This window comes from Amphibalanus amphitrite, unplaced genomic scaffold (genome assembly GCF_019059575.1).
Source record: "Amphibalanus amphitrite isolate SeventyFive unplaced genomic scaffold, NRLGWU_Aamphi_draft 000201F_arrow, whole genome shotgun sequence".
NCBI lineage: Eukaryota > Metazoa > Arthropoda > Thecostraca > Balanomorpha > Balanidae > Amphibalanus > Amphibalanus amphitrite.
This window is the reverse complement of record NW_024881696.1, coordinates 344,473-619,380: the sequence shown is the minus strand read 5'-3', so window position 1 is coordinate 619,380 and position 274,908 is coordinate 344,473. Positions and strand designations below refer to the sequence as shown.

Here is a 274,908-nt window from a genome sequence, read left to right as displayed (position 1 = left end):
AATGATGACGTTCAAACTCAATTTTTGGCAATTCTAGAACTCGTAGAGCAAAACGAAGACCACCATTAGACTCCCCGTGACGAGCTGCATCGAATCGATACCCATTTTATGCAAAAATATCAACTTTGAAAGTTGACCTAATTTGACCTGACCTTGACCTGACCTTCACCAAAACGTGACCTAGGCTGGCCCCAAAGGCTGCCTAACCCACATAATCGCATTTGTCATGTAAAATGGACCATAAAACATGTATCACACGACACATTCATATTGTGACCCCCGGTGACCTGACCTCGCTGTGACCTGACCTGGTATCAGTGACCTCAGATAGCAAAGTATGTGTTTGACGAACAATGTACCATCGATGGTTTTCAATAAATTACCAATTTACTCGCTTTCACAGCACATTTCTTGAATTGCCTGTGAACGGTGAAAATCTGAACTTTGACCTGACCTGTGACGTCATCGGTTTGACCTAGGTCAATGAAATTTGGTCACAAGGTAGTTCCCGGGTGGGGCTATCGAACGCCGTTTGAATTTTGAAAATCGGCCGGTAACTTTCCGAGATCTTGGGGGGGGGGCGAACCCCCCCCCCCCTACGGGTGGTAGGGTCCGCCGGTAGCCCTACGGGTCGCGGGTTAATTAACCCGGCAGTTGCTGGGGTATTTCGCCACCCACCGTTTGCTGGGGGGGGGGGGGCGTTAAACGCCCCCAGCCGATAACTCGAGAACCAATAGGCGCAGCGAAACGCGCGAGGCGGCAAACGAAAGAGCGCGACGAGACGTTTCAGATGAGTACTTTAAAGTTGAATTTTGAGGTCACAGGTCGGGTCAAGGTCAGGTCAAACACCTGAAATCGGGCTTTCAGTAGCATGGACTTCAGGACTTCGCAATGGGCGCCTCTCGTCATAAACTCTGTCAAAACGGTGCACAATCCATCATATAATGCCTACAAGAGTGTCAGCTCCATGTAGAGGTCAGTCAAGCATAGGTCAGGGTCAAGGTCAGGTCAACCGGCTAGGCACATATCCCCGAAAATCAAAACTGATATTCGCAAACTGTGACACATGTTTTATAGGTAATTTTGGGCGTAGAACACGAGGTGACACTCATTTTATCATATGTGTACGTGTTTGGCTCAAAAAGTTCAATTTAAGAAATGCATGTATCATGGTCGTGAAGTAGTCACGAAAAATTGCCAAGATTCAGTTCAAGATTATGGAAAATGCGGAACGATAATCAATAATCGAAGATAGCCATTTGATTGATCATGGTATTGGCAGTCTAATGGCGTTTACGGCATGTCTGTATGTCTATTCTGTGATTTTATATGATTTTTTTGAACATATGCCGTTTTTGGTCGAAAACTCAGAAATCATGACGTCACTAAAACCTCGATTTCTCAAAAATTTTCCGACCGATTTTTTTTGAAACTTTGTCACAATAAACTTCAATCAATTCCCTACAGGTACCCAAAATTTGGCGCGCCTGCGGCGCGCCGTTTTTATGCTATGGCCCGGCGAAAAAAGTGGGGGCGTTTAACGCCCCCCCCCCCCCAGCAACTCGCGGGTTAATGAAACGAGTGTTTTAAAGAAATCAAATAAAAGATTATCGACTGAACACAAATTCACCAGACTTCAATGGTGGTGTGTAGTGGGAAAGGCAATTCTGGTCCTAATTTTTCTCGCCCGTAGCGCTATTGGTTTGGTCTGCAGAAGGGATGCCCGTCTTACCTACCCTGACCGTCTTACCCCACTATCCCCTAATAAACTGAATCTCAAAGCCCCAGCCTCCAATTCATGTAATTATTCACAATAAACATATCCCGCGCCATGCATAGGGGGGACTTTTTACGCCCCCTCCCCCCAGGTTTCTCGCGAATATCTAAAAAAAAAAACGGCGACGTGCAGCGCCAACGTTTTTGGTACACCTGTCATTTTGGACCCTTATCATTAGGCACCCCCTAATGACATGACATGACAATGACAACCCTTAGGTAAAGGCCATGACCTTCCGAACAGTACACGCGGTACAAGGTAACGAAATACATATCAGTCACAGTCGATTTATACCGTTCAGCTTAACACTTTCAAGGTGTTTCCATTGCTCTAGGATGGCTCAATAACGTCTAAAAAAACTGCTTGAGATCTTTCACGACCTAAGATGACTTCAGGGTTATATAAGGTGAGGTCAATGGTGCAATGTTTAATTTAGTATTTAACACTCATCTGATAAACGATGTTCGACAGTCGATTTAGGCATGGACTTTGTCCGAAAAGGTAAAGTCAAATTTTCTCTCATTGAATAATGCCTAATGGGTGGGTCTCAGAATTCACATGACTTGAGGGCACGGACAAACATAACCCGAGCTACACGCATCGTACACGCTGATACCGTTGTCAATCGGATAAAATTTGAAAGCAATCGTTCAGCTGGTGCAGCTGGTTATGGCAACTTATCGTTGCCTGGTGACTGTTATTGAGATGTTCATGAAAGCCTTGCCTTCTTATGGGTGGGGCCGTTAGTTTTCGGCCCCCATGTCGGCGTCATTCGGCGCAATGTTTTTCAAACGTGGCTTTGCCATTACGGCTAGTCATGCGTAACATGATCTGGCGAAAGACCGTGGTCGACAACACGGTCGAAACTATTTTCAGCCCTACGAACCAAGACCGACATGTTTTAATGAAAATTAACGTCTGATAACTTGATAAATCATTCTAATCATCAACGATTATGATCTTCTTAGGCTGGAAACCTACTAAAAACAGCTATGAGCTTTATTTGACCTGCACCAAATGTGGACCAAATTTTTACCAGAAAATCGCCGTGAAAACGGCTAAAAGGTTTCTTCTTACATGACGCTTATCTTATCCCCGATCCATGTTGTCGGGGCGTGTTCGAAGTCGATTGAATGAGACAAAACAATATTTTCTAAAACACCGTCGGCTGAATTACAACGTTCAACGCTGCTTTGAGCAGCCCGGATAGTCCCGCGTTGTTCCGGCGGCAGGGACTGGGCGTGGGGAGTGGGGACCGCTCAAGCTTTCTGCCTCGCTCATAGATGGCGCCAGTGGTAAACGCCGGAAGGTATGCTGTGCCGCACGACACGCGTCTCGCCAGCAATGCAGTCGTGCGGAAGCAAAGTAAGGCAGATGCTTCAACACGTTGAGTGTACGAGCGCCTGTGCAGAGACGCAGAGAGCGGGGATGGTGCAGGGGCTGCAGGGACCGGATCAACGCCCACCCACCCTGGTTGTGTGATATGTAATTGATCGTGTCAAATCAAGTCATTGCTATTGCGAAAAGGCTCTAAACAGGTCCAAGCTTACTCCGGCTGAAATTATTTTGCATTGGTACTTTAGTTCAGAGTAAATAGAGCATCCCTTAGTCAGCTTCTGCGACAGCACGGGTATAGGTACCTACTATCAACGAAAGTAACCTAGTGCTAGAAGATTAAAAACTCCGATTCGAGCCTACCAAAAATGTAATTATGTCAGTCAATTTTTCTTCGCAAAAAAAATAGTGCCTGTAGAACGTACATACATTTGCACGTTGCATCCACCTGCAGCCAAAATAAAATATGCACTTTCAAATTCTGAAGTCGGCTGACACCTGAGACAAAGCAAATTGGGCGGATATTTTGGCAGTGGTCGGTGACAGGAGCGAGCGCGCTATCTCAGACAAAGCTTAGATGTGGCATTGATCCAAAATAAGCTCAGCTCGCTATTCATAGCTAAGAACCGCATGTGACAGGGTTTCCAACTAAAACACGGGGTGCAGTGGCGCGAGTGCCGGTGGCCGTCACGGCGAAGCACCCATCATACATCTGGGAGGCTGCGGGTCGTCTCGGCTGTCAGCCGCCAGGGGCGACAAATCTGAGCCGCCGCGACAATGCACCGTAAAGACACCGACATGGGCCGCCGTGTATATCTGTCAACTGGACGGCCGCCGTCAGCCGGCGAATTTACGAGATGGGACTCAAGGTCGCGGGTCTAAATGAAGAACTAAGCATAGGATAAAGGAAGCTGTTGGCTGTGGAACGGTTTGTAATGAAGCAGTTATCAGATGTGTTCCTCGGTTGCCAAAATTTTGGTTTAGCAATAGTGGTTACTGCTTAGCATTTCGTCAACTTTGGTTATTAGCTGCTGCCTCTGGTCGCGCTTAGTTTAAGACGCATGCATATCCTTGTAGCTTTGACCTGCCAACCTCGACGTATAGGTCCGTATATTTCCTCGCCCGTATAGGGGGGGGGGGGTCGAACGGACCCCCCTCGGTTTTTCGCGAATAACTCGCGTAAAAAGCGGCCGATCGCGACGAAACTTTCAGTGCCTTGAGTTGAATTTCACATCTACCCTGGAACTTTCATGACCCTGACTCAAATGACCTTTGACCTGTGACCTACTTTTCGAGACCATGTTTGGCCGGAATCGCGATTCGGCGTATGTCGGCTCGCATTAGCCACGCGTTTGCAGTCTTTTCATGGTTTCAAGCGTTCAAACATGTGAAATGATGTTGGTCCCATGCATTAAGATGGGTGTCAAGGTCACTTGAAGGTCAGGTCAGGTCATTGACCTTTGATGTCCTCGGTTCCATTTTTTTCGAGTTTTACATGTTTCTAGGCCAGTTTTGGAGCTGAATTCGAGTTTAGCAACCATGTGAACAATTACGAAGTGGTTTTGGTGCCTTCGTAACATGTTACGAAGCTGTCAGAGGCGGTTGACACCTACTAAGAATACCCGGCAGGACCCCTACTGGTTGACCTGACCTGACCGACCCGTCCTGGCCTAAATGCATGAAGACATCATCTGTGATCAAAACTAACATGATATTCGTGATCAGCACCCCGAAAAACCCCATAGCAGCCACACTTCTCGACGTTCTAACCGGTCCCGATTTTCCCGACTTTTGGGTCATTGACCTGACCTGGAAGGTCAACCAATGACCTAGGACCTTAAAATTGGGTATCATCGGCTTCCTCTCATCACGGGCAACACGCTCCTTTTTTCGCGAAGCCCTGGCTCGATTAAGGGAGAAACGGCATGGGGGGTCCAACGGACCCCCCCCCCCCTTATACGTTCGCGGCTGGAAAAATACGGGCCAGGGTTAAGGAACGGGAGATAAGTTAATTAGGCATCAAAATTGGTTCAACTTTTGCAATGATAGCCATGAAATACCTGGCTCTGATTATCAAACATTTTTTTAATATGATGTTGAAGAAAACACACGAGTCACGAACGCTTTTGGTTTCGGAATTCACTCTTTGGCAGCAATCATAAAAGTTATCACATTATTTTCCCGTTGTTACCTACTTCCTGTTTCGTTTGAGATAAAAAGATAAAAAAAAATCAAATATATTTCAATCATACGTAAATCATAATTCATAATACGCACGAAAATTGTTAGAAAAGGCCCAAACAAGTATTCTTCCACCGCTCACTTCTGACAATTCGCACCCACCAGTCAATCGCGCGGAGACCAAAGCTGAATCCCATGAGTCAGTTGGTCAACGCGTATGTCGCCCCTCCCGTACGCCAGGCCAATAGCACGCCAAGGTTTTGCAACACCAGCGCTCGCCGTTGACAGGTCGTCGGGTGGTCAGTAGTCACCGCCCCCGGCGCCGCCAACTTCACGGACATTGCACCAAGCAGGGGCGCGGGAACTACTTTCAGACTGGGGGGGGGGGGGCACACCATAATAGAAATCAGCCTAGGGTACCCCTAAATCTAGTTTTCTCGCCAGTTTTAGGCACTTATTTTTCACCCCTGGGCTTTTTCAACAAAAAGAAAATATTTGCAAAAAAGTACGGTATTCCGTCTCATAGTTGTGGGGGCACCGCCCCCACGGCCCCAGAGTTGGGGGGGGGGGGGCAAGATGCCCCCACTGCCCCTCCCCCCGGTTCCCGCGTCTATGTCAGCAAGCGGGGTGGGTCACCATTATCGCACCGATCTGACAGTAGAAGTAATTCGATCACATGCCTTGGAAAGGGAAACAAAGACTCAGTTCGGGACAAAGGCTCTCTGCCCCTTTCCCTCTGACATCTTCATCCATCTACTCTCCTTATGACTAAGGCCTGGAGTCTAGACCCGTTTCCAAATTTCCGTCTCTCTCTAACCTTTCTAGTTCACGAACAAAATGACCGAGCGCCACCACCTTCATGTCCTTTTCGAAAGACGGAGTCCGTGATCCGCAATCCGCATGGGTCATATGATCTATTACCAAGGACACTTCCGCATGACCATTTACACTGTAACAAAATACGGCGACAGGCTGGTTCAGCTGGCGCATTTTCGGCGGAGGAGTCGGTGCGACTGGTTCCTCTGCGGCTGACCTGTCGATCTGTTGACATTGGCAGGGCGGCGGTCACTAATTCTGTTCGGTGACACCCCACCCCGCTCTCGGCAACAGCCGGCCGCAGTGAGAGGCCGCAGCTCGGGACAGATCAGACCGAGATCGATAGATGCAGACCATCCGCGGCCGCCGACAGGCCATCAGCGGCGCGCCAATGATATCGCGGCACCGGCGCGCCAAAACGAGCCAGTCGCACGGCGGCGCGCCAAAACTGACCGCCATCGGCGCACGGCGGCGCGCCAAAACTGATCAGTGATCACCCCTAGCATACTCGTACACATACAAAGCAGTGCTGATCATAGTGTAAAACTGATCATACCAAAACTGATCATAGTGTAGGTAATAACGAGATGCCGCAGTTTGTAGCGAAATTACACCCGGTTACATTCAAATGTGAGAAAAGTTAGCAAAAAATGCTACTTCATAGTTCTGTTAATGGAGGACAGTTTTGGCAAAAGCTGACATTTAAAAAGCGAGCTTTGGATTTTCATTTTAATCCGATAAGAGTCAAAGTAGTTTCATCTCCAGTTGACGGTTATCTTGGGAAACACACATTATTCGAAGCATATAACTGAAAGTTGAAACGAAAAAAGCGATACTTCACCATGAAGGTATGGCTACACTGCTAAAATCCTTCCTAAGAGCTATACTGCCTCTGATACCCGTACATTGCATCTCTCATGACACCTCACTCATTTACTTATCTTCACAATAAATAAAGCTGACCTACTAAGCCATCACCTGGCTGCTCGGCGCTCTTCCGAGGGGCCGATAAATCGCCAGGGACGACACAGCGCTGGCCATGAGTCATGTCGCGGCCTGGTCCACGTCTATTCCCGAGCGGCGCGGCTGGCAGCGGCCGCCTGGATGGGTCGCTGCCAGTAATATGTCCCTGTGCCAAGTTCAACCCAGCTGTGACCTCGGGCTGCCGGGCCTGGACAGAACGCTCCAGGCCGGTTCAGGGGACCACGGCGGGCCCGCGGGGCCTAGCGGGGCCCGTCGGGGACCAGAGAATCAGCCCAGGGCTCCCGAGAGACCCGTGTCCAGAGCGAGTCTGAATCATGAATGTGAACAATGTGAAAGGGCGAATGTGAACATGTGTGTGCTAATCATTCTGAATGAGAATGGAGTTAAAAGGCCAATCCAAAGTCATTCGCACGGTTTCAAAGGTTACTAAAACCAGAGAGAAAATTCACGTTCCAGAGTGAAAACAATAGCATGCGCATGCATCCCTTGCGCCTTCCATTTCCAAGCGGTCTCCCCGTGACCAAATCACGACTCGAGAGGGGAGGTCTGGCAAACGATCACGAGACCACCTCGTGGAGGGCCGCTTCAAACAACACATCGTGCATGCCACGGGCGGTCCACACAAAACTCCCGGGAGGTCGGAGAGGAGGCAGGGTGGCCGCCGACGACTGACGCTTCCCAGAAATGCACCATTCTTTCGACGAAGGATGGCTCAGCTCTAGGCAGAAACCGTGCGTTTGTATCGGTATGTTCTATTTGATCTTTACCATTTAGTGTTGAATGATTTTCGATAAGAGAAACGTGGGATCCAATACGATATCATGGAATGGTTCAGCACGACCGTAAAACGCAATTTCCTTCAGGTACTTGTATGTCATATCCGTAAGGACCATCATAAGTAAAAACAAAAACAAACATATTGAAGTTGAATCGCCTGTGCTTAAGAAAATGGTGAATTTACGACCTAGCTAGTTGATAGATGACTAAGGAAACCGTGAATGATATCTAGTCGGATATTTGCGGGCGGTGCACCGCTGGAACCCAACCAACGCATTAGAAAATAAAATATCAACAAATCAGGCCATAACTTTCAAATTGAGTCTTATTTTTCAAGATGCTACGTCAAGGAAAACTAACTAATCTTCAAGAAAGAAGCATAACAAGGTAACATCGTATATTTCCCATAGAAAATACCCCAATATCACAGTCAGGTGCATTGGTCAGCAGCCGATACACGACATTGCACCACTCAAACAACCGACGTAGGTCCATAAAAAAACAACCAGCGCAGAGGTCATCATGCACTGCATTGTAACGTCATCATTCGCCGAGATCTGCTGTCGGAGGAGATCACTTCCGCAGCTGTACGAGCAGTACTGCGGCGCCCAGACCGCTGACGAGCACACTGGACCTGTTCAGGGGACGAGTCACACCGTGAGGTTAGCTACTGAGCGCAGTCGAGCCGGCTCCTGATTGGGTATCAGCGGCTGACGAGGCTGATACCGTGGAATGAGAGAGTAGTGGTATATGGACCGGTCTGTGAAGCTCAGGGTGGCTCTCAGCAACGATCTGGGGCTTTAGGATGTGATAGTGTTGGAAGGAAGAAACATAATTTAATGGTAAAACAAGGCTCAGAGGCAGCACATCGTAACAATACTGTCTAGGATTGTCGCATTGAATTACCACCAACTGAACAAACAAATATTTCACCCATAAAATACATAAAGTATGGTTATGTAACATACAAGTCTGCTTATTTCTGTTTACATTTAGGTAATCAGCAAAGATTGTAATAGAAGTCAAGTTAAGCACATGAAACTTAATAATTGAATCCTAAGTTTTGTGACGTGAGAAAATATAAGCTAGGGTAAGGTGCCTAATTAGCGACCCACTTAATTTGAACCGTCATTGCTCACGCTCTGTAGGTGCCACTGTGTTACTGGCTTGATTTTCGGAGAGATCGTTCATTTTTCTATCAAAATATAGTCATTTTCTGCCCCAATATTCGCTAACTTATTTGTAGTGAGCATTTTGGCAAACCATTGCAAAAAACGCTAATAGGGAACTCTTCCCGATTAGCGACCGGGGAGGGTCGCTAATAAGTCTATGGGTTTCCCCATATTAAAAATGACAAAAAATGCGACGCCTGAAAAGATGAAATATGATCTCAAAAAGGTAGCCTATACGCAAAGCACTCAATCACTCGAACAGGAACGTTTATCCAACACATTTACGTAAGTAAAAACTGATCACGTGATGCACCGAAGGCGAAAAGAAGGCGGAAACCCAGATTTTGCGGGCTATCTTGTATGATATTCGAGGTCCGCGCTGAATTCGGCACCCCTGCAGTCGTTGACGACATTTGGCATCCCCTGCCACACATTGCAAGCTTCACCAACACCTCATTACGGAGCGAGCGAAGCGAGCGGAGTCTTACGTAGAATAACGGAAATTTCTGAGTATGAGCGGCCGGCCGGCCGGCCGTGCGGACGCTTTTGCGAGGCTTATATCTCAGCAACCACTTGACCGATTTACACGCGGTAATTTTTGTAGGGTAGCTTCATTCCTTCTACCAAGTATTGGACTATTCCCGATGCATGTGGGTGACCCCTTATGCACGTGCCACGTGCAAAACGAAGAGGTGTCACTTTTGTAATTGTTGCAATATCTCGGTAACTACTTGGCCGATTGCGCTGAAACTTGGCATGTAGGTAGGCACCCACTAGGCACTGCATATCCATGTGCCAGAGTTGGGGTGCTGCTGCACGTGCGCACGTGCAGGGGTCGTTTCCAGATCTCGAGAACGGCTGGACCGATGGCGCTCAAATTTGGTACACGGTTAGGGACCAGTTAGTAGGGTGCCGTGCACAAGTCAGTTGGGACCCATTTAGCACGTGCGCACGTGCAGGGTGCCGCTCCCAGATCTCGAGAACGGCTGGGCCGATTGTGCTCAAATTTGGCACATCGCTAGAAACCGGTCAGTAGGGTGCCGCGCACAAGTCAGTTGGAGGTACCCCCTCGAAATTTCGCACGTGCAAGACTCACCCCCTCGCTCGCTCCGTTAGTCGCCCCAAAAGGCGCTATACTGGTTTTCATTTCTCTCTTTTCCCCTTTCTTTCCCTTCTTGAGCTATTTGCGACCATGTCAGGCGCAAATAGGAAATATGAGTTGCGACACATTTTTAACCGCCATGCTGTGCATAGTTGAGCGATTCACTATGGGAAAACGGCAATCAATTAAAAAAGCAATGTCGATTAAGAATAAAGAAGGTGCATCATCCTAATGTGCATCGCTTTTCGTCAGAGAGGGCCCAAATACACACGTTTTGGATAAGAAACTCGTCATTTTTATTTAAACTCACCTGAAACGTCCCACCAGAAACATCGACGACCGGAAAATAATTTAATTTGATAACCAAAGTATGGCTGACCTTTTGACGATGTTTTTACCAAGTTTTCTCCTGCCAGTTTTTCTGTAGGGAGGTAGGTCGCAAATCGGAAAGGGTCGCTAATTAGGCACCTTACCCTATTCTGACGGGATAAAATCGAATTAAAATCCCGTCAACCCTAAAACGAAGATGTTTCTCACCAGAGTAGAGTTCTGACTAGAGGAGAGTGTTTCAGTACATTGTACTGCGCGATGGAGTAGCGTTTGTCCTTCTTGAACACCCGCATTACGTCCTTGGCACTGCAATACACAGAAACATCAGGACTGTCAAATCGGAACGAATAACAATGACGAAGGGCGACATCGTTTTACCACTTCGATTAGTTAGCGAGATAGGATTTTTTATGTAGAAAACAATGAATGTATGTCTATTGCCCATACCAACAATCGAGGAGTAGGAACTAGGCTGTTTCGTCTTCTAAGTCTCATTTAATTCATCATCGATACAGACTTTGGCATACAGCTGAAAACGAACATGCACAAAACTGAAACTGCAGTGGTGTGCCGATCGTATGCGTCAAACGTTAAGAAAAATGACTCATAAAACACATCAAAAATTTATGCAGCACAAAGCTACAATCACAGAATCACAACCCACAAGCATCTAAGCGATGGTTCCAATTCGTTGAATGTGTCTCTCCTCCAAACAGCGGCTAATGACTGCAGATCGATCCGGACTGCGGCCGGGTGAGATCAGAATCCCGGCTCGCCGCTGTGCGGGCCATTGACACAGAAGATTGTGTACGCCGGCGGGACTATTTCCACCCGGACCTGAGGGCATCACGGCTGGGAGTCGCTTTATTGTGACTTTTCCGTAAACCTGGCGCCGAATGTTTGTAAAAAGCTGCTTACGCCACCGAAGGGCGGCCGGCTGCGCGCAGAAACCGCACAAACTTGGCTGTGTTCCACGCTTGGGTGGGTTAGCAGTGCGTTTGTCGGACCCGTGCGTGAAACACGGGTGGCACAGCCGCCGAGGCGCCCGGCGACCACCGGGTGTGCGTGCCTCCTGACCTACTTGGTGCCCATACCGGCACGCACATTCCCAGGTGGAGACGCCAACAAAACAGGTGTCGTGCGTGAGCGCAACACATGCGGCACGAATGGAAGGATCCCACAGGCTCAGTGGCGCCCAATTTGCAGCCCACTTTACCTCCAGCAGGCAGCCCAGAGCCGTGACCATGAAAACGTAACACCTGGCTAAAAATACAGCCCCTGTCGCCCACGACTGACGGCGAAGAAAAACGGTCTGATGCGGCGCCGCGGGCGACGGCAGACGACCCGCGGCGGCGTCGGAACCCGATCGCGGTGCATTCCCGACCCTCAGCCGTCTGCTCGTTACTCGTCGGCGCGGCCGTCGCTGGCCGACGTCCAGGCGTCGTCTCCGACGCCGACCGCCGTCCGGCCGCGGTGACGGCTGCGACGCTGACGTGCCGTCGGGGGAAACATCCTGCAGCTGAACAGATCGTCTTTCGTCTGCTCCGCGGCCGCGGCCCGCGCGGCTGGCACCGCTGACCCTGGCCGGCCGGCCAGCGGCTAAGAAAAGCTGCGTCTCCGGGCGCGGCCGCCGTCCACCTCAGCCCGGCCGCACCGGTTCTCCAGATGACATCCCAGCTGATGTGGCACGCAGCGTCGGCGTGACTGCACTGATGGGCCTCAGACGGTCCGCCCACCACGGCCGGTGTCGGGACATTACTGGCGGACGTGCATCACCATGAAAATGTGTCATGCGTCGTCTGTCTCTGGCGTACGAGCACGGATGTCTTTGATGTAGCTAGCAGTAAAACCACGAAAGACGCATTCAGCTTTTCACATCAATATGTGCAACAATTACATACAATTCCTACTAGAATTTGATAGCGGGTAGCAGAACTCGAATAAAACAATAATCCCTTCTGCATCCAGACTCAAGGGAAATTTTAACGTCCTTCCCATTTTCCCTTGACGCCCATGCGTCAGATTACATAACCACCGGCCCCGGGAGGTCTAGTGGTTTGCCACGCATCCCCTGACGGCGCGGTGGCCTCGCCAGCTGGCAGCGTCCGTCCGCCGTCACCGGCGCCACCGCCAAAGCGATGGATGGCACGACATTCGAGCAGAGGCCGTCACCTAGCGCCGCCGGGACGGAATGGCTCAGCGCGACCGACACCGTCACCGCCGCCGCCGCCGCAGCCACATGGGAGACACGTGAGCGCGTAGGAACAGCGGCGGCGGCGTGCCCGTATTTGGCACCGGGCGACCCAGTGAGGTCGCGGACCTACCGGACGGGATAGGGGCGTCGGCAGCACGGAACGATAGGCAAAGGTGGCCGAGCGAATGATAACCATCGGCAGTCGCAACGACGAAAGAAGAAATGTTAAATTGAAAGACTGCAAAGTAAAAGAAAAAGTGAAGAAGACAGAACATTACTTGATGACATGTTATTTCATTAAACCCCTAAACGCCAGTTTCTAAATCATATAAACTTTATAGTTCTAGCCAAGTAACTTTATATCCCAGAATAACAACTTCTTGTCAGATGCACAATTTCAGAATAAATGAACGAATCAAACAAAACAAATTAAATAAGAGAACGAAGCCAGGCTTTGAAATGGCCCACGAGCGGAGCACACCGAACACCTTGTTCGATGTCCGCGCCAGCCAGTAGTCTCCGTGGTCATGTGAGGAAGTCTTTGAGGTTGGACGGAGGCCGGGGCCAACTCGACGTTCCATGGGGCCCCGGAGGGGTCGGCTCGGCAGTCACAGGTCGGTCACAGAGACCGGGTAATGACCGTCTGCCAGTTTGACCGGGTTAACCTGGGTGTGCCGAGGAACAAGATCACAATGGACTGGACCACAGCCAGAACGGTCATCTCAAAACATCCAGTACCGACCTCAGCTCCATGACAGCTGTAAGCCGAAAAAGAGCTGAGACGATACAAAGACAACAGTTTCTTTCTTCTGCAAGCCCTTACAAAGCAATGCAAAGGTGTTTAAGACTTGACTTCTCAACGGGGCCTATATCTTTCTTCGGGTCAGCTAGCGCGTCCACAACGGCTTGACTGCAGAACGAACCCTCAACCCTTCATCCACAGCGCACGTCCCCAAACCAGCATTCATCAGGCGCACACCCGGATGACTCAATCACCGGTCACCATGCAATGTAGCGAGCACGACCCATCAGATGACCTTCACCGTCGGACGGTCCAGGGCCGTGGAATGCCTCTGAAGCTCTGCGGCGGTCACAGCACCGTGTCGGAACGAGCCAAGGTTGGCCGGTCGTCCGGCCGGGCGGCGGCCAAAAATTCGGCAATATTGTGCCGCTGAGTACCGGAGGAAAGTGGTGAACGGTGCCAAACGACGGCAGAGCGGGTATATAAGAGGCAGGGTGAGCGGGTTAGTCACACGGGGAGCGAAACGGGTATATAGGAGGGAGGGCCGTGACCAAGCTGGTCAGACGGGGAGTGTAGCGGGCACATACGCAGGAGGCAGGATGACCGGGTTAGTCATAAGCCACGGAGCGGAGCAGAGACCAGCAGCCACACAAAGCCCTGTAGCATACTGGCTACGAGGAGATGAAAATGGTGAACAAAGCGACTAGACTGTGTGAAGATTTAGACAGATATATCTTTTAAGGGGAAGATGAATTTGGAACTCAAAACTGTAGTGTAAGCGCTGATGACCTGAATCCTGGACTGCAAACGAAATTTCTAGATTCATTTCATGCATTATGGAAACTTATCAGTTGTGTTTTTGGGTATTGAGTCACACTCGCATCTCGGCCTTCAGTTCCTTCAGATCAAAACGCGTTGCACCTTTTTTCTGCTACCTATGTGCATGGAAAGCCACAAAAAGTACGACTTGGACACTCCTTGCACGCCGGAGATAAAGTTAGCCACAGTTAAAATTATGTCAAGCTTCTAGGCTGAATAATAAGGTACCGCATCCCACTCATGACGAGCTGCACTTGAAAAGGCAGTAGTTTTACAGGCGAGCTTTGCACCTTTCAGGGCTGGAACTCTCATTAGTTGCCAGAAAAATACAAATCAGACCTACGGGAAAAAGCGTGAATACGAGAAGGCGAGAACGAATGCATAGTTGTTCAATATCACTAATCTTAGGGATAACATAAAGCGACTCACTAGCATCTTCACCTGTCAAAAAGATCGGCAAAATCCTTTACCTTTAGGAAATGAATCCATGTCCTATATACACATTTCAAATAAAGTCCAAACCGCTTCTCCGAACCTACCATCCAGTACCCATTCTCTCGCAGAACAACCCCACCTCGTCCTCCTGTGACCTTCGGAGACCCGGGTCGCCCCGTCGAGGACAGCGAGCAGTCGACGGACGCAGACCGCTGCAGGTGCCAGGTCGGCCGGTCGTGTCACCGACCGTCCCCATCCATCCCGTGTCGCCGGTGCAACAACAAACCCGCTGTTTAATTGGCGACGATAAGCCGCCGGCGCCGCGCTGCCAAAGTCGTCTCCGAAGGGGCCGGCCCGAGCCAGGCGGCCACCGATCGGGGCTCTGGCAGCGGGCGGACCCTGCAGAAGCCGGCCGAGTGGTGCTAAATTTCCGACCTGCGACAGCTGGCACGTCGGCCAACTCGGATGCCGACACAGATGAGAGTCTGGTCAGGTTGTGATGCCGCCGAGTTTTGGCCGCGGGACAGAGTGTATGCCCCAAGAGACACAGCAGACACAAATCGACTCAGCTATTTGGACAGGACCTCGGACAAGGCGACTTCGAAGGGTCGGGTTTCACCTGAGCTCCGCAGTTGACGACAGTTTCTGACCAGTAGCCGGGTCACTGCATTCCGGTGGGGTCAGAGGACCGATCAAACACCGGCCAACGAGGCAGCCCCTCACAGACAGGACAGGAGCTGCCCTGGGCGGGGTCCTCCGGCGGACGGACGGACGCGGCCCGTGCCAGCGGCCGCCGGCCGCCCGAGGCAGTAATTCGCGCAGACGCTGCGATTTATGATGGGGCTCATGCTGGGAAATGGCCGTAGCGCCCTCCAGACTCCTGCGCCGGCGGCAGAGCGTCCCGGCCCGCTGCCAGGTCGACGGAGGGGAGGGTATGCGGGAAGGGAATTATTAGTACAGGTGCAGTTTTGATAAATATTAGTCTTCGGTCTCGCCAGATTGGTCAGTGGTCATAGGGCTGTAATCCAATCACCAGCAGGGCACCAATGTGACAAGAGATGACAAACCCCGCCGCATTTTCTACCCCGCCTTCTTTTTATGACATGTGTGCCACTAAAATCGTCTGACATAACGAGTCCAATCACCGACTTCTCGCGCTCCCTGTCGACCCCAATGACCCATCAACGCTTACACCACAGAGTGAAGCTGATTGGCGGCGTCAAAATCGGACATTTTTCGTCATTTAACGCTGACACGGCGCGTTCGGCCGGACACCGTCCTAGCGACCGTCGAATTCCGTCGTCGGACAGCAGTCAGATGAGCTGACGGAAAGGCGGTTGACCTGGTCACCGTCTGAAATGTCCTCCACGGTCTCCCGGGCGGCAGAACATCACTGGAACGCTTCATCGAGACGGCAAATGCGGCGGGCACCGCTCTGATGGGTGCCTCCGCCAGGCGCTGGGCAGCCCGGCCGGTCGTTTCACGGATACTTCGCACCGCAAAGACGACTGATGGATGAGCGTGAAAGCAGCAAAATGGCCGACAGACGGCCGACCCTGACCTGAGGGCGACGCCAAGCCAGCCGGCGAAAAATAGGCACCAGAATGTCAGCGATCCCTCACGGCGCTGGCAGAAAGGATGTAAAGATGAATAAGAGTGACAGGGGAGATGCGTGAGGATGGGTGAGTGAGGTGCAATAGCCGATAACGTATCGGTATTGAAGTGCACTGTTTGGCATTGAGGCAAGCATTTCAGGTCTTAAAATTTAGGTAAACTTATCTATGACATTATTTATTTAGCATTTGTACTTCTAAATTCTATACTATTTACTTGAAATAATTAACTGGAATTAGTTTGATTCGAGCTGAATTATAAATGAGTTAACCTTAAGCATAGCTAGAAAATTAAAGCCAGAAAATTTACCTACATGCTAAGTCGTGGCACGAATATAATTGTCTCGTGAATGTGTTTACCACCACAGTCATTCATCCATCTCTCCCAAGTAGCTCTACATAACCTGAAGCAAAGAGACTCGCTTCATTCTAGACGTCGAATTGGAACAAGCTCACATAATCATAGCAGAAGGATCCCAATACGTCGGTAGCAGTGTGAACTGGGAACTGGAACATGCGACAGCGGACCGCTTCCCGCTCCGGCCGCAGCCGAGCCGTCCTGACAGGTAGACTGTGCCGCACTACAGAGCTGTTGTGCGGGACAGCCTATACACTATACAGCACAAGCGTTTTGAAGCGGCCGGGCGGGCGCTGGACCAAAGCATACCCCATGAAATGATGTCGATTGTCATTCCTAGAGCGATGTAAATTAGGCTTCGAAAGACTGATTCAGAAGAGGAAGAAATTCATGTCCGGCAGCAAGTAGGGCTAAAATAATTTATTATTTGCAAATGGTCCAATGAAGGCATTTGAACAATTACTTTTGCAAATATAGGATGCTCCATCGATTTTCTTCAACGCGCACATCTCTACAACCCTTCGACTCCCAACTCCAAATTCAGCGCGGTCGCCCCTCCCGCCGACTCCACCCTGGCTCTCTGACAGCCCCAGCTCGTCGGTCCAGGCGCGCGCCGCGACGGTCCAGGTCGGCGTGTCGAGCGGCGTCGACAGGTGGGCGGGTCGGACGGTCGTCGATGACAGTGGCGGCCCGCCAGCCGGCACCGGCGCCGGTGACGGGCGGCGCCGCTCCATTGTGACTAATTGGCGTCCCGGGACCGTGAACCCTGTCGTTAGCTCCGCCCACCGGCCGATCGATTTAGAACGGCGGAAAATCTGTCTCAAGGACTGCGCCCCCCCCCCCCCCGATTACAATATTTAAATCATGTTGGGTGTTCGTTTTAGTTCAACGGACAAAAAAAAAAACGGAAAAATACATAGAAAATCAAAAAGTGGAAGGAAGCCAGCGCAAATAAGAGCACACAATATTACACGATATTCTTTACCTAATTGCAAGCCACTTTGTAAACAATAAACCAGAATTGTTTGGCAGCCTATCCATATTATGATCGAATGCAGCATATTCAAGCCATGACTGCCTTAAAATAGCGGAAGGAACTTGATCCCATGTCATGATCTTTACGCGCCAGGTAAGGATAGTAAAAGTGCCAAATAAGAACAAATAAAAAAAAAACAAGTAATAATAGCAATGCAAAAAACAAATAAAAATCACGAAGGCTTCCTGCAGTTGGCCAAATATGAAGCTTGCAGAGTAACATCTAGACTTTTATTTGCCCAGCATTGATTATTCAAATAGTTGCCGAAAGATCACTGTCGAGTGTCGAGCATCATCCATCACCGCTATCACCACGAACAGTTCTGCAAGGTCCAGGACCCTATACGAGACCCCTCGATATGTCTCCTACCCAGAGCGGAGCGTCTTGGACCGACCCGACTGACCGGTGACAGGTGACACCGACCGGTCACGGTGCCAACTGGGTCACCCTGCAATCGTCAGGGACCGCCGGGGACAGGGGAGGGCTCCCGGCCGGGGAGGGGCCCGCCTGTCAGCCGCGGTGCCAGGGTCCGCCCCGCTGTCAGCCCCGCTAGGTCGGCTGTTCGGAGACGAATCTCCAGGTCAGGTGCCAGGGGCGGTGCCCGTATTGTCAGACCACACTGTCAACTGTCAGGGGAGGTATGGTTCGCCACAGGTGGAAATGTACCACCGTTACAGACAAAACTAAAAACTTTTCGTATAAAGGCGGAAAAAGCATTTTGTAAACTGCTTTTCAGAGTCCAAGTATGGCTGCTATCAACCTGTTGACAATGGTAGAAAGTCTGAAGTCACAGCAGTCTAATCTGTGCTATCGTGTAAAGCAGGTAGCTAGTCTATCAACGCAACGCAATTGGGCCATCTGTCGTTATATTGTTCAAACTTTCTCATTAAACATACTACGATCATTCCTCATTCACGCATCGAGGTGGGTTAGATGGGAAAGGAGTTCGCGCTCGCAAACACCTCGACGTTTTCTGTCCCGCAACAAATAATCGTCAATGTGTCTGGGAATGGGTTGACTTTAGGCGACAATGGTATCAAGATAGCTAATCCCATCCACCACATAACCCCCGTCAAAACTGTTTGAACGTCACCTCATATCAGCCACCCGACAGCAAATTTAGCCCACAACATCTGTGTTGGCTTTGTTAAAGGCACATATTTACGGCGTAAACGTAACACACTGACACCATAACACCACTCATAATGTTCATATGGCTGCCCATAACATCCATTGTTCTTAGAAAACCATCAACTTTGGCATTCTCACGAAGACTTTTAGCTCTTCAGTATGTTGATGGAAAATATTAAACAAATTACAATCCACATTCCTTGACTGTTCGAGAAGATGTAAAACGTCTCGGTGAGAGAAGCGTCGCAAAATGAAACTGAGATTAAATTCTAATCACCAGGCCTTTTTGTTGGATATTCATTCATATTGCAGCGTTATATTTTTATGGTAGAATCAAGTTGTATACAACTGCGCGTTTTTCATTCGCGCTTTTCTATCCAAACAATAATTGAAACACAATTGTTTCCCGACGGTTCAATGAAATAATCGCGATAAACGACATTTACATGGGCAGCGAAGGGCGGATGAAGTCAATACAAATGAAAGAAACATTAAGTATGGTACGACAAAACAATGCATATTGGATAGTACAATTGATCTAGCCTAGCCCGTTTATAGGTTAGTGTTGGTGTACGTACAAAAAAGCGACCGTGCCTGGTCAAGTCATGCCATTTCACGGCGCTTTGATACCGGAGCTAGCGTGTGGAAAAGCCGGGAAACGCTTCGCTATTGTCGCACGCTGGCGGATAGGCTGTGCCGCAACACTTCAATGTCGTGCGGTACAGTCTGCCTGCAAGGCATTTCGACGCGAGGCGGCCTACACTCCGCCGCGTCGCTTTACTGGCGGATTGTGGACGGGGAGGGGGGGGGGGAGCATTTGCCCCTCCCGCAGTCTTCCAAATTGACGAATTTTCGTCTTTCTCCTAGCACAGACACAGAAATCAACAGCTTTTACAACAACAACAAAAAAAAAACTGAAGTTGCAGCAAGACATCAGAAGGGAAATCCGAGCAGTTTTTGGAAATCTTTTTTTGTGGGCAATTCCCCTGCAGCGCCAAATAGCACGTATTCCCCAGTGCACCCCTTTAGTTCAAATCACACACCTCCCTTCCACGTGACGTCACACGTGGTCCGTCATCAGCCGGACAGCAGCTTTCATCGCCCGCCGAGATATGGCAATTTATGCGCCAACGGCGTATAAAGACCTTTATCGGTCGTCGCCAACTTAAGCGCTTGTCAACCTGCGGCGGCTGAGCCGGCGCGGCGGCGCCGCCGCACCCGCAGTTGACGCAGCGACAGGCGACGCAGAGCCAGCAAAAAAGTCGTTGTTCGCTGTAGTTATTGGTTTTAAGTCTTCTACTGGAGTCCCACTGCGGCAGCACGCCTTGTGAAACATTGCTGGCATCCAGGTTGGTGATTACGTTCCGATATCTGGGACATACTCTCTGCTGAGGGCAGTATAGACCTAGACGCGTTGTCTCGGTTTACCATCGCCTGGGCCCTGGTTGCGTGCTGTTTGTCGCCATTTTACCGCTCTACGGCGTCGGTCGCCACCGGCCGTTCATGCATACTCGTCGAGTTCCATTTTGCCCCCATATTCGGTGTATGACATGCGAGGCACGCTGCTCTGACCCAGGCCCGGGCCTGGGTAGGGCCGCGTCCCCCCTTCTTTGTTTCGCTCCCCTCCCCTACCCAGTGTTGTCGCAGAGCGTCATCCCGCCCCGGGAGTACGGATCGTATGGGCGTCGTGGCTCAAGTGTAGAGCGCTCGCTTCTCACCCGGGCGACCCGGGTTCGATTCCCGGTACAGGATCGCTTGCGTATTCCGCTTGGATGGGGTAAGGGTGTGTATTACGTTATTACCGTGAGGGGCGAGTAACGTTCTTCCTTTCTCTCTTTCTGCCGATACCAACAGCAGTTGTTCCCGGCCAATTACCGGCGGACATTATACCCGCCATAGCCCCCGCGACGTGTTCTTTATTTAAGCCTGCAGATGATTTTCCTGCTGTCACCGGAGGTGGGTGGACTCACGGGGGCTGGTGGACGTTGTGCCCGCAGAACTGGCGGCCGTTGTACCCGCCGGGCTTGCGGATGTTGTACCTGCAGTCGCCTCTGTGGCTTATTGGTGGCCGGCATCCACGAGTTTGGCACCGACTCTCTTTATGGCAGTTACCGGGTTTAGCCGTACGTTCCCGGACTAGTTACGGGTACGGCACTGCTCCGTTCCGTCCACATGCCGTTGGTTACGTCCCTCCTTGCCTTTTCTTCATTTTCGTTTCAGCATGCTGCTGTTGGGGGGCGATAGCTTTGCTTTCTGGGCGGCCCGGCGTTGCACGCTGGATGCGTCGATATCTCGCCGCAAACTTGCGTGTTTTGTAAGACTTTATTGTCTTATGGTGGTGGCTGTACCCGATCTGGTAAGTTCCCGGAATGGCGGAGATATCTCCTGCCGTGATATATTTCCTAAATGGCGGAGGTCGCTCCTAACCTGGTATATTCCAGGAATGACGGAGGGTGTGCCAGCAGTGTTATATTTCCGGACCGGCGGAGGTGGCCCCCGCAGTGGTATTTTTCCAGGATGGTGGAGGATGTTCCCGCTCTGGTCTATTCCCGGCATGGCGGAGGCTGTTCCCTCCAGGGCCTCCACGGTATATTTCCAAGATGGCGGAGGCTGTTCCCGCCCTGGTGTATTCCCGGAATGGCAGAGCTTGTTCCCGCCCTGGTATATTCCCGGAATGGCGGAGGCTGTTCCCGCCGTGGTGTATTCCCAGACTGGCGGAGGCTGTTCCCGCCCTGGTATATTCCCGGCATGGCGGAGGCTGTCCCCGCCGTGGTTTCTTCCCGGAATGGCGGAGGCTGTTCCCGCCCTGATATATTCCCGGAATGGCGGAAGTTGTTCCCGCCCTGGTATATTCCCGGATTGGCGGAGGCTGTTCCCGCCGCGGTATATTCCCGGAATGGCGGAGGCTGTACCAGCCGTGGTATATTCCCGGATAGGCGGAGGCTGTTCCCGCCGCGGTATATTCCCGGCTTGGCGGAGGCTGTTCCCGCCGCGGTATATTCCCGGAATGGCGGAGGCTGTGCCAGCCGTGGTATATTTCCGGACTGGCGGAGGTGCCCCCCCCCCCGCCGTGGTATTTTCCCGGAATGGCGGAGAATGTTCCCGCTCTGGTCTATTCCCGGAATGGTGGAGGCTGTTCCCACCCTGGTATATTCCCGGTATGGCGGAGGCTGTTCCCGCCCTGATATCTTCCGGAATGGCGGGGTTTGGTCTCGCCTTCGAGTTTCCGGGGCGGGTTGCGTATGTTCGGGTCCCGCTAACCGTGCGTGTTCACTCTTTATTTCTTCATTCGTATACATGCAGCTGAACAGATTCATTCCAATGGAGTCTACCGTCCTGATGAGATAATCGACATTTACGGCGGAGCAGCGGTGAGCTCTTCTCTGCCGGTTGGCAGCGATAAGCCCATACAGTGCGGATGATATTGTATTGTATTGTATTGCATCGTATTTACATTTCAGAGCGATCCACATACATCGTGCGTGGCGATTACTGCTCAGAATCCATATCCGCGGTTGCTTATCTAATCATTCAGAACATTTGCACATCACTCACGGCGAGAGGCAGCTGCGACAGGTGAGGTGGCAGGCTGTTCAGCAGAGCTGCAGCGCGATAGCCGAACCGCCGCTTGCCCGTTTCCAGCCGCGGACGGGGAAGATGGAGGAGGTGAGCTTGCCTGGATTGTCTCTCGCGGGGATAGCGCTATTAGCGACGAACAGGATTGCTCGTTGCTCGGGTTCTCGGCGCTGTAGGACCTTGTACCTATCGTGTGAGGACAAGGGTGTGGAAATCGGACATACCGCGCGGGGACAACCACCCGAGTTTTGTTCGCAAGTTGGAGACATTGTCAACTTTACTGCGACCGAAAATAATTCTAGCGGCGAGTTACGAATTCCGGACACATATTCACTATTAGGTGTTGCCGGTCGAGCTCGGTCAGCTTCTCTCACACCACGATCGGCTTCTTGCGTGAAGGCTTCCTAACAGCTTTTACCGGCGGGGCTGCGGTCAGCTCATAAGTATCACGCCGTGGGTGGTCGGTCCGGCCCCTATCGTTGGTACGATATAACAACTGTTACTGGCTGCCGCTTCCGCCGTGCGCGTTACTGTCTTTGGTGTGGCCCGTGAGCATGATCCAGCTCAGCTGGTCGGCGGTCCGCGAAGGTGTATACTTTGGGCATCTCCTCTTAGCCGGCTATTGACGCTGAGGACTGACTGCGATACAGATACAATGTCACACCGTGTGGTTCGATGGGTGCGTTTGGTTTTGCTTTTGCCCTGTTCGCTTCAAACAGGGCTGATGTTTCCAATTGCCTTTACATCTATTCCAAATGACCACCCTGCATCTGTCCACCTCACATGATAATGTGCTTTTATTCATTCTGCTTTTGGCATAGTATGTCGGTTTACGATGCTCCCACGAGTTCCTAGTGTCGTACCGCCCTCACTGCATTTCTCAAAGTATTTCCTTCGCTAGTGCCCCTGGCGGCGATGATGGCACCGCGGGGAATACCTATCGCTGTGTATCATTGCATTTGTTTTCACTGACGTTCATGTTTACCTTTGTTTCATGGCACATCGGGCATGCCGAGAAACCCTCTACCGGTCTGCGTCGACGGCGGGCTCAGGCCGGCCCCGCCGCGCTTGGTCACAATTCGCGGACGGGGCTGGTTGCGGGGTACTGCTGCACGGAGCGGATCGCAGCTTCGGCAATTGCCTCAGCCGCCTCCCACTACGGAGACGGTGCCTACCCAAACGGTGCTCAGCGCGCGGGTAAACAGCCGGCGTCACCTGGTCCACGAGGAGGTCGGCGGGTGCTGCTGGATGGCGGACATTGCGATGCAGCGACAAGCGCTACCTCATCGTGTCATGCTACCGCTGCCGTTGCCGCCCCCTACGGAGCAGCTGCCGCTGCCGGAGATGCACACTGTGCCCCCGTTACACACTATGACAATGTTTTTTGCAAGCGCGAGGGCGGCGACGGATAAATGGCAATTTATGCGCCAACGGCGTATAAAGACCTTTATCGGTCGTCGCCAACTTAAGCGCTTGTCAACCTGCGGCGGCTGAGCCGGCGCGGCGGCGCCGCCGCACCCGCAGTTGACGCAGCGACAGGCGACGCAGAGCCAGCAAAAAAGTCGTTGTTCGCCCGCCGCCACCCCAACGCCTCCTGTGCCTTGTTCGTTTATCTTGCTTTAGGCGGTGCTAATGCTGTGTGCTCTCTGTACTGGGCTGTTCCACCTCTCCAAAAAACGGACAAAATACAGCCCCGTTACACACTATGACAATGTTTTTTGCAAGCGCGAGGGCGGCGACGGATAAATGGAGTTATCACTCGGCGCCGCTAACGACAAGTTCGTCACGCGCCTCTCAAAACAGACTGACCGACGATAGAAGCGGCCGAGCGGGGCTAAATGCGGGCTCGGGCGTGTTAATAAGAGCCGGGGCGACGAGAGAAGAGGACACGGTGCCAAATAGTGACCGTGGTCACAGCGAAAATTGCGACACATGACTGATTGCTGATAAGCACACGCGGTCAGTCTCATTTTGGTGAGCGATATGTGGATGCTTGTGGGTACTGAGTAAGGGTACGTCTTCCGCATATGGGTGTAACGAAGCGAGAAATAATTTTCCATTATACCATTATCGTTTTCCTGTAGCACAGATGCGAGTATTTTATCTAAGATTTACATACTCTTTTAAATAATCCAGCAATTTCACGTAACCTGACCCCAGATTTAACAGACAGCTTGATCAAAAACCAACACCCATCCTGGATTGGGGGCGCCCCATACAGAGCGGACCCGATGGCCCCGCACCTGCCCGGTTCGGGTGACGTCAGCACACGGGCACGGCCGGCTGAATGTCACGGCTCGCCGGCGGCCACTGCAGTGACCTTGAGAGCCTCTCTGAACCGGCCGGCGGCCAAGAACAGCCGACCGCCGCCGGCCGGTCACGTGACCCGGCCGCCGGCTACAGAGGCCGGTCACGTGCTACTGCCGCCGGCGACAGAACACTGGTGTCCTTCAGTTCGGAGGTTCTGGGCAGGCGCATGGCCAGAGGCGGGGATGGCTGAAAAATCTGGAGTAAAGATGACAGTAAGCCAAAAAAGAATCACTCGCATTTGAAATCATTCTTACATAAAGTCCCGTGGAAACTTCTTTCTGTATGGGTAGGGCAATTATGGGCTCAACAGGTTTTCGATCAAGACGCTTTAAAAGTTACCTCAAACAATTCCAGTTTTCATACGCGTTTGCCAGCCTTGATGGGAGCTAATAATTGATGGGCGTCATCACCTTTGCATATGATATACACGTAGACACATCAGGCCAGGGCGTAGTTTCAACACGGTTCGCGAGAGAATAGTAACGATACACCTTACAATCACCCGAGACCAAATTCCCGAGAAAAGTTCGAAGCACTTGGACTTGTTCATTAAATAGGGGAGAGTGGGGCATATTCGTGCAAAAAAGATGGATAAATCCATATATCTGTTCTTTGGTTGGTGCAATGGCAAAATTGTTGATTGTAGTATGGAAAGGAATTATTGCAGATATTTTTCCTCTTTAAAGTTATCCTCTGAAATTGTCACTTATAGTTATTAGAAAACATGACTTAATAACTCTGAACGTTTGCACGAACCTGCCCCAGGTATGGGGCACATTCGTACAAGGGGTGGGGCACTTTCGTGCAACCTGCAAAATTCGAGGAATTATTGTATTGTATTCACATCGTGCAATCGGTCCATGAACACATGGCTATTATGATTGACATGTCATAAAAACGGAACATCGGGATTCAGTTGCACAACTAACACACACACTCACGCACACACACTCAGCTCACATCACATTTGTACATCGCGCTACTCGTTTTGTTGTTTTGCCAGAAGATGTTTGCGGAGTTTTAGCCTGAACTCTCGCGTTCCCATGTTGTGGAAACTCGGCGGCAATTCATTGTAGCCCGTGACGGCAGAAAACAGAAATCGTCGGCGTCCCGATTCCGTCCGTATTACAGGTCTCTCCAGCATGTCAGCCTGTCTGGTCACACGGCGGTGAATGCTACCCCGGGTCACGAGGCTACTGTACAGGGTTTCAGGCTGGCAAGCTGACAAAATCTGTTTTAACATGGTCAGAGAGTGGTAGAGGTGCAGATTTTTTTGCTGACAGCCACTTCAGCGTTCTCAACACGTCACTGATGTGGTCGTATTTGCGGCGGCCTGAAATAACGCGTGCGCCGAAGTTGAGCAGTTTCTGCAGTCTCGCCATTTGTGTGGTGCCGCACACACCATATACACTAATACAGTAGCGCACCGATGAGACGACGAGTGCCTGTACAATTACCGGGCATTACCAGAAATTTACCAAAAGAAATTGGCAGGGGGTCATTTCACTTGATTCCTTTCGACAAGAATGCATTGCACAACAGATGTCGAAAGAACGGGCTGGCCAACAAGAATGTGCCACTGCCAACTGCCGACCATCGGCCCACCTCCGTGACCTCGCCAAGGTCACGTGAATTACTTGTCACGACGTCGCAGCAGCCGAGACTGGTCAGGCGAGCGTCATAAGTGAAACCTATTACAGATAAAGTCATAAATCGCAAAAACGAAAAAAAAAATATGCACGAACGTGCACCTAGGCAGTGCGTGCACGAACCTGCCCACCACGTTAATTGTAATATATTTCAAAATTTCTTGTTGAAAAAAATGACACTTTTTCAACAAACAAGTTTGCAGCAGTTCCGTGAATAGAGTGAGCTTCTTCGTCCCAATTTTGAAAAGCTGAACCACATTTTCGAGTCAGGATCACGAAAATGGAAAGAGTTAGCCGAGAATAGGCTGGAAAGCGCACGAATAATACAACTTTGCGTTTTTATCAAACATGACAGCAGGTACAGTGTTGTCTTCTACAGTACACGAGGGGCGGCAATGATAGACATATTTTCATAATTTACCTTGAGCTCGTTCAGTCACTCGTTTTCCCATAAACTGCTGAAAACGAAATGCCCCATGCACGAAAGTGCCCCCCTCTCCCGTACACATAAATCATTTAACACGAAAACGCCAGTTTCACCGAGGTGAACATTCACATCCGGGCTAGACTGAAAGGAGACTGAGTGCCTTGTCTGCAGACTTGTAAACGACTCTGAGTTGATTCGTGAATCGACTCAGAATCAAACCGTTTTTCGATGAGTCATGAGTTGATTCGAATCACTTCATTGAGGAACTTGATGAGTCATGAGTTGATTCGAATCAATTAAATTTAACATCATGAGTCATTTGATGAATCGATTCAAATTTTCAGACTCAAACAAAGAATCGACTCAAAAAAAAATTTGAGTCGTTTACAAGTCACCATCAACACCCTAATAATCAATGCTAGATCACCCCCTCAGCTTTAGCCATCACTTAACTCCATATTTCAGACTTACAAGAGCCTCAGAGGCTCAGGCACAGGCGCCTAATGAGCCAAAAGCATTTGGCAGTTGGTACCTAGGTACTAGAGGTGGTAAAACTGGAAAATTTTGGGACCCGGACCCAGACCCAGTCTGACTGGCACATTTCCAGAACCATTGGAACCAGATGGACCCGTTCCCGAAATTCATTTGGAAAATTGTGTACTGTGCAAGAAGAAAATATTTTCTTTCCAATTGAGCAACCTTGTGTTGCAAAGTAAAACACTCATGCCATGGTCATTTCACTTCGCTTCACAGTTTGTATTTTAGAACCAGATTCAGGTCATATTTAATAATATAAGGCATAAGAAGAACAATGAATTTCATGCTCACCTAAGCCCCTTTTACTACAGCTGCTAAAAATGATGTGAACTGGGGATCCATGGAGCAGTGACTTCATCAGTCAGAACCTAACATCAAACATGGAACAAGATAAATATACTGATACCTTTGCTAATATTCTTGGTAAAAGATATTCGTTTTTAGAATGGAATACATAAGTCCTTCAAATATCAACTATATAACGTCCCAAACCAGAAAATCAAAATCAAAATAGAGAAACATAAAACTGTAAGGTCCGCCAGAAATGTCGACACCAATAGCAAGACCAGCAAGACAAAGCAGGCGTTAAAACACTGCAAAATTTTGTTGGCGTTAGAGTACTGCAAAATCGAAATGGCATTAAAGTACCGCAAGGTTGCGATCATGACTTAGTGCCAATTCATTAACGTAGAAAACAAACTACAATTTGTTGTTAGTACTTAGATATAGAATAAAAACCAAAGTTTCTGGGACTGACCTGATTTTGATCTTAGCGTCTTTGAGCTGGGATCCATGAGCAGAGTAATTGCGTATTACAAACGTATCACTATGATGAACAAGTAGGAAAATCCGTTCCTGATGCACATTTACTCGTCAATGCATTCGGGGTCTTTGTATCAATGTCACTAGGCGTTTAGTATGTGCTAGAGTGGAGACTTTGTCCTCTTCCCGATCGTGTTCCAAAATTGTTACCTTTATCATCATCATCATCATCATCATCACGTTTATTAAGAAACAAAAGAATACACAAAATCAAGATAAGTAAGAACTGGTGCAAAAGCACTCGAAAGTGCTTAATTCGAGGCACCAGCTCTGTTAAAGAACATACAAGCAAATAAACACATACACACATATACAATAACTTAAAATGGATTCAAACAAACTAAATCGCCGCACAGTAGGCCGGCCGGCCGCCAGGAGCGCTAGAAATGCCGAAAAATGAAACGTGCTCAGGGTGCAAAAAATTAATACCCACAGACTCGAAATTGATCATAGGATACGATGCCGTGCCGTCAGGGATGCGGAGCCGGAGTCGGAGCCGGAGCCGGAGCCGCCGGAGCCGGCATATTTTGCCCGGAGCCGGAGCCGGAGCCGGAGCCGTGAAACAATGTAGCCCGGAGCCGGAGCCGGAGCCGGAGCCGTCAAAAAAGGGGGCAACTCCGGCTCCTTTTCTTTAGAGGAAACAATTATTTACCTAGTTCGGTTTGATAGTAGGGACCGTCGAGGGTCAGTGTTCTCTACCTTCAGTGTTCGCATACACGGTTACACCTCGCCTCGCATTCAAAGCAATGCTGCCACCACCTACAAGGCGTAAAACAATGTGGTATTCAAAATAGCCTTGTTATACAAATACAGTAGCAACGTGCACCAATCCCATCGCCTTTTTTCTTCCACCCGTATTTAATTGATCGCATAGGGGATGTACTTAGTAGATGCCGGAGCCGGAGCCGCCGGAGCCGGATCATTTTACTCGGAGCCGGAGCCGGAGCCGGAGCCGCCATGACATTTCACCCGGAGCCGGAGCCGGAGACGGAGCCGATTTTTTTCTCCGGAGCCGGAGCCGGAGTCGGAGCCGTCTGAAATTTCCACGGCTCCGCATCCCTGCGTGCCGTGAATAAGTATGAGACCGATGTCACGGCCAATATTCAGCTCCGAACACAGTCTAACTGACGGTTAGGGAATGAAGCGGCTATCTGAACGATTTCGACTAGATTTTGAATTGCTCTTTTCTCATGAATGAACATCTTATTGGTGAAAATAAACGACTGCACATGATGCACACGGTTATTGTGATCATGTTCATAACCAATTTCATTGGGCTCACTCATCTGATTGCACTCTAAATAGTGAGTTTGCAACATGTTGCAGACATCTACATAAGCTTATATTCAATTAGACTTATATAAAAACGTTATTTTTGGCACCTAATTCTGACGGCATAATAAGATTGGGCAAGTGTTGTACTTTCGAACCGTTGTCGATTTTTTCTGCTTTTCGCTGCTAGTTTAGGAGCTATACTGGCATTTGCTGGGGTATTTTTATACCATCTGGTTGGGAGAGGGGTAGTGAACGTCCTTAGCCTATAACTTGCGAACAAATGGTCGCAGCGAGATGCGCATGGCAGCGATCGAAAGGTCTCAACAAGATGTGTTCGATTAGCATTTAAAACTTGTTTTAACCCGGCATTTGCTGGGGTATTTTCATAACACCACTTGCTGGGGGGGGGGGGGGGGGCCGTCAGACGTCCCCAGCCCATAACTCGAGAACGGTTAGTCGCAGCGGGACAGGCGAGGCGGCAAACGAAAGCTCTAAACAAGACGCATCTGATGAGTACTTAAAATTGGTTCTCAGGTCAAACTTGAGGTCAAGGTCAGGTCAAAGGTAAAAAATAGGGGTTTTCATTTTGGGCCCCAGAGACCGAACTACTGACAGCAGCGAGCTCAAAATTTCTTGGCATGTGCCCAAAAGATGTAAGAAAAGTCTCATTGTGTCTAAAGCGAATTGGAGCACAGGTCAAGGTCAAGGTCAGGTCACCAAAGGTCACACAAAGTCGAATTTTCAAAATAACATTTAAATACCGTGTGACACATGTTTTTGGGGTAGTTTTGGACGTAGAACACGATGGTGGCAAGAATTTGGAGATTTGACCCCCGCAAAATGGTGAAAAATTGAAAAAGGGGTTAAAAATTCGAAATTTTCAAAATTCAAAATTTTGAATTCAAAACATGCTATCTGATGCAGTTTTATCTCAGGATTCCAAAAATGTCTTTTGTTTTGCTCTACGACCCCTATAAGTACCAAAAATTTGAGTTTGAAAAATAAAATTGGATATTTTGTTACTTTTTGCGCCCTCTATAGCAACCAAATATTGAGCTACGGACTTGAAATTTTGCATGCTGATTCCTCCTTTGATGCCCGAGGACAACTTGTCTCATTTTTTTGAAAAATTCAAATTTTTGAAAAAATCAAATTTTTCTCAAAATTTGGTTTGACATTTTGGACCCCTAAAACTCAAAATTTTGAAAATCCGAGATAGCCATCTTGTAGAAAATTCAATTTTCTATCGTTTGAGCCCTGAAAATTGCAAATTGCTTCATTTATATATCCTACAATAGGCAGGGGAGGGTCGATGCGAAGCCTTATATTCGCGATGGTGCAAAAACGGGGATGCGCATCGCGCTGAACTTTACAATAGCTTCTACAGGGGCATATTGTGATCGTATTCATAACCAAATTCATTGGGATCACTCACTTGATCCTATATATAGTAAGCTTGCAGCTTGCAGCTTGCAGCATGTTTCAAAAATATTAGAGGAAATATTAAAGATGTATTAAATTGTACGTTTATAAAAATGTAACTTCGGGCACCTAATTTTGACGGTATAAAAAGATTGGGCTAGTGTTGCACTTTCCAACCGTAGTCGATTTTGTATTCTTTTCCCTGCTAGTTTAAGAAATATAGCCTTCAATATGAGAGGTTCTATATCCTACAACAGGCAGGGGAGGGTCGATGCGAAGCCTTATTTTCGCGATAGTGCAAAAACGGGGATGCGCAGCGCGCTGAACTTTACAATAGTTTCTACAGGGGCATATTGTGATCGTATTCATAACCGAATTCATTGGGATCACTCACTTGATCCTATATATAGTAAGCTTGCAGCATGTTTCAAAAATATCAGAGGACATATTAAGGATACATTGAATTATATTTTTTTTCAAACATGTGATTTCGTGCACCTAATTCTGACGGCATAATAAGATTGCGCTGGTGTTGTAGTTTCCAACCGTAGTCGATTTCTTCTGCTTTTCCCTGCTAGTTTAAGAAATATAGCCTTCAATATGAGGGGTTCTATATCCTACAACAGGCAGGGGAGGGTCGATGCGAAACCTTATTTTCGCGACAGTGCAAAAACGGGGTTGCCCAGCGCGCTGAACTTTACAATAGCTTCTACAGGGGCATGTTGTGATCGTATTCATAAACGAATTCATTGGGATCACTCACTTGATCCTATAAAAAGTGAGCTTGCAGCATTTTTCAAAAATATTAGAGGAAATACTAAGGATACATTGAGTTACATTTCTTTCAAACATGTGATTTCGGGCACCTAATTATGACGGCATAGTAAGATTGGGCTAGTGTTGTACTTTCCAACCGTAGTCGATTTTTTCTGCTTTTCCCTGCTAGTTTAAGAAATATAGCCTTCAATATGAGGGTTTCTATATCCTACAACAGGCAGGGGAGGGTCCATGCGAAACCTTATTTTCGCGACAGTGCAAAAACGGGGATGCCCAGCGCTCTGAACTTTACAATACCTTCTACAGGGGCATATTGTGATCGTATTCATAACCGAATTCATTGGGATCACTCACTTGATCCTATATATAGTAAGCTTGCAGCAGGTTTCAAAAATATTAGAGGAAATATTAAAGATGTATTAAATTATACGTTTATAAAAATGTAACTTCGGGCACCTAATTTTGACGGTATAAAAAGATTGGGCTAGTGTTACACTTTCCAACCGTAGTCGATTTTGTATGCTTTTCCCTGCTAGTTTAAGAAATATATCCTTCAATATGAGGGGTTCTATATCCTACAACAGGCAGGGGAGGGTCGATGCGAAGCCTTATTTTCGCGATAGTGCAAAAACGGGGATGCCCAGCGCGCTGAACTTTACAATACCTTCTACAGGGGCATGTTGTGATCGTATTCATAACCGAATTCATTGGGATCACTCACTTGACCCTATAAAAGTGAGCTTGCAGCATGTTCAAAAATATTAGAGGAAATACTAAGGATACATTGAGTTACATTTTTTTTCAAACATGTGATTTCGGGCACCTAATTATGACGGCATAATAAGATTGGGCTAGTGTTGTATTTTCCAACGGTAGTCGATTTTTCTGCTTTTCCCTGCTAGTTTAAGAAATATAGCCTTCAATATGAGGGGTTCTATATCCTACAACAGTCAGGGGAGGGTCGATGTGAAACCTTATTTTCGCGACAGTGCAAAAACGGGGATGCCCAGCGCTCTGAACTTTACAATACCTTCTACCGGGGCATGTTGTGATCGTATTCATAACCAACTTCATTGGAATCACTCGTTTGATCCTATATATGGTGAGCTTGCAGCAGGTTTCAAAAATATTAGAGGAAATTCTCAGGATACCTTGAATTATATTTTTCAAACATGTGATTTCGGGCACCTAATTCTGACGGCATAATAAGATTAGCCTAGTGTTGTACTTTCCAACCGTAGTCGATTTTTTATGCTTTTCCCTGCTAGTTTTAGAAATATAGCCTTCAATATGAGGGGTTCTATATCCTCTAACAGGCAGGGGAGGGTCAACACGAGGCTTTGTTCTCGCGATGGTGCAAAAGCGGGGATGTGCAGCACACTGAAATTTGCGATACCTTTTTGGGCACCTTTTGCGCATATTTGGTTAAAAAGTTAAACGGATCATGTCAAGTTATGGAATTATGACGTCATAAGAGGTATGTAGGTACAGCCTTCGGCCGTATGTTCACGAAGTATGTGCTAATGCCTGAGGAGGCTTTCTGCCGGTGGTACCTACATTGTTTGATGGGTCGTAATAAAACTTCCCACAGATGTTGAGGCAAGTATTGGTCATAGTTTGATAAACGAAACTTGACCGGGTCAAGTCAGGTTGCGAAGTTATGACGTCATAAGAGGTTCAGCGTCCGGCGCTATTTTTGAGAAGTGTCCGTCGCTTAATAATGCTCATTCTGGACAACACAGCGAGGAACTGCAGTGCAGTATTATTGGCACCTATAGGGAGCGTAGAAACGTAGATAATCACAACATACAATCTGTTTTGGATATTTTTATTTTACCCGTCGCCGCAGTTGGGCTTGAACCTACGGACTTCCGGCACTCTCAGCGCGCCAGTTACAGATATGCCATCCAAACGCACATAAAAGTGACCATGGGACACGATGGCGAAGGTTTGAAGTCGATATCTTTCACCGTTTTGACACAATGCGTGCGCAATGGAGAAAATGGTCGACTTCCCTAGCAATAACTTTGTTCGACTCCAAAAATAACAGGTACCTCCAATTTCGACATCTCATCGATAAAAATCCGCTCTTTTTTCGCAAATCTGTACAACTTTGAAAAGTTAAAGTCTCAGAAGGCATTCATGGCTCATGCTGTGGTTAGCCGGGTCAAATGATAGCTACACCTCCCTTCAGACTTAGTGCTATGTTAGACTGCTCGTCGGCGAGCTGGTTAGACCCACTACTGCTTCCGACCCTCTTTATACTGAATGGTCCTTAGGCTCGCTGATACGGCAGTCTAGCCTACCAGCCAGGGTTGTGCTTGACTCATGAGTCATGAGTCAAATTTGACTCGATTCTGACTCAAATGAGTCGATTCAGAGTTGAGTCAGCCGTAAAAATCAAGAATGTGAGTCAAGTCAGAATTGAGTCACACTGATGATCATTTGAGTCAGAGTCGAGTCAACTAGATACGGCTTGAGTCAAAGTTGAGTCACTGATTTTGCTGATGAGAAAACATTAACATTTCACCTTTACCTGTAGCGTTACGTGGACAGAACACATGTTCAGAGCTATATTCGACCACACTGCCCCCCTCCCCCCCCCGTTCAACAACTTTTGGTAAAATGAGGCAAATTTTCATGAGTCATGAGTCATATTTGACTCAACTCTGACTCATTTTGACTCAAATGAGTTGAATCATAGTTGAGTTAGGCTAATAAATTTGTAACTTGAGTTGAGTCAGAGCTGAGTCAATCAATAAAATTTCAGTGGTGAGTCGAGTCAGAGTTAAGTCACCTAGGATTTCACATAAGTCAGAGTCGAGTCAGCCCAAAAAAATGAGTCGAGCACAACCCAGCCTACCACTACGTCTGAAGTGCGGCGACCCTATCAGGCTTCTGCTCGACTCATGGGTCATGAGTTAAATTTGACTCGACTCTGAGTCTGACTAAAATGAGTCCAGTTAGCTGTCCAGTTAGCGTTGAGTCCAGTTAGCTGCCCAGTTAGCGTTGAGTCCAGTTAACGTAGAGTTAGCCGTGGAAATAAAGGATAAAATTTGACGCAGAATGGATAGCCAGGCCAACAAAATCGTAGCGGATGCAAAGGAATGGTGAACGATCAAAAATTAATCTGTCGTTTTCAACCAAAACCGTAGGTATAACAGCTGTTGTTGCGTGACCTTGACCCAGGTGAATTTGACCTAGACCGTACCGGGACCGAGGCCGTGACCGGAGCAGCAGGGTGGGAACATCCAGCAATAACGTAACAAGACGGATCGCATTGGTGAAAGTTAACTTGGGATTTGAAGTATTTGCATTTTGTATTTATTCATTAAGCTGCATTTGAAATCGAATAATACAAATATGATTAAATACTGCAAAATTTAGCAATATTTCGAGGCATATTGGTTTCAAATTTGGTGCGATTTGTTCCATTATTGTGATGGAAAGGTTTGGCTTGGTTTGTTTATATCGCAAAGGCTGATAGAGTGCAGCGCAAGTTTGAGGAAGGCAGACATGCTTTCGCGGCGTCAGCTTTTTGAATTTGCGCAAAGGAACGGTGGAATCACAAAGGTAAAACCCGAGAATATAGTAGGGTTTATTGAATTAGCAACGAACGCGGACTTCTGCGCAGTGAAACAAGAAAAATGCCGCCTCTCGGTAGTGTCATTTTTGAAAGTTTTGAGGCGTCGTTGGGGCGCTAGCTGCAGGGTGTTGAGCATCTTCTTGCAGAGGCATGGGCGTTGGCTGGACGGAGCGTTCCCCCTGCCTGTGCAGTCCGAGCCAGGCAAAGATGAGCCATCAACAAGCAGGGGGCCAGGTCGCCCGTCACGAGACTACGAAACTCTGGCTCCAAGTAGCAAGCGTGCTCGGCTGTCCAGTTTGAGGGGGCGCAGCTCGGACGAGCTGCTAGATGCCGCTCGTTCGAGGGCCAGTTCAGACGGTAATACTGACCTCGCGTACGTCCTGAAGTACATCACTGAATCACCAGACCGGCCCACCAAAGTAAGGAACATGTTGAAGAAGCCCACAAGTGCCCCACAAATGTATACATCTGAACAGGCACTTGACGTTTTCATAGAGGCCAAACACTCAAAGAATACCTGGCAGACCGATCGCACACGGGCGAAGGGGCAAAATGCAGATATTTTCCCTCCATATAACGTAGTAAGAGAAGCCAAACAAGAGTGCTATCCGGATGGAATCACAGTTGAAGATTTTAAAGCGGTCGTGCCATTACAGTCCCTCCTAAATCACACTGCAGAGCGTATCATGAAACATCAGTCAGACGTCATCGACCAGATTGCAAGTGAGATGCCGTTGAGCGTGACCATGAAGTGCAAGTGGGGCTTCGACGGTACTAGTGGACAGAGCTTGTACAAACAGAAAGACGCGACAAAGCGAGAGGCACAGCTTCTCTCCACTACTCTGGTGCCCCTTCAAATCGCCTCAGGGGACAAAATCATCTGGCAAAATCCCACACCAGCATCGGTGCGTTTTTGTCGACCAATGAAACTTGAATATGTAAAAGAAACACCCGAGAAAAGCCGCCAAGAAGAAAAGTTTTGGATGGAACAAATACGTTCACTCTCTGACCATCAAATAACAACAACAAACGGGCACCAAGTTATCGTAACTTACGACTTACAGCTCTCCATGATTGATAACAAGGTTGTCAATGCACTCACCGAGACCTCATCACAGGTTTGCCAGCTATGTGGTGTTGGACCAGCTGGGGTTAACAACTTGGAAGCAGTGAGAGGGCGTGAGGTGTCTGAGGAGGGGTTAAAATATGGATTAAGTACGCTACACGCTTGGATTCGATTTTTTGAGTGCGTGATTCACATTGGATACAAGATGGATGTAAAGAAGCGTATAGTTCGTTCAGAAGAGGAAAAGACATTAGTGAGTGAGCGGAAGAAAGCCATGCAAACCGAGTTCAGAGAAAAAATGAATCTCTATGTGGACGAACCCAGACAAGGTGGGGCCGGCTCAAGCAACGATGGGAACACGGCCCGAAGGGCCTTCTCTGACGAAGCCATGTTCGCCGAGGTTACAGGAGTGTCTGAAACACTTATCCACAGATTCGGAGTGATTTTGCAAGCACTGGCCTCTGGATTTGAGATAAACGGGCCAAGGTTCAGTGAATTTTGCAGTGAGACCGCCGATATGTACGTATCCCTATACGATTGGTACCCGATGCCACCTTCGGTGCATAAAATCCTGATTCATGGCCCCGTAGTCACAGGAAAAATGATTTTACCTATCGGTAAAATGAGCGAAGAGGCGCAAGAAGGCTTGAATAAGTACATCAGGTCGTATCGAGAGGACCACAGCCGTAAAGATTGCAGGGAGCATACTATGTTTGATCAGTTTCATCTTTTGTTGGTTACCAGCGACCCATTGATATCGATGCAGAGATTCGTACAGAAGGGAAGGGCTATGGTTCGTAAGAAGTCGCTCCATTCAGATGTCGTTGCACTTTTACGGCAGCCCTGCGTGACTGCTTCGACGACTGGTGAGGCATCATCATCGGATGAAACATGTTCATCTCACTATGACACTGATGACAGTGATTAATACAATGATGGAACATGCTTGTTTGTAATGATGTCTGAGTTGGGAATAATGGAAAGAGGACGAAGATGTGGAGAGGGAGGAGGATGGGAGGGAGAGAGAGGGGGAGGGAGGGAGGGAGAGAGATGGGGAGAGGGAGGGGGAGACGGAGGGAGAGAGAGAGAGGGAGAGAGAGGGAGAGAGGGAGGGAGAGGGAGAGAGAGAGGGAGAGGGAGAGAGAGGGAGTGAGTGAGGGAGGGGGAGAGGGAGAGGGAGGGAGGGAGAGAGAGAGGGAGGGAGAGAGGGAGAGGGAGGGAGAGAGGGAGAGAGGGAGGGAGTGAGGGAGAGGGAGAGGGGAGTGAGGGAGAGGGAGAGGGAGGGAGGGAGAGGGAGTGAGGGAGTGAGGGAGAGGGAGAGGGAGTGAGGGAGAGGGAGAGGGAGAGGGAGGGAGGGAGAGGGAGTGAGGGAGAGGGAGAGGGAGGGGAGAGGGAGAGGGAGAGGGAGCGAGGGAGAGGGAGAGAGGGAGTGAGGGAGTGAGGGAGAGGGAGAGGGGAGAGAGGGAGAGAGTGAGTGAGGGAGAGGGAGAGAGGGAGAGAGGGAGAGAGAGAGAGAGAGAGAGAGAGAGAGAGAGAGAGAGAGAGAGAGAGAGAGAGAGAGAGAGAGAGAGAGAGAGAGAGAGAGAGGAGAGAGGAGACAGGGAGACAGGGAGACAGGGAGACAGAGGAGACAGAGAGACAGAGAGACAGAGAGACAGAGAGACAGAGAGACAGAGAGACAGAGAGACAGAGAGACAGAGAGACAGAGAGACAGAGAGACAGAGAGACAGAGAGACAGAGAGACAGAGAGACAGAGAGACAGAGAGACAGAGAGACAGAGAGAGAGAGAGAGAGAGAGAGAGAGAGAGAGAGAGAGAGAGAGAGAGAGAGAGAGAGAGAGAGAGAGAGAGAGAGAGAGAGAGAGAGAGAGAGAGAGAGAGAGAGAGAGAGAGAGAGAGAAGATTGTATCCTTGACCAATTCATGTGTCGGTCATTAATGGAGAAACTGTGAGTGCCGGGAAGTGTGTTAAAATCTTACCAGGAATGACGCCTTTTGAACTCCTCAGTAAACTAAGTGCAGTGTATGCAAATTGCAACATGCATGCATGCATGGTATTAGAAGTCTTGAATTTACATCTTATTGGTGTGGTATCTCGCTAAACGTTGTAAATGAAATGTTTTCACAGTCAGTTGAACGATAACTCGAGCGCAAATAATTTCCAGCGCTCCTGGCGGCCGCCCGGCCCACTGTGCGCCGGTCGCCGCCACCAAGCCGAACGCGTCGCGCATTAGAGGTTGTCCAGAGAGCCCCGTTGCCGACGCCACCCCACCGAGACACGCCCATCCCGCCTCGTCATTAAATAGTCAGAGTGTTGGGATTGTAAAGCGCCCAGAATTAAGTAAGAACGTTTGGAAGTGTTGAGCCACCGCCCGGCCGTCGCCACTATTTAGGTTGGTGCCATGAAGAAGGATTTCAATTTTTTATTAGTTTGGTATTCATGAAAGTTAGTATGGAGTGTTTGCGATACTTTTTGGTAAAGGATGCGTCTTTGAGGTAAAAACAATGGACATGCTGTGATGAAATGACGAACGCTTTCTATGCTGTGACCACAAGGGCATGCCGGAGAATCTTGTTTTTGAATGTTAAATTGTTGTGAATTTAAATCGGACATTCCATTTCTTAGTCGCGAATGTAGGATGTTGCCTGTCTTTGACCCAAACGAGTAGTATTTTGGTGGCTGGGGGGAGCCAATATGGTGTACAATGTGTTTTTTGAATTCTACTGTGGATAAGGATTTAAATGTTGCCGGTAGTTCGTTGTACTCTTTGCTTGTGGTGATAAAGAATGATCGTTGATATGATGATGTTTTCGGACGTTGGATCGTGTGGTCATGGGCATTTCTTAAAACCAGCTGTGTGTCTGTCACCCTTGTGTTTGTTATAAGTTCTTGTATGTACTTCGGTAAAATTGGTTTCGATTTAACGAGTTTGTGATATAGTGACAATCTATGAATGCGTCTTCTTGTCGTTAGTCTGTCCCATCCTGTCTCGAGTCGTAATTTGTCGGAGGGTGTTCTAAAGAGTGCTCCTGTCGTCAGTCTAGCCGCTCTGTTTTGCAATGTCTCCAGTCGTGTCGTGTCCTGTACTGTGATATGTCCGTCGTATGTAGTAGATTAGCAGTAGCAGTAGATTATGCAGTAGATTAGCGTGAGTAAGGCTTAGCATATATGACGCTCAAATGCGCCGTTTTCATATCAACACGGAATCATTGGCCTTGGAGAATGGCATTGGTATTGACTCAGTTATTTGCCAGCTGTTGCCGTATGATGGCGCTAGTAGAGCGCTAGTGTTATACGCTCTGCTAGCGCCACCATGCGGCGCCAGTTGGCTAAAAATCTGTTCAATATCACGGCTTCTGGAGAATGCCTTAGATTCATTTCATACAGATAGAAATAATTTCAAAGCTGATTGAGTTATGAAATGCATTTAAATATCAAACCAAGGCCATGGGTATCAGACATGAACTGCGATTTCCGGTGGGCACAGTGACTTTGGTAATTGGTATGTCAATGTCTTTGAAAAGGCAGGTAAGATTTGCAACTGGTCAGCCTTGCTTCAATTGGATTTGTGTCCATTATAAATGGATTTCAGTCATACTTACCTCATATGTTATTGGTATTTGATTTCTACAGCCCAAAATATTGTTGGGTGTGTACAGCAAACTAAATGGAAGTGATGTGTACAAACATTTGAAGTATTTTCTGGACTGCTTGCAGTTAGAACTTGTTTGCTTTGTTGTAGGTGACAAGATAAAATAGAAGCAAGACTGACCAGTGACCAGTATGCTACAGAATAGGTAGCCCAATCTGCAGGAATATTAGAATTCAAAAGTGGAATTGGGACTTAGGAACTGGAAACTGCATCAACCATGTTTGCCAAAGTAGGTACCTATGTACCTAGTCCTACTAGGTAGCTGCTTGAATCTTTGGTCAAGGCTACTATGCTGCTTAATACAATTGTGGTATGCGGCATATTCATTTTATCATAGCTTTGAGTCAAATAATCAACAAATGCCTATAGTGAGTCATGGGTTGAATGAAATAAGTTCAATAAAAATGTCGTGTGAGTCATGAGTTGATTTGAATCAATTCATCAAAATGTGTGAGTCATGAGTTGATTCGAATCATTCCGTTGGCTAGTTGCTCGAGTCATGAGTTGATTCGAATCATTTTATCGAGGAACTTGATGAGTCATGAGTTGATTCGAATCAATTAAATTTTACATCATGAGTCGTTTGATGAATCGATTCAAATTTCCAGACTCAAACAAAGAATCGACTCAAAAAAAATTTGAGTCGTTTACAAGTCTGCTTGTCTGGCTGCACAGAGAACAGTTTACGACACCGCTCAGCTGGAAATAATCAAACTAAACGAATACTCACAGGCTATCATAATATGTACTTTCTCATTTTTTTTTTTTGTTGCTTTGACGAAGACGATAGCCGCTGGCCCGCTAGTCGCCGAAATTCCTGAAGAATGACCAGCCATAGCACGAAATTGACGAGGGATGAGTCAAGGCGTTGCTGCGGGCAACGATGATAGCGACCAGGCCCTCATCAATCGTCACCTTCGTCCACCGCTCGAGTCAGTACAAGTTCCATGCGGAAACACTGAGTAAACGCAGCGATAATCCCTGCGGCCGACCGACCGACCGACCGACCGACCGACCGACCGACCGACCGACCGACCGACCGACCGACCGACCGACCGACCGACCGACCGACCGACCGACCGACCGACCGACCGACCGACCGACCGACCGACCGACCGACCGACCGACCGACCGACCGACCGACCGACCGACCGACCGACCGACCGACCGACCGACCGACCGACCGACCGACCGACCGACCGACCGACCGACCGACCGACCGACCGACCGACCGACCGACCGACCGACCGACCGACCGACCGACCGACCGACCGACAGACAGACAGACAGACAGACAGACAGACAGACAGACACAGACAGACACAGACAGACACAGACAGACAGACAGACAGACAGACAGACAGACAGACAGACAGACAGAGCCTGAGCGCATCTCGATGTCAGGTGCAGCGTCCAGCAGCTGCTGCCCCCGCGGCTGAGGGGCGGTTTATTGCATGTGCCACTCTCCGGCACTCAGCATCTCAGGGTTTATCCTGGCCGGCGACCGGTGCTCTTGGCACAGCCGAGGGCATCCTCTAATCGTCAAAGAAAAGACGTAAACAGTCCCACCCCGGAGGGTTTGAGATCCGAACAAACGTGGTCGTCGAGTGAAGGGGGAGGAACGGTCGAAGATGCCAACAGTGTTGGCTGGAAGATGGGATGGTAAAGAAACTGGACTATGGAACTGGACGACGACAACGATTATAATGCATACTGTACAAATTGCGCAGTCTGCTAAGAAAGAGTTAGCCGTTGGAATGACGAAGAATAGGAAGAGAAACTGCACAAAAGGGAAAAACAACTCAGACAGGTGACGAACAACAGCGGTAAAAACAACAGACTTTTCTTCGCTGAGACGATTCACCGCTCAGAACAAGATGACTAGGGGAAAACCGAGGAGCTGACAGTCCATGTCACTTCCAGAATTCGGAAAGTAAACCTTAACTATAAGCCGAAGGAAAAAACTTGTTCAACAGTTCATTCGCATGGAACAAAAACGTTTTAAAACAATGCGCTATGTAACTGAAGTGTTTAGAGAGAAGCTAAGAACCGCCAAACGTACGGTAAAAACGGAGCAAAAACGCAGTAACGGTGCTAAGCAGTGTTGCGGACGATATGAGGAAGAAAATAACCCTTGTCTCGCGTTACTTAATTTAAATAAAACTCTAAAAACGTTAGGCAATACAGCAGGCTTTCGGTAACACGCCCATTGGCTGTCCTCTCGATAAATCTCGACATCCTACAGCACTGCCGCGTGCGTCGGACAAACGCCTCTCCAATTCATTCTCCCTACCCGAATGTGCCTCATCACTGAACACCCGGGACCCGCCGGCCGAAATAGCAGTCACAGCCGCAGCGGGGACGGGCGGAGACGGGCGGAGACGGGCGGGGACGGACGGGGACGACTACGGAGCGCTCGGCTGTGTCGGCGGCGCCGTGGGACGCCGAGCAAGCCCACCTGTCCGCGCCCACCGCCACCGGCCACACCGCCCGGCGCCCCGCTGACTGGGGCGGCACCACTGAACGCACAGAGACCCCCACGGCCCGCCACCGCCGCCGGCTCAGCTGCAGCTGATTGATACGCGGGGGATGGGAGGGGATGGTTCCCAAAGGCTGTCGGCACTCAGCAACATGGATCTGTTTGATTCTTTGTTCAGATTCTATCCTTTGCGAGGTCTCAATAGAGATGCGTTGAGCGATGGATCTTGTTATAGTTGCCGAAGGTGTGATCAAAGGGACTGTCTGGGAAAGAAATGCTGATTTCAACATGATTCCGAGATACAGGCTGCGAGGTACGAGTGCGTTTTGACTTTACTTCGTCAGTGACTACAACACTCCACTCCAATGAAAATAGCGAGCCTGGCCAAACACAGCTGTGGGCGCCAAACGCACAACACACAGGCTGTACAAACTTTTCCGTCAAAACGTCGGGGCAAAAACAATAAGCGTAACCTTCATCACTTCCACAAACCCTCGTTTTTTTTCGTTGCATTCAGCTGGATTCTAGTTTTGCGCCGCTGACCCCCACCTCACTAGCCTAGTAAACGAAAAAACTACCAACCGAAAATCACCCCCCCCCCCCAAAAAAAACACAGATCGCAGCGTGCCACTCGGTGTTCAATCATGATCGTTCACCTGTCGACCGCACACAGCGGCACAGCAGCGCCCCTGGTGGCCACCAGGCCAAACAGGACATGACATAACGTCGGCATCTCGCGCACGACAAAAGCCCTGTTGTTGACGCATCGGCGCCGCGGCCTCGTCACGCACGACGTCACGGTCGCGCCAAAATAGCGCGCCACTGGCACCGGCCGTCGGCCGCGCCGCGCCCTGCCTATTTCTGCCGAGCGCCGCACCGTTCCTCAGCGAGCCGGCGGCGCAAAGAAAACAGGCGTGCCACCACTGTCTCTGAGCGGTGGCCGCACCTGAGGTCGTGTCCCAATGACGTCACTAAAAGTCTGGCTATGTCATAGCCCGTCACAGCCATCTCCACGGCCTCAGCCGCCGCGCCGCAATGAAGTAACGGTGCTCGCAGCTAGCCAAGCGCGTGACTTGGCCGGAAAAGTGGTAACAGCTGGCTTTCCAAGGAAATCGTCCTGCATTCTGACGCGCCCATGTGGAAGTAGGCGCTCTTTGGGAGTTGAATTTCTGTGTGATAGTTCCAGCAGATACATGTTTTATTTAAACGGCTGGCCAAGCTGCTGACAGCTGGTAAACGAGTTCAGCAGGCGTCACCTGACCTGGACACAGACCATGGTGTCGTTGAAGATGTTTTTGGCGAGCGTTGACATTTTGGAGAGAAGTTCGACCAAAGCAAATACAGACATGTGCCACACTTGTTAATCATTATCCTGTTCAGTTGTCTGATGAAACAAAATTCCTGCCTGGGCTTGCTGAGCTCAGGCATTTGAAGGCATTGACCCCAGGAGATCACCTGACAGTAACATGGCCCCAGAAGGCAGATTTTCAGAGCGGACAAAAACTGTATAAACACAAAGTCTCGTCGAACAGAGAATTGGACTGCGCTCTAGCCTTAGTATGAGCTTCAGCACTTCAATACACTGACAGCATTGAGCGTTCTTATACTCATTCAGGAGGAAACCACGGTTGTCAGACACCTGCGCACTTCAATAGTGCAGCTTATACTAACTTCAACGTACGTAGTGAACAAGTAACGCGATACTTTCAATCCCATTATTTGTGAAATTCGGGGGGAAAAGCAATACTTTTGAACTTTTCTTAGGACAAACGCTAAAGCATCCACGCCAAAACGGTAACATGAAAACGAAAAGAAACAATAATAAAAATTTCGAATTTATTACTTTCAGAGGCATTACAGTAAACAGAAGTCAAATACGTTTGCCACATGATCCGAATGGGATAAAGTTCAAGGTGTCTAAACAATTAATTGCAGCATAAATCTGAAGGTCTCCCGAAAACCACACTAATCTGACGTTAATTTGTCTACTGGCATTAGAGTTTGTACCCAGTAACCCCAAAATGACATCAATAAATGCTAAATAGCAACGAATCAACAAAGCTCGCCTATCTAATTCGGTTTCCAGAAGGCTCAAATCTAAGCAGTCTCCGACATTCAGTTCAGATTTATATCGCGCTTACAAGGGTTGGCAACACGCCATTATGTTCCTCCTTCCAACACGAATATAACATGAAACGTAATGAGATGGCGGAGACACAACGTCATGCAAGCGGAATCCCTATGCGCAGAATCCAGCAAAGTAAAAGACCAGCGAAAAGGACAAAGAAAGGAACAAATCAGAACCTCGGTGAAGCAGGCCTAATGATTTTTAAGCGCAAATTAGCTGGGTGAGCGCAAACCGCAGCATGTAAAAAATAAATAACGTCACAAGCTTTACGTTATATTGCGCTCGAGACACAACTCAACCATGTCTTGTGTCGGGTGAAAGCGTGGTCTGTGTTGATTGTCTTTTTAAATATCAAACGATTTTATCATTTGACCCGGGTAGTTGAGGTCAGAAGTGCGGATCCTGATCAAGTGTTCTTTTCACACTACACTATCCAGCTCCCTAGCGATGGAGACGGGAAGAAGTTGGTCCGATTCGCTACTCACCATCTGAAGTTCCCTACAGCCACTAGCGCCTGGTGTGACGAGAAGGGTCGGACATCGACCGCGCCGTACTGGGAAAGAAGCTGCACCACCTGACGACACGGGGAGGGAGGGAGTCAGTGGGGAGGAGGGAGTCAGGACCACCTGACGACACGGGAAGTGAGTGAGTGGGGAGGGAGGGAGGGAGGGAGTCAGTGGGGAGGGCCGGCCACAGCGCCGTACTGGGACAGCAGCTGGACCACCTGACGACACAGGGAGGGAGTGGGACGGGAGGGAGTCAATGGGGAGGGCCGGTCATCCCCACGGACAGAGCGCTGGTAGAAACTAGTAGAATTGCGGTCTGATTGACCGCAATGAAGGTCGGTGGAGCTATAGGAGAGATCGGTAGAAATGCAGCGAAGCAGAGGGGGCAGGGTCAGAGCAAAGGAGCCAGGGGAGCGGGAAGATGAAGACGGCACTGCTTCAGGCGACCCGGATTGGGTAACTACACACAGGTTCCGTACAAACTGAAAGGGGTAAAAGTGTATGCACTGAGAAAGGAAGAGAAACAGGCGTGTCCTTGGAGCCATAATGACGAAAGTAAGGCAAGTGAATAGCGGCTGTTTGAGCTATCAAACTGGATGAAATGGCCCAAGTTAGAAATACCAAATATACACCATCGGGATAGACGAGCTCTGACTCATCGAAACAGGCCGCTTTCGTAGTTACAATAAAACTAAAAGAAACGGTGTCATGTTTGTTACTGGGGAGATTATGCTGACACCACTCGCAGCTTTGTCACTGTGTTTTTTTTTTTTCGTGCCCACCTCAGCAGTGGCGCAGACTACATCTGGCAGCCCTTTTGGCAGCGTCTGGCAGCTTTGACGTCATATATGTAACCAGGGCGGCCGCAGGGAGCCTGACGGTCACCTGTTGCCGTTATATCATCGCAGCTGGACGACATATGACACTGAATCTCTTAGCTATGAGCCATGGTTGGTGACAAACGCAGTGCCTTGGTTCTGACAGATTTCGTTACAGCACTGCAAGAGACAGGGATGTGAACTGAACATCGTTTGCGATTGCTTTCCATTCATCCACGAAGATTAGGTAGGAAGAGACCCATTTTAGATAGGACTTGATAAAACGATATGTGATCTAGCAGCCTGAAAATTTTGATACATGATACTAAGCATTTTAAAAGCAGCGTTTGAGTGGTTTCAATAATCATGATGCACAAATTGGTTAGGCAAGAGACAATATCTTGTTGAATATGTTAACAGGGAAAACGCTTCAGTGGTGCTAGTTGAAGCACAATCATACATCTTTTCCCAGAGAAACGGACAAACAAACCTTCTTCATTTACCAGGAACAGCAAGACTAATTCCCGATGGATGGAAAAACTAAACAAAAACAATCTTCACTCACATTTAGATAGCAAAGGAGTCCAACAAACAGCCTGCGACAACACAGATCGTAACCTCGAATGACCCCGTGAGCAGATAGCAGAGCTTTAGCACGACCCGACCTGGCAGGCCGGGCGTCACAAAAACTGCGCCGGGCAGCTTTCCAAGCGCCGCAGCACATCGACGGCCTATCTTATCCGGAAAGCGTGACCACTGCGCTCAGTCTGCATTCATACTGAGACAGTTATTGTCATCCCCGCGTCCTTCACATAACAGTGAGCGCAGTGACATCGCCCTGCAGCTATCAAAGCCCGTCACAGAGTATGTGATTCGTCCCTTGAACCAGCAACCCACCCAGTCGCGTATCTCCTTCATCTCTCCACCGTCTTTACTCTGCACGTATCTACCGTCTGTGCGCCAGCCCTGCCGCGCAGAGCGCATCATTTGTCGACTATCACGCGGACCATCGACGCGGCCGTCTCGGCGGCGGCACCGACGTCTCGGTGACACCGGACATTCTCTGGCGCCGGCGGCGCTGGCGCTCGCCCCGGGCCGAGCTGCCAGCCGCCGGCGAGCTGACCCAAAAATAACGGATCGGCCCTGGCCGCGCCGGCCCCACTCTGCGTCCAGCACAGATCGCGCCCGGAGCACTGAGCACTGAGGCTGCCGCCGGTGGAGAGGACGGGTGCTGGATCGGACGTGGCTGGATGAGAACTCAGTGTCCGTGTCCATATGAATTGGAAGAAGTCCTCCAGTCATAACGAAGGACGGCTGCTATTTTTGAGGTAGCACATTGTACAACTTCAATGTCTGTAGAAAAATCCTTACGAAACTCAAATTCAAGCTCTGTCCAGCAATATCACCGCTGTTCCGATGAATCACCCATCGTTTGACACGTTTACCGATCGACACACCTTCCGTACACCCTTCGACGCGCGTTAAACGGGCCGTAACCTGCCTCCGCCCGGTCCGGCGACGGTTTCGACGGGGGCGGGGGCGGGGCGGCGGGGGCGGCAGCCGTCGTCGCGCTGTGGCAACAAACAGTCGCCGTCTCCGAGCGCGACATCACAGAGTGTGTGCTCAGCGCCGTTTGGGCCGGACCGCTGCTAACGACCGGGGCGCGGCGCTTTGATCCACGCCCCGGCCGGAGACGGGAAGGGGCTGTCGCGCTGGCCAGCTGGGCCCGTCCATGGGCGGGTCAGGGATGGCTGCAGGCTGGGAATGAATCAACGGTGATCTTCCACAGACAACCCATAGAGAACGGCAGGAGTGTTAGATGTTGTTTATAGAAACTCAGAATAGGGCCGACTGGTTGGTTAAAGAGCATCTTTTTGATGTTAAAAACACTTAGCAGTAACAGCAGATCTACCTGAAAAGAGATCACGCCTGCAGCAGTTAAAACTCCTAATCACGCTACAGACGACATTACCACGCCCCATCATGAGAAATCGCGGTCTGATGTAGGCAACGCGCTTATCTGTGAGCAAAGCGCCACCCTGAGCAGCCATGACTGGCAGGCCATCTGTTCCGCTCTTCAGAGCTAGGTCATACGTCAGAACGGAGGTCTGACACTGACGGCGCAGACGCCTGGTCGGGGATCGCTCGCATAGCCGACATAACGCCAACGGCACCACCAGCACCAGCAAGCTCAATCCCAGCCGCTTGTCTACGGAGACCGCCGCTTCCAGTGTCATCGTCACCGTCCGTCTGATTATCCGTCATTGTCACCATCATCAATACAGTGACCAATATGACCGTCAATGACCATGCACTACGCAACTATACCGCACACCCGTGCATGACCTCTGTGTTCGCAGAGCGCTTCCGTCACAGCCTTCAACGCCCCAGGTAGGGGAACTACATGATCCGTCGGCGAAACGGGAATGGATCGGTCTCGTCGGTGGCACGGGAATTGGAATCGCTCATTCGAAATGTATGACATGACGCCGCTGACAGTCGCGATGAATACATGATCGCGACAACGACGCCATTGAGCGCGGACGGCCCGTGCTGGCCTTGATGGCGCTTCATCGATCCGACTTATCGTTCATAACGGCGACAGCCAGCAAGCAAACAGCCCTCGTCAGCCTGAGCTGAAATGATTATCATCTGTGTTTAGGAACACCATAACGTTAGGTCAAGTAACGCCTTTACTCAGCATTTCTTCCAGTGATACCGCTAAATAAGTGGAATTCGGCATGACACTGTGGCCTTCATACTCTCCCCAGTTTTCCTCCGAACACTGTCCATTCTGCGTGACGGGCCCCATTTCGGGGAGTTGAGGAGCGGACGACTGTTCCGTGTTTAATGCCAATCCTTCTGCCGCCACTGACAGACAGAGTCAGTTTACAACGATCCCCCCATGGATGAGATAATAATGGATTGGTGTCTTCGCAGTTTTTGGCGACATTGAGCTCAGGCCTGCCATCTAGCGGGAGAATTATCGTAAGTTAGGAGCAAGCCGAGTGAACGCCGCTGATAAGCATTGTGACACACGGGAGTGTGGTGTTGTAGCAGGCTTGTTGTGCAATTTTTCAAGAGGTTATGCCTTTATATGTCAGAAAAGCGAAGAAATTAATAGATTTATGTGCAGGGTCAGTAATAAGATAAGCAGTTCCATGTTATTTACTCATTAAATCGTGAAACAGGGAGTTATTGGAGAGTTCGCCAGCACGTGTCGTTTTCGTTATTTTTCATATGAGTCTTTACTTGGCCTAAATCAAACCAGTATAGCGCCTTTTGGGGCGACTAACGGAGCGAGCGAGGGGGTGAGTCTTGCACGTGCGAAATTTCGAGGGGGTACCTCCAACTGACTTGTGCACGGCACCCTACTGACTGGTCTCTAGCGATGTGCCAAATTTGGGCACAATCGGCCCAGCCGTTCTCGAGATCTGGAAGCGGCACCCTGCACGTGCGCACGTGCAAAATGGGTCCCAACTGACTTGTGCACGGCACCCTAGTAACCGGTCCCTAACTGTGTACCAAATTTGAGCGCAATCGGTCGAGCCGTTCTCGAGATCTGGAAACGACCCCTGCACGTGCGCACGTGCAGCGGCACCCCAACTCTGGCACATGGACATGCAGTGCCTAGTGGGTGCCTACCTACATGCCAACTTTCAGCGCAATCGGCCAAGTAGTTACCGAGATATTGCAACAATTACAAAACTGACACCTCTTCGTTTTGCACGTGGCACGTGCATAAGGGGTCACCCACATGCATCGGGAATAGTCCAATACTTGGTAGAAGGAATGAAGCTACCCTACAAAAATTACCGCATGTAAATCGGTCAAGTGGTTGCTGAGATATAAGCCTCGCAAAAGCGTCCGCACGGCCGGCCGGCCGGCCGGCCGGCCGGCCGCTCATACTCAGAAATTTCCGTTATTCTACGTAAGACTCCGCTCGCTTCGCTCGCTCCGTAACAAATTGTCCGATCAAAGAACAAAACGAACGTAAGTACTATCTAAAGGTCTAATGAAAAAGTTAAACGGAATTGCTATAAACGTCATTGCCGCTCAATATGTCATTCAAGACGCTCTATGAAAAGGCCCCAACCAGTGCTGCGTAGTCTATGAAATTTCAGTGACTTTGGCTCCAACTCCGATTCCGGTATCCAAATATCGACTCCGACTCCTTCGGGCAGAACTGTCGATTCACACAGACTCCGACTCTGCAGCCCTGGTAAGTCTGTGCATGGAGTCGATGACTTTTCGGTGACGTTCGACTCATACTCCGACCACAGCTTTTAAAAATCAACCGACTCCGAGTCGGAACAGAACCGCTGGCTCTGAGCCCTGTTCGGGTCCGCGCAAAATATTTTGCTGAGTGTGAAGTCACACATGCGATGATGTCAGCCGCCTGGCTCCGCCCATGCTCCGCCCCCTCTCCGCCGGTTCGCAAAGCCGAGGGCCACGCGACACGCGGCGAACTGTGGCGCGGATGGACTGGTGTGTTTCGTTCAGTTACTGAGTAAAATGCGTTCAAATGTGGTTAATAGCAATGTGCCACTGAAAAGAAGGATAATGATACCAAAACAACACCATACTAACCACTTACAATAGGAAATATATGAGGGTAAACTTCAATCCGCGCCACTTTCGCCTCCTGCAGCTACTATTTTCTTCTTGCGCAAATCTGAAAGATTTTGCGCGAGCCTACGTCACACGTGTGACGTCATACGCCGAAGGGCGGAGCTTGGCACCCGGCAGACCCCAACTGCGCATGCGTGGTGCAAAATTTTGCAATAGGATGCGCTGGCGCGCTGCCCGAACAGGGCTCTGACTACAACTCCGCAGCCCTGGCCCAAGATAGCCGCCTAAAACAATTATTTGATGTGTGATCTTCTTCGTACATTGTTAATGTTATTTTAAACAAGGAGTGGAAAAGGGAGACGAAGCCTTCACAAACAAGAATCTCCTGTTGCGGATCAATCAGCTGCTGGAACAGAAAGGCATAAACACCACGCATCTCATTTCATCGTTTTCCTAACGACTCCAATGTAAGCAATGATCAATGCAGTGCGAGCATCGATGTGACATTTGTGTACCAAGTTTGAGTGTTATCCGCCCAGCCGTTCTTGAGATATGGAAGCGGCACCCCGCACGTGCGCACGTGCAGTAACACCCCCATAGTGACACATGTAAATGCATTGGCCACTGGGTGCCTAACTATTGACGAAGTTTTACTGTAATGGGCCCAGCCATTGCGGAGTTACTTCATGTGGAACAATTTCGACACCCCTAAGTTGGCACGTGACGCGTGCCGTAGCATTAACTAGGATGAAGAAAATCGGGCGAAATTCGGAGAAGAAGGAATAAGCCTACCAAATATGTATGACATATTGTCAAACTGCTGTACCATTGTGAGTAAATGGCCATATAAAAGCTCGTACAAGCCGATGGGACTGGGCGTTTCAATACACACCGTCTTACGCATTTTATTTTCGTTATTACCTGAAGGCTGCGTGACGTTTTTGGCTTTCAAACATTTAATACATTTTTTTGTCGTCTCAGGTCCAGTTAGATTACCTCCAACTCGTGGGAATATGCACTTCGAGCCAACTAACACACCACACCCACGTGTGTCATAATGCTGAGAGATGGCGTTCACTCGGCTTGCTCCTAACTTACGATAATTCTCTCGCTAGATGGCAGGCCTGATCCCAATGTCGCGGATCCCAATGTTAATTTCCACGAGACACCAATCCAGTGTTATATCATCCATGATCCCCCTGAGGCTGGCACGGAGGATGGCCCGGGAGAGAGCGAGAGAACAGAAAAATGCAAAAGAAAAAAGAAAGACAGTAAGACGAAGAACGGAAAACTGAACAAAATGACAAGGAGAGTGGAGAAAGAGAGGCCGAAGAAACGATACAAATAAAATTCAGAATAAGAAAAACAGAAATGAAGTAAGAAGAAGAAAGAGAAGGAATACAGTAAATAAAAAGGAGGAAATAAGAAGGAAGGAATAATGAGTACAAGGAAAATAATAGGAACATATGCAAATATATGAAAGGGGAAAACAGATGTCAAATGTAGTTAATACCCAATGTGATGTTTCTCATGGAGTAAAATATGTTATAGATAGGTAGGTATTGTAAGCATTCATACGAGACAATACGAGGCAATACGAGGACTAACTATTTCAAAATATAGCAAACTTATCAGTAAAACTCTGACGAAATTACGACATAAATCAACAACGCGATAACCGATAGACACGGGGGAGACACGAATCTCCACACACCGCCCACATGCCGTATCGAACTCAGCGTCCCAGCATCTGGCAGGTCACCAACAAATTATCGCTGGAGCGCGGGCCGAGGGCCGGCGTACAGAACAGCACGGCATGTCACCCACGGCGGCCTGAGCCGTGCGGCATGTCACCGACCGCGGCCCGTGAGGCGTGGCATGTCACCTGCCGCGGCCCGGTGCGGCGCGGCATGTCACCCACGGCGGCCCGTGCCGTGCGGCGCGGCATGTCACCCATCACGGCCCGTGTCAGAGGCACGCCGTGGTGCTCTGTATCGTCACCATTGGGGACATAATACCTCCGTCAGAGAACAGAGCCCGGCACGGCGGTAATGGTTGAACCGCCCCGTTCAGGAGACGGCACCGGACAATGAATGGTCCAGCCGCGGACGGCAGAGAGGAATGAAGGTAGCCGACGCATCCATCACATGTCCGGGAAACAATGAAATAGTATCGGGAGTAGAACAGTCAGAAATAAACGCTGTGGCAGACACTGAGAGAGCCACAGGGAATACGGGAAAAGCGGAGGAAAATGAACTAGAGCGGTTAGCTCAAATAATGAGATCCTGGGGCAATTGCGGAACAAAGCTGGATCCTGAAAGCAATTAGCGTAATCAGTGTAGGTTTGTGGTGTACTTACATAAGCTGAAAATCCCAGTCGAGCAGGATATCCTCGCTATGTAAAAAATAACTACGACGTTGGTCTGGTAATTATAAAACATAAAGCAAGACAAAATGTCCGACGCAGAAGCTTGTGTATTCTTCGTCTGTCGGGTACAGGGAGTACCCGACACTTGGACTTAGTACGTTAATTGGACTTAGGCCTTTCGGTAGCAGAGCACTCACCTCGGTCACGTCAAGCGGCCGCTCGCCTTTGGTCGCCAGATGAAACCAGCGAGGGCGTTCCGAGACCGGATCGGGACCATCCAGCGACTGAGGACAGACAGAAAAAAGGTGAGCACAGGTCACATGGACTCATGGATTCGAGTTCGGGGTTCGTGGCATGACTGACTGATGGGTGGACACGCGTCATGTCAAACCGGGTCCGGCCCGTAACAGGCGCTGATAGCAGATGAGGAAGGGAGACACATACGTAACTGCCGATGAACGAAGAAACAAGCCATCTGTGAAAACGGAAGTTATGGTTCAACCATAAATCAATACAAATATGACCACAAAGTCGTGCTTACAACATAATAAAAAGTTACAGGATCAAATGCCCCAAGCTATAAAACCGGATCGTATGAGCATGAACGATTAACATTGACACGAATATCGGGACAAATTCAATATCACCCACAGCGCTGACAAAAAAGTGCTTAGGCATCTGATTTGTAAATCTAGCGTTCCACGATGCAGCCCACGTCCCAAATACCAACGCTGCTACCGAAAGACCCTCCCACTTTCCCCAATGTCTCACCAAGTGGTTGACGGTGCCGCGTATGACGTTCACGTGGTTTTTGACGGGCGTCAGCGCCGACATCAGCTCCCGGGAGCTCATTGGACGGTGAAGGTCGACACTGCGGAAACATTTGTCTTAGTATGTCCTCACGCAACATTTGTCTGCGGATAATGCGCAGATTAATGGTGCATGGCCGTGACCCAAATCAATGCTAAATGGGTTGGAAACACTCCCAGCGCCGCAGGGCATCAGCTTGTATAAACATTATTGCGTAACCCGACAGAGCGGCAGAGACTTTGACTTCTACTTTGACAATCTCTATAATTAAGGTAGTGTGTACGATAAAACCTAGATATCATAGAACTTCTAAATTACACTCTATCCAAGTCTACTATAAAGGCGTAATATTTGTACGATTCTACGGAGCCTAAACAATCTATTGCAATGTCAAACCATCAGAACACTAGTTCAAAGCAGAAACATGAATTAGCTCTACCAAGAAGTACCCCGCCCCGTGCCCATCTTTCCACGGAGCATATAACACATTCCTATACGTACGTTGTGACATCCTTATGCGCCAGGAGGTGGGCCAATCGCAGACAGCAGAAGCCAGCCATGTAGGCGTCATAGCCAGCCTCGTGGGCAGACTCCTCATCTGTCGGCGCACACACAACGTGAATTAGGGAGGTTATGGACATCCTAGAGACTTGTAAGCGTCCCCCTTGTCGGCACACGGGGCCTGAATTCGGGTGGTTAGGACTGAAGCGATTAGCGAATGTGGGTAATCAGAAGCTGGTGGTGATGTTTAATTGTGGACGACGCAGCTTAGAATGATAGGACAACTGAAAATGAGAGCCTCGACAATGAAATGTCTGATACCCTGAGCAGTCAGCATTTTCTATCGAACCATCTCTCCCGTACCCATACTCAATGTATCTGGCTGCGCAATCAGTCACTCCCCCCTCCCTCTCTCTCTCTCTCTCTCTCTCTCTCTCTCTCTCTCTCTCTCTCTCTCTCTCTCTCTCTCTCTCTCTCTCTCTCTCTCTCTCTCTCTCTCTCTCTCTCTCTCTCTCTCTCTCTCTCTCTCTCTCTCCCTCCCTCCCGCACCCTTTCTCACTGTATCTGGCTGCCTGGTCGGTCAGCACGACGGCCGGCGCGTGCAGTACCACCGTGCTACCGATGTGTGAGGTCAGACCCTGGTGCAGTTTGTTCAGACTGGCGCCGTTCACCTGGTCACCGACTGAGGGAGACACGGAGGGGGAGGTAAGACACTGATGGAGCTTGTTCAGACTGGCGCCTGGTGGTGGGGGGGGGGGGGGGCAGGTCACCGACTGGTGGGGGGGGGACACGGGGGAGGTAAGACCCTGGTGGAGTTTGTTCAGACTGGCGCCGTTCACCTGCTCACCGACTGAGGGAACAGAGAATGGTAGGTTACCTTGGCTGAGGGGACACGGGGAGGGGAAATGACGTCGCGAGCACCGATCAGGACGTCTTGTGTACGTCCCGAGCAAATGAGGGATCGGTCACTTGAGCACTTCCTGAGGGAACACAGGGGCATACTCGGTCACAGGTAGTCATAAAGAGGTTGTTTGGATGTTATGGGAGGCCCACAGCACACAGGAAAAACACAGATCCAAAGAGTCGATGACGTATTCATACTTCAGCCAAACATACGATTTACTGACAACCTGCATGTGGGGCGATGTAGCCTCGCTGCTGGTTTACCCCGTAACACAAAATCATCAATCAACCTGCATGTGGGTTTCTATTCAACCTTGAAACAATTTCTAACACACAGCGACCGCCAACCATTCAACGTCCTAGCCCGACCTCGTTTTTCGATGTCTCACCTACCCCAAACACCGCAATCAACAGGGCGCGCGCCCACCATTCCGACACATTCGCCACCGACCCACCAACACTGCCGACTATTCGGGTAACGAACGAGCTGACACACTAACAGATTGGCTTTGTCAGTGCAGGATGCAGCTCCTAGCGGTCCGGCCGGCTTGGATAGCGGCGCGGGGATGCAACAGTTGGCACCGGGAGCGTTCGTCGAGTGGGGCTCATCAATATTGGACTGGGGAGCGGGCGGCGCACTGTAGGCCGGCAGCCTGAAAAAGCGCTAGAAATTCCCCCAAACTGACTGTCCGCAATATGAACAAAATAGGTATCATTTAATCCCAAATTGATCGAAGAATACGATTCCGATGCTAGTTTTGCCCTAAGGTCAAAATTGAGGTCATCAGTTGTCACCAAACACAAGACAATTTAGACTCTCTATAGGCCACCACATTTACCGATTTTAATGATGGACTTTAGTGGTAATTTATTAGTTGACCAATCGTCGTTTTGAACGAAATTTCCTGTCAGACTAGTTCAGGGTACTGTTGTTCACTGTGTCAACATCATTCTGACATATTGCATCGCTTTTCTGCAAGATAAGCTAGCTGTTTGCAAGCAGCTGCAAGACGTAATTTAAAATCATATCCAATTTTTTAATTAGACTTTTATAAAAACGTTATTTCGAGCGGCTAAAAATGAACATTTCATACTAGCCTCTGATTACTCATCTTTTGTTCCATATAGGTGCTTTGCTGCTTTTCCCTGCTACTTTTCGAGATATGCGCCAGTAAACAACATGATGTAGGGGCAATTGTCACCTCGCCGCTCTACTGAAGGCCCGGCGCTCTTTAAAACGCTGGAAGTTGTGAAAAACAAACGCTTATAATCTAAATGAAGTATATGTCCCTGAGCTCAGAATTGATCAACGCACACAATGCTGTCAACATTTCTGGGCCAAACTCAAAAATTCAGTCATTATTAACCCCTAAACACAAGTCAGTGATAATCAACAACAACTTGCTCTTTAGTTAGACTTTTTTAGAAATGTTATTTCGAGCCGTTAAAAATGGCCATGCCATACAAACCACCAATCATCTTTCTGTCATGCCCTACTCGCAATTTTTGCTAATGCCTGCTACTCTTCGAGGTCACGTGACCTCACCATTAAAAGTGAATGGGAAATAAGGAAACTGTTGTTTTTGCGCATGTAATGATTTCAAACTATCTCAAGCACACGGAATCGTGATTTCGTGCACTCCATGCAAGATCCGATGCTTTACTTTTGCATTTTTGACCTTCCGTGACGTCATTTATGACGTCACACCGGTCAAAGGAGTTTCTCGTCAATAACTCATGATCAAATTGAGCCAGCGACTCGGGAAAGCCACCAATGGACTCGGGAAGACCTCCCGAATCGAATGATATGCGATACGACCTCCTTCAATTAAGTTCGTGGCCTGATGGTCTCTGAACTGACCTTGACTCGAGGTCAATACCTTAAGTTGACCTCAGCCGAACAAAAAGTATACCATTCGACGCGCCTGAGCCAGGCGAACACGATGGTGCCAAAATCGCTGCTCTGCGGCCATTTTTTTGCGAAATTATTTGCCAAAAACCAAACCCTACCTTGGGCTTTTTGACTTCACCTCAGAGGTTACCGGTTGACCTGGGACCTTAAAATTGGGTATCAATCGTTCCGCCTTGAAACGGCGCACATGCTTGTTTTTTCCGCGAGGCTCTAGCTCCATTAGGGGCGAAACGGCAAAAAGGGGTCGTACCAACCCTCCCCCCTCGGCCGGCCGAGGGGGTGGGGGGTCCGACAATAGGTCCGGCGAGGGTTAAGCAGCCCCGCTTCGTTTTTAGCATGTTTGCTTGTCACTGAGATCAACAACTCAATCACAAATAATTTCTAGCACTTTTCCGGACCCCCGGCCCAGTGTGCGGCGGTGGGAGAGTGGGTGGTCAGACGTTCACGGTTAGGGTGGGGTGTGGGGGTGAAAGGAGGGCGGGGGGGGGGGGGCAGAGGCATGATGAGATCTTTTTTGATGATGCCCGGGATATTGCTTGTTTGTTTGGGGGGGGGTAGGGGCGCGCCGACTGCAAGCTCATTTTGCGCCATGATGCCCGGGATAAGCTCAGACGACTGGCAGTGCATTCTTACCTTGCTGGGGACATAAATCCTTTACGGTATGTGCGATGTGTTTCGTGTCGTACACCTCTGGAAACCACGAGTGAATTGTCTCCTTGAACTGATGGTAATCAGCTGGAACGAAGAAAAATACATAATATTATAAATGACAATCAAAACGCAAAGGTGACAGCATTCAGGTTCAAGAGCCTCACACATCAACACCTAATCCTCTTCGGTGAAAATTATAACCATCAACCAGTTGTAGGCTCCACCTGTCATAAAATGATTTGACAAAAATGCGTAATGCGAAAACGTAATTATCGAAGAGAATTGCGTTTTCTTGGTAGCTGCCAGCATACAGGCCACAGGGTGTCCGGAAATTATTTGCCCCTTCTTCATTCAGCTATAATCCCACCGTGCGCTTTAAGAACTGTTGAAAATTTGCTAAGACCGTGCCTCAGGCTATCCACAGCTGTCCGTTAGTCACATGACCTAACCCGGTCACCTGACCTTGACACTTGCGAGGCGCCAGGGGCCAGTGTTCGGCAGGCGTAACTCGCACCTGAACGTGGTGTCTACTATGACGAAAGAAACTCTGACAAAGCGTCATCGCGCTGAAGTTATGATGGAAACTGGAATGAAGTAGGAAGTCAAATCGATTCCTCTGTCCTAATCCCAATTGAAAACCTATGGGGAATCACGAAGGAGGAGCTCAGCAAGATTGAACCAGATCCCACAGAAAACGGACTTTAGAGGAACCTGTGAAAGGTGTGGCTGAGCATCAGCGCGGATACTCTGGACATCTTGATCTATGGAATGCCAAAGCGGATGAGGGAATGGGTAGGACAGGGCAGGGGATAAATCGGTAAATAAACCAAGACCCGGGGACTCTTTGCTTATTAATTATGGCGGCGAGCTGATGGAGGGGCAACTAATTTCCAGACACCCTGTATAAGCACAAGAAATGGCATGAAGCAAAGGGTTATCAAGATTCCATCAGTAAATAAAAATCATCGATGCAATGACGCACAGTCGTTTCTAAAAAAAAGTGCAAAAGCAGTCTGCATAATCTCTCGTTTCCAGACACAAGCTCCTGTCAGTCACCTGCATCACGCCCCGATCTATGTGTGTCCAGCCCTCCCCACTCCTCCCCTCTCCCCGATCACACACAGCCCAACCCCTCCCCTCTACACAGACTGACCGGGCAGAGGCGCGATGAACAGATGGTGAATCAGCATCAGGTCCAGCATACAGTTGTGTCCCACCAGCGGCTTTCGACGGGTCCGCAGGTGGCGAATGACCCGCGAGAAGCCCACCATTGTGGAGACAAACTGCTCGTCGAGGTCATCGGTGACCTCTAGGTCACGGCGCGTCCCCGGGGTCACACGGGTCACCAGCACCTGGAGGTGGGCAGGGGACAGGGTCACAGGGGTCACCAACACCTGGAGATGGGCAGGGGACGGGGTCACAGGGGTCACCAACACCTGGAGGTGGGCAGGGGACGGAGTAACAGAGGTCACCAACACCTGGAAATCAGCGGGAAATTCAGGTCACTGAATAATGATTCGGGTCACTGTATCAGACGACCTTTGGGGATTGGGTTTAAAGAACACCGCTATCTGAAGACCAGCACACCGTTCCGTCGTTTCCATCCACATGACATTCAAATCCTACTCCCCCACGCCTCTTTCCCCTGCTCCGTGCTGGACGGGTAACTTAAAGGGAGTGTGCCACCTTCCAATGATTTCCCATTTTATTTTTCCTAGGATAAGAAGCTTCTGTTTTTACCTAATATCGCAAAAAAAAATGGGACTGGAATAGTGCTTTTTTTCGCCTAAAAGTTAATCGGTTTTTCGATATGTATAACAACTGTAGTGGGCTGACCTGCAAACAGGCGTCGGCAGCAATCGCGAATGCGGAGCACATGTGACAATAAGCAAAGGTCATTATAGAGTTACGACGTACGGGAATAAGTTATCAGCTGTCTAATCGTAGACAAGACAATGTCGAACTTAAACTGTAAGCCTGTATTGGTATTGTTTCTTTAATTTGGCTGTCGAACATTAATTTATTGTTTTGAAATATGATTTTATGTAAAATAATGGATATGAAACAGCCGTGTCTTAAGTTATGAACCCATCTCACCACACGAAAGTGGCAGAAATGACAATGATCAGCTGACGCATTTCTGTTGGCCGAAGTCACAGCGCGCGGCCCGACGCACCACCACCGCACCACAAAGTATGAGCAGAAGCCATCTAACAGGCGTGTTCGAAACCGCAGGAGATGATGATGAACGGATTTATCGAAACTTGATTGGATGAGCCTATCGGTAATAGCGATTTTAGTGTGTGCATTTATTGTTCATAGTGGTGTGAAATGTGGTTGGGGTACGACCGACAACCCGTCGGGGCGAATTTCGCACTGGGGTACTCAAAATTTGAAGAATTTAAGACGTTTCCATGAGTTTTGAAGGTATGGATGAGTTCTAAAAATCCGGTTCTCCTTATCCGGGTCATTAACTCCATATGGTCCAGGAAAGCTGGCACACTACCTTTAATCCCATGCGAGCTGCTCCCATTGGAGAGCACCGCGGCTCCTAAGGGAGCACATCCGTGGCCGGGTGCATTGGGACTGGGGGGGGGGGGGGGCTGGTCGGCCTGTTCTGTTGGATTGGCTCAGCCCCGGCGACTGACTAGAATGCCCACCCAGACCAATGCCTCCCCCTATTTCTTTCATCCTTCCGGCCCTAAAATGGTCTCGTGAGACTGAAAGGGCCTAGCCCAACAAAACAAACAAACAAACAAACAAACAAACAAACAAACAAACAAACAAATGAAGACCGGCGTCGGCTGAGTGGCCTGTGTTCGGGGGGGGGGGGTCTGCCAGTTAGAACAAACGGACATGATGTTCGACATACCTAGAGGAGTGTCAGCTGAGAACATTGTTTATGGGATTAAATGTCAGCGAATACCATGGAAGTAAAAGTGGTAGCCGGACGAAAAAGTTTACCGCGGCCGCAGCGCGGCAGTGGTGAGCGATTCAGACGCCACCTGGCCTGCCTCGATAACGATAACAGAGTGAAGATGGCGTATTATAGCACACGCGCTCCCTATATACCCTACCTACAGTCTGAGTCGGACATAAAGGCATAGCAGACTATATATGCAAGAGCAAGAGGTCTTCTAAAGTGTGACAGAAAAATTTCGATAAGTAACATCTTATGAGACAAACTCATAAAAAGAAAACACTGAAAATTTGCAATCCTGATTAGCCGAACGACTCAGGAAATTACAACCGGCATATATCATACGTACGTTGTTTCCCTGCGCCGATGTCCAGATTTCCCTGAAGCGCTGTCGCAGCTCCTTCTGCAGGAGGTAGCAGAGGTTGGTGTCCGGCGCGTCCACCGACCAGGAGGACCCGGGTCCGGACCCGGACACGGTCCCGGACCCGGAGCCGCCCGGGTCTCCGGCTCCGGTCCCGGAGAGCCACCGGGACACCGAGGAGCACGCGTCCTGTCGAGAGCAGAGTACGGGTTATATCGTACCTGTATCTGTATACAGATGTATCTGTATCTGCATGACAGGTCAGTACAGTGGAGATGACGTCAGATGATATTTAGGTGGGAATTTGCCAAAACGATAGCAAAAAGGAAAAATAGTAAGTGAGAGCTAGATTAGGTCAGGGATATCGGTTTCAGAAGAATCATGAAATCTAAAATCTAAAACGAATCGAGTATGATAAATCAGGACAACTTTTTTTGTGAACATAGGAAGCATACCACTGAGCAACTGTTGATTCAGATTCGCATAATAGTAATTCACCTGGATGAAATGTTCATCAACATTGGCCCTGTCCTTTCCGCTGTTCATCTGAAGGCGAAGTTCCTCCCGCAGAATGGCTTCATCCTCTTCACGAAGAAACGGTACACCTCCATATATGAACTGAAATAGGGACCTAGCTGCAATGACGTGACACTTTCGGACTCGGGCAGCACCAAGTGGTGGCTGGTGAGTAATGACTAAGAGGTAATAACATCGTAATGCAGGATTAAACGGTTACACCGCAGCTGGTACCAACGTCCAAAAGATGTCACAGGTCACCAAACAAGCTTCATTGTGATACTTTGAAACTTTTTTACTTTTTAACATCTACTGCCACCCATCTCAGACTCACCTTGTTGAAATCAAACCGGTACCGGCGTAGGAACTGTAGACTGGAGGCCTGGCAGCTGAAGCGCGCGTCCAGGCGTCCGAACGACGGCGGACACAGGTAAAAGTTGTACGGGTGCGCCACGTAGGTGTTGACGCGCTCCGTGGAGCGGACGAACGCCGTCAGGCCGAACTGGGTGATGGTGAACGGGGAGATATTCTGCCGCTGGATGGCGTAACGCTCTGGCATGGAGTCAAACAGGCTGTGAAACAGGGAGAGGGGTCGGCTGGTCAGAGCAGAAGAACTGGCAGTCAGCTGCCATACGAGTTGATAGCCCAGGTGTGATGATGAAATCAAGCAATCAAACAGGTACCAACTAAGGTCAATATCCTCTGTCTATTTTAGCAAAATAACTACTTCTGCAATTACATGACAGTCCACAATTGTAAGATCAAGGACTGAGACTTAGAATGATGACGAAGAGTTGAAATAGCTGAGAATCCACAACATACCTGTTCTTGAGTTTTGATGATGATCTGATACCAGAAAACTCTGAATCAATGCCAATCAAAACTGCTTTGTCTATATTTTCTTTTATAGATGGCCAAAGCTGTTCGAAGTTTTCATTTGTAATATCCACCATGACTGTGAAGTGTGGCAATCAACTTATATGTCTGAAAAAGCATTAATACAATTATAATAAACTGTAAATTCAGATATACAGAAAAATAAAGCCCAAACATGTTCCTCATGGGCCCTGCTGCTGGCTGCTAGCCCTGACCTCAAGACTCAGTTATATAACAATCAACCAGGGTACCTACTCCAGTCTCCAGGTGATTAAGGTTGTTCTAGAATGTTCATTGAATCCAAGCATTATAGTGTGTGGTACACAAGGTAGCTGGTATTGGAAAGGTATCCCAGAAACAAATCTAAAAGAAAGATGACATTTTAGTGAGGTCATATAACATGCCATTAGTCAAGCCAAGGTCATGACAGGATCAAAATCAAATAAAAACTTAGGGCCCTCAGTGAAAACGGTGTTTGAGCCTAATTTTGTCCTCATAACTACCTAGTACCTATATACTGAATGAGAGCACGTCAAGCTTGAGCTATTCTGGAAGTGGTAAGCTTATAGGTTCACTATTTTTAATGTGCACCATGCTGGGGTGAGGGTGTTAAAGTATTTGAGCCCTCTTCAGGGTTTTCACGTATGTCTAAAAAACAAAGTTGCTCCTTGAACACCTTACAATGTCTACATCTTTTTGGCACATGTGAAACATTCAGACCTGCATTGTTCAAGGTCAGCTCACCAAGTCAAGTGACCAATTGACCTGTTACAGATCATGTCAAGTGACTGGTAAATGTGAAGATCAAGTACGGTGAAGATAAAAAGCAATCTAGCCTGACCTAATTTTACCTACTACTGACCTACAACATTGAACCTACCAACCTACAACTTTGACCTACAGACCTAGAACCTACAAAGTACAACCTTCAACCTAGGTACCATTCCAACCTACAACCTACTAACTTACCAACCGCACTTTCATCTTCAATATACTAACTCAGACTGAGACAAAGCTGAAGCACAAGAGAGATGCATCAGCCATCAAACCTCTTGCCTTCTTACAACAAATGCCATGTGGCATTGTGGTGGAAGTTCTGGGGAGATAACAGAAGGCGTGTATTTTAAGAACACTACCAAAATTGTGGCACTTTATTTTTTTAATTCTAGTAGATTGTTACTTTTAAGTTTTACATTATGTAAGCTATACGCTTTAACTTGTATCATTAATTTTTTTTGGTTATTCAGGGATGTTCACAGCAGCATGCCCCGGGATCACCTCTCCCGGCCGGCCATCCATGAATGGTATTTGTCAGGATAAGGTCCGATCTACAACTGTGGCGCTTTTTTAATAAATTTAGTCTGAACCTTTTGGTAGGAAGGATTCAAAAGGACAGGGCCACCGCTAAGCGAAGCTTGTTGCGGTGACCCTGCCCTTTACCCTCTGATCATGAAATTCCAATTCTATGGCAGAATTTAGAGTCCAAAGTTTAACGCGCGTACATAGCCGCGCACGGCCGCACACAACAGCGCACGCATGGCGCAGTTGATACAAGTATGAAACAGTGGAAATTTTAGGTTGTAGGTTAGGTTAGGTTATAGGTTTTAGGTTGTTAGGTTTGTAGGTTGTAGGTTTGAAGGTTGTAGGTTGGTAGGTTGTAGGTAAGTAGGTAAGGGTAGGCCAGGTTTGATCATGTTATTTCCTATTATTTGCGAGACATGTAAGTATCATTTTTGGATTCAGGATGTCAAATAATGTCATATTGTGAAAATTTTCCTTGACATCTTCTTAGGACTTTATCTTGAAATTTACCCCATGAATTACATATATCATTGGAAAGAGCACTCCACTGCGAGCATTGCAAGATGGAACAATAACAGCTAAACGTGAGCTAAACAATCGAAATTCTCCAAAAATCCTTTTAATAGCATCACCCACAACTGCAACCCTTCAACCTGCTGCGCCGTTTTCGTCACCACTGCTGCATCAAGTGTCTATTGGCCTATTATTTTGTTGAAATAGTCAGCACTCAGCTTGCCTAAAAATGACGTCACAAAACTTAAAATTGGTAATGGACTTAGTGAAAGTAAAGTTAAATTAGGTTCGATTTAATTCAATTAGACTAGTTGGTAAGTAGGTAAGGTTAGCTGAGTTGGGATACAGTTAGCTCAAGTTGAATCTGGTACAAAATTACAACAGTTGTTTCGCGTTGCTAGTACAATGGAACAGCTGCGATTGGCTGTAAAGGAAAAGCTTATGACGTCATTTTTAAACTTTTTACAAAAATACATGGTACAGAGCAATCATCGTTGTGTCCGTTGCGTCCATTGGGTACAAGGCCCTAAATTGGGTAAAGCTTGGGTAAAGCGGGTAAAGTTTTGGGTAAAGTTTTGTGCAACTTGCAAGGCTTTGTGTGACTATCTCAACAATTTTCGACAAGCCGGGGCATAACTCGTGAAGCGACAGAGCTTAAGAGCCGCAAAAAATCCATTGGTTAGCTCTTTTAACTTTCTTTTGATAACATTTCCTCTGATGACCTAGCTAGATTATCAACTGTTTAGCCTCCAGGGGGCAACAACTATAAATTGAAATAACCATTTTTACGAAAAATGTTTTTCAGTAGTGATGCTTAAGAAAGGCATGACACTTCTCTTACCAGCATCATGTTCCTCTCGTCAAGACGCATATTGAACTACAATTTGGCAGTCTGACTACCACGTTTTTACAAATGGTGATAAATACCTACTGTTTTTACCCGGATTCCTATTTGCTGCTTGGTTATAGATAAATTAGATTCATACATTTGTACAATTTTCCTTTAGATTTGATATGGGATATGATCCAGGTAATCATAGTTTTGAATCCAATTTCATTGTATGTATTGTTCAGCTCCAATTTGTCCAGGCCCATTAGGATTGTAGAATGTAAATCCAATTCAAATAATATTTTTTGTTTAGAGATTTAATGAGATCATTGATCCTTGCTCACTTTTTTGTCAGCAATTACCCAAGGATCACTTGATGTAATTTGAAATGGTTCTGTTTCAGGGATATTATGTGATAATGCATCACAATCTATGTTTTTGTGGCACTCATTGACAAAAAATGACCTGGAAACATGGTTAGATGACAGGTTGTACAGGTTGCATACGGTGTTATCTACTCAGATCATGGGTCCCTGTTATTGTTTTTTCATTAGTTCCTATGGGAGCATTGATCCAGAAATCAGATTTTTTAAAGTAGGACTCTATGGGATCACATTCAATTTTGGCATTTGCTTTAAGATCACAGATCCAGCAATTTGATCCATTCTGACATGTCATGTCTGGTATTTAATGAGACTAATCTAATAAGAATGTTAATTAGGTTTTCAATTTGTCAACATCATGGTCACTATTCACTATCCACCCACACATATTAAATGATGTAAAAACTTGAAATTATTGGTACCAAGGTCTTGCACCCTACCAGGCCTTTATGAAATGATACCTACCCATGGTGTCTGCTCTTTGAAATCTGCATTTTTTATTTGGGTTGTGAAGTGACAAGTCTAAACTTTGCCTTGGATATTGTGAATTCTGTTGTCACCTTACCAGTACCAACAGTTCAGCCTTTTGCATATCATGTTATTTTTATGTCACCCTTAATATTTCCAGGTATATGGGTGAGACATTAGTCAGGCCAAAATACTGAACCATGCAAGTTTGATGCATGATTCTTATTTTTTACAATATTGCAACCACCTTTCAGATAGGCATATGCAGCGAAGAACACACTGCAAGAGAAGATGTTTGACATCAATCCACTCATCAAGGTTCGCTGGAAGAACCATGGTGCTATAATCGTGTCCAACTTTACCAGGCTGCTGGAGCAGGAGGAGTACGCCGACGTGCATATTCGGCACGCCGGCCGCACGGTCTCGGCGCACCGGATCATGCTGGCCGCCAGCAGCCAGGTGTTCCGCGCGTGTCTCGCCTCGCCGACGGGCGTGATCACCGCTCTGGAACTGAGCTCACTGGGCTGTATCGGCGGCCTGCTGCTGGCCAAGGGACCAGACACCGTGCTGGCCGAGCTGGACCTGATCGTGCAGCTCGTGTACTTCGGCTGGGTGGACCTGCGCGAGCGCAGTATCGGCTCTCTCCTGGAGACGGCGAGCTGCCTGCAGTTCGCTGAGGTCTGCGAGGTGCTGCAGCGCACGATGCACGCGCGAGCCGAAGCGCATCAGCTGCACCAGCCTCTGGCGCCGCCGCATCACGCGCCGGTCGCCAGCTCGGCAGCCGAGTGTTACGACCCGGTGGCGGCCAGCGACCTGGCGCTGCGAGAGTTTCAAGAGGCCTTGCTGGCGCAGGAGCACAGCCTGCCGTGGCCGCCGGAGCTGGCGGAGCCTCCTCCGCCGCCGGTGGAGCGCCGCCCCGAACCGCTGCCGCCGCCGCCCCCACAGGCGACGGTAACCAACTCCGGACTTCGACACGAGGACGCCGCAGGTTTGACGGCCGCCGGGCTCTGCGAGGTGGTCTACAATCACAGTACCGCCGCAGCGCTGGCCCGCGATCCGGCGCTGCCGGCTGTCTCCTCCGCCGGGGGCCCGACCACTGGCGGTACTGCCGAGCACGGGGGACAGGGCGGTCACCAGAGCCACTTTCAGGAACCGCAGCAGAGCGAGGAGCAGGCGAGACCGCAGGGATCGCAGGACGGCGCGCCTCTGTTGCGCGTCCGCACACAGTTCGAGCTGCACTGCCCCTGGGGACTGGACATGAGGCAGGCCGGCCGGGAACACCGCGAACCCGATCACGGTGAGAGACGCGCGAAGGAGACGCGCTCCGAGCTCTGCTGGGAAAATTGGATGCTATCCTAGCCTGAGCTCAATACGTGCATGTCAAACAGGGGCGGAGAATTGTCATAATCTCAGGGGGTGCTTTTCTAGCATCTGGCGAATGGAAGCTTCGAAAGCTTGCGTAGAAAAGCATGTGTAGGTACGTTTTCCAAGCAGCATCACACTCCTCGCGGCTTACGCAAAGCAGTTTGTGTCTCAGACGTAAATTAAGCACCCCTGGAGCACTATTGCACGGTGACTTTTGAATTTCAGGGGGTGCTCGAGCACCCCCAAAACCCCTAATTCTCCACCCCTGATGTCAAAAACTATTAGAAGCATTCCATAAAATCCATATAAGCCATATTCATAACGATTTCTGCACAGAGCACCACAATCTGCATAGCCATTTACAAGTACTTCATCGTAATTCGAGACATCGTAACTTTTTATGAGTTGTATTTTATTTGCATCGTAATTCGTTCGTTTTACGAATGCTCTAAACTAAACCATCTTTCCATCTCTTCGCCACACATCTCGGTTGTCCTTATTTTACTCATAATTCTCCATCTTTTTTTGCAGGGTCGGATGGAAGTTTCCCTCCTCCTTCGGGGTCGGATCTGTGGTCGGGTATGCTGATGCCGGCGCCGCCCCCTCCTCCCCCTCCACCGCCCCCGCCGCCCCCGGAGCCGGCGCCATCGCTGGCGGACGAACCCGACTCCGGTGTGTTCGTGGTCGAAGACGAGCAGGCCATCATCGACCACTGTGGCCTGCCGCCCAGTACGCCCGATACGCTCGAACGTTTCGACGAAAACTTCAGCGGCCTCACGGAGGAGGAGAAGTCTCCCATGCCGCCCAAAGCGGTGCGCGTGAGGCGCCTGCGGCGCCGAGCTACGACACGAGCTCGTGCGAGGTTAGTCATGGACGTGATTTGTGTGAAGTTGATGTCTGATCTATCATTTCATGTCAAGGCATGCATCTATAATCCATCATCTGGGTGATATGCCCACTGATTTTTATTGATCATATGCATCACCAAGATGACATTAGCAACAAGAGTAAGTCAACTTGTATCTATACTGTAACGTATTACCAGTAAAACGCCTTTTGGGCCGTGGGCGACCAACGGAGCGAGCGAGAGGACGGGCCTTGCACGTGCGAAATTGCGAGGGGGTACCTCCAACTAACTTGTGCACTGCACCCTACTAACCGGTCTTCAGCGATGTGCCAAATTTCAGCGCAATCGGCCTAGCCGTTCTCGAGATCTGGAAGCGGCACACTGCACGTGCGCACGTGCAAGCGGGGTCCAAACTGACTTTTGCACGGCACCCTACTAACTGGTCCCCAACCGTGTACCAAATTTGAGCGCAATCGGCCCAGCCGTTCTCGAGATCTGGGAGCGCCCCCTGCACGTGCGCACGTGCTGTAGCACCCCAACCTGAACACATGCAGATGAATTATCTGATGGAGACCTAACTGTGTACCGAGTTTCAATTCAATCGGCCCAACCGTTGTGCCGTTATTGAGGTTGCAATTTTGGGGGTTCTTAAAAAATGTCCAACTTTACCACGCGCCACGTGCGGTGGTTGGCAAGAACGCATGGTGGCCATCACACCACAGAACTTTTACGTCCAAGTGACATTCAGTAAAGAAGACCGCTTGTCAATCGGATGTCCCGTTCCTAAGATATTAGCTTTTGAAGAGCGTCCTCACGGCCGGCCGGCCGGCCGCTCATACTCAGGATTTTCCCTTAAAGGGACACTCCCACCTTAACATTAGTTTTGAGTTGAGATAGCCAAATTGGTGGCCATGGCCTGCAAATACCGGTTTGGGCACTCACAACATCGACAAATGCTTTAATTCGGAGATATGGAATTTCAAACTTGCAGTTTTCGGATTCTAAGGGGCTAGTGCATTGGTATGCCCCCTTAGAATTTGTGACGTCAGCGGAGATCTAACGATTTTTAAATCTTTTACTAAAACGTTTGGTAGCACGCGGTGGTATATGCTGCTTTGCGCGCAACAAATGCCGCACTTTCAAATAAAGTCGCGAGGAACAGCGGAGATCCCAAAAAGTAAACAAAAGTAAAAGTCTAATATCTTGAAAACCGGTGAATATTTTTCGATGAAATTTGGTAGATATTCGTTTTCGCTCTTTCTGAACCGAGCGACATCACTTTCGTGCCAATTCATTAACTTTTTTGAAGGTGGGAGGGTCCCTTTAATTCAGTATGAGACTCCGCTCGCTTCGCTCGCTCCGTAACCAGTAAAACGCCTTTTGGGCGAAGAACGAGCGAGCGAGATAGTGAGCCCTGCACGTGCGCAAGGGCGAGAGGGTACTTCCAACGGGCTTGTGCAAAGCACCCTTCTAACCGGTCGCTAGCGGTGTGCCAAATTTGAACGCAATCGGCCCAGCCGTTCCTGAGATCTGGAAGCGGCATTCTGCACGTGCGCACGTGCAAGCGGGGTCCAAACTGACTTTTGCACGGCACCCTACTAACTGGTCCCCAACCGTGTACCAAATTTGAGCGCAATCGGCCCAGCCGTTCTCGAGATCTGGGAGCGCCCCCTGCACGTGCGCACGTGCACTGTAGCATCCCAACCTTAACACATGCAGATGAATTATCTGATGGAGACCTAACTGTGTACCGAGTTTCAATTCAATCGGCCCAACCGTTGTGCCGTTATTGAGGTTGCAATTTCGGGGGTTCTTAAAAAATGTCCAACTTTACCACGCGCCACGTGCGGTGGTTGGCAAGAACGCATGGTGGCCATCACACTACAGAACTTTTACGTCCAAGTGACATTCAGTAAAGAAGACCGCTTGTCAATCGGATGTCCCATTCCTAAGATATTAGCTTTTGAAGATCGTCCCCACGGCCGGCCGGTCGGCCGGCCGGCAGGCCGCTCATACTCAGGATTTTCCCTTAATTCAGTATGAACTCGCTCGCTCGCTGCGCTCGCTCGCTCGTAATAATGTTATCTTGAAGTTTGAACTGTGGCATTCGTGGATTCAGCTCTTTCTTAAGTGGATCATTCGGATATTGAAGGGATTGATAGCATGTATGCGGTGGAAGGGGAGCTGACTGACATGCGTTTCCTTTGCGTGCCTTCAGGAAGATGCCGGCTCTCATCTCACTGGACCAGTCCACCGTGTGTCAGGTGTGTGGCCGGGACCTGGGCAGAATGGCGGCTCTGCAGCGTCACATTGCCGCTGAGCACGCCGACCGACCGGCTCCGTCCGTCCAGCGCGTGGATCTGCCGCCCGCCTACGTTCGGCACGTGGATCAACCGGTCGCCCACGTCCAGAGCGCAGAGCGGGCGGCTTCCCCCTCCCAGCCGCACTCGGAACGGCTGACTGCCATCGAGCAAGCAGACCGACCCGCTGCAACGCCGGCCGACCGACCAGCCCCTGCTGCCACGCCAGCCAACCGTCCAGCCTTCACTGACACGACAGCCGACAGGCCGGCCTCCACTACCCCTGCTGACCGGCCGGCCCCCGCCGCCACCCCAGCGGACCGACCAACCCCTGCTGCTACCCCGGCCGACCGACCAACCCCCGCCGCCACCCCTGCCGACGATTCACCCTCCACGGTTGACACGAGTGCCATCGCCGACGCCAGTGACACGTGCGCCGGGCTGATGTCGTTCCGCACTCGACTAACGGCGCAGGCACCGGCGGTACCGGCGCCCACGGTGGCAGTGGAGGTAGTGGAAGCGGACGATGAGGAGGAGGAGGAGATTGATGTGGAAGCGGAGTCGGATGTGGAACCGGAGCCAGAGGCGGACACTGAGTCGGAGACGGAGGCAGCAAAAGAAACGTCGAGGCTTCCGGAAGCATCGAGGGCTACAGAAGCTTCGAGCGCTGCGGATGAGGTTTTGAACGCGGCAAAGAAAAGCGATGATGAGCGGGAGATGGTTGCGGGCGGACGGTGTGTGGAACAAGTCGAGGTGGCGCTTCCTGGTGACGATGACCGACCGCTGAGAGTTGTGCACGTGACAAAGAAGGCAGTGGGGACGGGGCGGACGACGGTGGCGGCGTCGACGGTAGTGGTGGTAGAAGGGGAAAGGATAGAGGGTGCACCGTTGACCGTGCTAGAGAGGAGTGAATCGCCACCGAGGCTGGAGAGGAGTGAATCACCGCGACCGGCGACAAGGCTGGAGGGGAGTGAGCCACAACCACTGGCCATTAGGCTGGAAGAGAGTGAGCCATCGCTACCGGTCACGAGGGTAGAGGAGGATGAGTCACAACCACCGGTCACCATGCTAGAGACGAGTGAGCCAACGGAATCGGCCGCGACACTGGAGAGGAGTGAGCCAACGCAACCGGCCGCGACACTGGAGAGGAGTGAGCCAACGCAACCGGCCGCGACACTGGAGAGGAGTGAGCCAACGCAACCGGCCGCGACACTGGAGAGGAGTGAGCCAACGCAACAGATAATCATAGAGGGGTGGCTGGAGGAGCCCATTCAAGCTACAAAATCATCACAGAAGCAGCCGGCAGATCCTGCAGCGGCAGGAGACGCAGCTTCTAGCTTCAAATGTGAGTGTTGATCGGTTACCGGCATGAATCTTGAACTTGCTGAATCTGTGGTATTGCTAAGTAATAGATTGAGTTTGTGGTACCTATTGCTAAGTAATAATGCTACGTGTCGTCTCATTTTCTGCTAGACGACTCTTTGTTGTGTTATTCAGTGATGCTGGATAAATGTTGTTTAGTGCTCAGTAATCTTTTTATCGTCAATTTTTTACCGTTATTATTCAATATCCGGTCGTATCTTGATCCACCCATCGTTCTGACCTCCATGTCGCACCTACAGCCTCCCTTCCCCGACTGACGCCTGTTTGGCTGCCGTCGGCCCATCAGGCGGCGACTGTTCGTTCACTACCGACACGGAGCGGCGTCTGGCCGGCCACCGGCGCAAGGAGCACACGCCGCTGCTGACCTGCTCCGTCTGTGAACTGCAGTTCCGAAATCCGGCTGTGCTCTACCGACACATCAGCAGCGCGCATCCGGACCAGGAGGCCCGGCCGACAAAGGTGGGCCCACTCCCAGAGGTCACTCGTGTGGCGCTCTGTGTCTGAATCGGGAGATTGGAATTCTAGCAATCTTGCAAAGTGTAAGTTGGGGATGTGTCTTCAATTTCATTTAAAGGGACCCTCCCACCTTAACATTAGATTTGAGTTGAGATAGCCAAAATGGGGTCCCTGGCTCACAATTACCGGTTTCGGCACTCACAACATCGAGAAATGCCTTAAATCGGAAATATTGAATTTCAAAATTGCAGCATTTTGATTCAGAGGGGCTAATGCTTAGGAATACCCCTCTGAATGTGTGACGTCAGCGCAAATATCTAACGATTTTTTAATGTTTGACTAAAACGTTTTGTAGCACGCGGTGGTATATGCTATTTGCGCGCAACATCTGCCGCAAACGCCGCACTTCTAAAATAAAACCGCTAGAAACAGCGGAGATCCCAAAAAAGTAGACAAAAGTAAAAGTCTAATATCTTGAAAACCGGTGAATATTTTTCGGTGAAATTTGGTAGATATTCGTTTTCGCTCTTTCTGAACCGAGCGACATCACTTTCATGCCAATTCATTAACTTTTTTGAAGGTGGGAGGGTCCCTTTAAGCATAACAGTTTTGAAGCTGTAATTTAGGTTCATGTCTTATCGGGCTCTAAAAAAAGTTTTGCGTGGGTAACTTTGGGGGTAATCTGTTTGGTGCCTAAATCTGCCGTGCAAAGGCAACAACGATTACGTTAGGGTGACCTCTGACCTGAGGTAATGACCTCTGACCTAACGTATTTGTGTTTGCCTTTTGCACGGCAGATATAGTGTTGTCATATATCTAATTGGTACGAACCCAGCGGGTAGAAGTGGCCGACGATGATGTATTTAATGATTTGACTTTTAATGTGTGTCGGCCCGCAGTGTATGCTGTGCCCGTACAAGAGTAACCGGCCCAGCCAGATCCGTCGCCACATGCGCGACATCCACGGACAGGACATGCAGGGACGCCTGCTGCCGCACGACTTCAAGTGTCGGCACTGCGAGTACACCACGTGCAGCTCTATGAAACTCAAGGTATTTTCGAGACAGGCTAAATTATTCTAGACGATTGGCTGAGGTAGATCGCGAAAGAATGTCCCTAATTCGCAATCCGGTGATGCTTATAACTTTTCTTCTATTCTGACGCATCTTTTATGTTTGCTTTTCATTCGCCAGAAAAAGCGAAATTTATCAAATGAACTGACCGACCGTAAATACCAATTACAATTTCAATTATCTCAAGTCTCGACCATATCTAACGCAAACATAGCCCGTTCCCCGCCTCTGACGTGTTCGTCCTCTATGTCCACAGACGCACGAGCGTCGGAAGCACTCGATGGGCAAGCAGTTCAAATGCTCCGAGTGTTCTTACAGCACCATTGAGCGGCAGGCGCTGACCAAACACCACCGGATAATGCACACGGAGGACCGGCCGTACCGCTGCGAAATCTGCGACTTTCGGTCAGTGCTGCTAAATTATTGTCAGACAGGATACTGACGGGCTGGTGTTGGATAGCGTTTGTCTAGATAAGGCGTTCCCCATGCCGAAATGTTCTTGTGGATTGTTGTCATTATATTGTATATCATTATTTTGGTATCCGTGCCTGAGGAGAGGGTGTCTTCTTTTTCCATCACTAAGTATCTCGTTTCCGATGCCCTCAGAACGTCGACGCTGTCTCGCATAGCTCGCCACCGGCGCTCGCACACACAGGAGCGGCCGCACGAGTGTACCACGTGCCACGCGCGGTACGCTGACCGGCGCCGCCTGCGCGAACACGTAGCGCTGCACCACGAGCCGGGCGTGGATGCCGCCAAGGCGTTCCCGTGTCAGTTCTGCGACAAAAAGTTCAGTCGGCGCGACAACATGATGCAGCACGTCACCAGGAAGCACGCCAGTAAGGCCGGCTTGGCCTCTCCCCGACCCCGCCGCGGCTCAGCGAGCGAAGGGAACAAGCTTTAATAAGAGGCTCGTGATGGTGGAACGAGAAACTGGAAAGAGAATGTGACAATTCTTTAAAAGAGTGGAACATGTTAACAAATCCTGCTGGTGCCAAGTGTTATGACATTGTCGTGGCCGCTATACTGTGTATGTATGCACATTGTTTGAGGAGAATATCAAAGTGCTGTCTGTGTATACGAGTTATTTGAATTCGTATTTTGTAACCAAAACCTCATTTTGTGCTATGTACTAAGTGCTTAATATAGCGAACATATTTATAGAATGGTGACCAATGCAGCCTGTCTGTGCACAGCTTATGGGGTGCAGCATGCCTCGGCAGTGCAGTTATGGTTCGCTTCATATCGGCGCTGCCTCGCGGCTACCTGAACGTTCGAAACAGATTTCCAACCCCCATGTTTTCGCAAAAAGGTCAAACCAGAGTCAGCATGCCGCATGCCGGCGATATGCGGATTGTACCCACTTTCATATGCATCATTTGGAACAAGTGAACCACCATTACCCATTGTCTTGGCTGTGTTGTGAATTGTTTTGCAGTGACGCGAGGATAATTATAGGTTTGGCATCGTCACTAATATATTTCGCGTCAGAACGATGGTCGAATTGCAACGCCTGGAGCGCGGGAGGAGGGGCGTCCGGCGTTTTCCCACTCGGCTCCTGGGTTGCGCCTCGCGGCAACAAGCAGGAGGCGGGTGCAGAAAGGTCTTCAAAGAGCACAATAAAAGTGTTGCGTTCATTGTAGGCCGGTTCAATTGTCATGTCGCTAGAGGTCATTGACGCTCTTGGTCATGCATTGGCCCATAGCGAAGCGAAAATGGGGCCTGACAGGGCGAACCTTCAGACGTCATTGGGGGGGGGGGGGGGTAAGAGCTCATAAAGGCCTTTCCAGCCATTTGGACCCAAAGGGGAGGGCATGTACCCTCCCGCGCTACCCTCTGGGACTGGCCACGCCGCTGCCTTTTACTTTTGGTGCCCCAGCCCAATGTGAACTAAAGTAACTCTTTGGGATCAATCGTTCTGGAAAGGATGCGTGACTCTCGACTTGCTGATATCAACTAGAGTATTGGAGATAACTTTCAAATCTAGCAAACTAAGGGCCAAGGGGGGTTGCGGCCAAGTTGCGGCTGCGGCCCATCAGTCTGTAACTGACGTCCTATTGGCTTGACGTCATCGGTCCGATTTTGTGCAGCTTTTTAGCATTCTAAGGGGAATGTTGTTATGAGCCACATTTGTCTCGCGGCTTGTGTTATTTTGCGAACGCGAGAGGGAGTGGGAGGTGTGGATAGGTCATGATTGTGTAATATTTAATGAATTTCTGATCAAGATAATGCAAGCAACTGGCGAAACTTCTGCAAGGGACAGCAGAAGTGCTTTTTGGAAGAAAAACACAAAAACTGTACCTGGAAGGTATGTTTTACCGTGCATGAAGAACATTGACATTTAATTCAAATTGTAATTGAACTTCACCATATTTATTAATTATTTTGAAACTTTTCAAAAAAGTAAGATTTCTAAAGAATAAAACAATGCCTTCATTGTCATGGGGTCGGTAGCCTCAGCCCTCAGATGAACTTGATTGAATGTAGGTATCGGTCAGTCATTGTCTCAGGTGTATTGGTATGATTGGAATGTAATTTACCTACGTAGTGATTGAAATTAGCCAAGGCTAGATCTTATTGTCTTGCACTGAAATTTATAGAATTGTCTGTTTGCCCTGAAAAGCATCCATCCATCAGTGTGGCAAAATTTCAGCAAACAGAATTACGCTGGACGCTGTGGCAAAATTTCACGGCAATGCGCCTATGACATCAGACATGGTGACAGTAGCATGAATTTTTCCAGTCTGGGGGCTCTGTCTTTGTGAATCATCACAGTTCACATCCATACTGAATTGTTTACCTAATACCTATCTATTAGGTTTTGTGCCTAATGGTATTTATTTTATAAATACCTAGCTGTATTTTTTAATGCACAGATGCAAACCTGCAAATATATTACATTTATGTATATACACTTTTGCAAAATAACAAGTATTATCATGCCATTTGGTCAGCATGTGTTTGACCTATAAGCAAGTCAACTATTATTTACTACTATGGACGTCAAACCCCTTGAGACCCCACTTTTTTGCGATAATTTTTTAATGCGTCAACTCTCGTTGACAATATTCTGGCAATGTGTGTTTCAGAACCTGCCGAAACTTTTATTACTAAGGTATTTTGACGCCAAACGATTATGAAAGGTACTTCTCATTCACTCGTAATGTTAAATTTCACGGAACAAATCTGCTGTTTGGGTAGAGGCTACGCGCTCATGGGGCGGAGCCACGTAATGACGTCAGCGCTAAGCTCCGCCCTACCCCTCCGGCGCTCCTTACCCGGCGACCGGTCACTCGCGTCTCTCGCTCCATTCAGGCTTGATGGTGGGTGGTAGCTGGTAGCGGTAGCGGGCGCTGGTAGATGGCATTTAGAGCAGATGGCGCTGGTGGCGGGGCTCGAGTGTGGCCGAGCGCAAGCCTCTGCCCGGGCCTGAATTGACCTTAGCATTACGAGTGAATGAGAAGTACCTTCCATAATCGTTTGGCGTCAAAATACCTTAGTAATAAAAGTTTCGGCAGGTTCTGAAACATACATTGCTAGAATATTGTCAGCGAAAGTTGACGCGTTAAAAAATTATCGCAAAAAAGTGGGGTCTCAAGGGGTTTGACGTTCATAGTAGAGTCTAGAAATGTATAGACAGGCAATGCGTAATTTGTGGTTCTTTTTACTTTATGCTAACTGATCAAATCCACCTACCACATGCTGCATTTAGTATGAAGTCTGTTTATGGAGCTCAGCACCCTCCAATTACATCAGACTGGTCTCCTCAGTAAGTTACCAATCCTAGCATGTACATGAATGTCATCTTCATAGATAGCACTGCTTTTCTTACATGCTTAGGCATTGCTATTTGAAGTATGGCTGCTGATATGAACATTGCTTCCCAGCTTGTCAAAGGCTATATAAATGTTGTCTATGTGAATCATTTCATAGTTGAATGCAAGTGAAATAGTTAGTTAGACATCTATAAATGCCTCCTTTTTCACATTGGTTATGATGCACATGTTACTAGCAGTTGTGCAGATGTGCCAGTGCCTGTTGTTTTGTTGAAGTGCCAATGCTTTATTGTAATTTTGTTATGCCATAAACTGCTGGTTCTTTTTTCATGAATAGTGGAACACTTATTTGTGTTCATTTCTCACTCAGTCCTTAGTTATTGTATACATTGCACCTTTTCATTCAATTGCCTACTTTTGTAATTGTTTCTTCTAGTTAACATTGTAACATTGCACAAGTGGCTGTAGCTTTGCTGGTAGCATTTATTCCATTTATCAGGCATTTTGATATTTTACTTCAAAAAGGCTATAAAGTTGTTTCAATACCTTAGCCACTACCCTCCTCATTCTGCTGTCACTGTCGCTGTAGACCGTCATCGCTGGTAGTCTCGGTCGTCTCCCGCAATGCGTGACTGGATCCCCCCTCGCCCCACCACCAGGCCCAGCCCGCGCCACGCGCCGGCAGAGGCCTCGGGAGGGGCCAACTTCCACGAGTTCCAGCAGTCGGTCGAGGACGCCTGGGACGATGGCGACGACGAGTTCTGCATCATCTCCGGAAAAATACAGAAAGGTGAGGCCGCACTCTTGCTGAGGCAAATGAAACGACTGATGTGAGTGGCAATGTATCAGGTCTGCCAATTTAGCTTGGCGAGCCATTGTGTTTTGATGTTCAGTACCCGTTCTAGCGACATTCATGCGTTCTGGCGACATTCATAAATCATAATCATTCACGCCATCAAAATCCTTGGACAAGATTACCTGGAGGTAAATAAAAAGGACATCTTTGATATCAGTGCCGTAAACTCCGGCCAGTGTTGACAAATCCTATTCACGGCATTGGTAAGATTGGGCCCTGGATCTGTCATCTAGCGCATCACAATTGGTGGTGATGACCAGCACATTCGGGGCTCTCTCAAAGCGTAAACATCGGCATTAGCATGGGATTTCTGACGTAAGATAAAAGAGACGACGATGTGCAAGTTATCCACTATTTTTTTACGACACCGGATATTGTTGAACTAATCCGGCAAAATGTAGACACTGCATATGTTTATGTTCGCTCTTGGATAAACAGTTTGTCTTGTCCGAAATAAGAAGCTCTGTGGAAAAGCTATACTGAAGATTTATTTTTATTGCGCTGCTACGATTTTCGTTACGCTGTGGCGTGACTTTTGTCCAAAGAGTTGCGATATCCAGTCTTCAATCTTAACGTTGACCTATGATTGCCATATATGGCATTGCTTTTGCCTTATTGAAAACACAACTATTGTGCTTTTATTATTTTTGTTCAGCGTTTAATTTCCGAGAGGGGCATGCTTGCACAGATAACCTCGCAGTCCAGGCGCTCGTAAAGCCCAAATAACTACAGCTGAGAACACATAACCATCAAAATCTCATCTCATAGTGCATAATCCACATCAATGATGCATGCTGATCGCACGGCGAACTTCAAGATAATGCATAGTTGTATACCGATGCATCGACCTTATTGGCTGTTTACTCATGATCTGCTTCTATCGATAACCACGGCCATGGTTTTACTACATCGCCCCTAGAGGCTTTACTGGTGTATCGTATTGTACTTTGTTACTGTAATGTGCCATCAAAGTTGTTGAACTACGGGCGCTACGACCCACTCTGCATAGTTGATAACGTCTGATGGTTGGCGCCTGTATGCTCGATGAATGAAGACGTCGACAATAATTCGACCCTTAACATAACACTGGATATGCATCAAGCAATTGGGTAAAATGCACAACATTTGGTAATACCGAATATTGAATAAATAAAACTCAAGTTCCGTGCGTAAACTATGAGAACTATTTGCCATGAGCTTGCATAATACCAACAAAACAGCTTACAGTGAGTTCGCTGGCCTTTGAAATCCGTCTGCATTGAATGCTCCAAGCCCATCGCTGAGACAGATCGTGGCATTTCCGCGATTCGGTTATTGCACCGTCTCTGCGGCTGAGTGGCATTGCGGTGCCCTGGTTCTCACTGGGCTGGTGTGCGAGCGGGTGTCAGGCTGTGCCGACCAGCCGCACGGCCCAGAGCTATCTGAGTCGGGCCAGTCTGGTTCGACACGGGATTAGCACTCAGTCTGCTCGGGCTCCAGGTAAAGCGGACAAAGCGCCCGCCGCCGCCGCGGCAGAAAAAGATCTGGGGGCTGATTCGAGTGGCATGCTCTCCGTTGAGCTGACCGGGAATGGGGAACTAAAGTGTAGGGTTAGTGGTGGTAAATGCTGTACTGGAGTGGTGTGGCTTCACTGGTGCTGCGATGCCATAATTTTCCACGACTTTAGGTGGTGTGATGTAATAAGGGCTTTATGCTGTGTAAGGTGGCTTGACTTGTGTTGGAATGCCACGCTGCTGCATATTTTCACAAAAGCGTCATTCTTGGCGTTGTCAGGGGACTATTGTACTTCATGGCCCTGACTATTGTACTTCATGTGACTGGCAGCGCGTTGCCGACATTTCCTTGTGAATGAATGAGAATAGGAAGCGAGTAGCATAACCCTTTACAGTTGATGAAGGTGATGAACCCTGATTTTGAATTTACTTCTGTGCTTTTTTATTCTTGAACATGAGAACCCGTCCATCATATAATCGCCCTAGCCGACACTTCCGCCTATAAGCTATCAGCTGCCACGCCTGTTCGGCGCTCTTGGTCTGGTGACTGCCAATAAACGGTATCAGTTTTCCTGTCGAGTTCGCCAGCCAGTCGCTGACAGTACCCTCGGTCACTCTCGCGTGTGTATTGTATGTAAACTGGCAGGCCACGGCGGGGCTCTCTCAGGGGACGTTAATTAACTGGAGCCACTGCCTCTGGATTAGGTGTCCCATGGGGCGTCTTTGCCGAACTCTGGATCGTCCGAGTAAATTACACAGACGGAGCTATATTGGAGGCCTGGCTGAATGTGGGGTTTATGGCCGCCATCAGCTGCAATATGTCTCTGGAGACAGCCTGGATGGAAGGCCCTCATATAAATGCTGCCGTTTGCAGGCTTTTCCGAGTGTTGGTGTGTAAAGCTGAATGTTTAATTTAATCTTGCTTGTGCTGAATCTTAAGTGTTTCATCTCGCTGTTGCATAGTATATTTTTCATTTCCACTGTAACTAATTGCCCTTTTCAATAGCATGGTGAAACAACAGCGCGAACGTACTGAGAATTAGGCCATAACTAGTGTCCCTCTTTTTCCAGCAATCGTTTTTCGACCAAATAGTTCAAACCAAAGTGCTCCGACTGAACGGAAGATCAGCAGAGCTGCAACATTCCTACGGATTATGGCAACGAAACTCATGTCGGCAACTCTGTCTGTTGTTGTTTTGTTAGAACTGGAGTGGTGCATTGATTTATAAATCAACGCATTTTCCATCTCGCTGTCACTTATCATTATATCCGAGTGTAAGGACTGCTGGCTGACGTTGATTCTGACCTGGCGAAGCCTTACGTTCCTTTTGGTGTTATGTTATGTAATGAAATTGAATGCAGAGCGGGGGACCAGTATTCCAGTAGTGCGGCATTCTTTCGTTGTATGCTTGCATACTTGCGAGTTGTGACAATTTTCCTTGCATTGTCGTACGAAAACGGTTCTTGTATTACAAAGCCACTCTGCATTTATTGCTTGCGAGCTCAGTATTCCACAAAAGCGTTTGCTGTTATCTATCCAAAGTGTTCTTTCCGTGCCTTTGTCTCTGTTCTCTGCCTCCCAGCACGCTCGGTTTCATTACGAGCCGCTGGATTTCGCTCGGAAAGTCTGAGGCCGGAACCTGAGCTGCGGGATCGACGTGCTTCCTCCCATCCCGGCCCTCTGCCCCTCCCCTCCTCTCTCCCGTCTGGAGAGGCTGTAAACGCCGCAGGGCATCTCCTTGGCGTGGTGAGACCGGTGTCGAGCTGCGCCCGCCCGGTGACAGGCGCCCTATCGACCCGACCCACCCGTCCGCGGCGGCCACTGGGCCACTGTCTGACACTGTCGGCTGCGGTTATCTACTGTGAGACCGTGTCGGCGGGCTGACAGCGCGAGACAAACGTGACCAGGCTACACGGCGATATTGCCACCAGTTTAACACAACCACTACCAGCTGGTGCCCTTCTCTCGTAGCCGCCAGGGTGTGGTAGTATTCTGTCGCGCTCCTTAGCTCCTAACACTGGCAGACCGTCCTCCCAAGAGCCTGCAATCATCCCAGGGGTCATCGTACAAGCAGCCGTGGCAGCGGACATACCGTGGCGCGGATAATGCACTGGTCTGGATGGCTCTGCCGTACGTGATGGGAATCGGACACGGCGCAGAGCCGGTGGCTGAGCCGACCAGGGCACGATCCGATGATCGGGAAGGTCATTCGGGTTCCGGGATCGCCCGCTGAGCTGGTGCCCAGAGAGAATGAATGAGACGGACGGGGCGTGACCTGGCTGGGGGATTTGTCGTACCGGAAGATAGGAGTGGAATTCGGATTCGGCGGAGGAAAGGTCGTAATGGAAAGATGTTTACCTCTCTTGTGGGATTGAGGCCTTTGACTCTTTCAGTTCACCATGTTCAAGAGACTATTTCCACATTAGGGGATGCCATCTTGCAAGTTGTAACTTGTGTTGCCCCACGTACCAACTTGTTTCCATTTTATTACGGCCGTTTGCATGACTGGGTCTGTGAACAGACCATTTTTGGTCACAAACGTTCACGCTCGTTTACCGTTTCTCAACAAAGACCACAAGCGGTTTGACCTTTTGAAGTGTGTGCCTCACCCACTTAACCTCTCTGACCACACGTTCTCTGTGGGTTCCAGACGTGCGGATATCGGAGAACCTGGCGCACTCCACGGCGCTCAATGTGATCCAGTCCCACCGCTCGGCGGGCGGCGGCCGACCGCGGAGCGAACAGCGGCCCAGCGGCAGCGGCAGCGGCACGCAGGAGCATAGCGATGAGCGCGAAAAGACCACCGATCGGCCGGAATCCAACAGGTGGGCTGAGTGGCGACAGGTTGCACTGGGGATGTGGAGATATGTTTGGAATGTGGATGCTGGGATGTGAGAAAAAGTGATAGAGGTTTTATAGGAGGGGTAGCTTGTGAGCACTTGTAGTGTAGCTGGATGAAATGGTGTGTTTAGCGGATACGTTAAATGCATCGGGGCGGTATAGTATGACAATCTGCACGATTTGGCATTGACGTATGACATTGACAATGATAATGACCAGACTTGTGCCGGGACCAAAAATCAAGATCCAGGATCCTCAAGGTCCCACGGCAAATTTAATTTTTAGAATCCAAGGTTTCCAAGGTCCCACGGCAAATTTAATTTTTAGAATCCAAGGTTTCCAAGGTCCCACGGCAAATTCAATTTCTAGAATCCAAGGTTTCCAAGGTCCCATGGCAAATTCAATTTCTAGAATCCAAGGTTTCCAAGGTCCCACGGCAAATTCAATTTCTAGAATCCAAGGTTTCCAAGGTCCCATGGCAAGTATACATTGCAGGGTCCACAGTCCCCAAGGTCCCACGACAAGAATGCATTGCAAGATCCACAGTCCCTAGGGTCCCACGACAAGTGTGAATTTCAGGATCCACAGTCCCCAAGGTCCCATGACAAGTACACACTTCAGAGTTCAGGGTCCACAATCCTCAAGGTCCCACGGCAAGAATACATCTCAGGATCCAAAGTATTCAGGGTCCCACAACAAGAACTTAAGCAAACTAACATTCTGATGAGCAGACTTACTTCTAAATATTCTGCCAACGGATGCCCAGCAACATTGAAAGGGGCAGAACCTATGCAAACCTGTGGACTGTGGTGGTTTTATCATTAACCAACATAGGTAGGGGGAGCTTCATCACAAGTTAAAAATGAATCATAATATCAATCTCTCCTTCTTTAACCTGACAAATTCATAAAAATGTAGGTAGGTAATAGGTAGGCCTTGCAATTTGTATTGTCATGTACCTTTCAATTCAATCTTACCTGATCAGTAGGAATATAGGATAGCACCTTACAGTCATTGAAGACAGACATTCAAGTATTCTTTCAGGCAATATCAAAAAACCAGAAATAAAACTTACAGGCTTCATAAAAACGTAAAAGTTGAATTGGATAGGATGCTTTCGATTTTCTGCACATTCAGTTACATAATACCTAGGATAAAAACTCAAATATGTTCTAAGTCTTGTTTGCGCGAGCGCTCACAGAAAAACTGATCGACTAAGCCAATAGAATTAGAGTATCAGCGAGCGCAAACCTTACTTACTGTTCATTCACATTAGATTGAAGGCTCTGAACAAAACTCCATGTGGTAATTTTTTCGTCAGACGGTTATTCGTCGGCAGATTTTCGTCTGACTTTTTCGTCTTGCATTTTTTCGTCTGTACGAATTGATTTGGTGCATTTTTCGTTTGAGTATTTTTCTGTCCGGCATTTTTTCGTCTGGACGAGGCGGAAAATGTCCTTATAAAAAAATGCGCGGACTTAAATATGCACAGACGAAAAAATGCATAGACGAAGTCACGAAAGTCTGCGGACGAAAATCTGCAGACGAAAAATTGTCCGACGAAAACCTGCTAAACGAAAAAGTTGAACTGTCATGGAATCATTGCTTATATTGCTCATTGCTCAATGCCTTGGCTCAATGGTGATTTGATGAATTGCAAAACAAATAAGTTTGACACTAACTAGGTCAGTGGGTAGCTTCCAAATAGCTTCAAGCCCGGCATATCACAACCCCAGAAAATATGTGAGGTGAGATTAGAAAAGAACTTTCCAAACCACCACTGTCCACTGTTTGACAGTTTCATAATCAATAACATCGATAATGTAAAAAGCTACCAGGTCTCTTGTTCCAGTTCTGCCTCACAGCCATGACAACGATTTGGCTTTATATATGTCTACACAGTCTGGTTCGTTTTCTCTTCATGTATCTATCTTAGCCCCTTGCAGCTGGTCGCTCAACCATAGATATTTATTGAAGTGCTTACAGACAAAACCTAGTGCAGGGTCCTTAGTGGCCCATGTGCAACATAAACCTCATGGTCCAGCTTCCAGGATTCTTGAGGTCCCTCAGCAAAATGATGGTGTAGGTCCGGACCGTTCTCCTAAGATCCCATGACAAATAATAAAACTGGGACTGAAGGTCTGCATTCTGCAGGGTCTTGCAGCATACCAAAATTTTGAGGTCCCGACCCCTGGGTTTCCATTGTTTCACGGCATATGAAATGTTGAGGTCCTGGGTTTCTAAGGTCTCATGACATATGAAATGTTGATGTCCTGGGATTCCAAGGTCTCGCGGCATATGCAAATGTTGAGGTCCTGGGATTCCAAGGTCTCGCGGCATATGCAAATGTTGAGGTCCTGGGATTCCAAGGTCTCGCGGCATATGGATGTTTTAAGGTCCTGGGTTTCCAAGGTCTCGCGACAAAAATGACAATGTGAGGTCCAGGATCCTTCAAGGTCCCAGACCTTGGACTCTGCGAACCCTGGATCTCGGATCTTTTTGGGACCTTGGCACAAGTCTGATAATGACATTGACAATGACAATGATTGACGAACGGTGTTAACAATGTCCGTGGTTGGCTGTGTTGTTGATCCATGTCTGCCGTACAAACCTCATACTATGGATCACGTATAACTTGTTACTACCACGCGTGTTGTGTTTGCGAGGATAAGTAGCTCGACTCTCTCGCTTGCACGTACGAGTTTTTGTGGTTTGTTTATTTGGGCCACAACATCCCCAGACTTACTATCGGATATCAATTCCCGTACCCGCACTCTTGATTCTCCCTCTACCTCTACGAAACATTCACATAACTTCTCGCGGTGACAATTGACGTCTGATTGGCACGAGAAGCACCTGACCTTGAACGGTAGCGGGCGGTATGTGCGGGGTCAATGGGGAGGAGGGGGGCGGGGCCGATGGGCAGGCACAGCTGCGCCCCGTCTCTGCTACCACGAGCAGCGGTCCCTTGCGGCTCGGGGCGGCTGTGGCCGCCGTTGGGACCTTGGCACGCAGGGTTCGAAGAAGGTCCGTCGGTCTGTGGGACTGGTTGTCTGTCTGTCGGGAACTGTGACAGTGACAATGTGTCTGTGACGGTGGTGGTAGGTGTGGTTTTGATAGTGGAGCCCAAGGCCCTATGCTTGTATACCGTGGAGCCGGTGTATGTGTGACAGTGACGATGATCACTAAGACAGTACCCGTCAGTCATTGTGACAGTGAACGTCAGTGATAGTGACAGTCACCTGTGGTGTCTCGAGCTCGGGAATGGTGCGGTATCTCAGCCAGTGACGTCCCGGAGACGGCGGTGCTGGGTCTGACGGTGGGGCGGTAGGCGTTTCCGAGGCGATGGAAGGAGGGATGATGGCGGTAGGCGGTTCTGAGGCGTGCTGGTGGGCGGTGGGAGCGGTGATTAGGGTCCTGCACGCGGCCGAATTGTCGACTCTATCGGTGCGATCGCACAGCTGTGCCGGCCACAGCCGCTGCACTGTGACGTACCGGCCGTACTGAGCCAGTCGCCTACCTGCCCCGTGGGCGTACTGTTTGTGAGAGCTGAGTGGTTTCGACGCTCCGCTGGAGCCGCATTTTGACCCGAGGGGATTCGGTAGTGGCGAAACGAACCGTGCACTGAAGTAAACAGCGTATAAATCTCAGAGGAACGGGCGGCGGCGAGCGAGCTCCGTGCTGACAGAATCAATTCCATAGCGGAAGCCGGCGACGGAGAAATGGTCTGTACGTGCTGAACGTCCGATAGTAACTTCACTCTCATGCCTTCGTGAATCAACGATCATCACGAGTAGCTACATGTGGAAATGACTGGACCGAAAATCACCCAAACTCAGCGCTCGGGTATCCTGAACTAGCGGCGCACTGTGCGTGAGACAACTGTAGAGTCGGAAATGTTCTATCGGGGCTGTCTGCGTGGTTTCAGCGAGTCGTCCGCGCCCGCGCCGGTGGTCAGCCGGCCCTGCAAGACGGAGGTCTCCCAGGCGGGGAAAGCGGAGGCTATGATCCGGCTGGCAGCGCAACGTGAGTACCGCGACGCATGCGAAAAATGTTTTTTCATCTTCGAGTATATTTGGGGGTGATATCTCGTCTGTTTGGATGGGGATGGGAGTGCTTCTATTGCAATTATCAAGCTAGTTGAGTGTGACTCAGTTAACGCATGATAATCGTGATGCTTTGATATTTCCTTGCAATGTTAGTAAGCAGTACCTATAGCTTTAGAAGACATTTGAACCAGTCGTTTTAACCCGTTTCTTAGTTTTAGTATCCCACTATCGTCACAGAATGCACACAGTCAGTACGGTCACTCCCCTTTCCCTCTGTGGCTGGCCCGCTACACTGGCTGCAGCTCGGTGTTTGCCCACTGTCCCGCAGCGCTCGCGGCACCCAGGTGTTTGCCCTGTGCCCCGCGGCGCTCTCCGTCTGTGTACTGGGTGGTCGGTCGAATATTGACTGGTCGGCTGGTCTATTGGATCTACGGGGCCGGTACCAGGCCGGTTCCGTGCAGTGGGTTAGACCGTGCCGTGAAATAAACAAAGCGGGCCCTCCGTGATCTTGGGTGGTCAGGAATGGGGAAGGATATAGGTGCAGACTGAAGGGTTGTACAGAGGGCGGCTTGCCTAAGCGCGTTGGGTCCTGATCTCAGAGTGCAGTGTGTGCTGGCTGCTTGCCAGCCTTGCACTCTAAACCGGCTTTATGAACGTGATTTCACAGACCGTCTTGAAATTAATTGCGGAAATGTCAAATAATATAAAATGTACAAGCATATGTAGGTCCCATTAGCTTCCCATTAGCCATTTGCTCCCATGACCTTCTCACTAGGACAACATCTTTTGGCAATGCGCCTGATTTGATGATGACTGACTCCAGTCCCATAAGCATGCGCTGCTACCAGTATGACTAATACGTTATCTGCGGGCCCGGATGCATGTTTCCGGGATGCTAACTGTTCGGGGCTGACTAACAGCTGTCATCTGACCAGCAGACTTTGTGATAAAGGGTCCTTTGTCGATAGTGAGTTGTGCTGCCAGCCACGACGCTCTGCTCTCAGTAGTCCGTGCCTGATTTCTCGTGGCGTTGGCTTGCTCTCCGTTTTTGGCTTGTTTCCGTTTTCCGTGATTTTGACAGTTCACTCCAATCCCTTTTCGGGTAAAGTGCACCTGTTTTCCTTTTGTATAGTTTGCTGAGTAAGTATATCGTAGTGCAAGCGTATCGCTGTGGTCATGCCTCATTCGCTCACGTCATCCCTCTTTTTCCTTTGCGGGCACGGTGGCGTTGCTGAACTATCGGCACTGCTGTGCTGCGGTAGCTGCCGTGTTGAGTCTTTTTAGTCCTGTCTTTTGTCGTGCTGGAACTGCGACAGCGTTTGCTTATCGCTAACGTGCTATGGGCGCACATTGTCTGGCACTCGACTCTCCCCTACTTTCCGATTTTAAATCAAACATCAGTAAAGCGTCTCGATTCCATTGTCTGATGGTCACCTCTCCGCGCAGGACCTCAGGCGGCGGCGGCGTCCGGCAGCCCCCCGACGGGCGGCCTGATGAACCCTACCAGCTGCCCCCGGATGCCGGGTCACCCTCAGCCGCTGCGGCCCGGCTCCGTGCTCCGACACCCTCCCGTCAGATACCTGCAGGATAAGGCCAACGCAGGTGGGTGGGAGGCTGAGAGTGATCGGCTCTGAGCCGGCTCGACCTGCCTAGGTCCTGCTCTAACGGCCCCGCCACCTCACCTCATTGGACCTGGCCTGTTGGACCGATAATAGACCAACAGAGTGTAGCCCAACGTCTTATTTTTACATTGATGCAGCATATAGGAGCAGTGAAATTCATCTAAATACTTTCCAAACAAAGTCACTCTGATTTATCCAACCGCATCGCTTATATTATTCACCTCTCCACCGTCGCCTTTGTCTCAGGCCTGGACCGGGAGGCGGCACGGCTGGCCAAGGTTCAGGCGGCCATCGACGGTGGCGCTACCACCCTGGACGAGCTGCGCGCCCTCTGCTGGGGCGGCGTGCCGTCCCCCGTGCGGGCCGTCGCCTGGCGCCTCCTCTCCGGCTACCTGCCGCTGCCCCGAGAGCGTCGCGAGCCCACGCTCTGCCGAAAGCGGGACGAGTACTGGAGCTTCGTGCAGCAGTACTATGACACACGGCACGATGATATTCACCAGGATACGTACCGACAGGTGAGGCTGGATAATAGTTATGGTACCTGGAGGGTAGTTCTTTTTAGTGAGGCATAAAAATGGAGGTCGAGTATGGACTTAAGCAGACATATGTTTGCGTGAACTTTGTCTTGAATATGTCAGCTTGCTCCACCTTGATTTACTTGCGCGTGAAGTCCACGCCCAATTTATGAATAGTGTACCTACTATAAAAGACAAGGTGTGATTCCTAGGGCTAGTTCCATGGTTTTATTAATTGTTTTTCTTTATGAATCAGCGTTCCAGCTTGTGTAACCGCTGTCATGCCGTGACCTGACCTGACCTCTGTAACCATTTCTGTCCGCAGATTCACATCGACATCCCGCGCATGTCTCCGCTGATCCCGCTTTTCCAGCAGCACTGCGTGCAGGAGATGTTTGAGCGCGTGCTCTACATCTGGGCCATCCGGCACCCGGCCTCGGGCTACGTGCAGGGGGTCAACGACTTGGTGACGCCCTACTTTATCGTCTTCCTGCAGGAGGTGCTGCCACCCGGTAAGTTTTTTTGTGGTCAGGGGCTGCAGGGCTCGAGTTAGTGTGCACATGAAAGGGAAATAACTGAGTCGAAGAAGTCTGGAAACGCTTTCTGAATGGCAATATTGTTGGTACGCCGTTGTTTCTGTTGTAAGCAATTTTCTTCTCAAAACAGTACGCCACTCCGGAATCGCAAACACAACTTTCACTGAACTATAATGTAACCATATTGTTTCACTTAACCACTTCGAGGCAATTTAACATAAGTATAACAGCAAGCCCACAATCCACATAACTGGGAAAAGAACCCCGTCCGTCGTTTCCATCCTCAGGACATTAAAATCCTTCTCCTCCACGGCGCAACCCTCGGTCCGGGCTGGACTGGCGGCTTTATCTCATGCAGGCTGCTCCCTTGGAGCGGAACCGCTGCTCCCAAGGGAGCACACTCGTAGCCGGGTGCAGTGAGTGCTTGGGGGGCTGTTCGGCCTGTACTCTGGACGGTCTCAGCCCCGGTGACTCACTAGGTTGCCTGCCCAGAGCAATGTCTACCCCTAATTCCTACTATCCTTCCGGCTCTGAAATGGTCTTGTCAGACCGAAAGGGCCTAACCCAACAAAACAAAACAAACTGGTTAATTCTCTTCACTGACCCATCTGACCCAAGGTCTTGAGATACTGTTCCCTCCCTCTCTAATCCCTACTACCCTGTCCCCTCTACCAGGCACGGACATCGACAGTTACGACGTGGCCTCTCTGGCGGAGCCGGAGCGGCGTGTGATCGAGGCCGACTCGTTCTGGTCCATGTCTCTGCTGCTGGACGGCATCCAGGACAACTACACGTTCGCCCAGCCGGGCATCCAGACCAAGGTGACCCAGCTCAAGGAGCTCGTCCAGCGGATAGACGGTGAGTGGGGAGCGAGGATCGAGAGGATGGGATGCGTGTGTTGTTCATTAGCTTTACCGAGAGTTGAAACGATTTGTAAGGTTAGGTGGCTTTATGAAGAACAGGAAACAGAAAAAGAAATTCGAAATTTGGAGGTATTGAATAGTTTGTCATAATGTCCTCTACCACTATTTAGGTGCATTCCGTATTGTTTTTGGATCACTCATCACTCACTAAAACTCGCCCACTCAACTGCAGCACCAGTATTCTACTTTTTTCGCAATAACGTCCTTCCCACCCCGCTCTCCCTCCCTCCCCAGCGCCGTTGGACGCGCACATCGCTCGGCACGGTATCGACTACCTGCAGTTCGCGTTCCGTTGGATGAACAACCTCCTGATGCGCGAGCTGCCGCTCCACTGCACCATCCGACTGTGGGACACCTACCTCTCGGAGGTGGACGGCTTCGCCAGCTTCCACCTGTACGTGTGCGCCGCCTTCCTCACATACTGGAGCCGGATACTGATGCAGGAGAAAGATTTCCAGGTGAGAAATGAAAGGGGTTGGGTCGGTTTCAGCTTATATCGACTTTGGTTTAAATTATGAAGCCTTTACATCTTTAACCCTATTCCTGGCGGGGGGGGGGGGGCCTCAGGAGCCCCCCCCCTGAGGTTTTTTGGCTATTTCTCCCAAACGCGTTGAGCTAGGAAGCTCAAATTTTCTGACTTTTCCTAAAAGGCTTCTACGCAACATGTCTGAAAATTTTGAGTTGATCTGACCTCAGGTCAGGTCACCAGAGGCGGTTTGGTGACCCTATCTCAGAAAAGTTTGCAATCACGCCAGAGCTAGAGTTTTTGACCGATCAATTTCTTCTCTTCAGGGTTTAGTTAGGGTACTAGTATGTGCAATTTGTATATCTCGGAATTTTGATATCGGTGACCTAAGGTCAGGTCAATTTCGCGACCTCCCCATTATAAGTCAATGGGGGAAAAATCAACTCCCTGTTTTTACCACTAAAACGGGTCGGAATGGCCCCATATACCATACATGACTTCATATACGATCAATCTTCACTACCTTGAGGTCTGTTTTGCTGTTGGGCAGCTGTGAGGTCATGTGACGTCATCAAAGGTCACCAAAGGTTTTTGGCCAATAACTCCGTACAGGAACAAGATACAGACGCGTGGATGGTCTCATTGTGTTCAGCTCGTCAAGACGCATCGAATGATATACATGATGACCTCGAGGTCACGTGACCTGAGGTCAACCTTTGACCTTGACCTTTCGAGGTCAACATATATATCATTCGATGCGGATTGACGAGAGGATCACGATGATGCCCTTAGTTTGTTCCTATCTTGACTAATTCGAAAGTTATTCGAGAAAAACTCTCTCCATATCTAGCGCCGCCATTTTGACTTTTTCGACCCCTGTGACGTCATCTTTGACCTGACCTGAAAATGACCTTAGTAAAAATTGTAGACCTTGGCCGTGCGTATCCGATGCCGTTTACCGCTTGTCGCTATCTTGCTTCGTTCTCGAGATCTCAGGGGGGGGGCCGAATCGGCCCCCCCCGCCAGTTTCTTGTCCCGGCGGAGCCCGCCAGGAATAGGGTTAAGCAACTTGTATTTCCAATTGACAGCAATACACTGAGTCGTATGTCAATTTCAAGGAGTGTTCTTGTGCTTCTGGTCCCTCCGCAAGTTCCAACTGTAACTCCTTCGATTTTCCGCTGCCAGGGACTGATGCTAACGCTTCAGAACCTGCCGACCCACAACTGGACAAACTCTGAGATCAGTCTGCTGGTCGCCGAGGCTTTCAAGCTCAAGTACACATTTGCCGACGCGCCTAATCACCTGGCAAGTCGGGCCAAATAACGAACCGGGAGTGGACCACGATGGACCACACGGTCTGGCGGACCACGCGGTCCGTTGGACCAGACGACAGACCGGAGTCGGCAATGGACCCTATGAGACCGCCGAGGTAAGGCATAAAGCTGGGCCAGGACTCGTGTGATGCTCCTGGCAGTTGAGTTGTGCGTAGCGCGGTCTGACTGGTGCGTTGAAGGCAGCGGGAGATGGGTTGGTCTAAGCCAGTGGCTGGAAACCTGTGTGAGATGTGTTAACAGCTGGAGAGTCAAACGGACGGCACGGAGGCATTTCCCGAGGGGACCGAGTGCCCGATAGTTGCCTCCGGTACGGTAATATCCAGGATGGCGGAGCAGTGGTCCATACAATGTCTCAGTGATGCTGGACAGTCAGGGTCTGGTGTCGTTTTCCATGCTGGACTGTTCAGTGAACCTGAGGGGCTAGCGGTGGACTACTCTCGGACCCTGGTGTGACTAAGAGGCCACGGTCGATCCCTTTGGCTAGCAGTGGTCAGTCTGAAAGAGAGGGCAGGTCCGTCGGGCTACCGGTGGCGGTTTGGCCGGCCACACACAGTGACTGACACCTCAGAACGCAAGGGGTCACATCAGCGCCCGGAAAGAAAGGGGGCAGTTTGTGGTTGGATTCGGCTTCTCTCCGTTGGCTTGACCTGACCTGAGCTGACCTGATTGATGGAAGGGCCACATTCGAACAATCATGTGCTTTGACACCGACGTCAGACCTGCCAACAGTCGGTTCTTTGACTTTGTCTTAGGCGTACATCCGCCTCTCTAAAAGTACTGAGTCATTTTCGACGGCGGAATCGGTTCTTGGTGGGGTATACCGTTTATGCGTGCCTTCCTCCCTTTTCTCTCTATCTATGGGCGATGGACTTGAAGGACCTTGCTCAATGGCCTCCGGCACCTACGAATTGTTGTTGCCTCTGTGAAATATTTATACAGTGATGTATCGCCGTTGAATGGACGGGCCGCGTGGACGTGGTTTAAGACCTAATTGTGGTGCTCCGTTGATGAATTTTGTGTGGTGTGCGAGTGGTGCGAGTCCTGTGATGCACGGTGACAGTGTGTCACTGCCTGTTCAGACAGTCTTGGAGGTGCAATGGGGAATCAATGACGACGGCGGGACGGCGAATCGCCCCGACCGGCGCAGTCCCCGACCTGTTTGCTGTTGTGCCAATGCTGCGCTTTGAGGTATGAGAGGGTATCGAGGCCTTGTGTAGGGCTTCTACTGTGACGAACAAACGCTGGCGGAACTATCTGGTGGCGGACAACGGAATGGAGACCGTTCATTGGCGGACGGGCGGCGGCCGCGCTGTTAGGCGGCGTGTGATTGGTGGACGAGTGAATGGAGATGTCAGACATTGTCTGATTGGACGCGTGTGAGGGTTGTTACGCCACGAGTGATTGGTGATTGAGGTGCTCGGTGCACGGTGCGTGATCGTGCACTGTGTACCTGTCAGTGATCTTCTGCTGAGACCTACCTGAACCAGCAGTACTGCGAGACAAACACCGTCGCCGAAAATATATATTTTATACCGCCTGTACTAGTTGATGGATGGTCGTTAATGTTGAGTGATTGAAGAGCGTAACTTTTGCTGTCCGTAATTATATTTATTCATCTAAATCATCACTTTTCGTTAGCCTTGTTTTGGACTTAATTGTTTTGTCCATGAACAGCTTTACGCCGTTGTATTTTTTTTTCGCACCGCTCCGCAACATCGATTGCCTGTGTTTTGATGGCTTTCTCTTAGCTTCGCCATCAAATTCTGACAGACTGTAAGAATCTGAAATTTCCCGGCTAATGGGCGACGACGTCTTCTTCGAAGCGTGCCTTTGGGGCGTTCTTCTTTCAAACACGATCATTAGGAGCTGAAAAACAACTCGTTGATTAGCGCCCTTCTTTGTTTTACACAACGATTGTTTATCGCTAGCTCCCCTTTCGACATTTTCATCACCATTGTGAGGAGAGTAGATAGCAAACGAAGTGTCACTAAAAGCTTGTATTTTCAGATCATGTTTGTCGCCTTGTCTAAAGTCTCAGTGTGCGCCGCATGGCTGCTGGCGGCACATACTGAAAGTCAACAGACGGACAATCGTATTGGAGGAATCCCGACCGACTGTGTGCAGTTGGTGACGTCATTCAGTGACGTCACGCTGACACATCGCGTACCTAATCTGGCGGCAATTCGCGTACCTCGACATGAAATCGAAAGACCATTAAAAGCACGCATCATACGACTTACGGACCAACACAGTACGCACGTATACAACGTCTCTAAGCATAACACCGTAGAAGCTACAAACTGCTACAACTAGTATCCACCCGAGTGGATAATTCTATTGCGATTTACACACAAATAACACTGCCGTAGTCTGCTGCTACGCAATGCTGCTATAGCGCTTATCTCTATACAGTACAACAAACACCAAAGCCTGCTAATAAAAATTGGTCCGCATGTAGGAATGTCTCTATCTATTCCTTGTAGGCAATGTCGTTGTGCATGGTTGATATCCATCCTTAACCATTTTGTTGTGACGTGTTGTCATGGGGTGCTCTTGGCTCTAGGTGAATAGTAATTTCATACGTCCTTGCTGGTCCATGTTGTGCCGATGTTCAATTTACGTTTAGGCTGAAACAGACCCTTCGTCGGCTGCCGAAATAGTGCTTCAGCCTAATGTAACATACTGCATCTGGGGAATATTGGTGTCCAATCCTGAATTGCAAGTGTAACAGTGATTTAATGCTAGTAAAACATTAATGATGGCTCATAACGTTTTTGCTTCACGCACACACATTCTTACTTCATATGTCATCACCAACACAATGCACTGCAAGCATACCTTTTGGTTACCTTACCTACATAACGAATATCGAACGTCAAACGTTAACAAACATCGAATTGGTCTGAGGGCCCACAACCGACATTGAAACAGCTAACATTATTATACAAGCAAACACAACACGTCCAGAAGTTTCGTCAACTTCGAATAGATTCTATAAGAATGTCTGTGCAAAAACTGGCCATTTCAAGCTCTCGTCGTTTTGCTTTATTCACATCAATTTGACCTTTGTCAAAGGGAGATTATTATTTATTATGTACAGCAACCCTATTTTAAAAACAGATATGCCATTCAAAAGCGCCGAGCGTTTCTCAATGTCCGACTGGATATCGCTTTGATATCGCTCACTTACACCAACCACTCGTTGGTGTGAAGCGACAGTCGTTTGTCCACAGTTGCCCAGAACTCCCGCTGGCGGCGCTGCGGTCGCTCGCAGAGGGCGCTGCAGTCGGGCGCCGAGCGGCGGCGCCGGCAGCCGCTGAGGTCGGCCAGTCATACGGCCGTGGGGGCTGCAGCTGACTCGGATTCCTTGCTTGTGATGGCCGCCGGAACCAGACTCGAGTTCAGCTCCAGGTCGCTCTCCGGGGTGATGCAGACATAAAAACGCTGCCGGATACATCGTTGTTATTAAACTGTTCACGACTAGGTAAAGAAAATACATTTGTACTTCATAGCAGGCATCAACAGTGGTGTTGGTCTGATAAGTTTTTCAGGGCTCTTAAAAGGTTGAATGTATTGCGTTTCTAAAGCCTGGCTCTCTGGCTCCTGTCAATCCTAAAGCCTTACATTAGCGGGCAGACCGTACAGGTCACTGACCTCGTCAAATATGCGCCGTTTCCACCAAACGCTCGTTATGCCTCGCTCATTACTTGACATTGAGTAGGCAGCTGCATTACCTGTTTGAGTGATCCGGGCGTGGCGAGGAACATGTAAATGATGTAGGCCGGGATGCAGGCCAGCGAGGAGCCGGTCATGGCCCAGCCGAGCAGGATGGACCAGCGCGGGTAGATGTAGTCCTTGGTGCGGAGGTCCTCGTATGTCACCAGAGAGCACACGAAAATAAACTGCCGGCATATGAGTGGCAAGCATCAGACAGAATAGCTATAGAGCAGAATCAAGCCTCATATGCTGCAACGAATTCCGTCAGTCACAAACACTTTTTGATCCTCAAATTATCGTACTTTGAAGCAAAATAATTATATGCAATACCGCGATAGAATTAGTATAACAAAGACCTCCGTCATGCAGCTAAACAAGTGCATATCCAATGTAGCTGAGAGTGCAAAATTTTGTCGTTGGCAACCCAGTTGGATGGTGTTTCGTTGATGTTCTCTTACCAATAGAAACAGTGGACTGACGAAATTCCAGCAGATCCGCCAAAAGATACCGGGACGGGATCCCAGCATTCTTTCGACGTCGCCAGCAAACCTACAGACAGAGTTAGAAGGGAGTAGTCAATTGAAGGACCTCATTGTAATGTGTTACAAAGTTGCTCTGCCTAATGTCCCATGAATGTTATTCCAATTCCCAGTTGACATAAGATTTGCGCATTTAACGTTTGGGGAACCGACGCGTATTATATCCAGTCGCGTGCACAGCAACGTTATCGTGAATGAGATTCTCCTACTTCTTCGTTGAACCGAATTATGCATTTAGTACCCACCTGTTTGCACCATAGAACCAGCACACGGCTACTGACTCGACGAACACAATGAAGAGGACCGAGATTCCTGGACCGTAGATCATCAGCAGGTCGACCACGTACGTTCCTCCCTGTAGAAAATGATGGGACGAAGCTGATGCCGTGAGACCTTCGGTCATCGGTGTTACGCACCATTTCATAGGCACTGCTATAAATGAGCGGGCAATGTGCATTGTGCATTGGGCAACTCACGGGCAGCATATTGCAGAGACTTACATGGGTTCGCTCCTGAACTCCTAACGTCTATGTGATATGAAGCTGATTCTTTCCGTCTCTCAAGCTTAGTGCCTGAATGCGCCTATGCGCCGAGAGTATCAAATGCGTCTACTGTAAGTCGTGAGCCGTCCCATTCGACCCCTGTCCGTCTGTCAAGGGATCGTCTGAGTCGATCGGGTCGGAGTTCAATAGACCATGGCGTGTGTAACAGTCTCCATCCGATCTATACTCGGCGCTCGCTTTGAAGGCGATCCCGTGCTCTCCACTTCTCCAGACCAGGGTACGTAATGTATGACGAGACACTGCCGTCTGTTGGGTGCCACGAGGTGGGGTCGCGGAACTCTGTGCCGTGGACTACCGGGAACGGGTGCCCTCAGCGTATAGCAATAACGTTCCTACAGCTATGCAGAGTGGCCGCGCGGAGCAATTCGTAGATAATTAGCTTCGATCGGTCAATGGTAATGACCATTCAGAAAGTAAGTGACGACTGACGAGCCGCTCGTTTGCAAGTGACCTATATAGGGCAGCATTAGCACCGCACCGTATTTACCTTATGGGTATGGTGCACCACGGTTACATGAAACTGAGAACACGTTACACACGAACGAGTGGACACTTTGCCAGCGGTGACAATGCAAAGCCCTCTTCTCCAGCCTACTAAACGTTATTGTAAGGTTATTGCAGATCCATAGTTTCAGAATATCCACTGGCTTTTATCGACAGAAACATAGCCTCAACAGATGAAGTTCGGTTGTCTGTCAAAACACTTTTTTTAGTTTCAAATGGGTGTGAATCACATGACTCGGCATATCTTTTTTTTTGTGTACGTCCAGTAAGGACCCCATTCGGCATTCCTGGTGAGTAGGTAATGTGAGGAGCGATTGGTACCTACGGGAAAAGCACATTCCACTTGTCGCCATGGTGACAGCCGGTCGCCAAGGTATCGCTCAGAATCCTCTCTCCGATGTTAACTAGCGGGGATTAGCCTTAACCGCATCTGCCTCACTTGATTTCCAGTGCAATTATATTTCAATAAATCAGCGGCCACTCTGGACGATGAATTTCGCGTCAATCTTATTATCGTCCCTAGATGTCACTAGTAGTCGAACGCCTGCAATATCGTAATACTGCGCCGCATGGCTCCTTGTTTGTGTCACTGCCCATAGATGGCAGTAGCAGGCGCCTGGAAGTAGACTGCGCCGCATAACTTTCAGGACCGGCAACGTGTGCGAAATTTTCTACGGAAGATAAACTAAGTGACAAACCAGCTTCTCAGAGTTTGCTTCGTTGATCAAGCCACTGGGGCAGCAACGGTGCCGACTATTTGATCATCGATGATCGACTGATATCGTCTCGCTGTTATTCACGACCTGCACGACCGGATCGTTGCTGAGGCAAATTTGACCGGTAACCGCCCGGTAAAAGGCCGCAAAACCCTCACAAGTGAAAAAGTATTTTGAAACGGAAAATCTTTCCGAGTAGAGTTGCAAAGTTTTCCCTATGGGCTGCTACCGGCACCGCCCCGCCCCACAAAAATTTTCTGGGATACCGGCATGCTACCACGCCCCAAGCAAAAACACCGCCAAATTACCGGCATACTAAAAAACCTGCATTCTTGATTCTGGCTTACCCCTACATGAGATGCCACATTTTGGCAATTTCAGTTACCACCCCACCCAGCAGCCACCCATTGTCCAACCAAAACTCCAGCAGCCTGATTTTGGCTGAGTTGGCCCCACAAATACCACAATTTTGAAACTCAATTCCAGTTTACAGCTGTTAAAATATCAGCTGTAATCAAAGAGGTATTGCCTACAAAAAGCCTACACACATTCATCAAAAAAGCAAGGTAAAAAAGAACTTGAATTACTGAAATGTGTTCCTGAAGACTGCACAGTGAGCAGCAATCACATTTACCACAAGCGTTCTTATTTTCCACATTACCCTAAAATGAACTATAGCTAGTCATAAATCACAATATAAAAAACTACAGATTTGGCCATGTTCCTAACTGAGGAAGCGAGATCAACATCTGCTTTTTCCTATCCGCCATGGCTTGTTGGCTCGTGAGTAAGATACGAATCATGTAAAAATATGTGTTAATAACTCACTTCAACTTGTCCTGAGAAGTCACCAAATAATATGTACGAGTATAAAAACGATATAATATTCTCTCCCATCTCAAACGCGGGAACAAACACAAGGTTATAAAGGATCGAAACAAATGCGCCATAACACAGTTTTTAACCAGCTGATTAAAACACTGCAAAAAAAGTTTTAGGACTGCAAACTACTGCCTCGTGAATGATTTTGTTGATTAAAATCATCCAACTTGATATTAAAATCCAATAAAATCAACACTGTGAGTGTTATTCACTACAAGAAGATCCACTTCTCTTGAGTAATTCAACCAAAAGGGCATATGAATAAATATTACGTCATCAGCTTCCACCCTTTTTTTAGGGGACAGAGGATCTTAAAAGTCAATCCTTGGTTGCTTGATCAGCTGATCATATTGCGCCACTTTGTATTCATTTGGTCTGCATGTTGTGTTTTCTTGTAAAGATAAGACAAAATGCCAGTTTAATTCATTTTCATTTCATTTTGGGACCGAAGTTAGGCTCAGGGCTTCCTAACACCTGCCTTATCAGCTGGATTTTCAGTGTCAAATTCTTTGTAGAGTATCTCAGACCACATCTCAGGACTCGAGGCCAGTTTCCAAACAATGTGTTTTGTGTTGTTTTGATTCTGCCTTTTGCCTAGGGAATGTTGCCATTAACATTAATTTATTTCATTGTATTATACCTATTACCTACCATTAGACTTCCTTATTGGTTGTGCTTTTGCAACATGAATGAGTATTCTTCCTTTGATAGACCACAGTAGATTCTTGACAATTCTTATTAGAGCCAAACCTGTGAAATGCTGAGGTTCATGTGTACAATTACCCTTAGCAATGGAACTTCTACCACAAAATGTATTTTGCATTGGCTAAGATTGCTGTTATTACAATTCAATAGCCTCTTAGTGTCCAAAGTTTGAATCATATGCTGATAATTTTTTTTTTTGTGCAAAATCAAAAATACCGGCATGCTACCGGCAGGATATGCCAAATACCACGAAAAAACCTGCGGTAGTGAAAAATTACCGGCATGCCGGTAGTGCGGTAGGGAAATTTTGCAACTCTATTTCCGAGCTCATTTCCGATTCCCAAATAGCAAGCAGTCGACAGTGGCTGGCCTAGCGACAACGCCATTCTTCCAGAGCCAGCATTCCTCTTGCAGGTGCTCTTCCCGCTGGACCTAACGGCCCAGAAACGCAGCCGTTTATCTTCCGCACCGGGCCGTCGCCGGGGGTATACTGGCCGGCCGTGCGGGCACTTGAGAGTCCATCACGGGATGAAATGCGTATTGTATCGGAGTCACCGGCGCCGGATTTGATGGCCGGTGTAGGGCCACCGGTGCGGCTCCCGCGGGGCTCCTCCCGGGGACAATTTATGGAGGCGCCTCTCATCTGTGAGTCAGCGGACGGCGAGCGGCGGCCGATAGTGGCCCGGGCAAGAACGAGTGATGACCGGGCGGTTCCTATCACCGCGCCGTCCCGGCAGACGGACAACGCCGGCCGCGTGCGATGTGGGACAAGCCGAGGAGAGGACTTTTCGCATGCAGTGTGCTAAATTGCACTGCTAGCTGTACTCACGTAAGTGGTTGTTGGTATGGCGCAAATATAGCAGAAGACCAGCAGGAAACCGACAAAGATCTCGCGGTGTTTGCCCAGCATGTTAGGGTATTCGTCGCACAGACCGGTGATCATTGCCTCCAGGCCTCCGAATGTACTGTCCAAACCTAAAGGAGATGATATTGACATGTTAGTAAATCAGGTACGAAGTCATTGGGGGGAGTGAATGAAATGGAACCAAGCGAACGATTGTTCATAGCTATACTCTTCTTTGCGCGAATATTTAGATTGGAAAATTCTCAGCGAACATGATACAGTAGACAAATAAGAACCGCCTCGTTTCACAATCTTACCTAGTGTGATGAGCATGAGGAAGAATATGATGGCCCAGAATACTGAGCCAGACATCATGGCGACTGCTTCCGGGTAAACGTAAAACACTAGGCCGGGACCTGCGAACAGGTTTGGTACCGCTTGATTTATTTCCATTGCATTAAAGATCAGAAACTCAGGGTCAAGGCTTGTGTTACTGAGCGCAGAAAGATACGACAGTGCAACAAAGTGTACAAAACGAGAAACACAAAATGAAGCAGTGTAATAAGAAATACGTTACGGTAATAAGGTAAGCCTGCTTAGTGCTTACCCAGGGTAAGATGTACATGAAATGCAGCGAACTTACCGTCTGTTCCGACCTCATTAATGTCTTTGTGCTGAACAGTAGCCATGTAACCTGGAAAGACGAGGAATATAGGCGCATTGAAATGTTTGTAAATATTTTGTGATGATTTTAATAATTTGTGAACTTTCGAGCTTTTCACTTTTTAGGCATGAAGTCAACAATGAAGTATGCATTTATTACATTACAACACCAATATGAAAATCAAATAAAAAGAATTGGGATGTTTCTTGAACTATCTATGGAAATTAGCGGCAAAAATTAACCATAATACGTCTACATACTTATGAATGACGAGAAAAGATATTTATAGCTCTTACATGTGAAGACCATCCTGACTGACATGACCCTACCTAACACGGAGAAGATAACGAATCCTGCCAGAAAACTGGTCAGACAGTTGATCGTGCTTGTGATCATCGCATCCCTGGGGACAAAGAAGCATGTTTTATCGGTTGATTGATAAAAGTATCGTTACAGAACACGATACCAGAACAACAAAATGATGGGCCTTGCAATGCATAGGTAGTTGGACAGCAGCTAGATGACACACTTATAAAAAACTCCAATTTATCGTTTGCCATCTCCTTACTTGAAGCAGTTGTTGTTGAACTTGTTGTAACTTGATAACGCCAAAAGAGTTCCGAATCCCGGGCCAAGCGAGAAGAAAATCTGCGTGGCTGCATCAATCCAAACCTGTACGGCATTCACAGACATAATGCATCGCTTTACATATTTAAAATATAGCATTCACGGAATCGAACGTCGAAAAAGATAACATAAATTACGTCGAAAGATCGCTTCAGATACAGGGTGACACAAAAAAAACGGTCATCACCAAATTTCGAATAACTTCGGAAGTTTTATTCAGACCATCACCAAACTTCGGCCACTTAAGGTCACACCTATGTAGCATACATCCACCAAGTTTCAAGTCTTCACTACGAATACTTTTAGTAGAGTGTGTGTTTTACGGACGCTCCACAATGTGCTCCAGGTGAGCGCCACGGCGCTGCAGGGCGTAGGCACACTTGCATCCGGCGGGCAAAGTTGTCGATAACCCGATGGCTGTGCACTTTACAGAGTGCAATGGCCTCTGGAGACAGTGCTCAGGGGGTGTGCTACCCCTGAAACGTTATTCTTATCGGGTTATCGGCAACTTTGCCCGCCGGATGCAGTTGTGCCTACGCCCTGCAGCGCCGCGGCGCTCACCTGGAGCACATTGTGGAGCGTCCGTAAAACACACACTGTACTAAAAGTATTCGTAGTGAAGACTTGAAACTTGGTGGATGTCTGCTACATAGGTGTGACCTAAAGTGGCCGAAGTTTGGTGATGATCTGAATAAAACTTCCGAAGTTATTCGAATTTTGGTGATGACCGCTTTTTTTTGTGTCACCCTGTACTTAAGCTTTCAATATGAAGATGTGCAAGATTGAAAATAACTTTATCTTTATTTTATTCATATATTCAAAGGTGAAGAGTCCAGAAGTAAGCGATTGTTATAAACAAGCGTGCTCGAAATACGAATCAGTGGTCTAACGATCGAGATTTGTCACTCCAGCAAGCGATGATCTGTCACGACATACCACGAGTGGTACTGGTGACCTGACCTTGACATCGCTGAGTCGGTGCCACTGAGGGGTCAGGTAGTACCGGATGCCCATCCACGCTCCGGGCAGGGTAATCCCCCTCAGGAATAATATGAATAACACCACGTACGGAAACAGCGCCGTGATCCAGACAACCTGGCGGAAAAACGGAACAGATGGTAACACCAACATACGAGTATCTGGAAACTGGGTCGTTATCAGCCGATCCTGCGTGATTACGTTTTACTGTCAATATTAAAAATAAAAATATTAATGTTTGCTCCTAATCCAGTTGCAGACACGTTCAGTCATTTTCAAATTGTGTCAGCGCATACTGCTAAGCAGTGAACAGTGAGCCAGAGTGGGGTCGAACGGTTCGACATGAGTCAGGTGGTAGCAGCGTGACGGGCCTCTGATGACCCTTGCCCCAACCCTCTCCCCCAATGATTGACCACGAGACTGTGCCTGTTCAGTCGGACCAGCCTATACACGCAGTGGGGGCATTCAGTGTTCAGGTAAGCAATATACACTTAACAGCAGCAATTACTGCGCTACGCTACACTACATAGAGCCACGTGGCTCCATCATAATTACACTACATATACCTGTGCAGTATACAGCATGGGAATATCGACTAGCCCATGGACCGTGGCACTCCACTTCAGAGGGCTGCTCGTGTTGAGTGGATGTCCACAAATATCAATATGCTCATATTTTTACCTGTTTGTGCCCCTTCAGTGATACTTCTGAACAATAATGACATGTTGATTCGCGGAGGCATAACGAATGTCCAATAACTGTTGCTATTGATAACGCGTGCGATTGTGACATATGTTACAGAGTATTGTTCCTCTTATAGTACGTGAGGGACTGGCGGCTGACGCATGCATTTCTTTTGCTAAAAGCTCACGACCGGGGAACTAGACTGCGCCCGAAGTTTTTGCTTGCGAAGAGCCGAAGACTACTACTTTTTCAAACTGTTTCATGAAGACTTATTCTAAAGCACTTTATCATACAGTGCGATAAGCGTCAGATTTTACGGAACGACCAACTGTGGACTATGGTCAGTTTTACATGTATTGATTGCGATTGTATATAAGTGGGTGCCAGGCCTGTTTTGACGGTTTTTATACCTAATCAGATGGTCTGATGCATCTCAGCGTGACGACGAGGCAAAACAACGGAAATGAATATTTACTTCCAGCATAGTGGATCATGCACATTTATGAACAATAGCACTGTTTGGTAGAACCAGCTTTATCCCGTTGATACGAGTAGGTATATTGTCCTAGGGGATGGGGATAGTAACAAATGATTCAGTTGATAACAAGTCTACCATCTAGGTAAATGTCAACCTTATTTGCAAACATGAAACCATGAACCCCATGCCAAATTAGATATACCATGAGGCAGCTCAAACGGATCTGTACTAACACAGCCCCCTGCGGGGGTAGGCTGATACGCTGTCCATATGTGTATCGCGGCACAGTATCTCAGAAGCATCGAATGGCGAAGTGAAGCGACCCTCGTTATGAATATGAATAGAAATGAATAGAAAGTGTTTATATTCCGAATATACACAATTGTAAGCTTATTTATGCTATGGGCATAACAGTCACTCACCTTCCCAGTGCTTTTGACGCCTTTCCATAACGAGAAGTATACGAGAAAGAAGACCGCCAGGAGAGACAGTGCGAGCGGCCATTTCACCGCACCGAGATCGTCAATTCCTTTGGCATGCTGAACTTCTAACACGGCGTAACTGAAATCATCAAGGAAATAGTATATAAAGTTATTCCCAGTCATAATGACTCAGAACAGTGTTTAAAAAACTATTCAAGCCTATAATAAATTATCTTAGTTTGACATGACAGTATTTGAAATTGCTGACACACATCATGACTAAATCCAGTATCTACGTGTAAAACTGCACCCCACCTGCTGCAAAAACTGCAAACCCAGCTGTTTCACTCACTGGAAGAACTCGTAGGCGGGGCTGGTGGTGTTGGCCGAGCTGTTTGACGCGCCGCCGCCCGCCGCCGGTAGGGTACCGTTGGCCGGTGACTGGCGACACCGGTCCGTATTCCAGGCGTTGAAGCAGCGCGTCCAGGGCAGCTCGGCCTGCAGACTCTGCACCAGGTAGTACACCGACCACGCCAGCACCGTGTTGTAACACATGGCCATGTAGATGTCGATGATGCAAATCGCGTAGCCGATTCCTGGGAGAAGTAGTGATAGAACTGTAATAAATTTCAATTTTGTGATTGAAAGCTATTCTGACAAAGCTCTCCGACCTTACGTTCATTCGGCCTTATACGCTCATAATTATTATTTACTACAAAAAGTCATGATTGTATCTACACTCTACAGCGTTCATTACTTCTGCAACGCATTCTACTTCCATCACCCTGCCGTGTTTTGCAGTCAGCCTGTTGGCGTCGCACCCCTTGCTTCTAATGCCGTCGACCCTTGTGCCCGACACACCAGCGGCGCTGCCATCTCGGCTCCGCCAATCGGTCACGGGTGAGCAGACGGGCCGCTCGGGTCGCGGCGATTGCCCTAGTTATCGCGGCCGGCGCGTGTCCCGCGCCCCGGCCCCGCCGATATACGGTGCCGTTTGCTTAACGAGCAGGCTCGATGGTCCCGAAGAGCGACCCGATTGCACGCCACATGATCGATGGTCCACGCGAGCAACAGTTAATCGGGAAAAAATGGATGCCGGGACTGGAGCTAGAAATTGAGTGATCAATTTGAGGGTCGAAAGGAAGGTGATGTAAAAGTGAAAGATAAAATGAAAATAAGAATGTGTTGTTTCATTTGCGATTCTCTTTTTTATGTTACAAGAATTGAATAAGGTTTTGACTTTGACGTTCAATGCGAAGATATGGCATTTCTATCTGTTTACTTCTTGATTAAACTTACCTTTGAGTGCCGGGCAGATTTTCTTCCAGAGGGTGAGACAGCCACTTCTGTGATATTGTCCGAGAGCCAGCTCCATGTAGAAAAGCGGAAGACCTCCGAAGATCAACATGATGAGATAGGGAATGAGGAAAGCACCTGGGAATGGACAACATTAGGCATCACAGGCCACAGCAGGAAATCATAACAGTCTGAAATGTGTAAGACGTTCGAAACGTTGCTAACGTTTGACAAATTCTTCAAGTTCACACTTCACACACTTCATATTCAAGTTCAAGTTCACACTTGTTATGTATAACTTTTTCTCACATATAATTATTTCTATTTTTTAATGAACCTTTTTGTTCGATGTCGTTTCATTAGCTCATCGATAACTCCTATTCAACCCTTACAACAGTCAGACAGACCAGCCTACCCCCTCCTGCGCCTACTGACCGCCGCCGTTTTTGTAGCAGATGTACGGAAATCGCCACACATTGCCGAGATCCACGGCGAACCCGATGACGGCCAGCAGGAACTCGACCTTCTTGTCCCAGGTCTCGCGCTCGGCGCCCGCCTCTGCCTCCTTGAGGCGGGCCGAGGGCTCCAGGTCGACGCCGGCGGCCGAGAGGCGGGCGGGCGGCGCCGCCTCTGTGTCGCGAGGCCAGGGCAGCGGTGGTCGCGGCACCAGCCGCGCCCCTGCGCCGGCCCCGGCTGCCATCACCGACAGCAGGGCCGTCAGCGAGGGGCGCCGCCGGCACAGTGCGCTCCGCCGGCCGCTGCGCACATCGCCGCTGCAGGGCAGGACGAGGGTTACTACCGGTTACGAGTTAAAGGGACTATCCCACCTTCTAAAATGTTGTTAAAACCAGTTAAATTGTGCCCGACTTTATAGATTGGATGACCAGGAACACGGTTCTGGCATTTATTTTTCATTAAACATCTTAGGCTTCCCATATTCCAAACACAAACATTCAAATATGTGACGTCACAGCCCAAAATTATCTCCTTCCCCAGGCCACATTACTGTCATAAAGCTGATTCTTTTTACTCTGTAGGCACCACAACAAAGTTCAGACCAAGTTTTAAGCGATTTTTCAACGAACAAACCTATTTAAATCAGAATGACTAAACGAGGTGATGTCACACTAACGGTCGCTCCATGTTGAAGATAGGGCCTTGTACAAGGCCCATTTTCAAATGAAGGGAACGAATTTCTTCAACACCAAGAGGCCGCGGGGGTTGCAACCTAGATAGATAGTGGTTTCTGAACCTCGCCGCAAACTTGGCTATCTCAACTCAAACCCCATGTTAAAGGTGGGATAGTCCCTTTAATGTGTATGTAGTTGCTTACATTGATAAAAACATATATACATTTACATTGGAAGCCTTTAGCAGTGTAGGATAGCTGAATACCTAACGTGGGTTAACTGCTTGATTCGTACGTTACGTCGCAGTAACTAAAAATTATATAGACCCGTCTGAGGCTGCGATCTCTGTATACCGCAGTCTAGGCTATTTAGAGGTCGATGATAGAATATAGGAATACTTCGGTTCGGATATACTTGTCATTAATCCATAACTCACTTTCCTTACTCGGGTCTTTTATTGTCAGTTGTCACCTTTTGGTTTGGGATTTTCGCTATAACAAGAAATCACTGCCGTGTTTCGGCTAACTAACCAATTCAGTTAGGGAAGTTAGCGCAGTGCTCACTGATCCGCATCTGATAGCGTTGAAGTAGCTACCGCGCCACAATTGAATAAGGCTCCGATTCACAGAATTTCCTTCAGCTGAACAATTGAGAAATCAAGGTTCAATTCACGACCCCAAGAATTGACGAATCGGACTGTATTCACGCCGAATCTTTTGACAACAAACATATTTTTTATCACACTAAGTCAGCAAACTATCCGTCCTCGCATTTACAGGTGGTCGGATGCCCCCTCGGTTTTTCGCGAATAATTCGGGACAAGGAAAAAGTGAAGAAGTGAAAAGGAAACTTCCAGGATTATCGAGTTAATCTACACATGTCTTAACCCGCGCATGACTGGGGGGGGCTCTACAGAGCCCCCCTCCCGTTTTTCAGCAATATCTTCTAAACCGTTTGACGGATCAACACGAAACTTGCGGCACCTTCAAAGGCATGGATTTGACACCTTGTGTCAAAATTTCAACTTTCTAGCTACCATAGTTTGACCGGAAATCACGTCAGAGTGACGTCATGTCGGCCGATTTTCATGCAAAATACTGAATTACGGCTAACGCTCTCAAGAGCTCATTTTTAAAGCTAGATCCATTTTTTTGCATGAGTGGACTACAAATACACGTAGCTATCAAACTGCCGTCTCGAATTTTCGATATTGAAAATTTTGAAAAATATGTATTTACAATTACAAAAAACATATTTTTTGATTTTTCAAAAAAATTTTGACTTTTCGCAAAAACCGGAACATATGTGATAGAATACACACTGATGAACTACATTTGCAAGTTTTAGCCCAATATCTTCAAAAATAGCCAAGTTATTCGTATTATTGTCAAAATTTTACAATTTTATGTTTTTCAAATCCATTTTCAGTACGTTTTTGACGTCGTACAGCAATATAAATGGCACCATCGTGTTCCTGAGCTCAAACTGCATCTGATAGGCACTTTTTCTGTTGAAAAATTTCATTTTCAAAATTTGACCTTTTCTGACCTGAAAGTGACCTGACCTCCGGTAAATTCAGCTGACAATGACCTCAAATACACAGACGACACTATTTTCGAAATCTACGAGTAAAATGGACCATAAAACATGCGTCACGTGACCGATACATGATATACAATTTTCGTGACCTAGGATGACCTGGCCTAGACTTTAAAAATTCGAAGTAAAAGTTCGGTACCCTCAGGGTATCTATTTTGTAGACAAAAGACGGCGCTTTAAAGCTGCTATCTTGGATTTTCAAAATTTTGGGATTTTGGCCCCAAAATTTCAAAAAATATATTTTTTTTTAGAAAAACGCAAAAAATCCCAACTTTTTTTTTCCAAATTTCGAAAAAAAACGGAAGACATGTGATGTCCCTGCGCTCTTCTATATACATACCAAATGTTAGATCGATACCTCCTTTTTTGGCCAAGTTATAGCGAAAAAACTGTTCAAAATTGATGACGTCATGTTTTTTAACTCAACTTTTAGCAATTCTAGACCACGTAGCGCAAAACAAAAGCCACCATTGAACTCCCCGTGACGATCTGCATCGAATCGATACCCATTTTATGCAAAAATATCAACTTTGAAATTTGACCTAATTTGACCTGATCTTGACCTGACCTTGACCTGACCTTGATCTGACCTTGACCTGACCTTGACCTGACCTTCACCGGAACATAATATAAACTGACCCCAAAGGCTGCCTGACCCATGCATAATCGTATTTGGCATATAAAATGGATTCAAAAAACATGCATCACATGATATTTTCATATTGTTACCCTCAGTGACCTGACTTCTGTGACCTGATCTGGTATCAGTGACCTCAAATAGTAAAATATGTGTTTGACGAACATTTCCCCATCGATGATTTTCAATGAAGTACATTTTACTCGATTTTACAACGCATCTCTTGAAATGCCTGTAAACGGTGAAAATTCGACATTGCAGCTTTCGTCGAAGAGAACGCATTTCAATATTCTCCTGTTAACCCTATTAGTGGCAGGGGGGGGGGGTTGTTTTTATCCACCCCTCAGGTTTTTCGGGAATATCTCCGAAACCGCTGAAGCTACGATGCTGAAATTTTCTGACTTTTCCTAAAACTAAATTGGGCACATTCCCTGAAAATTTCAAGTTCATAACTTTACCAGGGGCGGCTCCAGAGCACTGGGAATTGGGGGGTCCTATTCGTGAAGCGAGTCATTTGGGCGAAGATCACGATGCTGCACCAGTTTTACGAACAGGGAATAAAAGGTATCATGTGATAACATACACAGTTATTGTGCATCCTCTTTTGACACGTTTTTGCTATAATAGGCGGATCCAGGCGTCCAAAAAGGGGGGTTATGTTTTACCTCCCAACATAGGTGCCCTGACACCGCCTATGCATTACCAATACAATTTTAGTCGTTCTCTCATAAGAAAATTATAACATAACAAGACCATTACCACCCTTTTTAGAAACAGTACCAACAAAAACCTTATTTACTATACTTTTTGCGTACCCCCAATCTCAATGATCTGTATCCGCCTATGATTTTTGAAAATGCATATTTTTAGGATCCATGTGAATTCCTGGTTCATTCTCTATCGATCGGCAAAAGTTGCGTTAAGATTGGTTCAGAAACCTGGCCGTGATAAACAGTCTAAAATGTATATGCAATTTGCCCGTTTTTACCCCCCTCTACCCCCCCTATTGACATTTTTTAATTTTTATTTTTTAGAAATGTAGATCACGTTGAGCGAAATCGAATGCCGTTTGAATTTTGAAAATCGGCCCGTTAGATCTCGAGATATCAAGGGGGGGGGGGTCGTAAACAGCCCCCCCCTGCCACTAATAGGGGGTAGCCAGGAGCCTGCCACTAATAGGGTTAACTTATAATGGAAAGGTCGCTAGATTGACCTGACTTTGGTCACCGATATAAACATTCCTAAGACTATGTTTAGGTGAAGGTCATCTGAGGTCAGTTCGGCCAAGTGACCTCAAAATTATATCACTCACGCCAGGGTGATGCGGTCCAGTCGTGACTGATATCGAGTCTCGAGACGCGGGGAACGTTTTTACGCTCCACCTCTAACTCAGTTCCTTGGCAAAGCAGCGACAAACGGTAAGCGGTGTTCGAAGGAGCGTCAAGATCTTGAACAAACGAAGATCTTTAATATGTCATTTTAGTGCAAGTCAACTACCAGGTCGTGAAAGGCCATTACAGGTATTTTTTTTTTTGCTGCGATTTTGAGTTAGACAAATTGTCTCGTTACATAATTTGTTCGTGAGCTAATAAAATCAGAACATTCGCTAGCTCCTTTGAAGGTCGTTAGCTAACACGTCACCATGTTTGATTGACCTAAGAGCAATTCACATGGCCCCCATAGGATTAAATGGTCAAAAGGGATATTTTTATGCATCAATCCATGGACACATGCATCTTGTTTTGGTAAACACGATTTTTTTCAGATACAGGATTTAAAAATTGCATCCGTGGCCGGTGACTCCACCTAATAGGTACTTCTAGGGTCACTATAGGCCGTGAAAAGTCTGCAACATTTTTATTTATTTATTACAAATGACTTTCGATAGAAACAGCTGGAGCGATGAACACACGTCAGCTGATAATGTAAATTCATTGTGTTGAGCTGACCACATAGCAATTGACTGAAGACATTCAAATTAGGGCATTCCTCGTATGCTAAGCAATACTCTATATTTCCATTTCGCGAGGCGCTACGTTTTGTCAGCACGAACGATAGCGAGTACTATCAACCATGCACAGCAGCCCATCTGAGCGTGACGTGTGCCGCATTCGAGTTACGAACCAGCCCCTACAGTCAGCGGAGGAGGGGTAGGTACTGACCTGCCGGTCGCGGGCCGTCGCCGAATCTGCCCCTGCCAGTGGTCGCTGGGCTCACACCGGGCGTGGTGGGTGGGGGCGTGGCCACCGGCGCGTCCGCCAATCAGACGGCGTCGCACCGCCCGACTCCACCCCGCTGCCGGTGACGCGTCAGCTTCCGCGAACGGTGCGATGTATAGGAAGAGGGGCAGCTAACAGCCCATAGGTCATGAGAGATGATAAAGATTCGATTGGTCGCTTTGCCTCACTTCACGACTTGACCTCGTAGCAAGCATCTGTCCTCCAGATAATAAAAAACAGCTTTAGATGGCGCTGCCCGGCAAAAAGCTCAATCTTTTTCATTTCCTTTTTTTTTCTTTGCGTCCTAAGGAGGACGCAAAACGGATCTGACTAAGGTCACCGATACAGATAACCAAAGTTACATGTATGCATGCCAAAAACAATATTTGAGCGTTTCTAGGCAAATTCAGTCGGTGTAGCAAGCTAGGTTGAGCAATAAGAGCATTTGCGCTTCCTTGGGCTGAGGTCACGGAACGTGACCTAGTGACCCGATCTATGGGTACCTTGAACTGAAATTTTCACGAATTTGATTGGCAAATATTTTGTTACGGTATGCCATCGAGAGTGACACTTGCGAAACACGCATGCATATGACTTGTACGGTACGGACGGTACCAAGTGATCAACATAAAAAGTTCCGATAACCCGAAATTAGCATATTATGGTTGTGATAACGTTGAACACGACGAAGAGGTCGCATTATGATCAAAGTTATGAACCATTTCACGACACCTGATAATAAAATGTAGCCAGCCAGTGAGTCATCGATTGCGCTTAATGGATACACTTAGTGGAATATGCACATTTTCGCAATGTGTGCAATATGCCAAATTGCACTGTAAGTACGCACTCACCGACGGAAAAGTGTCTTTCTTAGGACCTCGTCCATTGCCTTTCACTGCGGAGTGCGGGACCAAATAAGGAGCAACTTATAACTATAATGTTGGCCACGGTCACGCGGAATGGGCCGTGAAGAGAAAGAGGAAGGTGTGGTCGAGCTTCAGAAGTCTTGATGTGACAATTAAACGGCGTACGGTTGCTCTTGACCTGCGATTGCGCTGGTGAGGAGGGGCGTTTTCAGCAACACTTGCTAATTTTATGCAAGAAAACCATGGCGCGCAGGCGGCAGCGCCGCGAAACTTAGGTCAATTTTTGTTCATTGTATTTTGAATCGCTGTATTAATTATCTCTAAGCCGATTTGGCCTGTAACTTTAAAGGAACACTTCTTATCACGCATATTCCCATTTGCCGTTTAACCCGCGCCCCAGTGGCGGTCTCAGCCAACTTCGCCCTAGTGCACGGTAGGCGATCGGGCCGGTCTAGCCTCGCGAAACCTCAAAGACACTTTTTTCCGAAAATTTGAAAACAACGCATACTAGTCGACAGAAAATTCATCAAAGATTACGATTAGTGCATTTGCATGGTTCAGGAGACATTTTTTCGTAGACAAAAGTATCGTTAAAGACAGCGTTCCGTAACACTTCAGTTCTTAAGGGGGATAATCACAGCCGATTTTTACGCTCTTTGAATATTTTGCGGAACGATGAAATTGCTAGGTGTTGAGCATCCATTTTGCATGGAAAGTGAAATTTAGATGTTTAGACGATTCCGCCATAGAAAGCTAGTAGACAAAATCAGTTCAAAATGTCTTATAATTAGGTTAACTTTTTATATTTTTTTTTCTACCACTGAACATTACGTTCACTGAATTAACCAAGCCCAGCAAAAAAAGTTTTACGAGGATGAACTGTAAATAATGCTGTATCGCATGCACTAAGACACTATCTTTTAGGGGAGCCAGTGAAAATTTGCAGCCACTTGCAGCCCTGGCATCCAGACACTTTTTTCTTCTAAGGGTTGGCCGTGGCTTGGTGCACTTGAGCACAAGTGGTAAATGCCCCAAAGGGTGTTTTCGAGATAGCTCAAAACACCCAGGCAATAGAGAGCTGCAACCTGGCATACCTGACCTTTGATGCACGCTGGATCTTGTGACACCAATCGCACTTTCAAGTCGGGTCAGGTCACTGACCTATGATGTCATACATGAACCTCTGCAGTCTGCACGATCCTCAGATGTCGCAACCTTGCAACGCTCTCAGTGCCAGAGTAACTTTCACAGGGAGGTGAGACTTGCAGGACTTATTGTCCTTCAGAGGTCTTACAACTTGTATATCTCAGGTTTTTCCTAAATGTCACATAAAGTCAGGTTAGTCACGTGACCTCACCTAAAGTCAATGGGGAAACATGAAAACTGTTATTTTGGCGCCAGGAATGATATTCAATTGTCTCAAGTACATGGAATCGTTACTTCATGCACTCCTTGCAAGATCTGATGCTGCATTTTTGCATTGTTGACCTTTCATGACGTCATTTATGACGTCACTAGGGTCATACGAGTTTTTCGTCAATAACTCCTGATCAAATTGAGCTAGAGAGTCGACAAGGTCACTAATGGACTCCGGAAGACCTGCCAAATCGAATGATATGCGATATGACCTCCTTCGACCAACTTCGTGATTTGAAGACCTCTGACCTGACCTTGACTCGAGGTCAAGGTCAGGTTGACCTTACGGTGGCCTCACCTGAACAAAAGTATACCATTCGACGCGCCTGAGCAAGGAGAACACGACGATGTCAAAATCGTGGTTCTGCGGCCATTTTTTGCGAAGTTATTTACCAAAAACCAAACCCGCTGCTTGGGTCACGTTATGAAATGGGGCCTTGCCGGGCGAGATTTACGCTGTTTCATGATATGTATAAATTGGTAGGGCATAATCGTTTGAATAAAAAAATTGGTTTGGAAGCAATTTTCTACGGAGGTACACACCATTTCAATGTCCTACCCAGCGCATACCGTCATAAATTTCGACCTACCCTCAAAAGTATTCATGCGTTATTCGAGCAGCAATTAGGCAAATTGCAAGCTCGCCACAGAGCACAAATCCTATAAGAGATAGTCCTTATTTAAAACATATGCTCATTGGATATTCAAGAAGGTTGCTCCTAAATATTGTGGTTCTAGCTTCAAAAACATGGATGTTATGAATGCCGATAGGTTTCGCGAGGCTACACCGGCCAGATCGCCCACTGTGTAGTGGGGGGGGGGGGGGGGCATATGTTACCACCCACCTCTAACTCAAAAACTAAGAGGGCTAGAAAGACGCGGTAAAAAGCAGTCGCTAGCTCTCAATGCGTAAGTTTGAGAGTATTTAGGTTATTTTCATCTTAGAGCAATATTGCGGTCACTGGAGGTCATCAAAGGTCAAAATTTGCCAAATGTCATTATATTCCTAAGAAAATATGCATTTATCTCAGGAACTATGATAGCTAGAAAAACGCATGGAAAGCAATCGATAGCTTTTGAACTCTTCTTTTGATAAGGTCATCATCAAAATTGACCTCAGGTCAACGATTTAGCCTTCAGAGGGCAAAAACTCCAAAATAGCTGTTTTTACGAAATGTGTTTTTCGACAATGATTTTTGACTAAAAAAAAGCGACGACATTTCTATTGCCAGAATCGTGTTCCTCTCGACGAGACGCGTTGAATGAACTATAATTGACCTTGAAAGGTCAACTTGAAAATTTGACCTCAGGTCAAGGTCATGACCTGACCGGAAAAGGTCATGTTGCATATCATTCGATGCGTCTCAACAAGACAAACACAATGAGGCCATCCCCAGCGTCCTATCTCTTTCCAATCGAGAGTTATTGGCAAAAAGCTGTTTGTAGCCTCAAATGACCTCGGATGACCTTTCTAGAGGCTATCAGCAAAAAACACACCTTGGTCGTCACGGGTGGTCCAAATCATTGTGATTTTGAAATATTTGGACTGTTCCTGTGCGTACACACGGATCTAGAGGCATTTCCATTTTTTTTCAATTGCCTTATAATGGTAAGGTCACGCCACTGACCTGGCCTTAGGTCACGGATATAAAAAATCCGAGATATACAACTTGTAGGCGCCCATAATATCATGCAATCCACCAAGTTTGAAACCTTTCTGACAAACACTGCAGGCTGGACATGATTGCAAACTTTTTAGGCTTGGTCAGTTAACTTGACCTGGTGACCTGACCTGACATGACCTGGGGTCAAAAATTTCACACATTGTCCAAAATTGATGTACAAAAAGCTACCTTAAGCGGCGCGGCGCTACGCGCCGCGGTTTTTTATTTACACGCAAAAAACGCGACAGGGTGGTAACATATGCCCCCCCCCCCACTGGGGCGAAGGTTAAAAAAACGGCAGGCAGTTTCAAGTAGGTAAAAATCGTTTCCCACCGGGTGCCTCAAAAGTTTTATAGCATCGCAACCGCTTGGTTTTAACACATTCTTTAGTACATTATTCGACAACCATCATAATCACTATTCATTACGAACCTAGGCGCATTTCCAGACAGGCTTTAACCCTCGCACGACCAGGCCATTTCTCATAACACGAACGACCAGGGGGGGGGGTTGTTACGACCCCCCCTGGCGTTTCGAAACGGAAGGTCGTAGAGCTTAGCGGAAAAAACCAACGGATTGCTCTCAACGAGATCTCGCGATTGGTGGTATATTTTTTGGTCCTAGGTCAACATTTGACCTACTTATGACCGGTCAAAGGTCAAATTTTCCGAAAAAAATCAAACTTTTTCAACTTTCCGCGGCGATTGCGGCAAAACGGTGGGAGATATCGACTTGAAACCTTCACTATCGTGTTCCTTGATCAATTCTCTATCGTTTGGTATGTATTTTGTTTCCCTAGCTCTAAAAATGGCGCGTTGGGAGCGCCGGAAGTCGGCAAGGTCACAGTCGGCGGCAGAAATTCGAAAAATCAAAATTTAAATTTTTGAAATCTGATTGTATTTTTAGATTTGGGAGGTCCATTTGCTCCCTATAGAAGCTAATATTGCTGCATATTCCCATTGAGGTGACAAGAATTAGCAAAATAGTGGTTCGGGCGCTTTTCAAAAATAGTACCGGACGCTGTTCCTCTTGTGACGTCATAGCTCCGTGACCTGACCTGACCCGGTCAATTTTCTTGCACCACACGATAGCCAATGCTTGCCCCAACATGCATGGGAAGTTTCATCATGATCCATCAAAGAATGTGGGTATCACCGGCAGAAAACCTAGGGATTCGGCGCACACGTTTGGTAACTGTCGGCTGGAGGCTGTACCTCTTATGACGTCATAACTCCGTGACCTGACATGACCCGATCAATTTTTTTTCGGCAAAAGATGCGCAAATGTTGCCCCAGAGGGTATTGAAAATTTCAGCCCGCTACGACAAGCCGTTTAGCGTGCACTTCGAAAAAACCTCAGGGGGGGGGGTTGATACACGGTACACCCCCCCCTAGGCGTTCTACTCAACACAACCTGCCCTCTGAAATCTTTCTCCATGCTTTTTTCGGACGTCGCTCGAGCCTGCTCAAGCTTGTAACTAGCTCCTGTTGGTTGAAGCATTTGTTCACAACCGATAATAGTTCTTCAATTGAGTTTAAGTCTAGGAAGCAGCCAGAACATTGGCATTTGTCCGTAAGTCCCTGAAAAGTGTAATGGCATCATTTTTACTGCGTTTTGCTTTGTGCCCACCAGCTTCAGCTTTCGTGAAAAGTGCCCTGACTTTGACCCTTGCCGAACCTATTGCTTTTCTACATACGTGCCGGCCGAGGAGGGGGGGGGGGGGTACGACCCCCTCGCCGTTTCGCCCCTGATGGAGCTAGAGTGTCATGGAAAAAAACGATCACGAGCGCGTGTGCCGTTACGAGACGCAGCGACTCGTAACGGTGCAAGGATGGTGCAAGGCAGTCGGGCTCTGGCCTCCGAGCCGGTCGGTCGGGTCGCCGCGCCCCGGGCGAGGTCAGCGGTTGGCGGCCGGGCAGCGCTCGGATGGCTCAGTGAGTGCGGCCCAGTCAGGGAGGCACCGGTTCTGACGTCACACGAAAATATCAGTCGGCTGGTTGTGGCACTGCCCCCTGCCGGCGCGACTGTGCTGCCACCTAGCTAAGCCTAGTCAGCCTAGGACGGGACGGTTTTATTTGTTCTCGTCTAGTGGTGCAGCTTGCGACGACACTCGGTCGACATAGCTGTGCTGCAACATACCCCAGGTTCGGAGTCTCTCGGACGGCCAATCCTGTTGATGTTCCATAACCACAGCTAAATCCCCGCTGACCTTAACCAGGATTGGCCGGACGACGTTAAATCTTCGTAGTTCGAGAGACACCGAACCCGGGGATAGTCTATCGAAGCCTTGGCGGCTGAAGAAAGGCTAGACATATTTCACTTGATTTTGGCGTGGCCAGCCTCACTTCTGTAGTTTTGCTTCACAGAATTCTGCGTCCTATTGAGTTTCCGGTTACGTAGTACACGACCACGTTCAGGAACTCGATGTTTTTTAGATACATCACGTAATGACAAACTTTTGGCAGCATTTACATTGGTTGCCTGCATATTTTGGTGAGGAAAAATCGCTATCGCAGTAGTACAGTCAAGACATACCACAAAGGATCAGAGCTAAAGCAGCATTATTAACCAAAAGTGTATTGCATTGATCACCAGCATGTTCGTAAAATAAAATACATCAGGAATAAAGATGACAACCAAGCCGCATGGACACTTATAACAAACATGAACGATAAAGTGGCAACACAAATGAAAGAGAGAAGATGAATCTGCCCTTCGCAATCGTCAACTTAAAATAAAACTTCAAATATACAACAACAGACCTCTGTGCATTAAAACACGAATACACTCGCTTTGTCGTCGACACATAATGGGAACATCCTGGCGGCCCAGCCAAACAGCGCGCCCGCCTTCGAGTAGGAAATAGCAGCGGCCGCAGAAGTGGCCAACAGATAACTACCACATTGTTCGTCACGCCACCTGCACTGAAACGAACGTAACAGCTATTTAATCGTGAAATGTAGCTATCCATCCAAAAATGCTGCACTACACCAGCACCACCGCACAGTTAGCAGATAGGTACGGAACGCAGGTCCTGGTCTCTGTCTCTTCCGAGTAGGGTCTCCGGACCGGTCACCAGCGCCACCATCTCCGCGCGGTAGCTAAAGCACAGCTCTCCGGCCGGGGCCCGCAGTTCCTCGGCCTCTTCGTCCAGCCTTGTCCTTGTTTTGACGTGAGTGAATGTGCAAATGTTTTGAATGATTAGATCAGCAGCCGCGGATACGGATTCTGAGCAGTAATCGCCACGCACTTTGTATGTGGATCGCTCTTAAATGTAAATACAAATACAAATACAAATACAGCCAGACCAGCACGGCTCCCGCCCAGCACCTGAAGACTCCGCCCTCCGCAGATCCGTCCGTCCAAAGACGGACAGCACACAGGGGCAGGAACGCGAGGTGCAGCGTAGCCACGCTTTCCCTTTCCGCCGCCGTGGCCCCAGCCCGGATCGGGCACACGTCCAACCGGAAGGTGACGCCAGCCGTCTGTTGACACGGTGGGATTCTCGCTCTCGCCCAGGCCTGGCGGCCTCGCAATCTCCAGCCTCGGACCGAAGACAGGCGCGCCGGTGCCGAGGCCTTGGCGGTCGCGCGCAGGGGGTCCCCTGATGGCAGAGCCAGCGCCCTCCCCAGCAGCCTGGCAGCCAGCGTCCAGCTTCTCTCCTCCATCGGAGAAAGTCGGGCTTCCGCCATTAGTGCGTGGCACGGTGTTGAGCGCGGACACAGGTGATGATGCGGCCGCCTCTCGCAGTCCTCGCTCCAGAAGATTCACGTGCGAGGGGGCGGCCGCCGGCAGCCACGCGACGGCAGCGTGTTCGAGCGCCCCTCGGACGTAACCGATTGGCCACCGTACTAAGGGCACCCTCGTCCAGGCCCCAGCTATTCAACCAGGTCGACGGCGCCGTAGCCGTCACTCGAGCCACGCCACAGAGCTCACGCCTCAAAGCGGTTGGCTCTCCGGTCCTCGGCATCCGGCATCCGCAGTGATTTGGCGTAGCCAGGACAGGTGAGATGCCGGCCTCAGTCATAACCGGAAAGCCTGTAAAAAAAAAAACAATATGTGATTGACAAATGGAAATATATTGTAAGCATAGAGTTGAGAAATCATGACGCACACTGCATTGTGACAGTAGATACTTAAGTGCGATTGGCAGAGGAGGGACTTATTGTAAGAAAACAATGAGCAATTGAGGCATTGATTTGGTTCTGTAGGTAGCTACCTACCCTTCACATATGAATGTGGATGATTTGTACCATTAAGAAAAACCATAGGCGTAGGAGCGGAGGGGGGGGGGCATGCCCCCACTTTTCAGCTATGCTTATTTTTAAAGTAAAATATTTATTTTTCATTTAAATTCAAAACTAAGAGCAAGAAATGGTTCGGCAAGGTGAGATAAGCACGAAACTGCAAAGAATTTGTTCATAGGGGTATTACGGTTCCCACAAAGTGACATTGAAGTTCTCTGCCCCCCCCCCAAACTTTACGTGAGGTTCCTACACCCATGGAAAAAACACATTGCATTATGTGCATCAACACTTAACCCCTGCACGAGGGCCACAAAGCCCACTATAAAGCCCACAAGACACCATCTGAAATCAAAGCATGACAAATGATAGCATGTAGGCACCTGACGGCTGACCTACTACATATAACCTACTGGACAAAACATACCACATATATCAATATGTATGTGCAGATAAAGTATGAATGCTAGGTTGATACCAAGGCTGTTTAGTAGGTTGTAGGTATGCTGAAAGGATGAAAGATGGGCATTTTTTCAAAAAAAAATATCTGATCTACAGTTCATATGAACATGCAACATGGGGTTAGGTAAGGTTTGATTTTTGTTTTGTACCAGACTGGACATAATACACGTTATGCCTAATATGTCCGGCATAGTGGCGGGATTGCGCCGAAAATTTCAGCGCATGTCAAGCGTAAGTAACTTCGCATGCGCCGAATTCGGCGCATGGCGGCAAACGCCATAGCCTTGATCGGTAGATGTGCACATGTGCTATATATAAAAAGGGTTTAATTTTTGCACAAATAGGTACCTAATTTTTGGCGCAAATTACACAGAAATGTCAGTGTCTGGGTACCCACCTTCCTGTCAAGTTGATAGGTACTTGACACACCATCCTGCTATCTGAGGCGGCCCAGGAACCAGCTCAGGCAATTACAATGAAAGTCAACAGTCGTGCGGGAATTACACCACTCCCCATTAAAATCTGATATCAAGTAATTAGTTAATGACGAATGACGATAATCCCGCCACCACAAATCTTATGAAACACATCAACATTGACCTTTGATATTCCGAAAAGAAATACCCATCATGATTTAAAGCGAACGTGTTCTTACGCAGCTGTGACATAAGCTGCGCATACGAAAAACACCAGCTAGACCAATTGATGGCGAATAAACCTGTTGATGAAGAAATACTTGTCTCCCATTGGTCTGTGAACACAATCTGCAGGAAACGCAGCTTAAACTACAGTAAAATTTTGCAGGAAATTCTGCAGAAAGTAAGAAAAATGCAATTTAAACATATTTAGCCAATGAGTCTGGCCAATCTGTTGATATATTCCGATAGATATTGAGCACGATCAGTCATTTTGAAAGAATTACGGTCCGACTCTCTTTATTTTTAAAGCAATGACGCATAATATGATTATTGAAAAATTGACAAATATATTTTCTTGGAGGGAAAAGTGGGACTAGCGTTAAGTTAAAAATCAAAATTAATACACTGATCGAGACCTCGCTTTCAAAAGTATATATCAGTGCATTTTCGCATCGAATCTCTCTCAATCATGAACAAACTTGGGCAAAAACAGCAAGATTGCCTGTTTTGTCAATTCACACATTTTCATATTTGGGGGCAATTTTAAAGTTGATGGCCAATGTTTTCAAAGTCAACATTTCCACAGGAAAAAATACAGCTATTTTTCTTCCAAATTCATTCATTTGTAGAGTCCGACTCTCTCTTGTTTTCTCGCAGTTTCCGTTGTGATTTGAGAGAAACGATCATGTGTATCATAAGCGTTTGGCTCACTTCAAGACGGCAGAATTTGCACTTGCATTTTCTGCCGTGTGGAAGACCAGAGGGAGTCAACTAATTTATGACAGAATGTGCTTAAAAAATGACTGGTGAATAATATCTTTTGTCAGTGCCTGACAAATATTTATATTTTAAATCACGCTCTTCAGCTGTCAAGTGAGCTCCAAATGGCCTAAATTGTCAGCTGTTTATCATCCTAGGTCAGCTCAAGGTCACAGACGTCAGCTGAAGAAAGTGGTGACCATTGGCCCTGTGTTGAGCGGACAAACCGGTGTTACCTAGTATTCTATGTACCGTGGGCCCAGTGAGCGCCCGGGCGGCGTGAACGCGCTCAGAACAGTGCAGTGCGAGCGAGTGACGCTAAAAGTTATTACGCCGAGTGCGTAAAAGCGCGAAACAGACGAGCGAGTGAATTATGGTGATAACAGACACTGAAAGTGGCGGTGAGGACGCGGTCTTCACCGACGCGACCTCTCAGTCTGAGACGAGTGCCGGCACCGCCGGCCGGAGAAAACGCCAGTTCTCCGTGCCGGAGATGGTTGCCCGAGCTGAAGGTAGGAAGTCAAAGCGTCCGGCGGTAAGCAGACAGTCCAAGTCACCGAGAGAGACTGCACCTTCCGCTAAAGCGGCAGAAGCTGCCGACACCTTGGCTTCCGTGGAGCTCAGCGACGCGGCCATGTCTCGGTTCCAACGCATGCTCGACGGAGGTATCGCGACCGTCATCGCGGCTTTCGAGGCCAAGTTTGAGAGCATGCAGCGGAAGATCGAAGTCCTGGAAGGAGAGGTTATGGATAAGGACGTCGAGATCCGCAGTCTGCAGGAGCAGCTGGAACGCCAAGGGCAGGCCCTGGATGAGCTGCAAGAGCGGACGGAGGGAATCGACCTCAACCGTCGTCTCTCCATGCTGATCCTGGCGTGCGACGACTTCATCTCCAGAACCACCGACGAAGACGTTGAAGAGAAGGTCACCCAAGTCTTGAACCAGAGGTTCCCGTGGCTGAAAATGACGACGGCGGACATCCAGGCGGCTCACAGACTACAGGCAAATAACAAGGTGGTCGTTCGCTTTGTGAAACGTCGCATGCGAGACGCAGTCTACGACGGTCGCTTTGAACTGTTCAACGGATCAAGGCGGGAGTCGCGGGGGACATCAGAACTCTACATCACGGAAAGCCTGACGCCCAAGAACCGTGAAATATACAACCAGCTGCTGGAGGCTAGGAAACCTGCGAATGGAGGAAAAGTGGCGTCCGTCTTCAGCCGTCGCGGCATCGTCTATTGTCGGCTGGTGAAGGGAGGTCCCAACATCAGAGTGGCAGATCTCCAACAGGTGCGGCGCATCCTAAGCGGGGAGCGTGGGGACCGCGGTGATCGCGACCCGCGCCCTAGTGCGATCCCTGCTCCGCCGCGGGGCGGAGCCCACCCTCCGCCGTCTGCGAGCGCGCCTCAGCTGACGGCGGTTGCCGCCGCGGACACCGGTCGCAAAGACGTGCCTCCCGCGCCCGCGTCGGCGCCGGCCCCGGAGAAGCAAGCGGCCGTTCCTGCGCCGCCGCCGTGCCGCGACCCCTCCGGCGCTGGCCCCCCGGCCGGGGCGGGGACGGCGGCGGGGGATGGAGCGGTGCCGAAATCGGGAGCTGGGACGGGGACTGGAGCGGTAGCCAGGACGGAAACCGACACAAGAAAGGTACTGTCATAGCTCACTCCCACCTACTTTGACAACATTTTGTTTAGTCGAGATAGTCAATTTGTTTTCAAAAGCGTTTCTTGTCTACTATGTGCAAATAGGCGTGCCCAATGGCGTGCCAGTTCCTAGTAATTAAGACGTAGGAAGGCGATCGGAGCTCACGGTCACCACTTTAAGGCTAAGCAGCAAGGGAATTGGGCGTTGATCATAGTGATGTAGAGCGATGGCTGAGCGACCTCGACTTGGTCTGTCGGAGTCAGCGACGGCGGCCGTGTTTCCGGTGCGCTGTCCGGCGGCGGCCGGCGGCCGACGACGGCTGCGGCCGTGTCTGACGCGGCGTTGCGGCCCGGCTGCCGGCGGTCGCAGTGGTGGCGACTCCCGGTACCTTGCACCTTGCGCACGTCAGTTAAGTTCAGTAGTGTTCTAGGTTAAGTAAGACTACATATTCGCCATGTTACTGCCTGGAGCGATGAATATATGCTCATCTAATGAGTAGCGCTCTAGAATGACTTCTTACGATATCAGTAGGAGATTGGCTGAGCGGCTTATTAGTTGCCTTACGTGTTTCTGGTCTTTCTGGTCGTTTTTGTTATGACACTCCGGTTAGTTAGTTATTAGTTATTAGGCGATAAGTTGTCTGATAGCCGCCCGGGCTCTCTTTTAGCCCACTGTTTCTGGCAACGTGCCAGGCGAGGGGAGTGTCGGGTCTGGAAGGAGCGGATTAGTAGTCGTACCCAATCGTTGCTGTGAATCTATGTCGCGTCTACCTGTCACAGTACACACGCACACACACACATACGCAAACACCCACACCCATACACTCACATATTCGCTGGTAGCTCTGGGGATGCAGCGGGGACATGCAAAAAATCGATTGGGCAACCAACAGACAATGGATAATCTAAATGTTTTGTCTATGAATTGCAGAGGCTTAAGCCAACAAAGCAAAAGACGCGATGTCTTGCACTACATTCGTAAATCCAATTTTAACGTAGTTTTCCTCCAAGATACGCATATGACATCCCGCACATTGCCGTACTTTAATAGTTTGTGGAGAGGAACTTGTTACCACTCGTGTGTTTCTTCACGTAGTCGAGGAACATGCATATTAATCGATAAAAATACACAGCACACTTTAATAAAAAATATTAGCTCTGAGTGTGGAAATTATGTGATTGTTATATGTGAAATATCAACGGAAATATTTGTTTTCATCAATATATACGGCCCCAACAGAGATAACCCAATATTTTTTGAGGAGGTATTTGCGCATCTAGAAAATATTGAGGTCGATCATATTATTCTTGCCGGAGACTTAAATTTCGTGGTAGACCCAAAAATAGACTGTCTCAATTACAAAAGAGAAAACAATGTAAACGCAAGAAAAACGTTTATGCAGCTCGCAAATAAATTTAATATAATAGATATATGGAGAAGATTGAATCCCAGTGAGCGCGAATATACGTGGGAACGCAGAAACCCATTCCAGTGTGGCCGACTTGACATATTCTTTGTCACCGATCACTCGGCAAATGTCATCACGAATGCAACAATTATACCAGGTTATCGAACCGACCATAATGCTATAACTCTAACAATTAAAATAAAACAAGACTTGAGAGGGAATGGAATGTGGATGCTAAACACATCGCATCTACTCAACGAGGAATTTATAAAACGCATAAAAACTTGCATAGTAGACACTTTAAAGCAATACGCAGTGCCAACATATCACTCAGACGTTTACACCGACCACTTTGAATACTCAACTATTCAGCTGACAATAAGCGAATGTCTTTTTTACGAAACACTCCTTATGATGGTACGAGGAGAAAGTATCAAATTTTCCAAGCAACAAGCCAGACAAAAGAGAACAGTTGAAAATAATTTGAAACAAGAAGTAATCAGAGCGCAAAAACGTTATAGTGAATCCAGACTGGAGGAGGATTTAGATTCTCTTGAGTTGGCGAAATATAAATTAGAAGAAATGAGACAGCCAATGATAGAAGGACTCATTATTCGGTCCCGCGTTTCATGGTACGAACAAGGTGAGAAAAATTCTAAATATTTCCTCTCGCTAGAAAAGAGGAACGGGAAATCTAAGCATATTCAATATATAAAAGAAGGAGATCGCATTATTACTCAGACAAAAAACATTATATCAGAATTCACAGGGAATCTAGAGGCTAAATATAGCAGCAGAAAAGACGAAACAGTTGAGGAATCAGTCGTGAAGAAGAACATTACTAAGACAGTGTCTCAAAGCGATAGCTTAAGATTAGAATCGCAACTTACAATGGAAGAGTTAACTAACGCGTTACGTTCTATGAAAAGAGGGAAAACACCGGGATCAAATGGCTTTCCCGTTGAATTCTTTAGAACTTTCTGGGCAGAACTAGGGCCATTTTTACACAGAGCTTTTATCGCATCACTCACACAAGGCCAAAAATTAAATTCTCACAGAGAAGGGATAATAAAAATGATTCCCAAACAAGGTAAATCACCACATTCATTGAAAGGGTGGAGAACGATAACATTGTTAAATGTCGACTATAAAATAGTTTCATCCGCCGTAGCTATTCGTTTCAAGAGTATAATAGATAAAATAATTAGCTCCTCCCAAACTGCTTATATATCTGGAAGATATATTGGAGAAAATACTCGCTTACTTTTTGATACAATAGAGTCAGTAAAAGAAAAGAATATGGACGCAATGATTCTAGCTGCAGACTTCGAAGCGGCTTTCGAGTCAGTATCGTGGACATATTTAAGATCAGTCCTCCGATGTCTAAAACTCGGCCCCTATTTCTTAAAAATGATTAACTGTCTGTATCTTAATCCTGAAAACTATTCCCGAATTATGATCAACGGACACTTAGGCTCAGCGATAACGTTACAGCGTGGAATCAGACAAGGCGACCCGTCTTCAGGATATTTGTTTAATATTGCAGTCGAAGTTTTAGCAGGGTTAATAAATAAATCTAAATCAATTAAAGGAGTTAATGTATCCCCAAATAAACAAATCCGAATTTCACAATATGCCGATGATACGATCTTGTTACTTGACGGAACAAGCACCTCGATATCAGGCGCCTTAGAGATATTGATGAAATTCGCTAAACTATCAGGACTAAAAGTAAATCTAGACAAAACGTCATGTCTACCAATAGGAACATTAACAACAGACCAACTATCTTCCAGGTGCCATATAAAGGTAGTGAAGGAACTCAAAATTCTTGGGATTTATTTTAGCAACAATACTGACAATATTACGCAGCGAAACTTGGAGGAAAAAGTTCATAATATTAACAGAGATATCGAACAATGGAAAAGAAGAAATCTCACCCCAATAGGGAAAATATGCATAATTAAAGCCTTACTAATATCCAAGCTAGTACACATATTTATGGCACTGCCAAATCCCCCTGCCCAACAGATAAAAGAGATTGAAACCCTTCTTTACAACTTCATATGGTGTAACAAGGGGGATAAAATAAAACGCACCAAACTCATCCAAAGGTATGAACGCGATGGACTGAAGATGGTAGATGTTAAGGCATTCATCGATAGCATGAAACTAGCATGGCTGAAGCGGTTAATGATATCTAAAGCTGAATGGACACATGTGGCGTACACACAGATACCCGATGCGACAAGATTGCTCACTTACGGGAAAGAAAAACTGTCTGTGGAAAAATCCAAGATAACTAACACTTTCTACAAAGATATCATAAACGCCCTTATGAGACTGGCTACAGTTTATAAACCAACCGCAGAAGAAATTTTATCGGAAACAATCTGGTTCTCGGATCATACTAAATTTTCCAAAACCATCATCACTGCATGGGAAAGGAAAGGACTTCGTTTTATTTGCGATTTGTTTGACAAAACAACCGAAAAATTGTATTCTAGAGAATGAATAGAAAATAGTTATCAAATTAAAATGTCCTTTCTCTGCTACGAGGGTTTAGTACGTAGCCTCCCAAATTGTTTGCGGTCCGGTGAAAAAATAACAATTGATAATCCAAACATACCTTTTAAAATAAAATTGGTGATGAATGAACAAAAATTTTCGAAGTATGCATACAACATATTTGTTCAATCCCTTACCCAAAAACACATATCAGCCGACCGGAGGATTAAAGAAAAGTGGGTACGAGATACCGGTAGTCACATCATAGGAACGACAAAAAATGTATTACTTGCCACCATGTCCACTTATTTTATGTATTTTCATTATAGAATAGTTACACGCTTATTTCCAACAAACAAATCGCTACATCTAATGAAAATAGAGCCGTCGAGCGAATGTTCCTTCTGTCGAGAACCGATCGAAACACTAGTTCACCTCTTATGGTTCTGCCCAAAAGTTAAGATATTTATCAAAGAAGTTTTATCACACATAAAGCAAAGATATAACAAAGCTATATACAGGGTGTTTCACTAAAAGTGTCAAAAAGTAAAAGGTCATAATGCACATAATAACAATGTTTTCTAAGGAAATTTGCATATCATTTCATCCGCAATTGTTGGACATTTGAATATATAAAAACGATATCACCGTCACTCAAACCTATTCCACACATCTGCCCCTTCCTTTGATGCACCGTTTCGCACGTGTCCGGAGGTGACTCACAGCCCGTTTTCATCTTCAGCTCCAGACTGTCGGCAAAGCCTTGAATTGTGCTCTTCAGCTCCCGAAGTGATGCGACTTGAGTCTTCCTCAGCTCTGCGAGAGCTACTGAGTCACTGACCAAACCAGAGGCTTAGCGGTGACAGATCGGGGCTTCGCGCTGGCCAGGGGCGGGCGGCGAGGCAGCTGATTATTCGGCCCGGGAGCTTCTGGTCCAGTCAGTTCCTGGTGGCTACAGCCGTTACAGTGGTTGATTTTAATAACTTGTAAGGCCCTGGCTATTTCTGATGTTGGAATTAGCTTCTTGTTATCTTCAAAGGCCCTCAAAAAGACCCTGACCTTCTCAACGGTTTCCGCCGAGAGGTGGGGGCAACCCCGCCTTTTTTGGACTGGAACCGGCATCGAAGGAACCCTTTTAAACCTCTCAACAAGCCCTTTGAAACTTTTATAATCTGGAACGTAGCGAGGTGAGAGAGTAAAAAGTTTCCTGAAAAGTCGGCATACGGTTTCAATGTTTCTGATGGCACCAAATGTACATAAGTGTAATTCATCCCTCCTGTTGCGGTGTAAATAACCTGTTCTTGTTCTGCATAAGAAAAAATGACTAGTAACTTTGGCCTCCTGCCCTCGCTCCGTATGAGTGTAAAATATATCTTAAATGGATAAATAATAAATGTCCAAAAATTTGCAACAAAGCCACGTGCGCAGCCACGTGATTTGCATATTCTATATATCTTTAATAGGCATTTACTTTTTGACACTTTTAGTGAAACACCCTGTACGTTAACATAACAAACTGGTTCTTTCTTAACGATATGCAAAGCATAGATATCATTGTCATAACAGTTTGTAAATACGTCGTACACAGGGCCCGATTGAATAAAAGCACCCCTTCTCTCAATTTCATGCTAAATACGCTGAAGATGGAAGCGCAAAAAGAATACAATCGATATAAGTCAAAGGACAAACTGAACGAATTTCAGACAAAGTGGGGAACACTCGCACAAATTCTGCAAAGCAACTAATTGAGAAAACAAGGTCGCCGCGGCATCCCCGGAGCTTCCGGCCCACGCACCCACGCACACACACGCACGCACCTATACACACACACACAAATGCAAACACACACCCACACCCACCCACCCACACACACACACACACACACACACACACACACACACACACACCTATACACACAACACAAACATCACACACAAACACATACTCTCACATGCCCGCTTTCTCTAAGAAACGCCTCTGTTGCATAGCGTGTCCCGCCCGCCCCTAACCCAACCCGGCTAACCGGAGGCCGGCCCTATTAAGGGTCGGCCGGCCGGCCGGGCGCGCGGCTCGCCACCCTATCAGGGTGACGGGTCGCGGGCCCGGCCGGCGGCCTGGGGCATCGCCCCCAGCGAGAACGAGTACATGTGGGATTCGCGGGGCGATGCGGGGCGGGGCGAGTTTTGTGAACGTTTGGTGCGCTCGCATTGTGACATGCCCAATATGTGCAAGCATCCATATACATGAGTGACATGTGATTCACGATGTACGTGTACCTATACATCATATGTGCGTATATGAACGAAATAAATTTAAAAAAAAAGGATGGTGCAAGGGCTCAGTTTCGATATAGATAACTTCGCAAAAAACGGTCGCAGCGCCGCGATTTTGGCATAGTCGTGTTTGTCTCGCTCAGGCGAGTCAAATGGTATACTTTTTGTTCGGGCGAGGTCAACGTAAGGTGTTGACCTCGGGTCAAGGTCAGGTCAGAGCTTCCCAGCCCACGAAACTGGTCGAAGGAGGTCCTATCGCATGGCATTCGATTCTGCAGGTCTTTATGTGTCCACTGGTGGCTTCCCCGACTCGCTACCTCACTTTGATCGGGCGTTACTAGCGAAAACTCTAATGACCCTAGTGACGTCATAAATGACGTCACGCACGGTCAACAATGCAAAGGTGGAGCATCGAACCTTGCAAGGAGTGCATGAAATCACGAGTCCGTTCGCTTGAGATAGTATGAGATCGTTCCCGGCGCCAAAATAGCAGCTTTCATTTCTCCCCATTCACTTATAATGGTGAGGTCGCGTGACCGACCTGACTTCACGTGATTTTTAAGAAGAATCCGAGATATACAAGTTGTGAGGTCTCTAGAGTTTACTACGTCCTGTAAGATTCATCTCCCTGTAAAAGTTCTAATGGCACTGAGGGCGTTGCGAAGTTGTGACATCTGAGGACCGCGCAGAGGTTCATTTATGTCGTCATAGGGCAGTGACCTTAACTGACCTGAAAATGCTGTAGTGGTGTCATCTTGTGACACTGTCACAAGATCCGGCTTAAATCAAAGATCAGGTCAGCCAAACTTCAGCTCTCTAGACTCTATCTCCAGCGTGTTCGGAGCTATCGCGAAAAAATATAGGGGAGGGGGCGGCACTCCTCGGCCGGCAAGAACTAACTCGCTGAGTTTTCTTTCCGTGACCGCGCCCGTCGTGCTCGCGCGTTCGACTGCTGACAAGAATGAGCCTAACAGGTTTTCTGACGAGTTCGCCGTGCAATTTTAGCGCAAACGATCCTGGAGACTCGTGCCACGGTGAATGGCCGGCCGAAGCGCTATTTGTTTGTCAGTGATTCCCTCGAAAAAGCGTCGTCGTTATCAACAAAACGTGGTCCAGTAGTCCCCAAAACTACTCAGCGACATCCTGCTGAGTCACATCCGTGTTCAGGACCACCTTCCCCCGAGTACAGACCCACGCGTCTCGAATCTTGTGACAGCGTAACAGAGTACAGCAGCAGTCGGCAGCCTGAGCCTGGTAATGCGGCACAGCCTACCTTCAGGCGTTTGTCGCTAGCGACCTCTATGAATCGTAGCTGAAGCATTAGTTTTGAAACTTGTCACGCGTGGCACTCGCCACCAGGCGAAACTGCGGGTTACTGCTAGAACTTGCCAGATAGGCGATAATCAATGCGTCTCAAGCTGTGTTGCCCTAGTTTGCATAGTTCTCCGAACTTACTTTCATCGGATTACATTGTTTTTCGACCCTATTTTCTCCCCTAACCTCACTGTCTAGTGTCTTCAGTCTTGCTATCCATGGTCTTGCTCTGGGCATCCTGTCTTCCCAAACAAGCAACCGGCGCGCTTGAGACAGTTACCCACAACCTTTTTGGTTACAACAGAAACCTCTCAAAAGGCCTCGGTTACCTCAGGATGCTCTTATGCTGTAGTGAGTGAAGGGCGGCCTACAACGATAACGGCAAAATGGTTATTGGAAACTTATCGTCCTCCCAGCTAAGACATGCAAAGCTGTTGGATAGATAATAACTATTGACAGTCACTGATTTTAAAAACAGGGCGGCACTGAACAATGGGCATGATTACTGCAACATGCATCATCGTGTTCACTATACAAAAAAAAAAACATGGTGGTTGACTGTTGCCAGCCGTGATCCAAAATACACCGGCATGTTAAATTGCTCATGATAATACTGTGCTTAAAATCCCTGGTATTAATAAAGATTACTGTATGCCTGGTCTATTCAAATACATTAGCCAGAGGGGTGTGGTAATAACTGGTGTAAGCAAATTGACCACGGTCAAAAATGCATTACCAGAATGCACTTAAGCCAACATTTTGGGATGTTCTCGTTCCTAAGTCGGCTAAGAGCTTCGGTCCAGAAAATAAATTTATCGTTGGCATCGTTGGCATACAGTAAAATACATACCAAACTCGGCCGGTGATAAATTTTCAAGACCTCAGTCCTTACTGATTTTTGAACTCGGCCTTCGGCCTCGTTCAAAAATCCAGTAAGGACCTCGGTCTTGAAAATTTATTTACACCGGCCTCGTTCAGTATTATATAAGACCATTTACAAGGCAAGCTAGCACACATTTTGTCTGTATTATCCAACATAGGCACGATCAAATACAAGTGGGCTCGTCTCTGACACACACAACACAGGACAAATATGGAACACTCTGAATCGACTCGTCCATAAAGTCAAAGTACTCGTATACCATTTCTCACATCAAACCTCTTCCATCAAATCTCATACTTACAGTTCTCACCAGTCACAATGCGAGTTGTGACTGTGACTATAGCAAGTTACCCACGCCACGCATTCTGTTACACACTGCTCATGACTCCTGTTCGATCACTGACGACTCGAGCGCCCCTAGGCCACACTGCTATCTATTCCCACCCATCACTGTTGTAGAGCACCCTGAACCGGTCCTCTATCCGCACATGGTTCATGGGCTTCGTGCGACCTTTGAGCACCATCGCCGACAGCAGCTTCTTCTCGTCCAGCCAGTTCTCCCGCTTGTTGAGCGCCGCTCCGATGCCAGCCGACTGCTCCTTCGGAACGAGACCAACAACAAAACTGCGTTACGTTCGTCTAACATCTTATTTTTTTTTGTCATTTTTAAGTAACAAGCTATCAGGATGTCCTGAAATATAGTTGAAATGAAGATTCTTTAAACAATCTATCCGAATAACTCATCGGAAACTATGATCGCTAGGTATATTTTCACTTAAAGTGTTACACATGTCGAACACAGCAGATGAAAAAATGTTATAAAGCGATAATGCGCTTTGAACGGAAGGAATATAACACTACATAGCTTTACTAAACAAATGGTTTGAAAGTGTGGAAACATGTACCACTGCCTAGTGCAGTCTAGGATCGCAATAGGCAAAACTGGAGGAAAATAGTATGTTTCTTGGTCGCACTTAAAATACGTGAATTTTCGACAAGTTCCTGGGGCATTTTATGCCTGTATAATATATGACAATAATTGAATATTATAATAACCCTAAACGGATTAAGACATAAAATGCTTATGTAGTTGATGAAAACAATATCAATATCCAATAGGTACATACTCGTATGCTAGAACAATGACGATTCCTCACCAAGGTGAGATAGGGATTCCTCAACAGAAGCATGTTCCTCTCTTCAATCGCTAACCGCCGCTGCATACGGTCGAGATGGGCGTCTTGCACACGGTGGGGCAGCCGATGTTTCCTGAAAAGAGTACATTTGTATTGCAAACTGGATAGGTATAGGAAATGAATAATTATATTATCTTCACATATCACAGGAAATTGTTTTACAGATCAGCAAATATTTAATAAATAAATACTAAATCAACAATAAACACCAAACAGATATTTGGAAATGCTTTACATATATGTTGTTAACTAGGTTTCCAACAGGTTCAAGCAAAAATTATCTTCTTACCCAGTCCAGATGTTTCCATTGGGCATCTTTTTTCTTAATAATGCCACTGCTAGCCTCATTGTGAAAACTTAACGAAAATGACGAAAATAGCTCTGAAATGAAGAAGAGTGATTTCTGGTTAATATAAATCAGGGCACAGCCATAGGTATGGCACCGTGCTCTTACATCGTACTTTATCATTCAAGCATATTTTTTTTTCAGTCGTCAGGGAATTTATATTTGTCACACACGACAAGATAATTACTGGCAAGAATCAGTCAGTCACGTTTTATCAACATTCACGATCACCTATTCGCGCACGCGCACGCACACATGGACGCACATACACTCATACGAAAGGGGGCGGTCGGGGTCGGTCCACCACCGCCGGTGCCGCTCAGAGCCTGGCGCGGCGGTCACAGCGCCCCGCCGGCTCCCTCTACGCTGACCACTTGGTTGCATAGGTCATTGTAGAGGTAGAAGAAAATGTAGCCGTTTTTCTGGTGTCCCTCGCCCAGAACGTCGGCCTCGTCGACACAGCTGACTCGGCGATCGTCAGTCCCACGTAGTGTCCGGAGTGCGAGGCGCCGCCGTAGTGGCTGACGACGCCCACCAGCCGGTAGGTAAAGTCGCCGGCCAGGTCCACTGAGCAGAGACACTGGCCGTCTTCCACGCAGAACTCCGAGAGGTGTGCCTGCTCCAAGGCGTCGCCCGGCGCTCCCTCCTCTAGCGACCTCATGATGGCTTTCTGGGGCTCGCGGTCTTCGTCCTCGCGGGTCTGTGCCGGTTTGGACTCGGAGTCGGCGTCCAGCACCACCAGCTCAGCCTGCGCTGGCGGCGGCGGTGGCAGCGGCTCAGCATCGGTCGCCGGTGACGGGGGACGCGCCGGCGCTGCGGTTCCGGCCGACACCGGCGATCCAGCGGCGGGGGATCCCGGCGGGCCGGCGGTGGCGGCCGGCACTGACGACGGCCCACGGGCGGTGGACGGAGGTGACGGACCCGAGCTGGGTGCCTCAGACTCCTCGAAGTCGGAGAGGGTGCACAGGGAGGGCTTCCTGCACTTCCAATCGGGAGGCCGGGTGACGTTGTCCGCGACATATTCGTTCAGCGAAAGGAACTTGGGAATGCCGACATTGGCGCGGATTTTCTTCGATTCCTCCCCAAGGAAGACGTACCGGTTGAGCTGTAGTATCAGCGTCCTGGGCAGCTGGCTGATTTTGGTGGTAACGCGGCACTCATCATGGCAGCAGTGCTGACAGAACCGCTCGCGCCGGTCAGGCCGCATGCACATTCGCAATGCGTCTTGCAGCGTGGGCGTCTCTGTACCCGGCCTGACGGCGTGGCACGCTAACAAACCAGCATATGTTTTCTTGCCGTTTCAGTACCGTTTCATGACACTTGGTGCACATGTAGCTCTCGACGGTCTGGCACTGAAAGTTGTCTCGCACCGGGTTGTCGGTCGGCCGCCGTGCGTCGATCTCTTCCTTCATGGTGTCTAGCAGGCGCAGCAAGAACTCGTTGGCGTCCTGCATCTCGGTACCTCTGAACGCCGGGTCGATGTCGGCGAGAACGTCGCGCAGGTCGTTAAGATGGTTGGAGACTACTGTTAACGCCAGACCCCTTGAGACCCTAATTTTTCGCGATTACTTTTAAATGCGTGAAGGAATTTCAACCAAGCTCAGGACATGGCCGTTTCAAGACAGGCCGAAACTTTTACTATTTAGATATTTTATCGCCATTTCAATATTTCAGGCACTTGTCATTGACTCGTAATGTTAACTGTTTTTCCATCCTGGATAGAGGCTTTCTACGTCATATGACATTAGGCTCCGCCCACGACTGCGGCATTGACCCGTGCCCATCAGCGACCTCTGTACAAACGACACCCCTGCCATCTGTGATGGACTATGAATTTCGCTGACGCTTCACGTGCTATGAGTCAATTGCAGCAGACGGTCAAGTAAATGTTAGGCTCTTGTTGACTCTTGTATATAGGACCAAGAGGACCATCACTCCTCAACCTACTACTCAGTCGTGCTTCGAACAAACGTTAACGATTCCTAACAAATACGATTTTCGATGTAGGGTATCTGTTTGAAATACGAGCGAGCCGTATGATGTGAAGCTCAGGCAATTAACTTATTATTGCGTTGTTCGATGGTTGCATAGCGATGTACAAATCGGCAGCTACTTGGTGACATCCGACATCCCATTATCGCATTATCTGCAACGCCATAGGCTTTAAATACAGGTGAATATTTCCTAACCTTATGTCAGTTATATGCCATCTGCCCGTCATATGCAGCTTATATAAAAAAAATATCAGCGAACATATCAGCATTGTAGAAGCAACGCGCATTGAGCATTTATGACTCCTTAGTCATCATGTCGCTCTCTGGGCACTGTCAGCCAAGACGCTACGCACAACTCCGCCGGCTTTCGGCACCGCTCGCCCGTCGCCCGTCCCCGCTCCCCGCCACAGCGAGAGTGACCGCGCGCCGGCCCGAAACCGCCGCAGGCCAAGACCACAGAGGCGGGGCTTAGCTGTGACGTCATAACGTATCACAGACTGACTGGTGATAGCCTCTACACACCGGATGAAAATCTTGCTCGAAATTTAACATTACGAGTCAATGACAAGTGCCTGAAATATTGAAATGGCGATAAAATATCTAAATTGTAAAAGTTTCGGCCTGTCTTGAAACGGCCATGTCCTGAGCTTGGTTGAAATTCCTTCACGCATTTAAAAGTAATCGCGAAAAATTAGGGTCTCAAGGGGTCTGGCGTTAACAGTAATTTGCTGAGCGCCTTCTGGCGCAGCACCATCAGTTTGGCGACGGCGCGCAGCGTGCGACACTGGCCACTCTCGCCCGGGACATATTGCAGGAGGCAAAACTAGATAACTCTACAACCTATTGTATTGCATTGTACTGATCTTGGCAAGCCGATTCATCCTAAAATTGCTATTATTGGCTGCCGAGTCAGGTGAAACGAATGAGGTGGGCACAGGATTACACACAACACACACGCGTCACAATTACACGCATATCTACACTCACGCCAAACAAAGCTAGCGTGAAAATCATAATCTGGACCCAAAAATATTTCAGAGAAAACTCGTTTCACTTCAAGAAAATCTAGCAGGTCCTAATTTTCCTGACAAATAGAGATCATTGACCTGACCCAAAAGGTCGGCCAATGATCTAAGATCTCAAAATCTATTAGTATCTACTTCCTCTTGTCACGAGCAATGCGCTCGTTCTTTTACGCGAGGCTCTATCTCGATCGAGGGTCGAGCGGTTGGGAAGGGGTCCAACCGAACCGAGGTCCGCCGCGCGAAGCATCCGTGCGGGCGGCGGGGAGCCGCCAACAAATCCCTCTCGAAGACGGCACCCCGGCACCACCTGCTGGGTTCCACGTGGAGGAGGTGCGACCGCGGCGACGCCGTGGAGCGCCCTGGGGGCCGCCCACAGGTCCCTCCAGACTTCGGCTACGCCTCAGTGAGGCAGAGGGAGTAAACAACGGGTCTGCCATCTAGCAGAGATTCTTCCTCCCATCTCCCATATATGCCAGCCGCAATGAAAACGCCGGAATAATTGTCACACCCGCACATTTACCCCGCGTTCGATGTCTCCCGGACGGCGAAGATTCTACGCCGTCCGGCCAATCACGTTCCACAACCGCAGCCGAGCCCCCGCTGACCTTGGACGGGATTGGCCGGACGACGTAGAATTTTCGTCGTCCGAGAGACATCGAACGCGGGGTTAATCTCAATAAAGAGCGCTGAGCGCTCTCACAAAAGTGGGTAGTTGCGTAGACGTCCGTCTGCGCATTTCACGTTTGTTTCATTAGCAACCTTCGAGTGCGAACTCTCCAGTCTCCAGGCATGTACGCCCCAACTCATTATTGCACGCCTGAGCAATTGGACCATTCCTTACACACCTGAGATTTGTAATGCATGCCTGAGGAGGGCTAGCGCCTAGCAGACTGCGGAGGCCCTATGCATGCCCAAGATCTCATTGTCGAAACCTGCCACGTTTTGCAGTCTGGGCAGCAAACTGCCAGCTGGGCAGGTGGCTAGCCACCCATACATACCAAGGTGACAGGTCGCAGGCCCAGCCGGCAGCCGCCCCAGAAGGGACGAGCATATGTGTAATTCGTAGGGCAATGCGGGCGGGGGAAAAAGGAAATGGTGTATGTGGAAGGTGTGCAAAGTGTGTAACAGAGGTATGCAAATCGAAATTGAAGTGTCGTGTTATTGAAAATAAACGAAAAGTGAAAAAAAACATTGAGCACTCTGACTTTTGGCCATGATATTTCACAGGAAAGAGGAATATTCCTAGATAATTCGTAACATCAAGTATCACATGGAAAAGGTACTTTTGACTTTTGAGGTTTTTACTAACCCAAACCACTGAAATAAACAGAGCAGCCTTAATGCAATAAAGGCACCATAGGTACCTATCATATTTCATCAAAAACAACAAAGAAACAAATATATACATATATACAGATGCGTCTGTATTTTACATACCTTTCACGCGAGAACTTGAACTTACAAGGCCTTATAATGATGAGGTTTTTTTTTTGTTTACAACCGCGACCCAAGGCAGAAACAAGAAAGGTACGGCGCAATGTCTCAAAAGCGCCACAATCCTCCTAGATTTATTGTATATTATCAATATTTTTGTGACGTAACAATAACTTAAGCCTTAATATTTAAGGATACAAAATAATATTTCAAAAGGCTCCATAGTCCATACCATTGTTTAAAAAGTCAATTGTTGAATGTTTTGTAATGTAAGTTGAAAAATTATGTATCCATTTTTCCAATTATTTTTCAAAAAAGAACGAATGGCAACATTTTAAAAAATAATTCTTTAAAGCTCATGACGTAATTTTTAATTTGTTTTTTATTGAATGCTAATAAAAGACTAATTTGTATTTGTATTCAACGATGGTCGTAAGCACTGTCATAATGCACCGCTAACAGAAAATCAACAAAACCATTGGTCAATATTCATATATGAGATTCCGTATAGGATCATCAAACATACAATTTTTCAAAATATTTTGTCTTTGTTTTGTATGCTACTGCGATGTGGTAACCTCTAGGCTTGACCTGAAGCTTATTTTGAGTTTTAGTAGTTTTTCAATGGGTTTAAAGGTATTAAATATGGCCAGTTAAACACTTTTTCTTGAAACACTTTTTCTTGGCGAGGAGCGAGACAGTGGACAAGTGCAGGTACAAATGTAATTTGCTTGTACGAACCAAGGCAGTATATGTACGAACATGCAAATTGAGACTTTCAAATGCCATGGCAATGTCATCAGTCATGTCAACGTATTACGTTGATGTTGATGGGTTTGGGCCGCACTGCGCCCATTTAACAGTGTCCCAAAAGTTGTCAATTTAACTGTGAGTCGATATCCAACAGATCCCAATGATTTTTTTTTTTTACAATCATCCCCAATTTTTAAGAGCAGCTTTTCAGTCTCAACCCTACAAGGAAAAAGCGATTGAGTGGGTGGTCATTTACATCCTACAATTAGCCACACTGACACTTGAACATTATTTCATTGTTTTGCCATTGATCAGACATGGACACGGAATACGGATCCCAGACAACCAAACACGAAAATCAAGATGACCACTAGATTAGTGGTACTCTTAAAGTGTGAAATTATTGTGGAAAACATAACTAATAGATGCCTCTCAACGAACCAGCTATTTTGCATTCCGTCAGAGCTTACAGTTTTGAAAAAATCCCTCAAGATGCATCTAGGATCCATGATCACGAATCATGTATCCGAGATAGATCTTGAGGGATTTACTCAGATCTGATAACGCTGAAGGAATGCAAAATAGTTGGTTCATTGAGAGGCTTCTATGAGTTCTATTAGCCATGTTTTCCACCATAATTTCATGCTTGAAGACCATCAATCTAATGGCCATCTCAGTTTCCGTGATTGGTTGTCTGGGATCTGTGCCCATGTCTGCCATTGATCCTTTTTCCACTCTTATTGGCCCTTATCTGACTGGCAATTTGGTGAAGCCACCTAATTACAAGCTTGCATCCTTGGCTAAATATTGGGTAGTTGTAAAGCAGGCGTCTCACTTGTTTTTGCAACCAAGGAGAGTTGCTATACCCACTACCCAGAGATACTTTCTGATCAAACCAAACCAAACCCAACCTTACCTTTAACCTAAAACCTACAATCTACAACTTAAAACCTACCACCTAAAACCTACAACCTCAACCTACAGCCTAACCTACAGCGCCTGTCCTTGGTTGCAAAAAAGCAAGTATGCCTCCTGCTTTACTACTAGGTACTTGAATTGAATGAAAGGCTCACCAGTGACTCAGTTGCAGATCATTTGACACTCAGTTGACTCAGTTGTTAACTCAGTGACTCAGTTGACACTCAGTTCCAGATGGTGCCCTTTAGTGTAGTATTCATGGGCAACTTCAAAGAACTGCTCACTGTCCACCATAACCCTCTCTGATAGCTGGAGCCTGCACCCGGGTCGCACGTTTCGATCAGGTCGCCTCAATGCAACCTGTCTTCCATGCTAAGAAGTCCAAGGTTGCAGTGGGCTGAAAAGCCAGAGTCAGATTCGGTGTCAGTCGACGGTCGTAGTCGACAATTCTGACCGGAGTCGGAGTCGGAGCCTATTTTGGAAACCGGAGCCAGGTTCAGAGTTGGAGTTGAAGTCACCGAAAATGCATCGACTCCGTGGCTTTGCCAGTCTGTGGAGTCAGAGTCGGGAGTTAAAGTCGGTCGGAGTCGACAGTTCTGCCCGAAGTCGGGGTCGGAGTGTGTGTTGGGTTTTGAAAGCTAGAGTCGTAGTCGGAGTCAGCGAAGATCCATCGACTCCGCAGCCCTAGCTGTGGCGTTCTGGTTAGGGTAGGCTCCTTAACCCGCGCCCTGTAGGGGGGGGGGGGATGACACGGCCCATGCCAGCCCCCTGTCCTTTTCCCTAGATACCTATTAAACTAGTGCAGATATCGCCACGAAACTTTCGGGATACCTCTTGGTATAAATCAGGGGTCGGCAACCTACGGCCCGAGGGCCGGATCCGGCCCGCGACGATGATCTGACGTACATACGGCCCGCGGCTGGTATCAGCAGCAAACATTGTGTTCCGGGCCGCAGTTCCTTCAGAAATCGACTTTATCATACAAAAGTTACTAGAGTGTGCGTTGGCACATTACAATACCAGTAAAACGCCTTTTGGGCGAAGAACGAGCGAGCGAGATAGTGAGCCCTGCACGTACGCAAGGGCGAGAGGGTACTTCCAACGGGCTTGTGCAAAGCACCCTTCTAACCGGTCGCTAGCGGTGTGCCAAATTTGAACGCAATCGGCCCAGCCGTTCCTGAGATCTGGAAGCGGCATTCTGCACGTGCGGACGTGCAAGCGGGGTCCAAACTGACTTTTGCACGGCACCCTACTAACTGGTCCCCAACCGTGTACCAAATTTGAGCGCAATCGGCCCAGCCGTTCTCGAGATCTGGGAGCGCCCCCTGCACGTGCGCACGTGCTGTAGCACCCCATGCAGATGAATTATCTGATGGAGACCTAACTGTGTACCGAGTTTCAATTCAATCGGCCCAACCGTTGTGCCGTTATTGAGGTTGCAATTTTGGGGATTCTTAAAAAATGTCCAACTTTACCACGCGCCACGTGCGGTGGTTGGCAAGAACGCATGGTGGCCATCACACCACAGAACTTTTACGTCCAAATGACATTCAGTAAAGAAGACCGCTTGTCAATCGGATGTCCCGTTACTAAGATATTAGCTTTTGAAGAGCGTCCCCACGGCCGGCCGGCCGGCCGCTCATACTCAGGATTTTCCCTTAATTCAGTATGAACTCGCTCGCTCGCTCGCTCGTAACAATGGCGTACTTCTTACGCCATCTGATATCTATAGGTGCCCAGCCAGCAATTTGTTTTGGTTCAATTCTGTTTTGCTCCGGAAACTCCGACATGCCAGACTTGAGCGGGTGTAAGCGGAACGCCTTTGGAACAGGGGTTTTGGTCGCTGTGGCTCTATTCCGGCTAGCCATCTTTCCCGTAGTGCTCCGAAGTTGGTGTGGTTTCGCTACGGCTATAGTGCGGCACCGTTCGGGAGTGCTACGGCTATGTCCGGCAGTGTGTCGTATCTGCTGTAGCTTACTTTGGCTGAAGTACGCTTGAGGTACGGCACGACTGGTTTGGCATAAGTCCGGCCACGGCGCTGGTGTGCTACGGGATCTTGTGTCAGCTGTCGTAGAGCCCCCCTCCCCCCCCACACACACAGCTAGCAATTTGGTTTGACTCGTTATGCCCCGGGAACTCAGACATACCAGATTTGGGCCAGTGTAAACGGACTACCATCGGAACAGGGGTTTGGGTCGATTTGGCCCTCTTTTCCGGCTAGCCAGCCTTTGCCGTAGCGCTGCGCTCCAAAGTTGGTATGGTTTTTGGACCGCCAAATTCGGCTCAAGTCCGGCTGTCTGCCAAGGCGTGCTATCAGCTATGGCTAGGTCCGGCTGTCTCGTAGCTATTCTGGCTTCTTGTGACTGAAGTACGGTTGAGGTAAGGCACGGCTGCTACGGCTTACGTCCGTCCGACTATGGTACGTGCGAGCCCCGGGATCGCATATCATCTCCAGTAGAGCCTCAGACCCTGGCCGTGCCTCGGCCGCAGTGAGATGCCGCAGCTAGCCAGAGTAAAACCAGATACCGCCTAAGCCCCAGACTTATCTTATTTGCTGAGCCAGACCTTGCCAGTACTTCGGCCGAGTAAAAATGCTGGAGCTAGCCAGAGTAAAACCAGATACAGACCAATTTTGCTAGTTGGGTATCTGATCAGATAATACAATGGACAAGAACATTCCTTATCTTTTCAAACTCGCCTTTTCTTCAGCCAGAATCTGTGTGGAAAGGGTACGTTTCATCCTATGACAAAAGACAAAACATGTGAGCTGTCACAACTAAAAATTGATTTGTAACGCTGTCATATTTTTTCGAAATTTACGTTTCATTGAAGCACATTGGAATTTGGAACCATAACTACTATGCTCCGGCCCGCCGGCTGCTTTATAATCTCATATCCGGCCCGCACCCAAAAAAGGTTGCGGACCTCTGGTATAAAAAAGAAAAAAAAAATCCAAAGATTATGACAAATTGGCCAAATGACGTCAAAATTACGCCATGTTCTGCTCTTTCGACAAAAAGAAAAAGGTTTCGCGGGAAGAGCTGTCATGCCTATAGCTGTAAAGATACAGAAAAGTGTTCAGATAAAAAGTTGTAGAATTACCAGTGCTATAAACCTGCAAGCTCGGATTTTTGAATAGGTACCTATTTTGGATAAAATAAAAAAAAAATCATTTTTTACATAATATCCCAAAAAAATTCCAGAAATAAGTCTCTTCTTAGCTGGCGGGCGGTAGCTTGCTGAGCTCTTGTTTGACCACCATTCAGAGGTTTTCGGTCGGGGACAGGTCCTGATTGTTGACAGGCCATGTCCCCTTCTCTCAGAAGCCTGGGGACTTAGCTGAGCACCACTCCGCGGTCTTCCCAGCGTGATGAGCCAGAAATCCTAATGAAGGTTGAGAAGACACATTGACCATGCTTCGTGCTCGTTCGTATTACCATGATAAATAATTGTCCTTTGATTCTTAATTATCTTTGCTGAGGCCTCTTGCACCAAAATCCTCTTGCACCAATGCTTGGATTATTTTGCATCGTATACCCAGTCCAAGCCTCAAATGTAACAATTTGCGTGCAAAATTTTGCAAGCATATGTAGGATTATGTATTGGGCTATTGCAAACAAATTTACCACCGTTAGATTAGCTTATTCTGAAACCGGTTTTTCGATTTTACCTAGCTAGGTAGTTTGGTGCAAGAGGCCTCTGAACTGCGATTTTTATAGCCTATCATATTTATAATAATACAGAGTTATCATATTTTTGATAATAATAATCATACTTATAATATAATAATCATATTTGTAACATAATTATCATATTAACAATAATATATTAATACCTATCTAACTTTACTCTAGCACCCTTCGCAGCAAGCATAGAGGATGACTCAAATTTTAAATTTTACAGCTCTGCTCAGTGCTCTCATACTAACTGTGCCCTAAGGAGACACAGACAGTCCATTGAACCAGCTGAAAGTGAGCAGCCATGGCAGCGGTACCGGCCAACTGGCGTGAGGACGAGATGGTGGTGGGCGCCTTGTTCAGTCCGTTCCGCTCGCGGGAGGTGAACCCGCAGGGGTATGACACCAAGATGGCGTTCTGGCGCCAAGAGCTGGCTGACGTGTGCCGCAAACAGCGCCGGCTGCAGCTCAGCAGGCGCCGACTGGAGGCTGAACATATTGTCGGCTGCCACAGGCCCAGCTGCCTGCGAGAGGTGTTCACTAACCTCAGGCGGTAAGAGAGAGCGTGACAGATGGCAGTTCTATTCGACTGTCATGAGAGTTTTTCGTGAGATTGTCCTTTTTACATCAACTGGTTTGTTGACTCATTTTTATATTTAGTTTGAAACGATAATTGAGATTCAGTTCCATCTGGTTATCATTTGATCAATGTTCAGTGCCTTGGTGTCGTTGGACATTGTAACCACGTACCTTCTTTCTAGCAGCCAGCGCAATGTACCAGCAGCGCCATTTTCATGGCTTAAACAGCAAATGTAACCTCTCAGTACGCAGTTTTGATCCAGTACGTTGTAGTTTGACCCCGTGATTTCCACGCCCGCAGCACGGGTGAGGCGGTAGCGGTGTCCGAGCTCCGGCACCAGTGTGCCGCCTCCACCGGCTGGGTGGCCTGGGGCACAGAGATGCTCGTCTGGCGACCGTGCCGCTACTGCTGGGGACTGGCCAGGCGCACCATCTGGCCTGAGCCGGACGAGGAGAATGTCGTGCTCATGGCCGCGCTCAAGGTAGCTGGTAGTACAGATGAATTGTACGCACGAAGAAACGCATGGAGGTGTTAGCTGGGAAGCTGGATTGTCTTGTAATTTGGTAATAACTATACGCTGTCTTTTGTGTAATGCATGCGTTTACGGTCGGTTTCCTCGGTTTCCGTCGGTTTAATTCAAATAAGCCACCCTGTTTTGAAGCTCATTTTTTATTTCCTGTTACGTAATGTCCAATGGCACACCCGTAAGCCACGCCTCGTCTGTCATTTCAGGAGGCCTCTGACGAGCTGTACTCGCGGCACCTGGCGCACCTGGCCGCCGAGCAGCCGGCGGCTGGCGCTCTGATCCTCACGGACCGGCTGCACGCGCTGCACCGTGACCTGCTGGCCAGCCGGTCGGACCTGGAGCTGGCCCTGCTGCAGCTGCAGCACCAGGGTCGCGTCACCGTCACTGAGGTGGACGGTCGGCCGGCGGTCAAATTCCGACTGGAAGGGGAGCCCGACCGCAGACCGACCGTCACTGAACTGGAGAAAGGTCGGCACAGGCGGAGTGTGGGGCTAGAGGGTAGGATGATCATGCTCCCGAACTCAGTGAACTGAGATTCTGTGTGAAGGATTCTTCATATATCGCGTATCAACTGAGTTTGTTCTCGAATTTTCTTGTATGGTAATTTGCTTTGGAGTCTTTTCTTTCTTAAAGGCAATGTAGTCTTTAATTTTTGTATTTGCATCGCGATGTAAACCCAGTAGTCAAACACTGAATGCTGATTAATGATTGTACTATCTCTAATCACATTATCTGCGTTGTGCCCAGGCGTTCTGCGTCTGACGCTGGTGGAGAGCACCCTGCGGGAGCGGGTGGAACAGCTGGAGACCAGTCAGGAGGAGCTGCGAGCCAAGGCCAAGGCGCTGCTCAAAACCGGACAGCGGGAGGCGGTGCGTACGTCGACGGATCAGCTGAGCTTTCCTTGGGTCGAAAACAAACAAAGCGCGTACTTCAGGTACCAGCGCGGTTAACTTACCAGTCGACTATCCTTAGGCATGTTCTTTTAGCATGGCGCTCGTCAACCGATAAACAGTTCAAGTGCGTCGTTGTTTGACATCGTGAGCTGTAAATTCTACTTGATTTCATCTGCGACGCGTTTTTGCAGGCTAAGAAGCACCTCCGACAGTGGAAGAAGACCCAGGCGCTGCTGGATAAAAGACAGACTACTCTTGATAACGTCCAGGGGATGCTACACGCCATCGAAGAATCGAAACATAACCGAAAGGTGGGTCTCCAATGCGTTTTAAATCAGAGCTGGCTTGATAGCTTGCTACCTTTCTATGTCTGAAAGTATTGGTATGCTGCGTGCGGGCGGTGAGTGTCTGAAGAGAGCTAGAGCTATAGTGTCTGGGGCCGTATTCACGTCGATCATTTTCGTAAGAATTTTCTTAAGTTTGACCTACTTCTTAAGTGAATTTTTTTATTCACGTGAACTCCGTCGACAAAAACTTAAGAAGTGTTGACGTGAATACCAAATCATACTTACGCACGAAAATCGACTTACGAAGTCGACGTGAATACGGCCCCTGGTTATGATACTCGACTGACCGCGCCCTGTGTCCCCTCCATTCCACAGGTGATGGAGGCGCTCTCACGGGGTACGGCCGCCATCAAGGGCGCCTTCGGTGACGTCACGATCGACAAGGTGGACCAGGTGGTGGCCGACTGCCAAGAGGTGGGTGTTGTGGTCATACATAAACGGGCTCAGGTGGTACCGATTCTCCGGCTGGTGCGACCTTTCGTGTTATCTCTGGTATCGCTGTCGTGTTGCGATCTCGCGACGATATTAGTTAGCTAATAGGCTAATCCGTTTCTCGGTCGCTCATGAAAGCTAGAGTTTCACCGGACTGAAAAATGGCGAATCTGGGTCACTGTCTGAAAGGACTTGTGCTCATTTTAACTCATTGTTGTGAATCAATCGTAAATTTCTTTAGCTTGGACGTCGGCTGCGACTTTTTGCGTACTATCTATCCAGTCTTCAGATAACCGTGAATGTGCTTCGAGTGTGAGTCCCTCCAGCCGCACCCCACCTTCCCACGCTCCAACCCGTCCGTCCCCGTTCCCATCAGATGCTCGAGGACCAGGAGGACATGGACGCTCTGCTGGCACGCCCGATCTCTCCCGGGGACGCTGCCGAGGCTGCTGAGCTCGAGGAGGAGCTCAGTGAGCTGATGGGAGGCACAGCGGCCGCCGCCACGCCCCAGAAGCAGCCGCCGACGCCGCGACAGCGCGGCAGACAGGAGCTGCCGGCCACGCCGCCGCGCGCCGAGCCGAAAGGTAGGCGGATCTGTTGGCGCCTGAGGTAGTTATTAGTCGTTGGTAGACCCGAGTACCCATGCTTCCTGGCTGTTGCTGCCGCTCAGTGCTCGCATAGTTGCTTGTAGGCAAGACAACTAGACTGAACAAGTGATGCATAAATCAACTGCAGTTGAAAGTTTTCAGATAAACTTTCATGACTTTCAATTGATGACCAATATATCTGTCGTTCGCAGGGGACAGTGACACTGAATGACCTTGGTATTATTAAACGTTGATGTTTGTCGAGTGTTTCATCGTATGTTCATTACGACCGGCAGGTACAATATCTTGCGATTTCGCACTCTTTCTGATGTATCCTTTCATCATTCCGCTGTAGGCGCGATGAGTCGTGTCGTTCACAGTCGAGAAGAATCCCTTTACTCACAGACCTGTCCTGCCAGCCCCGCCCGCCCATATGTAGACTTGTCCTGTAGTGCCCACCTGTCTCACAGACGCACTGACCCGGCTTGTCTGTTCACAGACCTCCCCAGCCCGCCTACCGTATCTCCCGGCAAAATGTCGGAGGGAAGCAAGACGCCACGCGTCCGCCTGATCGCGCCGACCCTGGAGGTTTGAGGACCGACGGGCGACGCAACTACGCATAGTTGAAGGACCGCAGTGACGCTGCGCAACTGCGCACGGTTTGAGGACGGGGGTTGCGCAACTGCTAACGGTTTGAAGACCGCAGTGGGATGCGCAACTGCACAAGGTTTGAGGACCGCAGTCTGTGACTGCAGTCTATCTGTAACTGGGTTTACTGCCAGTAGGACGTCGTCGGCACGCGTCAGATCAAGAAAGCACTGACTCAGCGACTCAGCTGAGTCCAGTCTGACTCTGGGTGGAATATGGGGAGTCTTGAGATATTGTGGAGTCTCGGTGGGACTGTGATACCAAGACACTGCTGAGTATCTTGTGAGTCAATGCCTACGTGACCCTGGGATATGCAAGCCCATTGTATTTAAAAGGGATTGTGCATCAGTTATGTCCGGCTTTTTGCAATGGGGTAGAGGCGAGATTTTGTTTTATCGTGACCGTGAGTGTTTAATGCCATGGCCAGCCTGGCGAGTGCCTCCCATATAGATGTGTTAATCCCCCAACTTTCTTTCCAATGTTGCTTTGTACCTCCATGTGAAGTCAACGTTTAATGGTCATTTGCCAAGCAATCGCCAGTTTGCTGCCCGGTTCCCCCCCCCCCCTCTGTAATTAGTAGGACACGTCGCCTTGATGCACCGAGTACTGACCAACGCACTTTTTCTGTAGACCTCATGTGATATTTCCAGTGATCTAGCTTGTCAGCGATAAATATCGAAAATCTGCTGCCGATCTCCTGACAAGCAACCAAAGAAGTAATTTTGGGTCATCATTTCGTGATGTGCTTCCATAAAAAACACGCTTGTGGTGCAACAAATGTTCAATGCTTATCTGGAACTTAGTAGACCTTTTCACATTGAATATTACTGTCACCAGTTGAATCAGCCATTTGCAGAGACGATTTGCAGAGTTTTGAGACAGTCGGGCAGCGAATGTTTTTCGCGCATGTATGCAACGCAATTGCAATTGTATTTAAATACACCTTTGATGTAGTTGGATGTTATTGGGTGAAGGTGAAAGTATACCATTTCGATCGCCTCAGTAGTCAGTAGAAACGTGCTCTAACTGTAAACTGTTCGAAATCGAGACGTTCAAAACATCCGCCTGATCATTAAATGCATTTCATCCATTCACGACAATCATATAAATCATCATGTAGATTCACAGGATTATGGGGTTCATTTTACGGTAACACACAACCCATTCTTGGGCAATGCTGTTACAAAAATTCATCATAAACACAATGACAACTCGCCATTGACTGAACACTAGCCTGCCGTGGTTAGTCGGGCATGTCTATCACACGGCATATACAATTATACATGCATCGCCATCACACTTTCACATGAACTGTCAACCCTCCGTCGCCCGCAGCACTCCCTACCGGTTGAACCCGCGCAGGAACGAGGCCACACTGGCGGCGGCTGTGGAGACGAGTCCAGCAGCCACGCTGGCCGATCCCGGCCCGCCCGGCTCTCCACCGCTGACAACCTCGTGTGGCACCTGCTCCCAGTCGGCGTCCGAGTCGTCCACGGGACTGGGCCGCGCCGCCGCCTCGGCCGCCTCCAGAGGGTCGCTGAAGTCCAGGTCCGCGCGCATCGACTCCTCCATGGAGGCGACGAGCGCGTCCGGAGGGCTGACTGCGCCGCGTCGGCCCAGGTCGCCGCCCAGGAGCAGTGTCAGGTTGTAGGCGGTGCGGCGCGGCTCCAACAGCGCCGCGTCCACACCCGCGTGCAGGCACAGACACACAAGGTTAGCGTTCAGCTTGGCCACGCGGTGGTTGAACTCGCGCTCGGACATCTCGTAGCGACAGAACTCGCTGTAGCATAGCCGGTTGCGCGGCCGGACGTCCATGTAGAAGGCGATGACGTTGAGCAGCTGGGCCGTGTAGGTGAGCGCAGCCGACAGGTTGTGCACGGGACTGACGGAGCCGCTGGTGGGCGCCGGCGTCGGCACCGGCTCCTGGCCGGCGGCCGCCCACACGTGGTAGGCCGAGTAGTCGCCCGAGCCGGGCAGCGTCGGCTCCACGACGCGATACTGCAGCTCGCCGACGGGCTCCAGTTGCACCCAGCGGCCGCGCACGTACGCCAGGCTCTGCGCCTCGGCCAGCGCCGACTCGGTCTCTGTGAGCGCGGCCGGCGGCCGGCCCAGGCCCGGCCGCGGCTGCACCTCCGACACGGGGAACACCACAGACACCAGTTGGCGCACGTTACCGCGCACATTGCCCTTGAGCGCGTGGCGCACGATCTCCAGCCGCTGGCCCAGCCGCTCCGTGCCGACGTGCGACGACTGCTGCCGGTCACGCAGGTCGTTGAGGCGCACCCTCATGCGCGGCTGCCGGTCGCGCATCTGGCGGCTGGCGCGCCGCGAGGTTGCCAGCTGCGCCTGCAGCTGAACAATGCGCGAGCGTCGCTCGGCCAGCGCCGCCTGCAGCAGCTGGATGCGGTGGCGTGCGGCCGCCTCTCGCTCGCGCCGCTCCACCTGCCGCCGCTCCGTCGCCGTCGAGTCTTCCACCGCGATGGCGTAGTTGATTATCTCGTGTTTGAGCCGAAACAGCTGCAGCTTTCGGTCGGCGAAGCGCGTCGGGAACTGGTCACGCGAGTGTCCAAAATCACCGGTACGCACACACAAGCGACAGTAGAAGTTTTTGGCAGTGCGTTCGCACAACGGACACTTTTCGATTCGGATGAAACTGCGCAGTTCATCCATAGACGTGGAGCCCGACAGTGGCGTCAGGCTCTGGCGCACCTCCATGATGGCGTGTATGCTCGACTACTGGACACCAGACGAGACTCACATGTCCCACTTAGACTTTTTGGGCTGGACGTACAGGTTTCCGTCGTCAGCCTCGGCCAGGTAGGTGGTCTTGGTATCCACCTGGGACCGCATGTAGAGGATGTATCCCAGACAGCCGGCCAGCGCGGCACTGCCCAGCACCATCACCACCTTGTTCTGGGAAGCAAACGTGGTTGGTATGAGTAACGGAGCTTCGGCAAACAAAAGCGATTGTCGGAATATCGATAAGATAGGTTATCGGTCATGGGGAACGTCCGAGAAAGTAATACCTTATCGGATGACGTGTTGTGTACACATCGCCATGCTAACCGTATCGGCACCAAACGGCGGGGGTAGCGTTAGCGTGGCATTCCTCCCATAGTGGTAACACACGGTTCGAGTGTATTGGCACTGTCATCCAAAAAGTGTTGAACATACGAGTAACTATCGCAATTCATCGCATCGCTGGCGGACAGAAAGCTTCCCGCGGGACGAGGCGGACAAAATCCAGGTATGGCAAAGATGACTGTTATTGCTGTTGCGTGCTCTTCCTTCTTCCAAATCATGGCATTACCGCTTGAATTCAAAGACGCGTTTTGCATGGACCGAGCAGAGTAACTGCAGTGACAAAGGGTAACGATTTACGATAGTGGCACTGGCCATCGCACGTATCAGTACATACTCTCACTATAACTAATGCTCGCCGAAATCATGTCGCAGTGTGCTTTTATTTTCAGTTATCTTCGCACACAAACGAAACGTTCCACTACGCTAATATTCGTATGTACAAGCCTTCGCCCGCCAATCTACGTCCATCCCACGTCCCAACACACTGGGACCAAACGACCCTCCGCTATTATATTACTCTCATTCGTCGCATCCACTGACTTACCTATCCGCTAACCCGCTAACCTGGGCCCTGTTTCATGGCCGCTGCTAGCACGCTGCTACCATGCTGCCAGCGCATTTCGCGAGCTGACATCATAGTTCGTGGTCAAGACCAAGATACCTATAAGAAACGTCAAGACACTCAATGTTGGAGCGGCCGAGTTTGTTGATGTCTCCATGGAAACCGAATTTGCCACGTACGGTGGCAGCGTGCCAGCAGCGGCCATGAAACACCGCCCTGCTTACGAGTGTGACAAAGGGTCAGGTATTTTCTCTATACCGGGGTCAGGAGTGGACCGCCCCGCTCCCCACCCTTGATCTGGACTCCCCCCATATCCAACCGTCACGCAGTGGTGTGACGCAGTGTGTCCCAACTAAAAAATTGACGTCGGCCCAGCCCAAGATTCTTAATGATAGGCGCGACATCACTCGGACATCGGCAACGACTCGGTTCACAGTTGGCCAGCCCGCTACGGACACGATCCTGGGCTGGAGAGGACAATGTGCAATACCTATGCATACCTATGTATTCCCAGTTAGAGGCCCAGCCGATGTGACGGAGATGGTGAGCCGAAGCCGACATTTCAATATGTTCTGTCTGCCGAGTACCGGGCATATTTTGTTGGGGAATGCAGTTAAAGGGGCAGAGTGAAGGTTGAAGGGGTCACGGAAACAGTCCTCCAATGCAGGTTTGTGCATGGAAGGATAGGCCCAGACAAAGCATTACGTGGACAAAGCTTCATATAGAGGATGAATTGCAATGGATGAAATGTTAGACAAAAAGGTTCATAAATAGCAATACTCCCAACTCCCAAGGGCATGTCAAATACTAATGAGGTAAATGTGATATGAAGAAATGCGACAAAAGGGGATGAATATTTATTTGTGGAAAAGCTGTATATGCAATTCGTGTCACAAAAAAACATATATTGGTCTGGTTATGATCCACCCAAATATATGTTAATAAGGAGTACCTGTCCTCATGGATAAGCTTACTGGCTTGGCATAAAGCTCAAAGTTGACAGCTCTGAAGACATTAGTTGTCCTCAGTTTTCTGATCCCTTCTCCAGGCTGACTGGAACTGGGAGCCTTTTCAGTGTTGTTTGTCATAACCTGTGGAACAAAACAATTAATTAAATCACACCTATCATGAATGGATTTCTAGAGCATTGTTTGTCTATAACATATTTTGCTAAATGACATCACTGATACCAGGTCATATTCGGGTCACAGAGGTCAGGAAATTGAGTGTCACAGTATGAATCCAATTATACTAGGGTCATTAAATACTTATTATGTGATCAATTTTACATTTTAAATTATATGATGTGGGTTAGGAGACTACTGGGGCCATCTAAATACCGAGTTAAAACAAATTTTACATCCATTTTGAGTAGTTTTCTGCTTTTTTGCCATACGTTTGCCAAAAGTAGAACCATTAATCTGAATACTAAAAAGGTTACCAAAGGTTACCAAAGGTTACTATTTACCAAAGTATGCAAGCAAAATGTCAAATACAATAAAAACTTTGACATTAGCTTTTCTGCAGTCTGCACACAAGCACAATGAAATGATTGAAGCAAATTAATCATATAAATTTATGTGAGCAGCATATGAAATAGGTTTGGTATAAGGATAAAAGTATCTTGAGATATGGAATGAATGGCACTAGGTTTCTGACTAATTCATTTCAAGCAGCTTTAACTTGCCCATTCTAGGGAGTCTTGCTCTTTTGTTTGGGTAGGTAATTCTTTTTCTGGCTCAGGCTGATTGTGTTAAACTTGAAATGTAAGGACGACACCTCATAATTCAAATTCAGTACTGATACAATGGAGGGCTGTATTAGTATGTATGTATCATTTGTCTCATCGTCCATCAAATGGTGGTAGGTACTGGGTAGTAAATCAGGCATCAACTTATTAGGTCAGGTTTGGTTAGGCTTGGTTTGGAGCCTGTTCCAGCACCTCCAGAAACATCCAGAAAGCTCTAGAATTCTCCAGTAAGCATTCCAGTGCCTCCAGTAAGCTCCAGAAAGCTCTAACCAAAGCTCCAGAAACCTCCAGTAGCCTCCAGTCATTTGTACGGTCCACATTTCACTGGAGGTGCACTGGAGGCTCTCGTTTAACCCACGAGCCGCTGGGAGGGGCGGGCATAAAGTTGCCCCCCTTTACGTTCGTAGAGTATCTCCGAAACCTGATGAGCTACCAATGTGAAACTTGGCATAGCTTTAAATGAATACCTAGGCTATGTTTTAGGAAAGATTGGTGGTTGTAGCACTTAATATGACGTCACAGTGACGTCATAAAGTTTTGTCATTTTCCAATATGGATCGCTTCTGATGTCGCTGAGAAACACACATGTGAAATGTGACACACATGTGAAATTACGCATGTAAACAACAGACTTTTGACTTTTGAATTTCTAATCTTTCTTACTAAAATTAAAGCAAATTTTGTTTTTCAAGAGTGAGGCATCATCATTCTTTTGGTATCCCTGACACCAATCTCCAGAAGTCTCCAGATTGTGTTCCTGTGCCTCCAGTAAAACCTCTGGTAGAGCCTCCAGTCAATAATTTCTACTGGAGATGCTGGAACAGGCCCATGGTGATAGAAATAAAGCAGATGTCACACTTATTTTTCCAACCAAGGAGAGGCACTGTAGGTTAAGTTGTAGGTTGTAGGTTTTAGGTGGTACCTAGGTAGGTAGGTTTTATGTGGTAGGTAGGTTATAGGTTGTAGGTAAGGTTAGGTCAGGTTTGGTTATGCTTGGATTGGTTTGATTAGGAAGCATCTCTGCCTCTGGGTATAGCACCTCTCCTAGGTTAAAAAACAAGTCTGACACCTGCTTTACGACTTTTGCCCTTGGTTTGGTTTGATTAGAAAGCACCTCTGGGGGTGGACATTCATGGGAGGTAAATAGAGGGCGCGTATTTTGTCTTTGAGACCGCAACACAAATTGTGGCACTTTTTAATAATAGGTATTTCAAAGTCTTGCAGCTTGTAAATTATTGGACTGTGTACGATACGATTTCTAAGCTTTCAAAACATTATTTTTGCTTATTCAGTAAGGCGATCTGTTGCCATAATGAAAATGTGCCCCACGACCGCCTTTCCCCAATGTTAACTCCTCTGGGTATTGCCTCTCCTTGCTTGAAAAAAGAGTGACACCTGCTTTACGACTACCCCCATCGAACACCATCAATAGACCGGTTTACATAGGGTTTGTTGCAAGCTTATATCTCCGTCCGTGATGTTGCAAAAGATGCCAATGGTGCTTAACAATTTACAAAATGATCCCCTCTAAATATTTGAAGACCACTGCATCGAAATTATCGCCAAATTAACGAGCTAGAGCCTCGTCAAAAATGCTATGTAAACCGGGTTAACATGTCATGTCATGAACATGTAATAGATATATCGTGATGGATCCAACTAAGGCGTGCCGTATCGTAATGCACCTTAGGTATATAAGCCCATTGACCCAACAATTTAATAGACCCAACATAAATTATTTCTAAATGACCAAGGCCGTATATATGACTGCTGATACCTTGATTACTTCTATTATTCCATAACCATAGCACACAAATACGAAAAACATTGCGCCGCGTATATATCGTCTCTATTGCCTACTTAAGGTTCACACAAAATAAATCAATCTAGGGAAACCTTAGTGATGTCATAAGACTTCTATCGGCGGACAAAGTGTTGTGTTTGAGTCATGTTTGAGTGCTTTATCAATAATCTGAAATACCTATTATCACTGAAGATACGACTTTAATCAAATTTAAAAATTGAATTAGAACCACTGAAATTTCGCAGTCGTCAATCGAATAAAAGTCTAGCGACCTTTATCAGTAAGTCATCCTCTGACGTCAGTAGTTCGGAAGCCATGGGGGCCCCATCGGCCCCAGGGTATATAGAACAACCATGGACGACTGAACAACGGGTACACCCAAGATTACTTTACTTCTCGGGTACACCAACGACGCGGAAAGCGCCCATTTTACCTGGATGAGTTACATAGAAGTTGATATATTTTTTGAATATGGAAAAAATAGAGTATTCTATTGTGACGAGTAAAGCCACATTCATAAAGCAGTTATTTTTAAATTATATGTACCAGAAATAACATACTAACCATAGTTTAAAACTTAGTCTCAAGTTAGTTGAAAAGTGTATAGTTGATACTAAGATGGAAGGAGTCAATGACAGGCAAAAATGGCGCAGCTGTTCCATTCTCAAAACGTGTTCGCCAGCAGGACTTACGTGATGCTAGTGACATCTATTAATGTAGGCTGGGACGCTGATTGGCTTATCGAGTCCGTGAGCAGTATCACTAACTTACGCCAGTACAGGATGGAGGCAATGTGCGCATGCGCAAAAGCTTGTGCTCTCATGGAGGGGCTTTTGGTACCTCGGGCAGCGCCAGTGTTGCCGTCCTGGTACTATAGTACCAGATCTGGTACTTTTTCGACCTTTCTGGTACCGAGGTACGCCGGAACGAAATCTGGTACTTTTTCGCCGAAATGCATTCTTGGCATTTTAATATTTCTTTCGAGCTAAAAAAAAACAATTATTTTAGTCAGGGAGGATGGTGTTTCTTATCATAATTTGTCATGCATCAAATTCGGAATTATTAATAGGCCTACCTATTACTGTTGCGTGTGCTAGCAGAAGTAAACAAGTGGGAAATTCGCGCGCCACGCCGGCTGCCAAGGACGGGCCGTCGGCTGCAGGCTGAGGCAGTTGTATCCAAGATTCTTACAGGTTGCATCCAAGGCCATATAAGAGTTTGTGTCGTGAGTTGGAAATCGGAGTTGTAATGTATTGTGAACAGTGAAATGTGAGTTGCGTCGACGGTCAAAGTGATAAGGAAAGAGCCTTGTTTGAATCAGTGACCCAAAATTGTGCGATTTGGTTGGAAAACTAAATGACACCCAACAAATAATAATTTTCCATTATCACTGGCATAATACTGTGGCAATTTTCGCTCCTTCACTGCAAGCTAGGATCCTGGGTACAATCGCCAGTCTCAACGGTACACTTAAGTGCCCCCTCCCCCTTTCGAAAGGGCAGAATTTCGATCTTATTTTTAGGCCAATTTTAGGTACCTACACATGAATTCGGGCTTTCAGAAGAGCACCTTTCTGCCTGTATGGGGCGACGCGGGGAGACGAATGAGTCGAATTACTGGGTCAAATGGGTCATAAATTACTTACTGGCATGAACATACCGCAATTATGGCTATTTTATAGTAATGAACTAAAAACGTTTTGACCTACTACGATCTGGTACGGTACGCAGCCAGAAACAGCCAATCTGGTACGATTTGGATGCGCTCTTGGTACGCTGTAAAATCTGGCCGCGGCAACACTGGGCAGCGCCCAATGGTTTTTGGACCTGTTATGGCCTCCGCATCGAAAAACGCTAGATAAAAAGGTTGTAGAGGAAGCTTAAGGCTACCTTTGCTCACAATAACATTGGCACTTTATCTTTTAACTTACGTGTGAGGCTCGCTTGAAAAAGGTCGATTTAACATGGAAACCCTATGGGGTAGTAGTTTTTGAGCGCCCATTTGGCCTAATGCTACCAACTGTTACTGGCTACCCCTGTCGGCCCCATAACCTTGGAAAATTGGACGCCGGTGAAAACAGGGCGCCGGAGGGCATATTAGTCACGTGACATTTGGAACTTCTCCCGCTCCAAGGGCCTTCTATATGCCAAACGTCACGTGTAAATTTCACGAACCTTGATCAAATCGCCCCAGGCGCCCTGTTTTCACCGTCGTCCGGAAAATTCAGGAATATTGGAGAAGGGCTGCTGCGGGGTCATAGTGTGACACATTTGGATATTTTGCGTTTATTCTTCGTCCAGCTTGCTTCATTTGGTAAGTACTTTTATTGGTGTGCTCTACTTTCTATCCGAATTCAGTCGAATGCTGAGCTTTTGTATTTCCTGCATCATCTTCTGTTGTAAGAGTTGACACATCGAAGGAGCAGAGCAGTGGGCGGAACTATGGTCAAGCGTGCCCATATTTGGGAACGCATTTTTGTTCCCATGTTTGGGAACGATAAACCCAAATATGGGAACGCCATATAGGCATTGTTTAAAACAAGAAGAAGAACCGTTAAATGACGTACAAAAAATATAAAACGATCGTGAACCGCCTGATATTTGTCTCAATATTGTTGGGAAAGAGTTTGATATTGTAAGGCCCATCGTATCTTCAAATCGTTCCTCTTTTTCTAAAGCAGTCCACCACCCGGGCCGCGTGCCCAAATTTGGGAACGCTCTCGTACACTGGCGCTGCAAGCGTTCCTTATTATAGGAATGGCGTACCCAAAATTGGGAACGATTTCACCGATGCCTTTCACGGGCTCTTCATTAACAAGCATCACGTCCAACGCCGCAAGTTATTGTTAACGCCACAATCATAAGATGACCTTTCCGGCAAGACATCCGCATACTTCGCCGGGTCTTCTGCGCTCTTATTCCCGTTGATCCCGCAGCGGGCACGCCCCCCTCTGCAGGATTACCTACGTAATTCACAACGCTCAGCGACGTTCAACAAGGTCTTCCATGCCTATATCCACCGTCCGCGCCGAGGGTGGAGGCATGTAAAGCACCTGTCTGTTTAACACTGATAGTTGACGAGCACAAGTAAGTATCCAAAAATGGGAACGCTGAAATGTTTCACTCTCAAAACACCTGGTCCCAATAAAAATCTACTTTTTTCCTTTCTTAATGAGTGTAAGTGGCAAAACGCCTGGTAGGATGGCCGATGGGCACGAGAAATGATCAAAATCAGCATAAAAATTATAAATAAGCCACACAGGGCGACCTGTATAAAAGAAATTCGGGGGGCGGGGGGGGGGGGCGGTTGCCCCCTGACCGATAGCTTGGGAACGGCTGATCGGAGCCAGACTTGCAATGCGGCGTTGGAAAGCGTTCGAGCAGACAATCCTAATTAGTAATGCAAATTATCATCGGGATGCTTGGGGGGGGGGTGCGTGGGGGGGATTGCCCCTTGACCGATAGCTCGGGAACGGCTGATCGGAGCCAGGCATGCAAGGGGGCACTGGAAAGCGTTAGAGTAGACAAGCCTGATTAGCAATCGGCAAACTATCATCGGGATACTAGGGGGAGGTGTGTGTGTGTGTGGGGGGGGGGGGGGGTGTACTAATTAGGATTGTCTACTCGAGGCATGTTATGAGGCATGGATCCTCCAAGCAGCTTTGTGACCCAAGTGGCTTTGACCTGACCTTGACCTAAGGTCAACCTCAACATCCTTCAGGGACTCAGTGTTTAAAGTGAGGTGAGGTGTCTTTCTGCTCCCGGCGTTTTATTTTCCGGGTGGGTTAAGCCCGTCCAGCGTTTAGCCCTCGGGACCCATTCAGGGTCGCAGTTATTTTCGCCGATCGCCCCAGTCGAGATGCAAAGTTAATAGTCACGAAGCTTATTTAGGGCCAGTCAAACCAGCCTAGTCCGGAGTTACTGTTAAATATGCATATAGACGAACGAAAAAATTATGTAGAATCGATTAATTTCGAAGTCGTATATTCCTAGGCCCCAAATAAACTTCGTGTGACATTTAACTTTGCATCTCGAATGGACCGAGCAGCGAAAACAACCGCGGCTCTGAGCGGGTCCCGAAAGGCTAAGCGTTAGACGGGGTTAGCCCGCCCGGATAATTAACGCCGGGACCAGAAAGAGACCTCATTTCCAGCACTGCAGGGTCTAACTCTAACCCAATAAAAAGTATATATTTTGAATTTTGATAACTCTGGCCACGACAAGAACGATGGTGCCACAACCACCGCTCTGTCGCTGTTTGTGGCGAAGTTTTTAAGTCAAATACCAAACCCCTACTTTGGTACATACACTTGACCTGATCTCGGGGGTCACCGGTTGGCCTAAGACCCTAAAATTGGACACCAGTTGATGTTTGTGACGACACACCGCACATGCTCGCTTCTCGCAGTGTTCTAGCTCAATTAGGAGCGAAACGGCTAGGGAGGGGGTCTTATCCACCCCCTCTTCACTGTGATCGTGAACAGTTCATATGAATGTTCATGAACTGTTCATTGTTCACTAAAATTTGGCTGATGAAGTCACTTGTTGGTGAACAGTTTGTTAATGTTTTTTTTATTTTAAAGATTAAATAAACACCAAAGTTTGGGGTGGGTAGGTATCTACCCACACAATCACATAGTATAGCTCAGCCTTAAGTAACTATGGATGAAAATGTTTGCACAAATTGTCTGTTTGTGACAAAATTGAACCGTTACATGGACTCATAGGATCAACATAACATTAACATGAATGTTTTTGTTTGTGCTGCAGAGTAAATAAATCAAATCGCCTTGTTTGTTGCAGGTATCTGCGAATCTGGTCATGAATAGCCAGTACCCGGGTTACGGCTCGGAGGGCGGTCCTCCGCCCTACCCAGGTGCACAAGGCGGATACCCACCTCAGGGTGGATACCCACCACAGGGCTACCCAGGCCCCTACCAGCAGCCGGGGTACCCGCAGCAGAGCGGCGGCTACCCGCAGCCCGGCTACCCGCAGCCGGGAGGCTACCCTCCGCAGCAGGGAGGCTATGGACCGCCGCAAGGCGGAATGGGAATGCCGTTCATGCCCAGGGTGAGTAATGATACAGTGTTGTTACACCGACTGTTCAGATGAGTACTGTCTCTCCTCAAGTCTTCCAAGCTCCCCTTACCTATGGCTGTTGAAAAAAAAATACTAAGGTCACCCATCCAACCTCCTCAAGGTCCTTTAGCCAGCTGTTTTTAAAACCGTTTGCCACTTCCAACCTCCTCAAATCTCATCAGTATGTGGCAAACTTCAAGTCGCCTTCAACCTCCTCCGGCTCCTCTCAATTAACATTGAGGTGGATCTCTGCAGGAGAGTAGGAACGCAGGCACTGATGTAATGTTAGCAGAATTATTTATAATGTAATGCTCGAGTAGTTTTAAAATGTTGATTGCTGTGGGATAAAGAAAAATAGCCAACTTTTTGTTCAAAGAATTAGTAGGTATTTTTCCAGTAGTTGTTGAAATTGAAAATAGTTTTCCATTTCAATATGGGCCTTTATACCTTTTTCTTGATTGCATTATTGTATTTTTCATTGACTCACCTTTTATGAGGGGTCATGATGTCATATAGAATTGTGTATGTAGGTATGGTTTGTGCGTATGAGCTATATAACTATGTTCTAGTTACGTGTGTACTCGAATGTGTGTGTATGCTCGTCACATGGATGCGTTTGTATTTTGATAAATTTAATAACCATGCTGAAATATGTTGACCAAATGGGCGGAATGTGAAGTGGCGCAAGTTACTGCAAGAAAGAGACAGATACAATGATTGAAGATATGATTATATGAAGTATAGAAATTGCATGTAGCTGAGTCAGCTGATGGCGGTGCCAATCTGAAGTCGGCTTTAGAATAGGCTCAAGGATATGGAGGTGGCCCTAAAACAAAAATATTGAAATCTGACGATGTATTTACCAGCCCGTAAATCGAAGTCTCTTATCCGTCTGACGTCAATGACTGATATGAAGACAAATTCCATTTTGCACTAACTGCATTATTCGTGCGTCCGACCGACAGCCTTGGCCCGAGCCCCGGAGAAAACGGACCAGCTCACCGCCCGGTGGCCCGTCGCGGAAGCGGCACGCCGACGAGGAGTCGATGATAGGAGGCCTGCAGAACCTCTCTCTGAGTAGCCTGCACACACAGCAGGAGAAGTCGCGCTTCGAGAGGTGGCAGGAGCTCGAGGCGCGCCTCTCAGAGCAGCTCTCCGACGAGGAGGAGGACCACCACCAGAAGACGCAGCCTCGCGTGGTGTTCTCGGAGCAGCTGGAGAGGATCGTCAACTCTCCGGCGCCCGATATCATACCCGTCTCCAGACCGGACGACACGTGCACCGCGCTGGTGCTGTGGCGTCCGCCGGCCGTCCCCGTGTCAGAGGCCGACGAGCAGCCACCAGTGACCCCTCCTCGCCAACCGAGCCCGCCGCCCGTGCCGCCCCAACAGACCGCCTACGACTTCTCGCCGTTCGGCGCGCCGACCGCGGGCGGGCCGGCGTGCGCGTTCAGTGTGCCGGGTACTCCGGCGCCCCCGTCCACACTGTTCCGGTTCGGAGGAGGGGATCCGATCACCTCATCACCCTTTAATTTTGGAGGCGCGACTTACGGTGGAAATGGCATGTCACCACCAAAAGTGCCCTCCAGTTGCTTGGATGTTCCGCTTCCCCCATCAACGGACGACGAGGCGATGGAATTGTGAGAGCGGGTGTGTGTCTCTAATCTCCGGCAGCCAGGGCCAAAAGCTGACTAACCTGATGGCCCACAGTGCAAATCAAGTGGCTACCGTGGGGCTAACTATGTTCGCTATCGACAGTCAGCGGTAATGCGCTTTTTAGCCGCGATTGTTCGCGCATTATTGCAATTGCTATGTATGTTTTATTCCGCTGCGCATTTTGGCAACACATTGCTCGCTTTGTATTTGGCTTTTGCGTTTTTGCCTAGACGCTCTTTGATGTCGCCTCATGATGACTTTAGATGTCGCTCAAATGTCAGGAATAAATGCAAAAGTGCAATTATTTTTTTCATTCAAAGGGAACCACCCCGCGGCGGCGTTCCATCTGGGATTCCTCCAACAGGTGTCTCGCCGAGCTTTCGAGCCTGTTTGCCTCCCTGTGAACCTCGCACGCTGGTCACCAACTGGAAAGCCCTTTCGGGCTACCCAAGCTAGGTCAGTTCTCCAATCTCGTATGAAAGATGGGCATGGGCTTGTAGCTTTACGGCTTCCGCTGACACAACAGCTGTTGTAGTTGGAAACAAAGAGAGCAAGTTAGGGTAAGTTTTTCTTAAACGATTATATGTTATGGAAGGGATTTTAGTAGTCGATATCCAACTGGTATAATGACTCATGGGAGATTATGGTGCTCGGGAGATGCTATATGGAATGAATGCAAACCGCCATGGTAACGGCTAAAAATCGAGCATAAAGTTGTTTTAAAATATTTGACTTTAACAATTGACGGGCAGCGACTGACGATCGCCGAGCCATAGACAAGAAACTCCACGAAAAAGCGAGCTGATAGACACTAATTTCCAGCCCGGCTGTTCCGTCGCCGTAGGTCGAGCATAATGCGCTGTGTCGCCGCTCCTGTGGGACCGCTCGTGGTGCGCAATACACCCAGTGGCCGACACTGTCTGGGCGTCCGGCGATCGATAGACGACTGTCTGGTGGATACAAGAGAGTCCCAACTCGGCCGCCAGCTACCGTTTGCGTGGCCGACCACTCGTTTGGTGGTTAACTGACGACATTGATAATATCACATACTTCCCAATGAGACATATCACACACACGCCAATACACGTCATTCACCGTAAATTGAGGCTTTGCGTATCACTCAGGAACAAGTTGCTCTTGCTTTAGTTTGCATGATCCGGCTATTATTCTGCAGTAGGGTCCATCTCCATCTCTTTCCACGCAAACCAATCATTACCACTCTCGTGCGCCACGTAAACTCGAACTCATTTCTTTCATCGCGATCTACGACATAGGACATAGTTGGACATAGGATAACAAACATCGTTGATAATGCCGGGCATGTGATTGTTCAAATTTACCGGAAGTTCGACGATGTCGGAGAAAGCAAGGCAGACTCGCGGTGGTCAGTGGTCACCGGTTACACGTTACCCGTGTCTAGGTCATCTGTGTGCGGTGCTGCAAAATGATTTCAGTGTAACTTCACCCCGCTTTATAAAGTAATGAAAGACCTGCCACGTTGTGGCAAACCATCCCTGCTGCAATACATCATGCATCCCCACATTTGTGCTCGAAATTAACGCCTACGAATTCAGCACTACATTAAGTTTTCGATCTACATTAACCCTCGCCCCGTTGGGGGGGGGGCAATTTGGCCCCCCTGTGGTTTTTCCTGAATAGCAAGAAAACGGCGGCGCGCAGCGCCGCCAAATTTTCAGTACCTTCCCGGGCATCAATTTGACACCTTCACACCGAATTTCAAGTCTTAGGTCACCTTAGGTCAGGAGTTATTGAGGTCAAACTGAGGTCATGTTCGAGCAAAAATGAGCAAAAAACATGCAATCTTGAAACGCTCACCAAATTTACAGTTACCAAGCAATTTCAAAGTTCTTTATATGGTCTAGTAGACAAAAAGCGGTGCTACAAAACTGCTATCTCGGATTTTCAAAATTTTGGGTTTTTGACCCCCAAAAATTCAAAAAATTGATTTTTTTAGAAAAACTAAAAAAATCCTAAAATTCCGAATTTCGAAAAAAACGGAATATATATGATAGTGCCTGTGCTCTTCTATATACCTACATACCAAATTTCAGATCGATATCTCGTTTTTTGGCCAAGTTATAGCGAAAAAAACTGTTCAAAAATGATGACGTCAAGTTTTTGAACTCAATTTTTAGCGATTCTAGACCACGTAGGGCAAAACAAAGACCACCATTGAACTCCCCGTGACAAGCTGCATCGAATCGATACCCATTTTATGCAAAAATATCAACTTTGAAATTTGACCTAATTTGACCTGACCTTGACCTGACCTTGACCTGACCTTGACCAAAACGTGACCTAAGCCGGCCCAAAAGTCTGCCTGACCCACATAATCGCATTTGTCATGTAAAATGGACCATAAAACATCTATCACACGACACTTTCATATTGTGACCCCCCAGTGACCTGGTCTCTGTGACCTGACCTGGTATCAGTGACCTCAAATAGCAAAATATGTGTTTGAAGAACATTTCCCCATGGATGATTTTCAATGAAATGCATTTTACTCGATTTTACAACGCATTTCTTGAAATGCCTGTAAACGGTGAAAATTCGACCTTTGACCTGACCTGTGACGTCATCGGTTTGACCTAGGTCAATAAAATTGGGTCACAAGGTAGTTCCCTGATAGGGCTATCCAACACCGTTTGCCGCTTGTCGCTAGGTTGCGTGGTTCTCTTCTCGAGATCTTAGCGGGGGGGGGGGCAAATTGCCCCCCCCCCCAACGGGGTGCGTTTCTCGGCAGAGCCCAACGGGGCGCGGGTTAAGTGTCCATAAGTGTTCGATCGCGCTCTTACCAGTTTCCGGCACGGGCCCGGATATGACTGAGCTATTAGCTCTCCGAGTGTGGCAACTGGGAGAATATCCGGGCATACAGGGTTGGGCAGATAAATTGGGACAAATTTCAACTTCCTCTAAAACGACTATTTTTTGAGTGATTAAGATAATTTTTGAACGTAAATATAGGCTAATGAATACTTTTCCATGTTATGCAGGTTACGTTGTAATTTTGAATCGGCTGATCACAGAACGTGGGCTTAAGCAAGTCACTATCAACTTAGTCCGCGCCCACATGCATGCCAATACTCTAATTATGCTCCATCAAATGGCTGAAAGTAGTGTGTATCGAACAGACGTAAACGTTGGAGGAAGAGAAGATGTTGACTCATCCATACATACTTATTGCATTGACACCGGCCGCTCCCCCGGTTTTCCAGGGGGGCTAAAAGGCAAAATTCAGTTAAATCAGAGGATCCTCGCGAAAACAGTGGCGCGAGCTTACAACGAAGGTAGCCGCGCTATGAGAAAGCGATATACCAGCACCTCAAACATGTACTCTTATGCATTGATGCATATCGACCTGTTAACATAGATGTTGAAGCAGCTGTGACGTTAAAAAGATTATTTCTTCTTGAAGGGCTTGGAGAAGCGAGCAAGCACGTGCAGGTCTTTTTCGACGATGGTATCCCCATAACCGAACATATGAACAGCCGCAAACACCATGAAACATCGCAACCAGCCCAGAAGACGTGATCTTAGTTCCAAAAAGCATGCAGCAGACCTCGGTGATGGCATTCCACTCGGTGACTTCTGACGGCCACGTGGGGCCCCCTTATTTTACGGAATCGGGAGGGGGTTCGCCCTTACAGCGTACCTAACCATTATTCCGGCAGTTCGAATCAACAAGATGGACAGGGGCGTAGGCAGGGGGGGGGCCACTGGGCCATGGCCCCCCCCCCTTGGGCGCCGAAGGCGCCCTTTGCGATTGGAGGGCGCCGAAGGCGCCCTCCAATCGCGAATGCAATTGTGTTAGAATCGAATCGAAAAACAATCGCGACTGGATACGTAAGCCTATAGGATCGCTGCCTTCCTGCCCACTGGTGCCCTCATTTGATCGGTGTACTCCTACCTATTGGTGCTCTCCTGTAAATAGGCGCCCTCTCACCCGAGTCCCGAAGGCGCCCTCCTGTAGGTCGCCACCCTGCTACACATTGCTACCCTTCTGCTGGTCGGCGCCCTCATAATTATTGGCGCCCTCCTATCTATTGCGCCCTCATGTGAAATTTTGATGGCCGCCCTCCTCCCTTTTGGCACCCTCTTGTTGAGTGCCGCCCTTCTAGCCATTGGCGCCCTCCTACCTATCGGTTTCCTAGTCCCTCCTGTTGAATGCTAATCGGGGCCCTTCTACCTATTGGCGCCCTCGTGTTGATCGCCGCCCTCCTATCCACTGGCACCTTCCTGTTAAATCGGCGCCCTCCTCACAGACGCCCTCCTGTTCAATGTCATCCTCTTGGGCAAAGGCGCCCTCCTCACCATTGCCACCCTCCTGTTAATCGTCAACCTTCCACTCATTGGCGACTTCCTGTTGATGACCGCCCTCCTACCCATTGGCGACCTCTTGTTGATCGCCACCTTCCTATCTATTGGTGCTCTCCTGTTCCTTGCCGCCCTCTCACCCATGGTGGCACCCTCCTGTTGATTGTTGATCGGAGCCTTCTTACCTATTGGCGCCCCCCCCCCCTTTTGATCGCCGCCCTTCTACCCATTGGCGTCCAAGCTTCGGTGATTGAAGGTGCTCAACACTGTATGCATCTGTGAGAAGGTCATGAGGGCTGGTCGAGGTAATTTGGATGAGAAGCCCGAGAAGGCTAATCCGTAATCGATCTCATGAGGAACAGCCCTGTTATGGTTTCTCTTTCTGTTGTTGCCGCCTTCTCGTTGTGCGCTTGTGTTTACGCACCTCGCGCTCCGGTATCAATCCGATATGGTGATCTGGTGTGTATGCCACCGCCAATAAACTTTTCTACATCGTCACCCATGGGCGAAGCTTTCTATACAGCTTGTGTGGCACCGGCCCCACCAAACCTTAGGTATTTTTACACCTTCAAATTTGGTAAAAGAGCGGGAAGAGCTTTGAACAGTGAGCACGCAAAAGATGTGCCTAAAAAGCGGAGGAAAAGGTTGTTTTCAAAAATTTCGCGCGCCTTCGGCGCAGCATTTCACAAACTCTTCTTTCCTAGGAACTTAGTACCTATGCCAATAACTTGCAACCTTTTTGTCACGTGTGAGATGAACCCGCGCCAGGAGGTTTCTTCAGACATGCGGTTAAAATAGATCCGAAAAAGGTGCCACTACGTTACGAGCTTCCGTTTTTTTCCTGGGGGAGAGAGGGAAGTGGGTGAGCGGGAGGGGCACACCTTTTGGTACATTGCTCTTACACGTGCTCTAAAAATGCAAACCATAGTCGCTAAAAGCAAGGTCATCAGGTCATGTCAAGTGATCTAACTTAAAAAAAGTTTTAAGCATTGTCGCTTAAGCTGAGCGGGTGAATTGACCTTTTTTGACCTGGAGTAAAAACAAAATACACACGATGCCAAATCAATGCAGCATAACCTATATACCAAGTCACGCAAAAAAAAAAACTGGTGGCGTGGTAAAAAAACGCCTCCACCCCCCACCCCACCCCCCGCTGAGCGGATTTTTATCTCGCGACCGTATGGCGCCCTCCTGGGGTGAGGTGGCGCCCTCCAAACCCTTGGCCCCCCCCCCTTCGGGATTTTCTAAATACGCCGCTGAAGATGGAAGAAGGCATCATCCTGCATGGAGTGATGCTCTTCGAGGAGTCAGCTCCCCGGCATACAGTAAATTAAATACAAAATCTCCTGAAACGGAGGATCCCGCAAACTGTACCCAAGGCTAAATGCCCCCTCCGTCATTAAACCTCAGCCCACACAAGTTCTGGTTGCTGGGGCGTTTTTGCGGCTGAGTCTAACGAACGTCCCCATGTGACTGTGGTGAGCCTCAGCAGTGCCAGTTGGCTACAATTACGAGCCATTTCAGACGGGAGATCTCACCGCGCGTGCGGCCAGTCCAGGCACCGATAAGGACTGATGCAGGTGGACCACAGTGATCATATTTGGTGATAAATGTATAAAATTGGTGTGACAATATGTGATCCAAATTTGAAATGCCTAGTTTTACAAATTTCTAAGCTACGGCGTTCTGAATGCAAATATGTATTTTGTCCCAATTTATCTGCCCAACCCTGTACACTGACTTCCCACCCATGTACCGACCATCTCGCGATTGGGCAAGCACACACTTCGCTACGGTAAAATCCACCGGAGGGATGATGCAACAGTTCTGCCAGAGACCGTCAGCCTTGAGTCATCGTTCGCTCCTTGTTTCTGGAACTGTTTGCATTATGTGCCGTGACATTTCTGCATTTGCGCCGACCTTAGCCCCCTATCATAATCCTTCAGTTATATTCCTCTCGCTAATGTGGGTATTTATCCGTGGTGCACCTGCTTTATCGGTACGATAATGGGTAGGATTAAATGTGATTTCGCGCTGCTATCGCTGCCCGATCGTAAGCCGATCGTCCTCTGGTGGTTCCCCGTGTTCAGAGTGACACTCACCACACTCGGTCGGTTGGGCGACAAGTACAGACGCACACCACACACTCTGACACATACCTAGAACAACATAAAGCACGACACACCGACACACCACATGAACCCTTACCACCAGCTGACTGGACTGGAGCCGCCCGGCGTCCTGGAGCCCTGCCGGTCCAGGGGCTTGCTCGGCGGGCTGCTGCGGGGTCGGTATACTGGCTGACCCCAGTTGCGCGATCACCGTCAGTTTTGTTTTTATTTTGAAGAGGTGCTTTAATATAGTTGATGTTTTGCGCCGATCCATCACTGAAGTTGTTAATTGTTTTGTTTTTTTATTCTGAATGATATGAACTGAACTGAACTGAACTGCCACTCGGCGTCTCCTCAGATGGACCATGGTCAGGCGGACGTGCATGTCACCACCAACGATGACCCAAAGGATGACGACGTGGCCGGCTTCGGCTCCAGCTTCTCCAGCAAGGCCATCCGACACGCTTTCATCCGCAAGGTGTACCTGATCCTGACGCTGCAGCTCAGCTTCACACTGGGCATGGTGGCGCTCTTCACACTACAGTGAGTGGTAGCAGTAGTGTCATGAAGCCCTGGAGCTAGGGCCTCCGTGGCGTTTCCAGTAGTCGCACCCTAAAGCCCCAATAAACAAACAAACAGGCGTTTCTCCAACGAAAAGTTTTTTTTACAATTATTCGGTTATGAGTTTTGTCATGTCATGGTGCGAAATTTGTCGGCCAAAATGTATGCCGATTCTGAAGTTTGTTTAATGTTCACTGTTCAGTCACCGCCGTTTCCGAAACTGACTTCAATGTTGTCCTGACCGCTGCTCGTCTTTTCATTTCAGTCATGACGTGAAGCTGTTTGTGCAGCGCCACCAGTACATCTACTGGGCCTCGTACGGCGTGTTCCTGGTGACCTACATCACCCTGATGTGCTGCGGCAGTGTCCGCAGGAAGCACCCCTGGAACCTCATCCTGCTGACACTCTTCGTGAGTAGCAGAAGCTCTGGCAGGCGAAGCTGACGGTAGAATATCCAGCCGTGATGGAACGCGCATCTGATGCATCCCCAGAGATTCTTACTCGTATGCGACATCTAACTATTTAAGGCAACCATGAATAAGACGATAGAATGTGGCACATATCAGAGAGAACCCGTTCCCTTGTTCAAAATTTAATTTCATTTGTCATTTATCATTTTTTTTGTCTCTGTCTAGTTATTTAGGACGAACGCTAGCTATCAGTTGCGATTAACAACTGTTTTGCATTGTACATTTTTTCATAGCTATCGTGTTAATGACGCGTCGTGCGGTCCTTTTCCCTTGATGTGTTGGCGTAGCGTTTGATGGCCTTCCTCTCCCCCGCTCTACCGACAGACGGCTGCGTTCACCTACATGGTGGCCATGATCTCGTCCTTCTACAACACGTACATCGTGCTGCTGGCCGTGGGGCTCACGGCCGGCATCTGCCTGCTGCTCACACTGTTCGCCGTGCAGACCAAGTACGACTTCACCGGCTGTGGCATGTTCCTCTGCGTGGCCAGTCTGGTGGTCGTCCTCTTCGGCATCGTGGCACTTATTATCGGCATGTTCACGCCCATCCCGATCCTGCAGCTGGTCTACGCCGGCCTGATCGCACTGCTCTTCTCAATGGTGAGTTGTAGTGACGGGCGGGGAAAACCCTGACCTCGTCATGGTCAGTCGCAGAAGCGCGGAGCGGGGCTGGGAAGGGGAACTACCTCATCTCCATTTCCAGCCCCGGTGACGGACGAGGCATGCTGAATAAGAGACGGGCAGCAGCCGATCGATCAGATTCGTTCGGTTATTTGTCGTATCATCTATGGAACCGGTGGCATTTTTATAACGTCACTGGCCAGGTCCGTTCATAACGCGTTCGTTTTTAACCATTCCACCTCTGTCTCTACGATTGTGGGTTTGCTGCAGCTACTATAATGTAAATCAGCATTGCGTCAGGCAAGGCTCACCTCTGCGGCGATGACGCGTTTGTGCCTGTTCAGGTGTTATCTCTGACGTGCTGTATGACTCAGCGGTGTGAGTCACCCCCTCACCGTCTGTGTTTCTCCGCAGTATCTGGTGTACGACACACAGCAGATCGTGGGCGGGCGCAAACACGAGATCAGCGCTGAGGAGCACATCTACGGAGCCATCGTGCTGTACATCGACATCATGCAGATCTTCCTGGCTCTACTGCAGCTGGTGGGGTCCTCGGACAACTGAGACTGCTGCTGCCACCTCCAGGAAAAGGTCGCAACTTATACTTTCACCGCGCCCACTTGGCGGAGTGTGAACATTTCCGTACACTTTCTCTCTGGCAGCGGCCAGCACTTTAAGGATATTCCTGTATGTTTTGCTTTTTGGCTTTACTTGCTACTTCTTGGGTGTTAATATTTACTATGGTTAGTTAAAATCACTCTGCAATAGTGTCATCACCGAGTGTCTTGTGAACTAAGAAGATCGCATATTTTATTAATGTATTAGAGTAGTTGTAGGGTTAAGACTTACATACATGTTAGATCCCTAAATTAATTGATTATCTAAAAGTCAGCCCAAATTTCGGTTGCTTGATTTCCTCCACTCTGGATCTATAAATTTCCAGGCTAAATTATCAGGATTGCTGAAAAAGAGCTGCACATTTTTCGAGCGCATCTAAATTGATATAGTTTTGTGTAGCCTGGTACTCTGGTGTTAGCTGTTGTACTTTTGTTCGTGTTGTAGTGTGATGTATATTATCCATGGGATATTATCCATGGGCTTGGCGTGAATTGCTTACCTCGATCGGCGCACTACGTAGATGACGTAATTAGCCCCTCGGCGGTCCTGTCGCCTCAGACGTCGGCTTCGAACGCTCTGCTGCTGCAGTGTCGTCCGTGTCTAGAAATACTTCACACACACACACACCTATCACAGTGTTGTGTTCGGCGATGCGGACTCGCGCCGCGGCCGTGTCAGTGTTGTGTTACTGTGATGTGGCCGTCGAGAGGGTCTCGATGCTGACTCTGCATCACTCAGCTGTAGCTCGAGTGCCATCCGCTGGATGGGGTGCTTGATCGGGAAACAGCAGTGAAAGGAAGGACGTGGCTGGTCAATTTATCCAAGGACTGCAGAGAAACGAGTCATGGATTGATGTTTCGAGTCGGACAGCGACTGGCCGAGATGAAAGAAACGAATTATCATGGAGCGGTTGAAGCAGTGCCACGCACACTGATCGCTGATTGGCTGGCTGGGTCCGCCGGCGTCGCAGCTGGTTGCCCGGCTGGGTGCATCGGCGTCGCTGGTTGGCTGGCTGGATGTGTCGGCGTCGCTGGTTGGCTGGCTGGATGTGTCAGCGTCGCTGGTTGGCGGGCTGGATGTGTCGGCGTCGCTGGTTGGCTGGCTGGATGTGTCGGCGTCGCTGGTTGGCGGGCTGGATGTGTCAGCGTCGCTGGTTGGATGTCGCCGTCGCCGACTGTCTCGGGGGCCTCTCGTGGCCTCCTATCGTTCTGTTTTATGTCGTTGGCTCTGTGTTGGGTCGCCAGCCGTCGGCCTCTCTGCAGGATCCGTCTGTCTGTGCGTTTGGTGTGCTGCCAGTAGATACGAACGGTTTGATGTCCACATACTGAACGCTGAAAATACTGCGGTCATCCTCCGTCAGGACTGGTGTCGATTTCGTGTCTGCCCGTGAACTTGTCTCGAATGGGCCTCCAAACGGAGCTGCATCATGGGCAGATTTTTTAAAGGCCAAATCACTGTTGACGCTCTGAATTCCTATAAGTTAAAATATCCAGCTTAGTCTCATCGCCTCACCGATGGCCTTATGCTAAAGCTAAATTTTAGATCATCTCATTATGACTTTCTGCTTCGCTGATAATTGTGTCTCGTAGTAAAACGTATCGTGGTAAAACATAACAATAGTTTCAAAATACACGTTTAACTACTTCTGATGTTTTGCTCGTAATTGGTGGTTTTACACAGATAGTTGATGTGTGCTTGTGCTGTCACACATCCCCTTCTGTCGTGTTAACTTGTAAGTCAATGCTGGTATGTTGGTGTTTTACTAGGTCGAGTTTGTTGGTGGTGGTGGGGGGGGGGGGGGGCGGGGGCGGCTTAATGTTTAAAACGTGGGGGTCGTGTTATACATCTAGGCCTGGTAGGGCCTGGCAGTAGCGGCGGAACACCTTCAATTAAGGGGGGCACTGCCGACTTTTGGTCCCATTCTTTCCATGCAACGCCCTTAGGGCTAATGTTAAAATGCCAAAATCAAAGGGGGGCACGGTGCCCCGGTGCCCTCCCCGTTCCGCCGCCTATGGGGCCCGGGCCCTGCTAACCATTTTTGTATCTCAGTATCACCTCTTTTCCTTTGCCTGGCTAGAGTACCTTTGACATGAAATTAACCAGCAAAGCTTTACTTTTTTTAAGTGACTCCCGATGTTTGAAGTCAAGAACTGTACAGGGTGTCCGGAAAGTTCTGGCGCTTTTCAACATTTTCTTAAACAAATGCCATTGGTTCATAGATACTCATCAATGGATCAAAACAATGACCAGGGACACCAAGCGACATGCTTCTGCTACGTGCTCATTCAATGTAACCATCGCCGGCGCCGACGACGGCCTCGACGTAGGGGAGGAAGCGCCTGCGGGTTTTAACTATGCAGGACATTTCCTGTCCTCCCATGCTGTCATGATGCGATTCTTCAGCGACTCCAGGTTGGGGTGATAAATGGCCTAGATCCTGTTCTACAAAACGCTTAGCACGCCTTAGTCGAGCGGGTCAGGTTAGGAGAATAAGGCTGCCTAATCTCATTTCGCCACGGTGATCTGACCCGGCAAGATCCTCTGTCAGTTGAGCTTGAACGGCAGCAGCGTTGTCGGTGGGCGTTCTGTGCTGTTGAAATGCGAAGTGACCCTTAGGGCAAGTCGTCTTGACCCTCGGGTTGATGTGGCTGTCCAGGAACCCCTCGTGGACCAGCCTGTTATTCATTTATTCGACATTGACGAAGATGATGGGACATTTGTGTCCATCAGACCCCCGCACTTTCTTCGATTGCCGCGCTGAAATGCCGCTCCGTTTTCGGCAGTCTTGACATACCGCGGTCGTACCGGCCTGAGGATATCTTCTAACGAATTTCCGAGTCGAAATAAACCTTTACCTGCTAAACCATTCATCGAAAAACGCCGCATCGCGCTGCAACTCGCGCCTCGTTCAAGTCGCACCCCGCCGCCGCGCGCAGGCATTCAGCGACAAGGCGCATCTTTGCCCATTTACCCATCACTAAACACGATTCCAGGGTCATATATACACGACCCCTAGCTGAGCGGTCAACGAGTGGTCATGTCTGTGGTGATTGGCTGAATGTCCAATAATCACAGCGCGCGTTAGACGGCGTCCAAAAGAAGCGCCAGGACTTTCCGGACACCCTGTATTCTCTCGCGGAGTGACTACATAGGTGCCTTGGTACGAACTCGTAGTCTTATGGAACCTTGTGCACTGTTAATGTCACATCATGGTTTTAGCTCAGGCTAATCAAAACATGTTTCGTAAATTTGGCAGAATGAGCCCCCTAGTGACATTAAAGTTAGGTTTCCTAATGCAATTTCCTTCACATACTGATAATTGACAAACAGGGACTCTTTTGAGATCCATATACGGTATAATTATATTTTTGTCTTTTCAATACGGAATCACATTTAGTGAACTGCTGTTTGCCTATTATACGATTTGATTGGCATATCCCGAGCTTGTAGGGGAGCTGTAAATCAAATTGTATTGATGTTACACCTTGAAAAAAAAACTCAAAACACCGCGCAATGCTGACATGCGTCTTTTCGCGGCAAAAAAAAACAAAAAAAAAAAACGCACCTGCGAAATGTGTGAGATACCGCGTTCAGAGGACTAAGTGCGATGTCGCAGTCAATGTCACGGAGGAGTGCCCGTGGAGAGCCTCCACTCTCCAGAGTCGACCAATCAGAGGACAGAGAGGCCGTGGCAGGTGCCCTGGTCCCGCCGGGGACTGGTGGCGGAGAGGGGGGGGGGGCTAGGTTGTCGACTGTCGAGGACTGGTAGTGGGGGGCGTGGCTGAAGAATGTACACGAAGCACCTGTCAAGTTCAAGTGCCGGACCGGTAATATATGGCTCCCGCCGCTGCGCTCGGAGGGATGGCCCCCTGGTAGGTCCCTGTGGTCATCTCAGGTCACGAATGGTGTCTAACAATTTTTCGCTAATCACTTTTGATAGAGACACGCTAGAGCGATGAAATTGCCTTATAAGTATTCGGCTCGACGATACGAATAGACTGATATGCAACATGACGTTTTCCGGTCAGGTCATGACCTTGAAATAAGGTCATTTTTTCAAGTTGACCTTTCGAGTTCAAAGTACAGTTCATTTGATATGTCTTGACGAGAGGAACACGAATACGATGCTGCTAAAAGTAAGCTCGTGTAATTTTGAGCCAAATGTTATTGCATAAAAACTTTCCTCGAAAACACGTCTATTTGGGCATTTTTGGCCCCTTCTGCAGGCGTAGACCTTAGGTAGACCGTAGACCTTAGCTCAAATCTGGTCGTGTCAGGTCAGGTCAGGTCAACCAGTAAGGGTCCAGCCGGGTATTCGTAGTAGGTGTCAATCGCTTCTGAGTCTGACAGCTTCGTAACATGTTACGAAGGCACCAAAACTACTTCGTAAACGTTCATATGGTTGCTAAATTCGAATTCAGCTCGAAAAACTGCCTAGAAATGTGTAAAACACGAAAAAGTGAACCGAAGTCACCAAAGGTCAATGACCTGACCTGACCTTGAGGTGACCTTGAGACCCACCCTAATGCATGGGACCAACATCATACATCATATCACATGTTTGAACGCTTGACACCACGAAATGACTGCCAACGCGCGGCTAATGCGAGCCGACATACGCCGAATCGCGATTCCGGCCAAACATGGTCTCGGGAAATAGGTCACAGATCAAAGGTCATTAGGGTCAGGGTCATGAAATTATCAGGGTAGGTAAAGAATTGATCAACTCGAGGGTACTGAAAGTTTCGTCGCGATCGGCCGCCTTTTACGCGATAATTATTCGCGAAAAAATTTAGGGGGGAGTGCATTAACTGTGCCGGCGAGGGTTAAAGCTTAAACACTTACTGTTCTTCAAGTGACGTCAATCGTAATAACAACGCATGAAACCCACGACCTTGCGTGTCGCGGTTTCAGCAGTACACCTGTCCAATCGCAATTTTCGCCAATCGCCTTTATCGGTAGTAACTGATAGTACCTGCAGGGAGACCAACTCTGACCGAGTTCATATCGGTCAGATGACTGCCTGGCAGCTCGGTGGAAACACTTGGGCCCTTCGCGGTCAGAAGCCGTAGTGGGTCAACGGGAGAAGAGAGGGAAAGTAAGAAGACTAATTAGCACCCTCGTGATAGGTATAAGAAACTGCTGCTGAAAGCCTATCAAAAGGCAAACGAAGTCACGACTTGACCGCAAAAGGTAGGCTTGAACAGACGTCACTTGCACTTGTTCGGGTTCTTCCTCCTTACATTTACCGTTGGCTTGGCATCTTGTATAGATCATTGATCCATTGCGATAGCGTGGTGTTCACTATTATATAGGAATGGGTGGGGCGAGCACGTGCAAAAAAAAAAATTGAAGGACAGTTTGAAAATGTACGTGTCTCGCTTGCAAATTTATAACTTAGCCCGGTACCGCCCATGGGCCATGGGCTACTTTCTATCCACAACAGTGGATGGGGAGGAGTGGTGTTTGACTAACACCCTCATAACTCCCTCCATAACTTGGCTCCTGGACCCTGTAGCGACACGCCGTAGGCGGCGTTCGAAAGAGCGTAAAAAGATAACAAAGAAATTACTTTGCTCACCTTTTAGAACAGGTCAAACATCAGGTCACCAGAGGTCACCGAAGGTAAAATTTTGCCACTTTCCTGGTCAAGCTTCGACAATTTTCCACAAAGCGGCGCACAGCACAAGAACCAATAGAGCTACAGCGCCGCGGAAAAACGCATTAGATAGTTCTTTTAACGCTCTCGATAGAGAGAGAGAGAGAGAGAGAGAGAGAGAGAGAGAGAGAGAGAGAGAGAGAGAGAGAGAGAGAGAGAGAGAGAGAGAGAGAGAGAGAGAGAGAGAGAGAGAGAGAGAGAGAGAGAGAGAGAGAGAGAGAGAGAGAGAGAGAGAGAGAGAGAGAGAGAGAGAGAGAGAGAGAGAGAGAGAGAGAGAGAGAGAGAGAGAGAGAGAGAGAGAGAGAGAGAGAGAGAGAGAGAGAGAGAGAGAGAGAGAGAGAGAGAGAGAGAGAGAGAGAGAGAGAGAGAGAGAGAGAGAGAGAGAGAGAGAGAGAGAGAGAGAGAGAGAGAGAGAGAGAGAGAGAGAGAGAGAGAGAGAGAGAGAGAGAGAGAGAGAGAGAGAGAGAGAGAGAGAGAGAGAGAGAGAGAGAGAGAGAGAGAGAGAGAGAGAGAGAGAGAGAACTTTGTATTTACAGACACTTAGTCCAATGCTACATAACATGACGATTCATGGCACTCCCAGAGCATCATTCCATGCCGCTCTTAGCGGTGATCGCCGGCGTATGTCACTGCCTCAACCAGGACATTGATGATCGCGTTGGTGGATGCATCTAAACGCTGCATGAAACCCCATGCTGCTTTTCGGTACATCACGTCAAAATTATCAAATCCTTCACACACATGCATAGACGAAGCGCTACAGAACCTGGAGTAGCCAAAGAATATTCTGACAGGATTGTTAAGACACACTTTGAATTTTCTTATAACCGCAGCACTATAAGCACGCCACAAGTGAACACAGTACACAGAAGCACAGTAGGTCGTGAATAAATACTTTTTCACAGCATACGTACACATGCCAAATTTGCGAATGAGCGAATTGGTTCTACAGCACAGCATACGATATTGCTGCTGAATCTCAAGATCATCACGCACATTGTCAGTCATGAAGTAACCAAGATATTTGTACTCACTTACAACTCTTAATATTGTGCCACAAAGAGACAGCTCAGGAGTTTTAAGATTTTTCAAATCCTTTGGACGCATAATCAAGCATACAGTTTTCTTTGTGTTGTACTTGATATCATACTCCTCTGCAAATCGTTCGCAAGTATTCAAGAGCACTTGCAAGCCATGGTGAGATGGCGAAAGAAGGATGACATCATCAGCATAAGCAATGTGATTCATGCTGCCTAAATAACGGCAGCCAACGCCAGTTTCATCCAGTGCTGAAGAAAGAGAGTCTATATACACATTGAACATGAAGGGGGAAAGTATACCTCCCTGCCTCACGCCATTACTTACATTAAAACCGCCAGTTGTGACACCACCCCATTTGACATGAAAAAGCTGAGTACCGTACCATTCAACTAGAAGTTTAACGAGGCTTTTATCAATTCCACGCTTTAAAAGTTTGTCATAGAGTTTCCAGTGATTCACTCTATCAAAAGCTTTTGATGCATCCAGAAAACAAACATACACGGCACTATTGTTTCTAAGGTAATAATCTGAAATTTCTTTGACTGCATATATTGCCATATCAGTACCATGAGCTGGCTTAAAGCCAAATTGATGGTCAGTTGTTTTTAGGTTCTCCTTGCAGCGCACAAAGATCAACGTCTCTACATAGAAGTTTAGAGCTAACACTGGCCAAAGCAATTGGTCTGTAGTTGTCCTTCTCCGAGATATTACCAGTTTTATCCTTCACGATTGGGACCAATACAACTTTAGTAAGGGCATGAGGCAGATGCCCGTGCTTTAGGGTAGCCTGGGGCAAGACGCCCCAGATAATTTATTTTGCTACGTAACTTTTGTTCCACATCACCTGGAAGGCCAGACTTGTGCTCAAATGCGTTCTTTGGACATTTTACTTTAAATTCCACCCCTCAAATTCATTCATTTATGATCGGACTCCCAGCTAGGAAGTGATTTGTGAAGCAACTGCAAATGGGGCATTTTGCCCCAACCCCAGGGCAAAACGCCCCACGGCCTGGGGCAAGAAGCCCCATACTCTAGATTAAAGATTAAACATGCTAGCCGACTAAATCTTATATGAGAGGTCCGTTAGACCTTGGGAGGCACGGCACTGAAGTTAGCACCTTCCATCCTGTCAGGTGTTCAGCTATGACACTATTGTATGAGCAGGTTTTTCACCTGCCTCATAAGGCCAAATAATAAATTATTGCAATGCAAATGTTAACAAAATACTTCCTTTGCAATTACATTCCTGAGAAAAGTACATTTAAATGCATAAAAACTTACTGTTCGCCAGCTACCGAACATAAGGAAGTGGGTAGTCCGAACAACACATGAGGTAAAACGCCCCATGGGGCTTTTTGCCCCGCGACCTACTGGGGCGTTTTACCCCATCGCGTACTTCGGTCAGAGAACAACGCCTTGCACTCCAGCAAGACATAATTTAACACGAACCAACCCGGCATTATAAGCGCTAGACGATAGTTGTTCAAAATACATAAAAGTCGGTAACCTGATGTGGACCATAAAAGAACGCCATGATGCATAATCTGAAAACAAAACATAAAAATCACTCCAAAAACACATTTTTGGCTATATCTCCATAAAGAGTTATCACAATTTCTTTCCAGTCTGCTCATATAATGATCATATAGTGCTCGTTTTATAGAAGAGCGGATGTTTCCCCAGAACCTTGCCAGTTCCGAGAAACATCGTTGAGGCGTTTTACCTCGGCGGGGCGACTTGCCCCGGTCTACCCTACCATCATACTGAAACATAGCGAGAGGTGAACAACACATGATTGAGGTGCGAACTTTAAAGGGACTGTCCCACCTTAACATTAGATTTGAGTTGAGATAGCCATCTTGATGGACGTTCTTTGAAAATCAGTGCCGTGAAAACCGTTTCTCCAGCAATTACTTCATCGCAAAGAAATTTGAGTTTGATTTTGACATCTGTGCAAATAAGTGCCACAATGTATTGGTATAGGCACTTAAATCTGATGACGTCATCAGGCTTTCGAACGTCCGTTAAATGTTTGACTAAAACGTTTTGTAGCACGCGGTGGTATATGCTGCGTTGCGCGCAACAAATGCCGCACTTTTAAATAAAGTCGCTAGGAACAGCGGAGATCCCAAAAAGTAAACAAAAGTAAAAGTCTAATATCTTGAAAACCGGTGAATATTTTTTGGTGAAATTTGGTAGATATTCGTTTTCGCTCTTTCTGAACCGAGCGACATCACTTTCATGCCAATTCATAAACTTTTTTAAAGGTGGGAGGGTCCCTTTAAATGCTCCGTCTGTAGGTCGTCGTGCCCTGGGCTACGACCTGATGACAGATCACGTATCGATCTGGAAACTTCAGCAACCGAAATAAGTGGGATATCAGGAAGGTCAGCATCAAGCTGTGACAGTACGGAAGGCCTTAAGCTTTGGTCCGTCACTGAATTAAGTATTTCAGCAAAATGGTTCTTCCACATTTCACCAATATTAGAAGCACCAGTGACGCCACCAACCGTAGATGCTAGCGGTGGCGAACTGTTGAGCTTTCTAACATCATTCCAAAAAGAGGATACATTTCGTGGATACCTGGCTAGCTTATCGGCCATCGACTTAGCCCGTATAGATCTTTTTCGTTCCTAAGGCACCAACGCAATGAATACTTGAATCGAGCTTTAGCCAGTCTCAATTGATCATAGATGTAGCCATCTCTTGGTGTACCTACCAACGCCCACAAACAGTATATGTCCCCGAGAACTGAGTGCACTCAGAAAAAAAATTTACCCCTCTATGGGTAGTTTTACACTTGAGGAGTACCGGTACACCAATTTCTCAGGTATTAAAACCCCAACAGAAGTAATGGTACACCATTTATTTGGGGTTACTGAACACCATATGGTTCCTTTTACATACATTACAGTAAATGTACCTCGAAAGTTCACAGTACCCTGCAAATTCGGGGTACCACTACCCAGAAGAGGGGTACATCTACCTAACAAATCAGAATCGGTTGTGTAGGGCTACTCTACCAGCATGTTTTTTTAACCACTTGTCATTGAAAAAGAGGTACCTGTAACATGCATCAACTCGTTGGGTATAGAAGTACCTAAAATGCGTTTTTCTGACTCCTGATTTTTAGGTACATTTACCTTTTAGTGAGTACTTTTACCTGATGCTGCAGAAACTCAGCACACACAGAAATATTGAGCGGAAAAACGGTGTAATTGAAAGTACCAAAAGGAACATTTTTTGTGTGTAAAATTACTCTGTTTTCTGGGTATAAGAACACTTATATGTGTGTTTTGCTAGCTTCGGAGTGTTTCACTATTGTGTAGGAGAACCGCTTTCAGTGTAACTTTACCTCGGATCTCGCGTTATATTTACGCACAAATATGTGTTTTTGGTAAAAAGTACCAAAAGGAACACTCGCGTGGTAATCGTACACAAATTCATTACGGTAAATTTACACAAATATGACGGTTATTATAACGATTTTTTCTGGTAAAGCTAATGTTGGGCCCGCAAAATTTGTAACGCAAGCGACACGCGGCGGGACGTTGTCGCCAGCCGCGAGCCTAGCTAAATGCAACGAAACATTGTGATGCTCAATGCCTACCCCATGATGCAAACACGTTTGTTTGTTTGTCGTTTATTGTTAAGAATCTACATCACATCTGACGGAAATAAAAGTTAGATTAGCGTATATACCTTGTCATGTATATAAGCTGATATTTCACAACGCATGGGCGCCGCTACAGGTCGCAGCCACCGTCCGTCTCCCGTCAACTGCCCGTAATTAATAAATAAAAAATATGTCATCTGTACGCACTACTTCACTGTGCCAAAATTATCGTTCATTTATCTCTAAAAAGTTAATTGTTTTCAAAACGGGCTTCGCTGAGGAAAACTAAATATTATCATCGGCTTCGATGCCGATGATAATATTTGAATGAAATATAGTTTGAAATATAGGTTGCCCATGCCAACCTTTGTGATCAAAAACCAGTGAACAAGGCTGATCAATAAAGCCGAAATATTTGGTTATAGTATTTAGTTTTCCTCAGCGAAGCCCGTTTTGAAAACAATTAACTTTTTAGAGATCTATTAACCTGAGGAAAAGAATAATGACGCTTCGGCAACATCGTTCATTTAATTAGCCATCGGCTCTCTGTTGCCTATATGGCAAAATATTTGCATAGGGGAAGCCGGGGGAAGCCCGGGCGCGGGGGAAGCCCGGCCACCCCGTTTCCGGCTAAATTATTCACAATAAAATGCTCAACTGTTTGTCCTTTCAGCGTAGCAGCGAAGGTAACGCCAGCAAAAAAGTAAAGGCTGACAAAAATTGCATATTGTTAAAGTTATAGCGCAAAAATGATATTTTAAGGGTTTTTAGCTAAAAAGTGAGATATCTTGCACTGTTAATGTTATACCATACAGTACTAATATTTATACAAATGTTATGTAAGGACCGTTTAAGTGTTTGTAGTGAGGGGTGACGAGGCAGGCTGGCTTAAGTATGACATTTTTTCGAATATCGCTGTTCTAAAATAAAAATTAGCACATTGGGGTAACCCCGGGCGAGTGGCCAAGCTTACCCCCAACCGAGAGCAATGCCACTAAACCACTGTTTTCCATGAGATAATAGGTACTGAGCAGGTTTGGTTTACACCTAGATCAAAGATAAATTTCGAAATAAACATGTTATCATAGACAAAGCCATTCATGTCACTTAAGGTCAACTAGGGTCAAACTACGTTTTTGCAGATAACGCGACAGACCATGAAGCTAGAGCTTCAAAAATGGTGTCGTTGTGTTCTTCTTCATCAGCCGAGTCGAATGATATGCAATATGATGCATTAAGGTAAAAAGAAAAAGAAATTTTAAGGAATTTTTGAAATACACATTTTTTGTCAATTTTGCATCACGATTTTCATCGACCTGTACTGTATATGTAGTAGACGCTAGCTAAAATACCAGTAGTGACATAAACTCTAAGATGTCCAGAGCTAATCAGTACCTTAATATTTCACTTTCCGTTAATATTTGGAAAACACGTAATGGTTTCATCAACTCGTTGTAAAGCGCTGGGGAGGTGGCCGGCGTTACCCCTATGCCGGGCTTACCCCAGAAAAATCAACACTTTTTTAAAACTCGATTTTCTCAACCTTATACTTATTCCACGAAACCGAATTTTTGGGAAAACACGGCCAATGAACTTAGTTAGCTAGCAGGATATCAACATTTTATACAGCACGTATGGTATGTAATAAAAATGAAAAAGAGCTTACTATGCCGGGCTTCCCCCGGCTTCCCCTACCTATACCTAATTAACCCTAGAAAAGCATGAGAGTGCATCCATTATTTTCATAACACGACAGCAGTTCAGTTGAAAAATTACAAGCCCACCTTAGCACTCCGACAAAGCTGGATAATTTCCAGCAGCTCCTCCAATGTCGCTCCGCTTCAGATTTCAGACTCGGTCTTGATTGCAGTTATGGGACAATGACCACAATGCAGTATTTCACTTATTATTCACTTAGTCACTCATTACTCAGCTTATTATCGAACTAGATAAACACCACAGCACTGTTTTATCTCACTGATCGCACAAGAATGGGCAAACCCACTCGCAGCACTGCAGCCACAACACTCCCCCGCCGGCCCCCGCGGTCCCCGGCGCACAACTGACAGATTGCGAAAATGGCGCCGCCGCCGTCAGCATATAGCTCAAAATTTCGCTAAATTTACACTGGTTGACGTAAACGAACGGTGCTCTGGATGTGTACCGCAATTACCAGTGCGACACAACACTCATTCGCGCATGGATACACTTGCTTTGCATGGAAACATATCAGTTAGGTATTTGAACATCTGTTATGCTGTTACATTATCCTGTTTTGCGTAAAGATGCTTGTGTGGTGTAATAAAAGTGCCGATGTTTGTTAGTTAACCAATAAACGTCGTATAAAAACAAACTTATTCTTGATGCGTTTACTTATTATGGCGTTGTGCGACGGATACCTTGCTTATTTATCACGAAAATACTTAAACTTAAGATATTTTGCTAAGTGAAGCAGAACTTTGAAGCTACTTGAACTATTTACGAGTATATTGAACCTGACATCGCTCAATATTTCTGTGTGTGAGGGAGCAGCCACCCAAGTCGCGCATGCGCAGAAGGCTGTTGCTCTCCACCAATCATCGTTCCGCGTTTTGCCATGTTTTGGCTCGCACGCTTTCAGTTTGAATCGCGATTGCCGGCGTGATGGGTGTGTGTTGGTGTATGACGTTGGGAGCCGGACGGCGAGTGATATTCGTGTTTCACGCGTTTTATTTTGTGAGTGATAGCACTTTCCATATAGTTCCGCTGAGTTGTGGTGGTTTTGCAGCTTTAATTCATTACAAAGCCTTGACAATAGACGTTGGCGAGTACTAACGTGCCGACCGCCGGGCCACGTGTCGATAAACCACCGTCTGCTGGAAGCGCTAAGAGAAGACAGAAAGTCGAACAATTTCCAACTACGCGTCTGAGGTAAGTGTATGACGGAAATACTTTAGTCATTTTTTACGTCAGGTCAAAGTTCAGGTCACCAGAGGTCATCAATGGTCAAATTTTGCCTATTTCAACAATTTTCGAAACACCCAACGAATTACTCGAGAGCCAATAAAGCTACAGCGCCGCAGAAAAGCGCATTCGATAGCTCTTTCGCTAATGATCGCGTATATATTGTGTTGCAGAAGATGTATGAAATGATCTAGAGGCAGCTCTCGGATCACGGGACCAAGTCCTGTAGCAGAACCGACGCGTGGTGTACAAGTACCTGATGACACTGGATACGAGCACCTGGTTACGAAACCCTCAGAACCGTGGTACCCGCAAAAATGGTACAGATTTGGCACTCTGCAGAGCGATTGGCGTACATTTACACCACATTGGGTTATCCGAACCATATTTATGCGCTCATAATAGGTTACACTACCCCAAAATACGAGGTAAATGAACCTGGGGCATGGTACAAAAACCCGAAAGTAGTGTATTACTACCCGTAATAATTGCGTAGCGTTACCTCAAATAGCGGTGTACCCTGAAAAGCGTCTTCGAATGAACGGAAAATCAAGAGTAGGAAAAAGATGTAATGGAATTCGGGTACCTTGATTATGGTGGTAGCAAGACACGACTGGGATGGGATTACCTGCATTTTTAAGGTAAACATACCCGAAATAGTAGTGCAGAATCGGTACTCTGTAGTACCCTATTTTTGGGGGTGGTTTTTTCTCTGTTGAGGGCTTCTTTGACAAAGTCATTCCACCCTGGGATGGCCTTGCCATTCCCTGTTACCGCCTTGGCAATGCTTCGGCGTGAAGACTCGCGCAAGCATGCCATAGCAAACATGCCAAGCATGCCATGATAGCTGTTTTAACGCTCTTTCTGGGCAATTCTCTCAGATTTGGCCTAAGGTCAACGGTTTAGCCTGCTGAGGACAATAACTGACAAAATATACTTTTTTTCGGAAACGGGTTTTCTGCAATAACTTTTGAATCAAAACTTGCACGAGCCTTCTTTTAGCAGCATCGTGTTTCACTCGTCAAGACTCATCGAATGAACTATTACTAGTAGGTACAGGGTGTCCAGAAAAAAAGATACTATGGAAATTAAGTCGCATTCATTAACGCATGCGTGCCGATTTTGTTCCAACTTCATGTGCTTTATATAGTGCAAGATTTGGCAAAACTCATGAGCACTGTAATGCGTCGTTGGAAAGTTAATTGCCTGCCCTCCGAGATGGTCAACATGACCATCAGTCACCTGCAGACTGTGCTAGTGCTGGAGCTGATCCGCCGGAAGGCCGCTCACATTGAGTATCTGCTTTGAGGAGCTGCCGCGACTAACCAAATAGTTTACATGCCATAAGGCACCTGCTGTCTGTTTTGCCATATTTTTGCGAATACAAGCATGTGCCATTTTAAAATGTAAGGTGTTTATTTTCGGAATTATAGCAAAAAATAATAGTATCCGTTTTTTCTGGACACCCTGTATTTGACCTTGAAAGGTCAACTTAAAAATTTGACCTCAGTTCAAGGTCATGACCTGACCGGAAAAGGGCATGTTGCATATCACTCGATTCGTATCGTCGAGCCTAACACATCTTAGACGTTTTCATTGCTTTAGCATGCGTTTAGCAAAAGTTATGAGCGAAAAACTGTTAGATGCCGTTCGTAACCTACATAGATGACCTCAGGAACATAACGAGGGGTCACGGATGCCATGTTCCGGCTAAGTGTGTCATTTTTGCTTGTAATTTGGTGTTCGACCTATAATGGAGAGGTCGCAAAATTGACCTGACATTAGGTCACCGATATCGTAGTTCCGAGGGATACATTTTGTAATTTGTACATACATTCGCTCTTGTTATTATAATTGCTGAAAGTTTCAAAGTGATCAGTCATTCAGTGTAGCTATTGCGGGCATTGAAACTTCTTATGTGGTGGGGTCACTTGACGTGACTGACCTGACCTTGAGTGACCCTGGTCTTAAATTTACACAGCATGTGTAAAAAGATGTAAAGATGTATGATGATAACATGTGCCAAAACCGGAGGGTTGGTGTTCAAACAGCCCCCCGCCCTCAGCAGGGCGCGGGTAATCAGGTTGCTAGAACCGATGCTTTGCATTGCAATTTTCGCAAGAGTTGCGAACACTTATTTCGCGGGTAGATCTTCTAAAGATGCTGATATCTGTTTTCAATTAACATTAACGCTTACGTCTATAGGTAAGCCAGCTTCAGCGCACTGTTTCCTCAACAAATGAATTGGAAAAACAGGTTATTTAATTTTAACTTTTATTGAAACGAACTATATAATCGACAATAAATATAAAATCGACGAAGAAGGAAATCTCCACATGCACAAATAGTCAGGTACAGCATTGAACAGCTCAGCTGAGGGCCGACACGGCGCGTCTGTCCCTCTCCCGTTTAGAGAGGGAGAGCAGCCCGGTTGGCGGCAGGCGGCGCCGGCGGCCGTCTAGTTGTACGGCTGCTGCTTGCCGGCCGGACGGTATGCCGGCTGGCTGACGGACGCCGCCGGGTAGCGCGCCTCACCCTCGTACGTCACCTCGGCCACGTAGCCGCCGTCGCCGCTGACGCTGTAGGTGACGCGCTGCACGCGGCCGTCCGGCAGCGCCACGTAGTAGCTGCCCTGCGTGTTGGCTCCATCGCGCGACTCGCTCTGTCCAAAGTCGACGGCGTAGTTGGAGTCCTGCACCTTGTAGTCGTAGGCGTACTTGGCCGGAGCGTCTGAGTACTGCTGCTGGGCGTACTTCTGGGGAGCCGCCAGGGCGACCGCCACCAGAGCAGAGATGAGCAGGACCTGCAGGAAATGAAGACGGGGTGGTTACTGGTTAGGCCATCCGCTGCCGTAACGTGGGATGGGAAAATGTGTGAGGAAAATGAAATACCTACATTGCTCTTAGGGCAAAGTTATTAGTCTAGCAACTGCCGGCTGAAGCGTATTTATGCTTGAGCTCAGATTTTTTTAAGACAATGAACTACGAAACGATGCTTATGTCAACGAAAAAAATGAAAATTTTGTTATTAGCTCTTATAAACCAAACTGTATGATGCATTGCTAATCCCTGTATGAAATGCATGAATATGTACCAGTATAATGTCAAAGTCGTATAATGTCAAACAGGCTGCTCTCTAAACGGGAGAGGGACAGACGCGCCGTGTCGGCTAGTATAATGTCAAAACAGTTTTACTCTCACCTTCATGTTTCTAGTTGAGGTGGTTTGGTGAGCTGTTGGCTGCTGGATCCGCTATGAGAGACTGGTGTCGACAGTAAGGCACACGCGGCCTTTATACCCCCGGCAGACTCTCACGGTACTGGTTGGACATTCAGGCAGTGACCCAACCCGATCGCCGGCAGCAACCCCAACATATGTTAACCTTGCCTCAGGAAATTTGCATCGATGTGACTGTTATTATGGGTGATCGGTATGTGTCCATTTAAAGCCTTGTATTGCTGCCTCAGCCAGGGGAAAAAAATAATAGGCATACAACTCCCATGGGATTGCTCGATTTTTACATGCCTGGAAGGTTATCTCTTAATTCCTCCCGAAAGCTGTTAATTATGACTTGAATTGGTTACAGAAGCAAGCAAAGTCTTTCATTGTGCCACCGTCCAATGGTGAATTCCCCATATCGGTTCGGACCCCGCCCCCATAATTTTTTTTTAACTTTAAAAGTCGTAATTATATGTAATATACCTATATATATGTATGTAAAAATGTAAGGGTGCTATAAACGCAAATTCCGAAGTATCCTTCATGATTGACTGACATACCCATATTGAATGTTAATGTCTTGGTGAGCTTTAACCCGCGCCCCGCTGGGGGTGGGGGGCAGAATCTGCCCCCCCCTCCCGTTTTTCGCCAATAACTTCTAAACGCGTTACGCCAGCGACGTCAATTTTTCAGTACCTTATCATACATCAATTTGACACGTTCCCTGAAAATTTGAACGAAATCTGTCGGAAAATTTTTGAGAAATTGACGTTTTAGTGACGTCATGTTCGCCATTTTCGCCTCAAAAACGGCAAAATTTCAAACGCCGCTAACATCTTCATTTTTAAAGGAATCAAGACGTAACAAAAAAGGTTATACGTGATTCCACGTTGTCTATCAAATGGCTATCTCGGTTTTTTGAAAATTTTGGATTTTGGCCCAAAATTTTTCAAAAAACTGATTTTTTTGGGAAAATAGTTATAAAATCCAAAATTTTGAGTGTATCGAAAAAACCGGAATAAATGTCAGAGAAGTGGTCAATGTGCATCTACATACCAATTTTCAGAAGAATCGGTTCAAAAATGTGGGAGTTATTCAAAATTTTATGACGTCACGACACACAAAATTTTTGAAAAATGATTTTTTGGAAGTTCTAGACCTCGTACGGAAACAAAAATAGCACCATTCGATTCGCCGTGAAAAACTGCATCAGATACACCTTTTTGGGCCTTAACAACCAACTTCAAAATTTGACCTCGCTTGACCTGACCTTGACCTGACCTCGACCTGAAATTCATCCAGAGGTGGTCCATATCACTTATTGAGTGTGCCTATTGAATTCTATGAGTAAAATGAACCATAAAACATGTGTCGCACATGCCCTTTTCTATATTTTGTTTTGGTGACCTGACCTGACCTGACCTGACCTTTACCTTGACCTTTGAATGACATTGTATGCAACGAATATTGTCTTGGTAGTCTGAGAACACGTTTTGGGCAATCAGTCTCAGTCCATTCTTCGGCAACTACGGTGCAAGGCCGATACTGTAGAAACTTGCATTTTGTACCCTTGACCTGACCTTGACCTGACCTCTGACCTACTTAAGCAAAAAATTTTGGGCTCTTAAGATCCGCCTTGTTGAGAGCTTTCGATTGCCGTTTTCCCCGTCTTTCTACGACCATCGGTTCGGAAGTTAGACAGGGGGGGGCAGAATCTGCCCCCCCCAGCAGGGCGCGTATGGCTGAATAGCCCAGCGGGGCGCGGGTTAACCTTACCATTGGCTTTATTCCTCTGAACTGACACTTACTGCAACCTCTCTTTGCATTTCCCTCTCTTTTACAAGAAATGATTTCGACTGGAACATTATGTGTAGATACTTGGTGCTCATTTGGGATTCTCTAACCGGTCGGCCAGGGAGGTGGGTCGTTTTCAGAAAATGATTGGTAGGGCCCAAAGATGGTGAACGGCCATTATGATAGGGCTTAGGTACCAGGGTAGGGTGCCCATATCTGTCTTTCTCATCGAATTTAGGCAACTTATTTTTCCTTTTGGTCAATGACATGACAAAATAAAATGAATAAATATTTTTGGGGGAATTCCAGGTATTACCGAACCCGACGCACAGAACTACTCGTATTGCCTATACTGATCAGTGAACTCTATAGTGTTCACTGTTCAGTGTTCAGTATTGTCATGTGTCAGAGGAGCACACGCCACTCGGAAATAGACCTACTCCGACCAAAAAGGCTGCAGCTGTGCTGAGAGGGCCAAACAACTGCTTTGAGGGCGCACGCTGAGTGAAAGATTAGATAAGATGACTAGCGAGATCCTTGAGATCCTCCTTGAGAACTAATGAAATTCTTATAGTATGTATGTAGGGGAGACCCGGGAGGTATGGGCCGGTTTTGTGACAAGGCAATTTTCTTCCAGTGGGAAGTGGCTAGAACCGGCTTTTCACTCTGTGTACGTGAAATTGCCTTTCGCCTGCAAAGTGTGCCTGATATTAGGCATCTGGGATCAACTATTTTATCTCGAGATAACTTTCAATAAATCATGCGCTTTTCCGATCCATCAAAATACACCGGTAGGTGTGGGCCATGGCCCGGGAGGTATGGGCCGGTGCCATGTTTCATATTCTTTTCTCGATAATGAGAACAATACTCGTAGCTGGTATCTACCTTGATCTCTCTTAGAGCCCAGGAACCGCATAAGCGGCCAACAGCTTACTTCATGGGGGTCACGTGGGCACATACGTATTTTGGTAAACTCAATCATGCTCCATGAAATAAGATAGATAACATTTTTCTGTTCGAATGAAATTTGTAGTTTTCGACCTTGCGCGACAAAAATAAAACTTATTAAAGAGGATATTCAATGAAAGCATCATTTTATTGATTTAGGATCATCGGGGGTGGGTGGCCCGAACCTCCCGGTTAGGACGCCAGAATGTGCGTAGCGTCTCAGCTCATAATCTTGCAAGAAAGCTTCAATTTTTCTATCCAGTCTTAATTTGTATGCTTTAAACTTTATATTACCGATGGCCTGACGTCATAAAACGAGTCTGGTTCAAATTAATCACGAATTTTCTGTATGTACCGTATTTTACTCGAAGAGAGCAAAAACGCTTTTTCACCGCTCATTGCCAAAGAAGACTGAGGAAAATTTTGGAAATCACGTGGGTTGTATAACGGAATTGCTGCTACCAGTTTACGCGGTCAAATGTGTAAAAATACGCATCACTTCTTCAAAACTGCAATGGCCCATACCTCCAGGGGGCTCATACCTCCCGGGTCTCCCCTACTTACCTTTATCGATACCAAATTATCCGAACCGTGACTTAACAAAACAGTCAGGAAATGGAGACCAAGACACCTCACATTTAGCTACATGTGCTTGCCGTGTTAAGGATCAAAGATGCGATATTTTGCAGATGCTAGGGGAAGTTGGGGCAATGCCGGAGTTGGGGCAAAGCCGAAATTCAAGATATTTCGAAAACCGTACGACATGGATGCCACATGTCAGTGATGTTCTGAAGCTTAAGTGACTACAATTATCGCATGTTTGTTACGAGTCGTCATTCGGAATACTTCGGCTGTGAGGGCGCCAAGAGCGTTTTCAAGGTACGTTTCCCTTGTACTACATGCGCCTTTGAAGCTGCATTTCTGACTCATTATGCTACCGTTTGTCTGGCCAATTCGGTCAAGTAATCTTCAGCATGTCTTTGCATAAGTGTGCTGCCTATTTGAAATTTATACAGCACGTTGAAAAGTTATGGGCCTGCAAATAAAAGTATGGCTGGCTGGGGTAATGCCGAAAACGTGCAATTACGCACGTTAAAGCACTCCACGTGGACTTTACTGCTGTAGAATAGCAACGCGTATTTTTAGTCACACAAATTACACTTTCAACCGACACAACGGCCTGTTACCTCTAAGGAATGATTTACCTGGCCTTTTCTTATTATATCACACAATTATAACTTCCAGTGTGCACCAAGCGTCCTCAAGCTCTTAAAACCCATGTCAGCTTTGATGAATTCTGGATAAAGTTTGAGATAAAATGGCAAAACATCAATTTCGGCATTCTCCGTAGATCATTTCTCCCATTTTCGGCTTTCCCGCAGTCCGGGGCAACGCCGAAAAAGTCACTTCTTTGATATTTCTAGTTTGTGCGCTTAACGGTATGCGAATTCATCAAATGCGCCTGGTATGTTTGAAAGGCAAAAGACTGGCCTCTCGAATGACGCCAACAAGAATAGCTTATTGCTATGCCGAGTGATTGAAAACGCTTTGTGGTCCAGGGGCGCTGAGAGGCCAGAAGGGCGCCGAACAGTCGAGGGATGCACGGTGAACAGAGACATAAGGTCGCGAGAAGGTCAGGAGGGGTGGGCGTCGCTAGGTCATGCGAATGGCGCGATGCTGTCAAAAGGGCGCCATTCTCCCAGAAAGGTGCCGAGTGATTAAAAACGATACTATATTATCCTGGAACGCAAGACGGTCAGGAGGACGCCGTTAGAGCATGCGAATGGCGCCGTGCTCCCGAAAGGACGTTTGTAAAAGACTTGTGGGTGCATTTTCATCATTGTGGAGGCATAATTCAGAATTGTGGGTGCATCTTCCCCCGCAAAGATATTTAAAATTACACCCCTGGGTAAGGCTGGGGCTCTACCAGGCCTATATATAATATATGTACAAAACGATACCCATGCGGCCAGGTATTGTAGATGTCCCACTTCTCCTTCTTCCCACTTCTCACTACTCTCCCCTACTAGAAATGCCGAGTTGTTACTGAGCGTGGTGACGATCTGACTGTTTGTAATCGCCAGCGGTGACATTGCGGCACAGTCTACCTTCAGGCAAATCGTTAACGCCACCAGAATCTCCGCAGATTAGCTGCCATTTGCCAGTTTCTGGTCACTTGGCCAAAGGTGAAATGAATGACGATATTCGTAGAATGGGAATGGCTGCTGTCGGTGGTAAGGCTAGCAGATTTGAGGTTTTATTTTAAGCATATGCATTGTCACAAAAAAAGTGATTACGACGTTCGAAACATTCAAAAGTGGGCTTAACTTAGTAGCTTAGCTGTTCTAGAAAAAAATATCATAAGCTTTTTATTCGAAGGAAAATTTTGTTTCCATTTTAATTCTGTCGTACACTTTGCATCGACGATGAGAGTAGGTCATCGATGTGGTCATCGACGCCCCCCCCCCCACACCTCCTTCGACGCCCTGGCGATGTTTGCTGATGAGAGCAGAATAATGGAGAAATTCCCAAGTTGATCCGGGGCTTTGCCCTATTTAACCCAGTGGTATTTAACCCAGCGGACCAGTTTTGCAGAGTCACAGTTTTCAATCCCTGTACCTGTACATGTCCAAAATATATTTTGAATCTATGGTTATGAAATCCGTTTTTTCTTATGAGCACTTGGAATTCCCCACCATTTGTTTGTAAACGGAAAACTGAGTCAGGTGTGAAATACCTAAATGACGTTCAATTCGAGTGTCATTGTGCTTCATTCAACGCAGAAAGCTGGACCCAAAGCAGCTGGCCATCAAGCAGCTCTAAATTTGCCCCAGAAGACAGAAATTTATGCTTTATAGTATTTAGATACACTGGATTCTCAGATCGACAAATCGGTAAACGTAGGCGTTTTGAACATGTATTGGCGAAGACAAAATAAATACATTGACTGGGTTTCACATCATCAATTACAAAAAAAACACGGGACATCTGACAATGGGCCGACGCGGCGCGTCTGTCCCTCTCCAAAGGAGAGAGGGAGAGCAGCCCGGTCGGCGGCAGGCGGCGCCGGCGGCCGTCTAGTTGTACGGCTGCTGCTTGCCGGCCGGACGGTATGCCGGCTGGCTGGCAGACGCCGCCGGGTAGCGCGCCTCACCCTCGTACGTCACCTCGGCCACGTAGCCGCCGTCGCCGCTGACGCTGTAGGTGACGCGCTGCACGCGGCCGTCCGGCAGCGCCACGTAGTAGCTGCCCTGCGTGTTGGCTCCATCGCGCGACTCGCTCTGTCCAAAGTCGACGGCGTAGTTGGAGTCCTGCACCTTGTAGTCGTAGGCGTACTTGGCCGGAGCATCTGAGTACTGCTGCTGGGCGTACTTCTGGGGAGCCGCCAGGGCGACCGCCACCAGAGCAGAGATGAGCAGGACCTGGGAAATGAAAACAAGGACGGTTAGGTTACAAAAGTTTCGCTGCTGTTACATCGCATGGGAACTAAGAGTGTCAGTTTGAAATGCAAGAAGTACTTAGATTGCTGTTATAGCAGAGTCATTAGTCAAACAACTGCCGGCTTAAGAGTGTATCCATGCGTCACATCAAAACTTTTTAGATATGAGTTCAAACTAATAGCGAATTGAAATATATGTGAATGAAAAATTCAGAGGTAACTAGCATTATTTCCTATGTAATTCATCAAAGTGTAGGATGCAATGCAAAGTTTTTGATATTTTTTTTTGAACATGAATTTAACGTCGAAACAGCTCTACTCTCACCTTCATGTTTCTGGCTGAGGTTGTTTGGTAAGCTTTTTACTGCTGTATCCGCTGTGGGAGACTGGTTTCGACAGCAGGGCACACACGACTTATATACCTCCGGACTCCGCTAGACTCTCACGGTACTGACTGGACACACAGGCATTGACCCAGCCCAATCACCACTGGGTGGTGCCCGGCAGGCGGCAGTAAAACCCAGACATCGGCCTTGCCCCAGGAAGTGTCCATTGAAATTACTGCTGCAATGAGGCTTCAGCCTTCTCAAATAACGCCGCCGAGTACCATGAACTGCACGTGCGATGAGCATTTTACGCATGTACCTTTTTACGGTAGATGTTGAACTCATAACATTTCATACCGCAAGTGCGGGTATGTAGACTCTAGTCGACATAGAATAAAGTTTGTTTTGAGATTCTTCATTATTTCCCTAAATAATGAGGGAAATGGGATTTTATTAGCGTTTTAAACTTAGCTGTACCGGTGCACCGCACGGGATCTTGGATTTCCATACCCTCTCGAGATCTCCTACATAAACGGCTGAATCAGAATAGCAAAACAAATCAAATGAACGCGCGGAAGCGACAATTCTGCTCAATACGATATTCTGTAGAATGTAGCCGATCTATATTGTCTATATGTTACAGGGAGTTTGAGAAATCCGTGAGTTTGCAAACTCCCTATGAGTTTGCAAACTCCCTGACCCATCAGTGAGTTTGCAAATTCACTAGGGAGTTTGCAAACTCACTGACCGGTCAGGGAGTTTGAGAACTTCCAGAACGATTGGGACAAATAAAAACAAGTGTGCAGCATGTGGGTGGCATACGTGCCGTCCGTGATATTAAAACAAAGGCGGCTAGTTGTACGGCCTATTTAACAGTCGCACGCTGACAAAAAGCCTACAGATCATATGCACACCATACGATACTTTTGTTTTAAACTGTTCAGTGATCTAGCCCAAACATGTACCGCCGCTTTATTTAGTCATACATTTATTTAATTCACGGCCCAATTGTATCCGTTCCACACAAGTGTGGCTATTCTGCAGAGTCAGGCTCAATATATCGAAGTAGAAACAGCTCAGTTGGTACACTGAAAACAAAATTACCCATGGGTGATGAGTAAACTCATGAACCGGCGGTAATTTTAAACAACCTATTTGACTGCTCGAGGCGCCGGTAATGTAACTAGGCCTGCACCGGTCATTCCACCTCTCAATTGTGCGTTAACTCATGTCTCTTCACTCGTGTATTATGAGTTAACCGATTGTGAAAAACTCATGTACTCTTGGTAACTCATTTTGATTACTCATGATATGCGAGTATAGGCTTACTCATATTACACCGTTAATGAAGACACCACACGTTTGACTACATGAGGCGCTAGTAAATGTTACTAGCCCTGTAGCGGTCACATCACCAATGAGTTGCGGGTTAACTCTCGTTCCCTCACTCATACCACATGAGTTTACCGTTTGTGACGAATTCAAGCATTGCTAGTAACTCATGCCATGCAACGATTGATACGCGAGTTAAATGTAACTCATAACATGATGGTCAAGTGAACACACCTATTAGATCGCTCTGCCGCCGGTTTTTCCACTCTGTCGACTCATCCCCTGGCGGTCAGCCTCACCCATGAGATGAGAGTCATAACATTAAAACATAAGGTTTATTAAAACAATGCATAGCATGCAGATAAACCACGACTATTACATCATTGATCATATGAACAAGGGTGATGAACACAGCACGACGCTCATGCCCTTCCAGACATGAACTTGGCCTACACGCATGAAAAAGCGTTAACGCCATTTCTTTGCAAAACTACCCGGCAGAAACACAAACACAAAAAGAGACAGAAAGTCCCTAGAGTGCTGCCTCATGTCCCTCCCCGTGCACTCCTAAACGCAGCCGGTCATCGCCGCCTGCTGCTTTGGGGGCGGCGACACATCGGTCTTCAGGATCACGGCACACATCAGCATGGTGTGTCGTTTCGGGAACTAGCGAATGAAGTTTAGTACCGCCGTTCACCGGTGGATGGCGCTAGCTGGTAGTTTCGGCGAAAACTGCGTCTGAGATGTTTGAAGGCTTCCCTTAATCCCTTGTTCAAACATGGACCCCGTTAGCCCCGGCAGAGGTATTTGTCCAGTGTACACCGCACCTGAGGACGGGTCAGCTGAGGGAGGGGAGTCACTATTGTGGCCTGAGGAATGCCGCGGCGGTCGGGGGACGGGGTCAGGAGGAGGGAGGGGGGGGGGGGGGGAGGCAGCGCCGTTCTTGCGGTGCCGGGCTGGCTTGTCGCCTGGCTACGCTCAGTCGGCGAGGCGCTGCGCATGACCCGGGAGCAACTGAGAGTCAATAAGCAACCGTTTGTAAGCACGACCACTTGGAATATTGCTGTTGCAGAATTTTAGCATAGGCACGATGTTTTTTGTGCCAAATTTTGTGTAGGTAGGTACATACTACATGCAGGGAATTGATAGATGTTTATTGTGACAAAGTTTCCAAAAATCAGTTAAAAATATTTTGAAATATCGAGGTTTTAGTGACGTCATGATTTGAGATTTCGACAAAAAACGACACATGTTTAAAAAATCATAGGTATAAAATCACAGAATAGACATACAGACATGCCGTAAACGTCATTGGACTGCCAATACCTACTTAACTCGGCTCCGGGGCCATGTAGCGATACGGGGAAAGCAACGTTCGAAAAAGCGTCAGGAATAATGGCGAAATTACCTGGGTCACTTTTTCGGTCAGGTCAAAGGTCAGGTCACCAGAGGTGTTTTGGACCCATGCTACTGAAAGCCCAATTTCATGTGTTTGACCTGACCTTGACCCGATCTGTGGCCTTGAAATTCAACTTTCAGGTACTCATCGGAAGTGTCTCGTCGCGTTCTTTCGTTTGCCTCCTCGTGCGTTTTGCTGCGTCTATTGGTTCTTGAGTTATCGGCTGGGTAGCTCTATTGGTTTCCGAGTTGTACGCCGCTTTTTTGAAGAAAAAATGTTGACATTGGCAAAATTTGACCTTTGGCGGCCTGACCTTTCACCTGACTTAACCCGCGCCCCGTAGGGCTACCGGCGGACCCTACCACCCGTAGGGGGGGGGGGGGGGGCGTTTCGGCCCCCCACCTAAGATCTCGGAAAGTTACCGGCCGATTTTCAAAATTCAAACGGTGTTCGATAGCCCCACCCGGAAACTACCTTGTGACCAAATTTCATTGACCTAGGTCAAGCCGATGACGTCACAGGTCAGGTCAAAGGTCAGATTTTCACCGTTCACAGGCATTTCAAGAAATGTGTTGTGAAATCGAGTAAATTGGTAATTTATTGAAAACCATCGATGGTACATTGTTCGTCAAACACATACTTTGCTATCTGAGGTCACTGATACCAGGTCAGGTCACAGCGAGGTCAGGTCACCGGGGGTCACAATATGAAAGTGTCGTGTGATACATGTTTTATGGTCCATTTTACATGACAAATGCGATTATGTGGGTTAGGCAGCCTTTGGAGCCAGCCTAGGTCACGTTTTGGTGAAGGTCAGGTCAAGGTCAGGTCAATTAGGTCAAATTTCAAAGTTGATATTTTTGCATAAAATGGGTATCCATTCGATGCAGCTCGTCACGGGGAGTCTAATGGCGGTCTTTGTTTTGCTCTACGAGGTCTAGAAGTGCCAAAAATTGAGTTTGAAAATTTGACGTCATCATTTTTGAAGTTTTTTTTTTGCTATAGCTTGGGCAAAAAACGAGGTATCGATCTGAAATTTGGTATATAGATAGAAGACAGTAGGTACTATCACATATATTCCGTTTTTTCGAAACTCAAAAAACGTTTTGGATTTTTTGGCTAATATATCCAAAAAAATGCTTTTTTGATTTTTGGGGTCAAAACTCAAAAATTTCACAAATCCGAGATAGCATTTTTGTAGCCCTGTCAATTCTACACCTTTTATGTCTTGATCATTTTTCTTTATCTTCACAGCTGTAGGCCTGACAGGTCTTCTCGCGAAAGTCTTTTTTCGGTCGAAAATGACAGAACATGACGTCATTCTGACGTCATTTGTGGTCAACCTATCATAGCCTCTGGAAAAATTTTTGGTCACAATGTGTAAAATTGATGCCCGGAGGGGTCCTGAAGGTTTGGTGGCGATATCTCCAGCCGTTTAGGAGATATCGAACGAAAAAGACAGAGGGGCCGTTTCGGCCCCCCCCCCCCCTACGGGGCGCGGGTTAAAACGATTCACTATTTTCTTCATTATTTTTGACGCTGTTTCGAATGTCACTTACCGCGTGTCACCACGTGGCCCAGGAGCCGAGTTAAACGTGTGAAAACGCCCCCTCTCCCTCAGCACGACACGGAAAACTATGACCATCAGCACGGCGTGGGTTAACTTGACAGTTGAGCTTATCTGCCCCCTTCTAGCCAAACGCTCATCCACTGTTTTAGCCTGTGTCAGGGAAGCTCAGGACGCCGAGACCCCGGACCTGGTGGCTGCCCTGGCCCCTCAGGCAGATTGATGCCCAGTTGCATGCTATCGAGGACATCAACGATGTACCCGGCCAATTTTATTTCGCCGCCGACCTGAATATTATATGGATGGTGTTGGTCTGGCAGGGGGTTTGAGTGACTTTCTCTGTGGCCATACTGTACTGTTCGCCCGAGAGCTACAGTGGCGTCACAGAGGGCAATATTTTTTATTATTAGGTACCCCTTCCCACACAGTATTCATTATATTACATGGCCCACCCCAAAACGCTAATAAATATCGTTTAATATGTCGACGCTCAGAAGAAAAATGACAAAAGATTCAGACGCGCGGATTGCTAGTAGCCGTTTTCACGATGGGCTATCCGGCGAATGCACCTGATTTGATCAAATCCGCACCCAATTTCTTTTACAGCAAATATCTTCATTTTATGAATTTATTTCAGTGTTTTAATTAGTGGTGTCAGTTACGGAAAATCGGAATACCGATACCAAACCAAATACCAACCAAAACCGTGGGGTGATACCGAAACCAAACTAACTTGGGAAAATGAGGGAAATACCAACTTTATACCGATTTCTTAGCCTCTTATACATTAGTGAGGGTTCATGATACCAACAAAATACCAAACACATTACGATTGAAATACCAAATACCAAGTTGGTATCGGTTTGGTATCGGTATACCAAAAAGTTGGTATCCGATTGACATCTCTAGCTTTAATCGATGATGCTGTCTGATAATATGACCAGTAAAACGCCTTTTGGGCGAAGAACGAGCGAGCGAGAGAGTGAGCCCTGCACGTGCGGAAGGGCGAGAGGGTACTTCCAACGGGCTTGTGCAAAGCACCCTTCTAACCGGTCGCTAGCGGTGTGCCAAATTTGGACGCAATCGGCCCAGCCGTTCCTGAGATCTGGAAGCGACATTCTGCACGTGCGCACGTGCAAACGGGGTCCAAAATGACTTTTGCACGGCACCCTACTAACCGGTCCTCAACCGTGTGCCAAATTTGATCGCAATCGGCCCAGCCGTTCTCGAGATCTGGAAACGTCCCCTGCACGTGCGCACGTGCAGTAGCACCCTAACCGCAACACATGGGAATGCATTGCCTGGTGGGTGCCTACCTGTATGCCAAGTTTCAGCGAAATCGCCCCAGTAATTACCGAGTTACTGAAATGGGAACAAATTTGGCCCCTCTTCTTTTTGTATTTTGCACGTGCAGTGGGGGTCACTCACATAGATCAAGAGTATCAGACCATTGGTAGAAGGGATGCAGCTACCCTATAACAATTACCGCAAGACAATCGCTCAAACCACTGCTGAGATATATGGGCCTCTCAAAATCACTATTTTTGCAAAACTGCTTGAACACCCTTGACTTTTCACGTGGTACGTGCCACGACGGTCACTGAGATGTATCAAAAGTAGTCAATTACGGGGTAGAAGGGATGGGGCTACCCAGCAAAAAAGACCGCAGGCCAATCGGTCCAGCGGTTGCTGAGATATAAGCCTCTCAAAAGCGTTACAGGCCGGGCCGGGCCGGGCCGCTCACACTGAGATTTTCCCGTTATATTGAAAAGACTTCGCTTCGCTCGCTGCGCTCGCTCGCTCGTAACAAAGCAGGCATATAAGCAATTAGTGCAACCCTAGCTGATAGCTGATAAGAGACACACTGAGCCTGATTTGACCAAATCTGCACCTAATCTGTACCAGATGTGCACCAAATGTGTACCAGATGGCCGTCGTGAAAACGGCTATTGGCAGTTGTCATGGATTAAAGGAAACAGTCCACTTTCCTGAAATCAGTATTTTGCTATTGATTTATGATTTTTTATGCTCAAAATAATCATGAAATAAAATAAAACCTTTTTGTAAAAACAATTATTTTCTTTATTTTAATATAGGGCGAACTATATTCTATGTAAAATAATGTTTGACGCGGAAGCTTATTACGCATTGACCAATCATATTGCGTAGCTCAAACCTACGAATACTGCATTGGCTGTAAGCAGCACGCTGATTGGCTGACGATGACGTGGCTGCATTCCTGTGCAAGGCACGCATTCCTCTACAAGGCACTCTTTTCGGAACGAGAAATGGAATTTCTTCGTCTAGGGTGATCGTTGAGCCGTAAAAGCTCCTGATTTGTGCTAGTCTCAGCTCAAGCTACGAAACTGCTATTCCAGCTCAAAACCCCATGTTAAAAGTGAACTATTTCCTTTAACAAAAATATGTAATCCCTCAGAATGAATAACTAATATCGACAGTTCCGAGCAAGAACATCCTTAGTGTCAAATTTTTCGAAGTTGAGATTTCTATACCATTCGACTCAGCTCGACGAGCTGAGTCGAATGGTATGAACACCTAAATTTGGAAAAAAATTTGACATTTCGGATGTTCTTGCTCGTAACTGTCGATATATTGATGAAGGTTCAATATATCGCCGAATATAATTTAATTTATAACAAAGTGAGACGCCAGTTTCGGGCGTAGTTCATTATCAAGTCTTATGAGACTATTTCATTTGTGTGCAATTTTACTGTATATTTATATTCTTTACCCTTGCCGGACCTATTGGTTTTCTACATACGCGCCGGCCGGGGAGGGGGGGGGGGCGGTTACGACCCCCTCGCCGTTTCGCCCCTGGTGGAGCTAGGGCGTCGCGGAAATACGAGCGTGTGCGCCGTTACGAGACGCAGAGATTGGTACCCGATTTTAAGGTCCTAGGTCAACTGGTGACCTCTGAGGTCAGGTCAAGTGCCCCAAGGTACGATTCCGTTTTTGGTGAATAACTTCGCAAAAAATGGCCGTGGAGCCGCGATTTTGGCAGCATCGTGTTCACCTCGCTCAGGCGCGTCGAATGATATACTTTTTGTTTGGGTAAGGTCAACTAAGGGTGTTGATCTCAGGTCACGGTCAGGTCAGCGCCCCCAGGTCACGAAGTTGGTCGAAAGAGGTCAGGTTGCAATTTGCATATCATTCGATTCGGCAGGTCTTCCTAAGTCCATTGGTGGCTTTCCCGACTCGCTAGCTCAATTTGATCGGGAGTTATTGACGAAAAACTAATATGACCTTGATGGCGTCACGCAAGGTCAACATTGCAAAAGTGACTCATCTAACCTTGCAAGGAGTGCATCAAATCACGATTCTGAGTGCTTGAGATAGTTGGAGATCGTTCCCGGCACCAGAATAGCAGTTTTCATTTTTCCCCTTTGACTTATAATGGTGAGGTCACGAAAATGACCTGACCTCATATGACCTTTAGAAAAAAAATCCGAGATATACAAGTTGTGGCACTCGCAATGGATACTAGATCCTGCAAGTTTCATTTCCCTGTGAAGGCTCCTCTGGCAGTGAGGACGTTGCGAAGTAGCGACATCAGAAGACCGTGCTGAGGTTCACTTATGACGTCATAGGTCAGTGACATGACCTGACCCGAAAATGAGGTTGGTGTCAAAAGATCCGGCTTGAATCAAAGGTCAGGTATGCCATGTTTCAGATCTCTATCGCCAGCGTGTTTGGAGCTATCGTGAAAAAAACCCTATGGGGGTGGCACCCCCCTCTGCCGGCGAGGGTTAAACGTGTAGGTACTACTGTAGGGAAGAATGGGGTAATTTGGCCGTTTTTTAAAGAAATCGATGTAACTTAAAATTTTTGTGGTGCCAATCACGCATTTCACGTTAGTTTTGATCACAGATTATGAGTTCATGCATTAAGGCTAGCTGGGGTCAGTCCAGGTCAGGTCAACCATGAGGCGTCCTGCCGGCTATCCATCCATAGTAGGTATCAACTACCACTGACGGCGTCGTAACATGTTACGAAGGCACTAAAACTACTAAGCAGATATGTGCATGGATCCGAGAAAATGGATCTGGGATCTGATCCCACGGATCCTGATCTCAGATCCGACGGGATTATAGATCCAGTTCTGTAATTTATCGAGAGATCCGTAGGAATCACAGATCCGAGTCTTAGCCCGCGCCCCGTGGGGCTATCGGCGGACCCTACAACCCGTAGGGGGGGGGGCGTTTCGGCCCCCCTAAGATCTCAGAAATTTACCGGCCGATTTTCAAAGTTCAAACGGCGTTCGATAGCCCCACCGGGGAACTACCTAGAACATGACGTCATTCTGACGTCATTTGTGGCCAACCTATCATAGCCTCTGGAAAAGTTTTGGTCACAATGTGTGAAGTTGATGCCCAGACGGGTTCTGAAAGTTTGGTGGCGATATCTCCAGCCGTTTAGGAGATATCGACGGAAAATGACAGGGGGCCGTTTCGGCCACCCTACGGGGCGCGGGTTAAGATCCAGTGAGATCATAGATCCTCACTTTTTTGTCAACACATATATCCCAAAAAAGCACTTGTTTCAACTCACAAACGTTCTGTTTTGGTGATTTTATGTGATCGCACGTCATAATCCATAGTTTTGTGTCACTTATTGGCATAGAAACCCTTTAAAACATGGTTTCAAATGTGGTGCATGGTGGGATCCACTTAGATCATAGATCCATGTTCTTAATTTATCGTCCGATCATATGAGATCATAGATCCAAGACGTATTTTTCACGCCGGATCCGGTGGGATCATAGATCCCAACTTGTACTTTGCTTCGAGATCCACTGAGATCATAGATCCATCACTCGGATCCATGCACATGTCTGCTACTAAGTAAATGTTCAAACGGATGCCAGGAACACGTAAAACTCGAAAAAGTGAATCAAGGTCCTCAAAGGTCAATGACCTTGACCTGATCTTTACGTGACTTTGGCACCATCGTAATGCACGGGATGAACATCATTCGACATGTTTGGACGTTTACAACACAAAAAAGACTGGAAACGCGCGGATAATGTGATCTGACATACGCTGAATCGCGATTTCGGTCAAACATGGTCTCGAGAAAAAGGCCAGGGGTCAAAGGTCATTTTGGTCAAGGTCATGAAAAAAGAGCATGTGTAAAATTGATCAACTCGGGTGTACCGAAAGTTTCGTCGCGATCGTCCGCTTTTTGAGCGAGATTATTCGCGAAAAACCGAGGGGGAGGGTCCATCCAACTACCCCTACACATGCGAGGGTTAAAACACTAAAATAAAGTCATGATATTAACATATTTGCTGTTAAAAAGATTTTTTTTGCAGATTTAGTCCATATAACAGTGTTTGCCACGGGCCGCAAAATCCCAGTCCAGCCCGGCCCAGCGCGAACCCATGCATAGTAAAATTGTTAAAGCCCAGCCCGGCCTAGCCTGTCCAGCCCAGCCCAGCCCGTCAAAAATGAATGGATTAAAAGTCATGGACACCAAACAGGTATTACATATGTCACCCATAGGTGCAAAGAAACAATCTTTTGGGAGCAGTATGCACAATGCACATTGCACATATATGCTTTCATTCGTTTTTTTAGTCTTGCACAGTAATAAGCTAGTTGTGGTTTTTAGCCCAGTCGCGAACCTCTCTGTCCACTTTACAGTCCTTGGCCCAGCCCATCCACAGCCCATCGATTATTTATAGGTATTTGAGGGCCCAGCCTGCAGCCCGTGACCCAGCCCAGCCCATGACCCATTGGGCTGGCCCGGCCCATGGCGAAGACTGCCATATAAGTCCACTTGCCAGAAAGCCCGTCGTGAAAACGGCTATTTTTCGGCAGACTGGCTTCGGGTATGACTTTGAGCCATTCAGTTAGCGATGTCGATTCTACTCTGGAGTCGGAGTTAGTAAGATTTTGGTGACTCTGGGTCCAACTCCGATTCTACTGTCCTGGCTCAGACCCATTCTAATCTTGCTCCACCCCATCATTCAGATCGCAAATTCTAAGATCGATGGAGATCCTATATTGATAAAAACAAGTAGGTACCTATCATAATGCGAAAAGGCTCCAGACCGGTCACACGTGGAAGAAATTATACCATGGAGCAGTATGTTTTTCCCTGGCGGCGTTTCAAGCTAACAAACAGCCCAGTTACCTTAGTGTTCGTGCAAGTATCTCTTGTTGACGACGCGTGCGAAACGTCAGAAATTAGTGAAAAGCCTGTGTGAATACCACCGTCACTTATTTCCCTTCTCAGTAGCAGTAACAGCGGGAGGTCTGGGAGAGGGTCAAAGCGTCCAACCCTTCCGGCGCCCGTGCCTTCGCTAACCCTTCCAGGAACACGCGCGCGGCCGCTATTGTGCGCCCGTCAAACCCAGCCCGCCCTTTGACAGCGGGCGGGTCATCAGCGGTCCGCCCGCGTCCCTTCCTGTGACGTCACTATGGTCCTGGAACGCAAGCGAAGCGTAGCCCAGCGGTGCATTGTTGTCATTGTTGTGGGTAGTGGTACATAGGCATTAAAAACAATCAATTCTGCTAGCATCAGTACAACGCCTTTTGGGGCGACTCACAGAGCGAGCGAGAGGGTGAGCCTTGCACGTGCGAAATTGCGAGGGGGTACCTCCAACCGAGTTGTGCATGGCACCCTACTAACCGGTCTCTAGCGATGTGCCAAATTTGAGCACAATCGGCCCAGCCGTTCTCGAGATCTGGAAGCGGCACCCTGCACGTGCGCACGTGCAGAATGGGTCCCAACTCCCAACTGACTTGTGCACGGCACCCTACTAACTGGTCCCTAACCGTGTACCAAATTTGAGCGCCATCGGTCCAGCCGTTCTCGAGATCTGGAAACGACCCCTGCACGTGCGCACGTGCGGAAGCACCCCAACTCACATGGATGGATGGATATGCATTGCCTAGTGGGTGCCTACCTACATGCCAACTTTCAGCGCAATCGGCCAAGTAGTCACCGAGATATTGCAACAAGTAGTCACCGAGATATTGCAATTTGCAACCATTTAAAACTGACAACTGACACAAAACAAAACTGACACCTCTTCGTTTTGCACGTTGCACGTGCATAAGGGGTCACCCACATGCATCGGGAATAGTCCAATACTTGGTAGAAGGAATGAAGCTACCCTACAAAAATTACCGCATGTAAATCGGTCAAGTGGTTGCTGAGATATAAGCGTCGCAAAATCGTGACCACGGCTGGCCGGCCGGGCGCTCATACTCAGAAATTTCCGTTATTCTACGTAAGACTCCGCTCGCTTCGCTTGCTCCATGTCTCTCTCGTCCAATGGTGTAGAATGGTGCGTAATTTGACCTCCAAAGATGAACATTTTTTAACCCTCACCGGCACGGGGGGGTTGATGCAACCCCCTAAGGTTTTTCGCGAATGACTCGCGTAAAAAGCGGCCGATCGCGACGAAACTTTCAGTACCCTCGCATTGATCAATTTTACACCTACCCTAAAAATTTTATGAACCTGACCCCAATGACCTTTGACCTGTGACCTCTTTTCCGTGACCATGTTTGGCCGAAATCGCGATTCGGCGTATGTCGGCTCGCATTAGCCGCGCGTTTGCAAGCTTTTCGTGGTTTCAAACGTTCAAACATGTGATTTGATGTTGCTCCCATGCATTAGGGTGGGTGTCAAGGTCACCTGAAGGTCAGGTCAGGTCATTGACCTTTGGTGACCTCGGTTCACTTTTTCGAGTTTTACATGTTTCTAGGCTAGTTTTTTGGAGCTGAATTCGAATTTAGCAACCATTTGAACATTTACGAAGTAGTTTTGGTGCCTTCGTAACATGTTACGAAGCTGTCAGAGGCGGATGACACGTATTACGAATACCCGTCGCGACCCCTACCGGTTGACCTGATCTGACCTGACCCGACCTGGTCTAAACGCTTAACGACATCATCTGTGATTAAAACTAACACGATATTCGTGATCAGCACCCCGGAAAACCGCTTAGCAGCCACGCTTTACGACTTTCTAACAGGTCCCGACATTCCCGATTTTTGGGTCATTGACCTGACCTGGAAGGTCAACCGATGACCTAGGATCTTAAAGTTGGGTATCATTGGCTTCCTCTGGTGACGGGCAACACGCACGTTTTTTCCGCAAAGCTCTAGCTCCATCAGGGGCCAAACGCGAGGGGGGTTGTACCAACCCCCCCCCCCCTTGTGCCGTCGAAGGACTCAAAATGGCCTGTGCCGGCGAGGGCCATGACCTGATTCGAGGTCGAGCTCATGACCTGACCGGTAAAACTCATGTTGCATCCCAATCGATTGCTCATTGTAAAACTGAACGCATTGCAGCTGTTTTTACTGCTTTTCCATGTCTCCATCACATGTCAATTTTCCAAAAGTGCCTTTTTTCGACTGCTTAACCCTCGCCGGCACAGGGGGCAACCATCCCCTAAGGTTTTTCGCGAATAACTCGCGTAAAAAGCGGCCGATCGCGACGAAACTTTCAGTCCCTCGCATTGATCAGTTTTACACCTACCCTGAAAATTTCATGACCCTGAGCCAAATGACCTTTGACCTGTGACATGCTTTCCGAGACCATGTTTGGCCGGAATCGCGATTCGGCCCATGTCGGCTCGCATTAGCCGCGCGTTTGCAAGCTTTTTGTGGTTTCAAACGTTCAAACATGTGATTTGATGTTGCTCCCATGCATTTGGGTGGATGTCAAGGTCACCTGAAGGTCAGGTCAGTTCATTGACCTTTGGTGACCTTGGTCCCTTTTTCGAGTTTTACATGTTTCCTACTTCAGCAACGATTTGAACATTTACGAAGTAGTTTGGTGCCTTCGTAACATGTTACGAAGCTGTCAGAGGCAGTTGACACGTATTTCGAATACCAGTTACGACCCCTACTGGTTGACCTGACCTGACCTGACCCGACCTGGTCTAAATGCTCAATGACATCATCTGTGATCAAAACTAACACGATATTCGTGATCGGCACCCCGGGAAAATCACATAGCAGCCACACAACCCTCGCCCCGTTGGGGGGGGGGGGGCATTTTGGCCCCATCTGTGGTTTTTCCTAAATAGCAAGAAAACGGCGGCGCGCAGCACCACCAAATTTTCAGTACCTTCCCGGGCATCAATTTGACACCTTCACACCAAAATTCAAGTCTTAGGTCACCTTAGGTCAGGAGTTATTGAGGTCAAACTGAGGTCATGTTCGAGCAAAAATGAGCAAAAAACATGCAATCTTGAAACGCTCACCAAATTTACAGTTACCAAGCAATTTCAAAGTTCTTTATAGGGTCTAGCAGACAAAAAGCGGCGCTACAAAACTGCTATCTCGGATTTTCAAAATTTTGGGTTTTTGACCCCAAAAATTCAAAAAAATGATTTTTTTTAGAAAAACTAAAAAAAAATCCAAAAAAATCCGAATTTCGAAAAAACCGGAAATATATGATAGTCCCTGTGCTCTTCTATATACATACCAAATTTCAGATCGATATCTCGTTTTTTGGCCAAGTTATAGCGAAAAAAACTGTTCAAAAATGATGACGTCAAATTTTTGAACTCAATTTTTAGCGACTCTAGACCACGTAGGGCAAAACAAAGACCACCATTGAACTGCCCGTGACGAGCTGCATCGAATTGATAGCCTTTTAATGCAAAATATCAACTTTGAAATTTGACCTAATTTGACCTGACCTTGACCTGACCTTGACCAAAACGTGACCTAAGCTGGCCCAAAAGTCTGCCTGACCCACATAATCGCATTTGTCATGTAAAATGGACCATAAAACATGTATCACACGACACTTTCATATTGTGACCCCCCAGTGACCTGACCTCTGTGACCTGACCTGGTATCAGTGACCTCAAATAGCAAAATATGTGTTTGAAGAACATTTCCCCATCGATGATTTTCAATGAAATGCATTTTACTCGATTTTACAACGCATTTCTTGAAATGCCTGTAAACGCTGAAAATTCGACCTTTGACCTGACCTGTGACGTCATCGGTTTGACCTAGGTCAATAAAATTGGGTCACAAGGTAGTTCTCCGATAGGGCTATCCAACACCGTTTGCCGCTTGTCGCTAGGTTGCGTGGTTCTCGAGATCTTAGGGGGCCGAATTGCCCCCCCCCCCCCAACGGGGCGCGTTGCTCGGCAGAGCCCAACGGGGCGCGGGTTAACGACTTTCTAACAGGTCCCGATTTTCCCGACTTCTGGGTCATTGACCTGACCTGGAAGGTCAACCGATGACCTAGGACCTTAAAATTGGGTATCATCGGCTTCTTCTCGTGACGGACAGCACGCTCGTTTTTTTTCCGCGAAGCTCTAGCTCTCAGAGGAGTGCAAAATAGAAATATCCCTGCACTGTAGACCCATTGGCTAAAACCTCTACTAGAAAGGTTTAGGTCTTTCAAAAGTGCTACTTCAACAAAACAGCTTTCGCGTGAGACGTGCCACCATGGATGGAGCTTTTCCGGGGAAGTTGGTGGGGCAAAAAGGCATCAAACCTACACTGACCGACTGTCAAGTTAAATAAAATGAACACTGAATCAATTCCTATATTTACAAATGTAACATTTTGCATAACACAGACATTCCAAAGCTCCTCAATGATTGATTTGAAAAGCAACAAAGTCCTGCAAATCAGCTCAAGTTGGTGGGGCAAAACACTCATTGGTGGGGCAAAATGGCAAGTTAATTGCGAGGTAGAGGAAATAGGCTTCCCAACAAAAAGGGCGGCAGGACGATCAGCCCAACCACTGCAACGGTTACTGAGGCCTGAAATATATGCCTCTCAAAAGCGTTACAGGCCGGGCCGGGCCGCTATATGTAAATGCTGATATCTTTCCGTTACGAGTATCTTAAAAAGATTTCGCTTCGCTTGCGCTGTCCGTTCGCTCGTAATAATATTTCTCCTTCGTTTTAACCCTCGCCCGTATTCGTGTTTGCCAGCGTCTAATGCATAGGGGGGGGGGGGGGGGGTGTGTCTGTTGGACCCTCCTTGCCGTTTGGCCTCTGGTGGAGCTAGAGCTTCGCAGAAAAGAAAAACGAACGTGTTGCCCGCGACGAGAGTAAGCCAATGATGCCCAATTTTATTGTCTTATTTATGTCATTGGTTGACCTTCCAGGTCAGGTCAATGACCCAAAAATCGGAAAAATCAGGATTTGCTGGAAGTTCGTAAAGTGAGACTGAAAAAGGGATTTTGCGGGGTACTGAACACGTAGTTCATGTTAGTTTTGATCACATACCTATGATGTCTTAATGTATTTAGGCCAGGTCGGGTCAGTGTAGGTTATTGCTCGAGATGAGAGGACAAAGTTGTGCAGTTGGGGTGTTTTAAAACATCATGAACTTACATGCATACATTCTCGAATTAAACATCAATAATACCTGCTATAGGCATATTGCTCTTTGGAACGTCGCTTTCCGTATGGGGATATCATGGGTCTGAGCCAGCTGACACGGGTGACAGTTGACGCCCCCTCAGTGGGGTTCTGACATGGTCTGCGTTGGATCACCCACCACTACAAAGGGCGGTTCCTCACAACCAGCGTAATTGACCGGTGTGAGGCGGCGACGTGAGGCACGCACGGGACCGTCTGTCCCCCCCCCCCCACGCCGTGGCGGTCCGGGTCAGGGGAGCAGCCCCCTCCCCGCGCGGCGGGCGGTCGCCCATTCATCCGCGACCCCAGCCCCATGATTCAGGGGTTGACAGAGGGCAAACAGCACGTATTTAAACTGGGCAAACAGACGGTGTTCGACGCTAGGGACATCTCGCGGCTGTGATTCGCGATACTGCTTCGCCAAACTGCCTTTAGATGGTGGGTCAGTCGGTGTCCGTCTGCTGCTGTGCGCCGAGAATTAGCCCTATAAATTACGATGAATTACACTTTCTAGTGTGACGATACCGTCACATTATCATATGGGTCGTGTTTAGATGCAAATGAAGAAACGACTGCGTTGAAAAAATATGTCATTTCATCGAACGTTGAAATGCTCGAAGTGCTCGCTAAAAAATAAACTCGCTAACTGAGCCCTAAAGGTCGGCTGCCGTGTTGCATTGCATTTAGGCCAAAAACGCGGGCTGGGTGTAAGTTGTCGAGAAACAATTTTTGGCCTGAAGTGTTCTCTAAAGTATTATCTACATAGATCCAGGGAACATCTTTGCTATCTATGATGGCTTAGGATATATTGTATCTTAAGTCCTCCGGTGTACCCTGTTTTGCGGCGGCCCACGTGTTAAAAGCTGCTGAACATTTTTACTTTGACCAAAAAACGCGGGCACAGTTTTGTCTGTACGAAAATGACTCTTGTCCTATCGCACTCCACGTGGGCTGAAAATTCAGAAACCAGGGAACATATTTGCTACGACCAGTACTTTTCACGATTCAGACCGAAACGTGAAAAAATAGCCTCCAAACCCTATGGCGGGCACCTCTCCGCGGCGCCCGGCCGCGGGTCGCTAGTTCCCGAAACGACACACCATGGGTAGCCGGCCAGACGGATGGCTGGGCGGTTGAACGACTGCGCAAACACTGTGAACGCGGCCCCCCACGTCAGCAGCTTGTTCACCTTTGCCGTTAGCTCCTTAAACTGCACTGCTGGCACGCCCTCTATGGCGTGGAAGTCGTCCGCCACATGAGGCCGTGGCTGCGGCGCCGATGTGAACACAACTTGGTGCTCTTTAGCACGGTGCAGAGAAGATGGCTGCGACGGAAAAATTTATGTTCAGAAATCAAGGCCACGAACTGCAAACTTTAATTTGGTACAGTATGCCTCTCGCAATTTTAACCCACGTCTTGCTGGGGGAGGGGGAGGGTGTTTGAACACCCCTTCTGTGGATTTTCGCGAATATCTAAAAAAAAAACGGCGGCGCTCCGTGTCACCTAAAGTCAGGTCGCCAGGTCAAGCCAAGTGACCTCACTACTTAAAAAGTTATAAAGCCTACCATAGCTACACCCTAGTGACCGATTGCTTTGAAACTTGCAGCGATTGATAAGAGCAACAGTTTGTACAAAATGTATATCTTAGCATTTTGATGTCGATGGCCTAAGGTCAGGTGAATTTTGCGACCTGGCTCAGTTAAAGGTAAGTAAATTGGAGACAATCGAAAGGCGCCTCTTTTGGACGTAAGTCATTTTGGCCGTAAGTCATATTGGCCGTTTTCGCGACGGGCTACCCGGCGAGTGCACCTAATTTGACCAAATCTGCACCTAATCTCTTTTACAACAAATATCTGTATTTTATGAATTTATTTCAATGTTTTCATCGATGATACTCTCTGATAATATGGTAAAGCAGGCATATAAGATTAGTGCAACCACACTTAACATGAAAATGGCACCCGTGACCCCGTTTTATGCCCCTGATGACATCTCAGGTCACGAATGGTATCTGACAGTTTTTCGCGAAGAACTTTTGATAGCGGCATAGAACGATGAAAACACCTTCGTTGTGCTCATCTCGACGAACGGATCAACTGATATGCAACCTGACCCTTATCGGTCAGGTCATGACCTTGAACTGAGATCAAATTTTTAAGTTAACCTTTCAAGGTCACATAATAGTTTATTCAATGCGTCTTGCCGAGAGAAACACGGTTCCGGTAAAATAAAGTACGTGAAAGGCTTAAGTCAAAAGTTTTTGCTGAAAAACTTTCAGAAAAAATATATCTATTTTGACAGTTTTTACCCCTCCCCCGCATGCAAAACCACTGACGGCAGGTCAAATCTGAGAGAATTAATCAGAAAGAGCGTTAATGGGCTATTAAAGGCGCTTTTCTGTGGTTTTGTAGCTCTATTAGTTTCCGAGCTATGCGTTGATCTGATCAAAATTTGAATGTTGTCAAAAATTGAAAAATATCAAAATTTAACCTGGAAATCGGTGAACTTTTGCATTCAATGACCTCTGGTGACCTGACCTTTGACCTGACCAAAAAAGTGACCGAAATAATTTCTTCCTTATTTTAGACGTCCTTTCGAACGCCGCCTTCGCCGTATCGCTACATGGCCCAGGAGCTAAGTTAAAAGGGGGATTCAAACGTTTCCTCCCCCCCCCCCCCAAGCAGGGCCTGGAAATCCAGGAACTCCCGCGGGTTGCGGGTTAGAAGATGCTTGTGAGCATAACATTAAAATATGTTTAGAGTAAATAGTGCTCGCATATATTACTTTGAAATTGACGATAAAAATGTGCTAATCATACTCAATGCCTTTAGGTATTGAGTACCTATAGGCTACCAAAAGCTCATAAATACATGAGCTTTTGGTACAGCCCACCGCTAAAGTAATGTAGGGTTTTACCAATCTCAACGGTTGGCTTTGACTGGCGATTGTTTAATGCGGAGTGATCGAAAAGAAGATGTCAATAGCTAAAGTTGCAGCTGCAAGGGTGACGATACATAAAAGCTACATTTAAAGTTTCATTGTAGTCTGGCTAATCGTTCCTTAGCTTCAGAAGCATAACAAACCCTTGACTGAAACCCCACATTACTTCTGCTGTGGACTGTAGGGGAAGTTGGGGGAACGCCGAATACTTTTTTCTGACGCCCGTAGCACGCAAGGTAGACAACATAAGCTATTCTTGTTGGCGTCATTCGAGAGGCCAGTCTTTTGCCTTTCAAACATACCAGGCGCATTTGATGAATTCGCATACCGTTAAGCGCACAAACTAAAAATATCAAAGAAGTGACTTTTTCGGCGTTGCCCCGGACTGCGGGGAAAGCCGAAAATGGGAGAAATGATCTACGGGGAATGCCGACATTGATGTTTTGCCACTTTATCTCAAACTTTATCCAGAATTTATCAAAGCTGACACGCGTTTCAAGAGCTTGAGGACGCTTGGTGCACACTGGAAGTTATAATTGTGTGATATAATAAGAAAATGCCAGGTAAATAATTCCTCATAGGTAACAGGCCGTTGTGTCGGTTGAAAGTGTAATTTGTGTGACTAAAAATTCGCGTTGCTTTTCTACAGCAGTAAAGTCCACGTAGCGTGCTTTAACGTGCGTAATTGCACGTTTTCGGCATTACCCCAGCCAGCCATACTTTCATTTGCAGGCCCATAACTTTTCAACGTGCCGTATAAATTTCAAATAGGCAGCACACTTATGCAAAGACATGCTGAAGATTACTTGACCGAATTGGCCAGACAAACGGTAGCATAATGAGTAAGAAATGCAGCTTCAAAGGCGCATGTAGTACAAGGAACGCGTACCTTGAAAACGCTCTTGGCGCCCTCACAGCCGAAGTATTCCGAATGACGACTCGTAACAAGCATGCGATAATTGTAGTCACTTAAGCTTCAGAGCATCACTGACAGGTGGCATCCATGTCTTACGGTTTTCGAAATATCTCGAATTTCGGCTTTGCCCCAACTCCGGCATTGCCCCAACTTCCCCTACCTATTCGGTTACGGTTCCAACATTCCCGGGTAAAATGTTGTTAACTTACCATCTGTGAGGCATCCAGCTGCTCTTTCACCTTCGCCATTGGCCACAATCGGGGTCATGGCTTCCCGGGAGAGTTCCAACTCGTTGGTGTCCTGCAAGTCGGCATTTTTTATCCGACTCAGCTCTTTCCAGACCTGAAAACAAAGGATTAATGACACATGCTGAAGGACGACTATACCAGTAAGACGCCATCGATATTCGCATGGCCGGCTTAAATTCTTCTCTACTTCTTACTGCAGCGTCTTAAAATTAACTGCCAATCCAGTTCCGTTATCGGTGGTCATGCAAATGCGATGTCACACAAGCACATCTGTTTTACAGTAGCATTAGTAACTCTCGCAATCCCTACCGTGCGGCGGACATGACCCTGGGGTTATGCATGCATTGTCGGTATAAGTACAGACTTGTGCCTCAGCCAAAAATCAAGATCCAAGATCCGCAAGATCCCATGCAATGCCAGGATTTCAGAATACTGGATCTCCTTGATCTCATTGAAAAATATCATATAATTTTAGGATCCAAGATCCCCTGGATCGCACGTATAAATAACACTTTAGGATTCCGGACCCCACGCGAAAACGAAATGCCAGAGTTCAAAGTTCCTGGATCCAACGTAAATGTCATGTCTGTAGACATAAAATTAACCCGCGCCCTGCTGGGGGGGGTGTTTGAACACCCCCCCTTGTGGTTTTTCGCGAATATCTCAAAAAACGGCGGCGCGGAGCGCCGCCGTTTTTTGTACACCTTATCATACATCAATTCTACACATGTTGTGAAAATTTCAGACCAAGGTCATTCAAGGTCAGGTCACCAGGTCACTCGAAGTGACCTCACCTCATAAAAAGTTTCAATGTCTGTCATAGCTACACCGAGTGACCGATCGCTTTGAAACTTTCAGCGATTGCTAAGAGCATTAGCATGTACAAAATGTATATCTCAGAATTTTGATATCGATGACCTAAGGTCAGGTCAATTTTGCGACCTCACCATTATAAGTCAATGGGAGAAAATTGAAATGCGCCTGTTTTGGACGAAAGACATTATAAACACTCCCAAACACTGAATTACAAGTGGTTTAGACACACTGAACATGAAAATGGTGTCTGTGACCCCTGTTTATGCCCTGAGGTCATCTTAGGTCACGAATGGTATCTAACAGTTTTTCGCAAATAACTTTTGATAGAGGCATGCTAGAGCGATGAAAACGCCTTAGATGTGTTCAGCTCGACGATACGGATCGACTGATATGCAACATGACCCTTTCTGGTCAGGTCATGACCTTGACCTGAGGTCAAATTTTCAAGTTGACCTTTCAAGGTCAAGTTATAGTTCATTCGATGCGTCTTGACGAGAGGAACACGATGCCGGTAAAAGTAAGCTCGTACAATGCTTGGGTCAAAAGTTATTGCAGAAAAACTGTTTCCGAAAAAATCGGCTATTTTTGCAGTTTTTGCCCCCTGCAGGCAAAACCGTTGATGTTAGGTCAAATCTGAGAAAATTACTCAGAAAGGGCGTTAATAGGGCTATCGAATGCGCTTTTCCGCGGCGCTGTAGCTCTATTGGTTCCCGAGTTATGCGTTGGCTTCTTGGAAATTTTCGACATTCGACCTGGAAATCGGCGAAAATTTGCCTTCAATGACCTCTGGTGACCTGACCTTTGACCTGACCAAAAAAATGACCGAAGTGATTTCCTCATTATTTTTGACGCTCTTTCGAACGCCGCCTTCCGCGTATCGCTACGTGGCCCAGGAGCCGAGTTAGAAGGGGGGGGGTGTTCAAACACCCCCCCCCCCCCCCCAGCAGGGCGTGGAAATCCAGGACCCCCAGCCGGGCGCGGGTTAAGCGTTAAGTTTAACTTTAGGGCCAGCGAAGCAGGTTGTGCACAAAGACTTCTTGAACAACTTTGTACGCCTCGCTAATGCAAAGCATTTTGAAATTTAGCAAGAAAAATGTGTTCTCAGAAACTAAATGTAGGATACAAGATCCCCAGAATCAATCCACAGAGCTAAAATGTAAGATTCAAGATCGCCGGTATTCATCGACAAAAGAAACATGTTGGATCAAGGACCAGCAGGGTCTCCAAAAAGTATTGATGAATTTATAATCAGATAGAAGAACTGCGCTCTTGGATCCTGTGGATTGAATCATTTTCGGATATTGGCCCTAGTCTGTCGGTAACAAAGGCAAGGGAAACAAAATACACATGAGGGCGGGTGCAAAATAACTCAAGATGAGCTTCAGAAAGAAAACTGACTCTGAGAGCCGGTGAAGGCGCGTCTGCAGTTGCACGCACCAAACCACCTGACTCTGACTGCATAGGATCGCTAATTTGCAACGCATCAGACCATGTACAATGATTCATGTTATCTATGACAATGTACATACTTTGTTTTCATCGACGACGGATGGTGGCCATCGGGATTTTCCTCTTGACGATGAGGTGTCGCCTCTCTGAGAAAGTGGCCTCCATGGCACCGTCCAGCTGAGAAGATGAGAACATCATGATAGAATCAATTCGACTATGCCTGGTATCTAGATCTCACTCTTGGGGGGTGCAGGGGTGGGCTTTTAGAAGAAGCACTTGGGGTGCTCATTTTTAGAAGGATTCGGCCAAATGATTCAATTACAAGTCGTTTATTACAAAAATACTAGATGAACTACGAGGAAGATGAAAAACATGATGAAAAGCTGACCTAGCCTTACCTTATAACCTACTAGCTAGACCTTACAACCTAAATAGGTACCTACAATCTACCAGCCTACATCTTACAACATACAACCTTCCACATGCCTACCACTCGAACTTCATTTGCACATATACCACCTATCCTAACCTATAGATGTTTGCACCAGGGTTTTATTAGGGGCTGGCAGAAATAGATGCTATAGGCAAAGGCTTAAAGAAAATACTTGATGTTTAATTATTCTGCATTAGGCTTCACGCTGGCAAAGCTGCCCGTAGAATAACAGGTTAGGTTTCACTGTAGGGGCATGTTGAGCATGACTGATATGATATTCCACATTTTGATGGATATTATTAACCCCTCAAAAAGGCTTTCATGTTATAGACAATACATAACTAGGAGGGTCAACCAACCCACAGGACAACCCAAGGTATCAGTAGTGTTGTGTGAGTGCACATGTAGGTACATTTTCAATGAAAATATGCATTTTGCACTTAAACATACCTACAGGCAATAAAATACGTAACATTTAACACTCACCAGTCGCTCCAGCCTCCAATTCACTGCGTCCGCCGCGTCTCGTGCTGCACTTCCGTCACAAACATGCAAGATGGCGTCATGGCGGTAATATTAACGCGTAAGGCTTGTGTAAAGCAGCTCATGGATAATTCACGGTTGATCATATTTACCGGCGCATCATTGGTTTCCTTAAGCTGCGTTTGAAGAGTTAATGATTTCAAACTGGTTTTTGAACTCATTACTCACGAACAATGAGTTAGCAAGAATCCCTGTCCTCTTTTTCATGAGTTCTTAAACCCAAACGTTCAGTTTCACTAACTCACGGGTCGTGAGTACATTCCTTACTCGCCTTACATGAGTTTGCGAGACTCAACAGGGAGTTTTGATACCAATGTTTTGTGCGTCATGAGTCAGGCAACTCATAGGGAGAAGGTCATGCATTTGGGCAATTGAGTTTTCAAAACGAGTAAACTTTTACTCTTGAGTGTTAACGCTCCACGCATGAGTAACTCATCCAAATATACTCATGAATGGCGAGTCAAATATGAATTACTCTCCCCTCATGAGTAGATTTGTTTTCAGTGTATGCTAAAGCATATAGGTAAGGTATACGTGTGGAACACTTGTGTGGAACGGATCTGTAATTGAGACGTGAACTAAATAAATGTATGACTAAATGAAGCGGCGGTACATGTTTAGGCTAGATCACTGAACAGTTTAAAATTTTAAGTAGGCATTTATGGTGTGCATATGATCTGTAAGCTGTTTGTCAGCGTGCGACTGTTAAATAGGCCGTACAACTAGCCGCCTTTGTTTTAACATCACGGACGGCACGTATGCCACCCACATGCTGCACAATTGTTTTTATTTGTCCCAATCGCTCTGGAATTTCTAAAACTCCCTGACCGGTCAGTGAGCTTGCAAACTCCCTAGTGAATTTGCAAACTCACTGATGGGTCAGGGAGTTTGCAAACTCCCTAGGGAGTTTACAAACTCACGGATTTCTCAAACTCCCTGTAACATATATAATATTAGTAAAGCACCCGGAAGCATGCTATGGAGCAAAGTATTTATTTTCAAGAAATTTTATATTCGGTAGTGTTGACATGGTTTAGATATAGATGCGGTAGGGCAAAATCTGATCAGTGGTCATTTTATGTGACATTTACCTACCTAATGTAAACCAGCATTTATCAGTTGATATTTCTTAGAATTGCGATTCGCTAGTGACAGTTATTTTCATCTGCTAGCACTCAATAGATTACACGCATGCTGTCTGAAGCGTCGGGACGTTTTCCAATTATGGAAAACCACGTAGTCCGCGCCTCTCACCAGTCAGCTCGTCTACACGAAATTTGGTAACGTATATTCGTATTAGCCGTTTTCATGACGGCCATCTGGTACACATTTGGTGCAGATTAGGTGCAGATTAGGTGCAGATTTGGTCAAGTTAGGTTCAGTGTGTTTCTCAAAAGTTATGATTTTGGGATGCACAGATGCTTATATAACTCATTTTTAGAATTGTCAGGAATTATCTTCGATTAAAACACCGAAATAAATTCATGATACGCATAGGCGCGGGAGCCGGGGGGGGGGGGGGGCAGTGGGGGCAGCTTGCGTCCCCCCAACTCTGGGGCCGTGGGGGCGGTGCCCCCACAGTTTTTAGACGGAATACCACACCTTTTTTGCAAATGTTTTCTTTTTTGTTGAAAAAGCCAAGGGATGAAAAATAAGTGGCCTAAAACCGGTGAGAAAACTAGATTTGGGGGTACCCTAGGTTGATCTCTATTATGGTGTGCCCCCCCCCCCCCAGTCTGAAAGTAGTTCCCGCGCCCCTGATGATACGGATGTATTTATTGTAAAAGAGATTCGGTGCAGATGTCAAATTAGGTGCATTCGCCAGATAGCTCGTTGTGAAAAAGGCTATTGTCACGTATGCCTATAAAAAACACCGCCTTATCCGTAACTTCGCTAAGCACATAACACCTTCACCCTTCCCTCCCAGTCCAAACTACCTTCGACAGCCTTGAGTAGGTATAACTAAACGACCTCACGGGCGGTACAGTGAGCTCTCACACCGTGTATCGTTCCCAGGGCAAACATCCCATTACTGAGACTGTAACCGGCTGCTATCGATGCTACACTGTAAACCAAATCTACAAGTTGGCTCCTTGTTACAAGTTTGGTTCCAATTCGCATAGGCGTCACCTTGTCGATACCTTGTCGATTCACCAACCCCAGGCTTGTTGGCCACCAAACTAACAGTTTGTCTACAAGTTTGGTTCCAATTCGCATAGGCGTCACCTTGTCGATACCTTGTCGATTCACCAACCCCAGGCTTGTTGGCCAACAAACTAACAGTTTGTCTACAAGTTTGGTTCCAATTCGCATAGGCGTCACCTTGTTGAGTACTAGTCTGGGCCTTGTGGACCTACCAACTTCTGGATAGGCATAGTCATTTCCTTGTCGGTTCACCAATCCCTGGTTTGTTGATGAACTAGCCTAGCCTTTGACTGGGCATTGCTAGCTTACAAATTGTCAACAAGTAAGTGTACTAACGCTCTGTTCGAACTTGCTCTTCCTTACAATCGCTTTGTTTGCGTTGATACTTGATAACCTTAAGAACTTACGATTCGCGTTCGTTTTTAATTGCCACGATACTGATTCAGGAAATATTTTCTATACGGACAGGTTATTTTTTTGGCTGGAAGTGGTGCACAAAACCATGACTGGCATCAGTTATTGCTCATGCTCAAAGGCTTGCGCTGACAAGAAATGAAATACTGATGGGTTATCAATGAATGCATACACCACATCCATTCGGAAGTTTCTGGAATCATTAGTATTTATTACGGTCACGTAATTAATACTATTGACTGGAGACAATTCCGAGTGCATATTTCCGAATGGATGTGGTAAATGCATGAGGTAGGTATACCCAGTAGGTATATCTATCGTGCACCGTCAGCATATAAGTCTTTGAAGCAAGAACTGCTGCGTATGTGGAAGAACATGGTTTTGTGCACCGCATCTAGCCAGAAGTATAACATGCCCGTATGACGAATATTTCCTGAACATTAAGCATAACAATCATGGCAGTTGCACGATCACGCAGATAATTCGAATAAATCATGATCGCCAACCAGATTAGCTTTTATAGCCCATATATGTCCATCAGTTAAGTTAAAAATACAAAGAGTTGAATTAAAGGCAAATAAATGTATTTATATATAAAAAAACACCGACCGCAAAACATCTGCTCACATGTGCATGCACAGGTCTGGTCCACTTACATTGCGCGCGCAGGGGAAGGGAGGCGTCTCGACCGCGGGTATATAATATACGCACGGTTAGTGCGTCGCGCAGGCCAGAGGGGGCCTCACTCACAGCACGAACACCACAGTTCACAGATTTCACTTTTTACTGCACAAATGCTGGAACAGCCCTCGTCGCTGCTCCAGGCTGCACGGCGGCCGCGCGACAACTGCTGGTTCGAAACCGCCGCGCCGGGGCCCGCTAACGGCTGGCGGCGACCGCTGATTGGTCCGCCAAGTCTGACGTCATGGGCGCAGCTGACCATGTGTATGCTGACCAGCTGACCAGTACAAGTTAGGCGCCGGTTAAATAACCATGCGGCAACAAGTTTCCAAAACTTTTTTTTTTTTTTTTGAAGAGTTTTTTTTTTATTGACAAATCGTACAAATATGACACAAGTACATCTATAATAATCGAAGGCTCTCCAGCCCAACAAGGACAATCTCTGTCATGGTTTCTGACGCCGGTTTTTCGTCTATGCTAAACGAGCGCCCCAGATTGAGGCGTTTAAACCCGCAAACGCCTGATATGCACCGACACAATAGGGCTTTCAAAACCCCCACAACGTGCGAGTAATATTTGGCAAGCGTACACGCTGGCATATACATACAGTGTTGGCAATATACACAAAAACGGACGCCACATTTCAGCTGCATTTTGACTGGGCGGCGGCCGAGCTATAAAAATACCTATAGCTCGCCGCCGCCACCACGCGACGTGGTGTGGCCCGCCTGGCCAAGCCGGGGCGCTGTCCCATCATGGACTAAAGAAAACGCCCCGGCCCCGGGGAGATCTGGGGGATACCTCCCCAGCCGGGGAGAGCTGTGGGTTACCTCCCCGGCGCTCCAGGCGGGCCATCAGCCACCGCCCGCGCCGCCCGGCGAAGGGGTATCGCGGGCGGCGCCCCCTATCCACCGGCCGGGCATGCGAGCCGTCGACTTGTAGGGCCGGCGCCCCGCACGCCCGGCCGGCCGACCGGCCCCAGTCAAAGAGGCCGGTCCCGGGTTGGCCCGGATGGGTCATGGGAGCGGTGGCTGATTTTTTGCAGTTTTTTCATATATTTCTTATACAATCACCGTGAACCACACACACACACTATCATATATTTGCGGTATGCTCTGTGGGCCGAGGCGAGCCAAGGAGCCAGTTGGTTTCGCCCCTTCTCTGACCTATTCTTGTCGACCACTTAGCATTAAAAGAGTTCATTTTATTGTTCACCTTTGCCCAATACATCTCACTTGTCTGATCTATCGTAAGTATGGTTATAAGTGTGTCTACCGAAAGTCTCCTCCCAGAGTAAATCATGTACACGCCTACACTAACAATATGGTTTATAATCGCATTTTCTGTGCCGCCTAGAATTACCTCCTTCACCCTGGTTATCCTTTCTGGTGTGTTTATCTGAATTCTGGTCAACCACGTTTCAACATTGTCCCAGAAAGCCTTAATCCTCGAACAATACCAGAATTTATGTTCTATATTTTCACGCTCCGTACAATAACTGCATGAATCGGTTCCCATTAATCCAATTTTGTTGAGAAAGCTGTTTGTTCCTACTGTTCTTGTAATGATTTTATACCTAACTGCTCTATACTGCTGTGGAGTGCCCCTGAGACTTCTGTATATTTGCTGCCAATCGATTTGACCCAGCCTTCTCTCCCAGGACATTTCCCATATGTTTCTGACATCTCTCACTCTTTCCTGTTTGAAGACATTTTTTAAATGTGATGTACCCGTGTTTCTAGAAATAATCAAGCTTATTAATGGATCTATACTTGGTCCAAATAACTTCACCTTTTCTCCCGATTCCTTCCATTCTCTAGGTAAGCTACTTATTAGTGTTGCATAATCCAGAAAAGTGGTTGTAATGTTGTAGGTCCGTTTTAATTCCTCAAAACCTAGTAAAGATCCATCTGTTTTTAATAAGTCATTCAACGATCTGATGCCTTTGACATACCATTCTTCAATCCATGAAGTTTTGAACTTAGTAGCATCAGAAAAAAAGATAGCTGTGGAGTTTAGCTCCTCGACACCTAGCTTCTGTGAGCATATTTCCCTGAAATTTGCTAATGTTATCATCACGTCTCTCCAGAATAGATTCTTAGTACGAGATGCCTTTCTTTTCAAAGCTGTTTGACCCATTTGCCAGAAATATATATTTTTACCCGTACTTTTCTGTGCAACTGCGTTCCATATTCCTTGCTTTACAATGCACCTCCTAATCCAAGATAGCTTCAAGGCTCTCATATAACTTGTTAAATCAACCATGTCCACTCCTCCATTGAGATGGTTTTTCATCAAAGACTCCCGTTTGATTTTTTCTCCTTTTCCATGCCACAGAAAGCTGAAAAGAGTCTTGTTAAGATCTTTGATAATTTTTTTTGATGGGTCAGGGAGCGTTGTGAGCAGGTGACTAATCTTGGAGATCAGCATGGATTTTATTATTACCACTTTTCCTTCCAGTGATACGTTTCTGAACTTCCATTTCGTTATTTCTCTTTTGATTTCCTTTACCTTCTCTGTGTACAGTTCTGTTACTTTTTGCAGTTCATTATCGAAAGTGACCCCTAGGACTTTAATCGTTTCACTCCACTTTACAGCTAAATTTCTCTGAAGAAAACGATTTTCTCTGCATGCCTTCCCTATCCACATAGCTTGAGTCTTATCGAGGTTTGGACTTAGTCCCGAATACTTCGCGAACCATCCTATCTCTTGGAAGAGTTCCATCATGCTTGTTTTCTCTGGTTCGAGTAAACAAATCGTATCGTCTGCATACATGAGCACTTTGTGTTCCTCATTGTCTATTTTAATTCCTTTGATAGCTGCATTTCCTCGAATCTTTTTCGCTAAAACGTCCATCACAAGAATAAACAAGTAACAACTTAGCGCATCCCCCTGTCTACAAGACCTTGTTAGCATTATTTTACTCGACAAATGACCATTATACAAAATTCTGGAAAAGGCTCCAGCATACAGTGTGTTGAACCAATGTGTAATACTATGCGGAAAGTTTTTCTGCTCCAGGACTTTTTTAATGAAAGTCCAACTGACTGAATCAAAAGCTGCTTCTATATCCAGACTTACTAAGACCCCGTTCTTTTGTTCTTGATTCAAGAGTTGGATAACGTCGTAAATCATCCTGATATTGTCCCCAATAAATCTCCCTTTTAAATAGGCAGACTGGCAATCCTCGATTATGTCTCCTAGCACGAGTTTTAATCGATTTGCAATGGCACCTGAAATTATTTTGTAGCTAGTATTTAGGAGTGTTATTGGTCTATATGACTTGATCAAATCTCTGGGTCTATTTGGCTTAGGTAACAACACGATTATTCCTTCTTTTAAAGTTAGAGGAACTGTACCCTTTGTGGCACTCTCAACTACCATAGCATGAAAAAAGTGTTTTATGTCTGCCCAGAAGAATTTATAAAACTCTACGGAAAAACCGTCACTACCTGGAGACGTTCCATTTTTCATTCTCTGTAGCGTTGATCCTAATTCTTGCATGTTCAACGGCTTATCTAGATTGAGCTTATCATGGTCATTTACTTTTTTAATATCCATGTTTGATAGATATTCATCGTAATTAACTCCCTCTAAAAACTCATCCTCACTTTTGAACCTTTTTTGATAAAATCTACGGAATAGATCAAGAAATTCTATTTGATTCCTTGTGCAGCCTGCTGACGATCTGATGCATGGTATCCTCTTACTTTCGTACCTCCTTTTTTCTAACGTAAGAAAATACTTTGTTGGTTTTTCCGCATTTTCCCTCCATACAGCTCTCGCCCTAACCAAACTCCCTTCCAACTTGATCCTCCTTACGTCTTCCAATTCTTTTTTCTTGTTTTGTATCTGATCGTACAATGAGTGAGTACCTAAAGCGTCAAGCTCTTTCTCTAAAAGAAGTATATCTCTTTCCAATTGGTTTTCTCGCCTTCGTTCCTCCCTTCTCTTCCTAATGCCGAAAGAGACTGTTTCTCTTCTTAACGTCAGCATCAGAGTTTCAAAAAACAAAGATGAATCAATTGTCATTTCTATCTTTGTTGAGGTCTCCAAAATGTAGTCATGTGCGTATACGGGAAGAGCGTATTCTACTACCGTACTCTTAATCGTATCTTTTATCATTTTGACGTAATTTTTGTCTCTTAACAATGATGCATTGATGCAAGTTTCCAAAACTGGTTAAGAAACAAACGTTGAAACAAATGTAGAGTTGGTCTGGATACTGAGAAGTTGGTGTGCATAGTAACTATTGACTCGTAGTTGTCACCTGACAAGCAATGCACCAGACAACGGCTTGTTTCAAAAGTATCAGTTGGTAAACATACCAAGAGATGATTGGTTATATTACACAAGACTTGTCAATTTGGTTTACAGTGTATACTGACAGGCGCGGATCCAGGGGGGGGGCGGCGGGGGCGGCCGCCCCCCCCCCCCCCCGCCATCCGAAAAAGGCGCCCATATCCCGCGGCAGAGAGGGCGCCCCGAGCAGAAGAGCGGCGACACAGCAAAGGTTCAGCAGAAATAGGGCGCCTCCAGCAGAAGTTGGGCTCACCAAGCAGGAGAGTGACGCCCAATTGCCTATTCCCAGCAGATGAGAGTCGCCCCGGCAGCAGATGGGCGCCCCCAGCAGAAGAGGGCGTCTCGTTACAAGAATATAAAATACCTTCTGTTCAAGAGGGGCGCCCCTGGCAGCGGAAGGGCACCCTTAGCAGGAGACGTGTCCCCCTGAAGAGGAGCGACGCCCCAGCAAAAGGAGAGAGGCGCCCCATTCCGAGAAGAGGGGCGCCCTGACAGCAGCTGGGCGCCCCAGCAAAAAAGGAGCCCCATAATAAGAAAATGGGTGTCACTGGCAGAAGAGGGGCGCCCCAGCAGAAGAGAGGCGCCACAGCAAAAGTTAATCAGAAATAGGGAGCCTCCAGCAGAGGTTGGGCCCGCCAAACAGGATATGGGTGCCCCATTGACAATATCCGGCAGAAGACAGACGCCCCAGCTGCAGATGGGCGCCCCCGGTAGAAGAGGGGCGCCCCATTACAAAAAGAAAAGGAGTATATTCTACCAAGAGGGGCGCCCCTGACGACAGCGGAAGAGCAACCCCAGCAGAGGGGCGGTGCCCCAGTAAAAGGAGAGGTGTGCCCCGTTCCGAGCAGCAGAGGGTCGCCTCGCCCCAGAAAAAAACTGGAGCCCCATAAGAAGAAAAGGGGTGCCTCTGGCAGAAGAGAGACGTTCCCCGCAGTGGAAGGGCGCCCCCACAAGAGTGGCGTCTCCAGCAAAAGAGAAGTGCCCCTGCAAGAGAGGGGCACCCCACCAAAAGTTGGGCAGAAGTGGGGCGCCTTCAGCAGAATTTGGGGTCGCCCAACAGGAGAGGGCCGCCCTATTCACAGTAGAAAAAAGACTCCTCAGCAGCAAAGGGGCGCCCTAACAGAAAAGGTGCACTCGTAGTAGAAGTGGGACGCATCAGGAAGAAGAGGGGCACTTCTAGCAGAAGATGGGCGTCCCAGATGAGTGGGCAAATTGGTCGTTCTTAGAAGGAAGAAATGAGGCGACTTAAGCAAACTGGGTCTCTCCATAATGGATTAGGCGATCCAAGCAGAGGTTGGGCGCCCCCGGGAAGTGAGGCATACCAGCATAAGTGAGACGCTTCCAGAAAAAGGAGGGGGCATCACCGGGAGAAGAAGGACTGCACCAGTAAATGGAGACCACCTTTTTGCTAGTATCTTTTGCTAGGGTAGCGGTGCCCATCTACGACTTTTAACCCGTGCCGTGCTGGTGGTCTGAGTTTTCCGTGTCCTGCTGGGGAAGGGGGGGGGGCAAACTCCCTCGTCTAACTCGGCTCCTGGGCCGCGTAGTGACACGCGATAAGCGGCATTCGAAAGATCGTCAAAAAACAGGACGAAAACAAAATGGTCATTTTTTAGGTCAGGTCGAATGTCAGGTCACCAGAGGTCATCAAAGGTAAAATGTTGCCTGTTTCAACATTTTTCCGTTTTCGAAGCAGCGGCACATAACTCGGAAACCAATAGAGCTATAGCGCCGCAGAAAAGCGCATTCGATAGCCCTTTTAAAGGTGTTTCTGCAAGCTGCGCTCAGATTTGACCTCAGGTTAACGGTTTAGCCTTCAGAGGGCAAAATACTCTAAAAATAGCCTTTTTACGAACAATGTTTTCCTGCAATAACTTTTGACTCAAGAGAGTCTCGACATTACGTTTGTCAGCATTGCGTTTCTGTCGTCGAGACACGTCGAACAAACTAAAGGTTGACCTTATGAAAGGTAATTTTGAGAAGTTGACCTCAGGTTAAGGTCATGACCTGACCGGGAAAGGTCATGCTGCATAGCAGTCGATGCGTATCGTCGAGCTGAACACAGCTGAGGTGTTTTTATCGCTCTAGCTTGAATCTATCAAAAGTTATTAAAAAAAACTGCTGCGGACCTTTCATGACATTAATGAGTCGTCACACTAGGTGCAATGTTCTTATTCAGTGTGTTAATTTTATACGTATCCCAATGCTTAATATTGTCTAGAATGGCGCTCGTCCAAAAGAGATGCCTTTCAGTTTTCTCCCAAAGACTTAATTATACCTACCTACCTAATGGAGACGTCGCACAACTGACCTGACTTTAGGTCACAGATATCGAAATTCCGAGATATACATTTCATGAATAGTGTTGCTTTCATCAATCGCTGAAAGGTTCAAAGCAATCGTTCAGTCGGTATAGCAATGGTAAGCATTTGAACTTTTTCTTAGGCTAGGTCACTTGGCATAAACTGGTGACCTGACCTTCCATCACCCGCGTCAGACATTTTTACAACATGTGCAAAAAAGACGCATGATAAGGTATGCTGAAAATGGCAGCGCTGCGCGCAGCCGTTTTTCAGATATATGCGAAAAACCTGAGGGGGAGCGCGATAACGCCCCCTAGCACGGCGCGGGCTTTTAGCTCCCGATTTTGACGGTTTGGCGCCCCCTTTGTATGGAGCGCCCCCGGATTGCCAGGTCGCCCCTATTTCGACTTGCCGCCCCCCCTCCCGAAAATTCCTGGATCCGCCCCTGACCAGACAACGGCTTGTTTCAAAAGTATCAGTTGGTAAACATACCAAGAGATGATTGGTTATATTACACAAGACTTGTCAATTTGGTTTACAGTGTATACTGAGGCGTCGTCGGGGTGACCAATCCACCCCGTGCTTCGATTGCGCATGGCCACGAAGCTCGCACGCGCCGCTCCCTGGGGGGACGCGTGCGTCTGAAGGGGGTGTTGGTGGAGAGGGAGGTTGGGGGGGGGGGAGGTTCTGTCGGTGCCAGGGACCACTGCAGGCGCTCGGGCGTTGCCGCCGGGACGGCTGGTCAGTGGGACTCTCCCACGCTCGTTGCGGTTCACCGCGGCCACTCGAGTTATGGGCCGCCAGCAGCGCAATGCGCGAAATATTTGTGGCAGCCTGCCGGCTGGGGTTGAAGTGGCATACAGCTGGTTCGATGGTTTATTGGGTTCAGAATGCCGGCCATTTGACACGCCCCGAGAGTTTGGACGTGAATGTAATAGAATGAAATGTAAACATGCGACGTCGGCTAAAGATTAACATAACACTTTTGGATAATTTATCAAACAATGAAAAATGACAGCCTACGACAACTTTTACTGGATATAATCCTGAATGCTACGTCTCGTTTCCGTACATACATGCTTAACTTGAGACATGATTGGCGTTTATCATCATCATCATCATCATCATCATCATCATCATCATCATCATCAATTTATTCAGCATCGCATAGTGCGATAAGTGATAACAATAACATAATGTAACACATTTATGTAAGGAATAAAAATATTCACAGATACAAAGTACACAGATACACAGTATTTTTTTTTATTTTTTTTTATTTTGTTGCTCTTTATTGTTATCACAGGATGCATCTATGAAGGTTTTAATCAAACTATCTCATTCTATCGCTGACAAAGGGTTCCACGCGGTATTATATAATACTGAACGAGGCCGGTGTAAATAAATTTTCAAGACCGAGGTCCTAACTGAATTTTTAAAATCAGTAAGGACTGAGGTCTTGACAATTTATCACCGGCCGAGTTTGGTATGTATTTTACTGTATGCCAACGATAAAACAGTTGTCTAGACCGAAGCTCTTAGCGGTTTTTTGAACGAGGTCATCCCAAAATGTTGACTTGGTAATGCATTTTTGACCGTGGTCACTTTGCTTACACCAGTTATTACCACACCCCTCAGGCTAATGTATTTGAATAGGCCAGGCATACAGTAATACTGTGTAGCTGTCGTCTACTCGTAGGATCACCTGCCGTGTCTCGGTGGTTAGTGTGGTTTGAGGGCTGTCCTTCGAGGTGACCGGTGACCGGTAGGCACCCATAAAGTCACGGCATTGATAGGTCAGTGGCCGCCTTGGCCCACTTGGACACTTGTTCCACATCCTGATCTTATATAGCAACTGCATACCACAAAATCAACTTCGAGCGCTGAGAAATGTGACAACTCTATGGGAGGAAGTCACAAAAATTCCTCTGTATACCTATATTTTAAGATGAAAATCATAGAGCCTATGCGGATGCCACACAACAATATCAGGAATTTAGAAAAAAAATAACCAAACACACGCTCTCCTCAGCGCGCACCTAATGCCTTAAAAGCTTAGTTCTCTTGGTTTACTAATCTAACAAATGTGTTAACTGCCACTACCGGGCTGGAGTCGGGATGATTTTGGCGTCTCCAACTCTGACTCCGTCTCCGGCTAGAACTGCGGATTCCTGTCGTCTCCGACTCCGAATCCCCAGCCCTGACAGAATATAATGGTATGCAACACAACCAGGGCCATGGGGATTCGGAGTCAAAGTTAGAGTTCATTTTTGGAACCCCAAGCTGGAGTCAGAGTCAGAGTCACCGAAAACTCATCATTAGACATGTCAGGGCCGCGGAGTCGGAGTCGGAGTCGGCTGGAGGCAGCAGTTCTGCTCGGAGTCGGAGATTGACTTTTTTTAAGCCGTAGTCGGAGTCCGAGTCGGAGTCACCACAGCCGTCGACTCAGCAGCCCGGAACACAACGACCTTAGATGAGCTACTTCAGACCTGATTGGCCTTGACCTGAAATACACCCTAAGTCGACATCCATATGAATCTTCACTCCACCCCCGCTCCCCAGAAAACCAGACAGTCTAATTCGTCTCACCTGGGTGAGCTAGACTTAGTAACATAAACGTAATGGACGGTACAAAAATTGTTACTCTTGAGTCATTTTTGACCAACTTATGTCTCGAAATTCAAAACGAGACTTCTGTGTCGTTGACCAACCTCAGAAATCACCCATGAACTTAAGACCTTGAAATTGTGCGCATCATGACGGCCAGCATCCTCCATTCCTCAGCAAAGTAATGTATTAAATCAGATTTGCCCTATAATATTCACGTCAAAATTTTATAGTTTTGTGTAGGGGAGGTTGGGGTAATTTGGCCGTTTTTTTTTAGAAAACGATGTAACTTAAAACTGACGACACATTTCTGCATTTTCTCAACGCTGGCAGGCGTCGCATTCATTTTAGTTTACTGGACAGTGAACTTGAAATGATAGAATAATTACTTATATTGTAATTGTGACGTATTGCAAAGGTCTGCAAGGCGGCCAAATTGCCCCACTAGCAGGGTTATTTGGCCGGGGGTGTGGGGCAATTTAGCCGGTGTTAGTTTGTGGCCGGGGTTTTTTGTTATAGGCGAGTCAGCTTCACATTCAGCAATAACGTGTGTCCTGCGACGCATTTGACGCATTTCGGAGGTTAACTCAGCGGCCACAGGGGTCGAAAATAGTCAAAATAGCGGCTCTAGATGCGATCACAGTTTTTTACGAATAACTTTTGAAGTAATCAAGCTAGGTCAAAACTAAAAGTAGCATCGTAATTCTCTCGTCAGTCCGCATCGAAACATATATGTGATGACCTCGAGAGGTCAAGGTCAAAGGTTGACCTCAGGTCACGCTACCTCAAGTCGCTTGACCTCAAGATCACGTGATTTCAAGGTCATCATGTATATCATTTGATGCGCCTTGACGAGCTGAACACAATAAAACTATTTGCGCGGCTGTATCTTTTTTCTGTTAGGATTTATTAGCAAAAAAAAAACGTTTGGTTATCTTTGATGACGTCACATGCCCTTACAGCTGTCCAATAGGAAATAAGGCTGTCAAAGTTGGTCGTAAATTATGTCATAAGATATAAATGACCATGACAACTCGGCAGTCCCAGCAAAGCGACCCTGAGCGCACCGGCCAAGTTGCCCCGCTAGTCCCGGCCAAATAACCCCATATTGCTATTCTGAAAATTTTTGTCTATAAAGTCGTCATGGCTGTACGGAACTATATAAATGAAATTGCTCTTGGAACCGCTGAACATCCCCCAGAATGGCGGTATAATGTCAGAATTCTTTTACAGCCGAAATACTACATGTTATACCTACAACTTTTTAAGCGGAAGTAAAAGTTGCCATTTTCTAATGAAATTCACGTTTTAGTTATTTTGAAGAAAATTATGAGGATGGAAGTTTTGACATTTGTCCTCGAGTTATAGTTCGTTTTTTTTAAGTTTGCCCCTCACTGTAAACGTCTTTTTGAACATAGCACGAGAATTGCTAGCTGAATTACTGAGAAAACTGGTTGGCGCACACTGATTTGACAAGATTTCACAGACGACCAGTTTCATCAAATTTATTTACTATTTGACAGACTCGTAAATCGTATTTGCCAATACCTACAGCCCCAAAGGGATAGACGACTTCTCAGGAATTAAGTCTGAACTAATAAATAAATTGCATGGCGCTTAAAATTAACGTTAGATCGTCGGTGTTCAAAACTTATTTTTGAAAATATTATTCATATCTACAATACAATGTGCGCTAACCAGTTTTCTCAGTAATTCAGCTAGCAATTCTCGTGCTGTGTTCAAAGAGACGTTTACAGTGAGGGGCAAACTTAAGAAAAACGAACTATAGTTCTAACCATAACAAATGAATAGAGACTAGAGTTATTTCATTCACTTTTATCAGATTTTGTACAGGTGGGGGCTGCTAATTTAGACCACCGGCCAAATTACCCCAACCTCCCCTATAGGTTCTGAGGTCAGGCTCGGTCGGAATGGGTAATTGCTGAGTCAAGCTATGTACCAAAGTAGAGTTGCGTAATGAGAAAGTAAAAAAAAAAACATTAATCGATGTGAAAAACTGACAAATACCCAGAGCTTTATGAGTTTCAGATAAGTACAGGTCTTACGAAAGCTTTGTGGTGCGATTGAAAACTGTTGTGTCCAGTGAAAATCCAGTGTCAAAAGCGAAGTACTTCCTTGGGACGACTGTAGCTACCAAAGCAAACACCAAGAGCATGACTGACTGCTCTCGGGCCGGGTGTGGCGGCTGCATATCCGACCAGTTGGCGTGTCCAGTTCCCTGTGAGACCAATGTCAAGGTCGGCTCCGCTACCGCAGGCCCGAGGTGGGCGGATTGGGTCACCCGTGTCTGTAAACCCAGTCCACCGTGGGATCTGTCGGACGTATAAATGTCGTGTGGGTGTTGCTACCGACACCAGTCTCTCACAGTGGCAACAGCTGCTTACGTCGCAACAAATCACCCTAACCAGAAACATGAAGGTGAGCGCTTGAAAGTTGTATGATATAGAATGATAGGTATGATGGAAAATCGTTTGATGTTTGTTGTTCAGTGCTTTGCATCATTCAAATGGAACTGATGTTTATTTGCGTGAGGTGTTTCATTGATAAAGTTCCTAATGATTGACTCATAAGTTGTAATATAGGCTATGCGCACATTGCGCAATTACAGGCCAATAAATGTATTGAATAAGTAACTAACCAATAACCATACCGCAAGATGTGTTTTGAAATAAATAATATGTAAGTCTAGTATGCCTGTGTATTTCATGTATCGGAAACTCTGAAGCCGATAAGGTGGCATTCAAAGAAGTTCAACTGGCGGGCATGTTTTTTCACAGTTACTTCTAAAAAACAGTTTTAGGGCAAAACTTTTTTAATTGGACCTGACCGCCCCCGTCTTCATTTCCTGCAGGTCCTGCTCATCTCTGCTCTGGTGGCGGTCGCCCTGGCGGCTCCCCAGAAGTACGCCCAGCAGCAGTACTCAGATGCTCCGGCCAAGTACGCCTACGACTACAAGGTGCAGGACTCCAACTACGCCGTCGACTTTGGACAGAGCGAGTCGCGCGATGGAGCCAACACGCAGGGCAGCTACTACGTGGCGCTGCCGGACGGCCGCGTGCAGCGCGTCACCTACAGCGTCAGCGGCGACGGCGGCTACGTGGCCGAGGTGACGTACGAGGGTGAGGCGCGCTACCCGGCGGCGTCGGCCAGCCAGCCGGCATACCGTCCGGCCGGCAAGCAGCAGCCGTACAACTAGACGGCCGCCGGCGCCGCCTGCCGCCGACCGGGCTGCTCTCCCTCTCTAAATGGGAGAGGGACAGACGCGCCGTGTCGGCCTTCGACTTATGTCCTGTGCTGTGCCTGATGGCTGTCGATGACTGCGAACGCCTCAGCCCATGTCGTATTTATTTTGTCCTCGTCAATACATGTTGATTTTTATTTTGTAGCAAATTTGTTGCATTTTTCGAGCTTGAGAGCTGAGTGTATGCCATGGCCCAGGGATTGCCGTTAAATTGCCTCCTCACATTGTTCCCGTTATGATCATGCCAGCTATGGGATTCGAACCTTCGATATGCCGAACTAAACGTTATTCCACATACCTTTTGGTTCAGCTTAACACACTTACGGTCATAGGTGTACGCAACCAATTACACATACTATGTCTACTTGCGGTCACGAATAGGTTAGACAAAAGCCTGCTTGCGCTGCCGGTATACTGAATCTATGTGGAAACTTTCTCAAGTTAGACAAGGTACGATGCAACCGGACAGCATGGCAGGCCGAACGGATAAACGTTGACCAGCACCTGACCATTCGTCGGCTGGTGACGTCACGTGACGTGATCGTGACGTCAGGTGATATTGATTAGACTGCGCCTGGTACACGCAGGTAGTGAGCTGGAGCCACAGATGCTAGTTAGGTAGTCGTCAGGCATGATTTCCCAAAGCTGATCGTGTTTTTTTTTTTTTTGCCACCGAGCAAAAGTACAAGACACACAAAAATCGTGCATGCCAGAAAACATGGGGTTTTTAAGACATATTCAAAGTATATGTTTATATAGAGGTCTTAGTATGAAAGAATGCAATTACGCAATTCGAGTCATGAAAGAAGCCCCACATATTTCCGCTCTTTAGTACCACACAGGTGAACACTGCCAATATTTCTCACTCATCCAGGTCGCACCTGCCTGGAGTTCGCGCTGCTGGACTCGCGCTGTCCGCGGCCGTCGTCTCCAGTCTCTGGGCCCCCGCTCCTCTGACAGAGGATCCCGACTATGGCCTGCTGCCGGCTCACTCTGCGGGACGACATCCTGCCGTTCTGGCGCTCCTGGGTCGTGGTGCTGGTGCCACTGCTGCTCTGTCCCCTGCCGCTCATCTCCAATACGAAGGTCAGTCCGACAGATCTTCAGAATAAATACAATGGTCAGTCTGGCGAACCATTAGAATGGTATTATACAAAGGCGAACTAGAAGGGTCATCAGAACAAGACTGATGTTATCAGAAGGGTTACTAAAAATAAGGAGGTGTTACGCTATTTTGAATTGAATGTAAATTGCACACCAACAGTTGCAATTCGTAGCGGAAAATTGATTAATATAGACTTAAACTTACTGCAACCGGTCGGAAAAGTCCAAGTTATTAACAAACTCTCATGGACGTGAAACGGCCGCCAGCCAGCCCTGTAAATATGACGACTTTTACCCCAAATCGGCGTTTGAGCCGTTCCTCCCTCCCCCTCGCCCCTCGCTCCGCCTGTCAGGAGGCCTGGTGCGGCTACGGCGTCCTCATCATCGCCAGCTACTGGATGACGGAGGCGCTGCCGGTGGCGGCCACGGCGCTGCTGCCGACGGTGCTGTTCCCGCTGTTCGGCGTGCTCGACACGAGCACGGCCAGCCAGCAGTACATGACCAGCACCAACCTGCTCTCCATGGCCGGCCTGATGGTGGCCGTGGCTGTGGAGAAGAGCAACTTCCACACGCGCGCCGCGCTCCGTGTAGTGCTCACCGTCGGGTCGAGCGTCAAATGGTGAGGGCGAGCGGGACTCACAGTCAGGTCGAGTGTCAAGTGGTGAGAGTGAGAGAAATTGACTGCTGCTTTGACACCAAACTACCTAATTTGGTGCCATCTTGAATCATAACTCCAGCACATGCTTATGTTCAGAGCAGCTGATGGGTGTTCTGCTCCCTGACAGGCTGATGATGGGCTTCATGGGCATCACCATGTTCTTCTCCATGTGGATGTCCAACACGGCCACCACAGCCATGGTGGCGCCCATGGTGGAGGCCGTCGTGGAAAATCTCACCGAGGCAAGGTTCAGCTCATATCCACCTGACAAGCTCTTGAAGTGTTCATGCTGACTTGCCTAATAATCTTTGCAGCGAGCTCGTAACAACTGATAAGATTCTCGGGACGGTTTCTCTAACAGCATGATTGTTGACAAGAGGCACTTCGCATTGTGCCGTTGCTGTATGTTATCTTCAGCTTCAGATAGCCAATCTTCACTTTAACCCGCGCCCTGCTGGGGAGGGGGTGCTTGAACACCCCCGCCCCCGTTGTGTTTTTTTCTCGCGAATATCTCAAATACGGCGGCGCATAGCACCACCTTTTTTGGTAAACCTGTTTATACATCTTTTTCCCACATGTCATGAAAATTTCAGACCCCGGTCATTCAAGGTGAGCTCACCAGGTCATGACCTGTAAAGTGACACTAGCCGTTTTCACGACGGCCATCTGGTACACATTTTCTGCACATCTGGTGCAGATTAGGTGCAGATTTGGTCAAATTAGGTTCAGTGTGTCTCTTAGTAGCTATCAGCTAGGATTGCACTAATTGCTTATATGCCTGCTCTGTCTTGTTATCAGAGCAGGAATTATAAGCTGCATGTCTTGTTATTTCATCGATTAAACACTGAAATAACTCATAAAATAAAGATATTTGCTGTAAAAGAGATTAGGTGCAGATTTGGTCAAATTAGGTGCACTCGCCAGATAGCCCGTCGTGAAAACGGCTATTACCTCATAAAACGTTCCAAGGCTCGCTGTAGCTTAACCCGCGCACCGACGGGGGGGGGGGGCGGATATCCGCCCCCCCTGAGGTTTTTCGCGGATAGCGGGAAAACCGCGGCGCGTAGCGCCGCGAAATTTGGTACGATTATTGTCTCATCAATTTTACACATGGTGTGCAAGTTTGAACCTCCTAACTTTGAAGGTCAGGTCACCAGGTCACTTTGAATGACCCAACCTCGTCACTTTTTTGCAACTTTGTCACCGTGCCAGAGCTACAGTAGATGTCGGAGGCCTTTGAAAGTCGCAGGATGTTATTAGGTCATTAGTAGCTACAATTTGTATATCTCGGAATTTTGATGTCGGTGACCTAAGGTCAGGTCAATTTCGCGACCTCCCCATTATAAGTCAATGGGGGAAAAATCAACTCCCTGTTTTTACCACTAAAACGGGTCGGAATGGCCCCATATACCATACATGACTTCATATACGATCAACCTTCACTACCTTGAGGTCTGTTTTGCTGTTGGGCAGCTGTAAGGTCATGTGACGTCATCAAAGGTCACCAGCGGTTTTTTGCCAATAACTCCGTACAGGAACAAGATACAGCCGCGCGGATGGTCTCATTGTGTTCAGCTCGTCAAGACGCATCGAATGATATACATGATGACCTCGAGGTCACGTGACCTGAGGTCAACCTTTGACCTTGACCTTTCGAGGTCAACATATATATCATTCGATGCGGATTGACGAGAGGATCACGATGATGCCCCTAGTTTGTTCCTATCTTGACTAATTCGAAAGTTATTAGAGAAAAACTCTCTCCATATCTAGCGCCGCCATTTTGACTTTTTCGACCCCTGTGACGTCATCTTTGACGTGACCTGAAAATGACCTTAGTAAAAATTGTAGACCATGCCCGTGCGTATCCGATGCCGTTTACCGCTTGTCGCTATCTTGCTTCGTTCTCGAGATCTCAGGGGGGGGCGGTCATCCGCCCCCCCCCCGTCGGTGCGAAGTTGGCGCAGACCCCCGTCGGTGCGCGGGTTAACCGACAGAACGAACACTCTGAATCTTTCAGCGTTTGATAAGAGTAACAGTACGTATATAATATTTATCTTGGATTTTTTATATCTGTGACCTAAGGTCAGGTCAATCTTGCGACCTCTGCATTCTAAGTCAATGGGAGAAAATTGAAATGCGCCTCTTTTGGACGAATCGTTCTAAACCTTCTTAAACATCGGTTCATAAGTAAACATGACACACTGAATCGGAAAATTGCACCTGTGACCCCTCTGTGTACCCCTGAGGTCACCTCAGGTCATGAAAGGTCACCAGCAGTTTTTTACTATAGCTTTTGATAGAGACGTGCTAGAGCGGTGAAAACACGTCAGATGTGTCCAGCTCGATGGTACGGATCGACCGGTATGCAATATGACCCTTTCCAGTCTGGCCATGACCTTGACCTGAGGTCAATTTTTTTTTCAAAATGACCTTTCAAGGTCAACTTATAGTTCGTTCGAAGCGTCTCGACGAGAGGAACACGATGCTTGCAAAAGTAATGTCGTGTCGCTCTTGAGTCAAAAGGTATTACATTTTTTTTGTGTGAAAACGGCTATTTTTAGAGTTTTTGCCCTCTGGAGGCTAAACCGTTGACCTGAGGTCAAATCTGATGGCACCTCAGCGAAAGAGCGTTGAAAGAGCTATTGAATGCGCTTTTCCGCGGCGCTGTAGCTCTAGCGGTTTCCGAGTTAGCCGTCGGGTGTTTCGAAAATTATTGAAATAGACAAAATTTGAGCTTTGATGACCTCTGGTGACTTGACCTTTGACCTGACCTTAAAAATGACTGTAGTATTTCCGCCATTATTTTTGACGCTCATTCGATTGCCGCTTACCGCGTGTCGCTACGTGGTAAGGAGCCGAGTAAGACGGGGGGCGTGAAAAGCCCCCCCCCCCCCTTCCCCAGCACGACACGGAAAACTCAGGCCACCAGCATGGCGCGGGTTAACTGGTTTTCATTTGCGGGAAAATCTCCGTTGTAATACAACATTGGATTGTTATACTTATCTGACTTGAAGCTTCAAGTTTGTTGATAGTGTGCCATTAGTGAGCAATTTGCCACATCAAACATATCTCGGTCATCGGTGTTCATATGATATCAGCGTCACTTGAGAAAGCCATATGCCATTTGTGAGACTTCCGTGAGGCTTCCTACTTAGGGACGCACCGTCGTTGAAGTCTCAAGGATATTAGCCGAGCAGCTATTTCTCCATTCCAATCATATTATTCAATACAAGTAAGTAATAATCATAATGGCGACATTTTCTTCTTCAGAAAATGGATGATTCAGAAGACGAACCTGTTACTGAAAAAGAGGAAACAAGACAGTCAGAAAGGGATGCGGAAACGTTGAATATGGAGCCCGCTGGGTTTGATGAAATAAGCACTGAACTGACCGAAAAGTAAGCATCATGATGTCTATAATAATGAGTTTAATTGCACGTTTATCTACACAATTAGTATCAAAACAAACATTTTCAATGATATTATAATCAGGTTATGATAGAAATTAACTGTGTGGTGGATGACGACCTTTATCGCAACTCTTCATGCTGTACCGGGGACCAAAATGTTATATGTTTTATTTATTAGCGCTTATTTTCAAGTGACGTGATTATATGCCTGATGAACTGCAAGCATCATGACATTTGATCTACCAAATAAGGCTTAGTGCTTACAATCCGTAAAGCATCACCTATGAGTCCCGACCATCCGGCAAACTACCGTGCTGTGTGTGCTCTCGTGTCCCAGGAAGCCGGCTACCACGATGACGGTCGAACAGCTCCGACCGCCTCTGTTCCTTTGTGTGGCGTACGCGGCCAACTGTGGAGGAATGGGAACGCTGACCGGCACCACACCCAACCTCGTCCTCCGGGGCATTGTCGAACAGTGAGTTTTACAAATCACCGAGTGGTGAGTATGTTACATGAAGCTGCATCCCCTGCTTCGATGTGTGGAATTTAAATGAAAGCTTTGATTCCGTTTTTAGTTTTTTTTTATTACGATTACGCCGGGGGATGTCTTCCGAAATTCCAACTCATTCCCGGCAGAATCACATCTTCCCTCGGTTTCCCTTCAGGTATTATGGCACCGAGACGGGCCTGAGCTTCGCCAGCTACATGCTGCTGGGCGTTCCTACCATGCTGCTCTGTACTCTGATCGGATGGATACTTCTTATCGTCATATTCCTCGGGCCGCGCTACCTCCTGTGAGTACAACACCCATACGATCGTTTGAAGAGTTAACTGACCTCAAAGCTGTTTTTGCTGCTTGAGCGTCACAAATCGGCTTAAAACCGCATTATGATATATGTAGATGTTTTCATCAGGGTGAAGACTTTTCACCCCTATCTCTTCCGCCGCCTTCATAAGCTACCCCCACGGTCACGCATCTTTGTTTTGAGATGACGAGGGCTGGGCTCCATTCCCTAGCACACCATTATCTTTGGAAGAGGCTCATAGCCGACATTTCCAGGTCTGCGAACACTAAGCCGGGTGGATCTTCTAACACTTCTATCACACTAGCTGGTGTCTCTTTCTTTACTCTTAGGTGCCCTCACAGACGGTGACCATTCGACACACATCTCTCCCTACTATAACTAACCGACATGCCTCGCTGCACCCTCAGGAAGGACCCGACGGACCCGGCTCGGATCGCGGCCGTCCGTCGAAGTCTCCAGGACCGCTACGACGCGCTGGGTCCGATCAAGTTCCACGAGAGTGCCGTCTTCACCCTACTGTGCCTGCTGGTGGCACTGTGGTTCTTTAGGGAGCCCCAGTTCATGCCCGGGTGGAACGTCCTTTTCACTGAGACGTAAGGACATAGCCAGTTGTTTGCCGATCTATTACTGCACTATGTGGGCGACGAATTATGCTCATGAGTACCCACAACGATGCTTTGAAAAATGTCCAAATATGTTTCTGCTGAAGTCTTTATTACGGAGCGAGCGAAGCGAGCGGAGTCTTTCCTTAGATTACCGGAAATTTCTGAGTATGAGCGGCCGGCCGTGCGGACGCTTTTGCGAGGCTTATATCTCAGCAACCACTTGACCGATTTACACGCGGTAATTTTTGTAGGGTAGCTTCATCCCTTTTACCAAGTATTGGACTATTCCTGATGCATGTGGGTGACCCCTTATGCACGTGCCACGTGCAAAACGAAGAGGTGTCAGTTTTGCAATTGCTGCAATATTTCGGTAACTACTGGGCCGATTGCGCTGAAAGTTGGCATGTAGGTAGGCACCCACTAGGCACTGCATATCCATGTGCCAGAGTTGGGGTGCTGCTGCACGTGCGCACGTGCAGGGGTCGTTTCCAGATCTCGAGAACGGCTGGACCGATGGCGCTCAAATTTGGTACACGGTTAGGGACCAGTTAGTAGGGTGCCGTGCACAAGTCAGTTGGGACCCATTTTGCACGTGCGCACGTGCAGGGTGCCGCTTCCAGATCTCGAGAACGGCTGGGCCGATTGTGCTCGAATTTGGCACATCGCTAGAGACCAGTTAGTAGGGTGCCGTGCACAAGTCAGTTGGAGGTACCCCCTCGCAATTTCGCACGTGCAAGGCCCACCCTCTCGCTTGCTCCGTTAGTCGCCCCAAAAGGCGTTATACTGGTAATTATGTTTAAAGAACGCAACTTATTACGAGCGAGCGAGCGCAGCGAGCGAGCGAGTTCATACTGAATTAACCTTCCAGGCGGTGGGGGGGGGGGGGGCATTTTTTTGCCCCCCTTTAGTTTTTTCGATATATCTCGAGAACCGCTGCACCGATCGTCACCAAACTTTCAGTACCCTCCCGGGAGCAGCTAGCGCACATGATGACCAAAAATTTTTCCAAAGGCTATGATAGGTTGGCCGCTAATGACGTCAGAGTGACGTCATTTTTGCCATTTTCGACCCAAAAAAAGGTTTCGCGGGAAGAGCTGTCAGGCCTACAGCTTTAGAGATACAGAAAAAATGTTTCAGACATAAAAGGTGTGGAATTAAAAGGGCTACAAAACTGCTATTTAGGTTTTTCGAATTTTTTTGGATTTTGACCCCCAAAAATCAAAAAATAGATTTTTTGAAGATAATAGCCCAAAAATCCAAAAAGTTTTTTTAATTTCGAAAAAACCGGAATATATTTGATAGCCCCTACCACCTTCTATCTACATACCAAATTTGAGATCGATACCTCTTTTTTTGGCCAAGTTATAGCGAAAAAACTGTTAAAAATTGATGACGTCAAATTTTCAAACTCGATTTTTAGCAATTCTAGACCTCGTAGCGCAAAACAAAGACCACCATTAGACTCCCCGTGACGAGCTGCATCGAATCGATACCCATTTTATGCAAAAATATCAACTTTGAAATTTGGCCTTTTTTGACCTGACCTTGACCTGACCTCCACCAGAAAGTGACCTAAACCGTACCTGATGGTCTTATAACCAACACCATTGAGTTGGAAATGAAAAACTGGCCATAAAACATGCATGGCATAGCCTTAGTAAAGTTGGGCTCATGTGGTGACCCTTGGTGACCTTTGGTGACCTGACCTGTGACCTGACCTGGTATGACCGATGACCTCTAATAGCAACATATGTACTAGACAACTGACGCCTCATCGCTGATTTTCGACAAAATACGTTTTACTCGGTGTTATAGCGCTTTCCCTAGAAGCCCCGTGAACGGTGAAACATTTTATCTTTGACCTGACCTGTGACGTCATCGGTGACCCCGAGGTCAATGAAATTTGGTTTCCCTCGACAAATTTGACAGGGCTATCGAACGCCGTTCGAATTTTCCGGATCCGTCCAGTAGTTTCGGAGATACGGGGGGGGGGGCAAAAAAGTGCCCCCCCCCCACCGCGCGGAAGGTGGCTGGTAGGCCCACCGCCTGCCGGGTTAAGGGAAAATCCTGAGTATGAGCGGCCGGCCGGCCGGCCGTGGGGACGCTCTTCAAAAGCTAATATCTTAGGAACGGGACTTCCGATTGACAAGCGGTCTTCTTTACTGAATGTCACTTGGACGTAAAAGTTCTGTGGTGTGATGGCCACCATGCGTTCTTGCCAACCACCGCACGTGGCGCGTGGTAAGGTTGAACATTTTTTAAGAACCCCCAAAATTGCAACTTCAATAACGGCACAACGGTTGGGCCGATTGAATTGAAGCTCGGTACACAGTTAGGTCTCCATCTGATAATTCATCTGCATGTGTTAAAGGGACTATCCCACCTTCTAAAATGTTGTTAAAACCAGTTAAACTGTGCCCGACCTTATAGATTGGATGACCAGGAACACGGTTCTGGCATTTATTTTTCATTAAACATCTTAGGCTTCCCATATTCCAAACACAAACTTTCAAATATGTGACGTCACAGCCCAAAATTACCTCCTTCCCCAGGCCACATTACTGTCATAAAGCTGATTCTTTTTACTCTGTAGGCACCACAACAAAGTTCAGACCAAGTTTTAAGCGATTTTTCAACGAACAAACCCATTTAAATCAGAATGACTAAACGAGGTGACGTCACACTAACGGTCGCTCCATGTTGAAGATAGGGCCTTGCGCAAGGCCCATTTTCAAATGAAGGGAACGAATTTCTTCAACACCAAGAGGCCGCGGGGGTTGCAACCTAGATAGATAGTGGTTTCTGAACCTCGCCGCAAACTTGGCTATCTCAACTCAAACCCCATGTTAAAGGTGGGATAGTCCCTTTAAGGTTGGGGTGCTACAGCACGTGCGCACGTGCAGGGGGCGCTCCAAGATCTCGAGAACGGCTGGGCCGATTGCGCTCAAATTTGGTACACGGTTGGGGACCAGTTAGTAGGGTGCTGTGCAAAAGTCAGTTTGGACCCCGCTTGCACGTGCGCACGTGCAGAATGCCGCTTCCAGATCTCAGGAACGGCTGGGCCGATTGCGTTCAAATTTGGCACACCGCTAGCGACCGGTTAGAAGGGTGCTTTGCACAAGCCCGTTGGAAGTACCCTCTCGCCCTTGCGCATGTGCAAGGCTCACTATCTCGCTCGCTCGCTCTTCGCCCAAAAGGCGTTTTACTGGTCATATTCACCGATTGTTTCCCACCTCCCGGCTATTTTCAGTAATATCGATGACGGAACAGCAGGCATGTTGATCGTCGCCCTGATGTTCATGATACCGGCCAGGCCCAGATTCTGGTGTCTCAAAGGTAGGTGAAACACATTAGCTGCTTTTTATATCCATACATAAGCTGCTATATTTCAGCTTTGTTTACATAAATTAATTACTTTTTATCTTTATGTCAGGTAAAGTAAATTGTATTGAATCTTTGGAAAAATATATGAAAAATATGGAAAGTCATGGATGAGATAATAAGTGTTATATCATCCATGGGAAAGTTATAAAAAGACGCACGGACCATTTTGTCTGCCGGCCGTCCCTTCAATATTGATCTGCTATCGACATCTAAGCTGCTACCGGAGAGTAATATGCCGGCTGCGTTTGGTTTGCGTGTTGGTCTATACAACGGTACCGACATGTCATGCGTACATACCTATTCTTTTCTTTCACAGAGGAAGGTCATAAGGCTGAGCCCAGCGAGGCTTTGCTGACTTGGCACGACGTTCAGACTCGGCTTTCCTGGGGCATTGTTCTGTTGCTTGGTATGTTCATAAGCGGAATCGAGAGCTGTGCCCTTGTGTCTTGTAGGTGGTGTTTTGCTAGCTACGTATATTATCAAGCACAAGTTTAGTTCATTCAAAGAAAACAAAAGCTGATCACGTATAACATTTCAATGCATCATATGTGACATCATGACCTGATATATCATCATATGGCCAATAATCCTCACAATTCACATACGTAACCTACAACTGCATAACCATCTGCTTCTGGCCTTGCCACTCGCCCCCCACACACCCCTCGCCTCTGTCGCCGCAGGCGGCGGATTCGCGGTGGCCGAAGCCACCACCGAGTCTGGGCTGTGCACCTGGCTGGGAGAGCAGCTGACGGCGCTGGACGTGCTGCCCAACCCGGTCATCATTCTGCTGATCGCCATCTTCATCACCATGCTGACCGAGGTCTGCAGCAACGGCGCCATCGCTTCCGTCATGCTGCCCGTCATGGCGCAGCTGGTAAGTGGACCATGGTTACCCTCGCTCTTCATCTCGAAGGGAAACTGTAAATGAGAGAGACAGGTAGGTGGAGACGTTTTGAAGAGAGGAGTCGACAGATGTCTCCTCTGACCCACAGGCTGTGTCCCTTCGCGTGAATCCGCTGTACCTGATGCTTCCGACGACCCTAAGCTGCTCGTTCGCCTTCATGCTGCCCGTGGCCACGCCGCCAAACGCCATCGTCTTCGGCGCCGGCAACCTGAAGTCGAAGGACATGGTAAGACGACCCAAGTAATAAACGGTAGGCGCAGTTAAAGTTAAGTGCATATGTAAGCTTTTCATGCTTCGCGGTTTACGTTCCTGACCGAATGTGACCCCAAGTTATTCAAGGGCGTCTTAGTCATCTTGGCTCTCATTCATGTTCGTCCGTTCATTTTATATTGTACGTTGCTGCAATAACAAAAACACATCCCATCACTCTCCCCTCAGCCCTCTCCAGCTCTCCCCCCGACTCCCTACTCTGAGTCGTTGCCAAGCAACCGTTGGCATGACAACCAATCTGGGCACTCCGATTGGCTAAAGTTTCCCGCCATACCGGGATCACGGATTGTGAAGGATGCTCAGTTGCAATTGCATGCAACTGGCCTCGGGGCACCTCTCCCGAGGTGGATCCACAATCCACCTACACATATACCTATTACCTAGCTAGCCGCCCATGTGATACGTTCGTTTTTATTCTCACCGTAGACTACTTTTATACTGAGATTAGTTTTGGGTTGTAGCGATTCAGCGAATAACCATTCTAATCTTGGACCAAATGGCACAAACCATCGCAAATTAGAGAGTGAGTGTGACTGCAATGGCTCTATTTATATAAAAATATACACGTTTCAAACAAGTAAGTGGTCTCCGCTTCTTATAACTACTCTCAATACTTTGTGTTGCCGTATAGGTACACATTGCCAGAGACTTGGAAAGGCTTAGGACGCAGCAGGATAGCTAACACAAGCGACTTTGCCTTATTCCACAGTTGCGAGCCGGCATAGTGATGAACCTCCTCTGCGTGAGTGTGACGATGCTGGTCATCCCCACACTCGGCAACGCGGTGTTCGACCTTGACACCTTCCCGGACTGGGCCAACACCACAATCCCCATCTGAGCAGGACGCCAAGGCGACACGAGCGCTAATACGTTAATGAAATCGCCAGTCAACGCCTGAGAACTAACAACAAACTGGTTGCCATAGTGAATAGCCGGCAACGTCAGCAAGTCACACACCAGACCTAGAGTATTGATCAGACATGAGTCCAGCAGCTCCAGTTACGTAAGGAATTACGTAACATTTTATCTTAGATGCCTATATCGTTTTTATCCCGTGATGCCATCATTATATCTGATTTGCTGAGATTTACTCTGCCAATGAGGCGAGAGTCGCATTTGTGGGGTTTTGTTTTAACATGGAGAGTGGAGACACAAATCATTCACGAATCATTGTTTTCAGCTACTGCACTATACTATTGTAAGTACAACTGCACTATATATTTTACATATTTTACGATCTACAACTGTACTATCGCAAGCCGATGTTTGCTCCCAGGTCGGGTCATTCTTCTTCTTTGTCTATTTAAAATTGTTAATTTATTGATAATTGATTATTGTCACCGAACTCTTACGGTTGTATTCCCCTTACTATCTGCAGGCTAACAGCCGTTCACCGTTGATCTAAAGCAAAATGTTTGCCATTTTTCTCATACCAATCCACCAAGTGTTCCCTGGCGATCCAGATTGCCATGCAACTGACATGGCAAACACTGGAATACAGTACGATCGTGTCAAGCAAGACGCATAAGTCAGAGTTGGCACTGGCGCAAGCATCACGGAAAGATGATGAGCGATTGGAAATGAACGCCCATGTCTTTCGAATGGCTGTTTGTGATGTTCGCCTGTTTGTTGTGGGTCGATTATGTATGTGACCATTGTTATATGATGTAAATATATTCCATCTTAATTGGCGGGTATCTGAGATAAAACCATGCGACGTAAGGAAAAGTCGCAAAATATTGGGAAATAATTGGAGGAGGTATATCAAGTGCTCATAGATTAGACTGATGATGAAGGAGGAAAATGTATGCATTAAACTGGCACTGGCAGAGGATTGAGTGCAACGGGTGTGAGATTGTTGCATAATGCAAATCTAGAATAGGACAACGATTACAAACAAATCACCGTCTTTTCGGAAACAATCGTTCTGAGCGATTCGGTCATCAGTTTAACCCTCGCATGTGTGCGGCGTTTTCCAGCTTCTAATGTGTAGGGGGGGGGTCGGTTGGACCCCCCCCCTTGCCGTTTGGCCCCTGATCGAGCTAGAGCTTCGCGGAAAAAACGAGCGTGTTGCCCGTGACGAGAGGAAGCCGATGATACCCAATTTTAAGGTCCTAGGTCATTGGTTGACCTTCCAGGTCAGGTCAATGACCCAAGGTCGGGAAAATCGGGACCTGTTAGAAAGTCGTAAAGTGTGGTTGCTAAGGGGTTTTTCGGGGTGCTGATCACGAATATCGTGTTAGTTTTGATCACAGATGATGTCTTGAAGCATTTAGACCAGGTCGGGTCAGGTCAGGTCAGGTCAACCAGTAGGCGTCATGACGGGTATTAGTATTACGTGTCAACCGCCTCTAACAGCTTCGTAACATGTTACGAAGTCACCAAAACTACTTCGTAAATGTTCAAATGGTTGCTAAATTCGAATTCAGCTCCAAAAACTAGCCTAGAAACATGTAAAACTCGAAAAAGTGAACCGAGGTCACCAAAGGTCAATGACCTGACCTGACCTTCAGGTGACCTTGACATCCACCCTAATGCATGGGAGCAACATCAAATCACATGTTTGAACGTTTGAAACCGCGAAAAGCTTGCAAACGCGCGGCTAATGCGAGCCGACATACGCGGAATCGCGATTCCGGCCAAACATGGTCTCGGAAAAGAGGTCACAGGTCAAAGGTCATTGGGGTCAGGGTCATGAAATTTTCAGGGTAGGTGTAAAATTGATCAATGCGAGGGTACTGAAAGTTTCGTCGCGATCGGCCGCTTTTTACGCGAGTTATTCGCGAAAAACCATGGGGGGGGGTCCATCCGACCCCCCCCCCTACACATGCGAGGGTTAAAGCATTGCCTTTCCGGTTATATTTAAGCAGAGTGATTGTCTCTGACCGTTCTCAGCTCTCGGGAAAGCCAACTAGCCTTGAACTAGCCATGCAACGCTCCCTCCCGAGCACGGACCTCTCTTTGTGACTGCCTCGCCACCTACAGTACACAGCACCAGCCCCACCGACCGATACTGGGCGGCAGGGGGCGCCTATGGCTGCGGTTCGGCAATGTCTGAGACAGATCCTTGGATATAGCTCATAAGGAGCACGTGCGACACGCTGCATTTAGCTATGTCCTCTGGCAGCTGTTTCATCCTCATCCCCTAAACTTTTCAAATGCTACCAAAGTAAATGACTTATTCTGGATCAACAAAAAGTTTCGTTGTTTATAGATTCGCGTGCAGGCTATAAAGTTCTATATCATACCGAACGAGACCGGTAGAAATTAACTTTCAAGACCGAGTTTGGTATATATATGTATATACATGGTATATACATGGTTTGGTATATACAGTGTATACCAATGACAATTTTTCCAGATTGAAGCTCTTAGCCGACTTTTGAACGAAGCCATCCCAAAATGTTGGCTGAATGCAGTCTGGTGTAACATTTTTGACCGTAGTTAATTTGCTTACACTAGACCAGTTTACACCGCACCTCTCCGGCTAATGTATTTGAATATAGGGCAGGCAGGTATACAGTCATAGCAAATATCCCGGGTGTATTGATTAGGCATCAGACGAAATAAGAAGTTATATTGACATATTATATTCCTTACTGTATGCCTGGCCTATTCAAATACATTAGCCAGAGGGGTGTGGTAATAACTGGTGTAAGCAAATTGACCACGGTCAAAAATGCATTACCAGAATGCACTTAAGCCAACATTTTGGGATGGTCTCGTTCCTAAGTCGGCTAAGAGCTTCGGTCCAGAAAATAAATTTATCGTTGGCATACAGTAAAATACATACCAAACTCGGCCGGTGATAAATTTTCAAGACCTCAGTCCTTACTGATTTTTGAACTCGGCCTTCGGCCTCGTTCAAAAATCCAGTAAGGACCTCGGTCTTGAAAATTTATTTACACCGGCCTCGTTCAGTATTATATAATACCAATATCCATTTTATGCTTATCGAGCTAAGCGCCCTCAGCACACCATGAAAGACGCACCCATAATCCCGCTATATTGTTGATGCTGCTGCTATACATTGCTGATGACACTGTCTATGTATTAGGCCGAACCCATCCAATTGAACCACTCTCCGAGCCGCCCTGATGAGCTCAGTATTAGTAAACGATACAGGCGGAGAGTCGTGTAACTGGCCCATTGTGTACAGCTGCAGCTAACGGCACTGAGCTGGGCAGCGGGAACATTGCGGTCGTCCCCTCCTCTGGGACACTTTACATAACAGATGTACCGGTTGAAAGTAAACGTGTTTTGGGGTGCTGCCACTAATCAGCATTCGAGATCCGCTAGGGACGGGCTACCTTCCCCATGAACGTTTACATAAATGGACAGTTAATGTATACTATGTATACCGGGGCTCTGCAAGATGAGTGTTGTGATAAAATGCACAGGGAAGAAGACAGAAGATTGGTTCCCCTTAACTGTTCTCATATCTTCCCACGCTGTTTGGACTCATGTGCTGTAGATTTGTCATTACAAAACCAGTATTCCCCCAAGATGCCGCGGTTCCGGCACCGAATTATCTCAATGGAAACCGTAATGCTGTTATAAAATCATGCGTGTGCATCTAGAAGGTGGGCCTCTGCGTTGTTACCTGCAATCACGAGATGATGCCATCCTGTTCCACTCATTTCCTTATATCACCCGTGACTCGGAATGACCATATCAAAATCAAAACTGAAAACTTAAATCGTATATCATGCATGACATACAAATCACGCAATAACTAGGAATGTGTCCTAGTTAATTATAGTGAATTCCAGATTCGCTTGTATCTATTTTATTGAATATGTAAAATGTGCAACAAAAGTACACTATCGTGCATACTTCCTGGGTCCTGTCCGTCTTTCAAACAAAAGAAGCCATTCAAGGCGGCACAGTGGTCTAAAAGGAGGATTTAATCCAAACTTGAACACTAGAAACCACAGCATAGGCGGCAGGTTGTCAAGTGAAAGTTTATGGACATGCATGACAGTTTGTAAGCAAGGCCATAAGGAACGATAGCCATATTCAGTCATGGCGAACAATTCTGGCTGCCAACAGTACGGACAACTCAGTGACCGCAGCCTCGTCTAGAAACGCCCCATTTCGGCAGTTCCAGACCAGCGATAGGATCTCTTGTCAGCCACGGCTCTAGCGATCTTCTGGATAACAGGGGCGAACTCGGGCCTCTCGGTGAAGGAGATATTTAACAGGAACATTTTAACCGATTGTTGTGCGGCTACACGCGGGAATACCTGGAGAGGGTTGCGTCGAAACAAAAGTGTCATGTGTATCTTTTTTTTGCACATGTTTCTGTGTGTTAGCGCTGAATGTCGCCAAAAAAGAAAGAAAAAAACATGTGAAGGCTGAACCACTCTCCGAACGCCCTTGCTCAGAATACTGCACAACTCAGCACGATTGTGTGATTCAGACAGAAAGAAATCGATGCATCGCATGTCTTGCCACCTTTGTTTATCATGTCTCCCAGTTGTTTTTCAGCGATGTTTCTGCATATTTACCCCAAATGCCTTCACATATTGCCATATATGAAGTACCTAAGGACAGATGCTTGTGAATTTCGATGGCTCCATCAGGATCCTGGTGGTGTGGGCAAATCCGTGGGCAAGTGAAGCTGAAGTGCCGTTCAAAACTACTCGAAAATGGAGTGTGGTCTTCGTGATAATCGTCAAAAGATATATGATTATATCTCATAATTGCTGTGGCTGAATTCATGTGGTGTTATTTGAAACATGTTATGATTTATTTCTGAAGTATAGAGTCGATAAATTTTCACGGACGCATTTAAAGTGGCGCTCGGAGTGCGCGCGCATCTGATTTACGTGTATGCTGTACCACAAAGGAAGGCTCGAGGGGTCATTGACACCTAATTCATTGTTTTGATATTAGCGAGACAAAAAGTAAAGGCCTGGCTACACTATGCGTTTTCTTCGTGCGTTTTTTGCGTGTTTGCGTGTTTTGCGTGATATCGTTCTAGAAAAAAGAACGATATTACGTTTTTGTGATGTTTTTCACCTTAAATTTTAGTTACATTAGAGTTATATTAGCTTTTGTATATAACCAAAGTAAAAATTATATTGTTTATAACTTTTTTCCTAGAACGATATTACGCAAAACACGCAAACCTGCAAAAACGCACGCAGAAAACGCATAGTGTAGCCAGGCCTTAACCCTCGCCCGCACATGCCATTTTCCCATCCTAGAACGCACATGGGGGGGGGGGGGGGGGGTTGCCACCCCCCCCCGCGCCATTTCGTTCCTGTTGGAGATAGAGCTTAGCGGTAAAGACCAAAAAGATTCTTTGGGAAGAGACGAATCCAATGATACCCAGTTTTACCTTCTCAGGTAAGTCGTTGACCTTCCAGGTCAGGTCAAACTAAAAAATGTTGCTGTTTTGGGTCACCGTTGGTTATCAAGTGCGCTGCTTATCAAATACCGATGACGATGCTGTTTTCTGGTGCCAAGCCAACTAGAACCTCTTTGTCACACTACCCGACCAGAATTTTGCTGCTGAGGTCATTTCAGGTCAAGTTAGGTCAAGGTCAATTATATGTGTTTGTATGTCTGTGTGTGTCTGTGTGTATACTGATGTGTGCACCGATTGTTTTTGGGTCCATATTACATGAAATCATGATCTGAGAAGCTTTTACCAAAAATGCAGTCAAAAAAATTCACAAAAAGTCAATTCAGCTTGCCTAAAACTCAATTATCTTAGATGACCTAGGTTGGCCTTGACCCTGACCTTGACCCCTGTACATCGTCGAACAACATGTTCCATGATAGGTGGGAGGTAAGACTGGCAAAAAAGACCGAAATCAGGGTGTCAAAAGCTCACAAGGCCCATGGCAAACGCAAGATGTTGAGAATTGGCCATTTGGGTCATGACATGACCTGAAAAACAAGGTCATATCTCCGAAACCAAAAATCACAGAAACTTGAAATTTTCAGTGGACATCAAGAAAGGATAGAGGAGCAGCTATACGAAAAATCAGCCTTCTAGCTCTAAAAATGTTGAGTGCAGAGCAGAAAGACTACCTGGGGGGGTGGCAACCACCCCCCCCCCCCCCCATGTGCGGGCGAGGGTTAAGTGAAACTACGTGCTCGAGACCGACGTTTTTCGCACCAGTGCAGTGGTGCAGGCATATACACAGAAAATGCTTTCAATAGTTATCTGCATCGCTCTGCAAATATTTTAATATGCAGTCCGTGACCGTGTCGCCAATGCTTTCGAAAGCAGCACCGGTACATCCATATATGTTCTGCTTTAGACCGTTTTTACTCTGCAAACATTTTCAAATGCCAGTGCTATCCTACTGGGCTCATAAATAGATCGCAAAATAGCTTGTGATAGATCGATCCTACATATTTACTTTGAGAGGAATGGACTGTCACGAGTATATAAATATGTTTATGCATATCACGGGAAGGTATATCGTAGTAGTGCTTCACTTGTTAATAAGGATGCCATAAATGGATAGCAGAACGACACTGGTAGTAACACGCCATTATCGTACCACTACGTATGCGATCAAGAAGCGAGCTGTTGACGGAAAATGTAATTTTGGGAGGAAAATATGCCCTAAGATTGCCCCTTACAGATCACAGTCAGCCCCAGCTTAGGTTATCTGATATTTTGTTGTGATTTTCACACACCCACAGCTAATCAGGATAAGACGTCTGCGGCGGTAGCATGGAAAAATGATTTTTGCCAATCTTTATCATTACAAGCCTTTTCAAGGGGTTAGCGTGACATAAACCCAATGCTAATGCATCAAAAGCATCTACATAGCTTGCGGTGAAAAGCTTGCTGAACCCATTTTGCAGCAGCCGCTAATGATACCGCTGTGCACTCGCGGGTGAACATAGCTGCGTACGATTCCCTCACCCTTTGCGAATTGTCAGATCATATGCTTGCTATAACGGCCCCTTAAAAGAGAAAGGATAGATCGTAAATGTGTTTGGACTCATATTGTTTACTTTTTGTCTTGCAACTCAACACGTTCAAGCCAGCCATGGACGTTTAACATGCACCAACAGCATCACTTAAACACCCAAGTGACGTGTTTTTTGTCATAGCGATTTGTCAGACCTTTCATTTATTGAGGAAAAGCGACGTCGCTTTACGGTTAAAATGAATATTGCTTAGAACACGTGAGACTGAAAACATATGTTTCAAAACCTTGAATTTGTCTTAGATTGATAATCTGGACCCAGCCTGAGATGTCTATGAGCCTAGAGGTACAATTTGAATGTAACGTTTGGACCACAGAGCCTGGCACTTGCCATTTTTACCGTTTTTTACATAGTTGATGGTGGGAATGCTTAGCAAATGCGCAAAATAAACCAATGGCTTGTAGTTAACTCATCACATTGTAAGAAACAAATGCACTTCATCTCAAGGCCTGCAATTTAGACCGCGTTGCCTCGCCGTACTGCGGCGCATTCAATCATTTAGCCTGCAACGGGTGGGTAACTATACTGTAAGGAGGAAACGCATTAATACTGTCGCAGTATACGGGAAATGTGCTTCCCAAATTACCAGTACACCCGGAAATCAGAGGACAGGAAGAATATGAAGAACTATAGTACGCCGTGCGAAGATACAGGAACGTCGAACATTGAGCAGAGGAGTTACTTGAGACTTGCCTTAGTGGTTGTAGCTTACATAGGTAATTGCATTATCAATGGTTAGTAACTCGCCACCATTTTAAAATAGAAGTTTTGGTCAACTATGTAAAAATCGTCACAAACCATATGAACAGTGTTTTTACCAAGGTCTCTGGCCCTCCTTTCCTTGCACAGGTTAGGAGGAAGGATGACTTAAAAAAGAAGGTCCATTTGAAGGCTTAGGAGGAAGGCATACCAAGTTTCTAGCTATATGTGTAACAGTTTTAATTGTACCGTTATTTACATCAAACAATAGGTCACATCCAGAGTGCGATGGAATGACTCCGTTATAACCATATCATTATGGCACTGGATTAGACGAATATTGGAGTCATTTCGCCAGTAAGTCATTCGCGCATTTTCAATGCCCAAAGTGCCATTTTTCAAAGAAAATCAATTTTTTCAAACTATTTTGTGTGACACTTCGACTTTTTAATGTCAAGCCTATTCGTCTTTATATTGACTTTTGTAAAGACATTTGAAAAGATCGCAGCTATACGTACGTGGCATTCGATTAAAAAGAATAATCAGACAAGTCATTTTAAATGCACTGATTTTTTGGTGCCGCTAGGAATGCAGATAATCTGAGACTGTGATAGGTATAGACTCTGATGGTAGACAGCCAAATAGCCTCTGAACTTGGCAAATGGTGACGCAGAAGGACAAATAAACGATGCCGTCATCTCCGTTGTGCAATGCAAAGGACTGCTTAGGTTGGGGATATAAACAAAACACAATCAACAAAACCACAAAGCATCGGTCTGCTATCAATGTTTATTGTCAATAAGAAAATGAACTGATGTGCTGTCTGTTTATCAACAAGCACACGGTCTCAGAAAACATATACGTTGTATTTCAGAAGAGTGTTCTGCCGAAACAACATCAAATGAAAACGATTTTTGTATCCTGATCGTGGTCGAAAGAGAAGCTATAAGTTTGTTTGAATACTTCTATTTGTTTTCCACATCATTGAGTGAATATCGGCAAACAACATTTTGCACATTCACAGTACCGCTCCCCTCACGCACACCGCCACACACATCAGGACAGCCGCACCGACCACTGATCAGTACTTCCTTACGGCAGCGGTTTTGACTTCCAACAGAGCTGAACTACCCCTGCGTCCTCCACTGACTCCCAGCGGACGTCCGCAGCGGTCTCGTTTTTACCGACCGGCGGTACAACTCCCATGGGAAGTGTCTCAGTCACGCTCCGCGGCCGTGCCGCTCACGCCAGTGACCTCAGAGGACCCTTCCCCTCTCCTCCCCTCCTCCCCTCCTATACCAGAAGACCTCCGCCCGGTCCGCGTCCCAGCGAGGAGAAGATGACGCAACCTTCGCGGCTATCGTGTACTGCTTGCTGCTTTGTGATATTTCTTTTTGTTACGCGCTCATTTGTAATGAGTCCGTAACAAAAGATGCATACAAAACCATCAATCGTGAGGTGCATTCCTAAGATTAAGGAGACATTTTACTTTTGTATCGTATATGGTTCTAAGTGTTAAGTTAGTGGGTGTAAAATAAGCAAACAATAATAGAAACGAGATATTACTCCGCCCGAAACATGTCACACGAAATAAGCGTTGAAAATGTTAAACTAAAGATATTATTAGAAAATGGGGCAATAGACTGATGCAGCTAAAATATGTATTGTAAACTACATCAAGCATGATGCATGACAATCATCAAGGTGGTGTTTGAATTCATCAGTGAAGTAGTCATAAGTTACCTTTTCAGGACATGAATCTACATTTTGCATGTAAGACTGCTGTTATGAGATAATTGCCCAATCGAAATGCTCGCCGCTCGCCACATCTGTCTCGTTCACTGTGGTTCAGGGTTTTCTGCACGGGAAACCCTGAACCACAATCGATCACATATCGGTGCGGGATGTCGCACAGAAAGATTACCTGTCCACAGTCCATGACTTGCCAGCAATGAAATTATTGCATTAACGTCTCATGCGCTTAGGTTTTTCTCATACGGTAAATAATACATTTAGTTAGTGTTACAGTGTGTGAATCACATATTTGGAACATTTACATCTGTAAATTTACATAATTTACATTTGTAAATATTCCAAATTTCCCATTCATTAATTCTCGTCATTACATAGGTGCCCCTTGAAAATAAACTTACCGACATCCTGGTGCACGATATAAAGAGATCGATCTAACTTTTTCGCGCTAGCGCGGGGGACGCCTACGGCCTACGCCTCTCAAGAGTTTTTGGGCTCTCTGAGAAACAACATTTAATAAACCATCGCGTAAGCAAATTGTTGGCACTGATTCAATTTGGATTATTTTGCCATGAAGGCAGAACCGTTGAATTGAGGTGAACTATGCTTAACCCTCGCCCGCACATGGGGGGGGGGGTTGCCACCCCCCCCCAGGTAGTCTTTCTGCTCTGCACTCGACATTTTTAGAGCTAGAAGGCTGATTTTTCGTATAGCTGCTTCTCTATCCTTTCTTGATGTTCACTGAAAATTTCAAGTTTCTGTGATTTTTGGTTTCGGAGATATGACCTTGTTTTTCAGGTCATGTCCTGACCCAAATGGCCAATTCTCAACATTTTGCGTTTGCTATGGGCCTTGTGAGCTTTTGACACCTTGATTTCGGCCTTTTTTGCCAGTCTTACCTCCCACCTATCATGGAACATGTTGTTCGACGATGTACAGGTGTCAAGGTCAGGGTCAAGGTCAACCTAGGTCATCTAATATAATTGCGTTTTAGGCAAGCAGAATTTACTTTTTGTGACGTTTTTTGACTGCATTTTTGGTAAAAGCTTCTCAGATCATGATTTCATGTAATATGGACACATAAACAATCGGTGCACACATCAGTATACACACAGACACACACAGACATACAAATACATATAATTGACCTTGACCTAACTTGACCTGAAATGATCTCAGCAGCAAAAATCTGGTCGGGTAGTGTGACAAAGAGGTTCTAGCTGGCTTGGCACCAGAAAATGGCATCGTCATCGGTATATGATAAGCAGCGCACTTGATATCCAACGGTGGCCCAAAACAGCAACATTTTTTAGTTTGACCTGACCTGGAAGGTCAATGACTGACCTGAGAAGGTAAAACTGGGTATCATTGGATTCGTCTCAAATAATCTTTTTGGTCTTTACCGCTAAGCTCTATCTCCAACAGGAACGAAATGGCCACCCCCCCCCCCCATGTGCGTTCTAGGATGGGAAAATGGCATGTGCGGGCGAGGGTAAACACGTAACAAATAGTGCATGGACGCGTGTTCCGTGTTTTCTACTTGTCTCTATCAATATAAAATGAACTATGATTGTTTGTCAAATACATACAAGAGCCTTAACCCGCGCATGACTGGGGGGGGGGGGCTCTACAGAACCCCTTACTCCCGTTTTTCGGCGATATCTTCTAAACCGTTTGACGGATCAACAAGAAACTTGCGGTACCCTCAGCGACATTAATTTGACACCTAGGGTTAGAATTTCAATTTTCTACCTACAATAGTTTGGCCGGAAATGACGTCAGAGTGACGTCATGTCGGCCGATTTTGATGCAAAATATTTAATTACGGCAAACGCTCTCAAGAGCTTAGTTTTTAAGATAAATCCAATTTCTTTGCATCAGTGGACTACAAATACACATAGCTATCAAGCTGCTACAATCTCGAATTTTTGAAATTTTTAAAATTTCGAAAAATATGTTTTTACAATTACAAAAAAAAAATTGATTAAAAAAAAGAAAATAATTTTTTTTGCAAGAACTGGAATATACGTGATAGAACACACACTAATGAACTACTCTAGAAATTTTTAGCCCAATATCTTCAAAAATAGCCAAGTTATTAGCATTATTGTCAAAATTTTACAATTATATATTTTTCAAAACAATTTTTCAGTACGCTTTTGACATTGTGCAGCAATATAAATGGCACCATCGCGTTTCTGAGCTCAAACTGCATCTGATAGGCACCTTTGTTGTTGAAAAATATCATTTTCAAAATTTGACCATTTCTGATTTGAAAGTGACCTGAACTCCGGTAAATTCAGTTGAAAATGACCTCAAATGATACAGAAGACATCATTTTCGAAATCTACGAGCAAAATGGACCATAAAACATGCGTCACGTGACTGATACATGATATACAATTTTCGTCACCTAGGATGACCTGGCCTTGACCTGAAAAATTCGAAGTAAAAGTTCGGTACCCTCAGGGTATTTAAGGCATATATCAAGGGGTGTGTAAACAAAAAATGAGCTTCATCGGACTTGTCAGGCGGCGGCCAGAGCCTAAATTGTGAACAAGCAGAAATGCCGATAGTTTTTACTTTGACCTGACCTGTGACGTCATCGGTGACCTCGAGGTCAATGAAAATATGTTTCGTTCGACAGTTTTTCCAGGGCTATCAGACGCCGTTTGAATTTTGACAATCGGCCCAGTAGTTTCGGAGATAGGAGGGGTGGCTCTGGAGAGTCCCCCCCCCAGTCGCTCGCGTTATGGAAAATACTCCAGTCATGCGCGGGTTAAGGGGTAAAAAAGCAAAAACGCAGTTTTTGTGGTGCTTGACTGTTTTTATTAGTTTACGAAATACACGCCCATTGACAACAAAGGCAAACGCAAAAAGTAATACACAAACGTTCATATGACGACTGGCCAAATTGTTCGAACTCAGCTTCCGAAATGAGCGAAACTAAAACAATCTTAAGTTCCATTATTTAGGGACATATTTGTGTTATGAGGTTATCGGTGGAGCCAAAAATAAGTGCATTTAGTTATTTTTGGCTCCACCGATAACCTCATAACACAAAAATTAAGTTCCATTGGCTGCACTCACTTATATGAGTTTGGCGAGCTTTGGAAAATCGATATCTCCCATGATTCAAATGCGTGGGTCGTATACGTGTTTCGAATACGCGGGAAACGTCCCTTCAGTGTTCCGAGTGAAGCGTCGACACGCCGCTCACGTTCAATTTGGTGTATAAATATGTAATGCAGTGCATCACTTAAAAAGTTAACACGGCGTCTATACAGGAAAAACAGAACAACTTTAGGTCAGGTACTAATCCCTCTGAAACATCATCTCGACGAGGTATTACACGCACATGCACATTACAAACACCAACCAAACCATCTCAGCAAATGTTTATATCTGAAACGTAAGATAGGATACACTAGATGTGTAGATAAATGTATCGATAGAATATTGGATTTATTGCATAATGCACAAGCATTTGTAATGCATTACACTGAAAATTAGCCATGGCGTAAGTGATCAATGACTGAAGTCAGGACATCAAGTGATGTTTGTCGCAATGCGCCGACTTTTTACTCACAAGGTTTAATGACCGGATCTCCTTGAAATTACCAAAATCGAAAAAACTAAATATTTATTCGTTGGTATTCGTTGCTATTCGATAAGATATAAAAAAGTGATTTCAAGGAGATCCGGTCATTAAAACTTGTGTATTACGCTTGTATTATGCTCCTTGCTCAAGCACTCAACAGATTAAGACTTTTTACTCAATTGAAATATCTATTTTCTTTTGGATTATGTGTTATTCCGGTTGGGAGGAAACATGGCTGGCATTAAATAAGTGCTTTCAATTAGACGTAAGTCGTAGAACGTTTTATGTAGCCGATTGGTCATTTCGCAGAGGGCAGTCTACCGATAACGCTGGTCAGCATCTGTATCATGATGACGAGGTAGGTCAGCACAAAGCTGAAAATGTTCAGGACATTGATCTTGTTGATGGCGAAGACGCCGAGTGCGTTGATGCAGAGAGGCTGCGACGCCTTCTGCATGATGGCCTTTCGCCGCAGCTGGGCCCGCTCGGGAAGCTCTAGCCACTGCATGTCCGCCAGGGTAGCCACCAACGCCGCGTTCTTCTCCACGATGTTGCCGCCGTCGTACGAGTAGAAGGTGATGCGCAAGAAGAAGATGAAGATGTACATGGAGTAGCCCATGACGTGGATGTCCTGTCCGGGCACGAAGACCGGCCGCAGGAGCAGGGAGATGCTGGCGAACAGGCCGAACAGGATGTTGCTCATGGTGGCGGCGTGGGTGAGGAGCACCGGCAGACCACACAGGTGGTTGATGCTGCTCACCAGACGCGTGATCAGGCGGTAGTGCTGGTCGATAGAGCAGAGGGCCGCGGCCGGGTCTGCGAATTCCGGCGGTAATCTTTCCTTTTCAGCTGGGATACTGCCGAGGAAAACTGTCACGTCTCCAGTGGCCGGCTTTTTGGGGGTGATAGTGCCGTCGATGGTCTTGGGCGTCTGGGTTCTTACCTCGCCCTCTGTTTCGGAGGATTCAAATTGGAATTGCATTTTTCCGCGCTTCTCAATAGACTCAAGCTTCAGTATGTTCTGAACGCTTTCTTCTTGGCTAACAAACGCCTCTTTGACAGACTTTTTGCAGTCAATTTTCTCAATGGCCCGCCTAACACTTGTAAGATGAAACTCAACTGAGTTGATCCACGCAAAGAAGCAACAGTCAAACGCGAGCGCTAGACAACAGCTCAGCATTATTATCACGAACTGGAAAAACATGCAGACCCAGTAGCTGGTAGGGGTCTCCATGGAATCTGGAATCTTCATCTGGAAGTTGTAGTTTCCATGGGTAAAGTTTCCAATAGCAATTGGATAAGCGATCCAGAGAATGAAGTTGATGATGGCCACCAGGACAAAGAGGGCGATTCGGATCAGGATTCTGCGCCGGGTGGTCGAGTTGTGGCATGCGGCGTGTCTGGAGAGGGCCTCTAGCTGCCGGTCCAGCTCGTCCAGTTCGTTCCTCTTCGTGATGAAGACCACCAGGATCACGGCCGTCTGCAGGAAGAAAACGTACACGGAGAACCCTTCGACGACCTGCTGCTCAGTGGGCGAGCTGATCAGGAGCAGCGCGGCGCCCAGGAAGACCAGCAGGTAGGCGGTCAGCGGGAGAAGACGCAGCAGCCAGAGCCAGGAGGGCGGCCGACGCACGTGGAGGCCGCTGAGCGTCAGCCAGCCCGTCAGCCACAGCGTGGTGCTCACCAGTCGCCGGTGCAGACACCTCAGCTCACGGTTGCCGCAGGGCTTGTCACCACTCTGCTGCTTCATTGGCTGACCACACGATATGTCTGCAACGCAGGGAACCAGAGTATACCTTCTCCAAAGATTTGTGCTGGCCTTCTCTGCGGATATTTGGAGTGTTATTTCGAATCGTGAACTTGAATGCTTTCTTTTAAACGGTTCTGACAAGCAGACGCTGCGAAACTTCTCGGGGACGATGATTTGGCTTTTTTCGAGCACCGAAGGCTCCAGACTACTGCCACCGAGTCCACGCGCTCCTCACAGGTCGACGACTGACAGAACACTCACTGGACGCCATGAAGCCACGAAAACCGGAGCTCTATCGACCGGCGGCAAATATTGGGACTATTCGACTCATCAAGGTGGAGTCGCTTTGGGTTACGTCCGGTAACGATTCACACACATTACTGAGCTGTCACGCGACAATAGATCTCACGGCTGGTTTGGGTAATAGCTTTACGGTCGTTTCGATTTTGGTTTAATTAATTTCAATGCACTGCTAGGTATATGGGATGGGTTTTTGCGCCTGCAGACATCATATAGGTTAATTGCATGCTATTACATATGATATGCAAAACGTACCTTTTAAATTTGTATGATTCATATAATGACGATGCGTACACAATAATCGTTACTATGAATTGTAAACTATTTCATCCGTAGTAAGCTTATGCTGATGTGTCAGCAATTTATAAGATAGAGGTTCCGGTTTTCAATAATTGCCCTGCAGTACCACCAGGATACTATCGACTCAACAAATGCCAATAGCAAACACGACTGCGCCTATGCCTTCATTCCAAGGTCTCCGCAGGCCACAATCCTCCATAAACGCTAATTGCTGCCTCGTCTAGAAGCGGGCATTATTTGACTAATCAGACCACCTGTGGACGGGATGTCAGTGCTTTTCACTATCCCACAATTCCCTATAGGCTTTCTGCCACGTAGGGTGCTACAGTGTTGACATAAGACGCCGCGGAAGTTGAAAAGAAGGTGAGAAAGCACCACACGTGCCAATGAACACACGTGTTCCTCATGCAAATGGACGCACGTGCATTGGCAGCCGGCAGCGTGTTGCTTTTGGAGTCTTTCATTTGTTCTTTGTGGCTAGATCCGGAAACGTATTTGATCTACATACATTGGATATAGAGAAGCTGAAGATGTACATTGCTCTTCAAGGTCCTAGCTTTTCATGTTCGACTTTGCATGAGACGTCAATGCTCCTCATAATCACATGATTGCTCGATCAGGCTGTACATAAGTACATTGTACTTGATAGGGTAACGTATTGCCTGATGATGACAAAATGTACTTCATCAATCAACTGCGCGGGTATCAAAGTATTTTACCCGTATGTACACAAATTCATCCTCCGTCAGTCAGATGATTTTTGCCTCAGACGCTATCACGGTTTGGCGATAATAGCCGTTTTCACGACGGGCTATCCAGCGAATGCACCTGATTTGACCGAATCTGCACCTGATTTCTTTTACAGCAAATATCTTCATTTTATGAATTTATTTCAGTGTTTTAATCGATGATGCTCTCTGATAACCCGCGCCCTGCTGGGGGGGGGGGGTGTTTGAACACCCCCCCCCTTGTGGTTTTTCGCGAATATCTCAAAAACTACATCAATTCTACACATGTTGTGAAAATTTCAGACCAAGGTCATTCAAGGTCAGGTCACCAGGTCACTTGAAGTGACCTCACCTCATAAAAAGTTTCAATGTCTGTCATAGCTACACCGAGTGACCGATCGCTTTGAAACTTTCAGCGATTGCTAAGAGCAATAGCATGTACAAAATGTATATCTCAGAATTTTGATATCGATGACCTAAGGTCAGGTCAATTTTGCGACCTCCCCATTATAAGTCAATGGGAGAAAATTGAAATGCGCCTCTTTTGGACAAAAGACATTATAAACACTTCCAAACACCGAATTACAAGTGGTTTAGACACACTGAACATGAAAATGGTGTCCGAGACCCTTGTTTATGCCCTGAGGTCATCTTAGGTCACGAATGGTATCTAACAGTTTTTCGCAAATAACTTTTGATAGAGGCACGCTAGAGCGATGAAAACGCCTTAGATGTGTTCAGCTCGACGATACGGATCGACTGATATGCAACATGACCCTTTCCGGTCAGGTCATGACCTTGACCTGAGGTCAAATTTTCAAGTTGACCTTTCAAGGTCAACTTATAGTTCATTCGATGCGTCTTGACGAGAGGAACACAATGCCGGTAAAAGTAAGCTCGTACAAGGCTTGGGCCAAAAGTTATTGCAGAAAAACTGTTTCCGAAAAAATCGGCTATTTTTGCAGTTTTTGCCCCCCGCAGGCAAAACCGTTGACGTTAGGTCAAATCTGAGAGAATTACTCAGAAAGGGCTTTAATAGGGCTATCGAATGCGCTTTTCCGCGGCGCTGTAGCTCTATTGGTTCTCGAGTTATGCGTTGGCTTCTTGGAAATTTTCGACATTCGACCTGGAAATCGGCGAAATTTTGCCTTCAATGACCTCTGGTGACCTGACCTTTGACCTGACCAAAAAATTGACCTAAGTGATTTCGTCATTATTTTTGACGCTCTTTCGAACGCCGCCTTCTGCGTATCGCTACGTGGCCCAGGAGCCGAGTTACAAGGGGGGGGGGGGTGTTCAAACACCCCCCCCCCAGCAGGGCGTGGAAATCCAGGACCCCCAGCCGGGCGCGGGATAACATGACAAAGCAGGCATATAAGCAATTAGTGCAACCCTAGCTGATAGCTGCTAGGAGACACACTGAACCTGATTTGACCAAATCTGCACCTAATCTGCACCAGAGGTGCACCAAATGTGTACCAGATGGCCGTAGTGAAAGCGACTAATAGCTGCTAGTGTCACGCCATATACAAGCAGCCCTTGCCGTCCAGACGTCAGAGGTAGCCGACACGGCTCCATATCGGTGTCATTTATTTGTCCACCGTCACGGCACCGTTAGGCGTATGCCGTATACCTTCTGCACAGTGCCGAAGTCTAACGAGCCCGTCACTAAGACAGTCTAAACGAGCCCGTTTGCGTTCACGAGCCGCTTCCGGTTCTCCGGCGCTGCCGATCAGCGGGCAGGGTAGATCAGTTTGGTTTTAAGTATGAGTTTACTGCAGATTATTAGTTAACCCGCGCACCGACGGGGGGTCTGCGCCAACTTCGCACCGACGGGGGGGGGGGCGGATGACCGCCCCCCCCCCTGAGATCTCGAGAACGAAGCAAGATAGCGACAAGCGGTAAACGGCATCGGATACGCACGGTCAAGATCTACAATTTTTACTAAGGTCATTTTCAGGTCAGGTCAAAGATGACGTCACAGGGGTCGAAAAATTCAAAATGACGGCGCTAGATATGGAGAGTTTTTCTCGAATAACTTTCGAATTAGTCAAGATAGGAGCAATCTAAGGGCATCATCGTGATCCTCTTGTCAATCCGCATCGAATGATATATATATATATGTTGACCTCGAAAGGTCAAGGTCAAAGGTTGACCTCAGGTCACGTGACCTCGAGGTCATCATGTATATCATTCGATGCGTCTTGACGAGCTTAACACAATGAGACCATCAACGCGGCTGTATCTTGTTCCTGTGCGGAGTTATTGGCCAAAAACCTTTGGTGACCTTTGATGACGTCACATGACCTCACAGCTGCCCAACAGCAAAACAGACCTCAAGGTAGTGAAGGTTGATCGCATATGAAGTCATGTATGGTATATGGGGCCATTCCGACCCGTTTTAGTGGTAAAAATAGAGAGTTGATTTTTCCCCCATTGACTTATAATGGGGAGGTCGCGAAATTGACCTGACCTTAGGTCACCGATATCAAAATTCCGAGATAAACAAATTGTAGCTACTAATGACCTTATAACATCCTGAGACTTTCAAAGGCCTCCGACGTCTACTGTAGCTCTGGCACGGTGACAAAGTTGCAAAAAAGTGACTTGAGGTTGGGTCATTCAAAGTGACCTGGTGACCTGACCTTAAAAGGTAGGAGGTTCAAACTTGCACACCATGTGTAAAATTGATGAGGGAATAGTCGTACCAAATTTCGCGGCGCGTAGCGCCGCGGTTTTCCCGCTATTCGCGAAAAACCTCAGGAGGGCGGATATCCGCCCCCCCCGTCGGTGCGCGGGTTAACCCTAGAACGCCTAGGGGGGGGTTGTATCAACCCCCCCCCCCCGAGGTTTTTTCGAAGTGCACGCTAAACGGCTTGTCGTAGCGGGCTGAAATTTTCAATACCCTCTGGGGCAACCTTTGCGCATCTTTTGCCGAAAAAAATTGATCGGGTCATGTCAGGTCACGGAGTTATGACGTCATAAGAGGTACAGCCTCCGGCCGACAGTTACCAAACGTGTGCGCCGAATCCCTAGGTTTTCTGCCGGTGATACCCACATTGTTTGATGGATCATGATGAAACTTCCCATGCATGTTGGGGCAAGCATTGGCTATCGTGTGGTGCAAGAAAATTGACCGGGTCAGGTCAGGTCACGGAGTTATGACGTCATAAGAGGTACAGCGTACGCCGCCATTTCTGAGAAGTGAGTGTCTGATAAATGCGCCCCCAGCTTTTTTACGATTGCATGTGGAGTAGTGCATGTATGCTAATAGAACTTTCCAGACATGTTGGGACATCTATTGACTAACTTTTGAAATAAACAAAATGGCCGGGTCATGTCAGATTAGAGAGGTATGACGTCATGAGTGGTCCAACATCCATCAACAACAACATCAACATGGTAAATGATGCAGAATTGAGTGGGGAATACGTTGTTGAAGGTTTGAAGTTAATATCTCTCACCGTTTTGCCGCAATCGTTGCGCAAGGTTGAAAAAGTTTGATTTTTTTTGGAAAATTTGACCTTTGACCGGTCATAAGTAGGTCAAATGTTGACCTAGGACCAAAAAATATACCACCAATCGCGAGATCTCGTTGAGAGCAATCCGTTGGTTTTTTCCGCTAAGCTCTACGACCTTCCGTTTCGAAACGCCAGGGGGGGTCGTAACAACCCCCCCCCCTGGTCGTTCGTGTTATGAGAAATGGCCTGGTCGTGCGAGGGTTAACCCTCGCATGTGTGCGGCGTTTGCCAGCTTCTAATGTGTAGGGGGGGGGGGGGTCGGTTGGACCCCCCCCCTTGCCGTTTGGCCCCTGGTCGAGATAGAGCTTCGCGGAAAAAAACGAGCGTGTTGCCCGTGACGAGAGGAAGCCGTTGATACCCAATTTTAAGGTCCTAGGTCATTGGTTGACCTTCCAGGTCAGATCAATGACCCAACGTCGGGAAAATCGGGACCTATTAGAAAGTCGTAAAGTGTGGCTGCTAAGGGTTTTTTCGGGGTGCTGATCACGAATATCGTGTTAGTTTTGATCACAGATAATGTCTTTAAGCATTTAGACCAGGTCGGGTCAGGTCAGGTCGGGTCAACCAGTAGGCGTCGTGACGGGTATTCGTAGTACGTGTCAACCGCCTCTGACAGCTTCGTAACATGTTACGAAGGCACCAAAACTACTTCGTAAATGTTCAAATGGTTGCTAAATTCGAATTCAGCTCCAAAAACTAGCCTAGAAACATGTAAAACTCGAAAAAAGTGAACCGAGGTCACCCGAGGTCACCAAAGGTCAATGACCTGACCTGACCTTCAGGTGACCTTGACACCCACCCTAATGCATGGGAGCAGCATCAAATCACATGTTTGAACGTTTGAAACCACGAAAAGCTTGCAAACGCGCGGCTAATGCGAACCGACATACGCGGAATCGCGATTCCGGCCAAACATGGTCTCGGAAAAGAGGTCACAGGTCAAAGGTCATTTGGGTCAGGGTCATGAAATTTTCAGGGTAGGTGTAAAATTGATCAATGCGAGGGTACTGGAAGTTTCGTCGCGATCGGCCGCTTTTTACGCGAGTTGTTCGCGAAAAACCATGGGGGGGGGTCCATCCGACCCCCCCTTCACATGCGAGGGTTAAAAGACATGATTGCTCATGGATCATTTATCGCGTTCTTTTTAGGAAGACTTAGAGTTCAGCGTTGACACTCTTGTGGTTAAAACGCATACACTTACGTAAAGTCAATTGGAATTTCCTTTAGAAACCATCTTTGATATTGCAAAAATCAAGTTGTGACCATCAAGGTCACACTCCTTTCTCAATACCCGTGTATGATTCGTGTCAGTAGCTATGGCTGTCAGGAAAAGCTCCGATCGCGCACACCGCGAAGGCCGACATTTGTTTGAGGCCGTTCAGTGACTCACAAGAATACCCATGAACCGGTCCGGCCAGCCAAACTCTCCATTGCGTGCGATCGGGACGCGTGGGAAAGTGAACCACTTATCCTTATTGGCTTTTCAACGTGGCGAGAGATATGGCTTCAGATCGCGATGACCGTACACATTTTCCGTTTGTTATTATTGTCATAGCGGTGGCGAGCCAAGGTCTGCATTACGGTCCTGGCATGGCGCTCAATCCATAAGCAATTGACAAAAGTTAGTACGCTTCAATGTGCTATATCGGTGATCAGCTGAGGAGCATATTGCAATGCAGTATACGAGTACCTATATGTATTCACAGCTCTGCACGTCTGCAACAAAACATTTTTCAAGTTAAGGTTAAAATGTGAAGAAGGTGGCTATTTGCTACCATGTGCAGCTAGAAATATGCTACTATATCGATGCTTTTAAAGCCACTCTCAGGTACTTGACTTATAATTGATTTCGTCACTTTAATGAATGAGATTAGATTTTATACCTCAACTAGAGGGACAGCATTACGCGCAGCGTAATGAATCAATTTTCATTAAAATCGGCCCAGTAGCGGCCGAGTTATTGCCAGAATAAATTTGGCGTCTCCTCCTGGCCGGCGGTGCTCTGTTCCGGTATTCATTGCCAAAGGTCAGTGACCTGCCGGCTCTGATTTCGTTCAGTTTGGCAAGCGAAGAAACTGAGCCTGTAGCACGTGCTCTCTGCTCGAAGCCGGCCGCGGCCCAAAATCCCGCAAAGATGCGCCCGCCACGTGCACACCGCTGCACGCACCCCCTCGAAAAGTTGATACGACAAACAGATGCACGCGTCCGACTTCAGTCGAAAATTTCAACCCCGTAGCCCGCACCGTTCCGGAGCAATAGCCCGCCAAGCGTGACGGACGCGTCACATACATACATACATACGGACATTTTGATTTTTATATATGTAACTAGAGGGACAGCATTACGCGCAGCGTAATAAATCAATTTTCATTAAAATCGGCCCAGTAGCGGCCGAGTTATTGCCAGAATAAATTTGGCGTCTCCTCCTGGCCGGCGGTGCCCTGTTCCGGTATTCATTGGCAAAGGTCAGTGACCTGCCGGCTCTGATTTCGCTCAGTTTGGCAAGCGAAGAAACTGAGCCTAAGGCGCGTGCCGTCTGCTCGAAACCGGCCGCGGCCCAAAATGCTGCAAAGATGCGCCCGCCACGTGCAAACCGCCGAGCCCACCCCCACCAAAATTTAATACGACAAACAGATGCACGCGTCTGACTTGCGCCCAAAATTCCACCCCCGTAGCTCGCACAGTTCCACAGCAATAGCCCGTCAAGCGTGACTGACGCGTTTCATACATACAGACATTTTGATTTTTATATATGTAACTAGAGAGACAGCATTACGCGCAGCGTAAAGAGGGACAGCATTACGCGCAGCGTAATGAATCAATTTTCATTAAAATCGGCCCAGTAGCGGCCGAGTTATGGCCAGAATAAATTTGGCGTCTCCTCCTGGCCGGCGGTGCTCTGTTCCGGTATTCATTGCCAAAGGTCAACGACCTCCGACTCTGTTTTCCCTCATTTTCGCAGCGAACAATCTGAGCCTAGGGCACGTGCTCTCTGCTCGGCGCCGGCCGCGGCCCAAAATCCCGCAAAGATGCGCCCGCCACGTGCAAACCGGCGAGCGCGCCCCCACCAAAATTTAATACGACAAACAGATGCACGCGTCCGACTTAAGTCCAAAATTTCACCCCCGTAGCCCGCACCGTTCCGGAGCAATAGCCCGCCAAGCGTGACTGACGCGTTACATACATACATACATACGTACAGACGTTTTGATTTTTATATATGTGACTAGTGTCCAGCATTACGCGCAGCGTAATAAATCAAGTTTCATTAAAATTGGCCCAGTAGCGGCCGAGTTATGGCCAGAATAAATTTGGCGTCTCCTCCTGGCCGGCGGTGCTCTGTTCCGGTATTCATTGCCAAAGGTCAGTGACCTTCCGGCTCTGATTTCACCCAGTTTGGCAAGCGAAGAAACTGAGCCTAAGGCGCGTGCCGTCTGCTCGGCGCCGGCCGCGGCCCAAAATCCCGCAAAGATGCGCCCGCCACGTGCAAACCGGCGAGCGCACCCCCACCAAAATTTAATACAACAAACAGATGCACGCGTCTGACTTATGTCCAAAATTTCACCCCCGTAGCCCGCACCGTTCCGGAGCAATAGCCCGCCAAGCGTGACTGACGCGTTACATACATACATACATACGTACAGACGTTTTGATTTTTATATATGTAAACTAGGTGTCCAGCATTACGCGCAGCGTAATAAATCAAGTTTCATTAAAATCGGCCCAGTAGCGGCCGAGTTATTGCCAGAATAAATTTGGTGACTCCTCCTGGCCGGCGGTGCTCTGTTCCGGTATTCATTGCCAAAGGTCAACGACCTGCCGGCTCTGATTTCCCTCATTTTCGCAGCGAAGAAACTGAGCCTAAGGCGCGTGCCGTCTGCTCGAAACCGGCCGCGGCCCAAAATCCCACAAAGATGCGCCCGCCACGTGCAAACCACCGAACCCACCCCCTCCAAAATTTAATGCAACAAACAGATGCACGCGTCCGACTAAAGTCGAAAATTTCACCCCCGTAGCCCGCACCGTTCCGGAGCAATAGCCGGCCAAGCGTGACTGACGCGTTACATACATACATACGTACATACATTTTGATTTTTATATATGTAAACTAGAGGGACAGCATTACGCGCAGCGTAATAAATCAATTTTCATTAAAATCGGCCCAGTAGCGGCCGAGTTATTGCCAGAATAAATTTGGTGACTCCTCTTGGCCGGCGGTGCCCTGTTCCGGTATTCATTGCCAAAGGTCAGTGACCTGCCGGCTCTGATTTCACCCAGTTTTGCAAGCGAAGAAACTGAGCCTAAGGCGCGTGCCGTCTGCTCGAAACCGGCCGCGGCCCAAAATCCCGCAAAGATGCGCCCGCCACGTGCACACCGCTACACGCACCCCCTCCAAAATTTAATACAACAAACAGATGCACGCGTCCGAATTACGTTCAAAATTTCACCCCCGTAGCCCGCACCGTTCCGGAGCAATAGCCTGCCAAGCGTGACTGACGCGTTACATACATACATACGTACAGACATTTTGATTTTTATATAAAAACTAGAGGGACAGCATTACGCGCAGCGTAAAGAGGGACAGCATTTCGCGCAGCGTAATAAATCAAGTTTCAATAAAATCGGCCCAGTAGCGGCCGAGTTATGGCCAGAATAAATTTGGCGTCTCTTCCTGGCCGGCGGTGCCCTGTTCCGGTATTCATTGGCAAAGGTCAGTGACCTGCCGGCTCTGATTTCGCTCAGTTTGGCAAGCGAAGAAACTGAGCCTAAGGCGCGTGCCGTCTGCTCGAAACCGGCCGCGGCCCAAAATGCTGCAAAGATGCGCCCGCCACGTGCAAACTGCCGAGCCCACCCCCACCAAAATTTCATACGACAAACAGATGCACGCGTCTGACTTATGTCCAAAATTTCACCCCCGTAGCCCGCACCGTTCCGGAGCAATAGCCCGCCAAGTGTGACTGACGCGTTACATACATACGTACAGACATTTTGATTTTTATATATGTAACTAGAGGGACAGCATTACGCGCAGCGTAATAAACCAAGTTTCATTGCAATCGGCCCAGTAGCGGCCGAGTTATTGCCAGAATAAATTTGGCGACTCCTCTTGGCCGGCGGTGCTCTGTTCCGGTATTCATTGCCAAAGGTCAATGACCTTCCGGCTCTGATTTCGCTCAGTTTGGCAAGCGAAGAAACTGAGCCTAAGGCGCGTGCTCTCTGCTCGGCGCCGGCCGCAGCCCAAAATCCCGCAAAGATGCGCCCGCCACGTGCGCACCGCTGAACCCACCCCTCCAAAATTTAATACAACAAACAGATGCACGCGTCCGACTTACGTCGAAAATTTCACCCCCGTAGCCCGCACCGTTCCACAGCAATAGCCCGCAAAGCGTGACTGACGCGTTACATACATACATACGGACATTTTGATTTTTATATATGTAAACTAGAGGGACAGCATTACGCGCAGCGTAAAGAGGGACAGCATTACGCGCAGCGTAATAAATCAATTTTCATTCAAATCGGCCCAGTAGCGGCCGAGTTATGGCCAGAATAAATTTGGCGTCTCCTCCTGGCCGGCGGTGCTCTGTTCCGGTATTCATTGCCAACGGTCAGTGACCTTCCGGCTCTGATTTCACCCAGTTTTGCAGCGAAGAAACTGAGCCTAAGGCGCGTGCCGTCTGCTCGGCGCCGGCCGCGGCCCAAAATGCGGCAAAGATGCGCCCGCCACGTGCAAACCGCCAAACCCACCCCCTCGAAAATTTAACACGACAAACAGATGCACGCGTCCGACTTAAGTCCAAAATTTCACCCCCGTAGCCCGCACCGTTCCGGAGCAATAGCCCGCCAAGCGTGACTGACGCGTTACATACGGACATTTTGATTTTTATATATGTAACTAGAGGGACAGCATTACGCGCAGCGTAATAAATCAATGTTCATCAAAATCGGCCCAGTAGCGACCGAGTTATGGCCAGAATAAATTTGGCGTCTCCTCCTGGCCGGCGGTGCTCTGTTCCGGTATTCATTGCCAAAGGTCAGTGACCCGCCGGCTCTGATTTCGCTCAGTTTTGCAAGCGAAGAAACTAAGCCTACGGCACGTGCTCACTGCTCGGCGCCGGCCGCGGCCCAAAATGCTGCAAAGATGCGCCCGCCACGTGCACACCGCTGCACGCACCCCCTCCAAAATTTAATACTACAAACAGATGCACGCGTCCGACTTGCGCCCAAAATTTCACCCCCGTAGCCCGCACCGTTCCACAGCAATAGCCCGCCAAGCGTGACTGACGCGTCACATACATACATACATACATACGGACGTTTTGATTTTTATATATGTAACTAGAGGGACAGCATACGCGCAGCGTAAAGAGGGACAGCATTACGCGAAGCGTAATAAATCAATTTTCATTAAAATCGGCCCAGTAGCGGCCGAGTTATGGCCAGAATAAATGTTGCGTCTCCTCTTGGCCGGCGGTGCCCTACGCCGGTGTTCATTGCCAAAGGTCAGTGACCTTCTGGCTCTGATTTCGCTCAGTTTTGCAAGCGAAGAAACTGAGCCTAGGGCGCGTGCTCTCTGATCGGCGCCGGCCGCGGCCCAAAATGCTGCAAAGATGCGCCCGCCACGTGCAGGCCGGCGAGCGCACCCCCACCAAAATTTAATGCGACAAATGGTTGCACGCGTCCGACTCGGCGCGAAAATTTCACCCCCGTAGCCCGCACCGTTCCGGAGCAATAGCCCGCCAAGCGTGACTGACGCGTTACATACATACGTACAGACGTTTTGATTTGTATATATGTAACTAGAGGGACAGCATTACGCGCAGCGTAAAGAGGGACAGCGTTACGTGCAGCGTAATAAATCAAGTTTCAATAAAATCGGCCCAGTAGCCGCCGAGTTATTGCCAGAACAAATTTGGCGTCTCCTCCTGGCCGGCGGTGCTCTGTTCCGGTATTCATTGCCAAAGGTCAACGACCTGCCGGCTCTGATTTCGGTCAGTTTTGCAAGCGAAGAAACTGAGCCTAAGGCGCGTGCTCTCTGCTCGAAGCCGGCCGCGGCCCAAAATCCCGCAAAGATGCGCCCGCCACGTGCAAACCGGCGAGCGCACCCCCTCGAAAAGTTGATACGACAAACAGATGCACGCGTCCGACTTGCGCCCAAAATTTCACCCCCGTAGCTCGCACAGTTCCGGAGCAATAGCCCGCCAAGCGTGACTGACGCGTTACATACGTACAGACATTTTGATTTTTATATATGTAACTAGGTGCCGAGCATTACGCGCAGCGTAACAAATCAAGTTTCATTGCAATCGGCCCAGTAGCGGCCGAGTTATGGCCAGAATAAATTTGGCGTCTCCTCCTGGCCGGCGGTGCTCTGTTCCGGTATTCATTGCCAAAGGTCAACGACCTCCGACTCTGTTTTCCCTCATTTTCGCAGCGAACAATCTGAGCCTAGGGCGCGTGCCGTCTGCTCGGCGCCGGCCGCGGCCCAAAATCCCGCAAAGATGCGCCCGCCACGTGCAAACCGGCGAGCGCACCCCCACCAAAATTTAATACAACAAACAGATGCACGCGTCCGACTCGGCGCAAAAATTTCACCTCCGTAGCCCGCACCGTTCCGGAGTAATAGCCCGCCAAGCGTGACTGACGCGTTACATACATACATACATACATACATACGTACAGACGTTTTGATTTTTATATATGTAAATGTAAATTGGCTTTCAGAATTGTTCCGAGATTTTATCAAAGCATATAGGTATGATGCAGTGTTTTCTAAGGAGCATTTACAAGTGTTCGTGTAAAAAACAAAGGCAAACAGAAAACACAAGATGAAGGAAAGTGTTTGAGACAGCAGGCATCTGAAAAAGCCATTCACCATCTTAGTATAGGAGCTTTAACCATCGCCGGACCTATTGGGTTTCTACATACGCGCCGTCCTATGGGGGGGGGGGGGGTACGACCCCCTCGCCGTTTCGCCCCTGGTGAAGCTAGCGCGTCGCGGAAAAAACGAACGTGTGCGCCGTTACGAGACGCAGGGATTGATGACCGATTTTAAGGTCCTAGGGCAACCGGTGACCTCTGAGGTCAGGTCAAGTTCCCCAAGGTACGGTTCCGTTTTTGGTGAATAGCTTCTCAAAAACGGCAGCAGAGCCGCAATTTTGCAGCATCGTGTTCGCCTCGCTCAGGCGCGTCGAACAATAAACTTTTTGTTTGGGTTAGGTCAACTTAGGGTGTTGACCTCGGGTCACGGTCAGGTCAGCGCCCCCAGGTCACGAACTCGGTCAAAAGAGGTCATGTCGCGTATCATTCGATTCGGCAGGTCTTTCTGAGTCCATTGGTGGCTTTTTCGACTCGCTAGCTCAATTTGACCGGGAGTTATTGGCGAAAAACTAATATGACCCTAATGACGTCAAAGGTCAACACTGCAAAAGTAACGCATCGAACCTTGCAAGGAGTGCATGATATCATGATTCTGTGTGCTTGAGATATTTGGGGATCGTTCCAGGCGCCAGAATAGCAGTTTTCGACCTTTAGGAAAAATCCCAAGATAGACAAGTTGTGAGACTCCTAATGGATAATAGGTCCTGCAAGTTTCATTTCCCTGTCAAAGCTCCTCTGGAAGATCCGGCTGGAATCAAAAGTCAGGTATGGCAAGTTTCAGCTCTCTATCGCCAACGTGCTCGGAGCTATCGCGAAAAAAAAAACTATGGCGGGGGGGGGGGCGGCACCCGCCCCTCTCCCCCCCCCCCATCGGCCGGCGAGGGTTAAATGCTTTTTTGTGGTTTTCAAGTTGTGCATTCTCTTTATTCACATGTCATTATCCTAATACTTTTTTAATCCCCAGCAATTTATGATAAATTGCAAAAAGATGATTACAGAAAAGAAACGTATCTTATTGGTTTTTCATTGGCCAAATCGACAAAATCAAACCTCAAACCTCAATATGCATTTCATTATCTGGCTTCTTTGCATTCAGCCACCTTTAGAGTTGGACATGTTGGTCTAGCTCGTGGATCTTATTAATTGGTCACCTTCCTCAGCTACCTGAGTGCTTGTCTGCTCTTACACCAACTGGGCCCTGGAGGACTATGCGTTCTCTCACTGCCATTAATTCAGTCGGTCATTGAGTATTACAGGCATATGTCTGATGTGTTTTCTCAGCTACGACTAAAATAATATGCATACAACCACTCGTATCGGTCTCCGTTTGTATTTAACTCATGATGCTAATGCGCTCTGAATTTATGAAGTCTTAGCGTTTTTGATTTGCAGTAGGTAGGCCCTTGACTGCTAGAGGATGAGGAAACAGCCATCATTCATAAGTTGATTTGCTAAGACCCATAGGTTGCATCATAATCAACGTACAGTTGACTACAGAATGATGTTTTTTCTCCCCAGAAGCTATCAGTTGGCTGGAACGCTAAGTTGTTCCGCTTATCACGCAATTCAACGTAGCAATGATGAACATTGGGTCATTTACATGGTAAAATTGGGGCTCCTATATGGCGGTGTTTTCATGACTTGACCCACTTAATAAGAAATAAATCTACGAGAATGAAACAATGGTTAATGGATGTAGAGTACGGATCATACAAATAAACAAAACAATATAAAAATAAACTTTTCATGAGACGACGTAATAAGCATTAGGGTTGATTAGTTGTGCCACATTAAAGGGACCCTCCCACCTTCAAAAAAGTTAATGAATTGGCATGAAAGTGATGTCGCTCGGTTCAGAAAGAGCAAAAACGAATATCTACCAAATTTCATCGAAAAATATTCACCGGTTTTCAAGATATTTGACTTTTACTTTTGTTTACTTTTTGGGATCTCCGCTGTTCCTAGCGACTTTATTTGAAAGTGCGGCATTTGTTGCGCGCAAAGCAGCATATACCACCGCGTGCTACAAAACGTTTTAGTCAAACATTTACGGACGTTCGAAAGCCTGATGACGTCATCAAATTCCCGTAATGGTTAAGAGATAGGGACCACGCTGGTCCCACCCTGCAAGTAAAGGGAAGAAATTTCTTGAACACCATAAAGCTGCGGGGGTTGCGACCAGGATAAATGGTGGTTTCTGAGCCTGGCCGCAAACTTGGCTATCTCAACTCAAAACTAATGTTAAGGTGGGAGGGTCCCTTTAATGTATGTATGCTGTTCGGCTACTAATTGTTTACTGGTGGAGCCTTAAATCATATCTGGAAAGTTATTAAGGTGTGATTTGTTTGCACATAAGGTGTGCAGATGCCTTTCGTTGTTTTTTTTTTTTTACACAAAATATGATCATAAACAATGCAGCTATCTAAGGAAGGCTATGATTTATTTTAGATGCAATCATCATCAATAGACCGAAAAACAAACAGAACATTCACCAGTAGTACATCATAGGCACTGCACAGTGTTATTGCAATTCTATTTCTCTGATGCGTGGGTGCTGATATAACACCCATAAATCTTACAGCAACCAACACAAACAATGCATGGACCAGCTGCTGCATTGAAACACTGCCAGATGAAAATATCGTATAGCGAATCACGGGCTTATATGATCCAGATGCATTGATAAAAGCATTCACTCGCAGGTCATGTAAACAAGTTCATTGCGTAAACAAGCTAAGTGGCATGGCTCATTGGACCGAAACTTTCCTTAGTCAATGCGTCTTTCCTGCTTGATCGGAAACAGATTGACAAGTAAGTTTCTGACCGATCAGCAAATTAGATGGAAGTAGTCAGTTTAGTCCGTGTTGACTGTATGCCAGACGAGAGCTGGCAAATATCCATATCGTTTTTCGGCAGCCGGCCACGTTTGCTTGGAAAATCAACAAATTTTTAGTTTCATGACAAACCAATGGGATTTGCTTTCATAAACGTAATGTATGTATTATTAACGGTGCTTTACCTGTAATGCAACCAGAAATGTTCCCATGGAACAGCATCGCATAAATTTGCGGGCTGCATGATGTAGAATATGTCGAAAATGTTATCTACAAGCCGGGTACGTTCCGTACTTACAACACTCAAACATAGTGTGCTTGTCATGCAATAGTCGTGGACCCAATGCTGGAGCGCATAAAACAAGCTACAGCGAAAATTAAACAACAATTGTAAATGAGAAGAAAAATTGACACAAAACCTAAGGTAAACGCCGCTGTTTACGGTGGGAAATTTGTCAATCTTTTTCTAGAATCGAGATGAAAATGCGCTTCATTATTTGTCTGCGATATTATTACATAGATAGATACTTTTTTGAAATTTCTCATATCTATCCTTTGTAATAACTTCTGAATTTTAGGTGAAACCCATATTTAAAAAAAAAATCACCCGTGCAATACATAACGTAATTTACTTGACCTAGCGGCGAAAGCTCATTCTGGGTTTCGGTCTCTTTTGCTAAAATAATACATTTGTGCCATGCCAATGATCAATTTCTTGCCAATCATGATGAATTTATTTAGGCACACCTCACAATAGTAATGATGAACGGAAAAAACGAATATGTAGGTAGTTGGTAATATATAATACTGAACGAGGCCGGTGTAAATAAATTTTCAAGACCGAGGTCCTTACTGGATTTTTGAACGAGGCCGAAGGCCGAGTTCAAAAATCAGTAAGGACTGAGGTCTTGAAAATTTATCACCGGCCGAGTTTGGTATGTATTTTACTGTATGCCAACGATAAATTTATGTTCTGGACCGAAGCTCTTAGCCGACTTAGGAACGAGACCATCCCAAAATGTTGGCTTAAGTGCAAACTGGTAATGCATTTTTGACCATGGTCAATTTGCTTACACCAGTTATTACCACACCCCTCCGGCTAATGTATTTGAATAGGCCAGGCATACAGTAATTAAAAATCTACTGACCGCAACGGTTGATGTTAACAATAATACAAGCCGGGTAACCGTCACCTTTTTGTTGATAGCACCTGGTGCCATGCTCGCATACGCCACTTCCCTTTCTTAGGAACGGCATCGCAACGCCTGGGTGTCGTGGACTGCCCTAAACAGTCCGGTTGGACCGGTCGGGACCCGGACTGCCCTAAACAGTCCGGTTGGACCGGTCGGGACCCGGACTGCCCTAAACAGTCCGGTTGGACCGGTCGGGACCCGGTAGTGGAATGTCGCCGCGCGCCACGTTCGCGGTACACATGGTGGTATGGACTGTCCAGTGTCCACTGCCCCCAATATCACGTCCAGTCCACACAACAGAGCTACATTGGTAGTGCTGCGGACTGTCCACCTGTCCACAGCCTGATCTACATGGCACAGAGGCGCTGAGTGACAGCGTGGATTGTCCACCGTCCGGTCCATATCAGAGCACCGCGTGGCGCTGAGGACACTGTCCACCTGTCCACAGCCTGATCCACATGGCACGGAGGCGCTGAGTGACAGCGTGGACTGTCCACCGTCCGGTCCACATCCGGGCACCGCGTGGCGCTGCGGACAGTCCACCTGTCCACCGCCTGTTCCACACTGCACGGGGAAGGGACTGGGTCTTCTCATCCGGCGGTGCACTGAGGGACGCGAGCCGAGGCGTTGGTGGACAATAGCCGTTTTCACGAGTGGACTATCTTGCGAATGTACCTAATCC

General features: G+C 47.5%; 12 protein-coding genes across 19 annotated transcripts; 6 read left to right on the top strand and 6 right to left on the bottom strand.

The window, feature by feature from the left end:
- Positions 1 to 8,252: 8,252 nt before the first annotated feature.
- On the bottom strand, positions 8,253 to 64,209 carry LOC122384885 (pre-piRNA 3'-exonuclease trimmer-like). Of its 2 annotated transcripts, none has more exons than XM_043372690.1 (14): positions 64,177 to 64,209; positions 62,168 to 62,329; positions 61,680 to 61,917; positions 61,328 to 61,447; positions 60,818 to 61,018; positions 58,702 to 58,900; positions 57,531 to 57,632; positions 54,642 to 54,764; positions 54,083 to 54,179; positions 53,543 to 53,642; positions 52,969 to 53,055; positions 44,993 to 45,081; positions 10,682 to 10,780; positions 8,253 to 8,504 (listed from the first exon to the last, which is right to left on the bottom strand). In XM_043372690.1, the coding sequence occupies exons 2-14, from the start codon at positions 62,296 to 62,298 to the stop codon at positions 8,444 to 8,446; spliced, it is 1,647 nt and encodes a 548-aa protein (XP_043228625.1). In that variant the 5' UTR covers positions 62,299 to 62,329; positions 64,177 to 64,209; the 3' UTR covers positions 8,253 to 8,443. The 2 variants fall into 2 exon arrangements, with proteins under 2 accessions (XP_043228625.1, XP_043228624.1); XM_043372689.1 differs by lacking the exon at positions 64,177 to 64,209 and adding an exon at positions 64,046 to 64,128.
- Positions 64,210 to 64,564: 355 nt separating this feature from the next.
- LOC122384883 (mediator of DNA damage checkpoint protein 1-like) lies at positions 64,565 to 74,633 on the top strand. Of its 3 annotated transcripts, none has more exons than XM_043372686.1 (8): positions 64,565 to 64,582; positions 65,971 to 67,013; positions 67,613 to 67,943; positions 70,147 to 71,573; positions 71,898 to 72,070; positions 72,967 to 73,119; positions 73,397 to 73,545; positions 73,747 to 74,633. In XM_043372686.1, exons 2-8 carry the CDS (start codon positions 66,008 to 66,010, stop codon positions 74,042 to 74,044), a joined length of 3,537 nt encoding a protein of 1,178 aa, XP_043228621.1. In that variant the 5' UTR covers positions 64,565 to 64,582; positions 65,971 to 66,007; the 3' UTR covers positions 74,045 to 74,633. The 3 variants fall into 3 exon arrangements, with proteins under 3 accessions (XP_043228621.1, XP_043228622.1, XP_043228623.1); XM_043372687.1 differs by having other exon boundaries at positions 64,576 to 64,591; XM_043372688.1 differs by lacking the exon at positions 64,565 to 64,582 and adding an exon at positions 64,592 to 64,603.
- Positions 74,634 to 75,236: 603 nt separating this feature from the next.
- On the top strand, positions 75,237 to 93,089 carry LOC122384882 (TBC1 domain family member 22B-like). 2 transcript variants are annotated; one of them, XM_043372684.1, is made up of 10 exons: positions 75,237 to 75,448; positions 77,576 to 77,706; positions 81,917 to 82,091; positions 86,036 to 86,133; positions 87,603 to 87,758; positions 88,025 to 88,293; positions 88,619 to 88,805; positions 89,505 to 89,687; positions 89,987 to 90,210; positions 91,404 to 93,089. In XM_043372684.1, the coding sequence occupies exons 1-10, from the start codon at positions 75,369 to 75,371 to the stop codon at positions 91,539 to 91,541; spliced, it is 1,641 nt and encodes a 546-aa protein (XP_043228619.1). In that variant the 5' UTR covers positions 75,237 to 75,368; the 3' UTR covers positions 91,542 to 93,089. The 2 variants fall into 2 exon arrangements, with proteins under 2 accessions (XP_043228619.1, XP_043228620.1); XM_043372685.1 differs by lacking the exon at positions 75,237 to 75,448 and adding an exon at positions 76,841 to 76,909.
- A 447-nt stretch (positions 93,090 to 93,536) lies between these two features.
- Positions 93,537 to 105,945, bottom strand: LOC122384881 (sodium-dependent serotonin transporter-like). The gene is made up of 14 exons (XM_043372683.1): positions 105,607 to 105,945; positions 105,175 to 105,309; positions 104,228 to 104,471; positions 103,876 to 104,014; positions 102,274 to 102,408; positions 101,255 to 101,358; positions 101,016 to 101,089; positions 100,666 to 100,716; positions 100,340 to 100,438; positions 100,008 to 100,153; positions 96,054 to 96,163; positions 95,728 to 95,818; positions 95,287 to 95,454; positions 93,537 to 94,996 (listed from the first exon to the last, which is right to left on the bottom strand). Exons 1-14 carry the CDS (start codon positions 105,869 to 105,871, stop codon positions 94,883 to 94,885), a joined length of 1,875 nt encoding a protein of 624 aa, XP_043228618.1. The 5' UTR covers positions 105,872 to 105,945; the 3' UTR covers positions 93,537 to 94,882.
- A 25,012-nt stretch (positions 105,946 to 130,957) lies between these two features.
- LOC122384880 (ribosomal protein 63, mitochondrial-like) lies at positions 130,958 to 132,416 on the bottom strand. The gene is made up of 3 exons (XM_043372682.1): positions 132,319 to 132,416; positions 131,991 to 132,102; positions 130,958 to 131,432 (listed from the first exon to the last, which is right to left on the bottom strand). Exons 1-3 carry the CDS (start codon positions 132,375 to 132,377, stop codon positions 131,268 to 131,270), a joined length of 336 nt encoding a protein of 111 aa, XP_043228617.1. The 5' UTR covers positions 132,378 to 132,416; the 3' UTR covers positions 130,958 to 131,267.
- Positions 132,417 to 137,391: 4,975 nt separating this feature from the next.
- Positions 137,392 to 147,142, top strand: LOC122384878 (charged multivesicular body protein 7-like). Of its 2 annotated transcripts, none has more exons than XM_043372677.1 (9): positions 137,392 to 137,542; positions 142,403 to 142,728; positions 143,056 to 143,236; positions 143,488 to 143,749; positions 144,029 to 144,150; positions 144,366 to 144,485; positions 144,837 to 144,935; positions 145,330 to 145,537; positions 146,040 to 147,142. In XM_043372677.1, the coding sequence occupies exons 2-9, from the start codon at positions 142,481 to 142,483 to the stop codon at positions 146,132 to 146,134; spliced, it is 1,335 nt and encodes a 444-aa protein (XP_043228612.1). In that variant the 5' UTR covers positions 137,392 to 137,542; positions 142,403 to 142,480; the 3' UTR covers positions 146,135 to 147,142. The 2 variants fall into 2 exon arrangements, with proteins under 2 accessions (XP_043228612.1, XP_043228614.1); XM_043372679.1 differs by having other exon boundaries at positions 137,403 to 137,542; positions 142,448 to 142,728.
- A 111-nt stretch (positions 147,143 to 147,253) lies between these two features.
- Positions 147,254 to 153,420, bottom strand: LOC122384877 (beclin 1-associated autophagy-related key regulator-like). Of its 2 annotated transcripts, none has more exons than XM_043372675.1 (3): positions 153,362 to 153,420; positions 150,809 to 150,925; positions 147,254 to 149,101 (listed from the first exon to the last, which is right to left on the bottom strand). In XM_043372675.1, exon 3 carries the CDS (start codon positions 148,901 to 148,903, stop codon positions 147,530 to 147,532), a length of 1,374 nt encoding a protein of 457 aa, XP_043228610.1. In that variant the 5' UTR covers positions 148,904 to 149,101; positions 150,809 to 150,925; positions 153,362 to 153,420; the 3' UTR covers positions 147,254 to 147,529. The 2 variants fall into 2 exon arrangements, with proteins under 2 accessions (XP_043228610.1, XP_043228611.1); XM_043372676.1 differs by having other exon boundaries at positions 153,371 to 153,410.
- A 2,184-nt stretch (positions 153,421 to 155,604) lies between these two features.
- LOC122384879 (protein lifeguard 1-like) lies at positions 155,605 to 170,486 on the top strand. Of its 2 annotated transcripts, XM_043372680.1 has the most exons (6): positions 155,605 to 155,701; positions 158,191 to 158,457; positions 166,929 to 167,113; positions 167,397 to 167,541; positions 167,926 to 168,201; positions 168,637 to 170,486. In XM_043372680.1, exons 2-6 carry the CDS (start codon positions 158,209 to 158,211, stop codon positions 168,784 to 168,786), a joined length of 1,005 nt encoding a protein of 334 aa, XP_043228615.1. In that variant the 5' UTR covers positions 155,605 to 155,701; positions 158,191 to 158,208; the 3' UTR covers positions 168,787 to 170,486. The 2 variants fall into 2 exon arrangements, with proteins under 2 accessions (XP_043228615.1, XP_043228616.1); XM_043372681.1 differs by lacking the exons at positions 166,929 to 167,113; positions 167,397 to 167,541; positions 167,926 to 168,201; positions 168,637 to 170,486 and adding an exon at positions 159,432 to 160,425.
- Positions 170,487 to 173,979: 3,493 nt separating this feature from the next.
- LOC122384890 (solute carrier family 13 member 2-like) lies at positions 173,980 to 243,282 on the top strand. Its single transcript, XM_043372694.1, has 13 exons — positions 173,980 to 174,033; positions 231,433 to 231,644; positions 232,016 to 232,281; positions 232,448 to 232,562; positions 235,594 to 235,721; positions 236,071 to 236,208; positions 236,399 to 236,527; positions 236,947 to 237,132; positions 240,395 to 240,480; positions 240,845 to 240,934; positions 241,212 to 241,405; positions 241,524 to 241,661; positions 242,415 to 243,282. Exons 2-13 carry the CDS (start codon positions 231,531 to 231,533, stop codon positions 242,541 to 242,543), a joined length of 1,713 nt encoding a protein of 570 aa, XP_043228629.1. The 5' UTR covers positions 173,980 to 174,033; positions 231,433 to 231,530; the 3' UTR covers positions 242,544 to 243,282.
- Positions 184,486 to 185,495, bottom strand: LOC122384875 (cuticle protein 19.8-like). The gene is made up of 2 exons (XM_043372673.1): positions 185,300 to 185,495; positions 184,486 to 184,902 (listed from the first exon to the last, which is right to left on the bottom strand). The coding sequence occupies exons 1-2, from the start codon at positions 185,303 to 185,305 to the stop codon at positions 184,558 to 184,560; spliced, it is 351 nt and encodes a 116-aa protein (XP_043228608.1). The 5' UTR covers positions 185,306 to 185,495; the 3' UTR covers positions 184,486 to 184,557.
- LOC122384876 (cuticle protein 19.8-like) lies at positions 191,032 to 191,905 on the bottom strand. The gene is made up of 2 exons (XM_043372674.1): positions 191,824 to 191,905; positions 191,032 to 191,481 (listed from the first exon to the last, which is right to left on the bottom strand). Exons 1-2 carry the CDS (start codon positions 191,827 to 191,829, stop codon positions 191,137 to 191,139), a joined length of 351 nt encoding a protein of 116 aa, XP_043228609.1. The 5' UTR covers positions 191,830 to 191,905; the 3' UTR covers positions 191,032 to 191,136.
- Positions 228,780 to 230,707, top strand: LOC122384874 (cuticle protein 19.8-like). Its single transcript, XM_043372672.1, has 3 exons — positions 228,780 to 228,823; positions 229,346 to 229,735; positions 230,169 to 230,707. The coding sequence occupies exons 2-3, from the start codon at positions 229,547 to 229,549 to the stop codon at positions 230,511 to 230,513; spliced, it is 534 nt and encodes a 177-aa protein (XP_043228607.1). The 5' UTR covers positions 228,780 to 228,823; positions 229,346 to 229,546; the 3' UTR covers positions 230,514 to 230,707.
- Positions 243,283 to 274,908: the final 31,626 nt, after the last annotated feature.

What these genes read in the sequence shown, in the direction of transcription:
- LOC122384885 (XM_043372690.1), bottom strand. Translation starts at nt 62,298, where the DNA reads ATGGTGGATATTACAAATGAAAACTTCGAACAGCTTTGGCCATCTATA. An exon ending in GTTCATCGCGCCTCTGCCCG is followed by an intron (nt 57,633 to 58,701) that starts GTCAGTCTGTGT and finishes TCTTCGTTCCAG; the next exon opens with CTGATTACCATCAGTTCAAG. An exon ending in CGACCAGGCAGCCAGATACA is followed by an intron (nt 54,180 to 54,641) that starts GTGAGAAAGGGT and finishes GTGCGCCGACAG; the next exon opens with ATGAGGAGTCTGCCCACGAG.
- LOC122384882 (XM_043372684.1), top strand. Translation starts at nt 75,369, where the DNA reads ATGCAAGCAACTGGCGAAACTTCTGCAAGGGACAGCAGAAGTGCTTTT. An exon ending in ACCAGGATACGTACCGACAG is followed by an intron (nt 88,294 to 88,618) that starts GTGAGGCTGGAT and finishes TTCTGTCCGCAG; the next exon opens with ATTCACATCGACATCCCGCG. An exon ending in GCAGGAGGTGCTGCCACCCG is followed by an intron (nt 88,806 to 89,504) that starts GTAAGTTTTTTT and finishes CCCCTCTACCAG; the next exon opens with GCACGGACATCGACAGTTAC.
- LOC122384880 (XM_043372682.1), bottom strand. Translation starts at nt 132,377, where the DNA reads ATGAGGCTAGCAGTGGCATTATTAAGAAAAAAGATGCCCAATGGAAAC. An exon ending in AATGGAAACATCTGGACTGG is followed by an intron (nt 132,103 to 132,318) that starts GTAAGAAGATAA and finishes TACTCTTTTCAG; the next exon opens with GAAACATCGGCTGCCCCACC. An exon ending in GGAATCCCTATCTCACCTTG is followed by an intron (nt 131,433 to 131,990) that starts GTGAGGAATCGT and finishes CTCGTTCCGAAG; the next exon opens with GAGCAGTCGGCTGGCATCGG.
- LOC122384879 (XM_043372680.1), top strand. Translation starts at nt 158,209, where the DNA reads ATGAATAGCCAGTACCCGGGTTACGGCTCGGAGGGCGGTCCTCCGCCC. An exon ending in GAATGCCGTTCATGCCCAGG is followed by an intron (nt 158,458 to 166,928) that starts GTGAGTAATGAT and finishes GCGTCTCCTCAG; the next exon opens with ATGGACCATGGTCAGGCGGA. An exon ending in GTGGCGCTCTTCACACTACA is followed by an intron (nt 167,114 to 167,396) that starts GTGAGTGGTAGC and finishes TTTTCATTTCAG; the next exon opens with TCATGACGTGAAGCTGTTTG.
- LOC122384881 (XM_043372683.1), bottom strand. Translation starts at nt 105,871, where the DNA reads ATGGCAGCCGGGGCCGGCGCAGGGGCGCGGCTGGTGCCGCGACCACCG. An exon ending in ACCGACTCAGCGATGTCAAG is followed by an intron (nt 101,359 to 102,273) that starts GTCAGGTCACCA and finishes AATGCCGTACAG; the next exon opens with GTTTGGATTGATGCAGCCAC. An exon ending in CCTCATGCTCATCACACTAG is followed by an intron (nt 100,154 to 100,339) that starts GTAAGATTGTGA and finishes CATCTCCTTTAG; the next exon opens with GTTTGGACAGTACATTCGGA.
- LOC122384874 (XM_043372672.1), top strand. Translation starts at nt 229,547, where the DNA reads ATGTCAAGGTCGGCTCCGCTACCGCAGGCCCGAGGTGGGCGGATTGGG. An exon ending in CCCTAACCAGAAACATGAAG is followed by an intron (nt 229,736 to 230,168) that starts GTGAGCGCTTGA and finishes CATTTCCTGCAG; the next exon opens with GTCCTGCTCATCTCTGCTCT.
- LOC122384883 (XM_043372686.1), top strand. Translation starts at nt 66,008, where the DNA reads ATGTTTGACATCAATCCACTCATCAAGGTTCGCTGGAAGAACCATGGT. An exon ending in ACGACACGAGCTCGTGCGAG is followed by an intron (nt 67,944 to 70,146) that starts GTTAGTCATGGA and finishes GCGTGCCTTCAG; the next exon opens with GAAGATGCCGGCTCTCATCT. An exon ending in TGCGAAATCTGCGACTTTCG is followed by an intron (nt 73,546 to 73,746) that starts GTCAGTGCTGCT and finishes CGATGCCCTCAG; the next exon opens with AACGTCGACGCTGTCTCGCA.
- LOC122384877 (XM_043372675.1), bottom strand. Translation starts at nt 148,903, where the DNA reads ATGGAGGTGCGCCAGAGCCTGACGCCACTGTCGGGCTCCACGTCTATG.
- LOC122384878 (XM_043372677.1), top strand. Translation starts at nt 142,481, where the DNA reads ATGGCAGCGGTACCGGCCAACTGGCGTGAGGACGAGATGGTGGTGGGC. An exon ending in AAACCGGACAGCGGGAGGCG is followed by an intron (nt 144,151 to 144,365) that starts GTGCGTACGTCG and finishes GCGTTTTTGCAG; the next exon opens with GCTAAGAAGCACCTCCGACA. An exon ending in TGGTGGCCGACTGCCAAGAG is followed by an intron (nt 144,936 to 145,329) that starts GTGGGTGTTGTG and finishes CGTTCCCATCAG; the next exon opens with ATGCTCGAGGACCAGGAGGA.
- LOC122384890 (XM_043372694.1), top strand. Translation starts at nt 231,531, where the DNA reads ATGGCCTGCTGCCGGCTCACTCTGCGGGACGACATCCTGCCGTTCTGG. An exon ending in CTCCGGGGCATTGTCGAACA is followed by an intron (nt 236,209 to 236,398) that starts GTGAGTTTTACA and finishes GTTTCCCTTCAG; the next exon opens with GTATTATGGCACCGAGACGG. An exon ending in CAGATTCTGGTGTCTCAAAG is followed by an intron (nt 240,481 to 240,844) that starts GTAGGTGAAACA and finishes TTTCTTTCACAG; the next exon opens with AGGAAGGTCATAAGGCTGAG.